Genomic DNA, 288,358 nt, shown 5'->3' on the forward strand with positions numbered 1-288,358 from the left:
CAGCTCCTAAGCCAGGTCTAGCTGCCATTCCACTAGAAGCTTTCCAAAAAGGATCTCGAGCAGAGCCTTTCGAACAGGAGGGTGGAGTCCCAGGACCAAGACTCCTCTGGACGCAGCAGGCATTCCTGCGTGAAGCTGTAATGCTGAGACTGGCCACTAGAGGGAGGATGCGTTCTAGGCCCCAGGGGAGCCTCGCGGTTGCTCCAAGAACTTTATAAAGCCTGGCGGCCAGTGCAGCTGCAGTTCACGGCTCAGTCAGTACCTAGCGGAGCCGCTGGTGCCTCCACAGAACATCTCGAGCGCTGCCCGAGGCTGAACGAGGCCAGACACCAAGACAGGGACTCCCACTTGGGCACAAGGTTGAGTCTTGCGTCCTGATCTGATCCTCCTGGAGAAGTGACCCCCGAGACCCTGGGCACCGTGCAGTCTCTGCTTATGACTCCGTCTGGATTCGGCTGGCTGTGGGGACAAGCTCTGAGGGGCTGCCTGGGTCTCGGGGTGGGGGCAGTGGCCAGCTCTCCAGCCACCATGGCAAATGCCAGGAACTGAGGGGACAGGTTCTGCAGCTTCACTGGGGGCACTCAGGTGAGTCTGGGCACTGACTGTCCGAGCACCTGGGCATGGCTTCCTAAAGGCAGCTGGAGGACACAGGGCACGGGTTTGGGCATCGCCTGGAGGCACAGGTCCTGGGAGGGGAGGTCCTAACTGTCAGCCTGGGGGATCTGCCAGATTTTCATCCATCTGTCTGGGCTGGTGAGTGTGGGTATTTGGGAGCCAGAGGAAGTGATCGCCTTAGTGGCAACTCTGCCTGGCTTGTGTCAGAGTTCCAGAGCCTCTTCAGGTAGCAGGTGGTACAGATGACAGTCTCCCCACGTGTGTGGCGAGTGTGTGTGCATGCGTGTGCCTGTAGGTGTGCCCAGCGGTGGAACGTAGGAAGGCAGAATTTATTTATAAACCGTCTGCACCTCTCTAGATCTGAGCGATGCTTCAGATGAACTGAGTACAGTTGGAGGAGGAAAGGGCTCAAAACCTCCTTAGCAATTCTCTCTCCAGAGAGGACCTTGTTCACAGTGATCCATATCTGATTTTGAGGCGTTACGAGCCCTGTAGCGTTAAATGCTGGAACCCAGCAAGGCTGGGGCCACCCCTCTGCAGGAAGAATTGATTGAGTCCTGCTGCTGCCTGGAGGAGGACTTTGAGAATCAAGATGCGGCTCTCAGGTCTGGTCTGCATTCATGATTGCTTTCGCAAAGGAGTCCAAATGGCATTGTTTCTGGGACTAGCTAGGTGGGAGGGAGGCTGCGGGAACCCAGAGACCCCTGTACCAGGCTGCTCAGCAGGATCAGAAGACGCTGAGGGGCTGTGGGTGGTCCCCAGGCTCCACCACCATCTCCCTACCTGCCCCATCCATACAGCCCTCCCACGTGCCCTGTTCCACATGGGACTCACAGAGACCGCGTGGCTGGGAGGTGTATCCTCCCCATCACAAAGGCTGAGGCTGGACGTGTCAGCTGACAGACCAAGCTCCCCGGGGATAAGATGTGGCACCAGCTTGGGACCCCATGTCCTCTGAGCCCCCACTCCCCACAGGCCACTTTGGTGTCTACACCCTGCCCGGGTTTCCATGGCACTGGCCCCCTCCCTTCCAGCTCTCTTAGCTCCAGGGTCCCCATCTGGCCCTCTTCCCTGCATCACTGTGGGACCGAAAGGGACTGACACATGCATCCTGGCTAGAGCAGCCTCATGCGGAGCCAGTGCCCTGGGTGGGGTTAAATGCTGGAACTCCTCCTCTCTGACATTCTTCGGTTCCTGCTCCTCTGGGCTTCACTTGGCTTATCTTTAGAATGGGAACAACGGATCAATGACACCTGCCCCCTCGCAGTGCCCCGGGGAGTGGGGAGCTCTGTATGGTGTGGGACGAACATACACACATGCTCCAGGGGTGGGGGGGGGAGGGTGGAAGCATTGCTCTATCATGACCACACTTGGCAGTCAGTTGCTCAGACTTGGCCCAAAGGCTATACAACCAATGATTGGAAGGTCTAAATTCCTGCCCCCCATTCCTCAAGAAAGAAAAACAGCCCCAAATAAAACCTGGGGCAGACAGAAAGCTCTTAGGTTTCATTCCCCAGTAACAAACATTAGCAGAGTCGGCTGAGCACTTCCCACCTCAGGAGCTCACATCTGGCCCCTCTCCCTCTCCTTCTCCCCCCCCACCCCCAGGCTCCAGCTCCACCAGCTGGGAGTGGGGGGGACATGCTGGGAGGGGCCCCCCCGACAGACACATTCCAGATAAGGAGCCCCGCCTTCCAGCTCTGGTCCAGAAGCTGATGGGCAGAGAGAGAAGGTGGAAAGGCAGATGGGGAAACTGGAGCAACCCCATCTCTGCACCTCCTCCCCTGGCACTCGGTGCCCCCACAGGCTCTGGGCGGCAGCTGCTGTTGCCTTTGGCAGAGAGAGGGTTCCCCCTCTCGGAGGAGACACTGGCCTCCTGCTTTGCCGCTCCCCAGGACTGAGGCCAGAGGGTGGGGTGCCTCACAGAGTGCTCGTGAAATGAGGGTGTGTCCTCTATAGCTTAGCAGCAGTGGAGCCGCCTGGGGCCCCACCTCGAGGCCCTCCCTGGGTGGAGGACTTGGACAGATGGCCAGCATCGGAGACTTGAAAACTGGACATAACTGCAGCCCAGGAGAAGCTGGGTTCAGGGCTCCAGGAACCCCAGGGGGCAGGGAGGAGAGATGGAGGAAAAGCCCACAGGGTCTAGGAATACCCTGAGTGGGCATGTGCATACATGTGTATGTGTGTACACGTGTGCACGACATGTGGCTTCTCATCACTGGAGGTCAAAAGCAGACACCCCATCCATCCCTCCAGGGCCGGTGGAAAGACAGGTGGATGGCTACTGTAGACTCTGGCCTCCTCTTAGCCCTGAGGTCATAGGTCCCTGGAAAGAAAGGTCAGGTCACAGAAATAGGGGATTTGTGTTTGCTGCGTCTGCTGGCTCAGAGGTTAAAGCGTCTGCCTCCAATGCGGGAGACCTGGGTTCGATCCCTGGGTCGGGAAGGTCCCCTGGAGAAGGAAACGGTAACCCACTCCAGTATTCTTGCCTGGAGAATCCCATGGACGGAGAAGCCTGGTAGGCTACAGTCCACGGGGTCGCAAAGAGTCGGACACGACTGAGTGACGGAACGGAACGGAACGGAACGCGTCTGGCAGAGGGATCCAGCCAGCTCCTCCTTCACTGTCCCCATTTCCTGGAATCGGGTGTTGCCCCTTCCCTTCAATCAGTGGCTGGTGCCCCTTCCGACCACCTGCCAGGCTCTACACCCTCTCCCAGCCGGCTCTCCAGTCCTCAGGGTCGAGTTGGCTCCATGCTAGGCCTAGGACCCACCCATCCTCCCAGGGCATTTATCTTCCAAAGAATTCACTCTTTAAAAGTGGATTTTTTGGTTCAATATCCACACAGCTACGGGCTTTCCTGGTGGCTCAGTGGTAAAGAATCTACCTGCAATGCAGGAGACCTGGGTTTGATCCCTGGGTTGGGAAGATCCCCTGGTAGAGGGAATGCTCCCTGCTCTGGTATTCTTGCCTGGAGAATTCCATGGACAGGTGAACCTCGTGGGCCACAGTCCATGGGGTTGCAAACAGCTGGACACAACTTAGTGACTAAACAACAACCATCTACATAAAGAGTATCAGAACCGAAAGTCAAGATAAACTATGACTGGAAATGAGCTGAAAGCAGAGTCATTTGTGAAATCACTGAGCGTCTATGCAGGAAAAGGATATCCAGTATTTTATGTAAATAAACAGTTTGTGATCCAGCCCCACAAATGAATTCTTCTGATTATAAAAAGAACGCAAACATATCTTAGAAAACCCCCAAAATACAGAAAATAAAACTAAGCGCAAATCCCCACAAGCCCCACCAGATTCCTGTAACACGTCTCACCCGGAGAAACCCAGAACATCTCCGCATATAATCTCCCGTCGTGTACTCTGGAATGTGTAGATATTGCAAAATGGGATCGTGTAGTGCGCGCTTGTGTAAACGGGGTTGGGTCATTTCAAATAGCGTGGCACTTCCCCGTGTTGAGGGGGCATTCCTGGAATTCCACGGGGTCTACCCAAAGCCCCAGCCACCCAGGAGACCATCCGGACACCAGAGCCCGCTCCTGGTCTAGGGCTGTCCAGGCCTTGTTGTCTAGGGGACCCCACCAAGGCCCCCTGCTCCCCAGGCTCCCATGGGGTCAATCCTGGCTGTGGCCCCCTGAACCCAGCTCCTCTGACCATGCCAGCCCAGCCAAGTTTCGGAACAGTTCTGGTTTTAGCTGTGTTGGTTGGTGGTCTCTGCACTGTTTCATGTCTAGTTTTCCCCCATTTCCAAAACAGAGCAGAAACCCCAGTCTCCCTGCCGTGCCCAGGACTTCAGAAGCTTGGAGAGTATTCTGTCTGGGTCAGGAGGTTTGGATCCTCCCAGCCCCACCTGGCATGGCCCTCAGTGCCCTCCCCCACCAGCTCAGGGCTCCAGTGACCTCTCCAAGCCAAGGAAGTTGAGGAGGGGATTCGGATCCTGGTGGCTGATGCCTGCTGATGAGGAAGGGTCCCTGTGTTCAGGCTCTGGGTCATCACGGTGATTCCTTGCTCTACAGATTCATTTCCATCTCCAACTACAGCTTATTCTCTCTCCCCTATATCTGCCCTCTCCTCTCCTGCTGCAGGACGCGATGGAGAACAAAGCCATGTACCTGCACGCCACTGTTAGCGACCGCGACTCCAGCTCCATCTTTGAGGAGCCCTTTGATGGCAGGAGCTTGTCCAAGCTGAACCTGTGTGAGGATGGTGAGTGCTGAGGGCTCAGTCTTGGCTGTGAGGTCAGCCCTGCCTGCACCCACCCTCCCACCCCACCCCCCTACCACCGCCTAATACTGCATAGGTTGAACTTAGTGCTCAGAAAGGTCTTTTCTCATTCATGCATCTCAACACACCTATGTGACCACAAAATGAGACCCATTTCACAGATGAGCTAGTGGACTCTGAGAAAAGCATCAGGCATCACACAGCTCGGGCCTCCCTGGTGGCCCAGTGTTCAAGAACCCTCCTACCAATGTAGGAGACTCGAGTTTGATCCCTGGGTCAGGAAGATCCCTGTAGAAGGGACTGGCAACTCACTCCAGTATTCTTGCCTGGAGAGTCCCCATGGTCAGAGGAGCCTGGTGGCCTACAGTCCACAGGGTCACAAAGAGTCTGATGTGACTGAGCAACTAAACGACAACAATCATACAGCCCATCAGCCACAGAGCAGCCCCAGCACTGAGTCTCCTCACTCCTAGCCCAGTCCTTTTGCCTCTCTGCCGTCCTCTCCTCTTCAGTGAGGCTGGGGTCACGCAAAAGGCAGCTGAACCAAGAAGCCCAAACCTTTTCAGGTGACAGATCTTCAATCCGCTTCCCAGGGCTTTTGCAAGGAGAGATGCACCTCTCCAGGGTGCTCATCCTCCCCTGAGACTAAGGCCCCAGGTCATGGCACAGATAGGGACCCCCTCTCAGTGCACTGCACTGATTCTCTGGGGGCTAAAACCCTGCAGCAAATGGATGCAGTTTCCTCCTGAGGAGCTCAGAGCATCTTGCCAACAGCTGACTCCTCTGCATCCAACACGGAGCTCCACACTGAGTAGGTGCTTAATAAATGCTTGTTGCCTGAATGAGCACACTCCTCTTTGCAGCTAGTATAGGAGAGGAGAGCTTCATCCTCACTTCAAAGATGAGCTGAAGGAAACTCACCTGAGAGTTTTGTGAAGCTTTGTGATCAATGAGATGGAGATTGGCTATCTTAGTTAGAATTCTCCAGGGAAACGGAACCAGTATGAAGTCTACACTTATGAAGAGACCGATTATGAGGAATTGACTTACCTGGCTATGGAGGCTGGGAAGTCCCATGATCTTCCCTCTGTATGCTGGAGACCCAGGAAAGCCAGTGGTGTAGATCAGTATGAGTCAGAAGGCCTGAGAACCAGAGAAACCAATGGTGTCAGTCACAGTCTGAGGGCCAGAGAGGATGAGATGCTGTGTCCCAGCTCCAGTGAGAAGACGGGAAGTAAAAAGCAAATGCCGCCATCTTTTGTTGTATTCAGACCCTCCCACCCACATTGGGGAGAACAGTCTGCTCTGATTCCACCAATTCAAAAGCTAATCTCATCCAGAAACACCCTCAAAGACACCCAGAATGTTTAATCTGGGTACCCCACGGCCAACCAAGTTGACATAAAATCAACCATTCCAGATGCCTTTATTCAAACTTTCTCTCAACCACTATGTTTCATTGTGCTCCTCTCTGCCATCTGCCTTTGTCTTGAAATTCCTCAAAATTAGAAATGACTCCTCATTCAGCCCGTCTTTGCTCCCACCAGGTGCTGAAAGCAGGGAGGGAAGATGGGTGGCTCAGGCAGGGATTGGGGATTGTCTCAGCAGGGAGAGGAAAGAGGAGATCTGGGCTCCTTTCCAGGTGATGCTAGTGGTAAAGAATCCATCTGCCAATTCAGGAGACATAAGATGCTCCAGTTTGATCCCTTGGTCGGGAAGATCCCCTGGAGGAGGGCATGGCAACCCACCCCTGTATTCTTGCCTGGAGAATCCCAGGGACAGAGGAGCCTGGTGGGCTACAGTCCATGGGGTCTCAAAGAGTCGGACACAACTGAAGTGACTGAGCACACACACACCTGCCCTGGTAAACTTCCCACCGTCAGAACTGTTTCTCTGGATTCCAGTTAACAGCCACATTTTGAGGACCCACAATGTGTCAAGCTATGGGTTAGATGCCAGAGATGCTCCAGAGAGAAATTAAACCATTCTTGCCTTCCAAGGGCTTCTGATCCCAGTGGAAGGGACTGGCATGGAGACAGTTATCCACCATGGAAAGGAGGTAAAAATATGTGATTATTAAAGCCAAGAAGGATGAACACTTTCTGGTAAAGGCCTTAAAGACCGAATACCATTTTGTAAGAGAAGAGGCAGATGGGAAAAATATCACCAGCTGAGCTGCACTGAGACGGGCCAGTGTTTCTGTCAGGTTAATACACCTGGGAAGAGATGAAGGCCCCCGGGTGCTGACTCACGAGTCAGTGCGCGGCTGTTCCCCATCATCACATCCATAAAGGTCAAGGAGGCTTTTACATCCTTCAGCTACCCTCTCTCCCCACCAGCCCATCGATAAACAGGCCTGGTTTGGCGAGAAAGAACTGGGGTACAGCTCAGAGGCATAATTGCAGGACCGTGAGGGCCAGTATTGGGTACCAGTGAGGAAAGTCCTGGCAGGGAGACCCTGGGGTGGGGGAGGCCTGGGGGGGCTGTTGTTGGGTCATCATTTCTCCTTCTCTTGATCTCATCGTACCCCTCCTTTTCTGAACCTGGGATTTAAAAGCCCATTTGGGGCTTCCTTGATGCCTCAGATGGCAAAGAATCTGCCTGCAGTGCGGAAGACCCGGGTTCAATTGCTGGATTGGGAAGATCCCCTGGAGTAGGAAATGGCAACCGGCTCCAGTTGCCTGGAGAATTCCATGGACAGAGGAGCCCGGTGGGCTACAGTCCAGGGGGTTGCAAAGAGTGGGACACGACTGAGTGACTGAGCACATTGATGAACAAAGACAGGGATCCTTGAAATCTAAAGGAGGCAGAACAAATCAATTCTCAACCTGATTTCCACATTGTCTGGGTCTCCTCCACACTCATTCCTGGATGCCAGACATGGGTCGGGGCGTGAGGACGCTGGGAAGACCAGAGTATTGAGATGAAGCAGCCACCTAAAGGCTCCTGGGTTTCTTGGATTTCCCCCTTCCCTGTCATTTCTAAGAGGAAAACGGTGAGCTCTGACTTGGGGAAATTCAAGCCATATTTGGTCTGTTTCCCCAGCACTTGGCTTCTTTGATCCTCCTCTCTGGAGAGGGGGGAAGGGGTGGGGCTGGCAGGGGCAGAGAGAGGCGGACAGAGCAGAGGTGGACAGAGGAGGGGACCAGCCCGCCCCCCAGGCTTTGAGTAAACGAAAGCAGAGTCGCTGGGGCTCCAAGAACCTCCCAGTATTTTCCCCTTGAAAGCAGGGAGGTGGGAAGAGAGGCGGTGACTCCCCTTGGCCCCAGGGATCTTGGGATCAGTGGAAGCAAAGCTGAAAAAACGCAGCCTAGATGTTGAGGTGTGTGTGTGTGTTCAGTAGTTTCCAACTCTTTGCGACCCCAGGGACTGCAGCCCGCCAGGCTCCCCTGTCCATGGGATTCTCCAGGCAAGAATACTGGAGTGGGTTGCCATGCCTTCCTCCAGGGAATCTTCCCGACCCAGGGATCGAACCCCCGTCTTCTGTGTAGGACTCAGGCTTTAACGCAGGAGGGACTGTAAAGTGTTAGGGTGTACATGCCTTATTTTCAGGCACTGGCAACCCCTCCCCTTCTCCCCCTTTACTTCCCTCTCCGTCTGTCTTTTCTTCCTACCCCGCCTCCATCCCTTCCCTTCTGTTCACGGACCAGGTGAGAAGGAAGCTGAGGGGCTATTCAGGCTGCAGCTCCCCATCCCCGCCACGACCCTCTCCGGCGTGGCGCCTCCCACATCCTTCCAGGCTCTCTCCCTTGCACCCTCAGCTCCATGGTGACACCTTCATCCTCTGCACCCCTTGGTCGGGCCCCCTCTAGGACCCCACCGGCCTCCTCCCTGTGTCTGAGCCCCACTGTGGACAGGAGGGCGCCCAGGGCAGGGGCCTCCCCACCTCTGGGTCTCCAGTGGGGAACCCCATGGGTTTCACCTGTGTGGCTGGAAATCATGGGCAGGCTCATGGCAGAACGTGACCTCCAAGGTCTTGTAGCCAAACCCTCTCTGACCTTGGTGCCCATTGACGCCTCCCACGGAGGAGAAACCCAAAGAGAGGCCGTCTGGGCCTCGACCCCTGCTCCCCAGCTCCTCTGTGCCTGCCCGCTCCGCGCTCACCTCCCGGGTCCAGCCTTTCTCTTCTCGCCTGAACAGCTGAAGCCGCTCCTGTCTGGCGCCAGTAGGCGGAGGGCTGGGCGTGGGTGATGTCTGGCAGGGCCTGGCTCCTCCACGGTCCTCTCCAAGGGCCAGCGAGAGGTGTTAGTGTCAGAAAAATATTGCAGTCATGCTCACCCCGCGGCCTCGGGCCCGCCACCGCGCTCCGAGCATCATCCACCGGCTGCAAACCGGCCGCGGAGATAACGAGTTACACACGCGGCGCCTGCAGCCCGGCCGCTCGCTGAGTGTAGGGTCCCAGCTCCCCGTTCCCGCGTCCCTGCCCCGTAAAATTAAATGATTCTCCTCGGGGAACCCCCACTTCTACCTTCTCAGCCATCAGACCTCCTCGGCTCATCCGGCGTAGCTGAGGGCTGGTGGGCAGCCGCCCAAGGGTGGGAGTGGATTTCCAGGGAGGCCGCAGCTGTCTTGGTGCCGCCCGCCCCCCCCCACAGGTTGCAGAGCCAGGCACCCAGGCCGGAGCAGAGGTGTTAAGTCGTGCGGGGACTTGGTGCGCTCAGCTCCGTGCGCGCTGACTCCGGCTGTGCTCACTGGGGTCGGTGGGCAGGTGCGATCCTGGGTGTCTCTGGCCCCGTTCTTTCCACAAGAGGGAGGAACGGCCAGGGAAGGTGCCAAGAGCCTGGAGAGTGAACTTTGCCCAGCCTAGGATCTGTGCAGGGTGTCTTCCGTTGCCCCTGCACGTCCACCCCCTGCCCCTCAGCTATCTGCCTTGTGGGGAGCCACCGCAGCATGGAAGACGGGAGATTGGTGTGTTTATTTCCCAGATCCTGCCGTATGGGGTCATCTTAGACTGCTGTGTCCTTCCGCCTGAGTTCACAGCTCCTTGTCACCAGGCTCTCCACGTGGCTTTCTGCTTCCAGGCTCCAGTAAGTGCTGCCCTGGTGGGCTCTGAGGGCCCAGGACATAAGCCTGAGGACACCACTCTGGCCCTTGTGGGCGTCTCACACCCTTGGCTACACCTTTGCACATATTCCCTTTTTTAAATCCTGTGACATTCTCTGATTTGAGTGGGCTGTCTGCATCACTGGGGTTCTGACACCCTCATCCTCAGTGTTCCCATCTGCAAAATGGGAATAATGTTACTCAGCTCTTGGGACCTTGGAGGAATCAGGTGATATAACCTGAATAAAGCATTTCAGACCTAGTACACTCTCAGTACACAGATACTTCACGTCCCTGCCCTTTGCAGAGTCCCCTGAAGACCTTGGGGAAATGGAGAAGGACGGGGGAGACAGGTCAGGAGCAGCGGCTGTCACCCAGGGTCTCCCAGGAAGCACCCATGCCACTTCTCAGAGACCCCTGGCCCCAAACAGTGTTTTAGCTTTGGTTCCTCCCTTTTCTTAAAGACAGCAGCGTTTGGGTTAGTGGACTTCCTTGTGAAGCCTAGATACTCAAGGAAACTGAGCAATTTCTTTTAGTCCTGTTCTCCAAATAGTAGAATCTGTAAGGAATATTCTGGGTCCCCAGGGCACCTGGTTCTGTGGCAAGTCCGTCTCTGTCCACTCCCCACCTCCGTCAAAGTCACTAGGTCCCTGAGGTTGCCTACCGGAAGAGTTAGGGCTGTATTTCATTGTCACTAGGTGGAAACTGGCTTTGCTTCAGATCACACGGCCTTACTCGCCCTGGGCACCTGGGGGCACATGTAACATCTTTAACATCCATAGTAGTCTGCCTCATCCATTACAGGGATGGCCATGCAGGGCGTCAAGAAGCACTGGCCCTGGAGTCCCATGGACTGGGCTCCATGTCAAGCTCTGACACTTGCAGCCTGTGTAATCCTGATCGGGGGCTTCCCATGTATTTCAGGAGTAAAGAATTTGCTTGCCAAGGCGGGAGATGCAGGAGATGTGGGTTCGATCCCTAGGACAGGAAGATCCCCTGGAGGAAGGCGTGGCAACTCACTGCACTATTCTTGCCTGGAGAATTCCATAGACAGAGGAGCCTGGTGGGCTGTAGTCCATGGGGTCACAAAGAGTTGGACACGACTGAGCCTGCAGCATGCAACCCTGTTTGAGTTCTTAGCTCCCTGTCCTCTGTAAAATGGAATAATAATGGCTCAAGACTCAGGGTTCTTGCCAAGCGACATGAGTTATTCCACGTTTAGTCCTTGCAGTGCCTGGTGTTTGCTGAGTGCTCCTAACCATTAGCTCTTAGGTTGAATGTTGTCACAGCCTTTCTGTCTGCCTGGGTCCACCCTGGGGCCCACCCACGGCGCAGAAGTACCAGGATAAAGGAGGGCTGAGAGAGTTGAGTTTACGACATAAGGAACTGGGACTTAAGTCATCCAAAGAGGACAGGGTTTTGTAGTGCTGCTGATGCAAACAGAAGTGAAAGATCTTGGGTCCTGCCTTCAAAGGGTTCGAAGTCCCCAGAAGAATTCGCCCGCCAAGATGGGAGATGCACTGACATGCTGACAGACCCTGCCTTACAGTGTGATTCATTCTCTAATGGAAGTGCAGTTAGAGGGGAGAATTTCACAGTCAACCTGGGGGAGAAAGGAAGTTCTCCTGTAACACAGGAGTGTGGAGGCATGGACATGAGCAGTTTTGGAAAGGCAGTGGGGTTCACGGTTCATAGGGCCTGGTGAGATCAGGGAGGCCTGAGGGGATGGAGAGCACCGGGAAGACGGGGCAGCTCTTACCTGGGATGTGTGAAGTCAGGATTAAGAAAGGGCCTCGCTTATTGGTAGAGCCAATCAGAGTGTAGTGTAAGCCACAAGAGCAATTCTAAATTTTCTAGTAGCCACACAAAAAGATAAAGAGATACATCTGAAAAAAATTTAAATACAGGAACATATTTAATTTAATCTAATATATTCAAAATAGTTGGTTGGGCTTCCCAGGTGGTGTTAGTGGTAAAGAGCCCGCCTGCCAATGCAGGACATGTAAGAGACATGGGTTCAATCCCTGGGTTGGGAAGATTCCCCCGGAGGAGGACGTGGCAACCCACTCCAGTATTCTTGCCTGGAGAATCCCATGGACAGAGGAGCCTGGTGGGTTAGGTCTGTAGGACTGCAAGAGTCAGACATGACTGAAGCAACTTAGCACACAGCACACTTTCAAAATATTATCAATTTGATTTGTAATCACTGAAAAAGTGATGGAGATATTTATATATTCTTACTCAGGCTGAGCCTTCAAAATCCAGTGTGCATTTTTGCATTCTGAGCCTGTCTTATCTTTGGCCACATTTCAAGTGGGTCAGAAAAGATGTGACATCAGAAGAGAAAGAGTCAGAAGTGGGGATTGAGAGATAGCAACAGTGATTGCAGAGAGGGGTAGGGGAGCAGGTATCCTTTAGCAATGAGGAAAAGTGCACAGCCGTGTGATGTGGGAGCTGGGGCTTTTAGGAAGAAGAGCAAGAAGGTTCTGGAAGTTACAATGAGGAGCAAAGAAAAACACCCCCTGCACCTTTAGGTTGGTTGCATGAGCATAGGAAAAAGTAATCTACACTTAAGGGAAGCAGGTTTCAGTTAAAACAAGGGAAAAAAAAAAAAAAGAAATCTTCCAAGCAGAGGTTTGGGAGAATCAGGAATTTTTCAGATGACTGGCTGGGAGGTCCGGGACCACAGTGGGAAGTTTTCAGCAGACGGGGAGGGAGATGTTAAGGAGGATAAACAGGGCTGCCTGGGGATTACTGTGGGTGATGGGGAGCCCTGGGCTTCATGGAGCTGATAGAAGCCAGGACAGAGGCTGGGATGCTGGTCTCGGGGCAGAGCTGCTGGCAAAGCTGAATGTTGGTGATGGGGGTCTTGGCAGGAGTGCACAGAGTCCTAGAACTCCAACACCCCCTCCCTGGTGTGTGGGCCAGGGGAGGGAGGGGTATTGTCCTGGAGCACTAGGAGCCCTGGAGATCATTTTGGCTTTTGTGGAGGCAGGGAGATCGGGGAAGGCCAGGGCAGGTGATGGGAGGATGGCAGGGGTCCAGTAGAAGTGATGATACAGCGTGATATATACAGACTATCTCAGTGCAATGGCTCCCCTTGATGGAGCTCCTGGCACAGGCAGGCACTGTGCCTGGGGCTTCAATACATTGTCTCCATTAAACCTCAGGATGTATTATTAGTCCCAGTTTGTCAATGAAAAGATGAAGTCTTAGATGAATTTAATTGCCCAAAGTCAGCCAGCTAGTCAGAGGCAGAGTCTGGATTCCAGTCCACAGCTGCTTGATCCTTAAAATCCTGCCCCTCAGCACAGCTCACCTGGTTCACTGCGGTTCTGGGACTCAGAATCCCTGAGCATTCAAGAACCAGGCTGCTTGTGGTGAAGGGCTCTGAGCGGATTCTTGGGAGTTTCTGAGGTGGAACTGTCCTGGGTTATGACATAGCTAGGGCAGGGCTGTGGGAATAAATGGCTGTGATGCAGGAGACAGATGGAATAAATTATTCTAAAAGGTGCCGCTGGCAGGAAATAGATATAAACCCAAATAAGTTTGGACAAGAGCATAAGGACGGGATCTTAATTGGCTTTGGCTGGAAGCCTGGGGCAGTAACCCCTATGGACATGAGGTCAGAAAAATGCTCCTCCTTCACTCCACCATCTCCTGGGGCTTCTGGAGTCCAACCTGCCCATGCAGAGTTTAGCAGGAGGATTGGGAAGACATAAATACAGCCATGAAGAGGGGGCCCAAAGAGGTAGGGTTGGCAGGGACCCTGCCCGCAGACACATATGCTGCCTAACCTAAGATCCGGCCGCAGGGCTGGTGGGGACCTGTGATGGTCCCAGGCTTCTGCATGGCGTCCTGAAGCACACCTGCTCCCTGATGCCTTCCCACTTCCAGTTATCTGGCTTGAAGTTGAGTTCAAGTCAGGATAACCAAGATGATCACAGCGGGCAGAAGAAGTCCTGTTTTTAGGAAATCTTGTTAAAAGAGTCTGCACACAGAGGGAAATAAGTCAGAAAGACAAATATCATATATTAACCCATATATATGAAATCTGGAAAAATGGTAAAGTTGAATTTATTTGCAGGGCAGGAACAGAGACACAGACATAGAGAATGGACTTGTGGCCACAAGAGGGGAAGGAGAGAGTGGGAGAAATTGAGAAAGAATCATTGACTTTAATATATACACTTGGGATTCTCCAGGCAAGAGTACTGGAGTGGGTTGCCATGCCCTTCTTCAGGGGATCCTCCTGACCCAGGGATCAAACCTAGGTCTCCCATACTGCAGGCAAAGCTTTTACTGTCTGAGCCACCAGGGAAGCCCCTAATACATATGCTGCTGCTGCTGCTAAGTCACTTCAGTTGTGTCCGACTGTGTGACCCCATAGATGGCCTCCTACCAGGCTCCCCCGTCTCTGGGATTCTCCAGGCAAGAACACTCGAGTGGATTGCCATTTCCTTCTCCAATGCATGAAAGTGAAAAGTGAAAGAAAGTCGCTCAGTCATGTGCGACTCTTAGCGACCTCATGGACTGCAGCCTACCAGGCTCCTCCATCCATGGGATTTTCCAGGCAAGAGTACTGGAGTGGGGTGCCATTGCCTTCTCCGAATACATATGCTACCATGTGTAAAACAGAGAGCTAGTGGGAACCTGCTGTATAGCACAGGGGGCTCAGCTCGGTGCTCTGTGATGTCCCGGAGCAATGGGGTGGGGGTGGGTGGGAGGGAGGCTCAAGAGGGAGGGGAAATGTGTATATGTACATGTAACCAATCCACTTCGTTGTACAGCAGCAACAAACCCAACGTTGTTAAGCAATTGTATTCCAATTAAAAATAAAAGAGAGAGAGAGAGAGGCAGCTGCAGGGAAGGGGCTGGCTCTAATCTCGGAGACGCAACAGTGAGTGGTGGCATGAAGCAAGATCTTAATTTCTCTGCCTGGGAATTGAACCTGGGTAGCCTGGATGAAAACCAGGGATTCTAGCCGTCAGATTAGCAAGGACTGGAGGCTAGAAGCTGCTTTTCCCTGGAACTTTGCCACCAGTGAAAAAAGCATTTATTGTGGAGGCAGAAACTGTAACCTGCCTGCCTGCTAAGTCGCTCAGTCATGTCAGACTCTTTGGTTCCCCATGGACTGTGGCCCACCAGGCTCCTTGGTCCATGGGATTCTCCAGGCAAGAATACTGGAGTGGGTTGCCAGCCTCCTCCGGGGGATCTTCCCGACCCAGGGATCGAACCCACCTCTCTTACATCGCCTGCATTGGCAGGCGGGTTCTTTACCACTGGCGCCACCTGAGAAGCTCTAGAAAGTGTAAATGCAGGTACGAAGTTTATTATTAGAGACAAAGCATGACAGCAAGTGGGAGAGAACACACGGAAATGGCTTGCTTAGTTCAGAGGCAGAAGCAAGGCAGAGATGCACACGCAGAGAGAAAGGCTGTGGGCGCCCCCCTGGCGAGAAGGAGCCCAGTAAAGAGGCAGCTAAGTCATTTATACAGGGCAGTTCTTCCGGGGCTTTGTCTTCTTTCAGGCTGATTATCTGGCTTCTTTTTCCACACCTGACCTACCCTGGGACACGCCCTGGGTGCACACATACCCCTCAGGCAAGATGCATCTCGAAGTGAAGGCTTCTGAGAGGAGCAAGACTCATTATGGCCTGGTGTTATCCCTTGACTTTTGACCCACAAGGAGCCTTTCTGCACATGTATAATGTCTCCCTTCTCCCAAAAGAGGAGGGAGCAAAACTCCTTTAATCCTTTGCTCAATCAGGGTTTTGCCCCTCTTTGTCCCTGCCGTGACTATTACCTTGACTTTTGCCATGACTGTCACCTTAAGGTGTTCACAAGACACAAAGCCTGGCTATTTACCCTGTTTCTGTTGTTACTTCCATTTCGGAGGGCAAACAGGAGGCTGATTGTAAATGCCTTAACTGGAGCCCACCTATCTCAAGAAATGCTGGCAGCTGTAAGTATCCAGCCTGAAGATCACTTCTTCCTTCCCCATGAAATGCAAACAGGAAGCCTGTTGTAAATGTCTAACCTGGAGCCCATCTGTTTCCTACATCAGCTCTGGTCTCCTCTCCCGGTACTCAGTGCAGGTTAGTTTCTATCGTCCATGGTCACCTTGGGGAGCACAGGGAATCCAACTAGTCCAGTAGGGAGTTGGAAGATAGTGCCAGGGTCAGGGGGCAGAGGGCAGCAGTCAGGTCGTGAGGTGCAGACTGAAGAGGATACTGAGCGTAAGGGGAGACCGGGCAAGCTCCCCGTCTGCAGCTTGCAGGAACCCTTTGGTTTCCGCTTGCCCTGCTCTCCCTGTGTGTTGATTCATCCAGCACTATTCACTTTTTTTATTTTTCAAACTTTTTATTTTGCATTGGGGTATAGCAGGTGGCTCAGTGATGAAGCATCTGCCTGACAATGCAGAAGACGCAGGTTCGATTTCTGGATCTGGAAGATCCCTTGGAGGAGGGCATGGCAACCCACTCCAGTATTCTTGCCTGGAAAATTCCATGGACAGAGGAACCTGGTGGGCTACAGACCACGGGATTGCGAAGAGTCGGACACAACTGAATGATTGAGCATTAAATAGTCAGTTTTTAACAAACAATGCTGTGACAGTTTCAAGTGAACAAGGAAGAACATATCCATTCTGCCCTAAACTCCCCTCCCATCCAGGCTGCAACATCAGATTGAGCGGAGTTCCCTGGAGCACTATTCACTGTTAACAGTGTCTCTGAAAATGATCTTATAGTTTGTCTACAAGTAACAGTGAACTTGATCTTGTCCCTTTGCCAGGCAAGTTCTCTCTTGGCATCTTAGTTCTCTGGCCCTTTTCTGACCTCAGTGTACTCTGCCAGATGTACGAATTCATTCCTTCCTTCTGGAGCTGGAAGGATGTCCAAACCTGGATGAAAGATGATGTCCCAACCCTACAGGCGGCTATTAAAACGTAAATGTGACATCTTCAGTATTCTAAGCATTTCCAGGACATCCAAGGGGAGCTGCCTTTTGTGTGTAGGTTTATGGGGCTGGGGTTGGGGGTCTCTGAAGGATGCTGACAGACTAAAGGTGAAAAGGACAGTGCCATGCTTGGGGGTGGAAGAAAAACCAGCCTTCCAGGAGCCTCAGCTTATGGGGTATGTCTTTCCCTGCCCTCTGTGAATGGCGCTCCTGCTAAAGGCATTTTATTTTGTGATCAGGAATATAAAAATGGTTGTTCTGGTTAAGTTTTCAAAGCTCAAAGTTATTTCTGGATAGTTTAGACCCTAGGGGGCTTCCTTGGGTGTTTCAGATGGTAAAGAATCTGCCTGCAATGCAGGAGACCTAGGTTCAATCCCTGGTTTGGGACGATGCCCTGGAGAAGGGAATGGCTACCCGTTCCAGTATTCTTACCTGGAGAATTCCATGGACAGAGGAGCCTGGCAGGCCATGGGGTCGCAGAACAGTTGGACACAACTGAGTGACTGAACAACAATTAAAAATACAGTGAAAAATAGTCAAATACAGGGTGGGTGCTGGGGTTGAGGCTTTCAATTAACACCACAGGTGCCACACCTGTGGGTGTTTAGATGGAGCAGCTTTCTAGTCACAGAAGAGCCAAAGAGGAGGGTAACACTGTGCCTCTTTGTCGAGCCAAACCCTCCCCCAGCTTTATTAATCTTCAAGCAAGTTCCCCACCAGTCACTTTCCTAAAAATCCTGCCAACAAAGTTGCTGTCAGGTATTGACCACAAGCCTAAGGAATGCCTAGGACTCCTAGAATGTATGTATGCCAATCTCCAGCTTCATACCCAGCTTGCCCAACAACAGATGGCTATTTTGGAAAATTTACAAGCATCCATGACACAACTGGCTCCTGGGAAAGAAAGCAAGAACTCTTCTCTCCCAACCTTATCTTGCAATCTATTGTTAAATCACCTGCCCCAATTCAGTAAATGAATTGTGGAACAAAAAAAATAACAATACAGTGAAAAATAAAAGAAACAGCACAATACCTGTATACAAAGATGAATTGAATTGTATGCGGAGAGGAAGCTGTTTCTTATCCCAAGGCCCCAAGATGTCAAAGTATCAAATACAGAAACTAGAATACACATTTTTTTATTTGTTTTTAATTTGTCTGTGTTGGGTCTTAGTTGTGGCACTCAGGATTACTTGCCCCTTGGCATGTGAACTGTTAGTTCCCTAACCAGGGATCTAACCCACATCCCTGAATTGGAAGGTGAAGTCTTAAGCGCCTGACCACCAGGGAAGTCCCTGAATACATGGTTGTTGCAAAAGCCTAAACAATGGCTTGGAGGGCCCAGTGTACTTGTGTTTAGTTTACTAGACTGTCTTACACAGCCAACAGATGTTGATTGAGTATCTGCTACATGCCAGGACCTGGGGGATCCAGAGATGAATCATAGATCTCATAGACCCTGCCCTCTGGGAGCTGACTCAGGACAAATCTGTATTTTCATTCACAGATTGATGAGTGCGATTCTGTTCCCATTATTAGCTATCTGATCATTGGCCATCTGCCAGTGAAGCTCTATACATGACTGTTGGTTCCAGCCCTTTCTGCTGCTACTGCTAAGTCACTTCGGTCGTGTCCGACTCTGTGCGACCCCATAGACGGAAGCCCACCAGGCTCCCCTGTCCCTGGGATTCTCTAGGCAAGAACACTGGAGTGGGTTGCCATTTCCTTTTCCAATGTGTGAAAGTGAAGTTGCTCAGTCATGTCTGACTCGTAGCGACCCCATGGACTGCAGCCTACCAGGCTCCTCCATCCATGGGATTTTCTAGGCAAGAGTACTGGAGTGGCTCACCATTGCCTTTTCCGGGTTCCAGCCCTTACCAGGGACAAAGGTTCAGTGTGTCTGAGGACCGTCATCTTTGCTTAGACCCACTGAACTTCCTTCAGTGGCCCAGCCTCTACTGCTTCCTGTGCAGATATCAGAGCAGGGGTGCTTCTGAGCCTGGAGGCCTCAGAGATGGTTCCAGTTCAATTCCATACAGGTGATATGACCTGTGTCCTTAGGCTTCCTGTCTTCAAAACCAGATCCCCAAGCACCCTAGATGTCTATCGACAGAGGGATGCATAAAGAAGCTGTGGAACATGTACATAATGAAATATTCAGTTCAGTTCAGTTCAGTCGCTCAGTCATGTCCGACTCTTTGCGACCCCGTGAATCACAGCACGCCAGGCCTCCCTGTCCATCACCGACTCCCAGAGTTCACTCAAACTCATGTCCATCAAGTCGGTGATGCCATCTAGCCATCTCATCCTCTGTCGTCCCCTTCTCCTCCTGCCCCCAATCCTTCCCAGCATCAGAGTCTTTTCCAGTGAGTCAACTCGTCGCATGAGGTGGCCAAAGTATTGGAGCATTACTCAGCCATAAAAAGTAACATGTCTGAGTCAATTCTAGTGAGAGGGATGAACCTGGAGCTTGTCATACAGAGTGAAGTCAGAAAGAGAAAAACAAGCATCGTATATTAATGCATATGTGTGGAATTCAGAAAAAAACGGTACTGATGAACCTATTTGCAGGGGAGGAATGGAAGCTCAGAGGTAGAGAACAGACTTGTGGACACAGTGGGGAAGGAGAGGGTGGGGTGAACGGAGAGAGTGGTATTAAGATAAATGCATTACCACATGTAAAGCAGATGGCTAGTGAAAGTGAATTGTGTCCGACTCTGCAGCCTACCAGGCTGCTCTGTCCATGGGATTTTCCCGGCAAGGGTACTGGAGTGGGGTGCCATTTCCTTCTCCAAGATAGCTAGTGGGAAGTTGCTGTATAACACAGGGAGCTCAGCTCAGTGCTCTGTGATGACCTGGGTTGGGGGGGGTGGGAGGGAGTTTCAAGAGGGAGGGGACACATGTAACCGGAGAGCTGAAACTAATACAACATTGTAAAGAAGTTGTCCTCCAATTAAAATGAAAACAGAACAACCCCCTCCCCACCCCCACCAGATATTTAAATGGCCCTTCCAACTCAATTGGTGGTAGGAGTTGGGGGAGTGAGACGGGTAAGGGTAGGATATTAAAGGTATCCATTCCTGCCCCGAGGACTCACCGATTCTTTAAACCAAGGCAGACCAGGGCATGGGCTGGATGTGCTCTAGCAGCCAGGAAAGAATAATGGTTTAAATGTGGAAATAGCTGAGCCCTGGCCTCCACGTTGCAAATACATCGTCAGATGATTTATTTCCTCTGATGAGGTTCCAGGAGAAGAACTGGGAATCTTTTTCAGAGGGATTCCAGGGTCACTCCATTGGAGGAGCGTCCCTGGCCCCAATTTAGACCAAACCCTGAGCCCACTGTTGTTATATATATATATATATATATATAATTTTATTTGTTTATTTTTGGCTGTGCTGAGCCTTCTTTGCTTCGAGGACATGTCTCTGGTTGCTGAGAGTGGGGGCTTCTCATTGCAGTGGCTTCTCTCATTGCAGAGCATGGATTCCAGGTGCTTGGGCTTCATTTGTTGCAGCTCCCAGGCTCTACAGCACAGGCTCAGCAGCTGTGGTGCACAGGCTTAGTTGCTCTGTGGCTTGTGGGATGTTCCCGGATTGTGGATTGAACCCATGTCTCCTGCATTGGCTGGTGGATTCTTTACCACTGAGCCACCAGGGAACCCCAACCCTCAGCTTCACTTCCTTTGTTGTGAGTCTCTCTGCATTGACACAGTCTTCCTTCCAATCCACGTACTGCCCACGTTGGATAAGAGTACAGGCATCTCCCCTGAGCCCCAGGACCTCATTCTTTTCCCAGCCCCTCCTCTCCTTGTGGGTTGCGGTGACCAGCCAGCTCACCTTGACTGCCCTCTGTCCCCTCCCACCTGGCTTTCTCTCTCCGTCCCTCAGCTCCAGTTGCAAAATTATATGCATATCAGCCAGAGTCCCTTCCCACTGCTGAAAAATAAGCACACAATCCCCTGATTGTTCTCAAAAATTTTCATGCAGAGTAACTTGAGACACAGATAGGGCCGGAGAAAAATAATAAATATTGCAAGGAAGTTACAAAATATCTCTAGGAGTACTTGGAGAAACTGTCCCGGGTCATCATAACATCTAAATTGAACTAGCTCCACCATCCCTCCCTCTCCCTTTCTTAGAAATGGGATCCCATCTGATCACATGGAATACTGTAGTTTCCTGTGTCTCTCCCTCGCAGGGCTGTCTGCCTTGAAGACTCAGGTGTGTGGTCCAGTGGTGCTGGGTGCTCACCGGGACCCCACTGGTGGTGTGGGACCCTCCCAGACTCAGGTCAGATGAAACTGCTCTGCCATGTCCTTGCCTCACACCCTCCTCTTCCCTTTATTGAGGGAAAGTAAACAGAGGTCCTCGTGAAAGCCAGAAAGCCGCGGCAGCTTCAGAGACAGAGGTCATTTGGGGCCCTCTATTACAGTGAGCAATGCGGGTGATGAGTAACCAAGTGAGCATGATGAAATCAGCCTTGGGTGGGTTTAACAAGATCCTTGGGTGAAATGAGTGCCAAGGCCCCTCCCAGCCATAAAAAATGTATCTCCACCTGCTGCATAGGCGCTGTGGGACCACAGAGAACACAAAAGAAAAAGGCTTTTTGTTGTTGTGTGTGCTTGTGCTCAGTCACTTCAGTCGGGTCCGACTCTGCGATCTGTGGACTGTAGCCGCCAGGCTTCTCTGTCCATGGGATTCTCCAGGCAAGAATACTGGAGTGGGTTGCTGTGCCCTCCTCCAGGGGATCTTCCTGACGCAGGGATCGAACCTGTATCTCCTGTGTTGCAGGCAGATTCTTTATCCACTGAGCCACCTGTTTGTTGTTGCTGAAACTCAAGTAGGTGTCAATTGAATCATTTCACTCTGTGTTTTTTTTAATGTTATTTAGACTCAGGTTCTTTGGAAAGAAGTTAATACCCACTTTTTTCCTATTTTTTAATTTAAATATATATATTTAAAAAATTTACAATGTTAATGTTGGTTTCTGCCATACAATAATGCAAATAATACCCACTTTTGGTCAAATGCAATTTGTGAGTATTTTTTCAAATGGGAGGCAAATAAATTCAAAATAACTCCCCAAATGCTTTACAATTATAGTTAAGAAAGTGAAAAATCAGGAACTTCCCTAGAGGTCCAGTGGTTAAGACTTTGCCTTCCAATGCAAGGTGTTCAATCCCTGATTGGGGGAACTAAGATCCCACATGCCCCATGGCCAAAAAACCAAAACATAAAACAGAAACAATATTGTTAACAAATTCAATCAAGACTTAAAAAAATGGTCCACATCAAATAAAATCTTATAAGAAAAAAAAAAAGAAACTGAAAAATCAGTTTTGCAAAGAAAAGCTAAATTTAGGCAAGGGCTGCCTCAGAATGCTTTCTCAGGCTCTCCCAGCCAGTATGAAACAGAGGCAGGCTTTGAATTAGCCTGCTCAGAGACCCACACCCATGCTTGTACCCCTGAGAGTGTTAGGAACCCTCACCTGCCTAATACAATACATCCTCCAGGAAACAAAGGCCCTGTGGTTCTGGGGCTCCTACTGACATCGAGGGACCATCTCCAGACTCTTCCTCAGCTCAACTGTTTGGGGCTGAAAAATACATTTTTCTTTTCTGTTCTTTAACCTTTGCTCCTAAGCACCTCCCCACACTCAGCAGACAGTATTTTAGCAAAAGCTCTTTAGGGTGTCCTCTTATTCCCATGATTAAAAGGAATGCTTCACAATTTTAACCTCAGGGAATAATAAATAGTTTTAGGCAACCCCTTTTTGTGTGTGTCCTGTTAAAGAGAAATCAAAGTTTTTAAATGAAGCTCTGATAATAGTGAGACTTCATTGATTTTCCAAAAATATGTCTTCATGTTGTTTTGATAATGACAGATGCCTTACTCCAGAACTGGGTACCTGTTGCCATAGATAATGTGATTTCATCATTGAATTGGAATCAGGACATCCAGGAGTACAGCTCAGGCTTCTGGATGTCTGAGAAGAGCCATGCCTGATGATGCTACTCAGCCAGGATTAAGTGTCAATTCAGTTCCAATGAATTTCTCCCACAATTCACCTCTATAAGCACTAAGTAGCAATTCCAAATCATGGGTGAATAAGGAAAGCCAATATTTTATTTTTTGGGACCAAAATTTTGCTCAAAAAAATATGTTTTGCAGCCAACAAAAATGTGTCAACTATTTGCATACGTAACTTTAAGAACCAGTCTTTGCACCAAAAATAAATGGATTACACATGTGTTTGTTCTTGCAAAGAAACTCATTGCAATGGTTCTGCTGTGTGCTGGTTGATGGGTAGGGAGATGAGTGAGTCTCAGGAGATCTTTGGAAGACAGAGATGGAAATCAACAATTGTGAATAATGAGATTAGTACCAAAGATAAGGGCAAGGTTCTGACATGGTTATTTCAGTGGCACTTAATCTTCAACATTCTACCTTCTGGATTATTATCTTGAACATCCAAGAAAGTTTTGTTTTGCTTCTCAATAAGAGAAATCTTCTGTGAAGGACATCATCATTTTTTCCCCCACAACTTTCACTGAACTGTGATTTAATTACTTTTACTAACATCAGTGATTCTCAGAATGTGACTATATGCAAAACAGCAGTATTCAAAGTGATCTATGGGTGTGAATTTGCTGTTTTAATGATTAGATATTTATTTTAATGGAATAAATACCATTTACTTTTTCCATTAGTAATAGTGTAACAGGAAGACACTAATTTTTCCACTTAAGAAGATGATAGAAAATTCCCTTCTTACATAAATTTCAGTTTAAAGAAAGTGGAGTGAGGGCTTCCCTGGTGGTCCAATGGTTAAGAATCCATCTTGCGATGCAAAGGTCACTGGTTCAACCCCTGATCAGAAAGATCCCACATGCCCCAGAGCAGCTAAGCCCGCGAGTCACAACTACTGAAGTCAGTGCATTTAGAGCCTGTGTTCCAAAAAAAGAAAAGCCACTGCAGTGAGAATCCCGCACACCACAACAGAGTAGCCCCCATCTGCTGCAACTAGAGAAAGCCCTCATGCAGCAACAGAGACTCACAACAGCCAATAAATAAATTTTTAAAAATGGGGCTTCCCTGGTGGCTCAGATGGTAAAGAATCTGCCTGTACTGCGGGAGACCCAAGTTTGATCCCTGGGTTGGGAAGATCCCCTGAAGAAGGGAATGGCAACCCACTCCAGTATTTTTGCCTGGGAAACCCCATGGACAGAGGAGCCTGGCAGGCTACAGTGCATGGGGTCTCAAAGAGTCAGACACGACTGAGTGACTAACACACACAGACAATAGAGAAAGAAAATAATAGCCCAGGAATACTCAGCTCTAGCAAAGTTGTGCAGGCTTCATGTGGATGCGGTGTGTAGAGGCTGAGAAAGCATCCACTGACTACTTCCAGCCATTCAGGAAGAATGACTCCCCACTGAGATAAACAACATCTCCCAGCCTGGCATGCAGAACCCATTCTGCAAGTCACTTGGTACTTATGTTTGAGTTGCGCTTTGCTCTTTTGAAGCCACGGTCTTCTCTAAGGCTCTTGAGCCTCCTTCTCTTGGCTTCTTGATCTCCTGAGATGACACCCTCCTTTCTGGAGACCATCGAGAGGTGAAAAACCTTCCCCTTGATTCTCCTAGGCCTTGAAAGAGCTTTTGTTTTGTTTTGGTGGTGTCCTCGTCTCTCTTGATCTGGTTTTGTGTGTGACCAAACAACTATGTTTAATAACTAACAGCTTTGTCTGGTACGTTCCTCAGAACTGTTCTCATGTGGAGGAAGAAAGTTTTCTTCTTAAAGTCGTATGCTCAGTCACTCAGTCATGTCTGACTCTTTGTGACCCCATGGATCACAGCCTACAAGGCTCCACTGTCCATGGGATTCTCCAGGCAGTGGGTTGCCGTTTCCTGCTCCAGGGGATCTTCTAACCCAGGGATTGAACCCTCTTCTCCTGTGTCACCTGCCTTGGTGGGTAGATTCTTTGCCACTGAGCCGCCTGGGAAGCCCCCATTCCTGTCTGCTATAAACCTACATCTTAAAGTCATAGTTTTCAAATTTATAATAGCTACAAATAAGACAATCAGGCTAGAGAGAAAGAGTAAATTTCAGCCCGTCTACAAAGGCCTGGGCTTCAAGCCTTGCTGAGTTACTGCCTCCTCCAGGCAGACCCTGGGATGAGCTGCTGCCACAGAAAGAATCATTGCCTCTGCAGCACCACACTTGGCTTGTGCCTTATCACCCCACTATACTGCCTTATTCCACCTCTGTAATAGTTATCTGTTCATACATCTTCTTCCCCTCAGATGTGAGCATCTGAAAGGCAGTGATTGTATGTTTATCTCTCATTCAGCACATGTTTTCTGAATGCCTACTATACGCCAGCACTGGTTTAGGAGCTGAAAAGTTGGACATAAATGATGCTGACAAAATCTTTCCCTCAAGCAGCTTCCTGTCTTTGTGTTTCCCACTGCCTATCAAAGTGTGTTAGTTATCTGCTGCTGTGGAACAAATTACCCCAAACCTTAGCAGCCTAAAGCAACAAAAATTTCTTGTCTCACCCTGTTTCTGAGAAAGCCATGGGGGTGAAAGGACATCTAAGATATTTTTTTTCAGATCCAAAATGTTGCTCAGAAGTATGTGTATATACATATTTATAATCCCATATATTTAATTTATATATGTATGATCCTATCTGGCAGAAATCTGAGAGCAACTTAGCTGGGTTCTCCTGGCTCTGGGTCTCTCATGAGACTGCTGTCGAGATCTCAGCCAGAGTGTAGTCATCTGATGTCTTGATTTGGCTGGAGAACCTACTTCCAGACTCACTCACGTGGCTGTTGGCTGAAGGCCTCAGTTCCTTAACATGTAGCCTTTCCATAGTGTATTCATGACGTAGAGGCTGGCTTCCCCCCAAATGAATATTCCAAGAGAGATAAAGAGCAAGCAAGGAGGGAACAGCAGTGTCTTTTGTCTCATCTCAGAAGTGACACGCTATCACCTGTGCCATATTCTATTGGTCACACAAACCAATCCCTGTGGAGTGCAGAAAGAGACTATGCAAAGGGGTGGGATCCTCTGGAGCCATCCTGAAAGATGGCTGCCACAGTAGGACAGTGGATTCTTAATAAAAGTCTGTTAGAGTTTTTACTGTTAATGGGCTTTCTGGAGGCAAGAATACTGGAGTGGTTTGCCATTCCCTCCTCCTATGAACCACGTTTTGTCAGATGCAAAGAGCTGACTCATTGGAAAAAACCCTGATGCTGGGAAAGATTGAGGGCAGGAAGAAAAGGGAGCAATGGAGGATGACATGGTTGGATGGCATTACTGACTCAGTGGACATGAATTTGAGCAAACTAGCTCAGTTGGTAAAGAATCCACCTGCAATGCAGGAGACACTGGTTTGATTCCTGGGTCAGGAAGATCTGCTGGAGAAGGGATAGGCTACCCATTCCAGTATTCTTGGGCTTCCCTTGTGGCTCAGCTGGTGAAGAATCTGCCTGCAATGTGGGAGACCTGGGTTCCATCCCTGGGTTGGGAAGATCCCCTGGAGAAAGGAAAGGCTACACACTCCAGTATTCTGGCCTGGAGAATTCCATGGACTGTATACTCCATGGGGTCGCAAAAAGTCAAACACAACTGAGCAATGTTCACTTTTCTTTTTCTGGGAGATAGTGAAGGACAGGGAAGCCTGACATGCTGCAGTCCATGGCATCGCAGAGTTGGACACAACTTAGTGACCGAACAACAACAGAGCTTTTATCTCAACAATCCATAAGTTAAAACCCTTACATTTTTTAGTAGACTAACTTTTAGAGCAGTTTTAGGTTTGCAGTAAAATTAAGTGGAAACTACAGAGAGTTCCCGCATGCCCCCTGCCCCACACATGCACAGCCCCCATTACAGTCAACATCCCCCACTAGGGAGGTACACCTGTCAGAACTGATGAACCTACATTGACATTATCATCCAAAGTCCATGGTTTACAGTAGGGCTCCCTCTTGCCGCTCTGCATTCTGTGGGTTTAGACAAATGTGCAATGATATGCATCCATCATTATAGTATTGTACAGAGTGGTTTTACCGCCCTGGAAGTCCTCTGTGCTCTACCTATTCATCCCTCCCCACTCCCAACCTTTGGAGCGGCAAACCGCTCTAGTATTCTTGCCTGGAGAATTGCATGGACAGAGGAGCCAGGCAGGCTACAGTCCATGGGGTCGCAGAGAGTCGGACACGACTGAAATGACTTTGCACACATGCACACATTTACTAATTGGCACTTAAGTTTCCTCCATATCTTTTCATGGCTTGATGGCTCATTTCTTTTACTTTTTTAAAAAGTCAAATAAAGGAACATATTACTGATTGCATGGTTTCGGAGCGTTTTCAGTCTTCCATTAAATTTAAATAATTTGAATGGCTTACTCAGTTAACATCCGGCTGCCATACTACATTAAAAAGTGAATAAATGTGTTTTGCGGCAGACTTAGTAACTCGTCTTTACCCTATATTGCCTTCTTTCTTTCCCTTACAGTCATATTCACTAGCCATCTTGCCAGAATCATTCAGTGGAGTTCTGCTTGTCTAACCATTGGTGGAAAATCTGTTTGAAACCCTCGTTCTGTTCAGAACAGATTTTGTGTAATGTACAAAGTAATAGTTTGTTAAAAGGACTGAGCTTACTCAGAGGAAGTTCTGTGTCGAGTGTGTTTGTGACCAAAGGGACCTGTCACCAGTGGCGCTTATTAGACTGAAGCCTCAGGTAGAGGAGAAGGGAGCTACTCTTTTTGTTTTTTTAATTTAAAAAAGATTTTTTTGACCTGCATCATGCGGGATCTTAATTCCCTAACCAGACATCAAACCTGTGCCCTCTGCAGTGGAAGCGTGGAGTCTTAACCACTGGACCACCAGGGAATTCTCTCCATTCTTTTTTTGATGGGAAAAAATTGGAACTGTGTCATTGCAGTTTGACCCACTCTTCCAATGAGCTAGAAACAAACATGCAACAGCAAAACAAGATGCAAGTTAGGAGTCTTCTTGGCTGTGTGGTTTTCCTCCCCTTATTCTGCCAACATTGAAAGTCAGCACAGACTTGACAATTAAGGGATGATGTTCTAATTAGTGGGAGTAAAAGAAAAGGAGCTTTGCCCTCGTAACTCACTGGTTTAGGAAAATGTTTTCATCCCTCGAGGAAGGAAGAGGTCCCGATTATTTTGTTTCCCTCCTCAAGCTGAAAAATTTCAAATTGAATGGCAATTAGCACTGCTGCTGCTGCTGCTAAGTCACTTCAGTCGTGTCCGACTCTGTGTGACCCCATAGACGGAAGCCCACCAGTCTCCCCTGTCCCTGGGATTCTCCAGGCAAGAACACTGGAGTGGGTTGCCATTTCCTTCTCCAATGTGTGAAAGTGAAAAGTGAAAGTGAAATCGCTCAGTTGTGTCTGACCCCTAGCGACCCCACGGACTGCAGCCTACCAGGCTCCTCCATCCATGGGATTTTCTAGGCAAGAGTACTGGAGTGGCTTGCCATTGCCTTCTCCGGCAATTAGCACTAACCCATCGCTTTATAAATCATAAAGTAGCCTCACTAGTCAATCCATGACTCTGTATTGTTTGCACTTAATCCTTTACTTCATTAATGCTCAACTTACTCAATGGACTTCCTCAAGCTCAGGCAAGGAATAATGTAGTGTTGTGAGAATGAGATGGCTGGATGGCATCACCGACTCTGTGGACATGAGTTTGAGTGTACTCCGGGAGTTGGTGATGGACAGGGAGGCCTGGCGTGCTGTGATTCATGGGGTCACGGAGAGTCGGACACGACTGAGCGATTGAACTGAACTGAACTGAACTGTGCCTTAGTAAAAAAGTTATGTGCAAAAAAAAAATTATATCAGCATCTTTTTGAGAGAATAGATTCTTTTTATAATGAACATATAATTGTCCAATGAAACTGGAACAGTTAACAGAATATGGTTAAACTTAATTAAACCTTCAAGAGAAATAGGAAGGGGTCAAACAAAGCCAACGAATGAAGAAGCCCAAGGTGAATCTGGGATAAACATAAGGATAATGGCGTTTCAGCCTGGGTATCTTCTGGTCCCTCTCGATAGCTAGGCTACCATCCTTCTCATCATCATCTCAAGAGGAAGCAGGGCTTAGAGCAGGAGAGCTGATACTAATACTTAGGGACTTCCCTGGCAGTTCAGTGGTTAAGACTGTGCCTTCCGATGCACAGGCTGTGGGTTCGATCCCTGGTCTGGGAGCTAAGATCCCACACTCCTTGGGACCAAGAAACCAAAACATAAACAACAGAAGCAATATTGCAACAAGTTTAATAAAGGCTTTAAATTAAAAAAAAAAACAAACAGTTGTGTAATACACGATGCTATGCCTACCACGCAGGCTCCTGAGGGAAATAAACTTTTCTCTACTGAGTTGCAACTGGCCAGCCAGCTGTTCTCATGAGAAACAAACAAAAACGACAAAATGCTACAAGAAGCTTGCATATTTAGGAGCAAAACAGGTTATAGATCATACTGTGTGGGAAGAGATAGAACATTCTGGAAAAGAAGATTTAGGGTACATTAGAAAGATGTACTTTGTGCAAGACTTAGTGGAAAATCAGGTTAACTCTTAAAAATTTGCTAACATTTGAGGGTTGATGAAAATTGTAATTGAATTTGTATTTCTCGACAACTTGTTCCAAGTCGTACCCGATGTTTTATGGAAATATTATGTAAGAGTTCTACTTAGCTGTTTTAGCAACAGTATGTTCAATAAAATGGAATAAATGAGTGGGAAAATGTTCCTCGCTGAACAATACCTCTGGTGAGCTATGGCAATGCTGCTGCTGCTGCTGCTGCTAAGTCGCTTTAGTCGTGTCCGACTCTGTGTGACCCCATAGATGGCAGCCCACCAGGCTCCCCCATCCCTGGGATTCTCCAGGCAAGAACACTGGAGTGGGCTGCCATTTCCTTCTCCAATGCAGAAAAGTGAAAAGGGAAAGTGAAGTCGCTCAGTTGTGTCCGACTCTTAGCGACCCCATGGATTGCAGCCTACCAGGCTCCTCCATCCATGGGATGGCAATGTTACCTGATAGGTAATAAGGAGCCCCTGAACCCTGGTGAACCCCAAGGTGCCAAGGATCACAAACATCTCAGCATCTTTTTTTTTAATTAAAAAAATTGGATATCTTTTGGCTGTGCCTCATGACATGTGGAGAAGGAAATGGCAACCCACTCCAGTGTTCTTGCCTGGAGAATCCCAGGGATGGGGGAGCCTGGTGGGCTTCCGTCTATGGGATCACACAGAGTCGGACACGACTGAAGTGACTTAGCAGCAGCAGCAGCAGCAGCATGACATGTGGGATCCTAGTTCCCTGACCAGGGATTGAACCTGTGTCCCCTGCCTTTGTAGCATGGAGTCTTTACCACTGGACTGCTAGGGAGTCCTATCACAGCATCTCTACAAATGTTTTCTGAATACCAGTTATTTCAGCGTCTGTTGTCAACCTTTTCTGGCTCCCACATCAGCCTCCCTGTGCAATGAACAGTTCTCCAGTTGGCAATACTCTCCCTTGCAGGGGGAGGAGATTGAACATAATATGGGTACGTTATGAAAAAAAAAGCCCTCCATCATTTCTCATCTGCCATGCTGGGAGTCAGGGCAGATGGCATCTCCTCCTTTCCATTGTCAGTCAACCGAGTAGGTGGAGATGGGTGAACTTGCTGGCCTCTGTAGCAGTCATCTGAAGGAGGCTTGAAGAATTCTAGTGGAAAGATGGCCTGGAGTCAGGACCTGGCGTCCTCACCCCAGAGTCTGTCCCTTACATTTGACAACCTTTATCTATCAACTGAAGGGGTTGAACTAGACAATCCATGGGGTCCATTGTGCTCAGACACTCAGTCGTGTCCGACTCCATGGACTGTAGCCGGCCAGACTCCTCTGTCCACGGGATATTTCAGGCAAGAATACCAGAGTGGGGTGCCATTTCTTCCTCCAGGGGATCTTCCCGACCCAGGGATCAAACCCGCGTCTTTTGCATCCCTGAGTTGGCGGGCGTCTTTAGTAGTGCCTCCTGGGAAGCCCAAAGGTCCATTAGAACTCTGGTATTTTGCTGTTCCATTTTGACCAGAACCTGGTGAGCCTTGAATAGTTTCACAGGACGAAGTTCTGTACTATGTTTTCCTGTAAATCTAAACCCAAGGTTGTAAACTGGTGGTCAGCTCTGCTGTATAAATGTGTTTTATTTAGTTTACACTCCCTGGTGGTTTTCTTTTTCCTTTGTCTTTTTTTACCCCCCTAATTAGTTGTCAACACATAAAAAAGGGAGATTTCTCTAAATCATTTCTGGCTTGTCTTGAAATTTTTGGACCCGTCAACACCTGGCCCTCGTTCCGACATAGCAACCGCTTCCAGATGGGGCATGCAGTGTTGGGTTCCCCAGGCCCACCTGGACCACCTCCCTTCCCAGCCACTATTAGAAGCTGGAGTTTGCAACCTCTTTTTAAAATGCTCTCCATCTTCTCCTGATCATGTGGGACAATAGCATTTTGTAAAGGGCAGCCTATCCTAGCTTTCTCTGCTACTTGCACTGGCTCCAGGAGGGTGGGTTTGTGTGGCCATGTGAACTGTTGGGATGCCTTCTGGCTTGTTGATGAGCAGAGGTTGGGAGGAGAGAGAGAAGCTGAAAAGCTTATCACAGTTCTGAGACGCTCCCTGCCACTCCACCCTCATTACAGATGTGCAGAAAGTGTGCGTGGGGAGCGCTACCGCGTGAACATCCACACGCATCAGGGAGAGATGAGACCAAAGGAGCAAAGTGGCTTTGGGAATTTTCAAATGTCTTTTCCCCTCTTTTTCCTACCCTTATTGTTAGGTCCATGCCACAAAGGACGAGCAGGTGGCTGCTGTACCCAGCTGGGCTCCCTGTCGGCCCTGAAGCATGCAGTCCTCGGGCTTTATCTGCTGGTCTTCCTGATTCTCGTGGGCATCTTCATCTTAGCAGGTAAGAGCATCCTTTGCCACCCTGGCCTTTAAGGAAGTGAGCAGGAGGTGACAGCAGATGGAAATGGGGAGTGGGAACCTCTGCTCTTCATTCCCACGGTCAGGAGTCCAAACACCACCCTATTACTATGGAAACCACAAAGGAGGAAGCTGGCTGGTCTTTCTGACCAGGCATGATCCTGAGCAACATTGCTCATGTCATCTTGGATGAGTTGGCAGGGGCTATGTGAGGGTGGGAAATCTCCAAGTCCTGAAGCAGAGACCTAGCCACTTTTAAGAGGCTTCTGCCTTGTCCTGACTCATTGTGTTGACACTGTGCATTACACTGGGCCTCCCTGGAGCTCTGTGCTGTGGTTTGTATGGAGCAGGCTGGTTCCCCTGTCCTGGGATATGATGGAAATAGTTACAAGACACTTCAATGCTGAGGTTAATCAGGGTTGTGCTCAACCTGCTTCCTCTCTGTGATCCTGGGGGTGGGATGAATTTGTCTCAGGCCAGCCGGGCTCTTCTCCCCACTCCCCAGTTTCTGCTTATAGAACAGCCTGGTGATGGGCTGGATTTTGGACCATGTTCTCTAACCAGGAAGAAGCAGAGCTCATGGACTCAGGAAGGGATCAGGTGGAGGATCCCATGCTTTGAGCAGCCCAGCTCACACACAGGTCATCCCACTGTGATGGAGATGGTGGAACACAGGCACGGAGGCCATGGTGGTCTCTCCTGACTGCCACTCAGAGGGAGCGATGCTCAGTTACCACCTATCTCTGTGGAGATATGGAAGGCTTGACAAAGTGAGGCCACGGCATCAGCTCATTTCGGCATCGTTCATCTTACGTGAGTGCCTACTTTGTGTCAAATTCCATGCTAGGATCGGAGACACTGATAAATAAGACCCAGGGGCTCCCCTCCAGGAGGTCCCAGTCTAGGGGACAAGGCAGGAACACAGAGGCAGAGTCCTGTCTCATGGCAGAATGCAGCAGGGACTGTGATGGTGCCAGTGAAGTTGACACGCAGTGCTGTGGTGATCCAGCGGAGATGCAGACAGAGGAAGTGAGGGTGATGCCTGGAGATCCTGGTGGGGAGTGTGTGTGGGGTTAATCAAAGAAAGTCTTCTGACAACACAGAGCTGACTTGGAGTGCCGAGTGGAGCCCTTGACTTAACTCTTAATTCCTGCCCTTAACTCTGGGGCAGGAAAAGGGAGGCTGAACCCTTGCAGATGACCCTTCAGGAGGATCCCTGGTTTTGTGTCACCTTCTGACCCTTCAGGAGGATCCCTGGTCTTGTGTCACCTTCTGTCAATGAGTCTAATCACTTGGACCCTGTGCTGGGATAGTCAGTGCTGCCTTTGCCCTCAGATTTCCATGCTCGGAGCAGAGGGTATCACTAGGGGTGGTATCTGTCTCATCAACCATCAACTTTGACCTGGGGGGAGCAGCCAAGAGCAACAATGAAAGAAACTTATGATTCATCCCAGGGACCAAGAGATGATGTCCAGCCAAAGGGTGTTTTTTTTTTTTTTTTTGCACATGTTCTTGGGCTGCTCAGTGAGAGATTGGGATCTGGGTTTTGTGGGCTTGGCAGCCATGACCATAACAAATTTCCAGAATTTTTGGAAAGTGTTTCAGCGAAACACTTTCAGCGAAACAGGAAAGCTGAGCTATGGTGTTACAACTACTTGGCTGAATGAGAATTTTTAGGTAATGGCAGAGGGTCTGGAGGTGAGAGCCAGGCTGGTGGGGACTCTGGGGCAAGGTCCCTAGAAGGCCTGGGAGGCCTGGAAGTGCATCATGTCTTGGGCAGAGAAGGGTTGCTGGGGAATGAAGTTTCCCTTCTGGTGTCTGACAGGACACCAGTGCCAGGTGGGAAAGGGTGGGCATAGTTCTGTGTGGTCTCAGAGGGTAGAACTAAGTGAATGGGTGGATTTTGTAATGAGAGAAATTCCCATTCAAAACAGAGGAGGGTGTCTAACCAGATGGGCTACCCGGCTTGACACAGAGGGTTTTTTTCTTTGTTTGTTTTGTTTTTCTCCTGGCTTGGAAGTTGAATGGAATTTACGATGACCATTCTGGAAGTTTCAGAAAGGAAGGGGGCACATGGTTTCCTAATCTCATGGAAAGGTTGCCTTGTTTCCTTAGTTATTCCATGTGGAAACCTGGGGAGGATTTTGATCATCATAATTACCTTTGAACCCAAAGTTCATGAGTACCAGATTGCCTGTGGGGGAATGAAGATTTAGGGGTGGATTGGAACCAATCTGATAAAGCAGAGTGTTGGACTTTATCTCTTGGCTCTGTAGCCTGGCCACTGTCACCTTTCTAGGTTCTTGTCTGGAAAATCATGTGGGCCTCTGGATGGGTTTCCCAGGTGACTCAGTGGTAAAGAATTTGCCTGCCAAGCAGGAGATTCACATTTAATGCCTGGGTGGGGAAGATCCTCTGGAGAAGGAAATGGCAACCTCTTGCCTGGGAAATTCCATGGACAGTCCATGGGGTTGCAAAAGAGTTGGACACAACAACTAAACAACAACAGCCAATAAAGGACTACCATCCCCAGCTGCCTCTCCCTTGGAGAGGGGACTTAGGAATGTGATGGATAAGCCTGCGGTTCTTCAAAGGGGCTCTGCCTGAGCTTAGGTAGGAAGTTTCTTCCAATTGCCCTGATTGGAGACCTCCAGGGATGCTCCTTTTAAATCTCAAGGTGATGGGGAGATTTATGGTTCAGAGTAAACCAGAGCTAGCCTGGCCTTCTGGTAGATGTGCTGCTGGGGCTGCTCCCTCTTTTGGGACAGAATGTGCTCTCCAGTGCCCTGCAGAGGTCACCTGGCACAGGATGGGCCATGGACTGAATCATGTCCCTTCCAAAATGTATGTATGAAGCTCTAACCCCCAGTGTGATGGCATTTGGACGGTGGGGCTCTAGGGAGCTAATTAGGTCATGAGGATGGGGCTCTCATGATGGGATTGGTGACCATACAGGAAAAGAGGAGACAGACACAGAAGGAGAAAGACAGAGATCTCTGCTAAGTGGGGACAGGGAGGCAGGGCCCTCTGAAGCCAGTAACAGAGCCCTCACCAACAACCAAATCTGCCTGTGCTTGTTTTTTGGGTGCCCTGGGTCTTTGTTGCTGCATGAGGTCTTTCTCTAGTTGCGGCGTATGGGCTTCTCCTTGCATTGCAGAGCATGGACTTGAAGGACATGCAGGCTCAGCAGTTGCAGTTTGTGGGCTCTAGAGCATGGGCCCAGTAGTTGTGGCGTACGAGCTTACCTGCTCTGTAGCGTGGAATCTTCCCAGACCGGGTGAAACTGGCGTCCCCTGCATTGGTAGTCAAATTCTTAACCACTGGGCCACCAAGGAAGTCCTGCCTACACTTTGATCTTAGACTTCCCAGGCTCTACAACTGTGACAAATGAATGTCTGTTGTTTAAACCTCTGGCCTATGTAATTTTGTTATGGCAGCCCTAGCTAATTAAGACAAGAGGAGTTCTGTTTGAACTACTCTTAGGCTTCAAAACATCCTCACTGACACAAAGCTTATACATATGACAACCGGATGCTAAAATCATCCACTGCAGTAAGTGCCATGTCTGAATACCTGATGGATAATATCTGATTGTAGAACAAATGCTTGTTCTTACTTCAATATTACAAAATTAAAACCTCGTTTCATAAATTATTACACTTTTTTTTAAAGGTTTTTCCAATGTGGACCATTTTCAAAGTCTTCACTGAATTTGTTACAATATTATTCTGTTTCATGTTTTGATTTTTTGGCCATGAGGCATGTGGGATCTTAGCTGCCCTACCAGGAATCGAACCTGCACTCCCTGCATTGGAAGGCAAAGTCTTAATCACTGGACTGCCAGGGAAGCCCTATAAAATAGTACTGTTATAAAACTTCTCAGGGGCTTCTCTCAGTTTCTTGGTTTATCCAAGTATTCAAAATGAAAATCAAATACTGTACCTGTGTTTATGCAACAGCCCAGCATCCCCTCTCAGAAGGTTAATCCAGCCATTCCCCAAATTTTGTTCTCAATTGAGCTTTCTACCCAATCTACCTAACTATCCATCCCCCACTAGCATCCTCTTGGGGGCTTTCCTCTGATTCTCCCACACCATCACTGGTTTTATGCCCATGGGATTCCATCATTTCCCAAGGAACCAGCATCAGTCCATTTTCCCAAATTCCTCTAAGTCTTTCTATGTCTTCAACTCATTTTATTACCTGGATTGGTGGTTCCCCTATTATGTTTCCATTCTGTTCTGGGTTCATGTTTTAGATAGTACAGACTATCAGGCTTTAAGTTCATGAACAAGAGAATTGAGATTAGATGGTCATGTGGTCAGAAACTCCTCCATTTAGCACTTAGGGAAGATGTCCCCTGTGATGGAGCTCAAGAGTTAGAGGAGGTCCACCCTCATCCATGACTTGTGAGAGAGCGCTATGATGGTAAAGTGTGGTCATCAGGACCTGCGTCTTCTTCCTCTTGTCTGTCATGGCTCCACTGAGAAATCCGAATTCCCATCGTGGCAACGATACAGCAGAAAGGGGGACATCTGGGGATCTAGTCTGGTGGAAAGAGGGAGCGTTTCAGCAATGCAGACTGCTAAAGAGCTCCTGGTGAAATATGGGCTCCTCTCACGCCTTAATTTAATCCTTTCTTAACAGCAGCGGTCAGTTATTGCCATCAACAGCCTCAGGAAGTGCTTAACTTGCACACGAGTGCTTAGTGAGTGCAGGAAAACAGAGTAAGCCCTGGTGTCTTGTCTGTTCAGGCTGCCATGACCAACTACCACAGACCAGATGGTTTAAAAAACAAGCATTATGGCGGGCTGGGGATATAGGCAGGGAAGGAGAAGGTGAGAAGAATTGAGAGGGGAACACTGAAACATATGCATTACGATGTGTAAAATTATTAGATTGGTGCAAAAGTAATTTCGGTTTTGCATTGTTGAACTTTGCCACTTGATATTGGAACACATTCTTTTGTTTTGTTTTTTGTTTTTGCTATTATTATTATTTTTTAAAAATTTATTTTATTGGAGGCAAATTACCTTACATTAATATATTGGTTGGTTTTCCATACATTGACACGAATCCGCCCCGGGTGTACATGTGTTCCCTTTCTTGAACCCCCCTCCCACCTCCCTCTTCCCCATATCCTCCCTCCAGGTCATCCTCGTGCACCAGCCCCAAGCATCCTGTATCATGCATCAAACCTGGACTGGTGATTCATTTCACATATGATAATATACATGCTACAATGCCGTTCTCCCCAATCATCCCACCTTCACCCTCTCCCACAGAGTCCCAAAGACTGTTCTATATGCCTATGTCTCTTTTGCAGTCTCGTATACAGGGTTAAGGTTACCATCTTTCTAAATTCCATATATATGCGTTAGTATACTGTATTGATGCTTTCTAAGGCCCACTTGACTTCACATTCCAAGATGTCTGGCTCTAGGTCAGTGATCACATTATCGTGACTATCTTGGTCGTGAAGATCTTTTTTGTACAGTTCTTCTGTGTATTCCTGCCACCTCTTCTTAATATCTTCTGCTTCTGTTAGGTCCATACCATTTCTGTCCTTTATCGAGCCCATCTTTGCATGAAATGTTCCCTTGGAATCTCTAATTTTCTTGAAGAGGTCTCTTGTTTTTCCTATTCTGTTGTTTTCCTCTATTTCTTTGCATTGATCACTGAGGAAGGCTTTCTTATCTCTCCTTGCTATTCTTTGGAACTCTGCATTCAGATGCTTATATCTTTCCTTTTCTCCTTTGCTTTTCGCCTCTCTTCTTTTTACAGCTATTTGTAAGGCCTCCTCAGACAGCCATTTCGCTCTTGTGCATTTCTTTTCCGTGGGGATGGTCTTGGTCCCTGTCTCCTGTACAATGTCACGAACCTCCGTCCAGAGTTCATCAGGCACTCTATCAATCAGATCTAGTCCCTTAAATCTATTTCTCACTTCCACTGCATAATCATAAGGGATTTGATTGAGGTCATATCTGAATGGTCTAGTGGTTTTCCCGACTTTCTTCAATTTAAGTCTGAACTTCGCAATAAGGAGTTCATGATCTGAGCCACAGTCAGCTCCTGGTCTTGTTTTCGCTAACTGTATACAGCTCCTCCATCTTTGGTTGCAAAGAATATAATCAATCTGATTTCGGTGTTGACCATCTGGTGATGTCCATGTGTAGAGTCTTCTCTTGTGTTGTTGGAAGAGGGTGTTTGCTATGACCAGTGCATTCTCTTGACAAAACTCTATTAGCCTTTGCCCTGCTTCATTCCGTGCTCCAAGGCCAAATTTGCCAGTTACTCCAGGTGTTTCTTGACTTCCTACTTTTGCATTCCAGTCCCCTAGAATGAAAAGGACATCTTTTTTGGGTGTTCGTTCTAAAAGGTCTTGTAGGTCTTCATAGAACCGATTAACTTCGGCTTCTTCAGCATTACTGGTTGGGGCATAGGCCTGGATTACTGTAATATTGAATGGTTTGCCTTGGAAACGAACAGAAATCATCCTGTCATTTTTAAGATTGCATCCAAGTACTGCATTTCGGACTCTTTTGTTGACCATGATGGCTACTCCATTTCTTCTAAGGGATTCCTGCCCACAGTAGTAGATATAATGGTCATCCGAGTTAAATTCACCCATTCCAGTCCATTTTAATTCACTGATTCCTAGAATGTCGACGTTCACTCTTGCCATCTCCTGTTTGACCACTTCCAATTTGCCTTGATTCATGGACCTAACATTCCAGGTTCCTATGCAATATTGCTCTTTACAGCACCGGACCTTGTTTCTATCATTGGTCACATCCACAACTGGGTATTGGTTTTGCTTTTGCTCCATCCCTTTATTCCTTCTATAGTTATTTCTCCACTGAGCTCCAGTAGCATACTGGGCACCTACCGACCTGGGGAATTCCTCATTCAGTATCCTATCATTTTGCCCTTTGTTACTGTTCATGGGGTTCTCAAGGCAAGTATACTGAAGTGGTTTGCCATTCCCTTCTCCAGGGGACCACATTTGGCTGTGGTCCATGTGATTAGATCAGCTAGTTTCCTGTGATTATGACTTCAGTTTGTCTGCCCTCTGGTGCCCCCTAGCAATACCTACCGTCTTATTTGGGTTTCTCTTACCTTGGTCGTGGAAAACTGATGCTAAAGCTGAAACTCCAATACTTTGGCCACCTCATGCGACGAGTTGACTCATTGGAAAAGACTCTGATGCTGGGAAAGGTTGGGGGCGGGAGGAGAAGGGGACGACGGAGAATGAGATGGCTGGATGGCATCACCGACTCTGTGGACATGAGTTTGAGTGTACTCCGGGAGTTGGTGATGGACAGGGAGGCCTGGCGTGCTGTGATTCATGGGGTCGCGGAGAGTCGGACACGACTGAGGGACTGAACTGAACTGAACTGATACTGTATTGATGTTTTTCTTTCTGGCTTACTTCACTTTGTATAATAGGCTCCAATTTCATCCACCTTATTAGAACTGATTCAATGCATTCTTTTTAATGGCTGAGTAATACTCCATTGTGTATATGTACCAAAGCTTTCTTATCCATTCATCTGCAGATGGACATCTAGGTTGCTTCCATGTCCTGGCTATTATAAACAGTGCAGCGATGAACATTGGAGTACATGTGTCTCTTTCAATTCTGGTTTCCTCAGTGTGTATGCCCAGGAGTGCGATTGCTGGATCATATGGCAGTTCTATTTCCAGTTTTTTGAGGAATCTCCACACTGTTCTCCATAGTGGCTGTACTAGTTTGCATTCCCACCAACAGTGTAAAAGGGTTCCCTTTTCTCCACACCCTTTCCAGCATTTATTGCATGTAGACTTTTGGATAGCAGCCATTTTGACTGGTGTGAAATGGTATCTCATTGTGGTTTTGATTTGCATTTCTCTGATTATGAGTGATGTTGAGCATTTTTTCATGTGTTTGTTAGCCATCGTGTTTCTATTATTCAAAAAAGAAGAAGAAAAGAACAAATTAAACCCAAAGTAAGGAGCAAAATTTAAAAAAAAAACGTTAATTTCTCACAGTCCTGGAGGCTAGGTAGTTTGAGTTCAAGGTGCTGGCACATTCTGTCTGATGAGAGCTCACTTCTGATTAATAGATGGCTGTCTTCTTGCTGTGTCCTCATGTGGAGGAAAGAGCAAGGAATTTCTCTGGGGTCTCTTTTATAAAGGCACTAATCCCATCCAGAGGACCCCACCCTCATGACTTAATTATCTCCCCAAAGCCCCACATCCTTGATGGTAATACCTTCACTTTGGGGGTTAGGATTACAACATATGAATTTGGGAGGAACAGAAACATTTGTCTATAGCTGGCGAATAAAAGATGTAATTTTTGCTCTGGGAGGATTTAAAAACATAACACACACATGCATTAGAAGAGTATGACGTAGTAGCTCATGCTCCATGCCAAATTCTGCAAAGGAGAACCTGGTTCTGGAGAGCTGGAGGATTGGGGCAGCGTCAGCTTGAGAGAGCTGAATACCAGCTGACCCAAATGTTGTTTAAACTGAGCACTCCTTTTCTTTTTAACTTTTTATATTGGACTATAGCCAATTAACAGGGCTTCCTTGGTGGCCCAGTGTAAAGAATCTGCCTGTCAATGCAGGAGATGTGGGTTTGATCCCTGGGTTGGGAAGATCCCCTGCAGAAGGCAATGGCAACCCACTCAAGTACTCTTGCCTGGGAAATCCTGTGGACAGAGGAACCTAGCAGGCTACAGTCCCTAGTGACTAAACAACAATAATAGCCAGCTAACAATGTTGTGATAGTTTCAGGTGGACAGCAAAGGGACTCAGCCATACATACACATGTATCCTTTCTCCCTTGAACTCCCCTCCCATCCATGCTGCCACATAACATTGAGCAGAGTTCCCTTTGCTATATAGTATAGGACCTTGCTGGCTATCCATTTTAAACACAGCAATGTGTACATGTACATCCCAAACTCCCTAAATATCCCTTCCTTACATCCTTCCCACCCAACCCACTGCAACCATAAGTTCCTTCTCAAAGTCTGTGTTTCGGTTTTGTAAATAAGTTCATTTGTATCATTTCCTTTTAGATTGTGCATATAAAGGATATCATATTTCTCCTTCTTTATCTGACTTACTTCAATCGGTATGACAGTCTCTAGGTTCACCATGTTGCTGTAAATGGCAGTATTTCATTCATTTTGAAAAATGTTTTATTTATTTATTTGACTGTGCTGGGTCTTCATTGCTGCATAGACTTTTTCTCTAGTATGGAGAGTAGTGACTACTCTCTAATTGTGGTGCCCAGGCTTCTCAATGCAGTGGCTTCTCTTGTTGCAGAGCAGGAGGGGCTCTAGGGCATGAGGGCTTCAGTAGTTGTGGCTCATGGGGTCTAGAGCACAGGAATAATAGTTGTGATGCACGGGCTTAGTTGCTTTGTGGCATGTGGGATCTTCCTGGACCGGGGATCTAACCCATATCCCCTGCATTGCCAGGTGGATTCTTCACCACTGAGCCACATGGGAAGCCCTATTTCATTCTTTTTTATGGCTGAGTGATATTCCATTGTATATATGTGCCACGTCTTCTTTATAGATTCCTCTGACAATGGAAATTTAGGCAGCTTCCATGACTTGGCTATTGTAAACAGTGCTGCCATGAACATTGGGTTGCACTGCTTTTTATATCACTTTGTTTCAAGCAAATCTGTCCCTGACTTTACAATCAGTGAACAGTATGCTCAGAGTCTGTAATACCACAGATGGCTGATACCTTCATGCCTCTTGGAATTTAAAGCGCAATGCCCTCAACCTTCCCTGGGACACTGGCAGAAACAGCATGTGCAGTGCCATCCTGTGTTTACTGGGAGGCTGCCCTTGAGGACTGTGTTTGTTCTGTCATGTACTGTCCATGAAGAGGACCTGTAGAGAGAGTGTTTTCTGTCTTAGTCTCAGAAGGAGAAGGATCCTGAGGAATGAGTTTGTTTTCATCCGAAGGAGGCTGTGGATCTTAAAGTAATTAAAGTCACTTTCAGGGAGGCAGTTAATGCAAACTGAGAGCTGCTATCATCCCCTTGTAGGATGTGTGAATTTGCAGGCAATTAAAATGGGAACCTGGAGACCTTTATGGTCCACCCACAACAAGTGTATTGACTTCCTGAAAAGTGTTTTTTCTGCTAGTCTCATTTTTGCTTTCATTTAGCATCTCTAACTTGTTCTTCTTTTATATTGTTCTCATCGCCTGTTATTTAAGAGTATTTTATGTTTCCTCATAAACTGCCTTAATCCTTTTTTGGAACAAGGTAGGGTGTTATGCCCAGTTTGGTCTTTTAAAGATAATTCTGGGGACTTCCCTGGTGGTCCAGTGGTTAATACTCTGTATTTCCAATGCAGAGGGTGCAGGTCTGATCCCTGCTTGGGGAACTAAGATCCCACATGTGGCAAGGTGCTGCCAAAAGGAAAAAGTCATGATCTTACCTACTATATTCAGTGCTGCAAGTGCGTGTTGTCTTCAATATGCGAACGAGTGAATGAGTGACAGAGACAAGGTAACTTGGAGGGGATCTTATTTGTGCAAAAGCAGGTGGTTTTTCCGTTTTAGCCAAGTACCTAAAGGACATGGTAAATATGAAGTTACTGTCCAAGACCATGGCTCGTGGAAGAAGTAGGTATACAGGTATGTTATATTCAGATACACACTTCATGGTATCTACTCTATTGGCATTACAGCCTTCAGGGAGAATATTAGGATAGACAGGGTCATACAGTATTTTATTCTGGTTAATGCCATGGACTCTGAAGCCAGTGTGTCTGGGTTTGAATCTCCCATTCTCTGTTACCGGCTATGTTGTCCAAGGGACCTGAACTTTCTCTACCTGAGTTTCTTCATTTGAAAATGAGACAAATAACTATACCTGCCTCATTGTGTTGTTCAGTCCAGTCACTCAGTCATGTCCGACTCTTTGTGACCCCATGGAGTACAGCACGCCAGGCTTCCCTGTCTATCACCAACTCCCAGAGCTTGCTCAAACTTGTGTCCATCGAGTCAATGATGCCATCCAACCATCTCATCCTCTGTTGTCCCCTTCTCCTTCTGCCCTCAATCTCTCCCAGCATCAGGGTCTTTTGCAATGACCCAGAGTTCTTCACATCAGGTGGCCAAAGTTTTGGAGTTTCAGCCTCAGCATCAGTCCTTCCAGTGAATATTCAGGATTGATTTCCTTTAGGATGGACTGGTTGGATCTCCTTTCAGTCCAAGGGACTCTCGAGTCTTCTCCAACACCACAGTTCAAAAGCATCAGTTCTTCGGCGCTCAGCTTTCTTTATAGTCCAGCTCTCACATCCATACATGATTACTGAAAAAACCATAGGTAGATGGCTTTGACTAGATGGACCTTTGTTGGCAAAGGTCTCTGCTTTTTAATATGCTGTTTAGGTTGTTCATAGCTTTTCTTCCAAGGAGCAAGTGTCTTTGAATTCATGGCTGTAATCACCAACTGCAGTGATTTTGGAGCCCAAAAAATAAAGTCTGTCACTGTTTCCATTGTTTCTGCCTCTGTTTCCCATGAAGTGATGGTACGAGTTGCCATGATCTTAGTTTTCTAAATGTTGATTTTTAAGCCAACTTTTTCATTCTCCTCTTTCACTGTCATCAAGAGGCTCTGTAGTTCTTCCCTGCTTTCTGCAGAGTGGTGTCATCTGCGCATCTGAGGTTATTGATATTTTCCCGGCAATCTTGATTCCAGCTTGGGCTTCTTCAGCCTGGCATTTCGCATGATGTACTCTGCAATAAGTTAAATAAGCAGGGTGACAATATACACCCTTGATGTACTCCTTTCCAATTTGGAACCAGTATGTTGTTCCATGTTCCGTTCTGTTGCTTCTTGACCTGCATACAGTTTTCCCAGGAGGCAAGTAAGGTGGTCTGGTATTCCCATCTCTTGAAGAATTTTCCACAGTTTGTTGTGATCACACAGTCAAAGGCTTTGGTGTAGTCAGTAAAGCAGAAATAGATGTTTTTCTGAAACTCTCTTGCTTTTTCTATGATTCAACAGATGTAGCAATTTAATCTCTGGTTCCTCTGCCTTTTCTAAATCCAACTTGAACATCTGGAAGTTCATAGTTCATGTACTGTTGAAGCCTGGCTTGGAGAATTTTGAACATTACTTTGCTAGCATGTGAGATGAATGCAATTTTGTCGTAGTTTGAACATTTTTTGGCTTGCCTTTCTTTGGGATTGGAATGGGTTGTTATGAGAGTTAAATAAGCTAATATATATCTAAAGCATGCAGAAAACTGCCTGGCACACATTGAACATGATAAAAGTAGGGGGAAGGGTGTGGGATGAATTCGGAGATTGGGACTCATACATATACACTATTGATACTATGCGTAAAATCAATAACTAGTGAGAACCTCGGAGAAGGCAATGGCAAGCCACTCCAGTACTCTTGCCAGAAAATCCCATGGACAGAGGAGCCTGGTAGGCTGCAGTCCATGGGGTTGCTACTAGTCGGACACGACTGAGTGACTTCACTTTCACTTTTCACTTTCACGCGTTGGAGAAGGAAATGGCAACCCACTCCAGTGTTCTTGCCTGGAGAATCCCAGGGATGGCGGAGCCTCATGGGCTGCCGTCTATGGGGTCGCACAGAGTCGGACATGACTGAAGCAACTTAGCAACAGCAGCAGCAGTGAGAACCTACTGTATAACTCAGGGAACTCTACTCAGTGCTTTGTGGTGAACTAAATGGGAAGGAAATCCAAAAAGAGGGGATATATGTATAAGTATAGCTGATCCACTTTGCTGTGCAGTAGAAACTAACACAACATTGCAAAGCAACTATACTCCAGTAAAAAGAAAAACGGAATAAAAGTAGTAGCTATTATTATTGTTATTGTAGTAATCCTACCCTTGGTGGCTCAGATGGTAAAGAACCTGCCTGCAATGCAGGAGACACAGGAGATGCAGATTTGATCCCTGGGTCAGGAAGATCCCCTGGAGAAGGGAATGGTAACCCACTCCAGTATTCTTACCGGGAGAATCCCATGGACAGAGGGGCCTGGTGGGTTAGTCTATGGGGTTGCAAAGAGTCAGGAACGATTGAGCGGCTGACACACAAACAAAACACAGCATTACCGCTGCTGTCAGGACTACTGCTCCCGCCTTGTCTTGGTTTTCTTTGCAGTCAGTGAAGCTTCAGAATATAAACTGAGAGTCAGAAAAACTTGGGTTTATCTCCATTTCCTCCACTAACACCCTGTAATCATGGGAAATAATCACTTTGCCATCTGAACCTTTGTATGCTCACTTATAAAATGAGCAGGTTGGACTGGATCCATGTTTCTCAAACTTTGACCGTTATCTGCATTCACAAATACATTTCACATGAAAAGTAGTTCACGCATATATTCATAACTGAAATAATCTTAAATGTGTGATGAATACTGATGACTTTCTATTCTGTTCATTTAGCAAAAAATGGTCAAAACACGTATTTTTTTTTATGATCCCGCAAATGGGGTACAAACCTAAGTCTGAAAAACAACGGGCTGAATGGGAGTTCTGTTGGCCTATGTGTCTTTCAAACATTCTATGACAAGAGTTATATTCTCTTCAGTATAAGGGCTTCCCTGATGCCTCAAAGTAAAGAATCCACCTGCAAGGCAAGAGATGCAGGAGACGTGGGTTCAATCCCTAGGTCAGTGAGATACCCTGGAAGAGGATAGGCAGCCCACTCCAGTATTCTTGCCTGGGAAATCCCATGGACAGAGGAACCTGGCAGGTTACAACCCATGGGGTCGCAAAGTGAGCACTTCAGTAAATGGATTTTGAGAGAAAATTTCTGAGTTCAAGTCCAGGCTGTGCCTCTGAATGTATCTATAATCTCAAGTCAAATCATTTAACCTCTCAAATCCTCAGTTTCCTCTTCTGTCAAATAGGATAACAATGGTACCTCCCTGCTAGGACTGTTGTGAAGATGAAATTACTTCTTGCATGAAAACTCTTAGTGCCCGACACATGGAAAGTTATCAATAAATATTAGATATGATTTTGGATTTACTATCATCATCATCATCATTATTGGAACAAGCAGAGGGATATTGCTGTCAGAATAGCAAAGGATTAGAAACCTCTTGATTTTGCCTGTGCACCCAGTGGCTTTGTGTATAAACAGAGGGAACTGGGCGTGCCCAGTGCCGTGGGAGGCGATGTGCTCAGAGCCCACACGGTTTCAATAAACTCACTGGGGTAGGAAGCCTGGAGACCCTGAGGGACCCTGAACTTGCAAAGGCAACGATGGGGTCAGGATGCCAAGAAACAGAACAGTGTCTCCAGCAGTGCGGGTGAGCCAGCTCTGCAGTGCCACTTGGGAGCTGTGCCTTGGAAGGGGTCTCAGGGGGATGCCTTGAAACCCTCCCTCCCAGGGCAGGAACTTCCCTCCTGACTTCCAGACAGAGGAGGCAGTGTGCTCTTAAGAATAGCCATGGACAGAGCCACCACAGCTCCTGCTCTTACAGACAGGAGTCACAGTCCTAGTCACCCTCGATTGTCCCATACTCGCTGTTTCTCATTTCTCTGGCAGGAACAATTCACAATGAGGCTCTTCCCTCATCCTCATGATTATTCTTCAGTGAGTTGAAAATACCAGGCTCAGCAAGCCTCATTCCTTCAACAGTCATTCGTGAGACCTGGTTTGCAGACCTCTGTGAGATTCCCCTGTCTTGCACATTATAAGTTACAGTCGATGTGCCTGCTGCTCCCCTTCTAGGATTTCCCAGGTAGTGCTAGTGGTAAAGAACCCACCTGCCAATGCAGGAGACAAGAGACACGGATTTGATCCTTGGATAGGGAAGATCCCCTGGAGAAGGGAATGGCAACTCACTCCAGTATTTTTGCCTGGAGAATCCCATGGACAGAGGAGCCTGGTGGGCTACAGTCCATGGGGTCGCAAAGAGTCGGACATGACTGAAGTGACTTAGCATCATCTTGAGCGTCCCCTTCTAGTCCTTTCACGATAAGGCACTGTGTCTTGATTGTCTTTGCATTCCCAGTGCCTAGTGTAATACCCCACACACATAGTAGGTGTGCATTTAATGTGTGGCCTAAACTAAACACCTCAATATAATGGCCATCCTCCCAACATGTGTGCATGCTCAGTTGTTCAGTTGGGTCTGACTCTTTGAGACCCCATGGACTGTAGCCTGCCAGGCTCCTCTGTCCATGGGATTTTCCAGGCAAGAATACCAGTGTGGGTTGTTATTTCCTTCTCCCGGGATTGAACTCATGTCTCTTGTGTCTCCTGCACTGGCAGGTATATTCTTTACCAGTAATGCCACCTGGGAATTCCACAGGTTTTAGTGGTAATTAGAATTAGATAAGGGACTGCTGGTGTGGTCTGGCCAGGACAGGGTGTGCTGGGCTGTGACCAACATTGTTTTTGTTTTGGCTGTACCACATGGCATGTGGGATCTTGGTTCCTTGACCAGGGATTGAACCTGTGCCCTTTGTGGTAGAAGCTCGGAATCCTAACCCCTGGACTGCCAGGGAATTCCCAGATCACCTTTGATCTGGACCCTCCATGTATGCTGCTGCTGCTGCTAAGTCACTTCAGTCGTGTCCGACTCTGTGCAACCCCACAGACGGCAGCCCACCAGGCTCCGCCATCCCTGGGATTCTCCAGGCAAGAACACTGGAGTGGGTTGCCATTTCCTTCTCCAATGTGTGAAAGTGAAAAGTGAAAGTGAAGTCAGTTAGTCTTGTCCGACTAGTAGCGACCCCATGGACTGTAGCCCACCAGGCTCCTCTGTCCATGGGATTTTCTAGGCAAGAGTACTGGAGTGGCTTGCCATTGCCTTCTCCGTCCATGTATGCTGATGTAGCCTAAATTTGCTTGAACCTTCCTGGCAGTGACTCACTGTAACACATGACACCACGTCCAAGTGATGGAGCGCTGGGCAGTCATGAATAATCAGGTCCTCTGCCCACCCACCCCAAGCCCAGCTTTCTCTAAAAAGAAACACTGCCTCCTGAGGGCTTCTCCATCCCACATCAGTACAACTGGCTTTTGGTGGCTTTGTTGTTGCCTTTACTTAAACGCTGATCTTGTTAGTGATCCCAGTTCAATGTCATCACGCTGCTTTCTGCCAAGTGTCGGAGCCTGTTGGATGAGTTTGAATCCAGAGTCAGACATCTGTCACTGAGCTTTGCCTTTCAGCAGTGTGTCATCAGTCATTCCTGGGCCAGCATCCCAAGCCGCTCCCCTCCCTACAGCCTGCAGCCACGTGGATGGCTCCCAGGAAGACAGGACCCAAGGCACGCCAGCCCAGGCGCATGAGCTGCTATCCCGTGAGGTGAGGCAGGGAACACCTCACAGACCCCCACCAACCTTCAGCCTTAAATCTAAACCTTCCCCTCCTGAGAAACCACCTTTCTCCTGCATCCCACCTTGGGCTTCCCAACTTCTCATGCCATCAGGGCTCCCCCGGAAGTACTCCAGCCTCACCTTAGCTCCAGGGCAGAAGGATAAAAAGCAGGAAGAGATTTGACATCCTACAGCTCCACACAAGATTCCACTGGATGGGGGAACTTTATGTCTCTCTGACTCTGATGGAGGCTAACCATCCCTGAGATGAGAAAAGTGGGGTCCCAGAAAGGTCACCTACAAATTTGACAATACGCTTTCTCAGTCTTTAGTCAAATTGTTACAATAATTGGATGGGACAGGGCAGAGGACCTGTCTTCCTCTAGATGAAGTGCCAAATCCAGCCACTGCCTGTTGTTGTCCATAAAGTTTTATTGGCACACAGTTACACCCATCAATGTATGTCTTGTCTACAGATGCTTTTGTGCTACCAGGGCAGAGTTGAATGGTTATTTCAGAGACCAGGAGTTTCCCCGATGACTCAGCAGGAGACACAGGTTCAGTACGTGGGTTGGAAAGATCCCCTGGAGAAGGAAATGACAACCCACTCCTGTCTTCTTGTCTGGGAAATCCCATGGACAGAGGAGCCTGGTGGGCTACAGTCTGTGGGGTTGCAAGAGTCAGACACGACTGAGCAACAACGGAGACTAGATTGCCTGCAGAGCTAAAGATAATTACTCCCTGGCCTCTTACAAAAGTTTGCCGACCCCTCCCCGGGCTTGTCCTGACCACTAGCAAACCTTTCATCATGTGCTTCTGGGTTGTGCTTCATGGTTTTCAAAGAATTTTCACATATGCCACATCACCTAATCCTTCGAATGATTGAAGGACTCCAGAAAACAGTTTGCAGTATCTGGACGAGGAACCAAGCTCCGGGCAGTTGCCTGTGCCGGCCTGTGGACTCCCAGCAGGCAGCAGGAACCTGGACCAGGACAGCAGACACAGGTGAATTGGGGACTGCTCTCACCCCAGACGCCAGCCTGTGGCACCACATACTGCTCAGTGTCCAAGTGCACAGGTGGACTGCCAGGGTACCGATCTTGGCTTTGCCATGTACTGTGTGACCTTGGGCAGGTTATTCAAGCTTCCCGAGTCTTAGTGTCCTCGTCTATAGAGTGGCAGTGGTAACACACTCACTTCACAGTGCTGTGGTGAGGCTTATGTTAATCCATCCATATAAACTGCTTACACTATCCTATGGCATGTAGTTATGAGTAAATATCATCAGTTCTGTTAAATGATTGTAATCAAGAATAACGCCCATCAGCTGGGCAATTCCCTGGTGATGCAGTGTTTAAGACTTGAGCTGTCATTGCCCAGGGCCCAGGTTCAATCCCTGGCCTGGGAACTAAGATCCCACAAGCCACAGGGTGTGACCAAAAACCAACCAACCAACCAAAACAAACAAACAAAAAAACCTCCCATCATCTGTACCACAATCCAGCCCTCATTTCACATGGTTCTGGAGAAGACTCCTGAGAGTCCCTTGGGCAGCAAGGAGATCAAACCAGTCAATCCTAAAGGAAATCATCCCTGAATATTCACTGGAAGGACTGAAACTCCAGTATTTTGGTCATCTGATGAGAACAGCTGACTCAATGGAAGAGTCCTTGATGCTGGAAAAGTTTGAAGGCAGAAGGAGAAGAGGGTGTCAGAGGATGAGATGACTGGATGACATCACTGGTGCAATGGACATGAACTTGGGCAAACTTCAGGAGATGGTGAAGGACAGAGAGGCCTGGCGTGCTGCAGTCCATGGGGTCCCAAAGAGTCAGACACGACTGGGCGGCTGAACAACAACAATACAGAAAGTATTGAGAGAGACTTGTGAATTGTTTTGATTTCTCTCCCAGAAGCCAGGATTGGAGGAAACTTTAGAGGCACTGTAACACAGCAGCCAGGTCTTTCTATGAAAAGAGTTTTCTTATTTAAGCAAATAAGCCTGCTTCAGTAAGGCTACTGCTTCCTCCTGCAGCTTTTAACCTCCTCTTCATGGCTCAGCATTTGCACCTGCGAAACCTACCTTTCTGTCTGCTTTCTGGTTCTATCTTCGCCACGCGTGCCCTGAGTTATCACGTAGATCTCATCACTAATTGATGACTAGGAGAGTGGTCTGGGATTGAAGTTGAGCCACTAGCTCTTGTTCTTTGCACTTTTGGAGAAAAGTTATAAACTCTGGGAATTTTTGCAATGATTCTAGGCATTATGCTTCATCTGCCCCTGCCCAGGGGCTTGGAGCCCTCTGGCATCCAATCCAAAACAACAAACGCTTGCTCAGTGCCAACAGCATGCCTGAGCAACATGTTAGACACAGCAAGATGTCAAGAGGAATGAGGAGAGGCCCTGGCTATAAAGATCGTACCAATTGGAAGAGCAGATGTGCACAGATAAACCGTAAAACACAGCGTAGAGCAAAAGTTTTGGAATCAGGCAAACCTGAGTTCAAATATCAGTTGATCAATTATGAGTTGTGATCTGGGAAAATTATTTAAACCTCATTTAAAAAAACATTAAATGGGGATAATAATGATCACTTGACTGCAGGCGTGGAATTAAAAGACACTTGCTTCTTGGAAGAAAAGCTATGACCAATCTAAGCAGCCTATTAAAAAGTAGAGACATTACTTTGCCAACAAAAGTCCATATAGTCAAAGCCATGATTTTTCCAGTAGTCATGTATGGATGTATATGGATGTAAAAGTTGGACCTTAAAGAAGGCTGAATGGAGAAGAATTGATGCTTTTGAACTGTGGTGTTGGAGAAGACTCTTGAGAGTCCCTTGGACTGCAAGGAGATCAAACCAGTCAATCCTAAAGGAAATCAGTCCTGAATATTCATTGGAAGGACTGATGCTGAAGCTGAAACTCCAATACTTTGGCCACCTGATGCGAAGAACTGACTCATTGGAAAAGACTCTGATGCTGGAAAAGATTGAAGGCAGGAGGAAAAGCGGATGACAGAGGATGAGATGGCTGGAGGGCATCACTGACTCAATGAGTTTGAGCAAGCTCCATGAGATGGTGAAGGACAAGGAAGCCTGGCTCACTGCAGTCCATGGGGTTGCAAAGAGTCAGACAAGACTGAGTGACTAAACAACAACCAGTGTTATGAGGATTCAGTGAAATAACACATAAAGTGTCTTGCACGGTTGATCCTGGTTTAGGGGCTCCCTGCTATCGTCTCTAAGAAATCTCTCAGAGCTGGGAAACTTGAGTTTTTTGGCCCAAGCTGTCCTTCCAGCTGAGCAGCCCAGCATGGTCTGATGGCTGGTAGGCATCTCTGTGCTCCTTTGTGAGCTCTTTTTGCGAGCAAACCAAAGGATGCAGGGAATTGGGGCAGTGTGTGTGCTCAGTCACTCAGTCGTGTGTGACTCTCTGAGACTCCATGGACTGTAACCCGCCAGGCTCCTCTGTCCATGAGATTTCCTAGGCAAGAATACTGGAGTGGGTTGCCGTTTCCTCCTCCAAGTGATCTTCCCAGCCCAGGGATCAAACCCCCATCTCCTGCACTGGCGGGCAGGTTCTTGCCCACTGAACCACCTGGGAAGCCCGTAATTAGGGCAGAGGCTGGGGTATGGCCCCTTTGTGTGTTCTCAGCTCACCCTGCTGGGGTGGTCTAATTCCGCAGCCTCCCCTCCTTGGGAAATCCCTAAAGAGAGGCAGGTTGGGCTCTGCTCCAGCTTAGGGCACATGGGTGGCTTCTCCCAGTGGCCCCTCACCACACTCCTCTGATGAGAGCATCACTCAGGGCTCAGCTGTCATCCTGGGATTACCTGGAGGCAGCTCTCCTTTTCTCAAGATCCCCTCTCTATGTGGGGTCTTTGGAATCTCCACCCCGACTTAGCACCTGCATGAACGTGGAGGAGGGCAGCGAAAGTGTCCGAAGTGACTTCTAGGAGGCGATGGTGCCAGTTCCAAGGGCGGAGAAGTCGGGAATCCTTCAGAGTCCTGGCCATGCTGAGTCACCCTGGGAGGGATTCCTTCTACAAAGTGCTTTGTTTCTCTTTCTTGCTGTTGTCAATGACGACAGGGTCTGGCCAGTTGTCCTCGGACTAACAGACTAACGTTTCAGCATATTATCTGCCAGGGTTTTGGAAAAAACACGTCTTTCTGGGAGGAGTGGGGGAAAGGCATCTCTGGTTTTACCAATTAATACCTGTCTCCTGGCCATTAGCAGCCCTGGAGCCTGAATAAACAAGCAGATTGCCTCGGGGAAATCAATGCCCTTTCAGGATCTATAAAAGCAGTGAGTCCCCTTTGGCTCCTAAATCCTACTGCTTGACTCAGCACAATGATTTCAAAGGAAAACGGCAGGTGTCCAGAAGTCCTAGTATGTTATTCAGCATCACTCAAAACTAGAGAAACCTTGAACGTCCAAGCTTAAGGGATTGTTTTGCTAAACGACTGTAAATCAACACAAAGGAATAGTACACAGCCATTCCGAATGATAACTAGAAGCAACACGGAGAAATGTTTATGAAATTGTGTCAAGGGAGAAAAGACTGCCCAGTTTCGTGTAGGCTCCAGTGCAATTGGGCAAGTAGATGTGTGTATGAAAGGAGAAAGGGTGGAAGGGAACTTGGAAGAACGAAAACAACTGTGGTAGAGCGAGGCTTATTGGTACACATTCTTCTTTCTCAATTTCCTCCAGTGTTGTTGGTGATTTAATAAAACCACCCTTTAAAAAAGCCACGGGAATCCTGTAACCCGGGGAACACAACACCCAGCTCCCAACATAGTTCTGACAGCCCTGAATTCAGCAACACCTCCTTTTATTGTTGTTTAGTTGCTAAGTCGTATCCAACCCTTTTGTGACCCCATGGACTGTGGCCCACCAGTCTCCTCTGTCCATGAGATTTCCCAGGCAAGAATACTGGAGCGGGTTGCCATTTCCTTCTCCAGGGAGTCTTCCTGACCCAGGGATCGAACCTGCGTCTCGTGCATTGGCAGGCAGGTTCTTTACTGCTGAGCCACCTGGGATGATTAGGACAGAGGAAAATTGTCTGCACAGGCCAGAGAGAGGAGCTGTGGCTCTGGGTGGGGTAGTTTGCATCGGGCTGGGCTCTTACTATCAATTCTAAGGACTGGCTAGCCCAGGGAGGGGCAGTCTCTTCCCAGCCAGGAAGAGATGTCAGAACATTGAAATATACAGAAAATTAAACACATAGACAATACACAGCCTCCCATGGGGAAGAGGAAGGACCTGGCTTCCTTGGTCTCAGCTCACGTACCCCAGTGCAGTGTCCCCAGGGATGGGGGGCACTCACGTTCTAGGTTGGGCTCTGTCCTCGGTCTCTCCTGGGCAAGTCAGCAGCCCCCCTTGGAGGACAGGTCTCCACACCATGGTCCAGCCCTTGGCTCTTGGTCTCAACACCACCACTAGCTGTATGGCCAGGGGTGAGAGGCCTTGCCCCGAGGAGCCTGGAAACCTGATCCTTTGGTTCATCAGTGATTGTCAGCTGTTGGCTACCTAGAAAACCCATTTCTACTCTTGAGGCTCTTTAGAGGTTATATCGGGGTCTCCAGGTTGATCATTTCTGGACTAGACCTTCGACATCTTACCAGCTCGGAAAAGTTCCCCCGATCCCATGACTGCACCCGTTTTGCATCCATTTAGCCCATCTTTCCCCTCACTCTTGTATTAAGGCTGCTGGTTTCTGTCACTCACCACTAAACCATGACCTGTGAGGGCCACATGTCAATACCTTTGAATCAAGCACACTAGCTTTTGAAGTTACAGAGACTTGGACTCTAGTCCCAATCTGCTCTTTTTCACTCTGTGACTTCTGGCAAATTACTTAGCCTCTTTGAGCTGCAGTTTGCTTGTTAGTGAGTGGTGATCCTAATGCCATCCTCCGAGTAATGTGGTGACCCTTGGATTGAGGCAGTGTATTGAAGCGCCCACCATTTCTCTTGGGAAAGAGTCCCAGTGCATCTTACATTATGGTAATTCTTGGCATGGCCCACATCATAAGCTGTTTAGGCCATACTAACCTATTTTTTTCTCTTAGAGCTGAGCGCTCAAATAGGTATTTTGTAAGAGATCTAAGTGGGGTTGATTGAGTGGGTGTATCCAGGGTATCTCTTATATTCCAGGGAAAGAGTCAGCATCAGTGCTTTGGGCGTTGCTGAGATGGATGAAGTTATCACCACTTTGAGACCCAGGCTCCTGGCCTGGAGCCCCTGCCCTGCCCCCATACTTTAGAGAGCCCCCTCCATCCCTCTGCTGACCACATCCCTTCCCACAAGGTGAGGAATCCTGGGGACCAAGAGAACGTGACCGCCCGGAGCCCTTGACTTGTCCCCCCTGGTTTCTGCACCAGGGACCTGGCACTGAGAAATTTCCTGCCCTGAAGGCCCAGATATCTTCTGGGGCTTTTGGACCATTTGCTGAGGGCAAATCACATTGCTGGCTGGAGGGTGGCAAAGCCAGAGCTGTTTGCAGGTGTTGAGGGGATGGGAGGGTGGAATCTGGATGTCGGGGTGTCCCTAGGCATGGGCGTGAGACACACTGTGGAACAGGACCGAGGGTCTCCTCACTAGGCAGGGGCCTGGGCCAGGTTCTGGGAAGGCCTACATGTTCTTGGCACCTCCGAACTCTGGCTCTTGTCAAAGCCCAGGCGTGGGTGGGTTAATGGCTACGAATGTGCTGGTGTCGCTGCCTCCACTTGGCAGCGGCCATGTGCTAAGCCCAGCCACTTCTTGGGGGCTCTGGACCTCCGCTGGCCACAGGGACTCTGCTCAGAGACAGTGGGAGGGGATGACGGGGCGGGGGCGGTGATGCCCTCAGCCCAGGCCTCGCAGGGAGGAAGGGTACTCAGAGAGCCACACGTACTCCCTGTGCCCTCCAGGTCTCTGCTGGGGGCCCCGTTCCCGCAGACCTGCCCAGGCCCAGCCTGCTGGCCCAGCTCTTATTCTTTCAATGGCAGCTCTGCTCCCCTCAGCTGGGGCAGTGTCCACCCCGCCACCGCCCCCGGCCCTCTGCAGGAGCCATGCCTGTGCCCACCAGGCGTCTTCACCAGGCCGCCTGCTGTGGAGAGTGCAGACCCAAAGCTCTGCCAGGCTTCAGGCAGGCTAGCTCCCCTCTGGCTCCAGTCCCTGCGAGCGTAATAACTCATTTCTCCCATGACAAGCTCTTTAACGGGCTGTGGTCAAAGCGGAAGTGGGTCAGCCGGGAGTGGATGATTGATCGCTGCTACGCTGCCCTCTTCTCACCTTCTTTCCTCCCCTGAGCTTTCACGTGGCAACTACGGCCTGACGCCCAGCTACCCAATTTGTGGCGCCCGAAGCCCCCGCCGCCCCACATGGCAGCTGCCACCCTCACCACCACAGCCACCACTACGTCACCAGCATGCTCTCCTTTACATCCGCCATTTCACTTGGTGACGTGAACATCGTCCCCGTTTACAGATGAGAAAACCGAGGCTCATGAGATTGCTGGTTCCCACAGGTGACTAAGTTTCTATTAAGCTTATTATTTATGTATGCATTTATGTTTTACTGCGACGCGCGGCGTGTGGGACCTTAGTTCCCCGACCAGGGATCGAACCCACGTTCCCTGAATTGGAAGGCGGAGTCTTAACCACTGGACCACCGGGGAAGTACCTTCATTAAGTTTAATTGGCACCTGTGGTAGGAGTCAGAGCTGGGCTCAGCCTGGGGTTTTCCAACCAAGAGCTCGTTCTACATGCCGGAGCGACCTGGTCCCCAGTGAGGGGAGGAAGCTCAGTTTGGAAGCAGAGTTCTGTCCACGTGAGGTCAAAACAGGCCCACAGCTCAGGTCTCCCTGAATTCACCATTCCGTCCCCACGGCTCACAGCCTCTGGATAAGCAGATAGAGAAACTGAGGCATCTGGTTGTGAAGGGCGAGGTGGACGGTTTTTCACGAAGAAGGCTATTTCCAAGTCAATCCACAGTTCCATCCATTTGAGACTGTTCCCATAGCCTGGCCATGCAGAGTTGTTGTTGTTGTTTTTTATAACGTCTGCTTTTCTAGCACACATTATACAAACAGATCCACAGAACAGGTTGCAACGTATCATAAATGACAATAAAAAGCATGAAATCTCGAGGATGAATTTTAAAATTTTCTTGATAACACAGGGAGTGATGGAGACATTCCCGTTCCTTTCCGCAGCCCACTGCTTTTGATTTAACTAGGCGTTTGGACTGGAATAGTTGTTTTTATCCCCCCTCCCAATCTTGGAAAATGTCTCACAGCTGTAGCCGCCTGCTCTCAGCTGTTTGTTTTTCTTCCTTGGAGAGGGACTTGGGAAGGTTACCCACCAAACCCCAGGGGAAAAGGCAGTTTGCAGGCACACAAACCCCCAATACGTGGTGCCTAGGCTGCACTCTGTCTCCCAGTGAGCAGAAAAGCTGCCCAGGGGTCCTGACCGCCCCCAGAGTGGGGCTGGCTGCCGGCCCCTCCTCCTTTACATTTGACCGCAGAGAAGGTGGGGGAAGGGGAGAAGGTTCCAGCCCACGGGCCCCAGGCCAGGCCCTGAAACTTCAGTTGTAAAAGCTGAGCTGGGGCTGCATCAGTGGCTCCCAGTCGGCCCATTTATCATCTGGCCTTGGGTGGGACTGACCAGAGCCTGAGTAATGTTTGCCTGGGGCGCGTGTGTGGACCCAGCGGGACACGCCCCTCAGCCCCACCCTCACCCCAGGGGGCGGTTCCCCAGACCCAGAGGAGGCTTCTTCCATCTTCCTGCCCCTACCCCTTCCCAGCTCCTCTCTTTAGTTTCCCTTAAGAATTTTTTAAAAATTGTGGTAAAATAGACCTGAAGTAAAACTTAACATCTCAACCATTTTAAAGTGTGCGGTTCAGTGGCATTAAGTACATCCGCATTGTTGCACAACCATGTCTACCACCCATCTCCAGATTTTTTTTCAAACTGAAACTCTGTACCCTTGAAACATCAACTGTCCATTTCCCCTGCCCCTGGCTCCCACCCTTCTGCTTTCTGTCTTGACAAATTTGACTATTCTCAGTTCAGTTCAGTTCAGTCGCTCAGTTGTGTCCGACTCTCCGCAACCCCATGAATCACAGCACGCCAGGCCTCCCTGTCCATCACCAACTCCCGGAGTTCACTCAAACTCATGTCCACAGAGTCGGTGATGCCATCCAGCCATCTCATTCTCCGTCGTCCCCTTCTCCTCCCGCCCCCAACCTTTCCCAGCATCAGAGTCTTTTCCAGTGAGTCAACTCGTCGCATGAGGTCTATTCTAGGGACCTCATATCTCCAGTACTCTTGCCTGGAAAATCCCATGAATAGAGGAGCCTGTTGGGCTGCAGTCCATGGGGTTGCTAAGAGTTGGACACGACTGAGCGACTTCACTTTCATGCATTGGAGAAGGAAATGGCAACCCACTCCAGTGTTCTTGCCTGGAGAATCCCAGGGACGGGGGAGCCTCGTGGGTTGCCGTCTTTGGGGTTGCACAGAGTCGGACATGACTGAAGCGACTGAGCAGTAGCAGCAACAGCAGGGACCTCATATATGTGAGATCTACAGTATTTGTCCTGTTGTGACTGGCTGATTTCACTTAGTATAGTTAATATCCTCAAGTTTCATCCATTTTACAGCATGTGATAGGACTGCCTTCCTTTTTTAAGGCTGAGTAATATTCCTTTGTGTGTGTCTATATATTTTGATGCTGGAAAAGATTGAAGGCAATAGAGGGGAGCAACAGAGGATGAGATGGTTGGATGGCATCACTGATTCAATGGATGTGAGTTTGAGCAAACTCCAGGAGATGGGGAGGGCAGGAAAGCCTGGTGTATTGCAGTCCATAGGTTTGCATAGAGTCAGACACAACTTAGCAACTGAACAACAAATATTCCTTTGTGTGTGTCTGTATATACCTTGCTTTCTGTTTATCCATTCACCTATCAGTGGATACTTGCTGCTGCTGCTGCTAATTCGCTTCAGTTGTGTCCGACTCTGTGCGACCCCATAGACGGCAGCCCACCATGCTCCCCGTCCCTGGGATTCTCCAGGCAAGAACACTGGAGTGGGTTGTTATTTCCTTCTCCAATGTGTGAAAGTGAAAAGTGAAAGTGAAGTCGCTCAGTCGTGTCCAACTCTTAGCGACCCCATGGACTGCAGCCTACCAGGCTCCTTCATCCATGGGATTTTCCAGGCAAAAGTACTGGAGTGGGGTGGATACTTGAGTTGCTTCCAACTTTTGGCTGCTGTAAGTAAAGAGTATGGGTATGCAAATAACCATTCAAGTCTCTGTTTTCAGTTCTGTTGGGGGTATTCCCCAAAGTAGAAATGGCTTACCCTTTGGATTTTTGTACTTGAAATTTCCACAAGATAGTCTGACCACCTGAGACCTCTGGTTGCTGGGAGAGACAGCAGAGGTTGAAGGAAATTTGAGAAGAAAACCAAAAGCCACGGAGATAATAAACTTTCATCCTCCTGCATCTATTAGCATAATGATGTCACTGAAATAGAAATAGGACAGGGTTGTCATTAGAAATTCAGACTGCCAGGGCTCAGTGTATGTAAGTCGCTCAGTCATGTCTGACTCTTTGTGACCCCACGGACTGTAGCCCACCAGGCTCCTCTGTCCAGGGGATTTTCCAGGCAAGAATACTGGATGGGTTGCCATGCCCTCCTCCAAGGGATCTTGAACCCAGGTCTCCTGCGATGCAGGTGGATTCTTTACAATCTGAGCCACCAGGGAAGCCAGGGTTCATCCCATCCCTAAAACGGAATTTCTCCAGGCTATCGTCTCAGAGTGACTTGTGTGCTTCTGACTTGCAGCGAGTCTTAGAGCCACTGTCTGTGGACATTCCACTGACCGGGCTGCAGATGGTTAAAAGGACCTCGTGAGATCCTCTGTGATCCTGGGCACACTTGGAGTGTGGATAACCTCCAGTCTGCCACACCCGGTGTTCTGATTGTCAGATCCTTGGCCGTAGCAGCCTGAACCCTCCCTGGCTAGGTTGTTTGCAACAGTCATTTCAGGCTGCCATAACCAAATACCACAGATCGGGTGGGTTAAATGACAAAAATTTATCGTCTCATGGCTCTGGAGACTGGAAGTCCAGGGTTAAGGTGATGGCAGGGCGCTCCCCTCTTGCTGCCTTTTGAACATTTTTAATTAGAATTTTTAAATTAGTTAATTAATTTTGACTGCCTTCACTTCTGTGTGGACTTTTCTCTAGTGGCTGTGAGTGGGGTGTGGGCGGGGTGCTTTACTCTTTAGTTGCAGTTGGAGCGCTTCTCCTCGTGGTGGCTTCTCTTGTTGCAGAGCACAGGCTCTAAGGTGTGTGGACTTCAGTAGTTGCGGCTCCCAGGGTCTGGAGCTCAATAGTTGTTGAGCTTAATTATTGAGCTTAATTGTTCCTTGCTATGTGTGATCTTCACGGACCAGGAGTCAAACCTGCATCTCCTGCATTGGCAGGTAGATTTTTTTTACCACTGAGCCACCAGGGAAACCCCTCTTGCTGCCTTTTGACCAGGTCCTATGCCCTGGTCTCTTTCTTTTTATGAGGACACAAGTCAAATTGGATCCAGGTTCCACCCTCATGGCCTCATTTGAGCTTCAGTTCAGTTCAGTCGCTCAGTCGTGTCCGACTTTTTGCGACCCCATGAATCACAGCACGCCGGCCTCCCTGTCCATCACCAACTCCCGGAGTTCACTCAAACTCACGTCCATCAAGTCGGTGATGCCATCCAGCCATCTCATTCTCTGTCGTCCCCTTCTCCTCCCGCCCCCAATCCCTTCCAGCATCAGAGTCTTTTCCAGTGAGTCAACTCTTCACATGAGGTGGCCAAAGTATTGTGGAGTTTCAGCTTTAGCATCAGTCCTTCCAATGAACACCCAGGACTGATCTCCTTTAGAATGGACTGATTGGATCTCCTTGCAGTCCAAGCGACTCTCAAGAGTCTTCTCCAACACCACAGTTCAAAAGCATCAATTCTTCGACGATCAGCTTTCTTCACAGTCCAACTCTCACATCCATACATGACCACTGGAAAAACCATTTGAGCTCACCTCTTTACAAATCTTACCTCCAAATACAGTTAACATTCTAAGGTACTGGGAGTTAGGACTTTAGCACATGAATTTGGGGGGCAGGGACACGATTTAGTCTAGAGCACAATCCTTCCCTCCTTTATTCAATAGATGATTATTTTATCTCATTTTTTTTTTTAGGGAAACACATGAAATACTTTTTAGGAGGGAAAAACAGTACAATACGTGTAGTCAGACATATGAGCAGACTCAGAGAGAGAGAGTGGTGTCCTTGTGGTAGTTTGAATCACTTTTATGGGGCATTTCTTCTGGGTTTCCTCTGGCTGATCGTTTTAAGCTGTCTGGTTCAGAGTCCGTATTTGGTGTACCTCAGTGTCCTCCCATGTGTGTGTGCTCATCAATAGATGATTATTTAAAAATTTTTATTTTGCTCAAACGTAACAATACCATCCGGAGAAGGCAATGGCAAGCCACTCCAGTACTCTTGCCTAGAAAATCCCATGGATGGAGGAGCCTGGTAGGCTACAGTCCGTGGGGTCGCTAAGGGTCAGACACGACTGAGCGACTTTACTTTCACTTTTCACTTTCACACATTGGAGAAGGAAATGGCAACCCACTCCAGTGTTCTTGCCTGGAGAATCCCAGGGAAGGGGGAGCCTGGTCGGCTTCCATCTATGGGGTCACACAGAGTCGGACACGACTGAAGTGACTTAGCAGCAGTAGCAGCAACAATACCATCAGAAAATAGGATAAAAATTACTCATAATTCTACCACAAAAAAATCAATTATTTTTAAGCATCCCAGTTTTGATCCTTAGATATGTGTGTGTAGATGCTTAATTTTAAAGCAGGTGCATTTCCCACGTTGTTGCATGATAGACCTCAGAACTGTCACTAGGTAATTATTCCTAAAGGGATCAGTCACAGCTTTCCCCAGTTTTTCACTGCTGCAAATAAGAATACGATGAATTTCTTTGTGCTACTCCATTTCCCTTCTTTTGGACTTTTCCTCGGGGTAAATTCCCAAGTGTGAGATTATTGGACAAAGGATGTGAACACTTTTGTGGCTCTTGGTACATTTTGCCAAATTGTTTTCCAAAAGTATTTGACACTGTCATCAGCAGCGTATAAACACACAAGATTTCACCTGATTCTTGCCAGCATGATGTAGCACTGCCCCATTATTTTTAGAGTTTTCATTTTATTTTGCATTTCTTTGATAATGAATCATCTCATAAAATTTTTTTATTTGATTATTAACTGTATCATCTCTTAAGAAACTGCCTCTTTAAGACTTTTTTCAGGTTACCTATGTGAGCCTAAATAAGTGTCTACTACCTGCTCACAGGGGACTAAGGAAGTTTAAGGCTTAGTTCTTACCTTCCAGAAGCCTGAAATCAGCAATCACACTTATTTAGTCATTGCTGATTTCTTTGTACTCAGTCCACTGCTTTGCACATTTTGTGTGTTCAATAAAAAGTTTGTTGCATGTAGTTTAATCCCAGATAACATGTTTATTTTTTGCAGTTCAGAGACTGTATTCCATTCAAAGAAATGCAGGCTCTGAATCCAAAAGGAGTCTGAATCCCAGAGAGATAGCCTGGACCTGATAATCTTACATGCATAAGCGTGGGGTCCTGTGCTCCAGCATAGGGAAGGCATACTTGACAGTAATTTTAAAGCAAGGTTCAGGGTTTGAGGTTGGCAGAATGACTAACTATGTGATACAGCTGCTCATCAAAAGCTATTGCAATTACAGCCATATTAATAGAGGTGCAACGTGTAGAATAAGGGAGGTGACAGTCCCATCTAGACAACTCCTCAGTGTTTGTCATTTTTTTCTCTTTTCAGTTTTTTATTTTGAAAATCATTTAAAACCTACGTTGTATTATGAGTGTCTATGTACCCTTTGGAGAAGGCAATGGCACCCCACTCCAGTGTTCTTGTCTGGAGAATACCAGGGACGGAGGAGTCTGGTGGGCTGCTGTCTGTGGGGTCGCACAGAGTCGGACACAACTGAAGCGACTTAGCAGCAGCAGCAGCAGCGTGTACCCTTCATTTTGGTCCATCAATTGTTAACATTTTGCTGCTTTTCATCCTCTCTCCCAGCCTCTCTCATTGTTATTACTATTTTTTTATTGTGGAACCATTTGAAAGTAAGTTGTAAACTTCACCCCTAACTACTTCAGTATGGATTTCCAAGAACAAGGATGTTTTCTTATATCATCACTTAGAGTTTTTACATTTAGAAATTTAGTATAGGAACAGTACAATCATAAATATAGAGTCCATATTAACTTTCTTCCATTGCTCCAGTAGCTGAAACTCCAATACTTTGGTCGCTTGACGCGAAGAGCCGACTCATTGGAAAAGACCCTGATGCTGGGAAAGGTTGAGAGCAGGAGGAGAAGGGGGTAACAGAGGATGACATGGTTGGATGGCATCACTGAATTAGTGGGCATGAGTTTGAGCAAACTCTGGGAGATAGCGAAGGACAGGGAGGCCTGGCGTGCTGCAGTCCATGGGGTCTCAGAGAGTCGGACGCCACTTAGCGGCCGAACAACAACATCCTTCGTACTGATACTCCAAACCTACTACAGGATCCAAGCTTTTGCTGAAACTCAGCGTCTTTTCACCAGGTGCTGAATAGAAACTCAGAGACAACATTTTGGGTGAAGTAGAAAAGAGTAGCTGTTCTTGCTTTGCCAGGCAAAGGGTGCCACAGTGTGCTAATGCCCTGAAGACAGTGTGACCCACCCGGGAGCGGGCAGTGAGGAGTTTTATAGTACTCAAAGAGCAGAGCATGATCAGCTCGTGGACAGTTCTTGGATTGGTTGGCATCAAGGTGAAGTTTCAGGCATCATCCACCCTCTGGTTTCAACCAGTCTTAGGGTCCATGCTCCTGTGGTCAGCAATTTTCATCTGGAGGGGGCGGTCTGCTTTCTGTAAAAACAGCTCAGGAATGTGTGTCAGACCTTTATATCTTTCAGGGAGTTGGGTGTTTGGTGACTCTGCTATGTGGCAAATTTATAGTCTAGATTATTACTAGTTCCTTGCCCCGACAGCTATTCTTTGTTTAAACATCTTCCCTTTTTCCAATCATTAACTCTTGAATCAGTGTTTTACTTCAGAAGACAAGGACGCAGGGGCTTGTACACAGTTTCAAAGCCAGAACTGCTTATTCAGTTACCATGTTCCTTTAGTCTTTCTTTTATTTAAATAACTCCTAGCCATTGATTGTTTTTCATGACAAGGATATTTTTGAAGAACACTGATCTGTTGCTTGGCATAATATCTCTGAGTTTGTTTCTTTCTCTGTGATTCTGTTCAGTTCAGTCGCTCAGTCGTGTCCGACTCTCCGCGACCCCATGAACTACAGCACGCCAGGCCTCCCTGTCCATCACCAACTCCCGGAGTTCACTCAAACTCATGTCCACAGAGTTGGTGATGCCATCCAGCCATCTCATTCTCCGTCGTCCCCTTCTCCTCCCACCCCCAACCTTTCCCAGCATCAGAGTCTTTTCCAGTGAGTCAACTCGTCGCATGAGGTGGCCAAAGTATTGCAGTTTCAGCTTCAGCATCAGTCCCTCCAATGAACACCCAGGATTGATCTCCTTTAGATATCAGTTAAACATTCATGGCAGGACCATTTCATAAACCTTGCTCAGTGAATCCCACTGGGGGAGTATTATGTCATTTTGTTCCTTTATTGATGATGTTAACTTTGATCACTTGGTTGAGGGCTTCATTTACTGTAAAGGTACCTTTTATTTTCTTTTCTAATTCAAAGTGATGAAGACTCTTTGATACTGTCTAGATATACTGTGGATATACAACAGTCTCTCAGTCATTTCATCATCCACTGATAATTCTTGCCTGAATCAGTTATCAGGAATCTGGTCATAAAATGGTGTTTTTTCCTAGCCCACCTCAGTGACACTAGAGTGGACACAGACCCTGAAGTGCTGAGGCTGGCTTCAGTTATGTGCATCTTTCCTCAGTTATGAATTGTGATGTCAATAGCTCGATGTTTGCCATAGCAAGAGTATTTGTTAATACACCTCAGAAATTGGCAAGCACTACTAAGTGGAATTTTTGCTTTTCCCTTGGAGAACTGGTTGTTAAACATTTACTGCAGGATGCAGATAAGCTGAGACACATTCAAAGGAGAATGGTTTTGGTGGTGAGGGGAATTGAAACCTTAAGGAAAGGGAATCTATAAAACTATTATATTAATTTAAAAAAATAATAAAAGGAGGGATTCCCCTGGTGGTCCAATGGTTAAGACTGCACCTTCCAATGCAGGGGGTATGGGTTCCATCCCTGGTCAGGGAACTAAGATCCCACATCCCGTGTGGCAAAAAAACCAACAGAAGCTATATTGTAACAAATTCAATAAAGACTAAAAATTGTCCACATCAAAAAAAAAAAAAATCTTAAAAACAAAAGGAAAGGGAATCTGTCTTCAAACATTAAAATGATGACCTTGTGGGGAATCCATTAACACCCCAGGCACTATGCATTCCCACCACTCGCTCACCTTCCAGCAGAGCTGAGGGGCGTGGCACCAGAGGGCAGAGGTGGGTGTGGGAGGGGAAGCTTCTGACTCAGATCTTGGAGAAAAGAGTGTGGATGCAGGTCTTCGAGGTGCAGAGGATGCAGAGCTCATGGCTCTCCTATCCTTGGTAAAGTGGGTACAGAGTTACTGCTAAGGATGAGGGATAAAGCAGGCTTGGGTGTCAAAGAACATGAAGACAGTTTTGAATAGCAGCTAAAGGGATTTCTTCCAGCCTACCAACCCACGCAAGCAGATCGATGCCAGGTATATTCCAACAGCACAAGAGTGGGCCAAGTCAGCACAGTTCTTCTTCTCTGAGGTCCAAGAGGTTAAAGCAAGGGAAGGAGGGTGAAGCAGCTGCCCGGGGATTTGTCACTGATGAGTACGAAGTAGAACTCCCTAGAGGCCCCAGACATTTGAAAGTAGTTCCGACTCCTGGTGCAGCCGTGAATCAGGCATAGCCAGAGGTCGAGTTACCAGGATCAATCTGCCTATTGACGGTGGCAGTCCCCTCTTGATGGGAAGCTGACAAGCTTGGTGGTGCTGGTAGTAGGAGAGAGGCAAGTCAGTGTTGGATTTCTTTGGAAAGCATCCAGTGATTACCAGGTCCCGGGGGAAGCAGTAGGGAAGGGTCATCACCCTCTTCATCCCGCAGGGCCCCAGTGGGTGAAGAACTGTGGGTTCAGAGTGCCAGTGAGTGACAGACAGGAGGGAGATGAGGGATAAAAGGTGCGTGGGACTGGGTGTCACTGGCTGACGGAGGAGAAAACGTTTCTTTTCACTGCCCTCAGTTCTTCATTTAATGTAAATGAGGATTCCATGCTGGTGAAAAGGATAAAATTAGGTAAGGTACATAACAATGTTTTGTAAATGTCAGGCTCTATACAACTCTTCAGAGTACCATTATGACTATTAATGTCAACTAATTTGATCATCAGTGAAGGAAGAGAAGGAACCCAGAGTAGAGGGTTACCTGAACACCAATAGTGTGAATTTGAATAGGACTTCTCCTTAGATGTGGGGTTTTCTTTCCACATGTTTGATTTCCTCAAGTGAGATAACATCTACATAAAACGTAGCAGAGTGTCTGGCCAGTCCTCAGTGCTCAATCAGAGTTCACCCTTGTCTTCAATCTCACAACCACCTCCTGAGATAGATGTTGTTCATTCTCCTTTTGGAGGAAATGGGGGAAACTCGGAACAATGACTTCTCTTGTCTAAGAGCGGCAAGTGAAATCATGGGCAGGATTCAAACCCAGGCCTTTGCACTCTTAAGTTTGATATTCCTTCCTTGCTAATCTAAGTGTGAGGACCCATCCAATTTTCAGAGTCTATGAAATCCTCAAATCTACTTCCTTTATATAATCTGCACTTCATACTAAGATGTCAATTTTTGAAGAACTGTACACATGAGGTGCATGCAGTGTTCTTTTTAAAATTACAGTGTGTTAAAAGTCATCATTAAAATTGTTCCCTTTTGTAGAAAAGACTCTGAACCCACATAATCCAACATCGTAGTTGGTGATTGTCATTGGCACAATTTTCATATGACTCTTTCACAATACTAAATATTTTTGCAATACTAAAGATATCCAATCTAATCATGCAGGATACTCTGGGGACCAATTAATATTTCAAAATAATTCATACTCATGGAGTAAATGTTTTTAATTGGAAATAATCTGCCTTTTCGGTTGTAATGCTTTTCCATTATTATCAGTGGTTATTCACATGGTTGGCTGGCTGGATGGGTGGGTGGGTGGGTGGGTGGGTGTTTTGACCAAAAAAAGATGCACAATGTGAGAGCTGTGGTTTGTTTTCTTTGGGGGCGAAATGAGGACTGCAGCCTGGGAAACAGCACCTCAGTTAGCTCTGAGAGACTGCTCCAAAGAAACAGTGGGGGAAGGTCAGTAGATTAGATTTTGATGAAGGGAGAGTTTAAAATAATCAAATCCTTACTTTCGAAAGGGTTTTCTGCTAGTCACGAGGAGCTGATATCACCATGAGGGATTTAGTGCTTTTCTAGGTATGAGGTGATGTAAGGATTGGGATCATGAAACCAATTCTAAAAATATCTATCTAAAGACCTGTGCCACCAGCTTCCCTGGAGCACAGAGTGCTTCGCTCTCCACCCTGAATTCCCTTCGGGGCGTGTTGAAGGTTGGCAGCTGCAGCGGCACAGGGTTCAGTCTCTGCAGGGGCAGATGGCAAATGCCCTTGGCCACCGCCAGTTTATAGTTGACAGGTGGATGGATGGATGGGTGGGTTGATAACATATTCTGGTTTCCTGGACAGCAGTGTGATACTGTATCAGTAGAAAGAGATAGGAACTGGGTCTTACAATATATGAACCAAAGCCCTGATTCTGCCACCAACTATTAGATGACCTAGGACATTTTCATATCCCTTTTATCAGCCTTCGTTTCCTCTTCTGAAATCGAAAAGTACATGATTCTTAAGGTCACTTTTAGCTCAAAGCATCCATGGTCTAACTGTACCAGGAGTCTGAATTCTAAAGAACAAAGATACGAGAGATCTGATACGTTGGCTGCAAACATCATGTTCTGAAAAAGGAAACCCAATAAGTGCTGAGATTCCTGGCAAGTCTGGCCCAGATTCCTCACGTGCTTCTTTGTGAGAATAATTTCCAACCTCCTTAAAATACTCTGACAGGCTCAAGAAGCAAAGAAAGATGGATCCGAGGAAACCTGCCAATGGGAAGAGTTCACATCACTCCAATCAAAAGCCGTGTGGAAACCCTAGGGGACTGATACTGAGCTGTTTGAAAACAAGCACTGATGGAACAGATTGTCCAGAAAGATAGAAACACAGAAACATCCTCGCTGCCTTCACTGATTTCAGACGATGGCCTCACGTGACTGTTGCTGGGGAGACAGGCTAGAGAGATGGAGGGGAGCATCAGGAGGGCCCCACTGGAGCTGGGGTGTGATCCATGCATGGGATACAGCAGAAAGTCACATTGTCTTTTGCATTATTATCAGTGATAATTCACATGGATGGGTGGGTGGATGGATGGATAGATGGATGCATGGATTAAATCTGGATTTGCCATTCACTAGTAGTGTTTTTTTGAACAAGCCACTCAATCTCTCTAAGCTTCATCTGCAGAACTGGGTGTATGAACATGTCATGTATTCTTTTCTGAAATGGCCGGGTAGATGTGGCTCTGAGAGGAGACAGGTTCAGGCTGAGTTTCTTGTACCCATAGATACCAGAGATGGGAGGCACGCAGGCCACACAGAACCTTGTGGGGAAGGGGGTCAGAAGGCAGAAGACAGGAGTGAGAGGAACAGTCAGGCCCCAGCCTTTATTGGGATTTCTGTGAGAAAGACAAGGCAGTTCTAGCTAGTTTGAATAATTCTGGTGGACTGTGGGCTAGAGAGGTATTCTCTAGTTGCCTTGGTACCCAGCCTTGGGAAGATTGAGGCAGAGAAATATTGTTTCTTGGGGGCAGAGAAAAGAGGTGTGGCTCCAGATTGGATAGAAAAGGGATGCTCCCAGCAGGGCCCTTTGCATCTCTGAGAATTGGCCAGCTTCTGGAGGAGCAGTCTCTCCCCAGCCAGAAAAGTTTCTTAAGATGTCAGAATATCATAATATACAGAAAATAATTATATATACAAGCATACCTCAGAGATCATGTGGGTCTCAGTCCAGACCACCACAATAAAGTGAATATTGCAATAAAGTGCATCACATGAATTATTTGGTTTCCCGTGTGTATAAAAGTTATGTTTACACTGTCCTGTAGTGTATTAAATGTGCAATGGCATTGTGTCTAAAAAAAAACAATGTACATACCTTAATTTAAAAATACTTCATTGCTAAAAAATGCTAGGACTTCCCTGGTGGTCCTGTGGTTAGGATTCTGTGCACTTCCACTGCTAGAGGCATGAGTTCAATCCCTGGTCGGGGAACTTAGATCCCACAATATGCATGGTGTGGCCATAATAATAGAATAAATTAAAAAATGCTAACCATCATCTGAGCCTGCAGACAGTCATAATCTTTTTGCTGGCAGGGCAAGGGGAGGAGGGGGGAGAATCAAAATATGGCAAGAATCAACAAAAAGCGATGCAGAGACACGAAATGAGCAAATGTTGGGAAAATGACACTTGCTTGATGAAGGGTTACCCCAAACCTTGAATTTGTACAAAGCGGAGTATCTGTGAAGTGCAGTAAAGCAAAGTGTGATAAAACAAGGCACGCCTGTATATAGACACACACACAACATAGGACACAGCTCATCCGAGAAATTATATATTTGAACGCGATCTCAAAGGATCTCAAAAGTTAAAATACATGACAACACCCAAATTAAAAAATTGAAAACATTAATTTATTTTTGGCTGTCCTGGGTCTTCGTTGCAGTGCAGGCTTTCTCTAGTTGCAGGGAGCAGGGGCTACTCTCTACTTGCAGTCCATGGCTTTCTCATTGCGGTGGCTTCTCTTGTTGCAGACCACAGGCTCTAGGCACGGGGGCTTCAGTAGTTGCAGCACGTGGGCTCAGTAGTTGCGGCTTCCGGGTTCTAGAGCTCAGGCTTGGAAGTCGTGCCCCACAGGCTTAGTTACTCCTCAGTATATGGGATCTTCCTGGACAAGGGATCGAACCTGTGTTCTCTGCATGGGCAGGTGGATTCTTATCCACTGGACCACTTGGGAAGCCCAGGTTTTTATTTCTTTATAGCTGTGTTCCATTAATAAGTCTTTGAGGGCCACTTTCTAGAAATAACTGAAGTAAAGGGTGTGACAGAGGCTTGGAAATCAACACCCGCTTTTACTGTCTGCCCCAACTTCTTCCCAGTTTATCTCTAGAAAAGGGCTTCACTTATATGGGTTAAATTGCATCCCCTCAACATTCAGGTGTTAAAGTCCTAACCCCCAGTACCCCAGACTATGACTGTATTTGGAGACAGGCCTTTTAAAGAGGTGATTAGAGTCAGATGAGGTCACCAGGTTAGGCCCTAAATCAATATGATTAGTGTCTTTATAAGAAAAGGAGATTAGGACACAGGCATGCCCAGAGGGAAGGCCATGAAAGACACAGGATGAATGAAGCCAGCTACAAGCCAAGGAGAGAGGCCTCCAGGAGAAATCAGACCTGCTGACAGCTTGATCTTGGACTTCCAGCCTCCAGAACTACAAGACAGCTGGTTTTTAATTTCTGCTGTTTAAGCCATGCAGTCTGTGCTATTTTGTTATGGTAGCCCCAGCAAAGAAATATACCACTTATTTGTTTTTTAAAAAATACATGTTAAAAGAAGGAAAAAATAAGGACAGATAAAGGAATAGTTAGGGAATTTGGAATGGACTGGTACACACTGCTATATTTTAAATAGAACCAACAAGGACCTATTGTACAGCACAGAGAGCTCTGCTCAATGATATGTAGCAGCCTGGATTGGAGGGAAGTTTGGGGGAAAATGGATACGTGTATATGTATGGCTGAGTCCCTTTGCTGGATACCTAAAACTGTCACAACATTGTTAATTGGCTATACTCGAATATAAAATAAGAAGTTTTTAAAAAGACCCATAAAAGGAAGAAAGAAAACAATAATAACAAAAAGTAGACCCATGTGTAGAATGGTTTTTAGATCTGCTTCTCTCAGGATGGGACTTCCCGGGTGGCGCTAGCAGTAAAAAACCCACGTGCCAGTGCAGGAGACGTGGGAGATGTGGGTTCGATCTCTGGGTGGGGAAGATCCCCCTGAAGAAGGGAATGACTACCCACTCCAGTATTCCTGCCTGGAGAATTCCATGGACACAGGAGCCTGGTGGGCTACAGTCCATGCGGTTGCATAGAGTCGGACATGACTGAGTGACTAAGGACACATGCATGCACCCCATCAAAATGCTGGATTTCCTGACATTGCTCATAATGATTTCAGATACTCTGGCCTCTGAAGTGAGGGTCCTGGGAACAGCCTCCTCAAGAAGAGCCTTTTTCATCATAATTTGTCTTGGATCCCATTTTCACGGTCATCAAGACTGAATTATCAAGAGATTCTGTTGGCTTGGACCACCAAAGGGAACGCTTGTGCCCGAAGCACAGAGCACCCAGGACACCTCCGGGGAAAGTAACCAATATATTGGTGGGGTTTTTCTTCCTCTGAGGTTGTGCCAGGCCATCCTAATGTGGATATCCATGGCTGTCCGCTGGCCGGCAGTCAGCCTCCGCTCTGTGCATCCCCCAGTTCAGAGTCTGTGCTCCTCCATGGGCCAGAGACAGGTCTATGTATAAAGGCTGGGCATCTGGGTTGCACCGTTTCAGAGATACCATCTGCATCCTCATGCTTGTTTCTTGGATCCTGCCTGAAGGACCTAAAATTGGCCACTGGGCTTACTTACTTAGGGAGCCCTCTAGTCCTAGAACTGACAAAGGCCACTTCACACAGGCATTCAGGACACACCCATGTGGGTAAAGCATGTGGCCCTGGGAGCCACTGGTTGTTGAGTCTTCAGGTGAACAGAGCATCAGAAATCTCAGGCCACCTGGGCAAAGATGGAGCTTCTGCTGGCTTCCTTCTCAAAGGGCCTCCTGCTGCTCTGAGCTGTGGCTGCAAGCTCCTGGCTCTCTTCTGTGTGAGTGCAGGGGATGGTGGCAGCAGACAAAGAAGCCAGTCTCCAGCATGTAGATGTTGATCCAGGACATCCTGCTGAGTGAGCTCAGAGAGGGACACGTGATATTGGGTAGGCCAGAAAGTTTTTCAGGTTTTTCCAAAACACCTTACTGAAAAATCGGAATCAAATTTTCAGCCAATCCAGTACTTTAAAAAAAAGTGAATAAGCTCACCCCAAATTTACCAGGCTGGCTCAGATGGTAAAGAATCTGCCTGCAATGCAGGAGACAGGTTCGATCCTTGGGTCGGGAAGGTCCCCTGGAGAAGGGGTTTCTGGGCTACCCAGTCCCATATTCTTCCCTGGAGAATCCCATGGACAGAGGAGCCTGGCGGGCTGCAGTCTGTGGGGTCACAAAGAGTCAGACATGACTGAGCGACTAACACCAACACTTTCAAACTTACCAATCTGCTGCTTTCCTCTTTGGGTCCTTATGCATGTCCTCTAATACCTCACCTCCCCCATCTGCTTCATTTCCCCTGCCTCTGCCCTTCATTTACAAAACACACATTCAAAAATAAAATAATCCAAAATTTCCAGAGAGCGAGAGCAGGGCAGTAAGCCCCAAGCATGGGGCCCTTTTGCATGTGGGGCCTTGTCACACACCACAAGGCTGGCCCTGGTTTCCTCCTACCTCTTGGAAACTGGGGAGCCCTAGTGAAAATGTGCATCACTTTAAGTGCTAAAGATCTACTGATAACCTATTATGCAATTTTGAATGAGCATTATGGTCCACTTTTAAGTGAATTTTCTATTAAAGTCACATGTATCCAGATCTCAGGAAATCCAGCCCAGTGTTACAGACCTCCTGAGAGAAAGCCCCCTTTCTTGTCTCTTTCTTGGTGCTTAAATTGAGGTGCCTGACTTGCAGTTTCATTTCAGCCCCATCCTTTCCTAACTCTGCCCTCAATGTGTGTCTGCATGCATGCTCAGTGGTGTCTGACTCTTTGCGACCCCAGGGACTGTAGCCCACCAGGGTCCTCTGTCCATGGGTTTCTCTTGGCAAGAATACTGGAGTGGGTTGCCATTTCCTTCTCCAGGAGATTTTCCCGACCCAGGGATCGAACCCTTATCTCCTTCGTCTCCTGCATTGGCAGGCGGATTCTGTTACCATTGAGACACCTGGGATGCCCCTTAATGTGATGCTCTGTGAATTCTGATACCCGCCTTCCTCCCGTCAGCATCAAGGCGGGATGGCTGCATGGGGCAGTGAAACAGCCAGGCAAGTTCACCGCCTACTCACAGATGGTCTTGAGTTACTCACTCCATCGCTTGAGTTTCGATTTTTCATCTGTGAAATGGTGATACCATCTGCCTGCAGGCTTGGGAGGACCACCCAGTTACATGGCTCCTGCCCACATTCTAGGCTCTGCTCCCCTCCTCCCCCGGCTTCTCCATCAGACTAGGATGCCAGTTCTTCACGCCCCCCACCCCTGACACCCAAATCACAAACAACTCCCTCTCACTTCTAAGGCTGATGCAGGACTCCTGCTCAGGTGGCCTGGAAAAAAGAGGGAGAGATACCTTCTGCTGTTTGTTTTCTGTAAGGGTGGGGCCAGCAGGGCCTCCATAAACCAAGCATCTTGAACTTCCTTTCACTCTTTCCTACCTTCTCAAGCGCCTTCATCTGAACACGGGCAGAATTCCTACTTCACAAGTGTGCTGGGAAGATGAAACGAAGTCACTTCTAACAAGAGATTAAAGCTGAGTTTGGCATATTTTTGTTCAATCGCTAAGTTGTATCCGACTCTTTGTGACCCCACAGTCTGCAGCACTGCCCTTCACTATCTTCTGGAGTTTGCTCAAACTCATGTCCGTTGAGTCAGTGATGCCATCCAACCATCTCTTCCTCTGCTGCCCCCTTCTCCTCTTGCCCTCAGTCTTTCCCAGCATCAGGGTCTTTTCCATGGAGTCAGCTCTTTGCATCAGGTGGCCAAAGTATTGGAGCTTCAGCATGTGGTTGGTGCTTAATAAATGTCATCTCCTACCCTGCTCACCCAAGTGGACTTTGGAGTTCAGTGTGGGGCTGACCACCCCTGCAGCAGGTATGGAGGACAGAAGACTGGATAACGGGACAGATGACCCCAATCCATCCTTATTTATGCTTCTGGCATCTCTTGTCTTCTCTGAGCCTCTTTCTTTTTTACCCTTTGAGGATATTAGGAATACCTGCAGCACTGCCTTCCTCCCAAGATGAATTATATTTAAAATTAAGGGAGATAATGAGTATGAAACTTTATACAAAGATAAAGGATTATTAACACAAGTGCTCAAGGCTTAGGTCGCCAAACCTCAAACAGAACACTTTGCTTTTCTTCCTCCGGCTCACAGGTACCTCCCCTGCTCTCCTGGCATGGTGGGTGTGTCTGATGTGTTTGGGGAACGCAGTCTCCCTGGTCAGTCTGGAGCACCTTGATTTCACCAGCATATGATCATTTTTTAATGAGCATAAAAGATGATTATGAAACAGGGAGCCAGTTCAGGGCTGGGGTCTGGGTGGGAAGGCTGCAGGAGATGTGTTTGTGTGACTCACCTAGCCCAGTGACTCATCTGGTCTAAGACAGACATTCATCCATCAATCAAACATTATTACAAAGTGTACATGAACACATTCATTAGGATTCAGCAATTAGTAGTGAATCAGAATCAGAATCTGAATTAGAATCCATGATTCCTGCCAAGCAGCCTGACTCCCACCTGGTTTTATGATGGGGAACTCACAACCTTCAATGCTTATTCTCTATTTGTGCGCCTCTGTTAAAAAGTGTATTCTAGGGACTTCCCCAGTGGTGAAGACTCCATGTTTACACTGCAGGAGGAGTAAGTTAGATCCATAGCTGGGAAAAAATAAGATCCTGCATGCCAAGTGATGTGGCCAAAAATAAATAAATTATAAAATAAATAAAAAATTTATTCTGTGCCTTCCACCCTTTCAGTTCAGTCGCTCAGTCGCATCTGACTCTTTGCGACCCCATGGACTGCAGCACACCAGGCCTCCCTGTCCATCACCAACTCCTGGAGTTTACCCAAACTCATGTCCATTGAGGCGGTGATGCCATCCAACCATCTCAGCCTCTGTTGTCCCCTTCTCCTCTTTCCTTCAGTCTTTTCCAGCATCAGGGTCTTTTCCAATGAATCAGTTCTTCATATCAGGTGGCCAAAGTATTGGAGTTTCAGCTTCAGCATCAGTCCTTCCAATGAATATTCAGGGCTGATGGTGTCACAAAGGGAGCTCTGGACTCAAATGACCTGAATCTAAAGTCAGTCTCCTCTGTCTACCAACTGTGTAAACTTGTGAGTTACTCGACCTCTGTGTGCCTCAGTTTCCTCGTTTGGAATACGAAGATCATAACAACACTTGTAGGCTTATTATGGAATTAAATGCATTAATATGGGAAGTACTTAGAACATGTCTGGCACAGAGTAAAGACTCGGGAGATGCCAGTAATTATTGTTACTCTACGATGTATCTTCCCCTTTGTGAAAGTATGAAAGCTAAAGAATAGAGTAATTAAAAGTAAATACAGCAGACAGAGAGATAAATGAACTGTTTGCATAAACATGAATTAAGAGAGTCACACTCAAGGAAGAATTGTTCCCTGTTGAGGACAGCAGACATCTGGAAGGGATTAAATGGGGGTAAAAGGGGGTGGGGTAGTGTGAGCTGAGAACACACTGTGACTGTTGGAAGGAGATAATTCATTTCTGGGGTGGGTAAGTGATCCCAAAAGAGGGAGGCTGCTCTGGACTTCTACAGCATGACTGGATGCCCAAAGAGTATTTACTCCTTCAAATAATTTTGTTCTGATTAGACTGAGTACCTAAAATACCCATATCATTCCTTTGAGCTAATGCATTAAATTAAAAAAAACCCAGAATCAAATTGTAAAGATAGGTAATGCATTGCTTTGAGAAAGTCACTTCTAAAATGCAAATATACTCACATAAAATAACAGGCTACCATTTTGTATCTGTGACATTTAACCATATGAAAATTGTAATACTCATTGCATTGAGGTTTTATTGAAACTGGCACATTTAAAAATCTATAATGTACATGTTTGCATGTGTGCTAAGTCGCTTCAGTTATGTCCGACTCTTTGTGACCCCATGGACTGTAGCCTGCCAGGCTCCTCTGTTCATAGGATTTTCCAGGCAAGAATATTGGAGTGGATTGCCATTTCCTCCTCCAGGCGATCTTCCCAACCCAGGGATCGAACCTGAGTCTCTTATGTCTCCTGTATTGGCAGCTGGGTTCTTTACCACTGGCGCCACCTGGAAAGACTATAATGTACTTACAAATAGGTATAACTTCTGGGAAGTGATTTGGCTAGAATTTTTTTTTCTTTTTGTGATTTGGTTGGAATTTTTAAGACTTATAAAAATGTCTAAAACTTTGGCTCTACTAATCCAGCTTCTAGGAATTTATTGGTAGGAAAAAATTCAAGAGAAGGAGGGACCTTTCTGCACTTGTTTTCCATGATTGAGAATGTGTAAATTACCAGGCATCTCCCTGATGGGCTTTTAGGCGGCCATCAAAAGGATAATTATAAAGGACAGATGGGGAAAGTGTGAAATAATCATTCACAAATTTAAAAGCACAGAAATTGAATTGTAAAGACTGGGTATGCATTTGGATGGAACTAGAAAAAAATGGAAAGGAAACCCGTGTTCTTTGTTGGAGGTTGTGAGATGGTGGAAGAATTTTTTTCTTTCTTTTATTTCAATTTATGTTAAAATTGGTTGTGCAATGAAAAATAGTCAAAGACTCAGATGGACTCTCTCGGAAGGGGTAGCTGATTGTCAGCCTTCACCATATGGGCAAGTTTCAGTCCAGTTTTCTGAGAAAGAAGGGGTCTCAGATCTGAAATCTGGGGGCTGGATGGGCAAGGTTGGGGACCTCCCAGGGCACAGGGACCACCTGCAGAGGGAGGGAGGGGCTGGTGGGAGCAGGCAGAGTGGCTTTAAGGAAAACTGCCTCTTTCATGGTGTTGCCTCTGACAGGCTTGAGTTAATGAGCATTAAAATCAATTAGTTGCACTGTTCCTCTTAGTCACTCGCAATCCCAATGTTAAAACCAGAATTAACAAAGCTAGTGTTTTACTGCTTCTGATGAGTTGTGGTGTTTCTTTGGCTCTCAGAGCATCAAGAGCACAGACTGACACTGAAATATCAGGCTTTCTGGTTTCCAGCTGCCCTGTCTCAAATGCTTGTCAATCAATCTGGTTGAGTATTTGACAATCAGGTCCTGGCCTGCGATGACTTCTTAGGCAGACAGTTCCTGTGGTTACTTGGGTTGTGATTGCATCATGATTGCATGTGATTGCATTTCCCTAGAACCTTTACTTCTATTGACAACTCTTTTCTAAAAATATTTCTTTATTTGGCTGCATAAGGTGTTATTTGCAGCAGGCGGAATCTTTCGTTGTGGCACATGGGCTTTCTAGTTGTGGCTCGGGCTTAGTTGCTCTTTGGCATGTGGGATCTCAGTTCCCTGACCAGGGGTCAGACTCGTGTCCCCTGAATTGCAAGGTGGATTCTTAACCACTGGACCTTTCCAGGGAAATCCCTTGACTCTTTCACTAACTTTCCAGAGTAGTGGGGCATTGAAGGGAACCGCTGGACCAGGATTCAGGAAGCATACTGTTAGGCAGGTCATGAATATGCTCATGGCTTCAGTCTCTTTATCTGTAAAATGGGGAAACTTTTTACCAAAGACTGCCAAGACTCAAAGTCAATGATACAAGTCTGAAAAACTCAGTTTGGGCCATAGCAGAGAGTCTTCTGGGAGAAGGCAATGGCACCCCACTCCAGTACTCTTGCCTTGAAAATCCCATGGACAGAGGAGCCTGGTGGGCTGCAGTCCATGGGGTCGCTGAGGGTCAGACATGACTGAGCGACTTCACTTTCACTTTTCACTTTCATGCATTGGAGAAGGAAATGGCAACCCACTCCATTCTTGCCTGGAGAATCCCAGACACGGGGGAGCCTGGTGAGGTGCCGTCTATGGGGTCGCACAAAGTCGGACACGACTGAAGTGACTTAGCAGCAGCAGAGAGTCTTCTGCCCAGAATGAAGTTGAACACCCCTCTTCTAAACTTTGCCCAGTCTTTATACACCATGGAAAAAACAAATTTAGATCAAGCCCCACTCTGTAAGGGGATGTTGACACCCTGTTATGTGAAGAAGAGGTTAGCCAGGAGGTATGGAGGCTCAGAAGCTAGTCAAGAGACAGCAGATGAAGGAACTGCTGACTTTAACCAGAAACTGTTACATAGCCAGGATGTGATCACTGTCTTTGAGATTCTGAAGAGCTGTCTTGTGGGAAAAGTAAAATTCACTAACTTTCTGTGACCTCAGAGGGCAAAATCAGTGGTTAGAGACTACAGGGAGGCAAATTTCAAGTCTGAACAGAATACAGAACCTTCCAGCACTTAGAACTCACTGAAAGTGGAGAGAATGGGTATGAGCAGAGGTTGGGCATATGATTTTCTTGGAGATTACAGTGCCGAGTGAACACTTCAATGTTGTTGCCTATTTTCATTTTTTTGTTTCTGGGTGTGCCATGTGCGATGTAGGATCTTAGTTCCCCGACAAGGGGTCGAACCCTGCCCCCTGCAGTGGTAGCACTGGACTGCCAGGGAAGTCTCAAGGGAGAATTTGTAGTGGGGCTCAAATGCCCCTCTAATGCTGTGAGCCTCTGAATGTAATCTGAGATGACTTACATCCTCCAGGGTGGCCACCATAAATGCTGTGCACTGGCAGAAGCATCAGCTCCAGCACTCACAAAACCACCTTCCTCCGTCCCAGCTTGAGGTTCAGGAAAGAGCTAGTGTACATGGATCCTCTCATCACTTGAACAAGCTGTGTACCAGATTCCCCGGCTCTGTCCATCCCAAGATTTCCAAGCAGAATTCCCTCTGTGCCTCCTTCGCCTCCACCTCCTACTCTGCCCCACCCCCACTGCTAGTTTCCATTTTTCTGGTGTTGGAGAAGGAAATGGTAACCCACTCCAGTATTCTTGCCTGGAGAATCCCATGGACGGAGAAGCCTGGTAGGCTACAGTCCACGGGGTCGCAAAGAGTCGGACACGACTGAGCGACTGAACGGAACGGAACGGAACGGTGTGTAGATCAGAGAGGGAGACAAAGCTGTGCACAGTGCACAGCAAACAGACCAGCATTCCTAGACAGCCCAGGATGTACCATGGTTTGCTGTGTCCCTAAGTGCTCCCTGTGCATGCAGGAGACACCGGATGCTAGATGATAATGACTCAGAGGCACGCCCCTCCCCTTCATATTGTGAACTAGCTGCTTATAATCAAGACATGAAAACCTCTCCAAGGGAAAAGGGTGGGAGACCACTGAGATGTTTGTTTGCCTGAGGAGGGAAATGCACACGTGCTAATTCATTCAGTTGTATCTGACTCTTCGCAACCCCATGGACTGTAGCCTGCTGGGCTCCTCTGACCATGGGATTCTCCAGGCAAGAATACTGAGTGGGTTGCCATGCCCTCCTCCAGGGGATATTCTCCACCCAGGATAAACCTGAGTCTCTTATGTCTCCTGCACTGGCAGATGGGTTCTTTACCATTAACACCATCTGGGAAGCCCCAGATAAGGGAAGGAATGAATGTCAAAAGCATCTCCCCCGGCCTAGAGAGAATGGGACCCCGAATTGAGGAGTGGGAATTACCAGCACTGCCCGGAGCCTGGCTGAGTCTGCTGCTGGCATGGTCCTTTTAGGCAGTTCCAGAGCAGACTTGGAGGGCAGCATCTGGGTTCCAGAGCAAGCAAGCCCTCTGGGTTGGAATCCTGTCTCCATGTCTTGCTGTGCTGCCTGGGGCAAAGGTAACAGCTTTAGCCCTAAAGGGGGGTAAATAAGGGTCCTTTGCTGCTCTTTAGTTGCTCAGTCGTGTCTGACTCTTTGCAACTCCATGGACTGTATAGCCCGCCAGGCTCCTCTGTCCATGGAATTCTCCAGGCTAGAATACTGGAGTGGTTTGCCAGGCCCTTCTCCAGGGGATCTTCCCAACTCAGGGATGGAACCTGCATCTTTTATGTCTCCTGCATTGGCAGGCAGGTTCTTTACCACTAGTGCCACCTGGGAAGCCCATAGATGAGTCCAGGGGTTCCTAAACTCAACCGCATCTTATAATTGCCCTGGGCTCTTTTTAAAGTTCCAAAGCCCGGGTCACCTCCCAGACCCATCCAATCACAATTTCTACAGGTGGGATCCCTGGCCAGGTGATTCTCACGGGCAGACGCGTTTGGGGACCACTGGCTGAACACCGTTTAGGGGATGTGTTAAGGCGCTCAGCCTTGGCCACCGCTGCTTTCCCTTCCTCCCATTGAGCGTCTCCTGCCTTCCAAGCCCGGGGCGGGGGTTGGCGGAGGATCTCCGCACCGTCTCATCTCTCCCCCTCCTCCTTCTCCTCCATTCCCGCAGTGTCCAGGCCCCGGAGCTCCCCGGACGACCTGAAGGCGCTGACTCGGAACGTGAACCGGCTGAACGAGAGCTTCCGGGACTTGCAGCTGCGGCTGCTGCAGGCCCCGCTGCAGGGGGAGCTGAGCGAGCAGGTGTGGAAGGCGCACGACGCGCTGCAGAACCAGTCGGACTCGCTGCTGGCGCTGGCGGGTGCGGTGCAGCGCCTGGAGGGGGCGCTGTGGGGGCTGCAGGCCCAGGCGGCGCAGAGCGAGCAGGCGGTGGTCCTGCTGCGGGAGCGCGCGGCCCAGCAGAGCGACGCGGCGCAGCTGGAGCTCTACCAGCTGCAGGTGGACAGCAACCGCAGCCAGCTGCTGCTGCGGCGCCACGCCGGCCTGCTGGACGGGCTGGCGCGCCGCGTGGGCGCCCTGAGCGACGAGCTGGAGGACGTGGGCGGCGCGCTGCGCGGCCTCAACCTCAGCCTGTCCTACGACGTGGCCCTGCAGGGCACGCGGCTGCGGGACCTGCGCGTGCTGGTGAGCAACGCCAGCGAGGACGCGCGCCGCCTGCGCCTGGCGCACCGGGGCTTGGAGCTGCAGCTCAAGCAGGAGCTGGCCGTGCTCAACGGCGTCACCGAGGACCTACGCCTCAAGGACTGGGAGCACTCCATCGCGCTGCGCAACATCTCCCTGGCCAAAGGTACTCCCCTTTCCGCCACCCACCGGGCCCTCGGGGACCGCGAGGGCCCCTCCCGCTCAGCGCTTCTTCCCGCAGGATGCACAGGCCTCCCTCAGGCCTGGGGGTCCCGCTCCCTCCCCGAGCCCACACCTCCTTTATTAAGTCTCGCCCTCAAAGACCCTGAAAAAATTCATCCAAATGGATTATGCGCATTTCCACGCCTGCACAGGATAAAGGTCCTCCTTGCCACCCAGCTCCTACCCCGAGACAGCACACACTTAGTGTTCACACCCCGAGCCATGAGAATGGCCAAGGGGGGCTCCCAGGGCCCTGGGTGGTCAGAGCCTTGGATGTGCCAGCCGGAGCCTCCAAGAGTTTGGGGTTGGGGAGGAAAGCAGGGCTCAAACTGGGGATAGGGAGGTGCTCCTCCAGTGCCCTGGTGCTTCCATTGTGTTGGGTTGCATCTCAGACATCTACAAGGCCTGCACTTGCCCAACTTTGTGGCCAAAGAGAGAGCCTGGAATCAGTAACAGGAACATGGATGGTTTAATGGAAAGGGGAGCTGACAAGTCTGAAGCAAGGTTCTTGAGTGACTCCCCACTGTGTGTGGCAGACAGCTGGCATGTTCTGGCGGTGGTCTTTGCTCCTGGGGGGAGGAGAGATTTCCAGTTATGGGGGGATTGGTTACCAGGGGAACCAGCATAGGGGCATGCCCCTCACCTCCCCTTTGATAAGCTGTCACTAGCTAGGGCCCAAGGCCAGTATGTAGGAAGGTCAGTGATGTGAGTAGGTGTGAGTGAAGCAGGCACTGGTCAGGTGGGGGATGGACAGAGAGCAAGAGAACAGCCATCTTGTGTGGCCTGACCATACACAGGTGGAGCTACAAAAAAGTGGGAGAATTCCAAATTTGAACCTGCCCTTCCACGCTGTTATAGAGCCATAGTTCATCCAGGTAGAAGAACACATTTTATTTTCTTTAACAGTATGTTAGCTTCATCTTTCACTCTTACATATAATGGCAAAAATATGCAGGCCTCCATCCAGCCTCTTGCTCCAGGTCCACAAACATCAGCATCTTTATAGCCAACCTCCCTCTCTTGCAGACCTGACTGACTGCACCCCTACCTCTCCCCCATGCCTTCCCACTACTGTCCACCCTGCACATCATTGTCAGAGGCACAGTTCGTGAAATGTACTTTTCCTGCACAACCCACTTCTTAGAACCTGCCATGACTCCCCCGAGTCTGCCACGTTCACCAAAAGTCCTTAGGCTGACAGCAGACAGTGATAATGCCACTTTGAACACCAGCTCTGTTGGGTACCGGGCTGAGTGTAACTCATAGAATGTTTTTTAAAAACAATCATGAGATTCAGGAAGCTGCTCACAGTGGCAGTGATGGGCCAGGATTTGAACCCCAGCTTTTCTGATTGCAGAGATGATGTGCTTTCCGCTGCATCCCTGTCCCTAGCCCATCTTTCCTGCCTTCTCCCCCTCCTGATCCCCTGTACCAGGGTTCAGTCTGCAGGGGCCAGTCGAGTAATATCAATGCATAAAGGGACTTCGGTGTCAGGGGAATAGTAAGGGCTATGACAGGTCTGGCCCATTTTGGCCTTGGCATAGACAAAGTCCTCCCATTTTTTCCAGAGAAACCAGAAACGTGGAATGTTCTAGAAATTTTTTAATTGTTTAACTCTGTGGGCCAAATACAACATATCTGTGGTTCCTGTATGGTCCGCAGACAGCCAGCTTGCACCCTCTGCCCTGTGTGAAGCATCCAGTCCAGTGGGACATGTCTTGTCCCTGCCCTGGAGACACACCCCCTCCTTGCCCACTCCCTTGGCTTTCCTCCAGCCATTCCTCCCACTGCAAAGCCCCCTTCTTCCTCCTCCTCATCCAGACCCCACTGCTTCTTCCCATCTCACTCAGACCCACCTCCTCCAGGAGCCCCCTGGCCTTTCTAGTCCACTGAAGTCTCCCTCCTCTGGGATTTTGTATTTATCAGAGCAGAAAGTAGTCATGATGGAGACTTCTACCTGCATAATACTTTCCAAATCTGGTTTATAATAATAAAACATCATTTGGTTTCAAAGTGGGTCCCCATCACCAACTGTGAGCTTGGTTGAAGGCAGGGTTCACTGGAGAGCCAATAGGATTTTTGCAGAGAAGCAGCTGAGGTTCCAGGAGGAAATACCTGGCTTACTTGAGGTCACACAATTAGAAATGATCCAACCCAGGGCTTTTGTTTTCAACAGCTTTAGTAAGGTGTAATTTACATGGCTTTCCTAGTGGCTTGCTCAGATGGTAGAGAATCTGCCTGCAATGCAGGAGACCTGGGTTTGATCCCTAGATTGGGAAGATCCCCTGGAGAAGGAAATGGCAACCCACTTCAGTATTCTTGTCTGGAGAATCCCATGGAAAGCCCATGTCATCAGAGGACTGGTTTTCTTCCCTTGAATGACTTTGGGTTTCACGTTTCAGAAATCAAAGAACAGGAGGCAGCATGTCTTCTTCCAAATCCACACACCTGGGGTCTCAGCTTTTCGTTTCCTTGGCCTCCCCAGTCTGCATGCTAAGTTGTTTCAGTTGTGTCCAACTCTTTGCGACCCCTTGGACTGTATGTAGCCCTCCAGGCTCCTCTGTCCATGGCATTCTCCAGGCAAGAATACTGGAGTGGGTTACCATGTCCTCCTCCAGGGATATCTTCCCGACCTAGGGATTGAACCCACGTTGGGTTATGCCTCCTGCATTGGCAGGTTCTTTACCATTAGCACCCCCTGGGAAGCACCACCCCAATTTGGTCAGCACTTAGTAACAGCAGCGACACTGAATCGTAACCTACAGTGAACGTACAGTTGAAAAGACATTTTGTCAACATTAATTCCCTATGTGGACATTAATGATCGCTAATCCTTACATCCTGCAAAAAGGGTGTTATTGAATCCATTTTATCTTTTTTCTTTTGGCCATGCCACATGGCATGTGAGATCTTAGTTCCCCAAACAGGGATTGAGCCTGAGCGCCCTGCAGTGGAAGCACAGAGTCCTAACCACTAGACTGCCAGGGAAGCCCCTGAACCCATTTTATAGTTGAGAAACTAATGAATTTCCCAATGTTTATTACAATTGGCAAGTGACAAAGTGACGAAGCCAAGATTCAAAGTGGGTCTTTCTGGCTCAAAAAAGCCTGTTCTTGTCACTAACTGTGGTACTTTCCAGGGTGGAGAGAGACGGGCTAGGAGCCACGAAGACAGAAGAGAAGGTGGTCCCTCAGGTCTATCCCTATATTTGGGAGTTAGTCACTCCTGTTTGGGCTTTCCGGTGGCTCAGATGGTAAAGATTCTGCCTGCAATGCAGGAGACCCAGGGATAGAACCTGAAGAAAGGAAGATCCCCTGAAGAAAGGAATGGCAATCCACTCTAGTATTCTTGCCTGGAGAATCCCATGGACAGAGGAGCCTGGCAGGCTACAGTCCATGGGGTCCCAAAGAGTCAGACACGACTGAGTGACTCACCCTTTCAGGGGAACACTTTTCCACCAGGCACGCCCCGTTCCTTCCTCTTCCGGTCCACAGATGATGTCCCCATGCTTCTTGCTGGTACAGCCTCCTTGGCCTTACCGAGTGTTTCATATCCTTGGTTTCTGAGTCCACTCTCCTTTTGGCTCAAGCTAAAACAGCTCCAGATCACCCATTTGCCACGGTTCTTCTGGTGGAATCCTCCAAGCAGTCTTTCTTTGGTTCTGAAACTAAGTTCCACACTTGCTTCCCTTGTACCGAAGTTTCCTCTCAGTTCTGCTCAGGACTGCCTTCCAGTCTTCAAGCTTTGCATTTTTTTAAAAATTAGTATTTATTTACTTTTGGCTGTGCTGGGTCTTCATTGCTGCACCTGGGCTTTGTCTAGTTGCAGTGCATGGACTTCTCATTGCTGTGACTTCTCTTGTTGCAGAGCATGGGCTCTAGAGCACAGGCTCAGTAGTTGCAGCTTGAGGGCTTAGTTGCCCCGTGGCGTGTGGAATCTCCCTGGACCAGGGATCAAACCCCCTGAACTGGTAGGAGGATTCTTTACCACTGAGCCACCAGGGATGTACCTAGCTTTGCATTCTTGATGAGCTGCTGGCTCTTCAGGGACGAGCACCATTTGGCCCCTGCCCCTCCCAGGACCTCCACTGTGCTGTGTCTCCCTGTCCCTCCTCCCTCTCTCATGGTTGCTGGGGACCCAAATAGTGTGATTTAAGAGAATTCTCTTTGGCATTCAGTTAAGTTCAGTTCAGTCGCTCAGTCGTGTCCGATTCTTAGTGGGATATAATTACCATGTAACTTCACCAACACAGAACTCTACCCTGGCTTTTGGATAAGGGGTTTTTAGCAGATAAGCTTTGCTGAATTTGTATATTGTGGTCTGAGTGGCTTTTCTTGACTAGATTTGTTCAGCTCCACTCAGTCTTTAAACACATACACCCCGCACACCCTCCCATTCTGCCTTTTCTTGGCTCAGAATCCACAAATGCTCCACTGTGTATATTTTTATGTATATGAACTTGTTTATGTTATTCTTGAGTGTGACCCCAAACGGTTGCATTCTCTCACTTTGTTATACAGTTTTCTATGGGTTTTGCCTCTGGCTCGACTTTTTGTATACATTCACAGCGGTGCTTTCTGTTTCCTGCTTTGCGTTCTCAGCGCTGATCATGTCTGTTGAAATCTCTCTGTGGCGCTGAAAGAAGCAGAGAACCTAGATGATCAGGCAGGCGAGGCATTCCAGGAGGAGGAAAGCTAACCAGAGAGGGGAGGCACCCAGGAAGGGTGGTGTGTGAGCAGAGGCCTGACGGCAAGACTCTGCAGCCACGTGTTCAGCTGCAGCAGGCTCTGTTCGCTACGTGGATGTTCATAGACTCCCAGAAGGTCAGAGTGACAAATAGGCTCTGAAATCAACTAGCCCATCCCTCGTTTTGTAGTTAAGGCCCTGGAAGCTCAGAGCAGAGAAATGACCTGCCGACATCAAATCCCCAGCCAGTGGCCCTGCTGGGCTAGAAGATTCATCTCTCAATTCATGAAAGCAAATTGGCAAAGCATACTTATCCGTGGGCTGCTTTTTCGAGGAAAAAAATAGACCATCGAGTAGAGAGTCCCATTCAACAAATGTTCATATGAGGGGACTGTGTCTCCCCGCTTCCCCCACAGTGGGTGGCAGGGGACTCTGTTGTTTCACCTTCCACATCCAACTCTGCTGGGAGGGGAATGGAGCAGATAATATTTAAATGAGCTTTCTTTTTTTTTTTTAAGTATTTATTTATTTTTGGCTACCCTGGGCCTTCTGCAGGCTCTTCGTTGCTGTGTGCAGTCTTTCTCTAGTCCCAGTGGGTGGGTTTCTCACATGGCTTCCCTTGTTTGGAGCACAGGTTCTAGGGTGCGGGGGCTTCAGTAGGTGTGACACATGGGCTTAGCTGCCCTGTGGCATGTGAGATCTTTGTTTCCAGACCAGGGATTGAATCCATGTCCCCTGCGTTGGCAGGTGGATTCTTAACCACTGGACCACCAGGCAAGTCCCTTGAGTGAGCTTTAAGCTTCTCTGCATTTGCAGTGTCACTGTCTCATCTTTTCTGTTTCATTGAAACAGTTCAGAGCAGAAGTGAGGTGAGGCTCTGCTGGGACAGGAGGGGAGTGCATGCTGTGGAAGTCATTAGTTGCACCCTGCCTTACCCATCGACCCTTTGCCTGAGGCTCTGGGGAAAGCTGGTTTTGCAGGCTGGCCACAGCCCAGTGCACACACTCGGGGCCCCAGAGAGGGTACACGAAGTGAGGCTCGAGAGCTCACGACAGTGTAAATGTCAGTGTAAACGTCAGTGATGAGAATCGGAGCCCCAGTAACATCAGGGAAGTGGAAGCAGAGCCATTAGTTGCAGGACCCCACCTCGGCAGCCAGCCTGGGGTTAGCATACTCTGCTGCAGTGTTTACATTACAGTCTCGGGTCACTGTTTCGCTGGCTTCAGGCCTGCCGCATCAGCTATCAATGAACATTTGTTCTTGGCAGGTCATTGTCTAGATTCCAGCACCCACGGGTCCCCCACCCCATCTCTCATTCCAGGATCCGGGAAAGGAGAATGAATTGCCTTTCCCTTCCCGTTGGCTGATCCCCAGAAGAATCCCGGTGTTTCTGTCCAATATGCATGTGTGCTCAGTCGCTCAGTTGTGTCTTGACTCTTCGCGACCCCGTGGACTGTAGCCTGCCAGTCTTCTCTGTCCATGGGGATTTCCCAGGCAAAAACACTGGAGTGGTAGACATGCCTGCCTCCAAGGGATGTTCCCAACCCAGGTCTCCCACATTGCATGCGGATTCTTTACCATCTGTGCTACCAGGGGAGGCCTTCTCCCCAGTCCCCAAATCGTTTGTTCTGAGCTGGAGATGCTTCCAGCCGGAGTGGCTCAGAGCAGTTGGGTGAATGCAGAATTGCGCTGGGGGGGTGGGCTAGACTGGTGGGCAGGCAGGGACCCTAGGCATGGGACTGCTCTGCTCCCATTTCCTCCTGTGGCAGGAGCTGGGAGAAGAATGTTGACACCAGGCCAGAAGCACAGTGAGGGACTCTGGTCTGTTCCTATGATTGAGGAGAAGTGGACTCTGCCCTCCTGTCCCAGCTTACCTCTTTTCCGACCTGCTCCAGTGATAGAAATGATGAGACGGCAATGGTGTAGATGGTGAGAATCTTAAAACTCATCCGAGCATTACTCAAAGAGAATGAAATAACGCATTTGCAGAAACATGAATGGGCCTAGAGATGATCATACTAAGTGAAATAAATCAGAAAGAGAAAGAAGAATATCATATGATGTCACTTACACGTGGAATCTGAAGTATGATACGGATCAACCTGTCTGTGAAACAGAAACAGACTCAGAGATACAGCGGACAGACTTGTGGTTGCCTTGGGGGAGGGGGAGGCAGGAAGGGATGGACTGGGAGTTTGGGATTAGCAGATGCAAAGTATTGTATATAGAGTAGATAAGCAACATGGTCCTACTATGTGGCACAGAGAACCGTATTCAGTATCCTGTGGTAAACCGTAATGGAAAATATGAAATATATCAATTCAGTTCAGTTGCTAAGTTGTGTCCAACTCTTTGTGACCCCATGAACTGCAGCACACCAGATTTCCTTGTCCTTCACTATCTTCCAGAACTTGCTCAAACTCATGTCCATCAAGTCGGTGATGCCATCCAACCATCTCATCCTCTGTCATCCCCTTCTCCTCCTGCTTTCAGTCTTTCCCAGCATCAGGGTCTTTTCCAATGAGTCAGTTCTTCGCATCAGGTGGCCAAAGTGTTGGAGTTTCAACTTCAGCATCTGTCCTTCCAGTGAATATTCAGGACTGATTTCCTTTAGGATGGACTGCTTTGATTTCCTTGCAGTCCAAAGGACTCTCAAGAGTCTTCTCCAACACCACAGTTCAAAAGCATCAATTCTTCGGTGCTCAGTCTTCTTTACAGTCCAATTCTCACATCTGTACATGACTACTGAAAACCTAACTCAGGATCTGACTACTTGGGACCTGACTTGATGTCATTTTCTCAGGAAGCCAGGCTGACAATCAGGGGCTTGCTTGGACTCCTCCCTTTCCTCTGCCTGCCCCCTTCACGACTCTCATCCAGGTGATTCCCGAGGCTTGTCTCTTCCTCCTCCCTCACTGCCTCCCTCATTGGGGCCCTCCCAGCCTCCCTTCCTGGCTCCAGCTTCTCTTTCTGGCCCACCGTTACTGTCTGACTGATCCCATCAAAGCTCAGCTTTCTTTACAGTCCAACTCTCACATCCATACATGACTACTGGAAAAACCATAGCTTTGACTAGACAGACTTTGTCAGCATATTGTAAATATAAAAATATTATATATATATAACTGAGTCACTTTGCTACATAGAAGAAACTAGCACAGCATTGTAAATCAACTATACTACAATAAAATTAAAAACAATGCTCATGCAGGGACCACTGGGATGGCTGACACCATATAACAGCTTCCACGACTCCCCAGAAGTCATTCCTTGAATCTCACCCATGTGCTGGATGCTGTGTGAGCCCAGGGCCGTGGAGAGTGGGGCTCTAGTCTCTGGGGACCACAGTCTGAGAGGAGTGACAGTGATGGGCGCATGGGTATAGGGTGGTCTGTCCAGACTCGGATGCTTCCTGGGGAATCTGTGCACAGTGATACTCGAGGCTCCTCCCAGCTCTGAGATGTGGGGGTTCCGCCATGGTGCCCTCTGAGAGCAGAGGGGTGAGTGTGAAGGTGAGCTTCAGAGCTGAGAGCGATGGGTCTCTTAGAAGGGAAAGGACTTGGCTAGAATTTGGGGACACCATGAGGAGAGAGCTTTGCCTGAGGTGGAGGAGAATTTGTATCAAGAAGCATCAGACTGTGAGTTTGCAGAAGAAGGGGTCAGGTTGGCAATGATTTGCAGGAGTCTCCAACAGAGAGGGCAGCTCGTCGTAGTGTGAGGGGCTTCCAAGGGCTCCGAGATCACCTGATTCTGATGGGATCAATCAGACAGTAACGGTGGGCCAGAAAGAGAAGCTGGAGCCAGGAAGGGAGGCTGGGAGGACCCCAATGAGGGAGGCAGTGAGGGAGGAGGGAGAGACAAGCCTCGGGAATCACCTGGATGAGAGCTGTGAAGGGGGCAGGGCAGAGGAAAGGGAGGAGTCCAAGCAAGCTCCTGATTTTCAGCCTGGCTTCCTGAGAAAATGACATCAAGTCAGGTCCCGAGTAGTCAGATCCCGAGTTAGGTTTTCAGTAGTCATGTACGGCTGTGAGACTTGGACTGTAAAGAAGGCTGAGCACTGAAGAATTGATGCTTTTGAACTGTGGTGTTGGAGAAGACTCTTAAGAGTCCCTTGGACTGCAAGGAGATGAAAGCAGTCCATCCTAAAGGAAATCAGTCCTGAATATTCACTGGAAGGACTGATGCTGAAACTGAAGCTCCACTACTTTGGCCACCTGATGCAAAGAGCTGACTCATTAGAAAAGACCCTGATGCTGGGAAAGATTGAGGGCAGGAGGAGAAGGAGGTGACAGGATGAGACGGTTGGATGGCATCACCAACTCAATAGACATGAACTTGGGCAAACTCTGGGAGCTGGTGAGGGACAGGGAGGCCTGACATGCTGCCGTCCAAGGGGTCGCAAGGAGTCAAACATAGTGACTGAAGTAGAACAAATAGATCCCAAGAATGCATCACCAGCAGTCAGCACTGATTTGAAGAAGTGCTTGGTCCTCAGAGCTCCAGACAGCCTGGCCCCTTGAGGCCCAGACTGGCCACATTCCAGGCTCCTCTGAGTCAGCCTGGCTAGTACCACCCGAGGCCACGACTGAGCCCTGGAAATCAGCACCTGCCTTCACTAGCGACCCTGGCTTCTTCCCAGTTAATCTCTAAAAAAGGTCTTCACTAACCACTTGCTGTTGTTGTTTAGTCTCTCAGTCATGTCTGGCTCTTCACGACTTCATGGAGTATAGCCATGAGATTCCCCAAGCAAGAATACTGGAGTGGATTGCCGTTTCCTTCTTCAGGGGATCTTCCCAACCCAGACATTGGCAGGTGGATTCTCTACCACTGAGCCTCCAGGGAAGCCCACACTAAGCACTTAGTTGTGTCTTAAAAACTCTATCCATGTGTAGGATATTTTTAGAATCTGGCTCTTATTGAACTGGCAGGGGGGTTTCAGATGCGGCTATTCTGATAGCCATCCTCTGTAACCTCAGCATAGTTCTGATGAAGCGTTTTGAAGAGTGGGGTACAGATGGTCAGGGGCGGTCTTGCCACTCATAGGTTCTCAAGCCCGTTTATATCCACCATGTCACTGAGTTCCCTTACTCCTCTCTGCAAACACCTGAGGAAGGAATTTCTACTTCGGTTTTACAGACCCAGAATTTGAACCCAAGATCTCCATCCTCAAACCCCATCTTCCAAGTGATCTCTGCCCCCCTGATGCCTCTCCATCAGAGTTAGTCCACTGGGGAGCATCCTGTTTTTGCCAGAACTGCTGCTGGGAAGGTCCATGTGTTGGGTCACACCCACCTTGGAGTGCATAGAAGAAATGGAGGAAATGGTCCATAGCATCATTGACCTGCGTGAGCCCAGGGTGCCGAGTTTCCCATGGGGAGGGCAGGAAGGAGCAGGGAAGAGTGAAAAGGGGTGGAGTGGTCTGGGGGCAGGGAGGGTGACAGTCCTGTGACAACTGGTGATGGGCAGAGATTCAGGAACTGCTGTCAGCAGTCTTTGCAGCAGCCTTGACTTGGCCAGGGGGTTGCTGGCATGGGCATTTTAAAGCTCACGTGCTTCTTTCCCCTGGCTTTCTCTGCGGTGTAATCTTAGGCGTGTTCCCAACAGGTGTGGTGTCTCGGTTCTGTTGTCTGAAAGCTGAGGTCCACACGGCCAGTCTTACTTTGTTTTTCTTCCTAGAAAAGAGGAGTGAAAGTTGCTCAGTCGTGTCCAACTCTTTGCGACCCCATGGGCTGTACGGTCCATAGGTTTCTCCAGGCCAGAATACTGGAGTAGGTAGTAGTAGTAGCCGTTCCCTTCTCCAGAATCCGCCTGCAATGCGGGAGACCTGGGATCTTCCCAACCCAGGGATCGAACCCAGGTCTCCCGCATTGCAGGCGGATTCTTTACTGGCTGAGCCACCAGAGAAGCCCTGGTGAAGATAGGAAGATGATTACAAACTGCGGTCCTCCTCACATGATCAATGCCTTGTTTAATGATTTGTGCACTTTTCAATTGTTGATTCCTTTTTTCCCCTGTTCTCATGCCATTGAATTCTTAAACCGCTGTCAACTTTGGTTAGGGTCTGAGGACAGTGCCAACTTTGGGAATGTATCAGTACATCTTGATCTTGGCCGCCTGGCTGTTTTGTGTGTCTTAACACCCTCTGATCTCATATACTCATTCATTCGGCAAATATTTATTGTGCAAGTATGACTGCTAGGGGTCGAGTATACATGTTTTGGTTTCCTAGGGCTGCATGACAGCACCACAACCTGGGTGGCTTATTGTTGTTTAGTCACTCAGTTGTGTCCAACTCTTTGCAACCCCATGGACTGTAGCCCACCAGGCTCCTCTGTCCATGGGATTTCCCAGGCAAGAATACTGGAGTGGGTTGCCATTTCCTCCTCCAGCGGATCTTCTTGATCCAGGGATCGAACCCAAGTCTCCTGCATTGGCAGGTGGATTCTTTACCACTGAGCCACCAGGGAAGCCCCTGGGTGACTTGAAACAACAGAAATCGATTCTCTCACTGTTCTGCAGGCTGGAAGTCTGAGATCCAGGTGTGTACAGGACCATCCTCCCTCTCAAAGCTCTGGGGGAGAATCTTTCTTGGCCTCTTTCTGACTTCTGATGTTGCTGGCTATCTGTGGTGTTCCTTGGTGTGTAGTTGCATCGTTCCAACCTCAGCCTCCATGGTCACCTGGCCTTCTGCCCATGTGTCTGTCTGTCAGGACACCAGAAATTGGGTTAGGACCCACCCTACTCCATTCTGACCTCATCTTAACTAATTACAGCAGCCAAGTCTCTGTTTTCAAAGAAGGTCGTATTCTGAGGTCCCAGGTGGACACGAAATTGGCAGGGACAGTTTGACCCAGCGCAGTATAGTTGGGGCATTTTCCTTGGTCCTCTTTTTTGTCTCTCTGAGAAGCCAGAATGGAGAGCTTAGAATCTGGGTCTTCACAGCCAGTACAGAGATGCCAAGGGTGTGGTCCTGTCTCAGGGAGCTGGCCATTTTGTTAGGAAAGAGAGAACATGTACACTCGTGGCTACAGGACACGGCAGTGTGGGAGAAGTTTCAAATAGCACCAAGGACATGTGTTCAAACAGGCTGTGCCCACATGTGGCAGGAATGATGGATCAGAGAAGGCTTGGCCACGAGAGTGGCAATGAGCAGTGTTGGTGGGCAGGTAGTGATAGGAGATTGATGGGGAGGTCCCCCTGCCTCGCCAGCCTGGGAATAGCAGGCTGCAGGGCATGAAGGGTCAGGTCTCTTCTGGGAATGGTGTGACATCTAGCATGATGAGCGAGGCAGGGTGGATGGGGCCAGACAGCCCCGAGCTGATCCACGGCTCCCTCACTCACTAGCTGGCTGCGTGGTGATCTGAACCCAGCATGTGTGGACTGACTCGGATCACACAGGGGGCCCTGCCGTGCTGGAGCCTCGCCGTAGAGGGAGGCCCCACTGAGGAGCATTTAGAAACCCCTCTTCCATCCAGGGGCTCAAACTAGAAATCTGAACCTGATCCTGGCTGCCTCCTCTGCTTTCACCTACCTTGGCTAAGGTCTATCTCTTCTACCTCTTAACAGCCACTGACATCCCTCCTCATGGCTACTTCCCTAATTCAGGGCTCCCCCGCCTCTCAGCTGGGTGCCACCTCCTCCTTGGCCTCCCTGCCTCTGTTTCCCCCTGTTCCCATCCCTTTTCCAATACTGCAGCCTGAGCGCTCTTCCTTGTGTGCAGATCTGGCCACACTTGTGTTGCAGGTCCCTCCTGTGGCTTCTGGTGCCCTCAGGGTCAAGTTCAACACTTGCACCAGGCCTCAGAGACCCTCCAGTTTCTCACCCTTCTTACCCCATCATGTGTCCCCCTGGCTTCCAATCCTACCAACTCTCACAGATCTTATGGGGATTGTTCTCTCTGCCTGGAACTTTCCCCTTTCACTGTGTCTTAGGTTAAGGCTGTTATAACAATACCACAGGCTTCCCTGGTGGTTCAGTGATAAAGAATCCACCTGCCAGTGCAGGAGACTTGGGTTTGGTCCCTGGGTTGGGAATATCTGCTGGAGAAGGAAACAGCAACTGACTCCAGTATTCTTGCCTGGGAAATCCCATGGACAGAGAATCCTGGCGGGCTGTAGTCCATGGGATCACAAAGAGTCAGAACTTAGCGACTAAACAACAATACCACAGACTGGCTGGGCAGCTTAAAAGGCAGAGATTTCTTTCTCACAGTTCTGGAGGCTGGAAATCTGAAACCAGGATTGGGTTCAGGTACAAGCCTTCATCCTGGCAATGGCTGCCTTCTCGCCAGATCCTCCTATAGCAGATAAAACATGCTTGCCAGTACCAGTGTGAGGAAGGGAGGGAGAGAGACTGCTCTCAGAGGTCTCTTCTTATAAGGGCACTAATCCCATTATGGGGGCCCCACCCTCATGACCTCAACTAACCTTAATCATCTCCCAAAAGGCCCCAAATCCAGATACCATCACATAGGAGGGTAGGACTTCAACACATACATTTGATATTGGGATGAGGGAGCCACAGTCATTCAGTCCGTAACACACTCCCACTCCTCCCTTTACTTAGCCACTTCTGTTCTTCCTTGCAATTTCACTGTAGATGTTACTTCTTCCAGGAAGGTTTCCCTGATTTCTGCCTCCCTCCACCCCACAACACACACACACAAAGGTGGACTAAGTAGGGCCCCATGTGCCTCCAAAGCATATTTTTGACTCTTCCTTTCTGTGGGAGTGAGGGTTTTTTTTTTATTTCTAATATTTATTTATTTGGCTGCATCAGGTCTTATTTGCAGCACACAGAATCTTTCACTGTGGCCTGTGGGCTCAGTAGTTGTGGCCTGAGGGCTTAGCTGCTCTGCATCATGTGGAACCTTAGTTCCCTGACCAGGAATCAAACCCGTGTGGCTGCATTGCAAGACAGATTCTTAACAGCTGACCCACCAGGGAAGTCCCTCAGAGGGGGTTTTTGATTCCTCTGCAGGCGACCTGCTCCAGAAAGCCATCCTCTAACCTTAGTGCTGTTTGTCACCCTTTCAGGACCACCAGGCCCCAAAGGTGATCCAGGGGATGCAGGGAAAGAAGGCGAGCCTGGAATCCCTGGACTACCTGGACTTCGAGGTAATGGGTGCCCCGGGAGGGACCTGGACATACCAGGAAGGGAAGGGACTCCCCATCCATCCCTGACTTTCTGTTTTATCGTTGCTGTCGGTGATAGGGCTCTCAGGGCAGTCCCTAATCGACTCAGCTTTGGACGCCCTGTTCTGTTAAAAGACTAAGAGGTTGTTGGTGTAACACTGTGTGTTTCAGTCTCTTAGTCGTGTCCGACTCTTTGTGACCCTCTGGACTGTAGTTGTCAAGCTCCTCTGTCCATGGGATTTTCCAGGTGAGAATACTAAAGTGGGTTGCCATGCCCTCCTCCAGGAGCTCTTCCCTACCCAGGGATTGAACCCAGGTCTTCCACGTAGCAAGCAGATTCTTTACCATCTGAGCCACCAGAGAAGCCCTGTTGTTAATATAAGTCAGTTAAAAACATATATAAGTTCTTTCTGATTTGGAAAGCTTAAAACATTGTTTAAGTGGTGTACCATTAGGATGGAGCAAATCCTTTTCCATAGAAAGTACCAGGATCTGAAGGAAAAGAGTGCACGGGAGTATCACAGCTCCCTGAAGCCTCTCCCCACCCTGGGAGTCAGGGCCCCCGAGACCAGGCTTATCGGAAGGAATCGAGGGTGTCTTCTGATCCAGAGCAACCCTTCAAGGCCCCTGAGACCAGGATCATCGGAAGGAATCGAGCGTGTCCTCTGATCCAGAGCAACCCTTCAAGTATGCCGCACCCCCTCGGCATTTCCTGAGTCCCCAGCACTTGACTGCTTGCTTCTGCAGAAACCACCCCAGTCAGTAGATACCTGTCCTCTCCTGCCCTGTGCTGCATGCCCTAGTGACAGCCTGGAAGGTCCAGTAGCTGACAGGGAGGGTACTTTGGGACCTTCCAGAAAGACTGTGTTCTCCTTAGATGCCTTGTCTCAGGAGTTCCTGTTCCATTGCCTTATCAAACTTTGCATCCCAGCCTGTCAATTCCGGAGCCTCTGCTGTGAGCAGCATTTTTCTAGGAGAGTGTAGAGTCTTCTTGGGGCTTCCAGGTGGCTCAGTGGGTAAAGAGTCTGCCTAGGATGCAGGAGATGAAGGAGACATGGGTTCGATTCCTGGATTGGGAAGATCCCCAGGGGGAGAGCACAGCAACCCACTCCAGTATTCTTGCCTGGAGAATCCCATGAACAAGAGGAGCCTGGAAGGCTATAGTCCATAGGTTGAAAAGAGTCGAACATAACTGAAATGACTGAGCATGCCTGCATGCTCAGGCATTAGATCCCGGAGGTTGGGGACCCATGTTCTAAGTGATGTAAGAAAAGGGGAGGCTTATCAGAGGAAAGGTATCTGCTTATTTATGTCAGGAATTACACCTCCAAACCCTCTCCTTCCTAAATCTCTAAGGAGGCTGCAAATGGGAGAAGGAGGCAGAGGCTGGTGGAGGCGGAGCTCACAGCCTGGCCTTCACTCCTAGCCTCTGCTTCTCAGCGCAGCTCCCTAAACTCAGAAGTTAAGGATGCCCAAGGGCTTCCAGAGCGGTGGAACCTCTTTTTCTCCTTCAGTCAGTGATGGGATGGGGGACCCCTGGGCATATCCTGCATGAGATTCAGAATTCCATGACAGCAGGGCTGTTGGCCTACAGGAATGTTATGTTAGGGGAAAAAAAGAAAAGAAATCAAGCCCTTTTCTGATGTCCTTCCACCCTCTTGGGACCCTGGTCATTTGGTGTTTGCTGTAGAGGAATCATAAGTGAAAGACAGATTTCTTCATGTCTTGGAAAAAGGCCAAAGAAAACGAACTAAGATTCAAAGCAGGAAGAACAATTAATTAGTTAATCAGAGTGCCCTGCTTTGCGGAGATAACTTCGGGCTTAGGTCAGGCCTCCAGGGGCGGAGGCCTCACTGGGTGAAAGCAATTGTTGATTTCCGGTCTCCATGGTGACCTGCGCTTGTGTCACAGGCCTTGTGGCTAGGAGCCCTGGGGTCTGATGGATCAGCAGCCTGTCTCGCCCCAATTACTGAGCTTTCGGACTTCCTCCCTCCTTGTCAGCCTGCCGTCCCCTTCTCTACACTTGCCTGTGTTTGCTGCAGGGAAGGGACCTATTTTTTTTTTCCATAGAATGAGGAGTGATTTCATTTTCTTCTTACCCTAAATACCAATAAGCCCTTTTCATCCAGCATGAGATGAAGCCAGCCCATCAGGGCTAAGATCCTGTCTCCAACAGTGTCTGCTGTGTGACCTTGGGCAGGTTGCCTCACCTCTCTGGGCCTCAGTTTTCTCATTCCTAATACAGGTGGAATAACACCTCAGATTATGGGGAGGATTAAATAAGATACTTAATGAGAAGCATTCAGGAAAATGCCTGACACATTCAAAAGGCTCACAATTTTTTTGCAAATCTAAATCTCCAGCATAGGTAGAGCTAAGGAAAGCTCACCCAAATGAGTTTGGCACCTCCAACATTGCTCACAATAGACTTGGACGTTTCTTGGGGAGGGATCCAGACTCACTGGGTTAAAGGTGCTGATGGGGAGAGTTTGTGTTGGCCTTTTGGGCTCTGTTTTTGCAGCATCTTTAACTGAAAAAAATCAAGAAGCAGAGGCAACAGGAAGATGCATGGTTGAGCCAGACAGTGGTTACTGAGGGCCCTTCCAGTTCTGAGTCTGAGGCCCGAAAACTTTCTTGTCTCCCTAGGTCTGCCAGGGGAGAGAGGGACCCCAGGACTGCCTGGCCCTAAGGGCGACGAAGGGAAGCTGGGAGCCACTGGACCAATGGGCATGCGTGGCTTCAAAGGTAACACTGCACCTCAGAGCATGCTTGCTCACCACCCACCCCTGCGCACCAACATGGGCACAGGAGTGTAGACTGGGTTCAAATTCTGGTTCTGCCACTGACCCGCTGAGTGACCTCGAGCAAGTCACTGAATCTCCTTAAGCATCTGCTGCTTTTCTTCCTTTTTTTTTTTCTTTCTGGCCATGCCATGTGACATGAGAGATCTTACTTCCTGGATGAGGGATCGAACCCATGCCCCCTGCAGTGGAAGCGTGGCATCCTAACCACTGAGCCACCAGGGCATTCCCATTAAGCATCAGTTTCTGCATCCCCAAACTAGAAGTCCTTATGATGCCTTAGTTCATAGGGCTCTCCTGAGGATTACATGGAATGTATATGAGTGAAAACATGGTAACTCGAAAGCACTGTAGAAATGCAAGGGAGTGTTCCGCAGTTGTAGTTCAGTGACGTAACCAGAGGAAACCGGGCCAGGAGACTACAAACCCAGGGTAGCCCCTCCGTCCAGTACTGCCAGGTTCCTTACAGTTTGTCATATTCTTCTGATCCCCCAAATAGTTAAAGCTTTAACCAGTTCTCAGATTTCCACTGTCCATAGTGTTTCTTCTGACTTGTTTTCCTTCATGTTAATAGTCACCTTGTTCATTTTCAGGGGAGCCCACTTTATAGTCATTCCCATCTTTTCATGTTCATTTCAAGTGTCCAAACCTCCTAGCACCATTGCAGAAGAAGAAATCTGACCCTCTTTCCCTGGTCTTTGCCTCCTCACTTATTCTCACCCCACATCAAGGATGACCTGTTAATCTTGGATCACTGGGAATTTTTATTCTACTTTCTGACTGGTGATTAAACAGACTGAGGTTTTCCTTCCTCTTATATCCACATTTTGAAAAGACTGATTTTAAAACACATTACAAGAGCAGCACATGCTTACTGAAAACAATTTAACAGCACAGAAACGTATAAAGCCTAAAGCAAACAGTGAGTGCCCTCCTTCGTGATCTCTTATGTGCTTGCCTCTGAGAGTAACTACTGTAAACACTTTGGAGCACATCCTGCCAGCCTTTTTTCCAGAAGCACATTCATATTTACATATATGGTTGCCTTTCTCAAAGCTTGGATCACACAAGGCATCTTCCCCTGGAACTTGCTGGCTTCCTTTTCTTCATGAGAGAATTGGCCATAAGCTTTTGAATTGCAGTTGTCTTTCTGGAGGCACTTGGATGGAATCCCCTGGTCTTTTTAATGTCCCCTTGAGTGGTGTCAGGACCTTTCAACTTCTTTGTAGAGTGAGATGTTAGCTGAGAAAAGAGCTCTGTTCTTTTAACCATATCCTGGGAAGGAAATGCCACAATTCCCTGGAAACTCTCCCTCATGTTGTATAGCCTCCCCCACCAAAAAATCTTCCTGATGTAGAACCTATGTTTTTCTTTGTAACTGAGGACCCTCCCTGCTTCCTTTTCTCCCTGCATGCTTATTAGAGCAACCTTGGATTTGAGCTTCTAACATTTTGGCTATTCAATAGGAGTATCTTTTCTTTGTCTTCTCCCTATGGGATACCATGCACTCCTTTAAGTCTGTGCTGCGATGCTCCTCTGTGTTTTAATTAAGAGGGAAGGAAACTTCTCGGCTTGGTGCCCACCCACCCTGCTTCCAAGGAGGACTGGACAGGCAGCATAATTGACTCAAGCTCTTACCCTTCCTGCCATACATACCCTTCAGGTCTGTGGGCTGCTGCCTCAACATTTCTCTGGTTTGGGGTTAATGTCTCCTGCAGATAAGACTTTGTTCACCATGCGGATTTATTTCCATTTCTAATGTGGGTTTTCCTCTCTGTTCTAGGTGATCGAGGCCCAAAAGGGGAGAAAGGAGAGAAAGGAGACAGAACAGTGGATGCCAGTAAGGAAATTCTTCTGGGGTCACTGGATTCTGAGTTGGCATGGGTGTGGCTGTTGCCCCAAGCAACCCCACAAGTTTTGGGGTCTGGAAGATGGAGCCATTGGCCCCGACTCCAGTGTCAAAGAAGCTACCTACCTGCTCTAGGGCTCAGTTTGTCCAGCAAGAGAGAATTATACCCCAGGGGCACAGGCTATGTTTCCAGTGGTTGTGTGGAAGGGTCTGGAGGCAGACTGCCCAGGCTTCTTTCTGGTTGCCTCACTATGTAATGTGTGCCTCAGTTTTCTCATCTATAGAATGGGAATAAAAAGTGTTCTTACATCATAGAGTCATTGTGAGAATTAAATGAGTCAATCCATGTAACTGGTGGTTAGGACACATAGTTAGGACTCAGTATTAATTGTTAGTATCCTATGTAATACACCAATTCAGACAGACTTTCTCAAATCATCAGGGATGCTTGCTAAAATTCAGTTACTGACTTCATTAAAGAGCTTGACCTACCTGGGTGGTTATATGGGAAAAGGTGTTGAGGCTAAGCAGAAACCTGTTTGGTTTTTTCCTCTACTACTAACTGAGCAGTGATACTAGAGATCTCATTTGGCAGACCACTGAGTCCAGAAATGGATGTCTCTCCAACCAGGGTCCTTCCTACAGTGTTTACGAGGGAAGTCAGCTTATCTAGTTATAACACTCTTTTCCAGGGCTTATTTCCACTATGAAGGGCTCCATGTAGAACCTTGGAGAGATTACCAGAGAAGAGTGAGCCTCCAAGCCAAGTTTCAATGAATAGAATTTTCTAGACAAGTTTAAAAAACGGTACCAGTCCATAGTATTCTGGGGGCTCTGAAATCTACCATCTGGGTAAAGGCTCAAACTGTTTACCCTGTGATTCATGGGGTCGCGAGAGTCGGACACGACTGAGCGACTGAACTGAACTGAACTGAACTGAAGGCATATGGGCTCTGGTGTGGGCTCTCCAGGAATCCAGGGCCTGGGGAAATGGACAGACACCACTATGCACACTTTGGACCCAGCGTGAGGGTTTCCTGAAGGCTGATCCTTGGTTTCAGTGGGTCCTTAAAGTGACACTTCCATCCAAGCTATGCAGGACCAAGAGACCTTGCTCTTGAATAGTACCTTCTCCAAAGTCCCTGAATCTTTATCTTGCCTCCTGCTTCCTCTGCCCTTTCCAGGACAGTGATTAAGGATCCAATAGGCGAAATGTACATGATAGCTTTTTGTCTCTCTAAAGCGATGGGTGTACCTGAGAACAGGTATGCCTGTATCGACAGGGACTCCATACGCTCATCTTCCCTTGCTGTGCAGTGCCAAGTTACTTCAGTTGTGTCTGAATCTTTGCAACCCCATGGACCATAGCCCGCCAGGCTCCTCTGTCCATTGGATTCTCCAGGCAGGAATACTGGAGTGGGCTGCTGTGTCCTTCTCCACACCTTACTTTGGATGCTGTAATCCATAAGCAATCTATATGCTTTCTAGCATTATCTAGAGTCCCTTTCAAGGACAGCCAAGGGCTTGACTGGGAATGTCTCAGCTAGAAGAGGTGTGTTGGACCATGCAGGAGCCAAAAAAAAATTGAAGGCAAAGGAAGGGAGTCTAGATCTAATCTAGGATGTCAGTGATCTATCTGAGTCACATTTCTTTGAGAGCTGGGCAAACTACTTTGTCTCTCAAACACTGCCTTCTACAGATCTTTGTTGACTGTTGACTTCTGGTAGAACAGTGCCGAGGCAGCTGAGAAGGACCCTGACATTTCCCTGTGAAATAGAGAAGTCCTGATGGGGTGGTGGGAAAGGAGGGATGGTGGAAAGATGACCTCTCAGAGGGATAGCGGAGACACCGCCCACCCAGTGTGTACCCAGGGGTGCTTGTCAGACTCTTTGGCAGATTCTCCAGCTGACCCAAGAGCAGGGGGGTGGGCTGCGCTGGGCGAATCTGGAAGAGCTGTGGGCTTTCAGTCACCATACAGCTCACGGGGATGTTTTCATTTCTGTACCTTGCCTCGGTGGGCCTGGCTGGGTGGGCTTTGTAGTGGGAATGGGCCCCGAAGCTGGGGGCACAGTGTATGGGGGGATGGGTGTGGGAGAGAGCTGAGTCGCAGAGGTGGGGTGCTCCCCCAGGCATGGGCAGGGAGCCTGGGGGAAGGGCAGGCCCTGGAGCCTCTGTTCTGCACTCAGAGGCTGACCGGCCCCTTCTCAGGCACTGCTGGTGTTCTTTTTTGCCCTGAAGGGGCTGTACCCTCCCTGGAGTCCAGAGCTCAGATAACTGCCCCCGACAAGACCCCAAAATGTCTCCATCAGTGATGGAGCAGGAAAATGGTGTGGCTTTGCAGGTTCAACCCCATCGACAGAAGACCATGTGCACAGCATGCAAGGCATGAAAGACATACATAAGCATTGCAGACCCACCAGGCTGAACGGCCTTGTCCGTGTCCCGTTCTCAGAGGCCTGGAGTGGGGAGTGGAGACTCTCAGGGCAAGGAGCAGAGGCTGGACGGCACACCCAGGCCTCGGCCTTCTCTGATTCTGGAATGAGAGGAAGGCCTCTGGTCTTTTATTTTGGGGCTCTACTGGGTCTTAGTTGCTGCACATGGGCTTTCTCTAGTTGCTGCAAGTGGGGGCTCCTCTCTAGTTGTGGTGCCCAGGCTTCTCATTGTCTTGGCTTCTCGTGCTGGGGAGCGCGGGCTCTAGGGCGCGTGGGCTTCTGTTTGTGGCCTCTGGGCTGCAGAGCACAGGCTCACTATGGTCCACAAGCTTGGTTGCTCCTTAGCACGTGGGATATCCTGGATCAGGGATGGAACCCAAATCTTCTGCACTGGCTTGCGGATGCTTTACCCCTGAGCCACAGGGAATCGTCCCCTCCCCAGCACCTTTTTTTGCTGCACCTCAAAGCTTGTGGGATCTTAGGTCTCTGACAAAAGGATGGAGCTCACGCCCTTGGCAGTGAAAGTATGGGGTCCTAACCACTGGACCGCCAGGGAATTCCCAGGCCCCTGGTCTTGAAGAGGAGGAGTGGGCTCCTTAAACAACTTCGAGGAACCCCCCCAACTGGAGATAGGGGCGGCAGGGCCTAAGGCTGAAGGAGGGCGATTGAAGCTCTTCGGGGCTGAGACCTGGGCCTTCCCACGGCCTCCACCCACCAGCCTGCCTCTCTTCAAGCCAAACTCGCACTAGTCAGACTCCTGGTTATGTTTCCACAGAACTCTGGTCCCAGAGGCATTCACTGGATCCCTGGGACTGAGGTTCTGAGGAGGGGCCAGGAGATCATCTTACAGAAAAGTGAGGAAATTCTGACCCACGCTGAGTGCCTGCTTCTGGGGGGATTCTTAGTCATTCCTCCAGCCCAGGGCAGCCCCACCATGAGTTTCCAGGGGTGAAAGAAAAAGTTCTCAGCCCAGGGCTCCACCTTCCTTAAAAAAGGATGTAGTAGAGGAGGAACCCTCCTCTAGGAACCCAGCTTGCCCCTGAGGCCTGGAATCTTTACCAAACACCTCCTACCCTGGTGGCACAGCAGTAAAGAATCTGCTTGCAATGCAGGATCCCCAGGTTCAATCCCTGGGAAGAGAAGATCCCTTGGAGTAGGAAATGGCTCCAGTATTCTTGCCTGGGAAATCCCATGGACAGAGGAACCTGGCAGGCCTCAGTCTATGGGGTTGCAAGAATCCAAGATGACTTAGTGACGAAACCGCCACCACCACCTCCCACCTTTAACAGCAAAAAGCTAAAACTCCAGCAGGTGGAGGTGTTACTACACTAAAAGGATTGATGAGAAAAACATAGACCCCTCCTCAGGTCAGAGTCGGAAGTTGGAGGTTTTCCTTTGAAGAAGGCATTGTAGGCAAAGAATTCTCAGGACCCATGTTTTAAGTCAATATTAAACTATTTTTCAGAACAAAATCTTGTAATTATTGATCCTTGTTTTGGCCTGGAGTCATAGGGTTTTAGAGTCTTAGGATTTTAGAGTCGTAGGGGTTGGATGGTGTTTCAAACCATCTCCTCTTCCACTCCAGACAGCTGGACAGAATTCCCATAGTCTCCCAGCTAGGTCATGGCCAAACTGAGGCTAAATAGAATACAGAGCTTCTGATTTCTGCTTGATGAGAGGTAAAGGTCTTTTGTTATTGTTTTGTTTGTTTGAGGCAAGGCTGGTACCATGTTTGGCTTTTGAGAGTTTGGCCAAGAAAAAAAAAAGTTAGGTTTACACATCTCAAGACAGAAAGACATTTGTTTTACCCTCATCTATGGTCCATTTGCAAGAAAAATAAATAGTATTTTTGCAGCAAGGGAGTAAGTAAAGGATCTGTGTTGTTTAAGCCCCACAGCATGAATTTCAAGCAGGATGTAAATTCAGATTGTTTAAAAATGTTTCCTCAATTAGGATTCACTTGGGAAAAAGTATGCAGGAGGGGCCAGGGGTAAATTCCAAACCAGAGCTTAGTGATAGCTATCAGTAGCATCTCAGAAAAACTGAAAAATGTTTAACACCTTGTGTGTGTTTTCAGTATGTAGGGAAGTCGGTTTCTGTGTGTTTGGCAGGGTTGGGAACCAGTGGACACCCTAGCATGCAGTATATAAGCTCAAAATAAGTTATCAGGATGGTGGTTTCTAGACAGTTCTTTTCCATTGCTGGTGAGATGTCTCTGTCTCTGCTTTAACCGATTCTCAATGCTCTGTTTTGTTTTGTTTTCTGGCTATGCCTCACGGTGTGTGGAATCTTAGTTTCCTGGCTAGGGTTTGAACCCATGCCTCCTGCCATGGAAACTCAAAGTCTTAACCACTGGACCACCAGAGAATTCCTTCTAACTCTCTTTTAGAACGTGTGTGTGTGTGTGTGCTCAGTCGCTTCAGCTGGATCTGACTCTTCAAGACGCTATGGACTATAGCCCGCCAGGCTCCTCCATCCGTGGGATGCTCCAGGCAAGAATACTGGAGTGTGTTGCCATGCCTTCCTCCAGAGGATCTTTCTGACCCAGGTCTCTTGTTTCCCACCTTGTAGGTGGGTTCTTTACCGCTATTACCACCTGGAAAGCCCCTCTTTCAGAATATAGGATGCAAAGACCATCCACTGGAGTCTATGAATTGCCTTCCATCCATCCCTGTCTCTGGAGATGCCAGAGAACCTGTCTGGGATAGTGTAGCGCCAGAAGCTAGCATTCTTTCAGACCTGAGGGACAGAGCTACCAGACTTTTTATGTACACTTGTATCTGTTAGGCTTCCCTGGTGGTTCAGATGGTAAAGCATCTGTCTACAATGTGGGAGACCTGGGTTCGATCCCCGGGTCGGGAAGATACCCTGGAGAAGGAAACGGCAACCCACTCCAGTACTCTTACCTTGAAAATCCCATGGACGAAGGAGCCTGGTGTCCATGGGGTCGCAAAGAGTGGAACACTACTGCGCGACTAAACTTTCACTTTGTATCTATTAGTCCAACTGCGTGCACATTTTATGCCTGGTACAACTTTACTACCTCAGCAACAGCATGATTTGAAAGAAACCACACTTCCAAGTTAAAGTAGGCACTCACTCAGGACTGCTAACCGCCTAGCATCTGGTTCTTGGAGAAGTAAAATGTCTGTGCCCCACATTGCACTTAATCCTCCAGTCCTATCCAGGAGGCATAAGTCATGTGCCTGTTAGATAAGAAAGCTGAGGAAGAGGATGAGGAGCCCGCCCCAGTGGCATTCGCCAGGGGCAGAGCCACGACCCGAGATGGGTCTGGAGTCTGCTAGCTGTCCTTGTGCTGCCATCCTGGATTCTCTTTTACTCTCTGATTTATTCTCTCTGGCCTTTGACGTGGGTGTTAGCATGGGGTTCTCGTGGGCCACTCTCCTTAGTGGGTTTAATATGAAATTGCTAACTTCTTCCTTACCAATGCTCATTGTTTAAAATTTATTTTTATAATTCAAGTCTAGTTGATATAAAGTGTCATATGTTCTAGATGTCCAGTATAGTGATTCATAATATTTAAACATTATACTCCATTTACAGTTATCGCAAAATATTGGCTCTGTTCCCAAGCTGTACAGAACATCCCTGCTGCTGCTGCTGCTAAGTCACTTCAGTCGTGTCCGACTCTGTGTGACCCCATAGACGGAAGCCCACCAGGTGCCCCCGTCCCTGGGATTCTCCAGGCAAGAACACTGGAGTGGATTGCCATTTCCTTCTCCAATGTGTGAAAGTGAAGTCGCTCAGTCATGTCCGACCCTTAGCGACCCCACAGACTGCAGCCCACCAGGCTCCTCCATCCATGGGATTTTCCAGGCAAGAGTACTGGAGTGGCTTGCCATTGCCTTCTCCACAGAACATCCCTATGTTATAGCTAATAGTCTGTACCTCTTTGTCCCCTGCCCTTGTCTTGCCCCTGCCCTCTTCCCTCTCCCCACTGGCCATGCGTTTATTCTCTGTGTCGTTGAGACTGCTTCTCTTTTGTTATACTCAATAGTTGTATTTTTCACTTATTTTTTTAGTTTTTTAAAAAGTTCTTGATGTGGATCATTTTTAAAGTCTTTACTGAATTTGTTGCAATATTGCTTCTGTTCTATGTTTTGGTTTTTTGACCCCAAGGCATGTGGGTCTTAACTTCCAGTTCAGTTCAGTTTAGTTCAGTCGCTCAGTCGTGTCCGACTCTTTGCAACCCCATGAATCACAGCACGCCAGGCCTCCCTGTCCATCACCAACTCCCGGAGTACACTCAAACTCATGTCCATCGAGTCGGTGATGCCATCCAGTCATCTCATTCTCTGCCGTCCCCGTCTCCTCCTGCCCCCAATCCCTCCCAGCATCAGACTCTTCTCCAGTGAGTCAACTCGTCGCACGAGGTGGCCAAAGTATTGGAGTTTCAGCTTTAGCATCAGTCCTTCCAATGAATACCCAGGATTAATCTCCTTTAGAATGGACTGGTTGGATCTCTTTGCAGTCCAAGGGACTCTCAAGAGTCTTCTCCAGCACCACAGTTCAAAAGCATCAATTCTTCGACGATCAGCTTTCTTCACAGTCCAACTCTCACATCCATACATGACCACTGGAAAAACCATAGCCTTGACTAGGTGGACCTTGGTTGGCAAAGTAACCAGGGATCAAACCTGCACCCGCTGCACTGTAAAGTGAAGTCTTAACCATGGACCACTAGGGAAATCCCTTACGTTCCGTTCCGTCGCTCAGTCGTGTCCGACTCTTTGCAACCCCATGGACTGTAGCCTACCAGGCTTCTCCGTCCATGGGATTCTCCCGGCAAGAATACTGGAGTGGGTTACCGTTTCCTTCTCCAGGGGATCTTCCCGACCCAGGGATCGAACCCGGGTCTCCCGCATTGGAGGCAGTTGCTTTAACCTCTGAGCCACCAGGGAAGTCCCACAGTTTTACTTTTTTAGAGTCTCAGTTATTTTTAAGAGACTTTTCCCCATCTCAGAGTTTGTTCTTTATTTCACCAAGCCTTGACTGTCTCCACCTGCTTGGGGGCTTCTGGGATTGGCCAGGCTAAAGTTTTCATGCCTGGGATGGCGGCTCTACCTCTGACAGCAACACTTCCCCCCTCACAGGCTTTTCCTGTTCTTCCTGACTGATTGTGTTCAGTTTCTGCCTTTGTTCATCCCTTCTCTTTATCCTTACATGGTGTCCCTGACAGATGCAAACACCACAGGATGGTAGAGATGGACAAGTGTTTTTTAAATGTTTCTTCCCTTCCCTTTATTTTTGGTGACTGAAAATACACGGAGATACAAAACTCACTCAGAAAATTTGTCTTGTGGCAAAGCAGTGGTTTTTCCAGTAGTCATGTTCAGATGTGAGAGCTGGATCATAAAGAAAGCTGAGTGCCGAAGAACTGATGCTTTCAAACTGTGGTGCTGGAAGAGACTCTTGAACAGTCCCTTGAACAGCATGTCTTGAGAGTCCCTTGAACAGCAAGGAAATCAAACCAGTCAATCCTAAAAGAAATCAACCCTGAATATTCATTGGAAGGACTGATGCTGAAGCTGAATACTTTGGCCGCCTGATGCAAAGAGCCGACTCACTAGAAAAGATCCTGAAGCTGGGAAAGATTGGGGTTAGGAGGAGAAGGGGACGACAGAGGATGAGATGGTTGGACATGAGTTTGAGCAAATTCTGGGAGATAGTGAAGGACAGGAAAGAGTAGGGTGCTGCAGTCCATGGGGTCACAAAGAGTTGGACACGACTGAGCAACTGAACAAGAAATACCGTTTCAGGTGCTGGCTGGAGCAGAGCAGGAGACACTTGAGAGAGAAATGAGCACAAGGACGTGGAAGATGAGGAGTGCTGGGAACTGATAAGAACTGAGCAGGGACAGCAAGGCCTGAAACCTGTGGGTCAGTAACCCAGCCAGCACAGAGCCAGCTTGGAAGGGAGTCAAGAGGGTGAGCGGTTCGTCTCACAGAGAAAAGGTAGACGTGTGGAAGGAAAGAAACACTTAGAGAAGAGAATGTCGGTTATTCACTTACTTAGCGAACATTCACTGGGCCTTCGCTGGAGACCAGGCCCTGGCTGAGCTCCCCATGAGGAAGACCTGTCCTCACCTTGAGGTGCTCACAGGCCGGCAGTTAAGAAGGACATGCAACATTCCTCAGAGAGCATGGTGGGGGCTGTAGGAGACGAATGTACAAAGGGGGTCATCTGATGACGTGTCTTTGATCCAGGTCTTTAAGACCAAGTTGGTGTCTGTCTGGTGTCTGGAGAAGGAATTCCAGGTAGAGAACTTCATGTAAAACAGCAGAACACTGTCTGATAAACCCAAAACGTTTGGTGCAGCAGCCAAGGTTTGGGAGCAGGGATCAAAAACTGAGGCCAGGAGGGCATCTGGGGATCAGTGGACAGGTCAGGCTTGGTCTCTGGGCAGCCAGGATGAACTGTAAGCAGCATGTGATGTGGCAGCAGTGGGAGGGGAACAGCCAGGTGGAGGCCCAGGCTAGAGCCAGGACCCAGGCCAGGACACTGGAGCCCTAGCTGTTCATGGTGGCCCTCGGCACCTCAGCCGGAGCTGGCACCTGGCAGGTTGTCTGTTGCCCGATGGAGAGGTCCACTTTGGGCCCAGGCTTCCCTGTGGCCACTGCTCTACTCTCGCTGAGCTACTTCCCTTAGAGAAAATCCTGTTTTTCAGAATCCCTGATTTCCTGAGAAGGAGAGGGGACAGGCGGGCTGCAGAGCAGCAATCCTGAGATCTGAGTGCCCTTCTGACCCAGCTATGAGGCCTTGAGGTCACCCCCTGAACCTCTCCAACCGCAATTTCCTCTTTTCTCCTCTCCTTTGTGCGCGATCTGGCCCTGTCGGCATTCCGCTCTGCCAAGAGCCTGTATTAAGCTTTCCGAAAACAAATCCAGTGACTTTTCCTGAAAGCTTCCAGCGACCCCTTCCAGGAGAGCTTCAGATTGCTCGATGCAGAAAGCCGCTCAGTTCCGATGAATCCGAGCCACTCTTGGTTTGATGGCTTTGAATAGATCCAAGAAACCTAGGAAAAACATGAAGCTGGGCTTCTTTAAGAAGCCAGGGGGTGAAGTGGGGGAGTGTGGTGGGAATAAGGGGGCTGCCTGAGAGCCTCTGACGTTCCCAGCCAAGAAAACAGAGGGAAGAGCTGAAGCTTGGGCCCTGGGGCAACGCAGCCTCCTTGGAGAATCCGAGATCTCAGAGAATCAGGGGATACTGGGAGGTCACTATCAGGCCCACTAGGATTTGTGTTCTGGGCTTCCCAGGTGGCGCAGTGGTAAAGAATCCATTTGCCAGTGGAGGAGATGTAGGAGACATGGGTTTGATACCTGGGTCAGGAAGATCCCCTGGAGAAGGAAATGACAACCCACTCCAGTGTTCTTGCCTGGAGAATCCCATGGACAGGGGAGCCTGTCGGCTACAGTCCATGGGGTCGCACAACAGTTGGAGACGACGTAGCCGCTGAGCACACACCAACTGTGTTTCTTGCATGAACCATATTCAACTGACACCCATCCTCCTGGGGGGCCTGGAGGACCACAGCATCCCCCTCTCCTTGGCAAACAGCTGGTGGTTTCTGGGATCTTCCCTGAAGAAAACTTTTAGTAATACAAACCTCAGACCGAAGGTGAGTGAGGCATTTTCTACAAAAACCGCGCCTTGGAACCACTGAAGAATTGAAGTTTTAGTCTTTGATGTGGGTTTTGTTTGAAGAAAGCTTTAAGTTGAGACATACATTAAAACCAGGAATGGTTAACGTGTTTATTGAGAAAGCAACTCAACCAACTCAGGAATTGTTCGTAATCCCCGTGACCCTGTACTCAGTCATCTTAGACTGGGTGGTAAAGATGCTGGAGGCACTAGCTTAAGCCAGGGAGGTCCTACCTCCGTGTCTTTTTGATGTAACTGGATCAGAGTTAGCTGCCACTGCGTTCATTTCACGGCTGCACTTCCCCTCGTGTCCTTTGACCATGGAAAACTGCCTCAGGGATGTACTTGGAACCAATTGTTCAGATGGGCTTATTTCCCCTGGTGCTGAATTTCAGCCGCTCTTCCAAAGAGTGCTGTTGTGGAATTCTGAGGGAACAAAGAGGTAGGCAGAGCCTGTGGACACATCCCTGGAGGTCCTGTGGGTGCTGTGGTCGGGAAAGGATGGCTGGTTGTTTCATTGACTTAGAGCTGGGTGAGTCCCTTGCCCCAGTGCCTCTGTTCCCACCAGGATCCTGGGGGCTTCTATGGAGCTCGGTACTATTTACTGAGAACTCATTACCACCACCACCTCCCACCCTGAGCTCCTCATATGTTAGAAGAACTCTTTAAGGTGTATGTCATTGTCCCATTTAACAGATAGGGAAACTGTTATGAGAGGTTAAATTACTTGCCCAAGGTAGAGCTAGAAAGCGGTGGACCCAGTGTACAGGCAGGATTCAAGGGTTTAGAGGGACTTCCCTGGTGGTCTAGTGGTTAGGACTCCACGCTCCCAATGCAGGGGGTATGAGTTTGATCCCTGGCCAGAGAACTAAGATTCTGCATGGTGCAGCAAAAAACAAACAAAAAGAAAAAAGAGAGCAAGAGAGAAATGCAGATATTTTGGAACTTCCTAGGTGGCTTAGTGGTTAAGACCCTGCACTTCCAATGCTGGGGGAACATGGGTTTGATCCCTGATTGGGGAACTGAGATCCCACTTGCTGCACACCCCAAAATAAAACTAAAAACAAACAGCAAGGATTTAGAATACACAGATGGGGAAGCATTCCAGCCAAGCATGTCAGACCTTGAACTTGAAAGAGCAGAATGGAGAGAGGAAACAGGGAAGGGTGGGGACAGGATGAACGAAGCCAGAGGATGTGAAAGAGCCTTTTTAGGAAAGGCCAACAGTCTTTTTTTTTTTTAATTAAACTATTTATTTTGTATTTGGGTATAGCCAATTAACAGACAATGTTGTGATGGTTTCTGATGAACAGCAAAAAGATTCAACCATCCATATACATATCTATCTATTTTCTGCCCAAGGGCTTCCCTGGTGGCTCAGAGGTAAAGAATCTGCCTGCAGTGCAGGAGCCGCAGGAGACCTGGGTTCAATCCCTGAGTCAGGAAGATCCCCTGGAAAAGGGAATGGCAATCCACTCCAGTATTCTTGCCTGGAGAATCCCATGGATGGAGGAGCCTGGTGAGCTACAGTCCATGGGGTCACAAAGAGTCGGACTTGACTGAAACGACTTAGCATGCACGCATTCTCCCTCAGACTCCTCTCACATCCAGACTGGAAAGGCCAATGGCATTGGTCATGAACCCTGAAAGGCAATGGTCCGTGAAGGCCTTAGAGGAATGCCATGTGAACATCAGCACCTCCTCACAGTTACATGTGTAACAGAGTGGGGTTTGGGGATCATGGCCTTTCTCCTGGCTCTACAGTTTTTCTTGCTAGTTCTAAAGGCCTGTTGACCCTCTCTGACCCCTCACTGCCCTTTGTGAAGCCCAGGAACAAATGCAAAGCAAAGGACTCAGCTCTCTACCCGAGCCGTCCAGTAAATTCCTACAAATCCAGCTCCCAGCAGAACTTCTGTTAGCAACATCCTCCTGCAGTGATGGGAATGAAACCCTACTTCAGGACTGGGCAGGGAAAGCGCTTCATTTATTATTTGATCAGACACATTTTTATTGAACACCTGCTAGGAGCCAGGCATCCATGCCTAGAGCATTGCTGTTGTTATTGTTCAGGTGCGCAGCCGAATCTGAGTCTTTGCGACCCCATGGACTGTAGCCCGCCAGGCTCCCCTGTCCATGGGATTTCCCAGACAAGAATACTGGAGTGGGTTGCTATTTCCTTCTTCAGGGGATCTTCTCGACCCAGGGATTGAACCTGCATCTCCTGCATTATAGGTGGATTCTTTCACTGCTGAGCCACTGCTGAAGCCCCATAGGACATTAGAGAAACAAAATCAGCCAAGACAAACTCCTGGTTTCTAAAGAATATACAGTAGAGTTTAGGGGGCCAATGGGTGAGTCAATAGTTAAGAAAAAATAATCCAGCATAAAAAGGACAGTGATAATTGGGAGATACTTCTGCTATTCTTTCTGCCTAGTAAGTAAGACCAGCCCCTACCCCGCCGCCCAATCAAAGACACAGTACAGTGACCTGTGGGACTGCTGGATTGGAGACCACGTATGGCCACTTTATCACATGACCTTGAGGAAGTCACTTTCCTTCTGAGTCTCAGTTTCCTCATCTGTATAATGGGTATCATACTCACCACCCCAGAGGAGGGCTGCAAAGATCAAATGAGACCTAACAAAAATGCTTTGAGGAGGCATAAAGCACCATATTTACAGTCAGTTAGGGTTCAATTCCTGGGTCAGGAAGATCCCCTGACCTTCCTGGGCATGGCATGGGCCTGGCAACTCACTCCAGTATTCTTGCCTGGAGAATCCCCGTGGACAGAGGAAACTGGCCAGCTCCAGTTTATAGGGTCGCAGAGTTGGACACGACTGAAGCAACTTAGCACGCACGCCCACACCATTAGGAAATAGCATTTTATAAAGTGCACCCACAGGCCAGACCACAGTTTAAAAGCAATGCCCTCCAGCAGAGCCTGGCTGGAAATTCCTTAGGCTTGTGGAATGGCTCCTGTCCTTCGCATACGGACCACATTTGCCGTGAGTGCAGTGCCCTGTCTGGGCGGCACAGAGCCCTCGTGCTGCAGGCCGGCTGGGGGGCACGGGGAGTTCTTTCTTCACCGGAGAAGAAAAGTTCAGCCTCCTTAAAGGGCAGCCGGTCTAGATTATCCCTGGGGCTCCGCTCTGCAGCTGCAGAGCATCAGAGCCTATTTTCCCAGCCCCGTGTGTTTATTTCTGTTCCCCGCACCCTCCTGTCTTTCGACTTGTTTCGCTTTGGCAGGGTCTGGAAGGCAAGATAAACAGACCTAAAGGAGCTGTGAGATTTCAGGACTATGCCGGGTTGCCCCTCCTCTTGTCTCTTGAGAAGCAGAGTTCCCTGGACTTTTGGGCCCTTCTGACGCAAACCCCAGCAGGGTCTGGGGTACTTAGGGGCTGGTTCTGTTCCAGAGCCCCTCGTCCGTTCGTTCACTCACTCACTCAGCGCCGTTTGTTGATGGCAGCATGCCAGGTTTCTGCCTGCAAGTGGGGCTACGAGTGGGAGCCACAGGGGTGATGAATGCCTGTATTCTCCAGAGCTGGCCATGGAGGGGGAATGGGGGCTGGCTGAGGGAATGGTGCTAGGCTATTTCTCATGTATGGGGCCATGGGTCAGCGAGGCCCTCCTGGAGGAGGTGATATTGATGTGCCTTACAGCGGGGGTCCCCAGCCTCCAGGATCTAATACCTGATGACCTGAGGTGGAGCTGATGTAATAATAATGGAAATGAAGCACACAATGAATGTAATGAGCTTGAATCACCCTGAAACCATCCCCTCCCTCCTCCCAGTCTGTGGGAAAATTGTCATCCACGAAACGGGTCCCTGGTGCAAGGCATGCAGCTCTCTCCAGTACTCTTGCCTGGAGAATCCCCATGGACAGAGGAGCCTGCTGGGCTATAATCCATGGGGTCTCAAAGAGTCAGACACGACTGAAGCGACTTAGCATGCACGCCTGCACCATTAGGAAATAGCATTTTATAAGGCGCCCCCACAGGCCAGACTACAGTTTAGAAGTGATGCCCTGCAGCAGAGCCTGGCCGGAAAAAGGTTAGGGACCACTGCACAAGACCCAGCTACTGTGAAATTGCGTAGCCCAGGCTTGATCCTAGATCTGTCCCCTACAGCAGTGCTTTTAGCCCTGGCTGGACATTTACAACACCTGCCATCTGTTGAGAAATTTCCCTTCCCCACTTTCCCACTGGTTGATCTTTTTAAAAAAAACTTTTTATTTTATATGGGAGTGTAGCTGATTAACATGGCAAGCCACTCCAGTACTATTGCCTAGAAAATCCCATGGATGGAGGAGCCTGGTAGGCTGCAGTCCGTGGGGTCGCTAAGGGTCGGACATGACTGAGCGACTTCACTTTCACTTTTCACTTTCACACATTGGAGAAGGAAATGGCAACCCACTCCAGTGTTCTTGCCTGGAGAATCCCAGGGATGGGGAAGCCTGGTGGGCTTCCGTCTATGGGGTCACACAGAGTCGGACACGACTGAAGTGACTTAGCAGCAGCAGCTGATTAACAAACAATGTTGTGAGAGTTTCAGGTGGACAGTGAAGGGACTCAGCCAACCATATACGTGTATCCATTCTCCCCTAAACTCCCCTTCCATCCAGGCTGCCATATAACATTGAGCAGAGTTCCCTGTGCTAGACAGCAGGTCCTTGTTGGTTCTCCATTTTAAATATTGCAAATATAGCGCCTCCTGGTTGGTTTCAAAGCACTCAGGTGATTCTTAGAGACAGCCCATGGCCAGGAACTGAAGTCCCAGGCTCTTTCTCTTACTCCTAAAGACACGCTTTCCTGCAGCTCCAGAGGCCTGCTGGGAGACAGATGAAAGGCACTTTTCGTGTGGAGAGGGAAATACTTGTTTTCAATGTTCGGCCGGCTCTGTGGTTTGAAAATGAAGGGCCTCTGCTCTCCTCCCCAGCTCCACTTCGGAGCATGTGTGACCCTAGGCATGTTATTTGACTCTTCTGGGACCGTTTCACGTCTGTTCAGTGAAGGTCATAATGACTAACTCATGGAGCCGTTGAGAAGAGTAACTGAGCAAAGCCGTGGGTGAGGCGCTCTGCCCCGGGCCTGACATGCCGCATGCGGGCACTCGGTGTCCATGAGTTCCCTTCATCATCCATCCTTGACTCGAAATCTCTCCCCGGCAGAATCCGCCTTTGTCATCGTTGAGTTCGGGGTAGTTCTAAGCTAGGTGCAGACAAGCCCCATAGGCAGTGGGTAGTTCTAAAGGGTACCCTAGCTCTCAAAACCAGTTCCAAGATGGTAGCTACTGGTTGTTAAATTGTCCTCCCAGGCCCACTGAGAGGCCGAATAATGCAGCTACTCCCTCGGCTATGCTCCCACCAGACGCTAGAGAAAGATATTTGGCATCTTGCCCCCTCAATTATAACCCTGAAACCCAAAGTAAATAGAGTAAAGTAAGGTAGGGAATAATTGGATGTAAAAAACCCTGAAGCCATCCAGAGATGCCAGCGCCCTGTGAGTGAAACCAGATGCAGGTTTTAAAATCCTGCAATGGATTCCCCAGAGACACTGTCAAGTTCCCTTCCATTCCCAGAGGCAGAATGAGCAGCTGTCAGGCTGATACAGAGTGGAGAGGAATGCTGTATATGCAGTGGGGGAGGGGGGCGGGATCAAGGCCAACACTGACATTCAATGCCAAGGCCAGGGCACCTGGGGTAGACCCAGCCTGCTTTGTCTAGGACCTTGCTTTTCCTACCTATATGTCTACAAGCAAAGAGAGCAAGGATTTGTTTTAAAAACAGAATCCCTACATACTAGATTTGTGCTGGGAGCCCCCGAGTGGCCTCAGCCCTGGCTCCACATTCCTAGACCGTTCCGGAGCAGTCTTGCCTAACGAATCACTTCCAGCTTGCATTAGTGAGCAGAAACTTGCTGACAGCAGGAGCCAGTCTTCTGCCGACGCCCCTGTCCCCCTCCCCTCACAGGCTAAGAAGCCAGGAACTGAGCCCTGGGGAGAGCTGAGGAACTTAGGAGGAGATTAATCCAATTGGAGGGCTGAGCCTGCCCCCCGCCCATTTCCCCCACTCCCCAAGCAGCAGGCTTGCTTTGCAGCAAGACTCTGAAGGGTATATCTTGGGGACTTCCCTGGCAGTACAGTGGTTAAGACTTCATGCTCTCAATGCAGGGGGTACAGGTTCGATTTCTGGTTAGGGACTAAGATTTTCCATGCTTCACTGCATGGCCTTTTTTTTTTTGTAAAAAAAAAAGGGATACCTCCCTGTTGGGGCTACTGGTACCCAAGCCATCTTCACAAGTCATGAACATGCCTCAGAGCTGACCACAGGTTGCTGGGCAAAGTGCAGGCTGGTGGGGGGTGGGGCTCACAGTGATGGGTATCCATGATGAGCCAAGTCCTTGACTTGTGCTATTGTTCCCAACCATCACCATTTTCCCCATTGTAAGAAGAGGTAAGTATCCCCGGTCCCATTGGGTCTTTAGTGGAGCCAGAATTTAAACCCTGTTTCTAAGTCCAGAATCAGCCTCCTGCCACTCTCCCCTGCTGCCTTCCCACAGGGATCACCGTGTTTCCCTCCATCTGAGTTCCCCACCCCACTCAACACCCAAGAGGCAAGTAGCTAACCAGCCCTTCGTTGGGTACATGGGATCACAGGTGCTGTATTTGGGCATTTTTGGTAACAAGGACCAGAGACTCACTGGGTCATTTCAAGTAATGCGGTTATATGGTGAGGACACCCAGGAAGACCTCAGAAGACTAGGGTTTGTAATACTCAGGCTTGCAGAGCTTGGAGCAGGAAGGTCTTTAGAATCCAAGACTGTTCTGGTGGCTTCGGGACTAGGGTTCATGTCTTCACTCTAGTGTCTCATGTCCAGCATGGCTTATTCATTCCACATTCCTTGCTTCTTTGTGCTTCTGCTCAGCTCTCTGCTACCCCTTCTAGGTTTCTGCATTATTTGTGGTGGTTTGTTGTTGGTGGTCAGTTGCTAAATCGTGTCTGACTCTTTTCGACCCCATGGACTGCAGCGTGCCAGGCTCCCCTGTCCTTCGCTGTCTCCTGGAGTTTGCTCAAATTCATGTCATTGAGTCAATGATGCCATCCAACCATCTCATCCTCTGCCACCCACGTCCCCTCCTGCCCTCAGTCTTTCCCAGCATCAGGTTCTTTTCCAATGTGGCCAAAGTATTGGAGCTTCAGCTTTAGCACCAGTCCTTCCAGTGAATATTTAGAGTTGATGTCCTTTAGGATCGACTGATTTGATCTCCTTGCAGTGGTTAGAAAAGCCCAAAGACACTATGGTGATTACCTAGAAGTAGCTGCATGTGTCAAACAGTGGTGACATCTGTAACCCACAACTGAGCATGAAGAAGTTGTTGCTAGAGACATCGCCAGAAAATGCAAAGGCTTCTTCATCCATATATCATGTTCTGTGCCTGAGGGGCCACCCTGTTTAACTGAGGGGCTAAGAGCGTACCTGAAGTCTTGCTGCAGGAGGGTGGATGAGGGCCTCATTGTCGATCCCAGGAGTGGCCTGGGTAGTGGGCAGGGTCAGCAGAGCAGGTCAGAGAATGAGGAGGTGGGTTCTATCATCTGGCCCTGCAGCTAGGCAGAAAACTCCCTGCAGGGCTTAGAACTATTGAAGTGCTGGAAAACTTGCTGGCGAAATGATTGAACCCTTTGCTCTGGGAGAGAGCAAGGAGCCTACCCAGCCAGAAAGGGCCAGTCTTCGCTCTGGGTTTCCTATGTCAGCTTCCTCTCCAGTGGTTACCCAGCCAGACAAAAAGTGATGCTGCTGTTTGAGGTTGTGATGGAAGGGACTCTTCTCTGTCTGCTGCCTTGTATAAAAAGGGAGATCCAGGACTTTTCTGGTGATGTAGTGGATAGGAATCTACCTGCCAATGCAGGGGACACAGGTTCGATCCCTGGTCTGGGAAGATTCCACATACTGAGGAGCAACTAAGCCCATGCACCACAGCTCTTGAAGCCTGTGCACCTAGAGCCCATGCTCTGCAACAAGAAACCTGGACACCATGATGAAGAGTAGCCCCCACTCACCACGGTTAGAGAAAGCCTATGCAAAGCAACAAAGACTCAGAAAAAAGAAGCAGAGGAGAACCTGTGACCCCAAATCTGGAGCTGTAGGGGAAACAGAGCAATGAGTGTCCCTGCTATGAGTGGTAACCAGGAAAAACTCTGCCCACGACTTAGTGGCCAAGGGCTTGGGACAGGCTGTCAAGTCAGCAACTCCCCATTCATCCTCCAGGTGTTCAGTGAGGAGCAGCGCTTGGTATTTCTCTTGAGCTTGGGTCTCCCGGAGCAGAGGTGGAGTGTGGGCGGAACTCTTCCTGCAGATAGCAGGGTGGGGAACTGAGCGGTGGTCCCTACTCTCCTCTCCACCTGCAAACCGTGGGCACATGTCCAGGGAGATTCCAGTCTGCAGGGTAAACTGAACAAGAGAACAAGTGTCATATCCTGTTCACTCAGGGGGTTCCCTTTGTGAATCAAACTCAGATATCTACATGGGAACTGCTTGGGCATGGTGGGTTCTTCAGGGTTGCATGTCAACATTTTGCTCAGGAAGGACTTCCTGGGGCTTCACTGAGGTGGAAGGTGAAGAAGGAAGTGGAGACCTCTTGGTCAAGGGCAGCTGTTAAGGGAGGTAACATGAAGTTGTGAAAGCATGAGGACCTTTGCCCCGACCTGAGCCATCCCCTCTGTCTAGTGGCTTAAGAGTGTCTGGGTTTTATGTTTTTAAAATTTTCTTTTTATGTGCACCATTTTTAATGTCTTTAGTGAACTTGTTACAATACTGCTTCTGTTTTATGTTTTGGTTTTTGGGCCCCGAGCCATGTGGGATCTTCACTTCCTGACCTGGGATCAAACCCGAACCCCCTACCTTGAAAGGCCAAGTCTTAACCACTGGACCACCAGGGAAGTCCCAGTGCCTGGGTTTTGAACAATCCGAACCACTGCCCTCCACCTCCCTCTACTGTCCTGTGCAGAGAGAGGCATCTCCTTGACCCCAAATAGCCAGGCACACTCCATGGGGACCACTCTGGGTGGATGTCTAAGGAATTAGCTCCCTGGACTTACAGGAAATATAGTGGGGCATGCGGGGTGGGGGACATTGGGCACAAACCAGGCTGACACAGCCTCGTAGACACCGCCTCTCATTCTGTGGGCCTGACACAGCTGTGGGGTGAGCGCATTTCCCAGTGGTGGTGGTTTGCTTGGTGGGAAAGCATTGCTCTAGGGCAGAAACTGCTGGGAAAAGGCAGAGTTTACACCCTCTGCCCACAGAAACCCAAACCTCTTAGCAAGTCGTGACGTTCATCTCAGGCAGGGGAGGAAGTCGGTGTTGGCGTCATTGGGTGGTTCCCCAAGCGGGTTCCAGAAGGTGGCATGACGGCTCGGCTTGGGAACGGCCTGCCTCCAGCTGCCCCTATACCTCTTAGGGCAAAGCAGGCCAGGCTTATTGTTCGTGGGACTGCCCCTTCAGACTGTCTGAATCCCTCATTGGGGCAGTTAGCATCATAATCAGATCAAATCTCAGCTTATGGTTTTCCTCAGGGAGGTAGCCACAGGGATGTGATCTTGTTAGGGGGAAGAAAGGATTAAAAAATTTTAGCTTAGAGACCTCTAAGTACTGGCGGTCCAGTACTTAAGACTTCACCTTCCCATGCAGGGGGTGCTGGTTTGATTCCTGGTTGGGGAGCTAAGCTCCCACATACCTCGAGTCCAAAAAACCAGAACAGAAAACAGAAGCAATATTGTAACAAATTCAATAAAGACTTTAAAAATGGTCCACATCAAAAAAAAGAAAATCATAGCTTAGTGCTATGTTCCATAAGACGGGGCTAGATCAAAATTTGCCTCATTGATTCTTTTGGGACCTGCAGTGTCTGCTGACCCCGTGGGCAAGGGACTGTGTTCAGCCTCCATTGTAGGGAGAAGTCCTGGATCTGGGGAACCTGGGAACAAGGGACAGGCATCATGCTTGATGATTCAGCTCTGGTGTCTGGGTGTGCGTGGGTTGGGGGATACACGTATCCCCGGGACTGATGGGGGCTGTGACCTTGCTTGGCATGTGGGCAGCGTGGAGCAGAAACAGCCTTGAACTTAACACTCTGAGTCCCGTAATTATGGTTACCGTATGCTTCCAATGTTTTGAAGTTGTCCTGTTTCCAAAATATTCTTTTGCCACTTCCATATACATTAAAGCCTCCTGGGAATTCTAACATTTCAGCATCCAAGTGACACTTTCCAGATTTCCTTCAGCACTCACTATAATCACATGTCAGACCACAACCTTACTTTCTCATGTAGAATGTATGGTCATCGAACCAACGGCTTGCGTTCAGGGTCCAGAACCCCGGGTCGTCCTGCCGAAAGAAGATGTCAGTGAGGGGAGTGAGTAGGAGAGGCTGAGATGTAATAAGGAGGGTGTTGGAAACACTGGTAGCCTTGATACTGACTCTCCATTCAGGCTCCCACCAAAGTCACTGGCCGTGTCCACTAGACAGGACCTGCCCCAGGGTATATGCTGTCTGAGTGCATTCATTTGTGCATGCTTTCATCGGGCCCAGCCTGGGTATGCTGAAGTACCGGGCACTGTATCAGGCTGTATGACCTGTCCTCAGAATCCCCCCAGTGTCCTCAAAGAGTGAACAGGCAACTGTTACATGAAGTGATAAGATATGTCCACAGAAGGGGTCTGGATGGGAATGGGTGACCACAGGAGGCTTTTTTATTTTGCGAGATATGACATCCGAGCTTGAGATTTAAAGGACGTGAAAATGTTAGGCCAGAGTACAGAGCGGGTTTTCTCAAAGACAGAGGGGTCCGTGTTCTCCCTCAGCTCCTTCAGGTCTCCACTCAAGGTCTTCCTTGTCTCCCCATCTGAAATGGCGCCCCCTCAAGCTCCCTTCCCTTCCTTGACTTCTTGTCTATGATGGCACCCTCTACCCACGCCCTTCTCTGTCTCCCCGTCTAAGACGGGGCCCCCATGCTCCGTTCTCTTCCTTGCCTCCCTATCCAGGATGGTGCCACCTGATCCTCCATTCCCTTCCCTGTCTCCCCGTCTAAGACGCTGCCCCCACCCTCCGTTCCTTTCCTTGTGTCCCCATCCACAATGGCACCCTGCGTGCTCCATTCCCTTCCTTGTCTCCCCGTCTGAGGTGGCGCCTCCCCCGCACTCCATTCCCCTCCCGTGTTTCTCTTCTGGTCTCTGCACCATCCCTACATGGCCATAGTTATATTTGAATTTGTTTCCCAGCTCTATGACTAGCCTCCTCCACTACAGTATAGTCCATGAGGGCAGAGACTTTGTTCACGGATCTATCCATCGCTCCTACAACAGGACCAGGCTGCTAACAGATGGTCAGTCACTTAGTTGGCAAGATGAAGAAGTGAATAGAGTGAGCGAGCCTGGCCAGAGCGGAGGATAAGGGGGCATCTCTGAACGTCAGCTGGGCTACCTGTACTGCACCCGACTCCTGTTATTTGGACCTTGAACTCAGCCTCGCCTCCTCTGGGACGCACAGCCTCCTCCTGCCACTCTCCCTCTACTGATGACCCCACACGGAGACTGCCGTTGGCAGCCTCCTGGCCTGGTGTGGCCCACGGCCACTGTGACAGGGTGTTGACAGAGGCGAGGCAGGTCTGGGAGAAATCAAGACGGACGTTTCAGCCTCAGCCAACACACCAGGGCCAGGCGCCCAACTCGGGCCAGGCTGTGTTTGCGGCTGCCGGCTCCAGGTTGGCTTGTCACGACGGCTCCTGGGTGGCGTCTCTGTCTCAGACCTGGCCTCTGAGTCCTGCTGCGCTCATTGTTTTTCATCTGGAGGAGTCTCTGCTCTCTTGCTCATCCTCAGCCTCTTCTGAGAACCTGGCTGGAGCTTATAAACTCATGTGTGAAGAGTAGTCAGGGATGACAGATGCATGAGGTGCTCAGTTGCTCAGTTGTGTCCGACTCTTGGTGACCTGTATGAGCTATCGCCCACCAGGCTTCTCTGTCCATGGGACTCTCCAGGCAAGAATACTGGAGTGGGTTGCCATTCCCTTCTCCAGAGGATCTTCCTGACCCAGGGGTTGAACCCGCCTCTCTTTCATCTCTTGCACTGGCAGGAGATTCTTTACCAACTGAGCCACCAGGGAACACCCCAGCAATCCTCCTGATTGGTATTTACCCAAATGAATTGAAAACTTATGCCTATACAGAAACCTAAACACGAATATTTGTAGCAGCCTTACTCATGATTCCTTCCAATATGCCCTTCATTGGGTGAATGGATAGTTAAACCGTAGTGCATCCAGACAATGGAACATTGTTCGGTGCTAGAAAGAAATGAGCTATCCAGCCCTGGAAAGAGGAGCCTTAAATGCATATTACTACATGAAAGAAGCCAATCTGAAAAGGCTATACATACTGTATGATCCCAACTATATGGCATTATGAGAAAGGCAAAGCTGTGGAGACAGGAAAAAGATCAGTGTTTGCCAGGGGCTAAGGGGCGGCGGTTGGGATGAAGGGATGGAGACAGAGGATTTTTGGGGTAGTGAAACCATTCTGTAGGATACTGTGTTGGTGAATACGTATCATTGTACATTTGTCCAGACCATAGAACAGACAATACCAAGAGTGAACCCTGGTGTAAACTCTTGACCCTGGGTGCTACGACACGTCTCTCTGTGTTCGTAGATTATAACGAATGTACCCTTCTGGAGGCAGGTGTTGATAGTTGGGGAGGAAGCTATTCATGTTGGGGGTGGGGGGTCTATACCTTCTTTTTTTTTTTTAAGTTTTTCCTTTTTTCATTTCATAGGATATCTAGCGTCACCAACTGTAAAGGGAAAATCCAGTTCTCACATTTTTATTTAGTGCTATAATTACTAAATGTGGATTTCACCTTGATCTTCAATAAAGTGATTAAATAATGATCAGTAGTTATCAAGAATTTATGCAATCCATGCTGAAATTTGTATTAGATTTCTACTGTAGCTGTAAAAAAACAAAATATGGAATGCTTCATGAATTCACATGTCATCCTTGTTAGTCTTCCCTGTATCGTTCCAGTTTTAGTGCATGCACTGCCAAAGCCAGCACTGTTCCTGCTTTTCAATTTTGCTATGAACCTAAAACCATTCTGAAAAAAAAAAAAAAGTATTAAAAAAGGTGGAGAGAAGGGAAGGGGTGACACCATGGTTTCTGCTGGCTGCCTGCTTGGCCTTCACTGGAGCCCCAGCCCCCTCCCCATGCCGGGTGACGGCTCGAGCCGGGGAGGGCTCCTGGGGGGCACTGCTGTGTCCAGGCTCGGGGGAGTGACCGTGACCCTGTGTTGCTCCTGGCAGGTGGCGTGGAGGCGGTGATGGTGCGGCTGGTGAACGGCTCGGGCCCGCACCAGGGCCGCGTGGAGGTGTACCACGAGCGGCGCTGGGGCACTGTGTGTGACGACGGCTGGGACAAGAAGGACGGGGACGTGCTGTGCCGCATGCTGGGTTTCCCCAGTGCGGAGGAGGTGCACCGAACCGCTCAGTTCGGACAAGGTAGGGTGCCCACCAGAGGAGAATGTGGGGTGAGGGACCCGAGTCCTAGGCCTGCCCTCCCATCCAGGGTCCCCTCGACGGCAGTCCTACCTAGTGTCACCCAGCCTCCACCTGGATCCTTCCCACCCTGGGGGCTCACAGCCTCCAGCCATCCATCTTCAGACAGTTCTGACCATTAGAACATTCCATCCTTCCCTCAAATTGGACTTCCTTTCTCTTTTTGTCTCCTGCTGGCCTCCACTGTTGTGGACTGAATGTTTATGTCCCCCCAGCCCATCCCTCTCCAGCTAAATCCGTATGGGTTTCCCTGGTGGCTCAGTGGTAGAGAATCTGCCAGCAATGCAGGAGACACAGGTTCCATCCCTGGGTCAGGAAGATCCCCTGGAGAAGGAAATGGCAACCCACTCCAGTATTCTTGCCTGGAGAATCCCATGGACAGAGGAGCCTGGTGGGCTACAGTCATGGGGCTGCAAAGAGTCAGACACGACTGAGTGACTGAACAACAACATATTCATATGTCAAAATCCTGACCCCCAGTGTGATGGTATTAGGAGGTGGGGCCTTTGAGGGGGTGTCCAGGTCAGAAGTGGAGCTCTCATAATGGGACCTTAGTAAAGGAACCTAAGGGTGCTCTGCCAGCTTCCATGAGGACACACAGGAGCCTCCTAGTTGGAAGGGGGCTCTCCCTAGAACCCCAGCATCTGAGCACACAGGCACTCTGATCTTGGACTCGCATCCCCCGAATCCGTGAGAAATAAGTGTCTCTTGTTTACAAGTCGCCCAGTCTGAGCCCATGAAGACAATCGCTCTCACTGAAGTGCTCTTGTGAAATCTGTTGTGACAGCTGGTGGAGAGCAGCCGATTGACCCCAGCGTCCTGGCCTCTGGACTGAAAGGCCCAGTGCGCAGGGGGTTCAAAGGGTCCAGCTCCACAGAGGACAGCCCACCGGAGGCGAGTGCTTCCCACCTGAAGCTGTGCACTGGGTCTCAGCCTGTTTTCTGCAAGGAAAGCTGCCATCTTTGTTTGCAGGAGAAAAAGATGTAGGGAATCAGTCCTTCCTTTTCCATTTTCCGCTCTGATGAGGACTTCTCCCTAATATGTGGAAGCAAAACGTTTTAAGGGGAAAAGTCATACATTCTTTTAGAAAAGCCACACTAGGTCATTTGACTGTCATAGGCAGGGTTAGCCTAAGACTCTTCCATCCTCCCTTGATTTAAAAAAATGTTTGTTTTAAATTATGAAAGGCTGATAACACTTTTACAGGAGACTTGGAAAATACAGAACCAGGTTTATATAGTTCTACTTTATTTTTTAAAGTAGATAAATTAAGATTTTTAGTTGGAGTTTCAATATCAAACTCTCAAAAATGAATAGAACAAATATACAGAGAAGTAGAAGGATATAATAGCTCTGAAAAGCACTGTGAAACCAATTCAGCATAATTAACATTTATACAATTTTCACACAAAAGTCGGATACAAATTCGAGTTCCCATAGAATATAAATTAGGAGACACTGGAACATATCGGGTTTCCCTGATTGCTCAGACGGTAAGGAATCTGTCTGCAATCAGGAGATCCTTCCTTGATGTTTGTATCGTATGGCGTAAGAGGAAGCCCTACAATTGCCACTCAAGCCTTTTATAAAATTAATTTTTACCAGAGTGTAGTGGCTTTACAATGTTGTGTCAATTTCTGCTGCTGCTGCTGCTGAGTCACTTCAATTGTGTCCGACCCTATGCGACCCCATAGACAGCAGCTCACCAGGCTCCTCTGTCCCTGGGATTCTCCAGGCAAGAACACTGGAGTGGGTTGCCATTTCCTTCTCCAATGCATGAAAATGAAAAGTGAAAGTGAAGTCACTCAGTCGTGTCCAACTCTTTGTGACCCCACGGACTGTAGCCTACCAGGCCCCTCTGTCCATGGGATTCTCCAGGCAAGAATACTGGAGTGGGGTGCCATTGCCTTCTCCAATACATATACATACATCCTCTCTTTTATGGGTTTCTTTCCCATTTAGGTCACCACAGAGCATTGAGTAGAGTTCCCTGTGCTGTACAGTGGGTTCTCATTAATCATCTATTTTATGTATAGTAGCCGTAGTCTATATATGTCACTCATGCTAAATCACTTCAATCTTTTCCAACTTTTTGAGACCTATGGACTGTAGCCCGCCAGTCCAGGACAATCCTCTGTTCATTGGATTCTCCAGGCAAGAACACTAGAGCAGATTGTCATGCCCTCCTCCAGGGGATCTTCCTGATCCAGGGATCGAACCTGCATTGGCAGGCAGGTTCTTTACCACTGGTGCCACATGGGAAGCCCTTATATATGTCAATCATAATCTCCCAATTCCTCCCACCCACTCCTCTCTCCTCCTTGGTATTCATACGTTTGCTCATTACATCTGTATCTTTATTTCTGCTTTCAATAGGATCATCTATACAATTTTTCTAGAGTCCACATATATAAAAATATTGTATATTACTGCCACTGGAGTCTTTAAATCAGGTGGTGGGGAGCCAGACTCGATTCTACATTTGCATCAGATTTGCGCTATTAAATATGAATATGAAGTGGCTCAGTTGTGTCTGACTCTTTGCAATCCCATGGATTGTAGCCTGCCAGGTTCCTCTGTCCATGGGATTTTCCAGGCAAGAATACTGGAGTGGGTTGCCATTTCCTTCTCCAGGGGATCTTCCCAACCCAGGGTTCAAACCTGGATCTGCCATGCTGCAGGCAGACTCTTTACTGTCTGAGCTACCAGGGAAGCCCTAAGAGTGAACTGTGCCCGACCTCCCATCATTGTCCAGTAGCTTAGGTCACGTGATCTTTGAGACCTGGGCAGGTGGGCAGGCCAGGTGTTGCTCACAGGTCCGCCGGGGGAAATGGGGGCCTCCTGTCCCACTGCACTTCCTTCTTCCCAGAGCAGCTTCTGGCTCCTTCCATGGGCAGGCACTAGGCTCAGCGCTGGGGTGTGGAGTTGGGTCAACCCAGTCTCTGACCTCAGCATGTTCAGTTTAGGGGGAGGCAGACATGTTCACAGAGTCTAAACAGCATGGGAAGGGCTCGCCTGCCCTGCCAACTGTGGGGCGGGGCGGGGGATGCCCACCTCTCCTGGCAGAGGGTGGGTTGCACCTCAGGTCCAGATGCCCCTCTGACCACAGATTCCCTTCAGGCAGGTGTCCAGACTCCCGACGCCAGTCAGCTCACCCTCAGCCTCACGGAGTCTCCCAGGCCCCCAGCCCCACCATCCATCATCTCTGTTTCTCTTACGGATGTGCTCCCAGGCAGGACTGCAGACCTGTCCCTCCCCTTCCCCTCACCCACTCCCCTGTCCCTTCTCTGCTGAGCCCCTGGGTCCTACAGATTCTCCCAGTGTCGACCTCTTGGGCCCTTGACTCCCCTCTGTTCTTGCCTTAGGAGCTCAGGCTGGGTAGAGCAGTGGCTCGGGGCTCAGGCTGTAGGTCAGATCCTAGCTAGCAGCCCGTATCTGCCACTTACCGGTTGGTGACCTGGAGCAGACTTCCTAACCTCCCCGGGCTTCAGCCCTGCCACTTTTGCAGGACGATGGCAAAGATTGTGTGTGGCAAGCCACAGCGCAGCCCAGTGGTGCACAGTCATTCGCTGCTGGCTGGGGAGCGGGGCCTTCTCCAGGGGTGGTGGGGCTCCTTCCCACGCACCCTGCTCCCCACTTCCTCCTCCGCGCCTTCCTCTTCGGGGCCACCTCTTTCTAAAGTGATCTCCTGCTTGTCACTCCCCTGCCGAGTGCTCAGTGGGTCTTACAGCTCTCAGGATCAAGTCTGGTTTCCTTAGATTAGTGCAGCAAGGTCTGTCCTAAAGTGCCTCGCTCCTCAGTGGAGCATCCTTCAGCCACACGCACCCATATGTGGGCTCTGAGCTCATACAGCTGTTTTCGAGCCCTATCGCCTGCTCTTCCCCAGGTTTGGACTGCCTTTCCCTCCTTTTCACCTAGCTCATTCCTCTTCAGTTCGTTTGCTGTTGTTCAGTCGCTAAGTCGTGTCTGACCCTTTGCAACCCCAAGGACAGCATGCCAGGCTTCCCTGTCCTTCCCTATCTCCTGGAGTTTGCTCAAACACACGTCCGGTGAGCCGATGATGCCATCCAACCGTCTCGTCCTCTGTCATCCCCTTCTCCTCCTGCCTTCAATCTTGCCAGTTAGAGTCTTTTCCAATGAGTTGGCTCATTGGGACGTGATAGGTACTGCATCAAGTGGCTCCAATACTTTGACCACCTGATGTGAAGAACTGACTCATTAGAAAGACCCTGATGCTGGCAAAGATTGAAGGCAGGAGGAGAAGGGGACAAGAGAGGATGAGATGGTTGGATGGCATCACTGATTTGATGGACATGAGTTTGAGCAAACTCCGGGAGTTGGTGTTGGACAGGGAGACCTGGCGTGCTGCAGTCCATGGGGTCGCAAAGAGTCAGACACGACTGAGGGACTGAACTGGACTGAAAGTGGGAGGGAGGAAGGAGGAACGGGAGGAGGGTGTGAGGAGAGAAGGAAGGAAGAAACTTGTGTGCCTGCAGAATCTGCATCCTCCCCGAGCCACGCAAGAGACTGCTGAGCCTGGCATGCTCCTGGTGGTTTGGCACCGTCAAAGTTTTCCTGGCCAGGGCTCAATAATTAAATGATCGAGTCCCTGGGAAAAAGACAAGGAAAGATGCAAGTGAGAAAGACTTGGAGATGATTTTTTTTTTTTTAATTTTAAATTGGTCCAAGAGCTGTTGGAGAGGGAGGGAGTGCAGTTGGAGAAGACGGAGGTGATGGCTGGAACAGGGTCCAGAAAGAGATGGAGGGGGTGAGACCAGGGTAGTGCCAAGGGAACTGGTCCTGGACCCCCTGAGAAAATCTGTGAAACATGCAGACAGACAAAGGAGGTGAGGGTGGGCACAAATGCAGATGGATTTGTAGGTGGGGGTGGGTGGATGGATTGAGCGTGTCCATTCTAATTATATTATTATTAGCATCTTTGCTCTTTTTTTTTTGTTAAGATCAAATTTAAATACCGGGAGGTGGCTTAGTGCAAGGGTCAGCAAATGTTAAAGAGCCAGCCAGAAGTAAATATTTTAGGTTTTGGGGGCTAGATGGTCTGTCTCATAACTATTCAACTCTGCGGTTGTAGCACAAAAGGAACTACAGACGAAAGTAACTGCAGTCTACAAGGTAGTTAGATGGGGGGATGCTGTGTTCCAGTAAAACTTTATTTACAAAAGCAAGAAGTGGGCCGAATTTGGTTTGCCACCTCTTAACTTAGTGGTTCATAAAGTGCACTGTATATGTGCTTCTGTAAGGAACAGGGACTAGACTGGCTGGACATAGAGGTCACTGTCTCCTCCTCCCATAATGACTGTGGGACAGGTTTGCTGACCTTTCTGGGGCCTCAGTTTTCCTTTCTCTTGCGTATCTGTTTGACAGCTGTCCTGCCTGCCTCTGTGTGGAGCTCTGATGGCAGCCCTTAGGATTCAGTTGTAACTCATGCCTTCTGTTAATATTTCTCTAAATAAACACGCAGCAGTTCAAATGTTAGTTCCATGAAGCAGAGACTTTTGGTTTTTCTTGTTTTGTTTTTGTACCGTTTTTAAAGGTTACTTTCCCTTTACAGCTATGACAAAATATTGGCTCTAGTCCCCACGTTGTACAATACATCTTTGTAGCCTGTCTTGCATCTAGTTGTTTGTACCTCCTAGTTCCCCATCTGTGTGTTGCCCCTTCCCCTTCACTGGTGCCCACTAATCTGTTTTCTGTACACATGCTTTCTTTGGTATAGTCATTCGTTTGCTGTGTTATCTTAGATTCCTCCTGCAAATGGTATCATAAAGTATTTGACTTTTCTGACTTATTTTGCTTAGAGTGATACCCTCCAAGTTCATTCGTGTTGCTGCAAATCGCAAAGTTTTGTTCTTTCCTGTGGCTGAGTAGTATCCCATTGTCTATATAATATATACCACATCTTCTTTGTCCACTCCTCTGTTGAGGACACTTTGGTTGCTTTCCTGTCTTGGCAACTGTATAATTATAATGCTGCTATGAACATTGGGGTGCATGTGTCTTCTCAAATTAGTTTTTGTTTCATGTGGATATCTACCTGGAAGTGGGATTGCTGAATCATATGGTAATTCTATTTTTCGTTTTTTGAGAAACTTCCATACTATTCTCCACCAATTTATATTCTTACCAGCAGTGGGGGTTTTTTTCCAATCATTTTCTGTTCACTAATGTAGCCCAAACACCCAGAATAGCTCTGAGCATGGAGTAGATGCTTAAATATTTATTGAATGAATGAATGATGAGAATAAAATAAAATCTCTGCTTACTCATCCCAACCATCCCCTCACATTCCAACAGCCCCTAAGGCTCCAAGTGTCAGAAGACCTGGACTCTGGTCCCAGTTTTGCCTCCGTAAGATAAAACCTCACCGTGTAGCTTCAGTTTTCTGACTCTAAAGTGGGGAACAGAGAACCCCTTTCCTGTTTCCTAATGGTGCTTGTTATGGATCTCACAGAGAGAACCAACATGGAGGAGCAGACCTAATCTAGAGCAGGGCTCTCAGACTTGCAGGCATGTTGACTGGTGGAGATCCTGTTAAGATACAGTGTGTTAGTCGCTTCAGTTGTGTCCGACTCTTTGCGACCCTATGGACTGTAGCCTACCATGCCCTTCTGTCCATGAGATTCTCCAGGCAAGAATACTGGAGTGAGTTGCCGTGCCCTCCTCCAGGGGATCTTCCCAACGCAGGAATCAAACCCAGGTTCAGGTTCCTGTGGGCCCAAGACTCTGCATTGCTGATGAGCTCCCGGGTGATACTGACCTCCTGGTGCTCAGGCCCCACGATGACTGTCAGGTGTCAGCCCTCGTAGATGTCAGCTGACACGGTGATTGGTGTCTGGATTCGTGAGAGTTCTAGCCTCTCTGACACGCAGGGAGCAGGGATGATCTGCGAGTTCATTGGCCCCTTTAGTGATGTCCCAATAACTGCAGATGTGAGTACTGCTGATTTAACAACCCTGTCCTCCTTTTATTAGCTCTTCCATGACTGAACATTAGCCTGAACTCCCTAGCCTAACCCCAGCTTGAGTTTGGAGTTTCGTGACCCTGTGTGCGCATTAGGACTGGTAACCCTGGTCCTGTTTTGTATTTGTCAGTCTCCTTCATTTGTGCTTTATTTGTTTTGGGTGTGACTAATCCCACGGAGCTCTTGGGTCTGCAAACTTTTCCTGGGTAATCTGTAAACTGATGTGTTTTCCAGGAGACATTTAATCTGAGAATTTTTGCTCAGCCTCAAAGGGCTTATTGTGTAAGAGGCACACTGTATCCGGCCAGGGAAGAGGCTGTGATGAACAAATAACATTAAAAAAGACAGCAGAAAGAGATCTCTCCTCCCAGCTCTGTCCCCTAGTTGACTGCTTGGCAATCCCTCGAGCCGATGCTGAATATCTCAGCATAACGAAGATATGTCCAAACCACTAAGTCCTTGCAATCAATTTGTTGTTGTTCAGTCGCTCAGTCATGCCTGACTCTTTGTCACCCCGTGGACTGCAGCACGCCAGGCTTCCTTGTCCTTCACTATCTCCTGGAGCTTGCTCAAACTCATGTTCATGAGTCAGTGATGCTATCTAACCATCTCAGCCGCCCCCTTCTCCTCCTGTCCTCAATCTTTCCCTGCATCAGAGTCTTTTCCAATGAGTTGGTTCTTTGTATCAGTGGCCAAAATATTGGAGTTTCTTACTGGGCAGCAAAATGGTTTAGTTGTTCCCTGGATGCTCTTTGTAAAGGGACTTCCCATGCAGTCCAAGGGTGAGTGACAGGTTTAAGGATTTTAATACTCAAAGGGTCGGACATGATTTAACAACTAAACAACAATAATACTCGACAATTCTCTAAAAGGAGAGGTGGTCTGGGTGCTGAGAGATGGGACAAGGAGGCATGGTGCTAGGATCAGATGCTAGGATCCCTGAACTGCTTTTCATGTAGAGTTTTGGTGCATTTCAAAGCCCTTTAAAATACAGGAACTATTGCTTCATTTGGGCTTCCTTCACTGTGGTTCAGCAGTGAAGAATCTGCCTGCCAAGGCAGGAGACTTGGGTTCAATCCCACAGTCACGAAGATCCCCTGGAGAAGGAAATGGCAACCTATTTCAGTATTCTTGCCTGGGCAATCCCATGAACAGAGGAACCTGGTGGGCTACAGTCTATGAGATTGCAAAGAGTTGGATACTACATAGCGACTAAACAACAACAATTACCTCGTTTAACTTGCCCGGATTGACATGGTAATATTGGAACGCAGTTTCTGACCTTCAACCCCATGATTTCTGGTACCAGCTCTTGAACGCAACAAGTAAGTTTACCCAGTAGGCCCTCAGTTTACTTAGCTTCAGCACCAAAAGTCTGACGTCCTGGGAAGCCCTTCCCACTTTTACAACTGAAATGGTCCTCCTGGAAGGGCTGAGACTGGAGATTTGCCCTACTTGTTGTAAAGCCCTATTTCTTCTGCATCAGTGCTTCTCAGACTTCAGTGCAGGACCACCTGGTTCAAATGTTGATTCTGGTTCAGTAGGTCCTGGGCAGGGCATGAAGCTGTGTATTTTTAACAAACTCTGATGCTGCTGATCTAGGGCCACACTTTGAGTAGCAAAGCTCTAAGCTACTGACTCCATGGAAGATAGGAGCCCTGAAGCTCAGGCAGCATTCCAGAGGGCTCCCAAGTGAGCTCCCACCATTAAAGACGTGGCTTGGCCATCAGCCCAGAGAACCCACCGAAACATGGTTGATGGCCCTGCCAGTTCAACAATGGGGGCTCCAGGTGACTTCTCCCCTCTCCGCTGACCCCTCTGACCCCAGACAAGCCCTCTCCGTTCCCTTGAAGCCTCACCCAGCTGCCCTGTTCCCTTGATGTTCATTGAAGACCTCAACGCCAAGTCTGTGTCTCTTGAGACTCGGGTACAATCCTGGGAAAACCAACTAAAGGCTCCCTGTATGGCACCTTCAGACCATCAGGTTGGTCCTCCTAAGAGCTGAATGAACAGGGCGGGGTGAACAGGTGGGCAAAACTCAGCTGGATTGTCTTCAGTTCAGTTCAGTTTAGTCGCTCAGTCGTGTCTGACTCTTCGTGACCCCATGAATCACAGCACGCCAGGCCTCCCTCTCCATCACCAACTCCCGGAGTTCACTCAGACTCATGTCCATTGAGTCGGTGATGCCATCCAGCCATCTCATTCTCTGTCGTCCCCTTCTCCTCCCACCCCCAATCCCTCCCAGCATCAGAGTCTTTTCCAGTGAGTCAACTCTTAGCATGAGGTGGCAAAAGTATTGGAGTTTCAGCTTTAGCATCAGACCTTCCAATGAACACCCAGGATCGATCTCCTTCAGAATGGACTGGAAACAGATGGGTTGTCTTAGGGACCTTGTATTTTGGGAACTGACCTAGTTGATTATGGTTACGGACGCTTCCACCCGTCATAACATATGTGTCTGGTGATAATGTTAATTTCTGAGATCTGCTGTCATTTTAAGGACCACTGTTTGGAGCTCATTGTGTGAGACCATCAGCTTTAAATTTCAAAATACTGGAGGTGATATTGACACTGAGATATTTGGTTATGGGGTGCTGGATCTGTCCAAGTTAGATCTCTCTGACATTGTCCCTCTGATTATGTCTTGTCTGAATATTCAGCAGCAAAGGCTGCAAGATACATCTCAACAGAGGGGACTTCCCTGGTGGTCCAGTGGCTAAGACTGTGCTTCCACTGCAGGGGGCACAGGTTTGATCCCTGGTCAGGGAACTAACAGCCCACAGGTTATGTGGCATAGCCAAAATCTCAAAAGCTACTAAGCATCTTGTATAAAGTGTGGGTCTGAGAGGCAGCAAGACTTGGGCTTGAGTTCAGACTCTGCCACTTACAAGCTGAGCAACCTTGCACCAATTGCTTTCTGAACCTCAGTTTTCCCATCTAGAAAAAGGGTTATTCATGCCCATCTCACAGCACCATGGTGAGAATGGACGAAGATCATATGTGCAAGAGGCCCGACACATAGGAGCTGCTCAGTAAATACCATCATGGTTATTGTTTAGTCGCTAATTCGTGTCTGACTTTTTGTGACCCCATGGATTGTAGCCCACCAGACCCCTCTATCCATGGGATTCTTTAGGCAAGACTACTGGGGTGGGTTGCTATTTCCTCCTCCAGGGAATCTTCCTGACCCAGGGATTGAACCCACGACTGTTACATCGCCTACATTGGCAGGTGGGTTCTTTACCACTGAGCCACCAGGGAAACCCATCCTCACTGTCAGTTATTTTTATTCTGCTTTCAAACTGAGCCTGGAGAAGACGTATTGGTCTTGATGGAGTGGAGAAGGCAGGGGGAACCACTCGATTGGAGAATTGACAGCAGAGCTTGGGACAGACAGCAGTGCTCCCGTCTGTCCTGCGCTCCTGCGTCTCTGCTAAGACATCATGTCCACTTGTCTCCACAGGCACAGGGAGAATTTGGATGGACGATGTCGCCTGCAAGGGCACCGAGGAAAGCATCTTCCGCTGCAGCTTCTCCAAGTGGGGGGTGACAAACTGCGGGCACGCTGAGGATGCTGGTGTGACGTGCAAGAGACACTAACAGTGGGCATAGCCCGAGGTCCGGGCCCAGCTGCCGAGCCTCCTTCCTGCATTACTGGGGTTGGGGCTGTGCTCGGGGCTCCCCTGGCCAAGCCTCTGCCCTCCGCACCTAGCCCAGCACCCCCAGGCCCCTATAATTCCCATCCCAGGACCACGGTGACCTGTTGCCCTCCTCCTCTTGGACATCTATTCCAAAGCACAACTCTGGGATCCACTGCCTGCCTCTCCCTTCCACCATGGTTCCTGCATGGAGCCCTGGTCGACTGGATCACCTTTGTCCAGAGTCTTCTAAACACCGTGCGCTCAGGGCTACCTGTCAGCGTTCTCTGTGGTCTGTGAGTTACAGATGGATCCTGGCGACCGATGCAGCAGTGAAGATGGGCAGGAGGCATCCCAGGTCGATGACTCTGCAGATCATTCCCAAACCTCAGGCCAAGAGTTTTGACCAGCAAGAGACGATACTGAGTGATTCACCTTCCCCTCTTTACTCTGCCTCTGCACAGTGTTTGTTAGTTCAGGAAAGTGACAGAGGAGGGGCGGCTCTCGGAGTGAGGGAGAAGCCAGCCTCCTACAGGAACCAGTCTGGATTCCGAGAAAGCAAGTGAAAGGAGCATTTACTGAGTGACCGCCATGTATGCTCTGTAGTATCCTGGGCGCTCAGTTCACGATCACTTTGCAGCACTCCTACAGGTCACGCTGGCTTGGGCACCACCTGACCTGCAGGTAGCACTCAACTGACCCATTCACCCAGCCCATCAGTCAGGTGGAGAATGAGACCATGGTTTCGACCTGAACTCTCATGTGTCTTTGCTTAGACTCAAGCAAGAAGCTGGGGTGCAGCATGAGTGTGACTAGATTCCATCCTCCAGATCCCATAGGGTGTAAGTTCAAGGTTGGATGTGACTGGCTGCCAAGGCAGCCATCCACATAGGAGGATGGATTTGGAAGGTGACATGGGAGCTATCTGGGTTAAACCAAGGCCAACCCTCAGTCATCTGGCAACCAGGGTTGAAGCCACATTGCCTGTGTCTCAGAGCTGTCTGGAGGTGATGATACAGAACCTTCCAGGCCTCTTTGGGTGTCATCCTGTGGTCAAGAGAACACATGTCCTGATGGAGCCTGTGAGACTGGAAGGAAATGCAGATTCCCTACTATGTCTAGGGGAAGAAGAGGTTGTGGGCCTCTGGGAGCCCTCAGTCTGCACCCCTATCCTAGTGATGGGGAGATCAGAGTCTGCTTTTGACACGAGGAGGAGGTCATGCTGGGCATTTCTGTGTTCTAGGCCTGGGGAGCTTCATGGTAGTGAGTGAGCATAGGCCCACTGACCCTGGGGGAGTCACAGACTCAGACACACCTCAGATACACAATCACCTGTCCTGCCTGGTGAGCATCGCCTGCCTGGGGAAAGCGATGGCTGGGACCCTCTGGGGATAAGACCAGCAAAGCTCCTGGCTGACAACTAAACCAATACATGCTATTGGTTGTTCTTTGCTTATAATATGCTTATTATCTGCTATGTTTACATAACATGCATGTGCTCATGCATCTTTTCCCAGAGCCAATATATGTATGCATATATGAGCATGGCACTCTTTACTACATAGCTCAGTACATCGCAAAGTTTGCATTAAAAAAAAAAAGAAAATACTCAAGGTGGAAGAATGTCACATTAAGTGAAATAAATCCCCAAGTCTGTTCTGACAAAGAATCCAGTTATCCCACCAATGAAGACCCATGTAACTTTCTTACTTGGTCTTTTCATTCGGGAAAACCTAAGTCTTGCTTTACATAAATGAAAAACCATGGTGGTATGTGTTTGAACCTTAAAAGCAAAGTCTACTAGTTTACATTCCTACTTAAAAGGACATGGAAATAGCCATGATCCTGTATTTCAGGGACTAAAGGAAATTAGGCCAGGCCTAAAATACATCAGACCTTTTGTAAGAATTTCAATAAAGCTGAAAACATGATGCTAACAAGTTTCCCTCACATTCTTTCTTATGAAAACCCAGTGAGCATGGGGAGGCAGTGGGCAAAAATTGGATAGGTCTGATCATTTTTCAACAGGAATTGGTAGAATGGGCAGCTTATGAGAAGCTGCCTTAATGCTTCCAGAGGACAATAAACATAGTCTAGACCAAGAACTCGATGGCATATGAAGTCTTAAGGCCTATTAGGTAACCCAAGGAAAGGGTCTCAAGCAAAAGAATGATAATCAAGACCCAGCATATAAAAGAATTGCTTTTGTATTCACTAAAGGAAAGGCCACCTGTCAATTTACTCACTTCTCCAGAGCTGTTGGCACAGAAGGTAAAGAACCTCCCTGCAATGCAGGAGATCCAAGTTCAATCCCTGGGACAGGAAGATCCTTTGGAGTAGGAAATGGCAACCCACTCCAGTATTCCTGCCTGGAGAATTCCATGCACAGAGGAGCCGGGTGGGCTACAGTCCATGGGGTCACAGAGAGTCAAACACGACTGCATTCTTCCTTGGGGATGTGCTTTCATCCAGAGTTCCATTCACACAGAAGAAGACCACCCAAGGTCTGGGAACCCACTGGGCCTCATCACCCAGTGAGAGGCAGGAGCCCCAGGCCCAGGACGCGGGCAGCGTGTGGGGATGACCCAGGTCACTGGGTAGTCCTGGTCACATGCTCATAGCTGCACCTCCGGGAAAACCTCATGGCCCCAGGCTGGCTGTGGGCCCTCATAATTTGCCAAAGGAGGTAAAAAAGTAGGCTTTCTGGAAACACTCCAGAGGCATTATGGTTTCCTCCTCTAAAAAGTCAGGTGATGCCCACCCCCAAAGCACTGTGTCTCCCACTCTATTCAGGCCGTGTGGAGAAGAGACTTCTCCCCTCTAATGTCTACAAGGCCCCATGTTTCCCTGGTCTCAAATACCCAACACCTGCGTGTGTTGCAGTCAAGCCGACAGCTGTGGTGGGTTTGAGTCACCAAAAGAAGTTACAGCATTCTCCACCATAGTCACCTGGCAATTTATTCAGCCTCATTGTTTCCTGACAGTTGTTCTGACATTTCTATGAGATGTCAACTGTGTGAAGCACCTGTCTTTCTCTTCTTGGAACAGCTCTCCCTTCAACCCTCCACGGAACACCTTTCCCATCCCTCCTTTTCTCTTCTCCACCTTTCGATTCTGGGAGCTGAGGTGGGTTCTGATTGAGGGGATCTTTGTCACTGAATCCTCTTCACCAGCTCACCCCCTAGTTAGAACAAGCTAAGGAGCTTTCCAGGAGGACTCTTAGTCCCCGAGGGTAGTGGTCTCCAATCTTTTCAGCACCAGGGATCGGTTTTGTGGAAGACAATTTTTCCATGGACTGGGTGGTGGGGGAGGAGGTTTCAGGATGATTCAAGTGCATGACCTTTATTGTGCACTTAATTTGTATTATTATTACCTTGTGATATATAATGAAATATATGCAACTCACCATCATGCAGAATCAGTGGGAGCCCTGAGCTTGTTTCCCTGCAACTGGATGGTCCCATCTGGGGGTAAGGCAGTGGCAGCCGCTCCCCATTGCTAACGCTACCACCTCAGATTGTCAAGCTTAGATTCTCACAAGGAACATGCAACCCATATCCCTCCCTTGCACAGTTCACAGCACAGTTTGAGCGCCTATGAGAATCTGACGCCTCTGCTGATCTAATAGGAGGTGGAGCTCAGGCGGTAACGCGAGAAATGGGGAGCCGCTGTAAAAACGGAGGAAGCTTCAGCTTCACTCACTCACCCGCTGCTTACCTCCAGCTGTGCGGCCCGGTTCCTGACAGCCACCCACCAGTATCGGTCCATGGCCCCGGGGACTGGAGACCCCTGCCCTACATGGGGACCTCCCACCCTAGCTGGAGGGAAATGAGCAATTCCCAGCTCACTGTGAGCTCTGCTATCAGTGCTTTCCTCAGAAGTTGTTCTACCCAGCCTCCCAGGGTTCACACAGATTCAGCAGACAACACGAGGGAACCCTGTGCACTTTCCTGGAACATTTTTTACGTAGCTCCCTGGTCTCAGATGCTGTGCCCAGCAAATTCCAGCCACCTTGGCCTTCCCAACCTCCAATCTCTGTTTCATCTCAGCAAGTTTCAGCAGAGAGCCTAGGCCAGTGGAGGCTGACCTCATGGTCTGTCTTTTTCTCAAGGAGCACAGACTTGTGCTGCTGAGGTCTAAAGTCTAAAGATATTTTGTCAAGAATTTTGACTCCCTAAGTCGTGTCTGGCTCTTTGCGACCTCATGAACTGTAGCCAGTCAGGCTCCTCTGTCCATATGATTTATCAGGCTAGAATACTGGAGTGAGTTTCCATTTCCTTCTCCAGGGGATCTTCCCAACCCAGGAATCGAACCCAGGTCTCCTGCAGTGCAGGCAGTCTCCCACATTACCGGCAGATTCTTTACCACTAGTGCCACCTGGATCCAAGTCTTATTTTCACAAATTACTAGATGAACTTCCAGCTTCAGGACCATCACCTATAACTCAGAGTATCCTACACACCTTAGGTTACAAATATTTTTCAAGAATATGCTAAATTAAAAGTGTTAAAAAAAATCTAAAGGGTTATACAAATTGTTTGTTTAGTCGCTAAGTTGTGTCTGACTCTGCAGCCCCATGGACTGTAGTACTGCAGGCTTCCCTGTCCTCCACTATCTCCCAGAGTTTGCTCAAATTCATGTTCATTGAGATGTTATCCAACCATCTCATCCTCTGTCGCCTCCTTCTCCTTTTGCCTTCAGTCTTCCCCAGCATCAGGGTCTTTTCCAATGAGTTGGCTCTTCGAATTAGGTGGCCAAGGTTTTGGAGCTTCATCTTAAGCCTCAGTCATTCCAATGAATATTCAGGGTTCATTTCCTTTAGGATTGACTGGTTTGATCTCCTTGCAGTCCAAGGAACTAATATTTATATAATAACATGGAAGACTTTGACCTTTGGTTTACTGGAAAGATGGTCATTATAATTTAAACTTTCAAGAATTGATCGAGACAAGACAAGTACCTTAATAATAAATTCTGGGACCAAAATAAAGTATAGTTCATTATAATACCATATTGTCAGAGTATCCGCCACAGATACGGAATTTGGGTTTTTAAAAAATCACCGTGGGAATCTGCTCATGAGACAGAAGGGCCTCTAGGTCCAATTCTTTTCTGGAAGGGCCTCTAGGTCCAGTTCTTTTCTGGAAGGGTAGACAGTGAAGTGTCTGTGATGTGAACAGCTTCAAAATACATTTTGCAGCCCATTTCTCCAGCTTTACTGGGTAACAGGCCAGAGTGTACAGGAACTTGAAGGGCAGAACAGGAGAAATGGGAATAAAAACTCTGTAGTTCCCGCCACTCCAGAAATACCACTGTTAGCTCTCTGGTGACATCTGCAGGCTGACAAGAAAATGACACATTTGAAAGCGGCTTCCAGGAAGAATACACCCTCTCAGTTCAGTTCAGTCGCTGTCGTGTCCGACTCTTTGCGACCCCATGAGTCACAGCATGCCAGGCCACCCTGTCCATCACCAACTCCCGGAGTTCACCCAAACTCATGCCTATTGAGTCAGTGATGCCATCCAGCCATCTCATTCTCTGTCGTCCCCTTCTCCTCCCACCCCCAATCCCTCCCAGCATCAGTCTTTTCCAGTGAGTCAAATCGTTGCATGAGGAGGCCAAAGTATTAGAGTTTCAGCTTTAGCATCAATCCTTCCAACGAACACCCAGGACTCATCTCCTTTAGAATGGACTGGTTGGATCTCCTTGCAGTCCAAGGGACTCTCAAGAGTCTTCTCCAGCACCACAGTTCAAAAGCATCAATTCTTCGACGATCAGCTTTTTTCACAGTCCAACTCTCACATCCTTAGGGTCAAATCAATCAGATTATTCTAAAGCCGACTCTAACGTGCATAGGAATCACCTGGGGATTTGGTTCAAACTCAGGTTCTCATTTAGTAGGTCTGGTTTGGACCCAAGATTCTGAAGGTCTATTTCCTGGGTGATGCCCAAGGCTGCCTGGCCACCTCACCTGTCAGGCAGCATTGAATGTCAGAGTTGGGAAGGGTATCAAGTCATCTGTTCAACCTCCTTATTTGACAGGTGAGGAGGCATGAGAGCAAGAGGAGAAGGCAGGAACACCCACAAGTATAAGTAATGTAGGACGTTTCATTTCTCTCAGTCTGCCTTCCATGTCTATAATAATAAACTACATGAGCTCAGAAAGGTTTTCTAGCTCTTATGCTTAGTGATGACATTACTTGCTCAAGGCCACAGGTCTAGTCTTTGCCTCTTTTGATGAGCTCAAGAGATCAGGTTGGATGGCAGAGGCCCCTGAAGATTAATCCAATTACCAAGTGCCTTGGGCGTAAAAATGACTGTTTTGTACAATTGAATGATTTTTCCCCCCTGTTTCTCCTTGACTTCCTTGTGCTCCTGGCTGGGAAAGTAACTAGTTCTAGATGAAGTAGAAGATGTTCCTGGTTTCCAAATGAAAGTGATATTTTCCAGATGGTAAGAGATCAGTCCAGATTGCAGAAGGGGAGTCCAGGGTCAGAAATCACAGAAATTCTTCCTACTGTCATCTCTAGCTGCAGTTACAAAGAAAGGGCACCTCCTAAAACAGTCGCTTCGGCACATCACCCACCAGGTTACAGCAGGGTTACCTCAAGCCTGAGCCTCCCGTTTCCCAGTGTGCCCACCTCTCCAGGTTCTGTGGAACCCCCCTCCCACCCCCACCCAATGTCACAGTTGCTCCCTGTAGCTGTGCTGTGGGAAAAACAAACAGGACTGTAGATTTTTAATTCAAGGACATTTAGAGACAAATCCAGTTAACTCTGAACAACATTAGGTGTCCTTGGTCAAAGTTTTGGAATAAATTACCTTGAAAAAACAAACAAACAGCTGACGCTGCATTTTACAATCCAAGGCCTTGGAGTGAATTACCCCCAAACCACGATTAATTGGCAGAATATGAAAATAAGTGCTGACTCATGGAATTCATTAATATTACCATTTAAAGTAATAGTTCAGCTATATGAAGTTAGAAATGCAAGAAGTGGACACTTGTATGTATGATCTGGCATGGAGTAGTGGAAAATTCCCTGAATTGGGAAACAGAAGATAGGGGATTTATTTCTGAATCTTCCACTTACTAGATGTATGTCCTTGGGCAAGCTATGTAGCCTCTGTGGGACCCAAATTCCTACATTAGTAAGATGAAAGGACTGGGTTAGATGATCTCTCAGTTCCCATCCAGCTCTGATTTTTTTTCTACCTCAAAACCTGTATGCTTGCTTGCTTGCTTGCTAAGTCGCTTCAGTCGTGTCCGACTCTTTGCAACCCTATGGCTTTGCAACCCTAGCCCGCCAGGTTCCTCTGTCCATGTGATTCTCCAGGCAAGAATACTTGAGTGAGTCGCCATGCCCTCCTCCAGGGCATCTTCCTGACCCAGGGATTGAACCCACATCTCTTACATCTCCTGCATTGCAGTTGGATTTTTACCACTGAGCCACAGAGGAAGACCCCAAGCCTGTAAAGGTTTTACAAATTCTACGAAGAAGAATGCTAGAAGTAAGAATCCTAGCACCTTAATGTCACACACAGAACTGTCTCTCCTGCTCAGGAACTGTATACAGTCCTCCCTTGGTATCCATAGGGATTAGTTCTAGGATCTCCCATGGAGACCAAAATCCAAGAATGCCCAAGTAGCTTATGTTAAATGGTGTAGTATTTGCATGTAACCTACACACATCCTCCCAGATATTATAAATCACCTCTAGGTTATCTATAACACCTAATCCAATGTAAATGCTATGGAAATACAGTTGACCCTTGAACATCTTGGGGGTTAGGAATGTCAACCCTCCTCGAACTAAAAATTTAGAAGTGAACTTGACAGTGGGCCCTCCATATTTGAAGTTCCACTTCTGCAAATGTAAACCTTGGGTCGTGTAGTACTGTCGTATATATTGAAAACAGTCAGTGTATAAATGAATCTGCATGGTTCACACCTGTGTTGTTCAAGGGTCAACAGTAGTCGCTGGTTTGGGCAAATTCAAGTTTTGCCTTTTGAAATGTTCTGGATTTGGGGGGAATATTTTTCATACATGGTTGGTTGAACTGCAGACTCCAGAAATTCAAAGACCCACAGATGCAGGTCAACTACACAGCTATTTGTTTGTCATCTAGGACCTTGATCATATTCAGTTGTGTTTCCTTATCGCATATTAGGACCTCATAAACGTTGAGTAAAACGTTTAATGAAAGGAGTCAAGTCTTAAGTTAGAACTTTAAAATTCTGGCAAGGCTTAAGAACATAATTTTCTTGGTCATACTTCCAGTTATTGTCCTATGTGTCTCCTCTTTAAAGCCAAATGTTACAGGATGACAACTGACTCCATTTCCTCTCTTCCTCCTGACACCTACCCCTTAAGGACACTGAAACAGTTCAGAGTTCACCAATGATTTCTGTGTTCGAGCGACATTGTGAAATGTGTTCACTTGGTCTTGGCACTGGTTCCTGGGACAGAGTTCCTAAAACCCTTCTAATTTCCCTGTGATGAGGATAAGAGGGGAGCTTAGAGACGAACTGAGAGACTAGCATTGACATACATACTCTATCAGGTGTAAAATGGGTAGCTAGTAGGATGCTCCTGTACAGCACGGGGAGCTCAGCTTGGTGCTCTGCAATGACCTGAAGGGATGGGGTGTGGGCGTGGGAGGAAGGTTCAAGAGGGAGAAACTGTTACAATATTGAAAAGCAATTATACTCCAATTTTAAAAAAGGATAATTTGCTTAAATAACCATGCTTCCTTAAGCCAGCCAGTTATTTGTGGCCAATCAGTGCTGACTCATCATGATGGATGAGCATCATCAATAAAAATAAACCCTTAGATTTGTATAATATAGGCTAACTGAAGGCAGCTTTACATGTTATCTGATTTGGCTTTTATCATTGTGCTGTGAGGTAGTTACGGCTGTTATTATTGTGAATATGCTTGAGAAACCTGTATGCAGGTCAGGAAGCAACAGTTAGAACTGGACATGGAACAACAGACTGGTTCCAAATAGGAAAAGGAGTACGTCAAGTCTGTATATTGTCACACTGCTTGTTTAACTTATATGCAGAGTACATCATGAGGAACGCTGGACTGGAAGAAGCACAGGCTGGAATCAAGATTGCTGGGAGAAATATCAATAACCTCAGATATGCAGATGACACCACCCTTACGGCAGAAAGTGAAGAGGAACTAAAAAAGCCTCTTGATGAAAGTGAAAGAGGAGAGTGAAAAGTTTGGCTTGAAGCTCAACATTCAGAAAACAAAGATCATGGCATCTGGTCCCATCACTTCATGGGAAATAGATGGGGAAACAGTGGAAACAGTGTCAGACTTTATTTTGGGGGGCTTCAAAATCACTGCAGATGCTGATTGCAGCCATGAAATTAAAAGACGCTTACTCCTTGGAAGGAAAGTTATGACCAACCTAGATAGCATATTAAAAAGCAGAGACATTACTTTGCCAACCAAGGTCCGTCTAGTCAAGGCTATGGTTTTTCCAGTGGTCATGTATGGATGTGAGAGTTGGACTATGAAGAAAGCTGAGCGCCAAAGAATTGATGCTTTTGAACTGTGGTGTTGGAGAAGACTCTTGAGAGTCCCTTGGACTGCCAGGAGATCCAACCAGTCCATTCTAAAGGAGATCAATCCTAGGTGTTCATTGGAAGGACTGATGCTAAAGCTGAAACTCCAATACTTTGGCCACCTCATGCGACGAGTTGACTCACTGGAAAAGAGTCTGATGCTGGAAGGGATTGGGGGTGGGAGGAGACGGGGACGACAGAGAATGAGATGGCTGGATGGCATCACCGACTCTGTGGACATGAGTTTGAGTGAACTCCGGGAGTTGGTGATGGACAGGGAGGCCTGGTGCGCTGTGATTCATGGGGTCGCAAAGAGTCGGACACGACTGAGCGACTGAACTGAACTGAACTGATGTAGGTGAAGCCATAGAGGCACAGCCAGTTTAGGTACATTGCCTGAAGTCACATCGCTGTTGCTAGCATCTGAATTTTTGTGCCTCCTTCCCAGATTTGTATGCTGAATCCATAATGCATAATTAACTTAGTGGTATGAAAAGGCAGTAGATGTGTCTGGCAAATAGAATCTAAGGTAAGAGGCAAATGTAGTGATCCAGGAGAGAGAACAGGGTTATGGAGAAAGGAAGTAGCTTTAGACATGGACAGTGAGGGCCCTCCCTGGTGTCCAGTGGCTAAGACTCTGCGTTCCCAATGCAGGGGGTCTGGGTTGAATCCCTGGTTAGGGAACTCGATCCCACATATTGCAATTAAAGATCCCACATGCTGCAGAAAGACCCAGAGCAACAAAATAAATATTTTTTTTCACAAATAGAAAAAGATGGTGAGGACCAAATTCTAGATATAGTAAGAAAGAAGAATTGATAGGAGTTGACTGGCTTGAGGTAGAAGGTGCAGAAGAGGTTTCTGAAAGCATCAACAGAAAAACATCAGAGAGGGAGCAGTTCTTTCAATGTGGAGGGAGTGGATGGAGGTGGGAGGAACACACAGATTCAGTTTGAGTCATGCCTAGATTCCTGATCCATGGAAAATATGAGCTAAAAATGGGGTATATAGGTTTTTCACAAACACTTTTATTCACATGTAATACAATTCGCCCACTTAAAGTGTACAGTTCAATGGTTCTTATTCTCTTTGCAACATTGTGAAGCCATCACCACAATCAATTTTGTAATATGTTCATTGGTCCCAAAAGAAAGCCCATACATTTTAGCAGTCACCCATCTTTCTTCTATTTCACCAGACCTAGGCTACCGCTAACCTACTTTCTCTATACATTTGTCTATTCTAGACATTTTGTAAAAATGGAATCTTGTAATGTGTGGTCTCTTGTGACTGGCTTCTTTCACTTAGCATAATATTTTCAAGGTTTATCCATGTTGTGGCATCTGTGTTTCATTTCTTTTAAATTGCTGAATAATATGCCATTGTGTGCATAGCCCACTTAGCTATGTATGCTCAGTCATGTCCGGATTCTTTGCAACACCATGTTCTATAGCCCGCCATGCTCCTCTGTCCCTGGGATTTCCCAGGCCAGAATACTGGAGTGGGTTGCCATTTCCTCCTCCAGGGGATCTTCCCCACCCAGGGATCAAACCTGAGTCTCTTGTGTCTCCTGCGTTGGCAGCTGGATTCTTTACCACTGAGCCACCTGGAAGACTACATGTGACACCTATTCATCAACTGATGAGTGTCTGTTGTTTCTACCTTTTGGTTCTTAGAAATAACGCTGCTACGAATATTTGCGCGAGAGCTTTTGGTTGGCCTAAGTTTTCATTTCTCTTGTGTTTATGTGCGGGAGTGGAATTGTTGGGCCATACGGTAACTCTATGATTAAACTTTTGAGGATGTGCCAAACTGTTTTCCAAGGCAGGATTTCTACCAGCCGTGTATGAGGTTTCCAGTTTCTCATTCTCCTTATCAATGTGTCGCTGGGGCTGATGAAAACTTCTGGTGGCCCACCTCTCCCAGGAAGATACCATATCCCTTAAGTAAGAGTTGGGAGAAGGAGCACTGTGTCCTTGACTTCACCTTCCTGGAATACAGTTTCTGTCACACTGATCTGGAAGTGGGGAGGAAATGGATGAGTCATGGTTCAAATGCTACAGACCCTCACTGTTCTTACCAAATTTTACTATGTTTTCTTAAATAAGTATTTCTTTATGTTCTGTATACCCTGAGGACAATTTCCAGAGACTTTAAATGTTAGGATTTAAAGAATAATTTTCACTAGTTATGCTTGTTTTGCTGGAGGCTGCAGAGCGTTTTTCACTGTCATCCTGGAAGAGGAAACCTAAATGTTTGTAATTTAGAGCTGCCTAAGACTCTTGCCTGGAAAATCCCATGGATGGAGGAGCCTGGTAGGCTGCAGTCTGTGGGGTCGCTAAGGGTCGGACACAACTTCACTTTTCACTTTCACACATAGGAGAAGGAAATGGCAACCCACTCCAGTGTTCTTGCCTGGAGAATCCCAGGGACGGGGGAGCCTGGTGGGCTTCCGTCTATGGGGTCACACAGAGTCGGACACGACTGAAGCGACTTAGCAGCAGCAGCAGCAAGACTGTGGTAATTTACATACAGCATGGAAAACTGTTACACAGGGAACTCGTGCTCCACGAAATTGACTTTGAGAAACACGGATGTAGGCTAATCAAGCACTGCAATAAATGGAAAATTAGATGAATTTGAAAGGGATAATATGTAATTATTAATGGAAAATATATTGACTGCACCCCGTTCAACAGTGGGAAATTTTTATTTTTAATAATTTAATTATTTGTTGTATTTGGTTGCACTGGGTCTTTGTTGCTGTGTAGGCTTCTCATCGCAGTGGTTTCTCTTGTTCTGGAGAGTGAGCTCTAGGGCGCATGGGCTTCAGTAGTTGCAGCACATGGGCTCAGTAGTTACGTTCCCTGCCTCCAGAGCACAGGCTCAATAGTTGTGGGGCACAGGAATAGTTGCTCCAAGGCATATGGGATCTTCCCAGACCGGGGATCAAACTCATGTCTCTAGAATTGGCAAGCAAATTCTTCATTACTAAGCCACCAGGGAAGCCCCAGAATATTTTTTACTCTCAAAAGGAAAATCATATTTATCTCCTTCCATAAATTATGTATAGCCAAAACACTTCAGTACCTAATGACCTTACAGGCAAAGACATTCTAGAAGTTTGAGTAAACTACCAGATCCTATGCCTCTGAGTTTCACGGATCAGTTAATTTCCAAAAAATATTGGGAGGCTGTTTTTAATATTTGCCACATAAGGACATCTTTGAAAAACCACTTACACAAACCATTAACATTTCAGATCTGAGAGGGCATTTGAGCATCAATAAAAAGAAGAATGTCGTAATCAAGATTATGAAGGAAAATCTTTTAAATAGAATGCATTTAGCCTTCTAAAATGTCATTTATCCCCCCTTTTTAGTCTTTTAAAGGTGGTCCTGTGGAGACATTGTTACAGACTGATTAGAAATTTGGCATTTTGGAACCATCAAAATTTGTAAGCTGAACAAAGAAAAATGGCAAATTTAATGGGCTCCCTTATTTTTGCAAGGCAGTGCTACCCCAGTCCTACATTTGGACCTAGACTTAATTCCTATCCATATGGAAAAATAAAAATAAACTGAGTGAATAGTCACTTTACCAAAACATTTAATAAACAGTCTTCTAAATACATAGCTATTAGACATTTACATCTTTCTATTCAAGTACTTGTCAAAGAAACTTGGAAAAGGAGAAGAATTAAAATAGATAGCCAGTGGGAATTTGCTGTAATACTCAGGGAGCTCAAACCAGGGCTCTGTAACAACCTGGGGTGGGGGATGGGGAGGGAGGTAGGGGGGAGGTTCAAGAGGGAGGGGGCATTGGTATACCTATGGCTGACTCATGTTGAGGTTTGGCAGAAAACAACACAATACTGTCGGAGAAGGCAATGGCATCCCACTCCAGTACTCTTGCCTGGAAAATCCCACAGACGGAGGAGCGTGGTAGGCGGCAGTCCATGGAGTCACTAAGAGTTGGATACGACTGAGCGACTTCACTTTCACTTTTCACTTTCATGCACTGGAGAAGGAAATGGCAGCCTACTCCAGTGTTCTTGCCTGGAGAATCCCAGGGACGGGGGAGCCTGGTGGCTGCCGTCTATGGGGTCGCACAGAGTCGAACACAATTGAAGCAACTTAGCAGCAGCAGCAACACAATGCTGTAAAGCAATTATCCTTCAATTAGAAATAAATACATAAAAAAGATAACAGTATGTACATTGACATCAGCCATAATTGGAGATTAAGTGTTCTAGATATTGTAATTATTGAATGGGGATGTAAGAGGCGGGTATGAGATGTCAGATTTACACAATTTTCAGAAATAGAGCTATTTTGTAAAACAGGGAACACTTAGGTTCGTTATTGTAAGGGTTAAATCCCAGAGTGCTTTTCTGTTAGCATAATATATCTCTGGGACATTCTCCTGCCCTTGAAGTGCAGTACAGCTGCTCTGGGCTCCATCCAACTTAGGCTAATATCTCTGTAATTATTTATATGGCTAATAAAGTCTTTGGAACCTTCTTACTGTGATTAAACACTAACTAAGGCCTTGCCAAAGACACTTAGCAAAGAACTGGCATTGTAGGTTTCCAGTAACAGAATGACCACGGGCAGTCATAGCAATGATCAGAATCAAATCCTCTGGAAATTATGTCACATTTGAAAATAAGCTGTTGGCATTCATTTCTGGCACTGTGGATTTTGTGGTCAATGCATCCCCGGCGCAGTGTGCTGGAGGTGAACAGAATATGTCACTGGTGCCTCCTTTTCCATTTTGAATTCCATATTGCTTCCCCAGAGAATCACGAGAATTATTTCTCTCTCTTTTTTTCCTTTTCACAAGAGATATCAGGTAATCCACTCATCCCACAAATTATTTGGAAGATGAGGAAAAGCTCGGGCAAAGCAAAATAACTTCCAAACCAAATAATGTGTCTTTTTGTCTATTCTTCAGAATATGAAATGTTTTGAAATAAATAACAATTCTGGGAAAAAGTCTCCTCTCTAGACGTTAGGGTTGGGGAACAGAGCTCAGCTTCCTTCAGACTCAAGGAACTCCTGGCTTGATGACATCCCATGCTTTATAGATCAGAATGGTCCTTTCCTAAAGCTTTCTTTCTGTCTGAGCTGACCTACCTGCCTTAAAAGTCAGCACATTCAGGGCTTGCTCAGCTAAAGTGTTTCTGTTGCAGATTACTGTTGACCAGTTGTTTCATCCAGGAGTCTGAGTTCTAGATTAAGCTTTGATGACTAGTCCATAGCAAGGTTCATAAGCAAGAAGGGATTCTAATGTGAGAGAATCAAAAAATCCAGATCACAGATGTGTGTTGAAATGTAGGTTCCGGATCTAAAACTGAGATGATGAGGCGATTGTTTTAGAAAGTCGGGGAAAGAAGAGAAATGAAAAGTGTCTAGGAAAAATTCATCCAACCTGTCCTGGACTGACCCATCTTGTCACAAAGCAATCCCAAGAGAGGACACTATTCTTCCACAAATGTTTCCCAAGGAGTAATAGTGGTTAGACGTGAACCAGGGATACAAAGATCAAGGAGAGACTTTCAGAACTAAAAATGAGCAAGCGGGCACATGTACTTTCTTTCACTTCCTCCTAATGCCCCCATGAATCAAGAATAAAGCGATTTTGTCTACTGTGGGCATAAACCCACAAGAATGGGTTAATAGGAGGGGAGACAAATGCAATAACAAACTGGGAAGCTGATGGACCAGAAATGAATGAACAGACATGAAAAGACTGAAAGTTAACCATGACTGGAGAAGGCTATAGTGAAAGTCGCTCAGTTGTGTCCGACTCTTTGTGGCCCCATGGGCTATATAGTCCATGGAATTCTCCAGGTCAGAATTCTAGAGTGGGTAGCTGTTTCATTCTCCAGGGGATCTTCCCAACCCAGGGATTGAACTCAAGTCTCCCACATTGCAGGCAGATTCTTTACCAGCGGAGCCACTAGGGAAGCCCAAGAATACTGGAGTGGGTATCCTATCCCTTTTACAGTGGATCTTCCTGACCCAGGAATCGAACTGGGGTCTCCTGCATTGCAGGTGGATTCTTTACCAGCTGGGCTACCAGGAAAGCTAGGGGGAGAAGGCTATGGAATTTCCCGAAAGTTTAGGACCTAGTGGCAATTATAACTTTTGAGAGGGAGGGGAGTGTGAAGGTGTGGCTAACTTTGGAAAATTGGTTGCAAGTCTGTTTAAGGAACAGTTAGACCTAGAAACAGTGACTGAACAAAAAGCAACATTCATCCCTAGCACCCAGATTGTGGTATTGAAATATCCTACTTAAAAAGAAAACGTAGGGTCTTTTTGAAGAAATGGCTGATACGAAGTTGGTGGCAAGAAATGTATAAGTTGAATCTAAAACATTTTTTCTTATTAATTGAAAATGAAACTGGGAAAAACTATTAAGGTCATGTAAACAGGAATCAGGAGTTGACTTGAAAAGACTGTTGTTTGTTGTTTAGATGCTAAGTTGTATCTGACTGTTGTGCAAGCCCATGGATTGTTGCCCACCAGGCTCCTCTGTTTATGGGATTTCCCAGGCAAGAATACTGGAGTGGGTTGCCATTTCCTTTCCCAGGGGATCTTCCCAACCCAGGGATCAAACTCAAGTTTCCTGCATTGACAGGCGGATTCTTTCCCACTGAGCCACCAGGAATATATTTAACAAAAGACATACAAAACCATAAGGCATTGCTGGGAAGACCTAAAATAATAATACTTTGTTTATGAATATGAAGACTCAATATTACTAAGAAGTCAAATTGCTCTGTGGATTCAACACAATAGAATTAAATACCAACACTTTTTCTGTTTATACTGATAAGATAATTCTGAAATTTATGTGAAAAATCAAAGCACCTAGTATAGTCAAAACAATATTGAAAACAAAAAATACAGCTGGAAGACTTCTACTACTTGATTCAGAGACTTGCTATAGTATGCTAATCAAGCCAATATGATCTTTTCATAAGGACAAGCAAACAGATCAAAAGAATGTATTAGAATGTTCAAAAATATAACCAAATATATACTGTCAATTGATATTCAACAAAATCACGAACAGAAAAAATCTTTTCAATGAAAAGTGCAGGAAGAACTGGAGACGTATATGGTGGGGGTTCAGGTGGGATGGGGGATGAAATTTGACCCCATCTCCTGCAATACCCAAAAGTTGAGATGACTATAAATCCAAATTAAAAGCTAAAATTGCACTGTGGTTACCTAGAGGGCTGCAATTGGTGGGGAGCAGGGTGGGGGCTAGGGTGAGAGGCAAGTTCAAGAGAGGGGGGACATATGTATATTTACAGCTGATTCATGTTGCTGTGCAGCAGAAACCAACACGACGCTGTAAAGCAATTATCTTCCAACTAAAAATAAATTTTAAAAAAACTTTGAGAGAATTTGTAATGATATTTCTATTTTTAATGCACTAAAACTAAAGATTTTTATTTCACAAATTAACATTCTAGGACTAGCCTTCTAAGAACTCTATACCTGTATATTATAACAACCTATACACTGTAAGCGGAGAAGGCAATGGCAAGCCACTCCAGTACTCTTGCCTAGAAAATCCCATGGATGGAGGAACCTGGTGGGCTGCAGTCCGTGGGGTCGCTAGGGGTCGGACACGACTGACCGACTTCACTTTCACTTTTCACTTTCACACATTGGAGAAGGAAATGGCAACCCACTCCAGTGTTCTTGCCTGGAGAATCCCAGGGATGGGGGAGCCTGGTGGGCTTCCATCTATGGGGTCACACAGAGTCAGACACGACTGAAGTGACTTAGCAGCAGCAGCAGCATACACTGTAAGAGTTTTTAACCATCCAAAATTGAGATATCACTGTTATGGAATTTTACTACTAGAGAATGTACACTATCATTCGATCATAGATGACTTGTGTTAGATAACATATCTAAGTATTTGGTATTGGGAAAATATTAGGAGATAAATTTTAAGTTATAGGTTTAGAGTGGCCTTGATAATTAATTTAGTACCCTGATCTGGAGTAAATTTTAAGATATCTAGTATGGGCCAAGAAAAATATTCAAAAGAACTGACAATGGGAAAATAAAACTGTAGAAATGAAAAAAAAAAAAAAACCAACAACTAAAACTATAAAGCTTCTAGAAGGAAACTTAGGACTTCCCTGGTGGTCCAGTGGCGGAGAATCCACCTGGCAATACAGAAGGCACGGGTCTGCTCCCTGCTCTTGGAAGACCCCACGTGCCTCAGGGCCACTAAGCCCACGGGCCACAACTACTGAGTCTGAGCTCTAGAACCCACATGCCACAACTACTGAAGCCTGTGCTCTGTAAACAGAGAAAGCCTGCATGCAGCAACAAAGACCCCGTGCAGTCAAAATTAATACAATCATTTTTTAAAAAAGAAAGGACATAAGAAGCACTAACCATGAAAAATTGGTTACTTTGACTTCATAAAAGATTTAAAAATCTGTTCATCGAAAGATGCCAAGAATATCAAAAGATAAGTCAAAGACTGGTAGAAAATATTTACATTACATACAACAAATGAAATATTTGTGTGCCGAGTATATAAATAACTTGTACAACTCAATGATAAAAAGACAACCAACCCAACTGAAAAATGGACTAACCATTTCAACAGACACTTTGAAAAAGAAGTAATATGATCACCAGGCATATGAAAGGATGCTCAACATTATTAGTCCTCAGAGAAATAGAAATTAAAAGCACAGTAAAATACCACTTTGCACTAGAAATGAAAGCATACGTTGTGAGTGGGAGTGTAAAATGATGCAATTTTGGAAAAATGGTTTGGCAGGTTCTTATAGAGTTAAATATACACATGCCCCATGACCTAGAAATTCCAGTTTAAATATTTATCCAAGACTAGTGAAAACATATAGCCACAAAAAGACTTGTGCAAGAATATTTATAGCAGTTGTATTCACAATAGCTTCAAATTAGAAACAGCTCTAATATCCATCAGCAGAAGAAAACAGGAACAAATTTTGACATATTAATTCAGTAAAAAAAAAAGTACATATTGTATGGCTTCTTTTATATGAACTTCAAGGATGAATAAAACTAATTAGACAATGGAAATCAGAACAATTGTTACCTATGAGTGGTGGAGATTATCAGGAAGGGGAAAAATGAGAACTTTTGGGGTGACAGAAATAGTGTATTATTTTGACTGCAGTGTTTATTCCATAGACACACTCATTTGTGTCTTGTGTGTGAAATAAGTGAAATTGATCAACTGTGTATATGAAACCTATGCATTTCACTGTAGGTGAACTTTTTTTTCTTTTTTTTTTGGCCACACTCCATAGCATGCAGAATCTGAACTCCCTGATCAAACCCATGCCCCCTGTAACTGAAGCATAGAATCCTAACCACTAGACCACCAGGGAAGTTCCATGTATGTGACTTTTGATTCAACATACATTAAAATAAATATATTTTCCAAAGTAGTCTTTTTTGATAAAGGAACTTGCAGAAGATGCAAACAAATAAAAACAAAACTAAAAACATGTCTTCAGTCTTGATCTGGCCTGAAATTTATAACTCTATTCTATTGGATTTTTAGGTCTAAACCACAAGGTGAACTCAAGGTGCTAGCTTAGTGGATGCCTCTCCTAGCTTCCTTGCCTCCCAGCTCCCTGCCTGTCCCCCACCTCAGAGAAGTAATATTCCGGCAAGTCCTTTTGGCTTTTTTCTCATTTGACCAGGTTCCGATAGTCTTCTTGAGGGACTAACTTCCTTTTGTTTTGGTGATAGGCCTCTAAAGGCTTCCCAATTTCTATAGATTGAAGTGTTAGTTGCTCAATCATGTCCAACTCTTTGGGACCCCAGGGACTATAGCCCGCCAAGCTTCTCTGTCCATGGGATTTCCCAGGCAAGAATACTGGAGTGGGTTGCCATTTCCTTCTCCAGGGGATTGTCCCTACCAGGGATCAAACTCAGGTCTCCTGCTTTGCAGACAGATTCTTTACAACTGAGCCACCTAGAAAGCCCACATATGAATATATATGTGAATTTTTTTCAATTTTTTTTAACCTGGCCCAGGATCACTTTTTCAATGAATAACTGAATGAATTGATCCACTTCTGGAATTTTCATGAGCAGTTCTTAAAGTGAAACCACCCTTACCACTCTCAGGGGAAAGCCTCATCAAAGACCACTTAAGTTCAGGCTTACAATCTAAATAAACAAGTGAATAAATAAAAGCGCCTTCCCTCTCTCCCTCCATCCAGCAGTTATTTTAATAAGCTACATACCTAGCTTAGGACTGTTCTTTGGTTCAGGATTTGTGCTGAAAATATTAATAGGTACATGAAGGCCTATAGGTATTGAGGTCTTGGAGGCCTTTTTCTTCTGATATCCATCTAGCTCTTCACCCAACGAGCAGCCATAAAACAAAACAAAACAAACCAATGTATCGTGTTGCTGGAAAAGTGATTTCTGGTTAAGGGCAGCCTGGTGGTAACAAGCTCTGGGCTTGTTTTTATGGCTCTGTTTCATGGGATTTAATATATGGTACGTGTGTACAGCCCAACCAGCTTCTCCATTTAACTAGATCCCCAGAGGAAAGGGCCTGAACCTATGATTTTCTTATGTTTGAGAACATCTGTTTTATTCTCTTCACTCAAGTCTATTTAGGATATGCTGTTGCCTTAGTGGCAGGATAATTTCCAACAGCATGCCGTAAGCAGAAGGATTTGCATTTCATCTAAACTCTCTATGCATTCCACATAGGTGCTGGGTAGTTGAAGTGTAAACCACCAAAACCTCTTTCCTGTTTCTCACTGTATTGATTCACCCTAAGAGGCTGAGAACCAAAATGTTTTCTGGCTGAATTCGAAAGCAAAGAACATCGGAGAGCAAAAACAACGGCAGGGTGCCGAAATTGGGGCCAGATGTCAGAACCAACTCAGAAGTCTTACACAATCACTGAGGATGGAATACACATCTTTGTTAGGCATTAAGTAGGCGTCTTCCCTGAGGGAGGGTTCGAATTCCCTATTCCATCTTCCCAGTGTGCTGGACCACAATGGAGGAAGGAACTCATCAATTACAGACCACTCAGATCCCAGCACATTTTTCCAAAGCACTTCTTGTTTTTCAAACCCCATATTCCCAGAACAAGCAAAATTTCATTTCTTGTTGGGTGGCAGGAAAAGTCAGAGCTGCAAGTGGAAATCTTTAGCCATTGAGGATGAGTAAAGGCTGGTGGAGTTCAGTCTTCCTAACAGGCAGTTGTGTGGAGGGCTTACCAGCTCCTACTCTGCTCCAAGCTTGCAGCTGCACCCCCGACCCCAGACCCCCAGTGTTAGGAAGCTGCTCTAGACAAAAATATTACCTCCTTGAGTTCACCCACATTCCTGTTCCTATTTTCTCTCTCTCTTTTTTTAAAAAAAATTATTTATTTATTTTTGGCTGCAAAAATAAGTATTTTATTCTTAGTTGCAACATGTGCTTCTTGCTGGTCATGACCTGTGGGCTCTGTAGTTGCTATGTGCAGGCTTAGTTGCCCCACAGTTTGTGGGATATTAGTTCCCAGACAAGGGATCAAATCCACGTTCCCTGCATTGGAAGGCAGATTCTTAACCACTGATCCAACAGGGAAGTCCCTGTTTTCTCTTTTCTATCCTTAAATGTTTCCAGCTCATGACCACCATCCATCTGAACTGACACACCCTTTTACTGTCCTTTGAGGGAGCGGGGAGAGACCAGAATATGAAGCCAAAAGTAATTAAACTGTAATAAGATGTCATGTTTGCCCAGTAGTTTGGCTTTTTCCTACTTCCACAGGTGCATCCATGAGGCAGATGATAAAAAATTAGACCAAAGGTGGTTTCTCCGTGACATTAAGTGGGAAGGGTCATAGAAACATCTTCGAAGAGGCAGCAGGCTTCAGCAGGTGTTCGGATCGTTGTGGAATGAAAAGTATGAGTGAGGTGACTAGGGGATAACCCGTCCTTTGCCTCTTCCAGCTTCTGGTGATTGTCAGTGTTCCTTGGTTTGTGGCCACATGGCCACCTCTTTAAGGTCAGTATCCTCAAATCTCTCTCTGTTCTCTCTTCACACTGCCTTCTCCCCTGTGTGTCTGTGTCAGTCTCCTCTGCTTGTTCTTCTAAAGATCCATGTGGCTGCATTTAGATCCCGCTGGATAATCCAGGATGATATCCTCATTTCAACATCCTTTAACTTAATCCAATCTGCAAAGACTCTATTTCCGAAAGAGCTAACATTTACAGATTCCAGAGATTAGAACTCCATGTTTTTGGGGGCCAGTCCCTTGGACATCCAGATCAAACCAGTCTATCCTAAAGGAAACCAATCCTGAGTATTCACTGGAAGGACTGATGCTGATGCTGAAACTGCAATACTTTGGCCACCCGATACAAAGAGCTGACACATTGGAAAAGACCCTGATGCTGGGAAAGATTGAAGGCAGGAGGAGAAGGGGACGACAGAGGATGAGATGGTTGGATGGCATCACCAACTCAATGGACATGAGTTTGAGCAAACTCTGGGAGTTGGTGAAGGACAGGAAATCTGGCATGCTGCAGTCCATGGGGTCGCAAAGATTCAGATATGATTTAGCAACTGAACAACAACATTCAGCCTATTACAATGTCTTTTGCCCATTTTCAGTCTGGATTGATTTCTCAACTGCTGAGTTTTTTTTTTTAAGGAAGAAAATTTTATTGTTAATCAAGGGCTTAATTGCCTCTGGGACACTTTAAATAAATGCCACGCTGTACTTAAGCAGCACTGTTCTGTAAGTGAGATGCAAAAATTCTTTAATTAAACCATCGTGGGTATTCCCTGATTGAAATATCTGCCTTTATTTTCATAGTCAATCCTTCATGATTCATGTAACAACTCAATCAGGGATTGAGTAAATTAAGGACTCCTTGAAAGAACAAATCAATTGTATCAACTGCTGAGTTTTAGGAGTTCTTTATGTTATAGTCTAGAATTAAATCCTTTGTGGCCGTGTGATTCACAAACATTTTCTTCAGTTCTGTAGCTTGTTGCTACATCTTCACAGCATCTTTTGCAGAACTAAAGTTTTGTAATGAGGCTCAATTTATTGAGTTTTCTTTTTTAAAAAGTTACTTAATTACTTATTTGACTGTGCTGTTTCTTAGCTGCAGCACATGGGATCTTTAGTTACAGCATGCAAGCTCTTTGTGTGGCACAAGAGAATCTAATTCTCTGACCAGGGACTGAACCCTGGCCCCCTGCATTGGGAGCACAGAGTCTTAGCTACTGCAGCACCGGAGAAGTCCCAAGTGTTTTTTTTACAGAGCATGCCTTTAATGTCAAGTCTATAAACTGTTTACCCTCCAGTGTTCTTGCCTGGAGAATCCCAGGGACAGAGGAGCCTGTTGGGCTGCCGTCTATGGGATCACACAGAGTCGGACACGACTGATGTGACTTAGCAGCAGCAGCAGCAGCCCTTTGTTCTGAAATTTTTCTTCAAGTATCACCAGTGTATTTCTAAATTTTTTGTAATTTTGTTTTATACTTTTTTTCCTAAAAGTTTTATTTTTGTGGTTGTTTAGTCTCTGTGTCTGACTCTTTGCAACCCCAAGGACTGTAGCCCTCCAGGTTCCTCTGTCCATGGGATTTCTCAGGCAAGAATACTGGAGTGAGTTGCCGTTTCCTCCTCCAGGGGATCTTCCCAATCCAGGAATCAAACCCTCATTTCCCACATTGCAGGGGGATTCTTTACGACTGAGCTACCAGAGAATTATATGCTTTACATTTTTGTTTTTTTCTGTAAATTTTATGTTTAGTATTTTACATTTAAGTCCATATTTTCCTGGCTGTTTTCCAGGATGGGTTTTATTACACAGTTGTGAAGATTTCTTGGATACTGTGGTGGACTGTGTTACTGTTCGTGTTATTCATCTTCCCTTTATGAGCTTTCTGTATCTGTTTCCATTGCGAGGCAGGAAACTAGGAATGTCATGTTCAAGAATATCCACCGTAACTCTGATCCAGGGGTCAAGAGACCACCACTGCCACTGCAGACATCTTTCAATGGCCACAGAGTGAGTGACCAGGTCCCAGAACACAGCTACTGAAGCCTATAACTCCACAACTCTGCTTGCCATGTGATGTGGGAGAAAGGATGTGAAAGGGAGTCCATCTCACTTCTGCGTTCCAAATCGCACCCAGTACCTCTCATTGACAATTTCCCATTTACCACCAGAACCCCCTCACTGTGTCCACTGTACAGGCTCTAACATATGGGAGTTTTAGGGGGACGCAAACATTCAGTCCATAACAGCCAGCAAACGTTGATTCAGGGGCCATGGCTAAGACATTTAAGTTGCCAGCTCAGACCGGGTTCCCAGACAAACTGGCGTTCCGTGTCACTGAAGGAAAGATGGACTCTCTGTGTAACGTGTCTATCTGTCTTGTCATTCACTCGGGTATTCACCGGACATTTCTGAACACTCCTCTGCGCAGGTAGGAGAGGGCTATGGAGCTGACATTCTAGTGGAGGAGGACAGAAGTAGAGAGAAAATTCCCATGGACTGCGGTACGTGTTGGGATAGAACTGGAAGGCATTCTGGGAGCGCAGAGGAGAAATCACATAGCCTGGGGTCATCAGAGAGTGTGTCCTGAGGCAGGCAGCACTTAAGCTGAGAGCTGAAGGATGAGTAGATGCCCAGCCAGTCGGAAAGGCGGGGAGGGCTCTCCCGGCAGAGAGGAATTCATGTGTGCGTGGTGGAGACATGGGAAGACACGTGTGTTCCAGGAACTACCTTCCCTCAGTGCGAGAGGAGACCAGACTCAGAGCTGGAGGAGCCCAAGCTAGAGACACTCAATCAGATGCTAAGGGGAGGTGCTTTCCACCCTGAACTCAATGAGGGACCCTGAAGGATTGCAACAGGGGTGTGCCATGACCAGATTTACATTTCAGGAAGATTAGTGAGGCAGCAAAGTGGAAATCAGGGATTCCTAGGTGGCACAGTAACAGACGCTGGAGACACAGGTTTGATCGCTGGGTTCAGGGACGATCCCCTGGAGGAGAAAATGGCAACTCACTCCTGTATTCTTGCCTGGAGAATCCCATGGTGGGCTACAGTCCATGGGGTCGAAAACAGTTGGTCATGACTAGATAGACTTAGCATGCAAGTGTGAAAATCAACTGGAAGAAAGGAGTGACAGGAAGAAGGGGGCAAATTAGGAGTTGTCAACAGAGAGAAGTGAGAGTTTATAGTCCAAGGTGGAATGGGGAGAGGGACAGAGATTTAAGAGATCCACAAGGAAGAGGTGTCAGAACTTGGATGGAGAAAGGAGAAGAGAAGCTCCTGGCTCAGGCCATGGGGACAGATGGAGGAGCCACTCACTAAAACTGGGAGGCAGAAGAGCAGCGCCAAGATGGGGCGTGGGGTGGGGGACTCAAGAGGCCTTAGCTGTGGACCCCATGGCTTTAGGATGCCAGTACTGCACCCCAGGCACATGTTGACTGGGTGAATACACAGATAGAAGAAGAACAAATTTTGAAATTTTCTTTTTTTTTTTCTTCCTGTTCCCTAAACGTTCTCATCATCCTTCTAGCCAATCAGCAGTATCCACATTGCCTCAAAGAAAACTGAAATGCAATAGCAGTAGAAGAGAGGGGAAAAAATAATATCCTCCCCCCCCTTTAAACTAGGCTTAAAAAAAAGTGGAGGTGATGAAAGGAGCAGAAGTTGAACTTTATGCCATAGAAAGATGAGGATGCAAATGTTTCTTTGGGCATAACCAACCAAGAATCAAATACAGAGTTGGGTCTCTTTTGCCTAAGCCAGGGAATCCAGGCCACTTATACTCTGGGAGAAATTACCGGTTCAGGTTGGAAACTGTTTCCTATGACAACTGACTGGGGTGCAAGATTTTGAGATTAATGATTACATTTTACAGGCAATTACATTAAGCTTGTGAAGTTCAGATGTTTCTTCTAATAATCTCTGGAGGTGCTTTTATAGTTACAAGATGGGGAACAGGATGGTTATAAGTCTTTACCCAGGGACCTTCATTCCTGTGACTATTTTCTGCTTCATCTTACACCTATGTCAATATCCTCATCTCCCTAGGGTTTCTTTGCACAGGCAGTGCTTAATTAAGACGCTGTCAGGCTCTGGCTTTATAAGCCATAAGAATAGAAGACAGAGAGCTTGTAAAATTGTAGAACTTAATAAAAAGCATAGCAAATTATAGGTATTTTTTTTAAAAAGATGATGAGGTGTGTATTATGCCTCTGCAAAAAATATCAGAATGAGAATAGAGGGACGGTACTTCCCAGGTGTCTTAAATGATAAAGAATCCACTTGCAAATGCAGGTGATGCAGTTCGATCCCTGGGTTGGGAAGATCCCCTGAAGGAGGAAATGGCAACGCACTGCAGTATTCTTGTCTGGAACATCCCATGGACAGAGGAGCCTGGTGGGGTACAGTCCATGGGATTGCAAAGAGTGGGACACAGTTGAGCAACTGAAAACACACACAGAAAGAGACTACCTCTGCTTAGGAGAGGGTGGCCAAAAATGGGAGGGCCCTGAAGGTGGAGACGTGTCTGTGTTTGTGTAAGATGGAAGAGGTTTTGAAAACGTTTGTTAAAAAGGAACTTTAAATTAAGCATGAGTCCAAATCCTGACTCTTACCGTTTACTCAAATCCTGGCTCTGTGACTTTAGGTAAATTACTTAACCTCTCTGTGCCATTTGAGTTTCCTCATTTGCAAGAAAGGGGCTTTCCAGCTATAGTCACCTACATTATAGTCTCCTTCCTATTGTGCTGTGTGTGTGTTTCTTTCTTTGGACACTTCCCTACCCGTCCCGCATCCCCCTCTGCCTAAGCTCCTCCTGAGCAGGAGGGGGCTCTGTGACTTAATCTTCTTTGTGTCTCTTTCAGGGATTGCTATAGTATATCTTCTGCAGTGGGCATTCGATACACATCCGGCATAGTAGCTGCTCTCTGGGCTTTCCTGGTGGCTCAGACAGTAAAGAATCTGCCTGCAGTGCAGGAGACTTGAGTTCGATTCCTGGGAGGAGAAGATTTTCTGGAGAAGGGGAAGATGCTATCTAAATATTTGTTGAATAAATGAACACATCCCTTTGTGGCTCAGCTGGTAGAGAATCCGTCTGCAATGCGGAAGACCTGGGTTCGACCCCTCGGTTGGGAAGATCCCCTGGAGAAGGGAAAGGCTGCCCACTCCAGTATTCTGGCCTGGAGAATTCCATGGACTGTATAGGCCATGGGGTCGCAAAGAGTCGGACACGACTGAGAGACTTGCACTTTCACTTGAACTGAACGTAGTGATTACAAGAGGTAGCAACATTTCTGAGCATCTATGTTTCTTCTCAGTCAAAAACGATTGCTACTCAAGACAAGTGCATGTTTAGTTATAGTGTTTCAAGGCCAAATTTGTAATAAAAATGACAAAAGTACCATCACACAGCTGGGCACAGCGTTCGTAATTGGGAAAGGATTTCAGCCTAAATACAGGCATGTATTTTCTTTTTAACTGGAGTTGTCCCTCTGAAGGGCTGACATTAGCTGTAAAGGTCAGTTTGTCCTTTGCTGCGCTTCTCTACCTTTTATTTGGCTTCAAAGCATCCCTATTGGGTAGTAAGGGAGAAGGAAATGGCAACCCACTCCAGTGTTCTTGCCTGGAGAATCCCAGGGACAGAGAAGCCTGGCGGACTGCCGTCTATGGGGTCGCACAGAGTTGGACACGACTGAAGCGACTTAGCAGCAGCAGCAGCATTGGGTAGTAAGGTGGGATCGATAAACAGAGTGGAAGGACTGAAAAGAACAGGAACGGCGAATCCGGCTTGGTGTGTCCTTTAGGCCGCCCCGTAGTTCGCGATCGACGTTAGGGGCGGTGCGTGCGCGATTTTGAAAGCCCGGCGGGTTCCCGTCGGAACAACGGTTTCCGAGTCCGTGTGTTGGCAGGTCGGGCCCCACCCCCTCACCCCAGGCGCCCGCGGATGTTGGGGGCCGCTCGGGACCAGTTTTCAAGACAGCCTTTCCCTGGACATCTCGTCGTCCCACCTCGTGGCTCTGGTAAGGAGAGAGCTTCTAGAGGTCTTGCCGCGAATGGGCCTGGCCGGTTGTCCCGCGCCCCTCGAGCCGCGGCCTCTTTGCTTTTTTGACAACTTGGAGCCTGGAAGAAAGGTGGAAGACGTTGGGAATATGCATTAAACTGGGAATTATCTTAGGAAGCACCTTGGCGACCCGCGTGCGCATCAGACTTACGGGGTAGGGTGGGGAGTCGAAGAAAGAAATCGCTCTTTTTGCAAATCAGAGCTTGACAATCTGTACTTTTTATGCAAGCGCCGTAGGAACCCGCCAGGCTCCTCCGTCCGTGGGATTCTTCAGGCAAGAATACTGGAGTGGGTTGCCGTTTTCTCCTCCAGGGGATCTTCCCGACCCAGGGATCGAACCTCCTGCATTGGTAGGCAGATTCTTTACCACTAGTGCCACATGGGACGCCCAGGTGCTGTTTATTAAGGGATATTGACAGGGAGGCCTGGCGTGCTGTGATTCATGGGGTCGCAAAGAGTCGGGCGACGACTGAGCGGCTGAACTGAACTGAAGTGGCTCTATGCAGCATTTAAGCAAATGTTCTCTCTTCCTCCCAGTTTTTTATGGACAGTCCAAACGAGCTTACAGACAGGTAGTAACAGTTTGCTTTACAGTAAATCTAATACAAAACTAAAGCTTCTTTCAAAAGAATAGTTAATTTTTTTTAATAAAAAAGATTTTTTAAGAAATATGTTATAGAAGAAAAAAAATAGCCTGGATTAACTTGCTTGTGTATACAGTATATACATTGTATTCTCATAGATAATTTTAAACTAATAGTTTATTGAGATGTAATTAACGTATCATGATATTCACTCTTTTGAAAGTGTACAATTAAGTGGTTTTTGGAATAGAGCTGAATATATTAAACCACTACCTAATTTTAGAACATTTTCATCACCCCCAAAAAGATGGCATACACACACTGGCAGTCACTCCACATTCTCTCTTCTCTTCAGCCCACAGCAACTACTTATTTATTTTGTTCATGGATTTGCCTCTTCTGGATATTGTGTAGAAAAACAATCATATATATGGCCTCTTGTGTCTACTTTCTTTCACTTGGCATAAGGTTTTCAAGATTCTTCAATGTTGTAGTATACATGAGTACTTCATTCGTTTTTATGACTAATATTCCCTATGTAAAATATATACTCTGTTGAATAATATTTTATTGTGCATAGTGTATGCCGTATTGTCTTTATCCATTCATCATCTGATAGCTATTTCTGTTTCCTTTTTTTAGCTATTATGAATAATACTGCTTACAAAGGCAAGCTCTTAAAAGTGTATAAAAGATCTGTTAATAACTACTCCTGGGAAATGTGGGAGGGTACTAGGTGATTTTTTTTTTAAACCAAGTGCATATATTATTTTTTAAATAAAACAAAAATCCACAATCATTAATAGCGTGACCTTGGGTATGTAATTTTACTTATCTTTAATTTTACTTTATCTTTCTCCCTCTCTAGGTTTCAGTTTTCTCATTGTAAATACAATTGGACTAAATATTTGTCATGGACTTTTTCAGTTCTCAGATTTTTTGTAAATGAGTGATAGTATTATAGGAATTTTTTCTTCATGAATGAAAGATGTATTCTTTATAACTGTAGTGTACCTTTCTATTTATTTTTATCATAGGACCTTAAGCGATTATTACAATGGAAGAAACCAATAATTTCAAGACACCAAGCAGATTATCTGAAAAAAGGAAATCTGGTAAGATATAAAACCTTTCTTCATTGTTACTGATATCAGAAATGTCTTCATAGTGTTATAGTTAATTCCTTTCATTGTTATCTATCACACAGGAGCAATTTGAGTATAAGTCATCGGAGAAGGCAATGGCAAGCCACTCCAGTACTCTTGCCTAGAAAATCCCATGGATGGAGGAGCCTGGTAGGCTGCAGTCCGTGGGGTCGCTAAGGGTCAGACACAACTGAGCGACTTCACTTTCACTTTTCACTTTCACACACTGGAGAAGGAAATGGCAACCCACTCCAGTGTTCTTGCCTGGAGAATCCCAGGGATGGGGAAGCCTGGTGGGCTTCCGTCTATGGGGTCACACAGAGTCAGACACGACTGAAGTGACTTAGCAGTAGCAGCATCTTTATAACGTTGATCTTAAGAAATAAGACTTCTTTTATAGGTCAGAGTTTGGTCATCTGTGATGTAATTTTATTGACATTCTAGCAGATTTGTAGGTTCTCCCTGGTGAAGAAGCAACTTAACTTGAACCTCAAAGGAAGTACTTTATCTTTCCCCCTCTATATATGGGAAGGGTATTTTCCAAGGCAATTCAGTAGACAGAGGGTGATCTGTCACTTCAATTTGACAAGACCTTTGGGCTTCGTTTCTTTGTGCTGCAGCCTGGAAAGTATCTCTAAGCAGTAAGTTAGGGCAGTGATAGGACTCATCTCATTAGTTTCTCTCCTCTCAGAGTTTATAGTCCTGCCCTGCCTATTGTCAGGTATGTGAAAACCATTATATTTTGTCAAATTTTCTAGTTGTTCATGGCAAAAGGGCAATCTAAGAGCAGTTAATTGTTCATGAGCAAAAGTAGGACTACTCTATCTCATCTCTTTTAATAACCTTATACTACTCTGTAATATAGATATGCTATAATTATGACTCTAATGATGATTCCTTAGGCTTTTCTCTGTTTTTTTTTTTTTTTTGTAGCCACAAAAGCAGATCCTACTATTCACATGGTGCATGCTGTAGTGCAGGCATTAGTGAACTTTTTGTAAATGGCAGATAGTAAATGGTTTAGGCTTTGTGGGTCATATAGGAACCCTTTGGGCATAGTCTTCTTCCTTTCTTCTTTCTTCCTTGCCTGCCTCCCTCCCTCCCTTCCTTCTTTCCTTGATTTTTGCCTAAATTAGTCATTACTGTGATTGCCGAAAAATGATATTAATAAATTTATTTTCTTTGTGGTGCTTTGTGTCTCTGTTCCCTGAAGTCCTGTTTACTATCTCCAGAAGGCTCAGCTCCTGGAGAAGCTGAAGGTGTATTTAGAAGGGTATGTTCCAGGAAGAGTTAGAGGTTTGGAGTCCAGACTAATGTTATCAAGTGCACTGACTCTGTCTCTGTTTCCCCTGTTCTGGCTTCAGAGAAATAAGACAGTCACTGGTGAGACTGCTGCCATTCTGTGTAGTTTCTATACCTTGAATTCTCTCATCTCCAGGATCTCGTCCCTAATTGTCTTTGTTCTAAGGCCTGCTCGGGTTCTTTTGTTTTCTGGACATGGAATCTACTTCTTCTGTTTTGAAACCAGATTTGAATTCTTGACTCTTTAACCCTGGCTTCTTTAGCAAGTTGCTCTCTGGAGTCAATTCCGTGATAAGAGTTGTGCATAAATGCCTTGATGAGGGTGTGTAATTGAGTGGACTGTAGTTGGGATGACACTGTCTGTCTTTTCTACTTTGAATCTGTGCTTAAGGGTGATCTTGGTGTTGGCTTGATTCGAAGTCATCCTCGGGTTCTGATCTTTTCTGGAATCAGTTCTAGCTCTTTGATTCTGAAGCCAATCTGTATTCTAGGCTCTTCAGTGTTATGAAAGGCAAGTCTTCATTTGGTAGCATAATCTGGGTAAGGTTTTTGGTTAAAAGTGTTGATGAGGGTTTTCAATTGATCTGTGAATTTGGTATGGCTTCTGTCTAGACTTTGTTGCCATGGTGTTGTCTGGAGAGTTGTCTTGGGCCATGTTGGAAGAGAGTCATGAAGTCTAAGGATTCAACCAAGAGACCTTCTTTATCTATTTTTAAACAACCCTTTTAAAATGTAAAAATCAATTCTTAGCTTATGGGTCATATAAAAACAGGCTGTTTTGCTGACCCCTGTTTGAGTGTTACTGTAGAATAGAGCTCCAAAAGTAGATTGGTTAAAGGGTATCCATTGAAAGTTAGGACACATAGTGTCAAATTGCTCTGCAAGACTCTGCCAGTTAATTCTCTTAACACTGATTTATTGAGAACTTTAGGATGCATCTGTGGAGGTCTTTTCAAATACTAATTTTATCTTTTATTTCTCTTTCTGACATTTAGAATTACGTTTAACTCCATGTATAAATATTCCTGCCTCTCCATTTATGCAGAAGCTTGGCTTTGGTACTGGGGTAAATGTCTACCTTATGCAAAGGTGAGTATAAGAGTTAACATTTTTACATGGAACCATAATTCCACTGTACTTGGAGACAAAAAGGAATGTGAAAATGCAAATATTTAGATCTGGGGTATGTACGTATTTTTGCCAGAGCTCTATCTGGTACATCTTTCTCCTAGCTTCCTCTTAATGGGTTATTTTTTTTTTTATTTCTAAAAAAGAATTTTATTAAAAAAGCACAAATGCAAAGAAATGAACAGAGGAAAATTTATGCGTCGAACCTGGACTGGTCACTTATGATAATATACTTGCTACAATTCCATTCTCCCCAATCATTCCACCTTCACCCTCTCCCACAGAGTCCCAAAGACTGTTCTAAATGCCTATGTCTCTTTTGCAGTCTCTTATACAGGGTTCAGGTTACCATTTTTCTAAATTCCATATATATGCGTTAATATACAGTATTGATGTTCTTCTTTCTGGCTTACTTCACTCTGTATAATTGGCTCCAATTTCATCCACCTCATTAAAACTGATTCAAATGCATTCTTTTTGATGGCTGAGAAATACTCCATTGTGTATATGTACCAAAGCTTTCTTATCCATTCATCTGCAGATGGACATCTAGGTTGCTTCCATGTCCTGGCTATTATAAACAGTGCTGCAATGAACATTGGAGTACATGTGTCTCTTTCAATTCTGGTTTCCTCGGTGTGTATGCCCAGGAGTGCGATCGCTGGATCATATGGCAGTTCTATTTCCAGTTTTCTGAGGAATCTCCACACTGTTCTCCATAGTGGCTGTACTAGTTTGCATTCCCACCAACAGTGTAAGAGGGTTCCCTTCTCTCCACACCCTCTCCAGCACTTATTGCATGTAGACTTTTGGATAGCAGCCATTCTGACTGGTGTGAAATGGTATCTCATTGTGGTTTTGATTTGCATTTCTCTGATGATGAGGGATGTTGAGCATTTTTTCATGTGTTTATTAGCCATCTTTATGTCTTCTTTGGAGAAATGTCTGTTTAGTTCTTTGGCCCATTTTTTGATTGGGTCACTTAGTTTTCTGGAATTAAGCTGCAGGAGCTGCTTGTATAATTTGGAGATTAATCCTTTATCAGTTGCTTCATTTGCTATTATTTTCTCCCATTCTGAAGGCTGTCTTCTCACCTTGCTTAGAGTTTCCTTTGCTGTGCAGAAGCTTTTGATTTTAATTAGGTCCCATTTGTTTATTTTTGCTTTTATTTCCAATATTCTGGGAGGTGGGTCTTGGAGGATCCTGCTGTGATTTATGTCGGAGAGTGTTTTGCCTACGTTCTCCTCTAGGAGTTTTATAGTTTCTGGTCTTACATTTAGATCTTTAATCCATTTTGAGTTTATTTTGGTGTATGGTGTTAGGAAGTGTTCTAGTTTCATTCTTTTACAAGTGGCTGACCAGTTTTCCCAGCACCACTTGTTAAAGAGACTGTCTTTTCTCCATTTTATATTCTTGCCTCCTTTGTCGAAGATAAGGTGTCCATAGGAGCGTGGGTTTATCTCTGGGCTTTCTATTTTGTTCCATTGATCTATATTTCTGTCTTTATGCCAGTACCATACTGTCTTGATGACTGTGGCTTTGTAATAGAGCCTGAAGTCCGGCAGGTTAATTCCCCCAGTTCCATTCTTCTTCCTCAAGATTGCTTTGGCTATTCGAGGTTTTTTGTATTTCCATACAAATTGTGAGATTATTTGTTCTAGTTCTGTGAAAAATATTGTTGGTAGCTTGATAGGGATTGCATTGAATGTATAAATTACTTTGAGTAGTATACTCATTTTTACAATATTTATTCTTCCAATCCACGAACACGGTATATTTCTCCATCTATTCGTGTCCTCTTTGATTACTTTCACTAGTGTTTTATAGTTTTCTATGTACAAGTCTTTTGTTTCCTTAGGTAGATATATTCCTAAGTATTTAATTGTTTTCATTGCAACAGTGAATGGAATAGTTTCCTTAATTTCTCTTTCTATTTTCTCATTATTTAATGGGTTATTAAAGGAGAGATAATTTGTAATTTTTCCTTGACTTGTGTAGGAGGGGAAAAGGACAGAGGAAAGGGATTCCTGTGTGATAATAACACAGGATTCTTAATAAGAAAACTTCAAAGAGGATACCAGTGTTGGGAGATATCAGTGACTTTTAATCCCCTCTATCTGGAGAGTTGCCTTCTCAGGATATTCTCTTCTAAAGAAGTAAATATTTTTATTTTATTTATGTCATTAAGTGGGAAGGGCGAATACCTAATTCTAAAGTAGGAAAATTGTATTAAAAGAAAAATGGAATACTAGAATAGATGCTTATAGTTAATATTACATATGGCAACAAACACATTATTACAAAGTTGTTTCTTTTATTCATTACTCTGTACCTAGTTTCATTTTTATTAAGTGGCAAACAGTTATGTACTGTTTAACTCTCCCTAAGAATGACAGAGAATGAGATGGCTGGATGGCATCACTGACTCTATGGACATGAATTTGGGTGAACTCCGGGAGTTGGTGATGGACAGGGAGGCCTGGCGTGCTGTGATTCATGGGGTCGCAAAGCGGTGGACATGACTGAGCGACTGAACTGAACTGAAGAATTAGCCTGATTAGTCCAGGGCAGCATATCATTAGCTCTCTAGGTTTATGTTGTTTCCAAATAGAAATACTTCCTTGAATAAAAAGTTGGTAAATCGAGACTAGTATAGTGGTTATATAAAAGTGGGTCTTCTTGAAGTGTCTTTGCAGCTTAAACACCCCCTTTTGTTTGTTTGTCTGCTATTAGTTTTGTGAACTTCCATTTTTTAATGTCTAAAACTCTTGTTTTAAGTTATTTTTAAAGAAAAAAACTTAATCACAATTTTGTGGCTAGTCTCATTTTTCTTCCTTAAAGTTTTTTTAGAATGTGAAGTGTGTTGTTAACAAAGTTATACTGTATGTGACTTAATTAGAAAACTTCATTGGAAATAGCAGTTCCTGCCTGACCCTCCCAGTCCTCGATGTGGCTCTGTTAGCTTGGGATTTTCCTTTACAATGGCCTAGAGATTTCCTTTGCCTCTCTGGTGAATTGGATCCTTTATTTTTCTTGTTTCATGTCTTAGTATTTCTTGTTTTACATCTCATTCTGGTTGAAGACATTTGTTAGTGCCCCAAGAAAAGATGCACAGAAGATACATTTTTGAGAATTTACTTTTCTAAAAATGCTGTCATTTTATGCTTGTACTTGAGTGGCCTATTTTGTTTTTCTAGCTTAGAGTTCTCATTCAGAAGTGTGTTTTCCCCAGAATTTTGAGAACATTGTTCAACTGCTGCTGTTGAGAATTCTGAAGCCTCTCTGACTGCTGAGTCTTTATGTTTCTGTTCTATGTTATCTCCTCCTTCTGCTCTCTTGTAACTGTATATGGTCTTTTGTTTGTCACCACTGTTCTGAATTTCACAGTGACATGCATGGGTATGGGTCTCTTGAAACCTGAAAATTCCTATTACATTTCTGAGAGGTTATTTTTTAAAATTACTTTGTTGATCATTTTCACCCTTTTTTTCTGTTCTCTGTCTTGGAATTCCTATTATTTGGATGTGGGATTTACTGGCCAGATCTTTGGTCTACCTTTATTTTATTTTATGTTATTTTTGGTCTGTTTTTCTATTTTCTCTTTTCTTCTATTAATATTTTCTGGGAAATTTTCCCAACTTCATTTTCTGATACTTCTATTTAGTTTTTCATTTTTGTCTATCTTGTTTTTAAAAATTATCTGAAAGTTTTCCTTTTTTCAAAAAATATAAATTTATTTGTTTTAATTGGAGGCTAACTACTTTACAATATTGTAGTGGTTTTGCCATACACTGACATGAATCTGCCCCGGGTGTACATGTGTTCCCCATCCTGAACCCCCGTCTCACCTCCCTCCCCATCCCATCCCTCTGGGTCATCCCAGTGCACCAGCCCCGAGCATCCTGTATCATGCATCGAACCTGGACTGGCGATCCGTTTCACTACATGTTTCAATGCTATTCTCCCAAATCAGCCCACCCTTGCCCTCTCCCACAGAGTCCAAAAGACTGTTCTATACATCTGTGTCTCTTTTGCAGTCTTGCATATAGGGTTATCATTACAATCTTTCTAAATTCCATATATATGTGTTAGTATAGTGTATTGATATTTTTCTTTCTGGCTTACTTCACTTTTTATAATAGGCTCCAGTTTCATCCACCTCATTAGAACTGATTCGAATGTATTGTTTTTAATGGCTGAGTAATATTCCATTGTGTAAATGTACCACAGCTTTCTTATCCATTTGTCTGCTAATGGACATCTAGGTTGATTCCCTGTCCTGGCTATAATAAACAGTGCTGCAATGAACATTGGAGTACATGTGTCTCTTTCAGTTCTGGTTTCCTCGGTGTGTATGCCTAGCAGTGGAATTGCTGGGTCATATGGCAGTTCTCCTTTACCTGTTTGGAACCAGTCTATTGTTCCATGTACAGTTCTGACTGTTGCTTCCTGACCTGCATACAGGTGTCTCAAGAGGCAGGTCAGGTGGTCTGGTATTCCCATCTCTTTCAGAATTTTCCACAGTTTATTGTGATCCACACAGTCAAAGGCTTTGGCATAGTCAATGAAGCAGAAATAAAGGTCCGTCTAGTCAAGGCTATGGTTTTTCCCGTGGTCATGTATGGATGTGAGAGTTGGACTGTGAAGAAAGCTGATCGCCGAAGAATTGATGCTTTTGAACTGTGGTGCTGGAGAAGACTCTTGAGAGTCCCTTGGACTGCAAGGAGATCCAACCAGTCCATTCTAAAGGAGATCAGTCCTGGGTGTTCATTGGAAGGACTGATGCTGAAGCTGAAACTCCAATACTTTGGCCACCTCATGTGACGAATTGACTCACTGGAAAAGACTCTGATGCTGGGAAAGGTTGGGGGCGGGAGGAGAAGGGGATGACAGAGAATGAGATGGCTGGATGGCATCACCGACTCTGTGGACATGAATTTAAGTGAACTCCGGGAGTTGGTGATAGACAAGGACGCCTGGCGTGCTGTGATTCATGGGGTCGCAGAGAGTCGGACATGACTGAGCGACTGAACTGAACTGAACTGATGGCAGTTCTAGTTTGTTTTTTAAGGAATCTCCACACTGTTCTCCATAGTGGCTGTACTAGTTTGCATTCCCACCAACAGTGTAAGAGGGTTCCCTTTTCTCTACACCCTCCCCAGCATTTATTGCTTATGGACTTTTGGATAGCGGCCATTCTGACTGGCGTGAAATGGTACCTCATTGTGGTTTTGATTTGGATTTCTCTGGTAGTGAGTGATGTTGAGCATCTTTTCATGTGTTTGTTAGCCATCTGTATGTCTTCTTTGGAGAAATGTCTGTTTAGTTCTTTGGCCCATTTTTTGATTGGGTCGTTTATTTTTCTGGAATTGAGCTGCAGGAGTTGCTTGTATATTTTTGAGATTGATTCTTTTTCAGTTGCTTCGTTTGCTATTATTTTCTCCCATTATGAAGGCTGTCTTTTCACCTTGCTTATATTTTCCTTTATGTGCAAAAGCGTTTAAGTTTAATTAGGTCCCATTTGTTTATCTTTGCTTTTATTTCCAATATTCTGGAAGGTGGGTCATAGAGGATCCTGCTGTGATGTATGTCAGAGTGTTTTGCCTATGTTTTCCTCTAGAAGTTTTATAGTTTCTGGTCTTACACTTAGATCTTTAATCCATTTTGATTTATTTTTGTGCATGGTGTTAGAAAGTGTTCTAGTTTCATTCTTTTACAAGTGGTTGACCAGTTTTCCCAGCAGCACTTGTTAAAGAGATTGTCTTTCCTCCATTGTATATTCTTGCCTCCTTTGTCAAAGATAAGGTGTCCATAGGTGCGTGGATTTATCTCTGGGCTTTCTATTTGGTTCCATTGATCTATATTTTTGTCTTTGTGCCAGTATCATATGGTCTTGATGACTGTGGCTTTGTAGTAGAGCCTGAAGTCCGGCAGGTTGATTCCTCCAGTTCCATTCTTCTTTCTCAAGATTGCTTTGGCTATTTGAGGTTTTTTCTATTTCCATACCAATTGTGAAATTATTTGTTCTAGTTCTGTGAAAAATACCATTGGTAGCTTGATAGGGATTGCAATGAATCTATAGATTGCTTTGGATAGTATACTCATTTTCACTATATTGATTCTTCCAATCCATTTACATGGTATATTTCTCCATCTATTTGTGTCCTCTTTGATTTCTTTCATCAGTGTTTTATAGTTTTCTATGTATAGGTCTTTTGTTTCTTTAGGTAGGTATATTCCTAAGTATTTTATTCTTTTCGTTGCAATGGTGAATGGAATTGTTTCCTTAATTTCTCTTTCTCTTTTCTCATTGTTAGTGTATAGGAATGCAAGGGATTTATGTGTGTTAATTTTATATCTTGCAACTTTACTGTATTCATTGATTAGCTCTAGTAATTTTCTGGTGTAGTCTTTAGGGTTTTCTATGTAGAGGATCATGTCATCAGCAAACAGTGAGAGTTTTACTTCTTTTCCAATCTGGATTCCTTTATTTCTTTTTCTGCTCTGATTGCTGTGGCCAAAACTTCCAAAACTATATTAAATACTAGTGGTGAGAGTGGGCACCCTTGTCTTGTTCCTGACCTTAGGGGAAATGCTTTCAATTTTTCACCATTGAGGATAATGTTTGCTGTGGGTTTGTCATATATAGCTTTTATTATTTTGAGGTATGTTCCTTCTATTCCTGCTTTCTGGAGGGTTTTTTTTTTTTATCATAAATGGATGTTGAATTTTGTCAAAGGCTTTCTCTGCATCTATTGAGATAATCATATGGTTTTTATCTTTCAATTTGTTAATGTGGCGTATTACGTTGACTGATTTGCAGATATTGAAGAATCTGCATCCCTGGAATAAAGCCCACTTGGTCATAATGTATGATCTTTTTAATGTGTTGTTGGATTCTGATTGCTAGAATTTTGTTATGGATTTTTGCATCTATGTTCATCAGTGATATTGGCCTGTAGTTCTCTTTTTTTGTGGTATCTTTGTCAGGTTTTGGTATTAGGGTGATGGTGGCCTCATAGAATGAGTTAGGAAGTTTACCTTCCTCTGCAATTTTCTGGAAGAGTTTGAGTAGGCTAGGTGTTAGCTCTTCTCTAAATTTTTGGTAGAATTCAGCTGTGAAGCTGTCTGGTCCTGGGCTTTTGTTTGCTGGAAGATTTCTGATTACAGTTTCAATTTCCATGCTTGTGATGTGTCTGTTAAGATTTTCTGTTTCTTCCTGGTTCAGTTTTGGAAAGTTGTACTTTTCTAAGAATTTGTCCATTTCTTCCAAGTTGTTAATTTTATTGGCATATAGTTGCTGATAGCTGTCTCTTATGATCCTTTGTATTTCTGTGTTTTCTGTTGTGATCTCTCCCTTTTCATTTCTAATTTTATTGATTAGATTTTTCTCCCTTTGTTTATTGATGATTCTGGCTAATGGTTTGTCTATTTTATTTATCCTCTCAAAGAACCAGCTTTTGGCATTGTTGATTTTTGCTATGGTCTCTTTTGTTTCTTTTGCATTTTTTCTGCCCTAATTTTTACGATTTTTTTCCTTCTACTAACCCTGGGGTTCTTCATTTCTTCCTTTTCTAGTTGCGTTAGGTGTAGAGTTAGGTTATTTAGTTGGCTTTTTTCTTGTTTCTTGAGGTATGCCTGTATTGCTATGAACTTTCCCCTCAACAGTGCTTTTACAGTGTCCCACAGGTTTTGGGTTGTTGTGTTTTCATTTTCATTCGTTTATGTGCATATTTTGATTTCTTTTTTGATTTCTTCTGTGATTTGTTGGTTGTTCAGCAGCGTGTTGTTCAGCCTCCATATGTTGGAATTTTTAATAGTTTTTCTCCTGTAATTGAGATTGAATCTTACTGCATTGTGGTCAGAAAAGATGCTTGGAATGATTTCAGTTTTTTTGAATTTACCAAGGCTAGATTTATGGCCCAGGATGTGATCTATCCTGGAGAAGGTTCCATGTGTGCTTGAGAAAAAGGTGAAATTCATTGTTTTGGGGTGAAATGTCCTATACATATCAATTAGGTCTAACTGGTCTATTGTATCATTTAAAGTTTGTGTTTCCTTGTTAATTTTCTGTTTAGTTGATCTATCCATAGGTGTGAGTGGGGTATTAAAGTCTCCCACTATTATTGTGTTATTGTTAATTTCCCCTTTCGTACTTGTTAGCATTTGTGTTACATATTGCGGTATTCCTATGTTGGGTGCATATATATTTATAATTATTATGTCTTCTTCTTGGTTTGATCCTTTGATCATTATGTAGTGTCCTTCTTTATCTCTTTTCACAGCCTTTATTTTAAAGGCTTTTTTATCTGATATGAGTATTGCTACTCCTGCTTTCTTTTGGTCTCTATTTGCATGAAATATCTTTGTCCAGCCCTTCACTTTCAGTCTGTTTGTGTCCCTTGTTTTGAGGTGGGTTTCTTGTAGACAACAAAATAGGGGTCTTGTTTTTGTATCCATTCAGCCAGTCTTTGTCTTTTGGTTTGGGCATTCAACCCATTTACATTTAAGGTAATTATTGATAAGTGTGATCCCACTGCCATTTACTTTGTTGTTTTGGGTTCGAATTTATAAACCTTTTCTGTGTTTCCTGTCTAGAGAAGGTCCTTTAGCATTTGTTGGAGAGCTGGTTTGGTGATGCTGAATTCTCTCAGCTTTTGCTTGTCTGTAAAGCTTTTGATTTCTCCTTCATATTTGAATGAGATCCTTGCCGGGTACAGTAATCTGGGCTGTAGGTTATTTTCTTTCATCACTTTGTATGTCTTGCCATTCCCTCCTGGCCTGAAGAGTTTCTGTTGAAAGATCAGCTGTTTACCGTATGGGAATCCCCTTGTGTGTTATTTGTTGTTCTTCCCTTGCTGCTTTTAATGTTTGTTCTTTGTGTTTGATCTTTGTTAATTTGATTAATATGTGTCTTGGGATGTTTTGCCTTGGGTTTATCCTCTTCGGGACTCTCTGGGTTTCTTGGATTTGGGTGACTATTTCCCTCCCCATTTTAGGGAAGTTTTCAACTATTCTCTCCTCAAGTATTTTCTCATGGTCTTTCTTTTTGTCTTCTTCTTCTGGGACTCCTATGATTCAAATGTTGGTGTGTTTAACATTGTCCCAGAAGTCTCTGAGGTTGTCCTCATTTCTTATAATTCTTTTTTCCTCTCAGATTCATTTATTTCTACCATTCTATCTTCTTCCTCACTTATCCTGTCTTCTGCCTCCCTTATTCTACTCTTGGTTCCCTCCAGAGTGTTTATTATCTCATTTATTGCATTATTCATTATATATTGACTCTTTATTTCTTCTAGGTCCTTGTTAAACCTTTCTTGCATCTTCTCAATCCTTGTCTCCAGGCTATTTATCTGTAACTCCATTTTGTTTTCAAGATTTTTGGATCATTTTCACTATCATTATTTGGAATTCTTTATCAGTTAGATTCTGTATCTCTTCTTCTTTGGTTTGGTGGGCATTTATCTTGTTCCTTTACCTGCTGAGTGTTTCTCTGTCTTTTCATCTTGTTTATATTGCTGTGTTTGGGTGGCCTTTCTGTATGCTGGCAGTTTGTGGTTTCTCTTTATTGTTGAGGTTCATTGCTGTGGATTGGGTTGGATGGGTGGCTTGTCAAGGTTTCCTGGTTAGGGAAGCTTGTGTTGGTGTTCTGGTGGGTGGAGCTGGATTTCTTCTCTCTGGAGTGCAATGAAGTGTCCAATAATGAATTATGAGATGTCTGTGGGTTTGGAGTGACTTTTGACAACCTGTATATTGAAGCTCAGGGCTATGTTCCTGTGTTGCTGGAGAATTTGCGTGGTATGTCTTGCTCTGGAGTTTGTTGGCCCTTGGGTGGTGCTTGGTTTCAGTGTAGGTATGGAGGATTTTGATGAGCTCTTATCGATTAATGTTCCCTGGAGTCTGGAATTCTCTGGTGTTCTCAGGTTTTGAACTTAAGCCTCCTTTCTCTGGTTTTCTGTCTTATTCTTACAGTAGCCTCAAGACTTCTCCATCTGTCACTTCCAGAGTGGTTCCCTCTTTTTATTTTAGCTTCTTCTGTTTGCTGGTCTCTTCAGTGTCTAATTTCCGAAGCGGGCGACGGTGGTCACTTTTTTAGGCTCACTTGTTCAGTTGTACTGTGGGGAGGGAGGAACACTGCAAACCAATATCACTAGCGTGTGTGGAGGGTGCTCGCAGTGTTTCAGCTGCACTGTGTTTGCCCCCGCTCACGGCGTGTGTGCTTTCATGGTCTACACTGCTCAGGCTCTAGGTTGCTCTGCTGGGAACTCTCTGATGCGGATCCTGGGTTGCATGTACCTCCCAGGTCTAAGCCATTCAGGTTCAGGTTCTCGGGTACTCTACAAAGGCGCAGACTCGTTTGGGCCTGTGTTTTGTGCCCTTCCCAGGTCCGAGCATCTCAGGTGACCAGGTGCTTGGTGAGCGCAGTCACCCCCAGGTGGGGGGTATGTCTTATCCCCTCCCCCATCCCAGCCACTCGGTTTTCTGGGTGTACAACGGGCGCGCCTCCTTAGGTGTGCCATGTGTCTCTTCTGGGGAGCTGATCTCTGGCTGTGACTTTCTCAGCGGATGTCAACCGTCCAGAAACCAAGAAGTCTTGGTTAGCAACGAAGCCTGCTTGCGGTTTGGTAGAGGATGCCTCTCTGGGGCTGCGATTGCCCCCTTCCGGCTCTGGCTGTCCTCGCCTGCCTGTCTCCAGCAGGGGATGGACCTGTCCGCAGCCAGCTAGCTCTGCTCAGTCCTTTGTTCTGTGAGTGGGCCTGGCAGTGTCTTAGGTTAGGGCTTTTCACGGGCTTTTAGCATAGGTCCTTGGTGGCTCAGACGGTAATGTGTCGGCCTGCAATGTGGGAGACCCGGGTTTGATCCCTAGGTCGGGAAGATTTCTCTGGAGATGGAAGTGGCAACCCACACCAGTACTCTTGCCTGGAAAATGCCATGGATGGAGAATCCTGGTAGGCTACAGTCTAGGGGGTCACAAAGAGTCGGACACGACTGAGTGACTTCACTTTTGTGGGATAGTTCTCTCTCATTTTATTTTTCTCTCTGTGGCCACAGTCTGCTTTGCTATCTCATGTTAGTTCTCTCAGATTGCCCTCAGGGCTTTCAGGCCCAGTCCTTACCCTAAGCAATGCAGCCTGCGCCTCCCTGTCCAGTCCCAGCTTGCCTGTGATGGATGTGAGCACCTGGGCTGCTTCTCTGCTGGGAGTTGCCGTTAGGCACGTAATCTGTGGGTTTTAATTATTTATTTATTTTTCCTCCCGGTTATGTGGCCCTCTGAGTTTCCAAGGCTCACCACAGACCCGCTGGTGAGAGTGTTTCCTGGTGTTTGGAAACTTCTCTTTTTTAAGACTCCCTTCCCGGGACAGATCTCTGTCCCTACCTCTTTGTCTCTCTTTTTATCTTTTATATTTTGTCCTACCTCCTTTCGAAGACAATGGGCTGCCTTGATGTCCTCTGCCAGCATTCAGAAGTTGTTCTGTGGGATTTACTCAGCGTTCAAACGTTCTTTTGATGAATTTGTAGGGAAGAAAATGGTCTTCCTGTCCTATTCCTCCGCCATCTTAGGACCACCTCTCAAGTTTTCCTTTTTAAGATGGCATCCCATATCTTGTGGGGATGCTAGACATGTATATCTTGAGCCTGGATGTTGATAACACAGGTATGTTTGTGTGTGAAAGCTCACTGAGCACGTCAGGCACATTTGCTCATGAATTACTCTGTTCCTACATAGACTGCAGGTTCTCCGCTCTGCCAGTCCACCTCAGGCTAGATACCTTCTTTTTTTTTTTTTTTTTTTAGCCAACTCTCCCAACTTTATTCATTTTAAGGATCAGAGAGTCAGCTATTTACTGCACATATAAACCTTCATTCATGAATAATAGTTATCTAATCACCCCAAATTATGCTGTTATAAAATAAATTGGCACTACACAAATTTTTGAGTAATATGTTTTGATAATAACCTCTCCATTCAATAGTTATAAAAATGGCTAATTATGAAGAAATATAGTTAAACATTTTTTGGCTTAGGCATAGAATCATTTATAAAATGTTACTTTTTACATGTTCAACTTTTAATTCTTGATGCCAAATTTTCAACTTGATTCTGTTACAATTTGCTAAAGTATGCTATTTCTATGTCCTAAATAGGGAAACTGTAACACACTTCAAGAGTCTCAAAAGTTCTAGATTTTACAAGTTTATATAAAATTCATTAAATTTGGTCACAACACTTGGCCAAATGGCAACTTTTGAAAAGGCTAGATACCTTCTGCTTTTTCCCTTTCAAAGTCAGTCTTCAGTCTTCAAACTGAAGTTTTTATTTCAGTGGTACCTGAGAGGGATCAAATTTATATGTGTATGTTCATTTTAATTCAGAATATATATTATTTGCTGTTAAATTTGTATTGCTATGTTGGATTAAACCCAACATAGTTGTGATGTATTATTATTTTTTCATAAACAGAATCATTTTGCTATTGTTTAGAATTTTTGCATCTGTTAGTGAAATTGGCTTGTGATTTTTCTTTTTCTGTTGTCCTGTTTGATTTTTGTTTTTCTAATTAAAGTTATATTAGACTCATAGTCCCTTTTCATTCTATTCCCTGGAATGGTTTGTATGAAATGGAATGATATGTTTCTGTACAGTTTAGTAAGCTCAACTCTAAAATTATCTGTGTTTTGTATTTCTTGTGGGAAGATTTTTAAACTCTTGATTATGTTTCTTCTTTCATTAGTTTTCTTAACTTTTTTAAAGAATTTGTCCATTTTACCTTTTTATTGGCTTAAAAGTTTTAGTATTCACTTGGATATTTTTTAAATCTCTGTTGTATATGTCCCCATTTTTGTTGGCAGTATTGTTTGTGTCTCCTTTGTTTTTTCCCTTGCGCAGTCTCAACAGAATTTTGCATGTTGTATTAGCATTTTCTGTGAACCATCTTTTGCCTTGGCAACATTTTATTCAGATTTCATAATAATATCCTTCTCATTCTGTAACCTATAGGTTAGGGTAGGATATAGGTAGGTTAGGATATATGAAAAAGGTGAAGATGGACTTGCTCACTGAAGTATAAATAATCAAGCGCTATGGGGTACCCCTTGAAACTTGAAAAATAAATTTTTATATTCAAAGAACATGGAAGACGTTATTCCCAAATGCTATCGTTATCTAAAACTGGAGGTGTAAGAATAGTTTAAGTAAACTTACTCATGATAGATGTATATGAACTGAGAAATCTAGTGATTCTTTGAATACATGTTTTGTGATGTTAAAAAAAAGGTCCTGCAGTCACAGAACTGTGCTCATGAGGTAGTACAGAGCTAAATGGATTCTTGGTTCCATCTCGTTTTATGTTCTTATGGCTGAACTTTTCAATCTTTATCTTTTGAGGCTCTTTGGCTCTTGTGCCCAAATGCTGCCTACACTTTGTTCTTTGTAATGGGCCATCCTCATAAATGCCTACCTTATGGGGTGAACAAACCTTTTCCTGACTTCATTTTACCTGTTTGTTTATTTAGGCCTCGAAACAGTTATACCTTAAATGTTCTTCAACAGCTGCATCTTCCTAGAAAATAGACAATTTACATTTTTTTTCCTGTTAGTATGTTTATTATTTTCTCCCTAAACACATGTATATGGTGAGAAGTATATAAGATGAATTGGTTTGTCCATTAGAGGCATAATATTTGTTAGTAAAAAACAGTCTGTTATTTGCATGATTACACATGAGCCAAATGTATTTTGTACATCTGTTCTTTAAATTGTTTCTTAGACATTAATGTTTATTACTTTAACATTCTATAATTTATATCTGGTTCAGTTCAGTTCAGTCGCTCTGGTACATAGAGTTAAATGCTTTTTAAGTAGTTAGTGGTTTGACATGATTGAATGAAAAAATTAGAAAATAGAAATTTTGAAGTTTAAAATCGATAACATTTCATCTTTTTCCTTTTAGTTTTCTCTTTTTAACCCTTCCCTTCCAAAGATATCAGACTTCTCTTGTAATCAGTAGATTATCAGCTGTATGTACACAGTTAAAAAGGATGTATAACAGAAATGTTGATAGTCTAAGATATTTAAAAATTACAAAAAAACTAAAATACTCTCAAGTCTTTTTCAAAATGTGGAAGTTCTCGTTAGTCATTTGAACTGTATTATGGTTATTAATCTTTCTGTACATTTTTGGTTACTTATTTTTTAAGATCTCCAAGAGGTTTGTCTCATTCTCCTTGGGCTGTGAAAAAGATTAATCCTAGATGTAATGATGATTATCAGAGTATGTATCAAAAGAGACTAACTGATGAAGCTAAGATTTTGAAAGGCCTCAATCATCCAAACATTATAGGTAAGTTCACATATTACTTAATAACAGTATCTGGTATAGTATCTTGTTTATCCAGAAATGGTTTACATAATATCTTAACTGCTTTTACTAATAAAAAATGAAGAAAGGCATAATGGAGTTTGGCAAGAATCAAATTAATGTGAACATTTTGAAATGAAAATTAGTGGGACTTCCCTGGCGATCCAGTGATTAGGACTCTGCTTCAACTGCTGGGGGCGTGGGTTTGATTCCTGGTGAGGGACCTAAGATCCTATAAGCCACATGTCTTGGCCAGAAAAAAAAAAATAGTGTAATTTTTAGATGCAGCAAATTTGGAAAACTCAGCATTGGCCACAAGACTGGAAATGTCAGTTTTCATTCCAATCCCAAAGAAACACAATGCCAAAGAATGCTCAAACTACTGCACAGTTGCACTCATCTCACATGCTAGCAGAGTGATGCTTAAAATTCTCCAAGCCAGGCTTCAACAGTATGTGAACCATGAACTTACAGATGTTCCAACTGGATTTAGAAAAGGCTGAGGAACCAGAGATCAAATTGCCGACATCTATTGGATCGTCAAAAAAGGAAGAGAATTCCAGAAAAACATCTATTTCTGCTTTATTGACTACGCCAAAGCCTTTGACTGTGTTCAGTTCAGTTCAATTTAGTCGCTCAGTTGTGTCCGACTCTTTGCGACCCCATGAATCACAGCACGCCAGGCCTCCCTGTCCATCACCAACTCCTGGAGTTCACTCAAACTCATGTCCATTGAGTCGGTGATGCCATTCAGCCATCTCATTCTCTGTCGTCCCCTTCTCCTCCTGCCCCCAATCCCTTCCAGCATCAGAGTCTTTTCCAGTGGGTCAGCTCTTCGCATGAGGTGGCCAAAGTATTGGAGTTTCAGCTTTAGCATCAGTCCTTCCAATGAACACCCAGGACTGATCTCCTTTAGAATGGACTGGTTGGATCTCCTTGCAGTCCAAGGGACTTTCAAGAGTCTTCTCCAACACCACAGTTCAAAAGCATCAATTCTTTGGTGATCAGCTTTCTTCACAGTCCAACTCTCACATCCATACATGACCACTGGAAAACCCATAGCCTTGACTAGACGGACCTTTGTTGGCAAAGTAATGTCTCTGCTTTTTAATGTGCTATCTAGGTTGGTCATAACGTAGATCACAACAAATTGTGGAAAATTCTTGAAGAGATGGGAATACCAGATCACCTGACCTACCTCCTGAGAAATCTGTATGCAGGTCAGGAAGTAACAGTTAGAACTGGACATGGAACAACAGACTGGTTCCAAATCAGGAAAGGAGTATGTCAAAGCTGTATATTGTCACCCTGCTTATTTAATTTATATGAAGAGTACATCATGTGAAATGTTGGGCTGGATGAAGCACAAGCTGGAATCAAGATTGCTGGGAGAAATATCAATAACCTCAGATATGCAGATGACACCACCCTTATGGCAGAAAGCAAAGAAGAACTAAAGAGCCTCTTGATGAAAGTGAAAGAGGAGAGTGAAAAAGTTGGCTTAAAACTCAACATTCAGAAAACTAAGATCATGGCATCCGGTCCCATCACTTCATGGCAAATAGATGGGGAAACAGTGACAGACTTTATTTTTTTTTTGGGCTCCAAAATCACTGCAGATGGTGACTGCAGCCATGAAATTAAAAGTTGCCTGCTCCTTGGAAGAAAAGTTATGACCAACCTAGACAGCATATTAAAAAGCAGAGATATATTACTTTGCCAACAAAGGTCCATCTAGTCAAAGTTATGGTTTTTCCAGTAGTCATGTATGTGAGAGCTGGACCATAAAGAAAGCTGAGTGCCGAAGAATTAATGCTTTTGAACTGTGGTGTTTTGGAGAAGACTCTTGAGAGTCCCTTGGACTGCAAGGAGATCCAACCAGCCCATCCTAAAGGAAATCAGTACTGAATATTCATTGGAAGGGCTGATGTTGAAGCTGAAACTCCAATACTTTGGCTACCTGATGTGAAGAACTGACTCATTTGAAAAGACCTGATGCTGGGAAAGATTGAAGGTGGGCGGAGAAGGGGATAACAGAGGATGAAATGGTTGGATGGCATCACCAACTCAATGGACATGAGTTTGAGTAAACTCTGGGAATTGGTGATGGACAGGGAGGCCTGGCTTGCTACAGTCCATGGGGTCGCAAATAATTGGACGTGACTGAGCAACTGAACCAAACTGAAATATATATTTAAAACTTCATGGGAATAGATACAGTCATTATGGTATTGGTACCATGGAGAATTCAGGAATATAAAATCTTCATTTATGTAATTTCCTTTTTTCATTTTTAATATAAGTAAGTCTGGTGAAACCATTATATTTAGGAAGGCATAGAGTATTAAAAACATTTCAATTTATGATACTGTTGGCCAACACTGAAGGCATTTAAAATTAGATCTACTAAATAAGTTTTGTAAGCACTAGCTGTTTCATTTTGTATTTGACAGTGTTGATCCAGATCTGTTTTCAATCACATTATTGCAAAAGAATTAAATACTTTTGTTCTTCCCTACTGCAGTAAGAAAATGACGTGTTTTCTTTAAGGTTACCGTGCTTTCACTGAAGCTAGTGATGGCAGTCTGTGTCTTGCTATGGAGTATGGAGGTGAAAAGTCTCTAAATGACTTAATAGAAGAACGAAATAAAGATCGCCGAGATCCTTTTCCAGCAGCCATAATTTTAAAAGTTGCTTTGAACATGGCAAGAGGGTTAAAGGTAACTATGCTATTACATTTTGAATGGGTTTTGTGGAACCTAAAAAACGAAATACTTTATTTACAATGTTGTGTTTAATTTCTGCTGTACAGCAAGGTGACTCAGTTATACATATATCTCCTTTTTCATATTCTTTTCCATTGTGGTTTATCACAGGATGGTAAATATAATTCCCTGTTCTTTACAGTATTACGTTGTTGTCTATCCATCCTATATATGGTGGTTTGCATTTGCTAACCCCAATCTCCCATTCTTTCCCTCTCTCACCCAACCTCCCCCTTGACAACCACAAGTCTGTTCTCTATATTTGTGAGTCTGTTTCTGCTTTCTAAATAAGTTCATTTGTGTATTTTATATTCCACATATAAGTGATATCATATGGTATTTGTCTTTCTGACTTAGTGTGACTAAGTACATCCATGTTGTTGGAAATGACATGGTTTCATTCTTTTTAATGGCTGAGTAATACTCCATTGTGTGTGTGTGTGTATCCCACATTTCCTTTATTCATCTATTGATGAACAGATACTAATATACCTAGTTATAAGGTGAAAATTTTTTTCCCCAAGAGAGGGAGTTGCCTTTAATCTTTACAGAATCTTTCATATTGAAGAGTGTACTGTTTTGATCAACAAAGTATTGTTAGAGGCCTTCACATCTTCACAGGGCCTGAAATAATCCAAGTCAGGAGTTTTGCTTATAGAGATTGCATGTTAGATTTAGTTAATTGGACTGTTGTTTAGTCATTATTCCTGGGGGTATATTCTAACCCTCTGTTACTGTAAACAAGCCTTTCAAAAATTTCTTTGTGGGATGTTATTAGACATTCTGAATATACATCTATAGGTCAAATGAAGAAAACCCTCTCAGGGTTATACAAATAAATTATAATTATTGTATCTTTGAATTAGACATACTATTAGAAATAAAAATTCCGTATCCTGAATAACTTAAGTAATCATGGCTCCAGAAAATTGTTGGATGACTCAGAAAAGCAGATTATGTAATGTAGTGATGTCAAGAATTGCATGTTGAGTTCCAATAAAGTTGATTCATGAAATGTAAAACTGGAAAAAGGCACTATTTCTAAATATATATATGTATTTTTAAATATATATTTTAATATGTTATAGAAACACCTATTTTAAATCGGTCTGATAAGCTAATAATTTGAATCATTTAATACTTATTTTAATTGTGTATGTATATAATAAATTACATCATAAATATATTTGAGCATATTCAATTTATGGTTAACAACAGTTAAATAAGCACAGTAAATGTTCCAAGTTCAATACCAAGAATTGTTTCTGTATCTTTTGCAGGCCCAGGTCATAGAGTGTAGATGCCTAAATGCTGATGAATGAAAAAATAACTGTTTTGTAGGACGTTTTTGATTTTGGATGAATATTATCACTTGTCATTTCTAAGAAAGGGTTTAAATATAGCCTTAGATTACATTACTGCTTCCTCCTTCCCTTGTGAAGTATGTGTAGCATTATCTCAACAGTTTGTTTGAGGAAACTGTGTCATTGTGAAGGTTACAAAACTATTTCTAAAATAATTGTCTGTTTTATAAAATTGTAGTATATTTTGAAATCTGCAGTATCATCTTTGATGTATAAGTATGTGAGGTTGGTTGGAAAATTAAAAGTTTGCTGATTTATCTATAAATAGACATCAATTTCCAAAGAATCTTTCCGATTTCTGGTCAGTATGGTAGACTAAGAGGTAGCATGGGATGGTTCCTTCTCTAGCATCAAATAGTTTGAAATGATAGATACACGTCTGTATGTTACGCAGGGAGTTCAGGTTGTTGTCTTTGTTTCAAAGTTATACTTTTTTTTATTAGTTTGTATTTTTGCTCAGATATTTAAAATTTTTCATTATTTTAGTATCTGCACCAAGATAAGAAACTGCTCCATGGAGATATAAAGTCTTCAAATGTTGTTATTAAAGGTGATTTTGAAACAGTTAAAATCTGTGATGTAGGAGTCTCTCTTCCATTGGATGAAAATATGACTGGTAAGCAGAGTTCTAATTTTTAAAATGGTTTCTGTACAGTTTTTAAGTTTCTATTAATTACATATTTAAAAATAACAAGTTCACATTCTTCAAAAATCAAAAACTATTAATAAAGAGTGTGTAATAAAAAATATCCCTTCTTTTCTATCTCAGTTCTCCTCAGCCTCCATCCCCTTCCCTTGCCACATACACAATATAAATTATTGGTTTCTCATTAGTATTTATTTTAATTGAAGAAACATGGAAAAGTGTTTCTAAACTGGATTGGGATTTTTAAGTGGTGAAAGATCTGGGAATAGAAAATAAAATTTTTATAAGGTTTTATAAAGAAATTAATTTAGTATCAGCATAATGACAAGATTTGGGAAACTGCTAGAAGAAAGTGGAATGGGAGTAGAAAAGAGGATTACTAACTAAGGCCAGTCTTCTGCGTTTTGCCTCTTGGCCGACCCTACCTCATTCTTCTCTTTATTGTGAATACTAAACATTGTCTTCTCAGGGAATTTAAGATATGTTCTTTCTTTCTTTTTTTTTTTTTTACTACATTCTTTTTTAAAATATTCTTTTCTATTATGGTTTATCTTAGGATATTGAATACAGTTCTCTGCTATACAATAGGACCTTGTTGTTTATCCATTCTATATATAAAATTTTACATTTGCTAACCCCAGTGTCCCACTCCATCCCTTCCCCAACCCCCTCCCCCTTGGCAACCACTAGTGTGTCTTCTGTACCAATGATTCTGTTTCATAGGGAGGTACATTTGTCTCATATTTTAGATTCCACATATAAGTGGTACCATATGGCATTTGTCTTTTTCTCTTGCTTCACTTAGCATGATAATCTCTAGTTGCGTCCATGTTGCTACAGATGGCATTCTTTCTGTTTTATGACTGAACAGTATTCCATTGCATATATGCACCATGTCTTCTTATCCATTCATCTGTCAGTGGTCGTTTAGGTTATTTCTATATCAAGGCTATTGTGAACAGTGCTGCTGTGACATAGTGGTGCATGTGAATCTTTGAATTTTATTTTGGTCTGGATATATGCCCAGGAGTGGGATTACCTGATCATATTTTTAGTTTTCCTGAGAAACCCCCATACTGTTTTCTACAGTGACTGTACCAACCTACATTCCTACCAACAGTGTAGGAGGGTTCCCTTTTTTCCACGTCCTCTCTAGCATTTGTTATTTGTAGGCTTTTTAATAATGGCCACCCTGACCCGTGTGAAGGTGGTACCTCGTTGTAGCTTTGATTTTCATTTCTCTAATAGTGATGTCGATCATCTTTCCACATACCTGTTGGCCATTTGTATTTTTTATGTGGAGAAATGTCAGTCTGTTTAGGTCTTCTGCCCATTTTTCTATTGGGTTTGTTTTTTCTGTTGTTGAGTTGTATGAGCTGTGTTTGTGTTTTGGAAATTAACCCCTTGTGAGTTGCATTGTTTGCAAATATTTTCTTCCATTCTGTGGGTTGTCTTTTCATTTTGCTTATGATTTTTGCTGTGCAAAAGCTTGTAAGTTTGATTAGGTCCCATTTGTTTATTTTTGTTTTTATTTTTATCACCTTGGGAGACTGACCTAAGAAAACATTGGTGATTTATGTCAGAGAGCGTTTTGTCTATGATCTCTTCTAAGAGTTTTATGGTGTCTTATGTTAAGTCTTTAAGGCATTTTGAGTTTTGTGGATGGTGAGGGGGTGTGTTCTATCATTTATTTACATAGGGCTGTACAACTTTCCTAGCACCACTTGCTGGAGAAACTGTAGGGAATTTAAGATATGTTCTTGATGAGGAACAGAGCCAAAGTCCAGAAGCCTCAAAGAAAACCACTGCTTTCAACATATTATTTAATAAATGACATTTAAATTTTCCTCTGTATATAAATATAAGGGGGGTATAAATATAAGGGTGTGTGTGTGTGTGTGTCGCTCAGTCATGTCCAACTCTTTGTGACCCCATGGACCATATAAATATAAGGGTGTGTGTATGTGTGTGTGTGTCGCTCAGTCATGTCCGACTCTTTGTGACCCCATGGACCATATAAATATAAGGGGGTGTGTGTGTGTGTGTGTGTGTCGCTCAGTCATGTCCGACTCTTTGTGACCCCATGGACCGTATAAATATAAGGGGGTGTGTGTGTGTGTCGCTCAGTCATGTCCGACTCTTTGTGACCCCATGGACATATAAATATAAGGGGGTGTATGTGTGTGTCGCTCAGTCATGTCCGACTCTTTGTGACCCCATGGACATATAAATATAAGGGGGGGTGTGTGTGTGTCGCTCAGTCATGTCCGACTCTTTGTGACCCCATGGACCATAGCCCAACAGTCTCCTCTGTTCATGGGCTTCTCCAGGCAAGAATACTGGAGTGGATTGCCGTTCCCGTCTCCAAAATATAAGGTGTAGGGGAGGCTAATACTGTTTAGAACTTATGTACACCTTAATTTCCAGTTAAAGTGTACAAGTTGAATTGAAGGAAAACACCAAGATAAACAGATTGACTTCATAATAATGTCTGTAATCAATAAAGGTAGAACTGGATGAACCCTTAGGCCAAATAACTGGTATGAGGTTGTAACTTTAGCAAATAAAAGGAGAAATTGTCAAAAAGAATAAAAATAAGATTTTAGCATAATTGTCTCAATCATTAATAGATCTAATAGACAAACTAAGATGTAGAAGATCTGAGTAAATAGTAAGTTCATTTTCTATGCATTAGAATATTTATTAAAATTGACTATATACTAGTTAGGTTACAAAAGAAAACCTCAAGTTACAAAAGTAGGAATAGGCTAAAGGTTAACATTCATTATCTTCAGAGCTATAAATATAGAAATTCATTTGGAAATAAAAACTCATTTTTTTCAGGAATTTAAAATATTTGTAAATTTAGCTGAGAAGTAGTGAAATTCCAGTTACACACTATTTAGAGAATAATGAGAATGTAAGAGCAAATCGAAACCTATTTGATATGGTCCAAAAGTACTCAAAGGAAAACACTGTCATTATTTAACCTTTATGAAATTGAGTTTTCAGCTGAAATTAGAAAAAAAAAGATGAAACCATAAAAGAAAAAAGCAGAAATGAATTACAGATCTAAAAATTTTGCAATATCCCAATATGCTCTATGTTATTTTAGAACATGTCAAAGAGAATATACAGATTATCCTTGAGGATACATATTCAAACACAGCCAGGAAAATTCTGTGAAAAAGTGTTGAGTAGGAATTTTCTTGACGAGATGTTAAGTATTATGAAACTGTAGTAATTAAAGCAGTGACACTAATGCCAAACTAGACAGAAAATTTCAACGTAAGAGTCAAAAGATAGTTTCCAAATATATGAAATTTTATCCGGTCCCATCACTTCAAGGGAAATAGATGGGGAAACAGTGGAAACAGTGTCAGACTTTATTTTTTTGGGCTCCAAAATCACTGCAGATGCTGATTGCAGCCAGGAAATTAAAAGACGCTTACTCCTTGGAAGGAAAGTTATGACCAACCTAGACAGCATATTAAAAAGCAGAGACATTACTTTGCCAACAAAGGTCTGTCTAGTCAAGGCTATGGTTTTTCCAGTGGTCATGTATGGATGTGAGAGTTGGACTGTGAAGAAAGCTGATCGCCGAAGAATTGATGCTTTTGAACTGTGGTGTTGGAGAAGACTCTTGAGAGTCCCTTGGACTGCAAGGAGATCCAACCAGTCCATTCTAAAGGAGATCAGTCCTGGGTGTTCATTGGAAGGACTGATGCTAAAGCTGAAACTCCAATACTTTGGCCACCTCATGCGAAGAGTTGACTCACTGGAAAAGACTCTGATGCTGGGAGGGATTGGGGGCAGGAGGAGAAGGGGATGACAGAGAATGAGATGGCTGGATGGCATCACCGACTCAATGGACATGAGTTTGAGTGAACTCCGGGAGTTGATGATGGACAGGGAGGCCTGGCGTGCTGTGATTCATGGGGTCACAAAGAGTCGGACACGACTGAGCAACTGAACTGCACTCTACTGAACTGAAAAGGTGACATTTTCGTATTAGTGGGAAAAGCGGTAGTTGAATTAGTAAATGATGGTATCTGAGAAAGTTGTTTTCTGTTCTCACACTCCAATTATAGATTGAAGATTTTTTTAAAAGTAACAGAAAATTGTTGGTAAAGATTTCCTTAATGTTGGGCTTAAGAAGGACACGAGAGGTAGAAACCACTTTTTAAAAGAAGTCATGACTACTAAAAAAGTCATTTTTCCCCATTCTAGTATGAGCAAGAGTATAGGCTAACACACTTTCACGCACTACATAGAAGTCATAATTGATCATTCAGGTTAAGATCAGTTTCGCTATGGTAACATAAACCCTCAAAAATCTCAGTACCTTGCAACAGGCAAGGCTTGTTTTTCAAGCTGCATGTGCACTAGGCCTGTGTTCTACTCCATGTCATTCTCACATTAGGACCTAACATGCTGGGATGTCTGCTATATGGAATACTGCCTTCATTGTGTCCATCATTGTGTGAAAGGTAAAAAAGCTCTAGAGCTGCACTGTCCACTACAGTGTTTTTGGTTGTTGTTTAGTCGCTCAGTCATGTCCAACTCTTTGTGACCCTATGGACTGTAGCCTGCCAGGCTCCTCTATCCATGGGATTTCCCAGGTGAGAATACTGGAGTGGGTTACCATTTCCTTCTCCAGGGGATCTTCCTGAACCAGGAATTGAACCCACATCTCCTGTATTGCAGGCAGATTCTTTACTATTGAGGTACCAGGAAGCCTGTCTACTACAGTAGCCACTAGCTATGTATGACTAATTAATTAATATATTAAAACTTCTTTAAATTCATTTTCTCAGCCACCTTAGCCACATTTCAAGTGCTCAGTAGCTATGTGTGGTTAGTGACTACCATACTGGACAATACAGATAAAGAACATTTTTATCATCACCAAAGTTCTGTTGTACAGTGCCACCCTAGAAAGTCTTGCCCAGACAATTAAATGCTCCAGTTCAGAAATGACACATCACATCTTTCACAAGTCACTGCCCTGAACAGTCAAATGGCTTCACCCAAAAACATGACAGGCCAGAAAGTGTGGTCCTTCTATGTGTCTAGAAGGTAGTCCTGTGTACATAGATGGTGAGGAATAGCAATAAATTACCACAGTGCATAGCCTTTTCAGAGGGCAGTTTAGATATGTGTATTTTCTCTGAAAAACAACCCTTAAAAATGTTTATGCCCTTCATTCCTGTAATTCCATTCCCAAGAACACATTCCAAAAAAACAATTGGGTATTATTTACATTAATATGTATGGGTATTTTTTACATTAATCGTTACATTAATTTCTGCAAAAGTCAAAAGCTAGGACTAGGCTTACAGAAGAGTTGTAACAGAAGAATCAAAACCCATGCAACCTTGAAAACAAAGCATACTAAAAACAGCAACAATCCTAGTAAAAATGCTAACACCTTAGATTTTCACTGCCAGGCAGCATCAGTCTCGTACAGTCATGAACCCTGTGTTTATGTTTCCTTGAAGGTAAATATGATGGCATTTACTGTCAATAGATAAAAAATTAAAAATTTTATTTGGCTTTCTTAATAAAGTATATCATCACTTATATGTGGAATCTTCCCCAGTGACTCAGTTGTAAAGAATCCGCCTGCCAATACAGGAGACACAGGAGACACAAGTTCAGTCCCTGGGTTGGGAAGATCCCCTGAAGAAGGAAATGGCAACCCATTCCAGTATTCTTGCCTGTAGATTGGTGGGCTACAGTCCATGGGGTTACAGAGTCGACAGGACTGAGCAACTGAGCACACACTTGTGAAATCTAAAAAACGAACAAGTGAATATCACAGAAAATAGATATGGAGAACAAACTGGTGATTTACTAGTGGGGAGAGGGAAGTAACAAGAAAAGGATAGGGAATTAAGATATATACATTACTATGTATGAAATGAGTAAGCTACAAGGATATATTGCTATTGTTGTTCAGTTGATAAGTCATGTCTGACTCTGCTACCCCATGGACCGCACACCAGGCTCCTCTGTCCTTCACTATCTCCTGGAGTTTGCGCAAATTCATGTCCATTGAGTCGGTGGTGCTATCTATCCATCTCATCCCCTGCTGCCTCCTTGTCCTTTTGCCTTCAATCTTTTCCTAATGAAAAGTCCATATGTTAATGATGGTAATTTCTGGGTTGATTATTTGCCAAATATTTTTAATACTATGTATAGTCAGGCACTGTGCTAGGAACTATATAGAGGAAAAAAGGACACAGTCCTTACCCTTTAAAGATTCCTAATCTAGATGGAAGGTCTCTCAGCAGCCACCTTGGTTATCAGATGACTGTTGCTGGTATGGCAGTGCTTAAGTTCAGGTAACCCTTATTTTACTTAATAATGTTGCCAAAGTGTATAGTGATGCTGGTAATTCAGATGTGCCAAAGAAAAGCCATAAAGTGCTTCCTTTAAGTGAAAAGGTGAAAGCTCTAGACTTAATAAGGAAAGAAAAAAAATTGGATGCTGAGTTTGCTGAGATCTACTGCAACTTCTGTGAAATTCTGAAGTAGGAAAAATATTCATACTAGTTTTGCTATTACACCTCAAGCCTTAAAAGTTATGGCCACAGTGTGTGGCAAGTGCATGATTAAGAAGGCACACATTTGCACAGTAAGAGAGTTTTGAGAGTGAATACATTCTCATAACTTTTGTGACAGTATATTGGAATTGTTCTGTCTTATTATTTTTGTTGTCACTCTTAATAGTGCCTAATTTATAAACTTTATTAAAGATGTGCATGTACAGGAAAAAAATAGTATATATATATGGTTTGGTACTGTCCTTAGTTTCAGGCATCCACTGGGGATCCAGGAATGTATCCCCCAGGGATATATGAGAGGAGGGGGGTGCTACACCAAAAAGCATAAAATAATTGAAGAATAAGTCGAACCAAAAGTCTGACCTTTTTACTGAATACCATAAAACTTCACTGGGAGCATTAAAACGTTAAGTGAGAGATCATGATTATGGATTGACAATACTGTTAAGATGTGAATTCTTCCCAGATTGATCTAATGATTCAATCTAATCCCAGTTTCAGCTAGAAAGCTGGCCTTCTCATGAGAATTGAGGTGTTGCCTCTAACATTTAAATGGAAACACGAGTGGACCTGTGTCATTCCTGGGCAGAGAAGCTTTAAGAGCCCCTGTGTAATTCCACCCGTTCCCTCTTCCGTGATCTAGCAATCCCAGATGCAGGGAAGTGGTCATCTCTCAGCTGAAAGACAGTGTAGTTTGAAAAAGCAAGAAAGGGAGGCACAGAGATTAGGTGATCTGCTCAGGGTCACAGAGTTTGCACAGGTCTTTGAACCCGGGTAAGGCAGTCTGGCTCAAGTCTGTACTCCGGACATCCACAATCTATGTTTATACCCCTTTCTAAGAGAATTGTTTCTCTACACCCTTGCCTACTGACTAGCTTTTTGAATATTTAACAATCCTATAGAGAAAACCTCTTTTTTCATGTTTACTGGCTATATTTATTAACCTTTAAACTACCTGTTAAATAACTTGCTCATTTTTCTTTGGGTTGTTTGCCTTTCTTAGTGGTTTCTGGTGCTTGCCCTTTTGATCAGTTTGCATGTATCTTGTTTCAGTGACTGACCCTGAAGCCTGTTACATTGGCACTGAGCCTTGGAAACCTAAGGAAGCTCTGGAGGAGGATGGTATTATTACTGACAAGGCAGACATATTTGCCTTTGGTCTTACTCTGTGGGAAATGATGACTTTATCTATTCCACACATTAATCTTCCAGATGATGATGATGATGATGAAGGTATAACTACGTATTTTTAACATAAACCCACTCTCTCAGTTTGAACTAAGGAATTATTAATTGGGGCTTCCCTGGTAGCTCAGATGGTAAAGAATCTGCCTGCAAGGTGGGAGACCTGGGTTCTTCCCCGTCCAGGGAAGATCCTCTGGGATCTTCTTAAACTTTAAGAAGGGAATGGCTACCCACTCCAGTATTCTTACCTGGAGAATTCCATGAACAGAGGAGCCTGATGGGCTATAGTTCTTGGGGTTGCAGGGTCAGACACTGGTTTAATCTCATACAAATGAGATGTAGATTGAGAAGGGAGATAAGTTGAGAAAATCCAGAGGAGCAAGAAGTACATTAAAAACTCCTCTTGCCTGAGAAAATGATTGGAAAGCTACCCTAGTAAGGGGATTGGGGTTGCTAACCTTTAAATCCCTGACAATAATTAATCTACACCATGGCAGGACAGTTGAAAGAGACTGACTGTGTAAAATGAAAAGCATATTGGATGATGAATTATTTCAGGACAGTGAGTTTGAGCAGTTGGTAAACTTTTCCATGATTTAAAGTGATTTTAATTGTTTCTAACTCCTTCATGAGCAGATAAAACTTTTGATGAAAGTGACTTTGATGATGACGCATACTATGCAGCTTTGGGAACTAGGCCACCTATTAATATGGAGGAACTGGATGAAACATACCAGAAAGTAATAGAGCTCTTCTCCGTATGCACTAATGAAGATCCTAAAGACCGTCCTTCTGCTGCGCGCATTGTTGAGGCTTTAGAAGTGGATGTCCTGTGATCACCTCATACCCATGACTGCTGGAGCCTCAAGTACAGCTCATGTATATAGCTGTTCTGTTTATCCTGATACATTTATGTAGTTATTATGATGATCCATAATTATTAGATGGAAGTGGCCTGTTTTAGGACCACAGATAGCACCTTATTAACATTTGAACAACTGTTTCTATTATAAAGGTAGTTCATGTATGCTTATGTTAATAAGCATTTGAAATTGTAGAGGGTTTTTTATAAAGTTTAAGAAACTACTAAAAAGTTTGAACTTGTTTATATAGATTTAAAATAGTGCTGTAAAACTTATGTCTAACATTAATTTGGGCTGAGTAACTTACTGATGATCTTTCTCAGATGTTCTCTATTTTAATGGATCTACTGAAATTAGCACTTTGTGTATTACAAAATAAGTCTACATTTGCTTACCTCTTAAAACCTTTTGCTGGCCTTTCTTGGTTGGTGTGCTTGGATATGGCTCACAAGAGGAGTTCCCTGGGTATATCCAGACATTTTTGGTTAAGGCTTGTCTTGTTCCAGAGTTTTGGTTTTTGCTTTAATTTGTTGAATGCATTTTCTGTACTGGTCTTTAATATTTTTATTTACTGATCTACATCTTAAGCATATCACAGTATTGGTGTAAATAAAACTCCAATAGGACAACATCGAATAAAGGACATGTCAGTCACCTGAAGGTGTGTTATCCTATTGTGTACTTCATTGTATTGAGTGTTGTCATTAAACTTACTGAGTGAAAGTTAGCAGGTTGTTTCCTCCTTCTTGGCCTTATTTTGTTAATCTATATAAATGAGAGTGATTTGAATCCTTATTTTCTATCTGTGAGCCACACCTCCCTGGGATTTTTCAGGTATTGAATTGTGCTTGTGAATCTACTGATACATCTGGGGTAAAAACTACTGTGATGTGGGGGATCTTAGATTAAGAACCACTGCACTCTGGGCTTTAAACAGTTCTGGACTTCAACAGGTTCCTGTTAGTATGAGATTGTACAAAGCAATACTATACAGATCATTAATGGCTTATCTTCTGTTAAAACATCATTAAAGTGTCAAGAAAGTCAATGGAAAACTATATAAAAGGCATGATGCTGATGTTGTGCTTATGTTATAGTCTCAAATGCTACATGAGAAAAGGCTGAAAAATTGGTGAGCTAAGAATCTAGGAAAAACTAAGATTCCTTTCCAACAGCAAATGAGCAGAAATTTTAAAACAAAACCTATCATAGAAAATAGAAAACAAACATAATAGTGTCAACAGTGCCAAAAGTTGGGTCTTTGAAAATCTGAAAGATTGATAAGCCCCTGTCAGGTCTCATCTAGAGAGCCAAAAAGACATGTCAAAATGGAAACATCACTACAGATCCTACACATACCCAATCTCATTCATAAACATGTGAAAAATCCCAAACAAACCCAAACTGATAATATAAAAAGGAAAAACTTCATCAAGACCAAGTTGGATCTATTTCAGGAAGGCTAGGTTGGTTTAACATTTAAACAACCATATTAATATAAGAAAAATCAAAGGATGGAATACAAATTTTGATAAAATTCAGTATCTCTTCAAGATGTTTAAAGGAGTCTTAGAAACCTGGGGATAGAAAGGAACTTCTTTAATATAAGAAAAGGTGTCCATATCTAACAAAATCTATAGTAAACATCATTTTACACTAGCTATGGATTGGAAGTGAACATTCCACTGAAAGTCATTTATTGACACCTAATCGCCAATGTGTTTGTATCTGGAAGTGGGGCCTTTGGCAGGTGACTGCAAGAGGGTGAAGCCCTCACAAATGGGATTAGTGCCCCTATAAAAGAGATGTGAAATAAAATTTGTATTTTATGGCAAGACAAAAGTAAACAAAAACAGAATGCTCTCTGTTCTTCGGCTTCCTCTCCGTTCCCCTATGCACTATGTACCTGTATTATGCGTTGACCAAACCTCCCCATCAGCAGAAATACCTGCCGAGACATAAGGATGGCTAACAGGCACATGAAAAGGTGCTCAACATCCCTAATTAGAGAAACTAAAAACTACAATAAGGTATCATCTGTAAGGTATCATACAGTTGAGAATGACTATCATCAAAAATCTACAAATAATGCTCAATAATTACATAAATGCATAAATAATGCATAAGTAATAAATGCATCAATAATCTACAAATAAATGGAGAGGGTATGGACAAAAGGGGGCCCTCCTACAACAGGTGGGAATGTAAATTGGTGCAGCCACTATGGAGAACAGTATGAAGTTCTTTAAAAAAAAATAAAAGATTTACCACCTGACCCAGCAATCTCACGCCTAGGCATACATCCAGAGAGGACAGAAACTACTTAAAGACAAGCACCCTAGTGGTCACTGCAGCACTATTTACAATAGTGAAGACACGGAAGCAACATAAATGTCCATCCAAATGAATGGATAAAGTATATATCATTTTATGGTATATATTCATATGTATGAATATTAGCCATAAAAAATTGAAATAATGCCATTGGCAGCAACATGGATGGACCTAGAGATTATCATACTATGTCAAAGAAGGAAAAATACATCACTTATATGTGGAATCCTAAAAATAAGTGAACTTCTTTAAAAAAACAGAAACAGACTTACACAAAATACAGATTTATAGTTACCAATGGGGAAAGGAAGGGGGATAAATAAATATGGAGTAACAGATACATACTCCTATATATAAAACAGATAATCAACAAGGACTACTATAAAACACAAGGAACTATACTCAATGTCTTATAGTCTATAATGTAAAAGAATCTGAAAAAGAAATATACAACTGAATCACTTTGCTATATACCTGAAACACTGTAAATAAAGTATGTGAAATTTGCTCAGTCGTGTCTGACTCTTTGTGACCCCATTAACTATTCAGTCCATGGAATTCTGCAGGCCAGAACACTGGAATGGGTAGCCTTTCCCTTCTCTAGGGATCTTCCCAACCCAGGAATTGAACCCAGGTCTCCCGCATTGCAGGCGGATTCTTTACCAGCTGAGCCACAAGGGAAAACCAAAATCAAGTATACTTCGGTAAAAGAAATAAAATGGGAAGAAAGATTTAATAAAAAGTAATGACATCAATGTGTAGATTATTTTAGAATTTTTTTCATATACTTTTGTGTGACAAAAATAAAAACTTATTTTGGAAACAAATTTCTAATAAAAATAAAATTACTATTAAAGAAATAAAGTTGTGAGATTAGAAGGGGGAGCTTTCATGCATGCCCTATGAAGACAGCAGAGCCCAACAAGAAGCGGACTTTCTCACCTAGCAACAGCTAAGCCAATGAGAGACGACGGTCACAACTCACTAAGTGCAGGACTGTTTACTATTGCCCTCCCAACTTCCTCTTTCTCTATTTTAAGAGTTCTCTCCATGTTTTTGCATGGTCAACATTGCTGCAGACCCTGAACTGTAATTCTCTGCTGATCCTGAATAAACTCAATTTCGCTAGAAAGATAAGTGGCAGTCTATTTGTTTTAGGTCAACAGCTGCTATAAGCATCTGTGCAGGTGGTTGTGTAGTTTTCAATGATTGTTTTTTTATAAAGAGCATGTACTATTTTTACAACCACAAACTAAAATGAAAATCAGTACATTCAACTAAATAAGAGAATAGAAAAATAATACAGAAAAGAATTTTAATTGATTCATCATAAAAGCATTGAGCAAAATAATGTTAATAAAAGTTTTAAAATATTTCAGACAATTTTTAAACAGCAGTACAGAAACTAGCAAAATGTTTGGAAAATTTACACACATTTTAACACTTTCAGTCTTTTTAGAACCCAAACTTTTAAATTTTAGAACTATTAACTTAAAGGCAAATAAAAGAATGTACAGGAACAGATTCTACAGAGTTACGACCTGGACACTACTTCCCTAGAGTCTTACTGCCAGAGTGAAGCTACATGACTTTTATAATAATAAAAAAAGCTGAATAATTCTTTGTTTTTCAAAGTAAGTATCCATGAATTATATTAGAAAAATGTATCCATATTTAGGTATTTTTACATAAAGTCATCATGTTCTGTGGCCCATCAGCCTAGACATATTTATTAACCTTGGTTCTGTTAGTTTACATTTAAAATCTAACCATATGAATCATCTAATCCAACTGGGTATCCATTTTGTTAGACACCAATCACCAGTAATAAGTTCACTAAAGAAAAGTAGCACAAACACCAAAAATTAGTGAAATGACAATAGTGCAATTACAAAGTTTAATTCTGAATAATGATTTTTAAAATGAAAAAATATTTAGATATAAATTCTGTTCTATACAAACGGACATGGAAATCTTATTCCTTACATCTTTCCCTGGTACAAATTGGGAATTCAGAATACTTTTAACTATACTGAGTTGCTACAGCCAAGTACCTATAAAATGAGAATTTTGTGTGTGAAACCAGGAGTTACTTTTTAAAAATGGGGATGGAAATTTGCCTATCTTTAAATTTTCTGATCAGGCATGAAGTAATTCTGGCCTCAAAGTGTACTTTATAAATAACTGGTCAACTTTCTGTGAAAAACCAATGTTCTGACACAGAAGAGAAATAATTTTCCAGCTATAGCTACAAAGTTTCATAATTAAGGATTCAGAATGCTAGTCAGTATACATTAAAGATTTTTCCTTTCTTTGTATCCCTAGATAATTTCTATTTGTTAAATAGTTTGTATTTTATGATAATAGGCTGTCAGAACTCATTCACACAGTAACTGTTCTAAAGTTGAAATTGGTTTCAACTATTAAAATTGTATACAAGGAAATTAGGTGTGTTGCAGTACTTGGTTGCAAATAACTTGCCATCTGGTGTTGGGTCAGAAAATGCTATTTCATTAGTGCTGAGAAAACAGCCAAACATGAAGCAATTCCTAAAAAAAGAAGAAAAGACAATTTAACAATGGAACCAACTTTAAATTTTGATTAAATATGAGCACAATATTTTAAAGCAATCTAGTTAAAAAAAACTTCAGTCTCTTTGTTTTTCAGTCACTAAGTTGTGTCCAACTTCTTTGCGACCCCATGGACTGTAGCCCTCCATGCTCCTCTGTCCATGGGATTTCCCAGGCAATCCTGGAGTGGGTTCACATTTCCTACTCTAGAGGATCTTCCTGACCCAGGTATCGAACTCCTGTCTCCTGCACTGGCAGGAATGAATTTTTTTTTTAAACCACTGAGTTACCTGGGAAGCCCCTCAATCTTTTCAAATATTCTCAGTTAAAATCATTTTATTAAGTGGTAAAATGACTCAATGTCTTATATTTTAGGGGGTGGAAGTTTAATGGTATCATTTCACAGGTGAGAAAACTAAGGCCCATAAAAAAGTTCTGCTGAGAGGCAGAGAACCATACAAACCATCTAGTTGACTCTAGGTGATCCATGGTAATAATAAGCTACTGAAATGAAATAATACTGCTAACTAAAAGCCACAGATAATTACAAAAAAAATAACACCAACAATTTTAACCAATAACTATCTCTTTTTAACTACATTACACACTCAGAGCTTTAAGAAGGCAAAACCTGATTTTGCCTTTTGACTCCATTTGACTGCATTTTACTACAACTCTCCTTGATCCAGCTCAACTGGGATTAAAAGCAATAAAGTGAAATAGCTGAAAGAATTCAACAAAACTGAGGGATATTCTATGAAATAACTGGCCTTAGTCTTCAAATTCGTCAAAGTCCTAAAGACAAAGAAAAGCTAAGTAACAGGTTAAGGAAGATGAAGACTAAAGAGATATGACTAAGAACAATATGTAATCCTGAAGAAGAAAAAAAATGCTATGAAGGGCATTTGAGACAAATAACAAAATTGAAATATGGACTATACATTAGATATTAAATATCCCAAATTTGGTAACTGAGCTGTTCTTATGTAAGAAAATATACTTGAACATACTGAAGTACCAAGGGGGTAAAGAGGCATATTATATAACTTACTTTAAAATAATTCAGGAGGAGGAAAATAAAAATGAATCTGGACAAAGATATTGAGGGTGTTCTTTTTACTATTCTTCCATATGTGAAATTACTTCAAAATAAAAAAGAACTGGAGTCAATGAGAAGTTAAGATATCAGCTTCAAGTATACTTACTATATAATTGAATAAAACGCGTATTGCTATATTATTAGATCTGTGGCTTTGAGTCCTACCTCTCCTTTTACTAGCTCCATCCGTGTAATCTGTACTAATAATCCTGTCTGAGCCTCAGCTGCTTCTGATGCAAAACAATTAGGAATACTGTTCACTTGTGAGGATTTAAAACATACATTGCCTGAGAGAGGATTAGGCTCCTCATATACAGGAGAGCTGCCAATTATGTTACCTGTATCTCCAACCCAAATGCGTGAGAAGATATGTTCTCAAATGATTGTTTTATATTTCTCCTTTGCAACTTTATTTTTATCACTGCATATAATCTATTGCGTTAGTATTCAAAGTATTACCTACATACCAGCAACATTCAGCATCAGCCAATTGCTTGTCAGAAATGCAGCATCTCAGGCCCACCCCCAATCTACCGAATCACACCTGCACTTGAGCAAGATCCCCAAGCTGTTCACAGGCACTTTCACATTTGAGAAGCACCGGACTACTGCCTGGTAGAACCAGGTTAAAACTGGTATTCTCCATGGCCTTCCCTGGTGGCTCAGATGGTAAAGAGTGTTGCTGCAATATAGGATACCTGGGTTTGATCCCTTCTCCAGGGGTCAGGAAGATCCCCTGGAGAAGGGAATGGCTAACCAACTCCAGTATTCTTGCCTGGAGAATCCCATGGACAGTGGAGTCTGGCGGGCTATAGTCCATGGGGTCGCTGAGAGTCGGACAAAACTGAGTGGGTAACACACACACACACACACACAGTCCATGGGGTCGCTAAGAGTCGGACAAAACTGAGTGGCTCACACACACACACACACACACACACACACACACACACACACACTTAAGAGTCGGACAAAACTGAGTGGCTAACACACACACACACACACACTCTCTCTCTCTCTCCATGGGGTCGCTAAGAGTCGGACAAAACTGAGTGGCACACACACACACACACAGTCCATGGGGTCGCTAAGAGTCGGACAAAACTGAGTGGCTCACACACACACACACACACACACAGTCCATGGGGTCGCTAAGAGTCGGACAAAACTGAGTGGCTAACACACACACACACACACACACAGAGTCCATGGGGTCGCTAAGAGTCGGACAAAACTGAGTGGCTAACACATACACTTACACACACTCCATACCAAATTTATGTATCTCAATAAAAAATAAAGAAAATGGAGGTTATTTCACAATTAACTACAAATAAAAATCTTCATAGACACCAACTTTTCTCAGTGCTCCCCTTTGTAAGGTATGTGTGGGTGAGAGTTCCCTTATATATGTTAGATATCCTAGACTTTTACTAATTAGATAAATGGTTTGTAAATGACTATTCTCTGGGCTGTCTTGCTAATTCACTTTTATGTTTAGTTACATTTGTGTTACAGTAAGTCTCTATTAATCATCTAGTCACAGTTCAATAAACATACAATTTCTACAATTCTTTTTTAAAACCTCTATTTTGTTTTTATAGGTTATATTAAATTAATTTTACATCTGTTGAATCTAATAAAAAGTTGGACTTGTATTTTCCATTTGTTTGCCTTCTTTTTCATTTCCGAGCAATTTATCTTTATCTTATTAATGTGTTGGTCTATAACAAAATCCAGTCTTTGGCTACAGGTAGTTTGAAAAGCACTGGTCGAGAATATTTCACACTTGGAATACTGTGTGCAAAACTGAGTACACTTAGTATTTTTTTTTCTTTTCAGTGTCAGCACTGCCTCAGCCTGACTTTGGTAGTATTTACACAGACCAACATCATTCCCTCTGGCTCATGAGCCAGGAAAGCTTCTGGGAGAGAGCCTGGGTCTAACCAATTTCACTCCTTACCTGAGCGTGTCTACCAGTCGTCGTGCAACGCGCTTTCTTCTTTTCAGTCTGAAGACCCAGATTCTACTTATCCCACACACTGCAGGTTCCGGTATATCTGAACATTGCCAAGCCCTCTGACATTCTTGAGAGCTTGGGGTTTCTGGGCCAGATGGTTCAGACAGGACACGGAAGGCCTGCAATGATGTACAGAGGCATTAGAGCTAATGGTACAGCTGAGTTCACATTTCTTTTTAAATAAAAAGTTCTTTGCTATTTCTTGAATTCTTGTCCAATTATATTCACTTAATGCAAAAAAATGATAGTGGTATTGACATATTCCCACATACTAGTGTATTATACCAAGGTGAAAATTTTATTGATTCAAAAAAATGATAAAATTCAGACTTAATAAAGCACATAAGCTTCTCCCATTCTTTCCATCCTAAAGTGTATATATGATATCCTAAAAAAAATAATAACACTAAAGGTTTTGGCATATAAACTATGAAATTGATATTTTAAGTTTTTTTTAATTCTTATTTTGAAATAATTGTACATTCAGAGGAAGTTGATAAATGGCACAGAGAGGACGTGTATCCTGCACCCTATTTCCCCCAATGGTTGCATCTTCCATAATTGTAGTACAATACCAAAACTGAGAAACTAACATGGCAACAATGTGGGTGGGACAGTTCTGTGACAATTCATCATATCTGAATATTGATTTAACCATCACTACAATCAAAATACAAAGCTACTGCATTATCATGAAGCTCTTCTTCTTGCTACCTCTCTATAATCACACCCATCTTTTCTCCTCCACCATTGCTAAGCTGTGCAACCACAACCTGTTCTGATATTTTGAGGATATCATATAAATGGACTCATACAGCATGTGATCTTTTGAGAATGGCTCTTTTCACTCAGCAATACACTCTTAATAACCTGTCCAAGTTGGTGCATATATCAACAGTTTGTTCCTTTTATTGCCAAATAATATTTCACTGTATGGATACACCACTGTGTTTAATTACTCACTCACTGAAGGACACTTTCGTTGTTTCCAGCTATTGGCTATCACAAATAAAGCTGCTACAAACATTCAGCTACGGGTTTTTGTGTAGACATAAGTTTTCATTTCTGAAATAAATGCCCAGGACTATGATTGCTGAGTCACATGGTAAATGTATAATTAATTTTTTAAGAAACTGCTAAGCTGTTCCCAGAGTGGCTGTAATATTGTACATTCCCTCCAACAATGAATGAAAAAACCTCCTTTCCCTGCACCCACACCAGCATTTGCTATTGTCACTATTTTACACTGTGGCTGTTCTTACGTGTATGTGAAACTTTAACTTCCATCAAGAACACTTTGCTTCTGAAACGAGAACGAATGGAAGAGTACATGTACGAGTCAGTTGTCTATACAGATCTTCCTCAACTTACAGTTACATCCTGATAAACATAGGTTATAAGCTAAAAACACTGTACGTTGAAAAGAAGTGCATTTAATACACCTAACCTGTGAAACCTCATAGTTTAGCCTCGCTTACCTTAAATATATAGCTAAGAATGCTTACATTAGACTACAGTTTGGCAAAATCATCTAACACAAAGCCTAATTTATAATAAAGTGCTGGAACTTCCCTGGTGGTCCACTGTCTGAGACTCTGACCTCCCAAAGTAGGGGGCCAGGGTTGGATCCCTGGTCAGGGAACTAGATCCCACATGCTGCAACTGAGAGTTCACATCCTGCACTAAAGACCCCTCATGCTGCAACTAAGAGCTGGCACAGCCAAATAAATAAATATCAAATTGATAATAAAAGGGAAAAAAAAGCACTGAATATCTCATGTAATTTACTGGATACTGTACTAAAAATGAAAAACAAGATGGCTGTATGTAGAGAATGGTTGTTAGGTATACTGTTTGTTTACCCTTGTGATCGCCTAATAGACTAGAGCTGCCATTCTCTGCTGCCGCCCAGCATCACAAAAGTGCATACGGCTAGCCCAGGAAAATATTAAAACTTGAAGTAGTTTCTGCTGAATGTCTATGGTTTTCACACCACTGCAGAGTTGAAAAGTTGTAAATCAGAGACAATCTGTATTGCCTATTATTACTACATAAACAGTGCACTTAAGATCAAAGAAAGAAAAGGCCAAATTGATTACTTTTAGACCGTAATACAAACTAACTGCTTTTCTTTCTCCACTCATATATATGTATGAGATGAAAGCAGAAAAAAACAAAAAAGGAAAATAAGAAAGAAAGATGGTAGAAATGAAGGCAGAACAGGGAAAAGGGAGGCATCTATAAAAATGAGTAAGACCAATTTATGCTAGCATCATTTCAAGATGTCTTAAAACAGGTAAGTATTTTTAAAAGTACATTTTTAAAAGTACATTTTAAAATGTACACCCGGGGCAGATTCGTGTCAGTGTATGACAAAACCAACCAATATATTAATGTAAGGTAATTTGCCTCCAATAAAATTAAAAAAAAAAAAAAAGTAAAGGGACATAAGTGGGATATTATAAAGTCAGGTTAAAAGAACACATCTGAGCTATAATTCTCCCTAGCTTAAGACCACCCTGTAAGCTCCTTGAAGGGCAAAAACTATTATCTCTATTGGGTTGGCAAACTTTTTCTGTTTGGGGCCAGATTGGCTCTTTCGGCCATGTGGTCTCTGTTGCACCTACTCAACCCTGCCACTGGTGCACAAAGGCAACCACAGATAATTTGAAGAGGAGTGAGCATGGCTCTGGGGCAACAAAACTTTAGTTAGAAAAAGAGGAAGGCCACACTTAGCCCATGGGTTCAGTTCAGTTCAGTTCAGTCGCTCAGTCATGTCCGACTCTCCACGACCCCATGAATCACAGCACGCCAGGCCTCCCTGTCCATCACCAACTCCCGGAGTTCACTCAAACTCATGTCCACAGAGTCGGTGATGCCATCCAGCCATCTCATTCTCCGTCGTCCCCTTCTCCTCCCGCCCCCAACCTTTCCCAGCATCAGAGTCTTTTCCAGTGAGTCAACTCGTCGCATGAGGTGGCCAAAGTATTGCAGTTTCAGCTTTAGCATCAGTCCTTCCAATGAACACCCAGGATCGATCTCCCTTAGAATGGACTGGTTGGATCTCCTTGCAGTATAAGGGACTCTCAAGAGTCTTCTCCAGCACCACAAAAAAAAAAAAAGCATCAATTCTTCGGCGATCAGCTTTCTTCACAGTCCAACTCTCACAGCCATACATGACCACAGGAAAAACAATTGCCTTGACTAGGTGGACCTTTGTTGGCAAAGTAATGTCTCTGCTTTTTAATATATTATCAAGGTTGGTCATAACTTTCCTTCCAAGGAGTAAGCGTCTTTTCATTTCATGGCTGCAATCAGCATCTGCAGTGATTTTGGAGCCCAAAAAATAAAGTCTGACACTGTTTCCACTGTTTTTCCATCTATTTCCCATGAAGTGATGGGACCAGATGCCATGATCTTTGTTTTCTGAATGTTGAGCTTCAAGCCAAACTTTTCACTCTCCTCTTTCACTTTCATCAAGAGGCTTTTGAGTTCCTCTTCACTTTCTGCCATAAGGGTAGTGTCATCTGCATATCTGAGATTATTGATATTTCTCCCAGCAATCTTGATTACAGCTTGTGCTTCTTCCAGCCCAGCGTTCCTCATGATGTACTCTGCATATAAGTTAAATAAGCAAGGTGACAATATACAGCCTTGACGTACTCCTTTTCCTATTTGGAACCAGTCAGTTGTTCCATGTACAGTTCTGACTGTTGCTTCCTGACCTGCATACAGGTTTCTCAAGAGGCAGGTCAGGTGGTCTGAGATGCCCATCTCTTTCAGAATGTTCCACAGTTTATTGTGATCCACACAGTCAAAGGGTTAGCCCATGGGTTACTATTTGCTAACTCCTCTGCCAGAACACTGCTAATTACATGACAAGTAACAACCACCTTCCAGTTTCCTGTTGATGGGTGGGGCTGTATTCCCTCCCTGTTGTTTGACCTGAGACCAAACTATGGTGGAGGTAATGAAGATAACGGCGACCTCCTTTCAAAAGGCCCTAGGCACGCACTGCTGCACTCAGTGCCTCCAAATCTGCAGGAGACTACCACCAACCCATGCCTCTGCCGGAGACTCCTGGACACTTACAGGCAAGTCTGGGTCAGTCTTTTAATGGGGTCACTGCTCCTTTCCCCTGGATCCTGGTGCGTACAAGGTATTGTGCAAACAAGTTTGTTTGCTCAGTCCTGTTTAAGTTCTGTAATCAAATCCCACTGGTCTCCAAAGTCAAAATCCATGGGGCTTCTCATTCCCTTTGCCAGATCCCCAGGTTGGGAAATCTGTTGTGGGTCCTAGAACTTTCTTAACAGTGTGAGAACTTCTTTGGTGTAATTGTTCTGCAGTTTGTGGGGTGTCTGCTCAGTGGCTCTATGGTGGGGTTAATGGCGACCTCCTCCAAGAAGGCTTATGCCACAGGCTATGTGACCCAGGTCTGCTGCATGCAGAGACCCTGCCAATGTGGCAAGCCAGTGCTGACCCGTACCTCCACAGGAGACACTCAAACACTCAAGGGCAGGTCTGGCTCAGTCTCTGTGGGGTCTCTGGATACTGATGCACACAAGGTTTTGTTTGAGCCTTCCAAGCGTCTCCGGTGAGTATGGGGTTTGCTTCAAAACATGATTTCACCCCTTCTACTGTCGTGCTGGGGCTTTTCCTTTGCCCTTGGACATGGGGTATCCTTTTTTGGTGGGATCCAACATTCTCCTGTCAACGGTTGTTCAACAGCGAGTTGGAATTTTGGAGTTCTCGCGGAGAAGATGAGCGCATGTCCTTCTACTTCGCCATCTTTATTAAGCATGGCCCCAACCATCAGAACAAGACCCAGTTTGCCCCACAGTCAGTTTCTCCCATCAGGAAGTTTCCAAAAGTCTCTTATCCTTACCCATCAGAGGGCCGACACACAGAATGAAAACCATAATCACAGAAAACTAATCAAACTGATCACATGGATCACAGCCTTGTCTAACTCAATGAAACTATGAGCTATGCTGTGTAGGGCCACCCAAGATGGACAGGTCATAATGGAGGGTCCTGACAAAACATGGTCCACTGGAGAAGGAAATGGCAAACCACTTCAGTATTCTTGCCTTGAGAACCCCATGAACAGTATTAAAAGGCAAAAAGATACTGAAAGATATGATACTGAACGCCCCAGGTTGGTAGGTGCCCAATATGCTACTGGAGATCAGTGGAGAAATAACTCCAGAAAGAAGGAAGGGATGGAGCCAAAGCAAAAACAACACCCAGTTGTGAATGGGACTGGTGATGGAAGCAGGGTTCGATGCTGTAAAGAGCAATATTACATAGGAACCTGGAATGTTAGGTCCATGAATCAAGGTAAATTGGAAGTGGTCAAACAGGAGATGGCAAGAGTGAACATCAACATTTTAGGAATCAGTGAACTAAAATGGACTGGAATGGGAGAATTTAATTCAGATAACCACTGTATCTACTACTATGGGCAAGAATCCCTTAGAAGAAATGGAGTAGCCCTCATAGTCAACAAAACAGTCTGAAATGCAGTATTTGGGTACAATCTCAAAAACAACAGAATGAACTCTATTGTTTCCGAGGCAAACCATTCAATATCACAGTAATCCAAGTCTATGCCCCAACCAGTAATGCTGAAGAAGCTGAAGTTGAACAGTTCTATGAAGACCTACAAGGCCTTCTAGAACCAAAACCCAAAAAAAATGTCCTTTTCATCATAGGGGACTGGAATGCAAAAGTAGAAAGTCAAGAGATACCTGGAGTAACAGGCAAATTAGGCCTTGGAGTACAAAATGAAGCAGGGCAAAGGCTAACAGAGTTTTGCCAAGAGAAGGCACTGGTCATAGCAAACAACCTCTTCCAACAACACAAGACAAGACTCTACACATGGACATCACCAGATGGCCAACATCGAAATCAGATTGATTATATTCTTTGCAGCCGAAGATGGAGAAGCTCTATACAGTCAGCAAAAAGAAGACCAGGAGCTGACTGTGGCTCAGATCATGTGCTCCTTATTGCCAAATTCAGACCTGAATTGAAAAAAGCAGGGAAAACCACTAGACCATTCAGGTATGACCTAAATCAAATCCCTTATGATTATACAGTGGAAGTGAGAAATAAGATTCAAGGGATTACGTCTGAAAGACAGAGTGCCTGAAGAACTATGGACGGAGGTTTGTGACATTCTATAGGAGGCAGGGATCAAGACCATCCCCAAGAAAAAGAACTGCAAAAAAGCAAAATGGTTGTCTGAGGAGGACTTACAAACAGCTGTGGAAAGAAGAGAAGCAAAAAGCAAAGGAGAAAAGGAAAAATATAAGCATCTGAATGCAGAATTCCAAAGAATAGCAAGGAAAGGTATGAAAGTCTTCCTCAGTGATCAATGTAAAGAAATAGAGGAAAACAACATAATGGGAAAGACTAGAGATCTCTTCAAGAAAATCAGAAATACCACGGGAACACTGCATGCAAAGATGGGCACAATAAAGGACAGAAATGGTATGGACCTAACAGAAGCAGAAGATATTAAGGAGAGGTGGCAAGAATACACAGAACTATTAAAAAACGATCTCATGACCCCAGATAACCACGATGGTGTGATCATTCACCTAGAGCCAGACATCCTGGAATGTGAAGTCAAGTGGGCCTTAGGAAGCTTCACTACGAACAAAGCTAGTGGAGATGGAATCCCAGGTGAGCTATTTCAAATCCTAAAAGATGATGCTGTTAAAGTGCTGCACTCAATATGCCAGCAAATTTGGAAAACTCCACAGTGGCCACAGGACTGGAAAAGGTCAGTTTTCATTCCAATCCCAAAGAAAGGCAATGCCAAAGAATGCTCAAACTATCGCACAATTGTACTCATCTCACAAGCTAGCAAAGTAATGCTCAAAATCCTCCAAGCCAGACTTCAATAGTACATGAACTAAGAACTTCCAGATGTTTAAGGAGATTTGGAAAAGGCAGAGGAGCCAGAGATCAAACTGCCAACATTCACTGGATCACAGAAAAAGCAATAGAGTTCCAGAAAAACATCTACTTCTGCTTTATTGACTATGCCAAAGCCTTTGACTGTGTGGATCACAACAAATTGTGGAAAATTCTTCAAGAGATGGGAATACCAGACCACCTAACCTGTTCCTGAGAAATCTGTATGCAGGTAGAGATGCAACAGTTAGAACCAGACATGGAACAACAGACTGGTTCCAAATTGGTAAAGGAGTATGTCAAGGCTGTATATTGTCACCATGCTTATTTAACTTCTATGTAGAGTACATCATGAGAAATGCCAGGCTGGATGAAGCACAAGCTGCCGGGAGAAATATCAGTAACTTCAGATACAGAGATGAAACCATTCTATGGCAGAAAGCAGGGAAGAATTAAAGAGCCTCTTAATGAAAGTGAAAGAGGAGAGTGAGAAACCAGGGTTAAAACTCAACATTCAGAAAACTAAGATCATGGCCACCAGTCCCATCACTTGATGGCAAAGATATGGGGAAACAATGGAAACAGTGGCAGACTTTTATTTTGGGGGCTCCAAAAATCACTGCAGATGGTGACTGCAGCCATGAAATTAAAAGACGCTTGCTCCTTGGAAGAAAAGTTATGGCCAACCTATTCAGCATATTAAAAAGCAGAGACATTACTTTGCCAATAAAGGTCCATCATAGTCCAAAGCTATGGTTTTTCCAGTAATCATGTATGGATGTGAGAGTTGCACTATATAGAAAGCTGAGTGCAGAAGATTTGATGCTTTTGAACTGTGGTGTTGGAGAAGACTTTTGAGAGTCCCTTAGACTGCAAGGAGATCAAACTATTTTATCCTAAAGAAAATCAGTCCTAAATATTCATTGGAAAGACTGATGTTGAAGCTGAACTCCAATACTTTGGCTACCTGATGGGAAGAACTGACTCATTGGAAAAGACCCTGATACTTGGAAAGATTGAAGGCAGGAGAAAGGGATTACAGAGGATGAGATGGTTGGATGGCATTACTGACTCAATGGACATGAGTTTGAGCAAGCTCTGGGAGTTGGTGATGGACAGGGAAGCCTGGCAGGGAAGCCAGTCCAAGGGGTCGCAAGAAGTTGAACATGACTGAGTGACTGAACCGAACAACCATTTTGCCAATATATTAACCTGCACTAAGCCACATGTTCAATAACTGAGCTTGTTTAAAATACTATACTTATAGTCCAAGTATATCAAAGACTATATGAGTTTAAGACTGACTAATCCTGCTTATATAAGGCAAAATATCAGACATAATAGAAATAAATGACTTCAATTATCTAAATGGTCAAGGATATTTTAGAAGGAAAAAGATCATTAATGGTAGCCTTCTTAAATGCTTGAGACTTCTCCCGACTACTTCATTTTGCTCAAAAGTTACTCCAGTAATTTGTAAGACAGCATACCATACCTGTTTGATGGGCTCTGCAATTAAACACCCAACTACTTTCTTTTCATCAGAGATAAAAAGCAAGGTTTTGGTTTTGTTTGGATATTTGGGAACAACTTGCTGGAAGCCCAATTCATTATCAACAAGTTCCTGGACATCTTCAACCTAATGATGTCAAAAATCGAAAGAGATGAATTTGTTTTTAAAAATATAACAGAATATATATATATATATATATATTTACACACAAAAGTATGCTTATCAGTTTAACCTCTTTTGTCTCTATTTCTTAAGTTTTCACAACCCCCAAATTATTCCACTACTGAGGCATGTTTCTGCCACCTGGGAAACAGGGTTTTAAGAAACTATTTTAAACATCACTTTCAGCACCCTTGAGTGGAACAGGAGTAGGAAGATTCTGTTTCAGCTTTATCCCTTGTTCACTGGGGCGAAATATCCAGCCCAAGAAACAAAGGCAATACCCACCTAAGAATATGACCCTGGAGCTGTTAATTTCTCAGCCTTATAAAGTTTAGTTTATTTTTCACAAATGGAAGATGTAGGCAAGCAATACACTATGGACTCTTAATCTGTTTTCTTTAATGTCTTTTCAACACACCTTTACTTGTTTTGTAATTGTAAGTTTAATTTTGTATGAACTACTTTGAAAGTCATCCTAACACCTATACCAATGTACAGTGATTATCTATAAGCAAAGTTGTTTTATATAATACTTCAATATAGGTCGATTTTTTGGTGGAGAATGGGGAGAGTAGAAGGAAAACAAAGACTGAAAAACTAATATTGTAAAGCAACTATACTTCAATTTAAAAAGAAAAACTAATGTTTCATACCTTTCTGATAGCATAACTCGGGTCACGTGGCAGGACCAACACAATTTTCCCATCCCAAAACTCTGCTACAACACGTTCTTTTTTCCAGCCCTGCGAAAGGGGGGTAAAAATCACATTTTGATCTAAAACGGAAAAAAAAATAATGTGGTCTGGAGAAGACAAAAGATGAACAAATGAATGATATAAAAAAGGTAAAATTCAACTACATGAATGTGGTAAGGGAAATAAAAGATGACTGAAACAAAGCTCCTGTCCTCAAGGGGCTGACATACTGTTGGGAGACACGTAAATAATCTATTATAAAAGAAAGTGAAAGTTGCTCAGTCATGTCTGACTCTAAGACCCCATAGTCCACGGAATTCTCTAGCCAGACTACTGGAGTGGGTAGCCTTTCCTTTCTCCCGGGGATCTTCCCAACTCAGGGATCAAACCCAGGTCTCCTGCATTGCAGGCAGATTCTTTACCAGCTGAGCCACAAGGGAAGCCCATTTTAAAACAAGGCGAAGTCAAATAAGAGCCCCTTGTAGGAATACAGAGGAAAAAACCACGGATTAGGAGTGTGAAAGTGGGGGAGGGGCAGGATAAGAATTTTAATAAATCAGGCTAAAAATATTATGAAGGCATGAACTACAGCAATAAAAACACGAAAAACGGGGATGCATTTGAGTAGCAGGTACAATCATAAAGATAAGGCCAACAACACTCTGTATTTGGAGTAGGAAGTTATTTCATGACGGTGCTTCATGAAGAGCAAAGAAATACCCTGGAGGAGTCAAAGACAGCTGTTTTTCTAAGGTTATCTAGAAAGAAGAAACTGGAGTGAGGAAAGGGGAGACTCCTCAAGTCTTTGAGTTTTCTACCGTGACTGCTCAGCTCTGCTCCAAAAGCTAGAGGTAAAGATGCAGGGTGTTCATTCAACCAAGAGCTTCTCTTATATTAGCACATGAAGTTTGAAATGGCACATCTATTAAAACTAAAATACCATCAGTCTCAAATATTAAACACAGAACAAAATTACAGATGATAAAATATTTCTGGGTATGTAAATCTTTCTATATTTAGGCAAAAGGAATGTCTCTTTTAAAACAGTTTCACTTTTGGAACAAATGGAAACAACCTTTTTTTTAATACTTACTGTATATTTGATTCCCTCCACAAATCGGTGGTGATGCTGAACATGCTGCAGTTCATCCTCAGGGTTGGAAGCAGTGTAGATCATGCCACAGGACTTACACACGGTGGCTCCAAAATGTTTCTGACCTGCATCCTACAATTGGAAGAGGAAAAATAGCCCATCTAAACATATCACAGATAGTTCTACATTTAGTTCATGTAAATTTGTCCCTTCATTCATATTTGTCCTTATTTTTCTTTTATGCTGGTACAGGTGAAACATAAATGAAAGTCTGGATACTTTTTCTCTCTACCCACCAACAAAATAGAACAAGAAGAGCCTAACATGCCATTGTGATAAAAGAAGTGAAACTGCCTCTTTGAATGGACAGCAGAAAAAAAACACACCAAGATTCTTTTGCTGGACCCATAGTCCTAAGAAGGAATAAGATGAAATCATAAATATTGTAGCTAAGATGAAAAATGGAACATCCTTATTAAGCTCTTATAGGAGAGGCCTGAAAAAGCCTTATTTCAAAGAAGCAGGGCAAAATTTCAGGACTTATACATTCATTAGATAGCATTTTTTCCTTAAATGGTTAGGAAAAATTAATTTTAATTAAATATTAAATAAATTAAATTAATATATTAATAAAATTAAAAATTAAATACTAAAATTCTTTTCCCCAAGAGTTGATAAAAATTAAGTATAATACATAGTAGAAGTTCAAGAAAAGCATAGATAAATTAATGAATATAGAGAATTCAGGGATAGTCAATGTCAAGGCTTATTAATTCCTATTCTGTCTCATAAGGCATTGCTTAAGGCTACTGAAAACACCAAATTTTGAACTGTCTATATAGGTGTTTGCAAATTTTTTGCCAAGGGCCAGACAGTAAACATTTTAGGCTTTGCAGGCCACATACATTCTTCTCCTTTTTTCCCCAAACTTTTAAGAATATAAACGCTATTAGCTCAAAGGCCATGGTCCAACTTTGGCCCACAGGTATCATATGCCAAACCCAGGTCTAATTCAGTGTAGCTCTTCTCATTAAGTCTTTTATAGATTGACAATAATCTTCCTGACTCGGAGACAACTCATTCATCAGTATTCTACTAAACTGCCACCACTCCCCAACACCATTTATTCAAAAATATCCTTGTCTAGCTTTAAATGCTGCCACAACAGCAAAGGTAGCATTTACAAACTCAGAACATCTATAACTCCTGGTAACTAGGCTAAGACCACACGTCAGACTTCAGGTTCTATACGTGAGACCCACGTACAGGAGCTTTGTTTTAAATTTACTCACAATGACGAGCTGGTCTTTTGTTTCTTTGTTTGAATCTCTGGTATTAGTACTCTTCTGTACGTTGATTTGTTTCAAGTTAGTAGATGTGGTGGATCCCACAGAAGACTGTTCTTCAACTAGAGATCTTGAAATAGAAAGGTGGTATTATTTAATAATTTTAACACGTTTGATAAATTATAATGAAAACATATGTATATAACATTTGCAGAGGACTTTGCAATTTTTAGTGCTTTCTATCGACAATAACTTGATGAAGTAACAGGGCTAGAAACAATGAGAAGCCTGAGGCCCACTCAGACAGGATCGGTAGTCAACTCAAGGTAAAGTAACTAGGGAAGAATGATGAAAAGACTCAAATTCCCGTCTTCTGACTCCAAGTTCAAAGGATTTCATCTACAGTATCAGATGCATATGGGTTTCCTAGGTGGCTCAGAGGTAAAGGATCCACCTGCTAAGCAGGAGATGCAGGTTTGATCCTTGGGTCAGGAAGATCCTCTGACGAAGGAAATGGCAACCCACTCCAGTATTACCCGGGAAATCCCATGGACAGAGGAGCCTGGAGGCTACAGTTCATGGGGTCACAAAGCATCAGACATGACTTAGTGACTAAACAACAACAACAAATCAGATGCATATACATAGGATTTCTTCATAAGTTGATGTCAGCTTTAAAAATTAATCTTTTCTTGCTTTTTAAATCTTAAGACAATATTTACCCATGCAGGCATAAAGAAATTCATGGAATGCCACAGCAAATAAGTAGATGCTATTACTGGATCTCACAGACCCACAGGAAATTAGTCACCAGCAACCAGCATATTATGATCCAACAACTTTTTACTGGGGCATGGGGGCAGTAAGTGAGCCAATACACACCTAAAGCAGCACCTGCTATTCTCAAATTCTTAGACAAAAAAAGAATTTTGGATAGATGTTGACGCAATATTTTCCCTTAGGAGACAATGCTGGGGGTGGCTTATAGAGGTTGCAAACTGGAACCCATAGGCCAAATCCAGCTAGCAGATATTTTGATTGGCTCACATAGAGTTTGGATTAGCTACAAATATTTTAAAATCTAGAGATTTCACTTAAAAATGTGTATTTCCAATATTGCAAGACACTGGAAGATCATTAGACCTGTTTCATCAAGGAATCTAAGAGCTGGAGCTACTGGCACAGGCTCTTTTAGCTGGGTGTGCTTCTCCAGTTGGCTGCAGTCTCTGTAGGCACTAAGTTTGTAACCCTTGCCTTACAATGAAATGACCTTCTCCCAAGGATCAAAAAAGTAGAAATCTCTACAGAGTAGAGGCAAGGGGGTGGGGGTGGGGGTGAAACAAGTACCCAAAGCAAGAAGTTCAAACAGAAACTCACATTGATAAATAAACTGGAAAAATACCCTATGTAATGCCTTATGTTTACCAAATCTGTCCTCTTATCATCTGACTAGAAAATGGCTTTTATAATGACTTGACAAACCTATGGTGAGAAATGTATTTCACATCATGACCAATACAGATACACAGACATAACTGGGAAAAAAATATTCACTAAATACACTTACTATGTGAGAGATGTATTATTCCATTAAGAAAAAATGCTAGATGTGATGCCCTTAAATTTTTATTGATGTGACAAACTATCAATACTAATAATGCCAATAATATAAAAAACATTTGTCTAGGTCACTGACTCCTCTATACCTTATACAACCTTTCCTAAGTAACTCAGCACTTCCCATCCTTGCAGACATTTTTACTTCTAGCATAGCAATGTTAACACTTTATTATACACATTTATTTAATTAGCAATAATCACGCCTCGGATAAACCTCATTGGCTACGATACTGCCACTGCGCAAAGCTTATACACATTTATTTAAATGTCAGTCCTCTTCTAACCATGACTTCCTTGACAGCAGAGCCATGTTGTACTTATCTTTACGTCTCTAAAATTCAGTGTAATTCAATACCACACAGTAGTCTATAAATGTTTGCCAAACGTAAGAGGACAAACCCAGACAACCTGTGATCTACCTAAAGTAAAAGTCAGATTAAACCACAGGAAACTGATGATATCTGACTTTTTGGGTCCTACCTAATGAGCAAATTTCAAATGATTCAACCAACAGTCTCCTAACATCTCCCTATGTGAGGTTAGTTTACACAGTTAGCTAATTGTGATAGGGTTTGAGCCTCAATAAATAGAAGACAGATGAGAAAAGGGAAAGGTGAAAGAAATTAGGAATATGGTCTTTGCAGGGGAAAAACTACCCACCTGACCAATCTCCAGGACAATTTAGGGTGAGATGCTCTAAGAGCAGGAAAACTTTACTAGGAAGTACCCTGCTCAATATCTTCAGATATTTATCATCAGACAGGGAAAAAAGAAACAAAGCTGCTTAGTGAGCAGCTCCCTAGAGAAGGAAATGGCAACCCACTCCAGGATTCTTATCTGGAGAATCCCATGGACAGAGGGGCCTGGTAGGCTATAGCTCTTATGGTCACAAAGAGTCAGACACGACTGAAGTGACTTAACACACTGCCTAGTGAGATGTTCAAACTGTAAGAAATTTCATTCTCAGAGCTTTTTTCCGTATATTCATAAGCACCCATGCCTCCCCCAGTTCCAGTTTTAGTTTTGAGCAGGATAGTATGTAGCTTCAGCTGGAAATTATAACAGCATTGAGTTGCTGCAAGATACTTACTCCTCTGGCCAGTCTCCTCATCTGTAAAATGCGGTAATAATGGTATCCACACCATGAGATGCCAAGTGCCCATTAAACACGAACTATTATCAGTATGTTATCACACAGAGGAGGCAATATAGCCTAATGGGCTTTGATTAAATATGGATTCTAGTCCTGGCTTTGTCATCTAAGAGCTGTGCAACTGTGGCTGAATTACAAAGTTTTCTCCACTGAAAATAGTAATAACAATATCAAGCTTCTGGGTTGTTGTGGGGATAAGTAAAATAGTGAATATAAATTATTATGGGTCAGGCATTACACAAAAATTGAAGAAATTACTGTTATTCCAGCCCATAAAGGTCTTTTCCTTCTCTTAATTCTTCAAGTTCTTATGAAGTTTCTATGAGAGGGTCTGATTTCATCTCCTATTCTAAATATGTCAATGGGGAAGAGAAAAATGCTCTCCAAAGTAAATAGTATAAGAAAAAAAGAGAGACCCAATGGACTCATAATTAAACCTTGAACATTAAAATAAGAGCAACCCTTACCTTTTTGTGTTGACTGAAGACATAGTGAAGATGGGATAGACAATGGATTCAGGAGAAACTGGTAAGGGAAAAAAGTGAAAAATAATTTGTATCACAGAATAAACTTAAAGCTTTAAAGCATAAGATTTTAAAGATTAATAAAACAAAAATACTCACAATACTTGATTTCAAGACTTAACAGCAATTAAGACAGTATGGTACTGACAAACAGATCAATGGCACAAAATAGAGCCCCAAAACACCCACCACCCATGCACATAGAGTCAACTGATTTTTAACCAAGAGGCAAAAGTTAATTCAATGGCAAAAAGATGGCCATCAAATTATGCTGGAACAAGTTGACATCCATACCCAAAAAAATGACAACACTCACATAAAAATTAACTCAAAATGGATCACAAATCTAAATGCAAAATGTAAAACTATAAAACTTCTAGAGGAAAATTCCACATGATCCTGGGTTTGATAATGTTTTTATGTACATAACCAAAACTACTCCAGTAGCAATAAGCACATCAAATCCAGAACCTGGTTTCCAAATAATATTCTCCAATAGAAGAGACCATGGTTCGTTGGAGAAATGGTTGAGTCTAGGACTAGGTTAGGGAAAATGCAAGATGAGCCTATAGCCTTTTGTAGTGCCAGAAAGTAATAAGGAAGTGCTCAAAAAGCAAAAGAAGGGGACATGTCAAAGAGAACTGACCCAATGGTCAAAGCTGGAACAATATGAACGACAGAATAAACCATGAAGTATTAGATTTTAACCCCAAATATAAAATATTCATGAGTGTATACTGGTGAATATTCAGGAGTCTATTTATTTATTTAAAAATTGAGTAAATAAATGGGAAAGAAGAGATAACTCTTCCTAACAGAAGGATTCCAAATAATATATGTGAAAATTTCCCTCTCCAGGAGATGAAGCTTAATCCCCATCTCTCCCTGAAAGGGTAGGCTAGACTTAATGACTTACTTCCAAAGAACAGAGTTTGGCAAAGGAAAAAGTACAACTTTTTACAGTGGAGAAATTGGGCAAACCTGACCAACCAAGTGATAGAGGTTAAGTTAACATCATCTATAATGTCATGTGGACATCGCACCCAAAGTGGTGAGAATGGCATTCACCTCATTCTTCCTCCAAACCTATAACCTTGGTCTAACAATGAGAAAAACATCAGACAAACCCAGGTGCAGGAACATCCTATAAGATATCTGGCCAGTACTCCTCAAGAATGTCAAGGTCATGAAAACAAAGAAAAGACTGAGAAAATGTCACAGACAAGAGGAGACTATGGAGACCCGGCAACTAAATACAATGTGATCCCTAGGCTGGGTCCTACAAGAAAAAGGGGATGTTAATGAAAAAATTAGTCAGTTCCAGATACAGCCTAGAGCTTATTTAATAATACACCAGTGATTAGTTTCTTAGTTTTGACAGAAGTATAATAGTAGTATAAGATGGTAACACCACCTTACCTGTCTCTGAGAAACCTGTATACAGGTCAGGAAGCAACAGTTAGAACAGGACATAGAACAAAGGACTCGTTCAAAATTGGGAAAGGAGTATGACAAGGCTGTGTATTGTCACACTACTTATTTAACTTCTATGTAGAGTACATCATGTAAAATGCTGGGCTGGATGAATCACAAGCTGGAATCAAGACTGCCAGGAGAAATATCAACAACCTCAGATATGCAGATGATACCACTCCAATGGAAGAAAGTGTAGAGGAACAAACGAGCCTCTTGATGAGGGTCAAAGAGGAGAGTGAAAACACTGGCTTAACACTCAACATTAAAAAACTAAGATCATGGCATCTGGTCCCATCACCTCATGGCAAATAAAAGAGGAAAAAGTGGAAGCAGTGACAGATGTTATTTTCTTGGTCTCCAAAATCACTACAGATGGTGACTGCATCCATGAAATTAAAAGACACTTGCTCCTTGGAAGGAAAGCTATGACAAAACTAGATAGTGAATTAAAAAGCAGAGACATCACTTGGCCAACAAAGGTTTGTATGGTTAAAAATATTGTTTTTCCAGTAGTCATGTATGAATGTGAGAGATGGACCATAAAGAAGGCTGAGCACTGAAGAACTGATGCTTTCAAAGACTCTTGAGAGTCCCTATGATTGCAAAGGGATCAAGCCAGTCAATCCTAAAGTAAATCAACCCTGAATATTCATTGGAAGGACTGATGCCAAAGCTCCAATACTTTGGCCACCTGATGCAAAGAACAGACTCATTGGAAAATAAGACCCTGGTGCTGGGAAAGATTTAGGACAGGAGAAGGGGAGACAGAGGATGAGATGGTTGGATGGCATCAGTGACTCAACGGACATGAGTTTGAGCAAACTCCAGGAGACAGTGAAAGAAAAGGAAGCCTGGAGTGCTGCAGTCTATGGGGTCCCAAAAGAGTTGGACATGACTTAGTGACTGAACAACAACAATAGGGTAAATGGGGTAAGACAGGTACTCTTTGTACGATCCTTACAACTTCTCTGTAAATCTAAAATTACTACAAAATGAAAAGCTTATTTAAAAAAGAAAAGAAGTGGGAGTTCCCTGGTGGTCCAGTGGTTACAATTCAGTGCTTTCATTGCCATGGCCTGGGTTCATTCCCTGGGTCGAACCTCTTACTTGAGAGATCTCTTCCCTAGATCAGAGTTAATCACTGGCAGACCCAGACAAAACCCAAGACTCCTGATGCCAAATCCAGTGCCCTTTAATGGCTTAGTGAATTCTGCTTACAACTGGGCTTTGATCACAGGTATATATATTTTTCACTCCCTCCTATCATTTGGGGTAAAAGCGTAGGCATGATGAGAATACCCGGCTCTAGATAGCTTAAGTAACTGGGCCATATCTCACAGACCAATTAATCAGAGTATTTTAAGTTTTCACATAAGTTCTCCTTGTCTCCTCCTCAAAATGCACTGCACTGCTTATCACAGAAAACAGTGTTACTGAGAGCAACACAAACATACAGTCACGGGTACTGAATATTTTAAAAAGCCAAAATAGTACTGTATATAATTTCATATTGACACATGTAATGAAGCATTATTACATGAAAAAAACTCATTTTGAGAAGAAAAGTTCTCTTACTTACCCGCCTTGTTCTCACTGAAAGACTCCTCTGAAGGACAACTCTTATTTTCATCAGTTTTACATTCCCTTAAAGAAATGACTCCATCTGATGCATCCTGAAAATAATGAGTAAATTTAAAGAAACCTATAATTCTTAATCATCGCACATTTAGCCAATGAATCCCAAGAGATCCGTTTCTAAAACAAAATATGTATTTTCATCATGAGTTACATTTCATAATGACTTTAAATCCTCAATTTTCGGTCTGTTTTAAGGAAAATTTCCTCTATATTTACTAAATGTAGTATTTTTAAAAGATAGAGTGTGCATATTTAAGTTTATAATTTGTCATCCTGTCAAAAATGTATTATTTCCTGATAAAGATGACAGAATGAAAATCATAGAACATCCCGTCTACAAAAATAAATTGAATAACAGAAAAATCAGTAAAAATGGCAAAAATTTCCCTAGGAGCCGCCAAACTGAAAAGAACCAACCCTCTGTCACAAGCTTTAAAAACAGGGAGCAAAGGAGAGAAAAACATCCTGGAGTAGTTGGAGAGGCTTCTAACTCCCACTTTTTGGATAGCAGCAGGGAGGTGGGAAAAACAAAGTAGAAAAACTTGTTACAAATTTCAGTAAACACTACTTATTTGATGAGACCGAAGAGAACATACAGCTTGGGGGAAAAGGAAAAAACTTCTGATTAAAGAAGATCATAACTATCTCAGAAGAAGGGGAGACAAGCCATCAGTTTGCCGTTTCTCAAGGCTCCCGAGTTGGGAAAAGGTTATGCACTCTCTAATGAAAACAGGATTTACCCTTAGCTGTGCTGTGCTTAGTTACTCAGTCCTGTCAGACTCTTTGCAACCCCATGGACTGTAGCCTGCCAGGTTCCTCTGTCCCTGGGATTCTCCAGGCAGGCATACTGGAGTGGGTTGCCATGCCATCCTCCAGTGGATCTTCTCAACCCAGGGATCAAATCCATGTCTCTTATGTCTCTTGCACTAGCAGCCAGGTTCTTTACTGCTAGTGCCACCTGCTGCTGCTGCTAAGTCACTTCAGTCGTGTCCGACTCTGTGTGACCCCATAGACGGAAGCCCACCAGGCTCCCCCGTCCCTGGGATTCTCCAGGCAAGAACACTGGAGTGGGTTGCCATTTCCTTCTCCAATGTGTGAAAGTAAAAAGTGAAAGTGAAGTTGCTCAGTTGTGTCCGACCCTTAGCGACCCCACTGGGAAGCCCCTAAAAACACTATCAAATAAAAGTTAAGTTTCTCTGGACCACAGTCATAAGGAACTTAAAGAGCTACCTCCATAATACCATAAAACCATATTACCAAAAAATGATGGTAGGCTTCATTAAGCCAAAAAAGGGAGGAAAATCCTATTTTTCTACTCTTCCTCAAAATTCTTTATGATAGTATCTGGCTTCATAAAAGCAGTCCTCCAGACTGTAAACAAATTTTGTTCCTGTAATGGTAGTCTCCGGGAACAAAGTATCAGGCTACCACTTGACAGGTCTTCATTTCCTTCCACTAAATCAATGTATGGAAACATATCTAGATCAGACCAGTTTTGCTGCTAATTTTACTTACTTTGTAAACATTTAAGTTTGCAGTTCCTACTGTCAATGTTTCTTCCTGTCTATCAAGTATTGCCAAGTATATTGCTAAATGGAGCATGTTCTTGCTTGCCTAAGCCATAAGAGCAATTCTACAAATTCTTTATATTGTTTCTGACAAAAAAATACAACTATATCTTGATAGGGGTTTTGGTTACATGGTGAGTTTATCAAAATTCATACTATATATCTGCACAATTCACTGTATATAGATACATGTCAATTTTAAAAAATAAGGGGCACTGCTCAAGCTAAAATTAATTCTCAACCCATCAAAATATGTGTGTGTATATTGGGGGGGGTCTTCTGCATTTCCACCTATTCATCTTCGTATTAGCCTTCTCCATGTCTATTTGATAATGAAGAGACAGTCTTGTTAAAATGACATGATGATTTCTCTGCGACATTTCTTTCTTTTCTGAGCTTCATTTTAAGGGACTAGCTACACACACACATATATACCTACTTACACACATACATACAGATACAGTTTTCCCTGGTAGCTCAGTCAGTAAAGAATCTGCCTGCAATGCAGGAGACAGGGGTTCGATCCCTGGGTTGGGGAGATTCCTTGGAGAAGGAAATGGCAACCCACTCTAGTATTCTTGCCTGGGAAAAACCATGGATGGAAGAACCCGACAGGCTAGAGTCCATGGGGTCACAAGAATCAGACACGACTTAGTGACTAAACCACCACCACCACCATATACAGAGAGAGCCAACTTAGTTTTAGAATCTATGTATTTCCATTTACCTTTATTAATTTCTCTTCACTTTTACTTCTTTCACTCAGAAGCTCAACATTCAGTTCTTTTTCTACTAACACACACTTTGGCGCTTGCCTTGTCTCAAAACTTTTTTCATTGACAGTCTCTCCATCAGACTCTTCAATAACTTCGGATTTATTTTTCTGGGTGAGTCCCAGTAACGGCTTATCTTCCAGGGATGATTTTCTCAATGAGGGCTTTTTCCTACTAACAAAAAAAGCTGCTCCACCCTGGAGGGTAACTAGTGGTTTGACCTTCTGGCTTAGAACTCGAGGAGCATTCAGATTATTTTCAGCTGAGTAACAGTTATTCTTCACAGTTGGCTTATAGGTCACTCCGTACTGCTTGGAATTTTTAGAATTCTTTGATACAGGCTTGATGCATTTATATCCTGCTTGACACTTAGCACTTAAACTCTTCTGTGGTTTTTTGTTCATCTTCTTGGAGCAGACTGGTTTTCCTTGCACTTTTTCTGTCATATAGGAATAAGATTTATCCTCATTATTAGTTTTTAGACCAATGGATCTACTCTCTTTTATCAGCTTTCTCTCCAATGGATTGAGGTACCACTTATCTCTGTTGTAAAAGGATACAGCAGACACAGCAGATTTAAATGGTGAACCTTGATTTGCAGATGGCAATCTATTTTTAGTCGTTTTGAGTGGACTTGAAATCAAATGGCCTTGAGAGCAATGAATCTTTCCTTCATTTTTATCACTGGTTTGGCAAATGTGCTTTTTATTAGGTGATGGAAATACATTTTCAGTGAAGTCCAAAATTAATTTCTTCGATGGAATATCTGATAATGGGCTATGAAAAGAAACACAGTCCATTGACAGTTATTTTGCTTCGGCTTTTATGTCAATTTACTACTAAGCAATAAACAACTTCAGCTGGAAGGCATATTAAAAATATATCTCCAAAAGCATCTATCTACATACACTATTAGATTAGCAGTAGGAATTCTCAAATTCTGTCTTTACAAAGTATTTTTCAAAACTAAGACCCCAATAATGTTTGTGAAAACACTTTACAAAGAAGCTTGGAGAAATGTGTGTGTGTATGTGTGTTTTAAAACCTAAGTTTTGGCCATATACTCGAAAACAAGTTCCCTAAAATGATTAACTATACACAATAAACTGACCATTTAGGGCCTGTAATTTATATCTCTGGTATAACATACACAGAGTACACAACTTTCTAGGATTGCTGTGTATAATAGTATGAGCACCTATTATATGCAAAACAGTATGTTAAATATTACATAAAAGAGCAGAAAGAAGCAAGGTAATAAAAGATCTGACACACATTTCCAAGCCATAGATAACAGCCCTTTTTCTGATTCCCTCCAAAGGCACTAAAGAATTAATTATAAAAGCTTATATTATTTCCCTGGTGGCTCAGATAGTAAAGCAGCTGCCTACAACGCGGGAGACCCGGGTTCAATTCCTGGGTCGGGAAGATCTCCTGAAGAAGGAAATGGCAACCCACTCCAGTGCTCTTGCCTGGAAAATCCCATGGACGGAGGAGCCTGGTAGGCTACAGTCCACCGGGTCGCAAAGAGTCAGACACGACAGAGCAACTTCACTCACTCAAATTATTTCCAGACTAGAATTAGAATATAAAGTATTACTGTAACTACAAGGAGTAGGAAATAAAAGAATGGAAATATTTAGATATAGAAGAGAGAAGATAAAAAAAATTTAAGACGGTAGATTTTTTTAAGAATTTCCACTCAGGATGAGACTCACGTGTCCCGGTTCAAAGAGCACTGCTTCCTTTTTGTTGGCGTTAAAGTTGACATCCTAACTCCTAAAAGCAACAGAACAATAACCAAATAAATCCAATGTGTATAAAAATCACCATATCAAAACTACGATTTATAATACTGAAACAGTTCTCAGACGGGTGATGGTCCATTAAGATTTTTAAAAAAAGTTTTTTGTTTTTTTTTTTTTCAAAAAGCAAATTACTTTGATAAAGGTTTAAAGCATGAAGGTTAGAAAAAAAAAATTAAAAACACTACCTCACAAAGAAAGTGAAGTCACTCAGTCGTGTCCAATTCTTTGGGACCCCATGGACTGTAGCCTACCAGGTTCCTCCATCCATGGGATTTTCCAGGCAAGAATACTGGAGTGGGTTGCCATATCCTTCTCCAGGAGATCTTCCCGACCCACGGATTGAATGCGGGTCTGCGGCATTGTAGGCAGACACTTTACCGTCTGAGCCACCAGGGAAGCCGCCCCACTAATTAAGCAGAGACAGAACAATTTAAATTAAGCAGGAACAGTACAAATTTCAAGCTGGAAAATGGTCCTACTAAAGAGGAAGGATTTTACCCCATTTCAGGACACACTTTCCCGACTTCAATAGCCTGATAAATTCATCTCAAGTTTAATCACTCTGTATCCTGGGCAGCTGTCCTTCCCATAGCCCTCACCACACGCCTCCCCGCAAATCCCAACAGCCCTCCTGCTGTTAGTTGCTCTTGCCCTAGGCTTCCAATCCACCCTGCACTTCCTTGGTATTCATTTTGCCTATTCTCTCGTCTTTGGCTTGACGGTCTTTCCCTGCAGCCTGCAGGTACAATGAAGGCAGAGACCATCTCTAACTTTTTCATCAGAAGCCAGCAAGAAAACGGGGAAGCATAATTCTCTCCCATTTATTAGCTGGGGAGCAGCTTGTTTTTTTATTTACAAAATACTCTGACCTCCCAAGGCTGCGAGTAATAAACACAATCACGCATGTTAACTCTCGAGCAGATGGTCTGTTGCTCAATAAATTTTCCCTTCCCCTTCCTTTCGGAGCAAATGTATTTTTAATACACAAGCATAACCTTCAAATTAAACAGAAAGACCTGAGTCTCTAGAAATTCGTGTCGAGCTGCAGCTTTAAAGATCTTTCTGAGGCTGAATGAGGAAAGACAGGAGAGAAAAGCGACCCTGTCCCCACACGCTGTCAGGGCAAAAAGGCGAGAAAACTCAGCGTCAGAAAGATGGAAACCGGAGACCTGGGAGCGCGGACACCAGCTCGCTAGCTCTGGTCTCCAGCCTAGAACGCGCCAAGCACCGAGCAAAAGCTCTCTTTCTTTAACATTCACCCCTACGTTCCACAGAACCTCCTGGGCCCCCGGTTCTTCCACATCACGACTTGGCCCCACGCAGCACTTACCTGGTAGCCCCTCAGACACACGACTTCTCCTCAGTCGAGCCCGTGGTCTCCCACTGTATTCAAATTCTCGCGCGCCAGTGCAGGCGGAAACCGCTGCGTTCGGATTCGCCGCTTCCCAGCGTGTCCAAGGGCAGGCTCGACGATTGGTTGTGCACCAGCGCTTGCCCCGCCTCGCAGGAGGCGATCTCCAAGAGTCTCCCGCCCTTGCAAGGCTGAAACCTCTCCCCTGGTGGAAACCACGTCTTCCAGAACCCCTTGCGGGAGCGCCGGTCTTCTTTCTGGACGCCTAACCTAGGTGCATTCTGGGAGTTGTAGTTTTCCGCAGAATGAAGGCGTTCTCTAGTACTCGACATATTCTGAGGTCACTTACTGTAAGATTTTTTTTTTTTATAGCAGCCTAAGCATCACCGACTCGATGGACAGGAGTTTGAGTGAACTCCGGAAGCTGGTGATGGACAGGGAGGCCTGGCGTGCTGTGATTCATGGGGTCGCAAAGAGTCGGACACGACTGAGCGACTGAACTGAACTGAAGATTCTCAAGTTATTTTTCATATTTGGAGCTATAATGTTGGTGATCAGTCGCTAAGTCGTATCCGACTCTTGCGACCCGACCAACTGTAGCCTTCCAGGCTCCTCTGTCTGGATTCTCCAGGCAAGAATACTGGAGTGGGTTGTCATTTCCTTCTCCAGGGGATCTTCCCGACCCAGGAATCCAACCCAGGTCTCATTCATTGCAGGCAGATTCTTTACCGACTGAGCTACGGTTACTTCTTTTTTTTTCTCTAGTGATGTTACTGCTGCTGCTGCTAAGTCACTTCAGTCGTGTCCGACTCTAGTGATGTTAGGTGAAGCAATTTAAAAAAATTTTCCAAGTTAAATAAAAAATTAAATCACGGCAGTAACATTTACGTGCCAGGCATTCACGCATGTTTTAGTGTTTTATTTCATTCACCAGTCTATGGGATATGTACCACCATTCCCATTTTATAGAGAATAAAACTGAGGGCCTGAAAACAATTACTATTCATAGGACAGTGTAGATTCTTCCTCTGGAAAGCCCAAAAGTTCCTAAAGGATTCGTTTGTTATTAGCTACCTTTATCTTTGTGTACCAGCTCCTAGTACACTCTCTGGCACATTTCTTAGTTCTAAAAAAATTTAGTTAAGTGATGCGCTTAACTTCACATAATAAGATAATTTATAAATAATCAGGTTAAAGCGAAGTGCTATTGGGAACTGAGTCACATCATTCCCACTTTACAGCCGGAAGATCTGAGGTTCCCTCAGACTCTCCTGGAGAATCCCAGGGACGGGGGAGCCTGGTGGGCTGCCGTCTATGGGGGTCGCACAGAGTCGGACACGACTGAAGTGACTTAGCAGCAGCAGCAGTAGCAGCAGACTCGTAGGTAACAGATGGCAGATCTTGGATTTAAAGGTAGAAGAGTACGAGTCCAGACGCAGAGAGGCATACTGCCTCCGGTGAAACTAACGTTAATTCTAGTGTTCACCACGTCCTAAACCTTTTACACCTATTAACTTACTTAACCTTGGCAAAATAACCTGTGAATTAACCGCTCCATTCATCCTCATTTTGCAGCTAAGTGCAGCAACCGAAAGTGCCAACAAGGGATGGAGCTAGAATGAGAATAGTGGAGGAATTTGGGTTCATTCAAATTTTAATGAGCTTCTACACTAAGTGCCAAGTGCCGTGATTAGTTCAGTGAAAGCGTAGCCGTGAAGAAGGCACAAGGTTTCTACTTTCGGGGAGCCCAGATGCGGGTGAAAAGCGGCAAATGAAACCAACCTGATCGCCCACAGGGTGGAGGTTCTAAAAATAAAGCCAGGCAATGGCATTTTTCTCTTAAGATAGTTCCCCCGCATCGTTTTCCACCCACCAATCCTCCTGCCTCCATCCTCCTTCCTTTGACCCCAAGTAAACAGAGTTTCGAGCGCGCCGACACCGCCTCCCCGGCAGAACTGAAGAGAGCGCCGGCGACAGGCTTTATGACGCGACCCGACGTCAGCCGGAAGTGTGTGGAGCAGTTCCGGGGAACGCGGCCTCCGCTCTTCCGGTATCCTGAGCTTCCTGGTTTGAGTTCTGCTGAGGGGTGCTGTAGTTGTCTCACCGCCGCTGGGATCATGGTGTTCTACTTCACCAGTAGTAGCGGTGAGTGGTCGCCGGGACCTTCCGGGTCCCTATCTCGACTGTGGGACTCCGAAGCCGAGACCTCGAGGCCACCGCTAGCCTGGTCCTTAAGTGCTTTCTCGTCAGTGGGTGCCTCTTCCCTCGTCCTGGTGGCCTCTCCACCGGGTCCGTCCCAGTCCGCCCAGTGTGCCTCCTCGTCAGTGCCTGGTTGTGGGGGAGGGAGCGTAGAGGCACCATCCCCTGTGCTCTCTTTGCTTCCGGTCGGTCTTCTTTTACCTCAATCAGAAAGACCTGTCACTACCTGGAATTAGGCAGTTTGTGGACTTACTCACACTACCATCGTGAAGTCTTCTCTTCCCCACCCAGCCCCGTAACATTTAATCTTGCTGCTCTCTGGTAAGAAAGGAGACACCTGCCAACAACTCTACCTTACACAAAGTGCGCCTTACCCTTCCAGGAAAGGGTTATTGGGTTTGGATGCTACCGAAAGACTCTGGAGTGGCGAGACAGCCACTCATTGGGCAGAGTTAATGTCCCAGATTTTGAAAAGTGACATGATAGTTTCTAATTTGTCTTTGGCAGGCAAGAAAGGGGTGTGTTTAGTTCCCAGGAACTGCTGTGTCTTCGTTTCTCTGCTTATATTTTTCTCTTTGCTTTAAATCAACCCCCCAGTTAGCCGCTTCTCCCCAGAGACAGTCCTCGCCTATCTTTTCCAAATGCCTTTCTTTCCTTGTTACCACCCCAGGATTGCTTAGGTATATCTCTTGGGGGAATCCCTTTAACACAATGCATACATTCAGCATTGCACTTATATGATGTTAAACTTTCGTCTGCTTGAGACAGAGTGTAAGCCTGTTGAGGGCAGGTACAGGATCCCCTTGTTCCAGTAGCATAGTGCCTGGCTCTTAATAGTAACTCAATAAATACTTACTGAATAAATGAATGCTCTTTTTTGATTTATAGCACACTCTATTCTATTGCTACTCTCTGCCTACTTGTTAAACGTGAGATTTAAGGGAAACTAAGCCACTCCAGTACTATTGCCTAGAAAATCCCATGGATGGAGGAGGCTGGTAGGCTGCAGTCCGTGGGGTCGCTAAGGGTCGGACACGACTGAGCGACTTCACTTTCACTTTTCACTTTCACACATTTGAGAAGGAAATGGCAACCCACTCCAGTGTTCTTGCCTGGAGAATCCCAGGGACAGGGGATCCTGGTGGGCTTCCGTCTGTGGGGTCACACAGAGTCGGACACGACTGAAGTGACTTAGCAGCAGTAGCAGCAGCAACAACATGGTGGTTATGTGGGTTTGAACAGGGTGGCACTTGCTCTTTAGAGATAAGAAAGTTGAAGCCCAGGAAAGTTGTAACTCACAGAGCCCCTCCTCTGCTACTCCATCACACTGTCACATCTCATTTTTCTCAATAGTTTAGGCTTCCACAGTGTGCTATAAACTATTTCTCTGTTTCTGTGGGCTTAGTTTTTTCTTATCCATATTATTAAAATTACTAGAAACAAAATTCAAGCTAGCCTGAAAAATCATTATAAGCTCCTAGTTGCATTTTTATCTGCTGTCTGTCCTGTTCTGCCCCTCTGTCATAATATAACCGAAGCATCTTTTTGTAGCTTCTCCACTCATGGGAGTCCTTGACAACATAGTTATCCATTCAAGTCCAACAATGGAATGACAAATATAGGCAGGGCATGTTGTTGTCTTTCTTTAGTTGCTAATTCGTGTCTGACTCTTTGAGACTCTATGGACTATAGCCCGCCAGGCTCCTCTTCCCAGGCTACTGGGGTGGGTTGCCATTTCCTTCTCCAGGGGATCGTCCCTGACCCAGGGATCAATGTCTCCTGTGTTGGCAAGCAGGTTCTTTACTGAGCCACCTGGGAAGCTCGAGACAGGGCATATAGGTACTAAATGTATTTTACACAGGCTACATTATTCTTCTTAAAGTGATTCTAAATTCTTTGCGTGCCAGTCATATACATGGAGATGCCCCTAATAGAGCAGAGGACTTCAGTTGATTTTGGGGTCGTTTTTTTCTCATTGGCTTCCATTGCAGCATCAGAACTGCTTCTTGTCAGAAAAATATGTGACCTCTTAAGTCTAATAAATCTACAATTGTGCAGCTTTTAAAATTGCAGAGTAATATGGTAGTAAATTTTTTTACATATTCCAGTACAGAAAACAATTTGAACATACAGAATCTTAAGGAAATGACTTTGTATAGATAGCCAAGCTTTTCAACCAACTGATGGTTTACTGCAAAAAAAAAACAAAAACAAACTTTAAGAAAAAAAAGGGCTGGAAATTGCAATAGAAAATTTTTGCCTTCTCTTTTAAAATTAGTATCTCTGACTAAAATCTGCTTATTCTTTCATGCTCCCATAATAGATTAAGGAAACATTAACCTTGCTGTATTTTCAGTGTCATATTCAAGACCCTCTGATTTATGGATTCCTGCACATGTTAGTGCATTAAGCACGTTAAGTTCACTTATGTTTTTAGTACCTTTTACCAGTGTCCATCTCAATATAGATGGTTCTGTAAATAATGAAATTGTCACAACGCCTCAAAAATTGGGTTGATTGCTACACCTGAGTCAGGAATCGTCACGACAACTAGTTCTCATACTAATCACATTATTTGGCTGAGAGTTACAAGAGTACTAGAATAATTCAGTTTACTCTTCCTTTATCCCTCTAACATGGAAAGGGAAAGTTGCTCAGTCATGTCTGACTCTTTGTGACCCCATGGACTACACAGTCCATGGAATTCTCTAGGCCAGAATACTGGAGTGGGTAGCCTTTCCCTTCTTCAGGGGATCTTCCCAACTCAGGGATCGAACCCAGGTCTCCCACATCGCAAGCGGATTCTTACCAGCTGAGCCACAAGGGAAACCAGGAATACTGGAGTGGGTAGCCTATCCCTTCTCCTGGCGGGATCTTCCTGAACCCAGGAATCGAACCGGGATCTCCTGCATTACAGGTGGATTCTTTACCAACTGAGCTATCAGGGAAGCCGTGGAGGAGAGCTTAATTCAGATTTCTTACTCAGAAGTCATGCTCCTTTTTATAAAAAAAAATTTATTTTCTATTTTGACATTTCAGTCTTTCAGAAAAGTTACAGGAATATTAAAAGATTTCCTTTATAGCCATCTCTCAGATTCCCGAAATTCTAACATTTTACCACATATGCCTTATCTCCTTTTCCCTTTTTTCTTTTTCTATTTTTTCCATCTCCCCTTACCCCACTCTCTCTCTCTCTCTGCACACACACAAACACACTCACAGGTTTTTGTTTTTATTTTTCCTGAACCATCTTTAAGTTGTGTCTTACCCCTAAATACCTGAGGGTATTTTTCTTAAAATCAAGGGTATTTTGTTATCAGACGGCATTGTTCGTTATCCAAATTAGGAAATTAACATTGCAGCAATACTATTACCTAATCAGCAGCTTTTATCCAGTTTTCATCAGTGTCCTAGAAATGAATTTGTCACAAAAGAAAGCTGCAAATCAATTGTTGCATTCTGTTGTCATTCATTGCTCTCTGGAGTCTTCTGATCTGGAGCAACTGCTCAGTATTTGTCTCTCATGACACTGTCTGTTGAAAAATTATTCTGTAGAATGCCCCTCAGTTTGAGGTTATAGCAGTTATGTTATTAACCACCTCATTTTATAGGTCCGCCACCCATCGTCTGTCATTCTCTTGGCAGGAGTTTAGCTAGCTTGCCCTGCAGAGACAGCTTTGTTTACTTCAATCATTTAAAAAAAAAACCACCTTTTTTCTGATTACAAAAACCATCTAAACATTTTGTAAGCAAGTAGGTAAGGTCACTGTTAACAGTTAAATATATGTATATCCTTCCATAGTATAAAGAAAAAGGGTGTGTGTATTAGAAACATATATGTAAACATGTTTATATGTACAGTTATTATTTTTTTTTACAGATTGAATCTTACTGTTTATAGATAACACCGAAATACTGTTCTGCTAGTTAGTCACCTACTTTCTTTTTAATGGATCCGTGGCATTTTGTTTGTGTGTTCTGTAGTCTTAATTGATGCCTGTTTAGTTGGTATGAAGAGCTTCATTGCTTGATGAAGTGTTAATTAGTAGGGTGCGTACTCTTAGTGGTGACACTATAGGATCAAAAGGGTGTATAAATACAATAGCGCCCCAAGTGAACATCTGAAACACTTGTTAGTTGTATTCCTGCAGTTGGTATTTGTCCAGTGCTATGCAAAGGGCTTATCAGGACAATACAATACTTAATTATAGACAGATCTCTCTGTCAGTTAGTCAATACAAACATTCTCTCCTTTCAAACTTCGCTCAACTGCTTCCAAGTAATTATAGATGGTAGTCATCATAACTACCTACTGAAGGAATTGGGAGTCTTCTGTTCCCAAGAAGGGCAACTATGCTTGATCATTTAAGAAGCTTTTCATTCAGAAAGTACAGGCAACCCCGAATTTGCGAATCTACAAATGAAAGAGTTCCGAGGTCCACTTAGTAGAGTAGTTCCAGCTCTGGAGCAACAGCCAGCAGACCACCTAGCCCAATCTTAACACCTGTCAGCCAGGCTTTGTAGACAGAGACCCAGTGGCTGTTAATTCAGGAGTCTAGATCCAAATGGGGTCTAACAGATTTTGGCAGACTAGCTCAGAAACTCCGGAGAAGGCAATGGCACCCCACTCCAGTACTCTTGCCTGGAAAATCGCATGGATGGAGGAGCCTGGTAGGCTGCAATCCATGGGGTCATGACGAGTCAGACAGGACTGAGTGACTTCACTTTCACTTTTCACTTTCATGCATTGGAGAAGGAAATGGCAACCCAGTCCAGTGTTCTTGCCTGGAGAATCCCAGGGATGGGGGAGCCTGGTGGGCTGCCATCTCTGGCGCCGCACAGAGTCGGACATGACTGAAGCAACTTAGCAGCAGCAGCTCAGAAACTCAGGACCCAGTTAGGATTTCAATTACAAAACCTAACTTATTTCAGATGGAGGAGCCCACAGCAAAACACACTAGCTCAGGAAAGCCAATGTCATTTCTAAGGTAAGCCATACCTGGAATATCCAGTTTGATTTAGGGTAGGAGTTCCTAACACTGACTTCACATTAGAAATCCCTATAAAAAGAGATCTTTAAAAAAAAAAAAACATTCCCCAGAGATTTGGATTTGGTTGGTCTTAAGTAGAGCTGGGGCAAAATTAGGTGATTCTGTAAATAGGGCTCAGGGTAACTGATGAGAAGAAACTTGAGAGCCATGTTTCCCCTGAATGTGGTAGGGATCCAGGTATGATTTACAGCACCCCTGGAATGCAACTGAATCTAATCATGAAAGATAAACCTTACCTAGGTATAGGAACCTATTTTTAAATGGTTGAGGTGATGAGTTTGGGTGGCTTTTGGGGGAAAAAAAAAAAATATATATATATATATATATATATATATATTGAAGAAGGCAAAAGTAGATGATGGAACTGGAATTGCATTGTGTTACCTCCCTGAGAAAGTAGGAAAGCAGCCATTTTTAAGAGGGTTGGTCAACATTTTACAGATGGTCAGTATTTTAGACTTTGAAAGCCACATATAGTCTCTCTAGCTTATTCTTCTTCATTTTGCTTCTTTCAACCCTTTAAAAATATAAGAATCATTCTGAGCTCAAGGGCTGTCCAAGAACAAGGCTGGATTTGGGCTACCAGCCATGTTTTGCCAACCCGTCATAAGCATTTGTCCCTTGTTTTTCCCACCAAATAGGTGTGTCTTTAATGATGTTATCTAACTATGTCTTATTTTTGTTTTGTCTTAGTTAACTCATCTGCTTACACTATTTACATGGGAAAGGATAAATATGAAAGTAAGTTTTCAAAAGCATTTGATTTTGAAATTTCCAGCAGGTAAGTGTTAATTGCCTTTTCTCTCCATGGTTTGTTTGATGGGTTTTCAGTTAACTACTATAACCCATTAGAAGGAATTCCAAATGATTAATTTTCTTATAATGTAGTTATATCAAGTGATAATTGAGAGAATTAGACCATTTGTTGCTGATTAGGAACTTACATAGTTTTATGGTATCATTTGATTTAGGGGTGATAGGAATCAGAAGTTAACCTTTGCTAGTTTTAATCAAATAAAAATAATCTGTGGCTTGGACTTTGGCAAAGATCCTTTTCTGTACATTTTTACCTCATTTGAGAAACATATCTTGGTTTTTTTGAGGCAGAAGATGGTTCTTTTTGAGTTGAAATGTGAACAGTGTTTTGAAGCTTTCTTGACCACTCTCACATATATATTTATATCTTTTTATATATACACATACATATCTATCACATAAAATGTATATAACATTATAAATATGATGTGAGTTATATAACAATATAATTATAAATCAGATCTGTACAACAGTTTTGAACCCTGCTATAATCATAAGCAGACTCGGTATAAACAAGACTATCACATCCTAGCCAAGAGAAAAAAAACATATAGCATAACTCATTATAATGAATTTATGCCATTGACTCTGGGTGTGACTTAATGGAGAAGCAGTGTATTAAAACTTGAGTTTTATATTTCTCCTTGTAATCCATGAATGTCCTGGGTAAATTTTCTCATAGCATCCTCTTGATGAATGTAACTGAGGATGCTGCTGATACCTCCCTGTATTACACTGAGCAATAAGGTACAGTTATATCTCCTGGAGTTTTCTGAAACTCATGTTCATCAAGTCGGTGATGCCATCCAACCAACTCATCCGCTGTTGCCCTCTTCTCCTCCTGCCCTCAAGTTTTCCCAGCATCAGGGTCTTTTCTAAAAAGTTGACTCTTCACATCAGGTGGCCAAAGTATTGGAGCTTCAACTTCAGCATCTGTCCTTCCAATGATTATTCAGGGTTGATTTCCTTTAGAATTGACTGGTTTGATCTCCTTTCTGTCCAAGGGACTCTGCAAGAATCTTCTCCAGCACCACAGTTCGAAAGCATCGATTCTTTGGCACTCAGCCTTTATGGTCCAACTCTCACATCCATATGTGACTACTGGAAAAACCCTAGCTTTGATTATACAGACCTTTGTTGGCAAAGTGATGTGTCTGCTTTTTAATATGCTAAGTTTGTCATAGCTTTTCTTCCAAGGAGCAAGCATCTTTTAATTTCATGACTGCAGTCACTGTCCACAGTGATTTTGGAGTCCAATAAAATAACACCTGTTACTGTCTCCACTTTTTTCCCATGTGTTTGCCATGAAGAGATGGGACCAGAATAGGAGTCAGGTTTTCTGCAAACCTAAAACTGCTCTGAAAAATAAAGTCTGTTAAAAAAAAGCAGTGCAAATTGAGATAATATTAACAGCAGACGTACAGAGAGTAAATTTGATCAGGGAGAGCTGAGAACGCTTCTTGGAGGAGTGGGTTAAAGTAGACTGGCTAGATTGTGGAATCCTTTAAACCTCAGTTGTAGGAATTTCTTTCTATAGATATAAATCTAGATACAGAGTTTACGCCTCCAGATGTAAATTTAGATTCTGCCTGGACCCCACTGGAGTGGTGTTTCACTGTTGTTAAAGTATATGTAGGAAAAAACATCTGTTGTGTAGAACATTTTTTCCCCAGGTGCTTTTAGAGTCATCCACTCTCCTAGTCTGCTGTTAAAATGTGTTACGTTTTTCAGGTGCTATGTTCTCTACTGTGCCTCAGTTCAGTTCAGTCGCTCAGTCGTGTCCGACTCTTTGCAACCCCATGAATCACAGCACGCCAGGCCTCCCTGTCCATCACCAACTCCTGGACTTCTATAGTCTTGATGACTTCTGACAAAGGACTGGATGGAACAAAAAGGAATTTTAAGTTGGACAATTTACTTTCACTAAAAAAGCTTTCTGATGTGTTCTTTATTAGCCAGCAGGTGTCACCAGGGAGCCAGACATTGCCCAAATAAAAAGAAGTTTTTATAATTTCCTTTTTCTCATCTTTCTGATTACTTGTTGGAGGCTTGCTCAACTTTTTACTTGCACTTATAGAAAACTCTTCAGAAAACAAGGTGTATGCATTTGCTTAAAGTGCCCTCATCAGAGAGGGTACTGTGTCATCTTTTTGCTTTTCTGGACAATAAATACCTCATTCAAGTTAGATAGATTATACTTGAGTACATTTTAAATCATCATATGTGAATCACTTTGTTTACCTTTTTTTTATCTTTTTATCTAATATCAATACCAAGTAATGCTTCTGTATTAAACACAGTTAGTTACTAATTATTGATATGATTCATTGGAGGTATATATTGAAATAAAATATACACACATGGGAATTCCCTGACAGTCCATTGGTTGGGTCTCTGCACTTTAAATGCCATGGCCCAGCGTTCAATCCCTGGTTGGGGAACTGAGATACCACAAGCCATGTGGTGTGGCTAAAATTAAAAAAAAAAAAAGCATACAATTTACACAAATAGTTCACCTTTGTTTACTTCACCTTTTGAACAGATGCTTCATGATTATAATTGTTCAATTGTAAAAACTGTTAAAAGTGTTTTTAAAAAAAGGTTAAGTGAAATATGCTAAAGTTTATTGTAAGTTGGGAAAGGAAAAACTACCAGTCTTTTCCAGAAAGCTTTTTCTCTCTCTTAATGAAGAAAAGAGTAATTCAAAAAGGCTTTGATGATGGAAAATTAAAAAAAATTTTTTTGAACAGTTTTTGTTTTATTTAAAAATTATTTATTTTTTGTCGATGTAGAGGTGATTTAAAATATTACTTTAGGGAATTCCCTGGCAGTCCAGGGTTAGGACTCAGCACTTTCATTGCCAGATCCTGGGATCAGTCGCTGGTTGGGGAACTAAGATCCTAAAAGCTGTATGGCATAGCCAAAAAAAAAAAACCAAAGAATAATTTTAAAATGGAATTAAAATTTTAAAAATAAATATTATATTAGTTTCATATGTACAACATAGTGATTAGGTATTTTTATAGATTGTACTCCATTTAAAGTTCTTGCTGCTGCTGCTGAGTCGCTTCAGTCGTGTCCGACTCTGTGCGACCCCATAGATGGAAGCCCACCAGGCTCCCCCGTCCTTGGGATTCTCCAGGCAAGAACACTGGAATGGGTTGCCATTACCTTCTCCAAAGTAATAAAATTTAAAGTTATTACAGCTGTATTTCTCTTTGGTGAACAGTATATCTTGTTGCTTATTTGTTTCCTTTTCTTTGTTTTCTTCTGTCTCTACAGATGAAGATCTGATAAAGTATGGCTGGCCTGAAGATATTTGGTAGGTAACAAATTTTGGTTCTGCTGTTTACAGATCATTATTTACTTTCTGAGACTTGGCCAACCACCTGACTCCTGTGATTAAAATTACAACTCATGGTTTGCCATTTGTTTATGACTGTTCAGTGGTAAAAAGCTGACCACCAGCCCCCTTCACTTATAAGTACCATGTTAACTGGGAAGGAGGTCTCAGAGATGGACCTCAGGCCTGACTGCAAAGGTCTTTGGAACATAGGCTTGCTTTTACCGCCTGTGTGTCTCCTCAGAGTAGGTGAGAGCACCATACTGAAGCCCCAGAGATCTCCAGATCTGTCATGTAAGAGATAAGAATGATTCTATCTGTTACATAGTTAGCTGCTGTAAGGTTTGGGGCAGACATACCTGCAGAGAAATGATTACATATTCACATGCACTATGAACAGCAATTCACAACAGCCTCTTACCTGACATTAAAAGAAAAAAAGTGGAAGAGAAATTTCCAACATTCAGCCTACATCTCATGTATTATGACTTGGGTTTTTCATTTCATTAAGGTTGACTCTCTCCTGGAATACACTTACTGAACTGGTGTCTACAGATGCCTGATACCCATTTCAACACTCTTAATATTAATAATCTTGATACTTAATGTCCTGTTGGAAGTGATCACGTAGTACTTCTAGAAGCTATTTGAGGTCTTATGTGAGCTGGCATAGCCCTAAATTTCAAGACCTGTTCCAGTTCATAAACCGTTAATCCTGGAAACATTCCGAGGCATGCAAAACACGAATGAGTTGATCTGCATTCCAGGGCAGATTTTCAACCTGGGTCACCTTGATGTAGACTCTGGAACTGAACCTCTGGGAATGTCAGCATCTGAGTTTATACTAGGAAACTTCCTACAGTGCTTGGAAGCAAAGAATATTTTTAGGATAAAATGAGAATGGAGCTAAACTCATTTTTTTTTAAGTATTTTTTCTTTTTTCTTTTCTGATGTGGACCATTTTTAAAGTCTTTAATGAATTTGTTGAAATATGGCTTCTGTTTTATGTTTTTGGTTTTTTTGGCTGTGAGGCATGTGGGATCTCAGCTCCCCAACCAGGAATCAAACCTACACCCCCTGTATTAGAATTGCAGAGTCTTACCATAGAAGTCCACCACGGAAGTCCCTAAATTCTTTTTAAACAAAGGAAAATAGAAAGAGTGTGCATTTACTGCCTCCAGACTCCCTAATGAGTAATATATCCAGAGACCCCACTTGAAGAAGTGAAATCACCCAACTTTGGGTGCTCTGCATCTCTACAGTCTCAGGTCAGGGATGCTCATATATTCAAGTTTCTAGTCTCTGTATTCAGTGAAGGGTAATAGTGATTAAGCAGGGAGAGGAAAGTAACTGGAAGAGAGAGCACTAGGGAACTAGAGGGCATAATTTAAACTTGGAGTGAGCATTTGGGACGTTTGTTAATGAAGCTTGCTCCAAATAGTTTACAGAGCTGACTTTTTTGTTTATTTTACACTTCAATCAAAGCCCCGAATATCCGTAAATTTCCCCTGCCTTTGTAGAGGTGTACCTATAAGCCTGAAGTTTGTGTAGATCAGCAGTGGTATTCCTGTGTGTGTTTTAGTACTTTGACTGCCTGTGTATGAACCCAGTATATATGTATGTTGAACTATATATGTATTTCTATTGACAAAATTCCGCATCAGGGACCTTTAAGGGAAGTGAGAATACAGTCAAGCTACTGTGGGTATGTAGAAAAGAGTTGTTGTAAATAGAGAACTTTAAATTGGAATGGGAGAAGTTTTCTCAATTGAGCTTGCTTACGGAGCGGGTATTTTTCTAACATCCTTAAGCAGGGTTCAGTTCAGTTCAGTCGCTCAGTCGTGTCCGACTCTCCGCGACCCCATGAATCACAGCACGCCAGGCCTCCCTATCCATCACCAACTCCTGGAGTTCACTCAAACTCATGTCCACAGAGTCGGTGATGCCATCCAGCCATCTCATTCTCAGTCATCCCCTCCTCCCCTCGCCCCTAACCTTTCCCAGCATCAGAGTCTTTTCCAGTGAGTCAACTCGTCGCATGAGGTGGCCAAAGTATTGCAGTTTCAGCTTTAGCATCAGTCCTTCCAATGAACACCCAGGATTGATTTCCTTTAGAATGGACTGGTTGGATCTCCTTGCAGTCCAAAGGACTCTCAAGAGTCTTCTCCAACACTACAGTTCAAAAGCATCAATTCTTCGGCGATCAGCTTTCTTCACAGTCCAACTCTCACATCCATACATGACCACGGGAAAAACCATAGCCTTGACTAGACGGACCTTTGTTGGCAAAGTAATGTCTCTGCTTTTTAATATACTATCAAGGTTGGTCATAACTTTCCTTCCAAGGAGTAAGCGTCTTTTAATTTCATGGCTGCAATCAGCATCCGCAGTGATAAGCAGGGTAGTGAGATATAATTTCTAGATTTTCAAGAAGCTTATTTTCTGGCTGGACAGTGTCGAGCAGAAGAAAATCAGTAGGAATCTCTTACATGAGAATGCAAATGAGTAAATTAACCTGAAGAAGAAAAATAAACTAAGATGTTATGTTCATTTCTGGCTGTCAGTATTTGTGAAGAGTAAAACCTAGAGTCATCATAGACTGCCAAAAACTGTGTAAAACTTTTTTGTATTCAAAGTCACTAGCAAGATGCTTAATCTTTTTAAAAAGGGCATTACAAAGAGGATAATCTTGACCTTTATACAGAATCACACTGTTTACATCTTGGACTGGGTATAAATGTGTAACCATTTTCAGTTCTAAAAATTCCTTTAATGCTAATAAAATATCTAGAGAAATACATAATGGGCTGTGATGTTGTCCTCTTAAAATTTTACTGAATGTTCTTCAGTCTTGAAAGGACTAAGGAAGAGAAGACTGAAGTTAATAGAATCAGGGGTGACAGCTGTGTGTTACCATTGTTTGCTAGCATTCTGAAGTCATCTTTGGGTGTTGGGAAGAGAGATCCACCTCATTTGGTGATTTCTAAAGGTGAATAACTTAAAATCCCCAAATGTTGGGTTAGGTGAAAAAGGACATTTTAATAAGATTTAATTAAATTAATGAATGATAGAGCCTTAATGGCAACCCACTCCAGTGTTCTTGCCTGGAGAATCCCAGGGACGGGGGAGCCTGGTGGGCTTCCGTCTATGGGGTCACACAGAGTCGGACACGACTGAAGTGACTTAGCAGCAGCAGCAGCAGCAGAGCCTTAATGAAAGGTAAATGCAGGACTTTGGGAGTAAGAGGGCTTTCTAATATTTTTAGGACAACATCATAAAGGGCAATCACCATGCTTTCCCAGGAACTGAGTATTAGTGTCATTGTTAGATATAAGGCTAAATGAGTTGAGTATTGGAGTTTTTTTGGTTTTGTTTTTTCTTTTTAAATTAATTTTTACTGGAGTATAGTTGCTGGATGAATTGCTAGTCTGACCTCTGATGGGAGCTGGTCCACTTACTGCTTCAGTCCTTACTTGACTCTTCTGTCTCTGACTGACATTCTCTGGATTGTTTTGCCATTGCTTGAAACTCAGGATGTCCCAAACCAGACTTATCATCTTTCCCAGCTGGCTCCCTCTCCAGCTGTAAGGTGTGTCTCTCAGTGGTCCTGCAGGTTTCCCAGGCTTGCAGCCCTGGAGTCTTGATGATTTCTTTCATTCCCTTCTCTTCCCTCCTAAAGTTCCTTTCCCATGTTTGCTATACATCCCATGCTTCAGCCTGGGACCCTCCAAGTCTCAGTTCACCAGTGAATCCTGGGGTCACTGATAGCTCTTTCTCACTTGAGAAATCACACTTCCCTGGGCATTTAACATTCATCACCTCCTGTGCTCATCTTGGCACTGAGTCTGGCACAACTGCAGAGCCCTCCATGTTTTTCTCGCCTCTCCCAGTTGAAAGGGAGCCCTTGGAGGTGGTTGGCTGTGTTTCCTGCTCACCGTGGTGCTCAGCATGCAGTAAGTAGGCTGCTGAATTCATGTTTTTGGATTGGAGTGCTTTGGCAATGGCAAGCCACTCCAGTACTCTTGCCTGGAAAATCCCATGGATGGAGGAGCCTGGTAGGCTGCAGTCCGTGGGGTCGCTAGGGGTCGGACACGACTGAGTGACTTCACTTTCACACATTGGAGAAGGAAATGGCAACCCACTCCAATGTTCTTGCCTGGAGAATCCCAGGGAAGGGGGAGCCTGGTGGGCTTCCGTCTGTGGGTTCACGCAGAGTCGGACATGACTGAAGCGACTTAGCAGCAGCAGCAGCAGCAGCAGCTTTCAACGCAGGTGGCGTGAGGAGATAGCTGTCTTGTCGCTCTTGCTAACAGTGGTTTCCATTCTTTGTAGGTTTCATGTGGACAAACTCTCTTCAGCTCATGTGTACCTTCGATTGCATAAGGTAACGGATTTAAACATGGATTCAAAGTGTGTTTCTTTAGTGATGAGCATCCTGTCTTGTCCTCTTTTTTTTTTTTTTGAAAATAAACTGCTTAGAGTAATAAATATGTACAAAAGTCTACAAATTAGCTGACGAAGAGATGTCTTCCCCTCAGCTAGGAAATCACTAAGGGCAAATCTGGTAACTTGAGGTTTGGAAGGGGAACACAGCACGTATTTTCCAGCTGGAAGCACTGTCTTGTCCTGCCAGCTGAGGTGTGCTGTGTGTCACCTCTGCTCTCTCTCCCTGTCATTTCAGTTGACACTACTGGACCTCCTGTCTTCTTCTGGGGAGATCACACTGTGGTTCCTTTTTCTCAGACTGGTGATTTTCCTGTCTCACCAAGGGCACATGTACCTCTTACCCGGGGCTTCTTCAGGAGGTTTAGCACAGCATCATCATAGTAAAGGGAAAAGATTCCATGTTCCCTAGTCACATAAAACTGTTTCTCTAATCTTTCTTTATATCCATATATTTTGTATAGTTGAATCATAGGATATAGATAATTGTTATGTGTATTGCTTTTTTATATATTTATTTTGGGATGATTTTAGATTTACAGAAAAGTCACAAGGGTAGTACAAATTCCTGTACATGCCATGTCCAGTTTTCCCCATTGCCCACATCTTACATTACCATGGTAGATTTATCAGAGCTAAGAAACCACGGGTGCAGCACTGTTCACTGGCCTCTGGGCTCTGTTTCGATGTCTACAGTTTTTCCATTAACGTGCTTTTTTTGGTCCAGTATCTGGTCCAGGATCCCACATTGCATTTTAGTTGTTGCGTCTGCCTAGTTTCTGGTCTGTGACAGTTTCTCACTTCTCTATTTGTCATGACCTTGACAGTTTGAGAAATATCGCTCAGGTAGTTTATGGAATGGCACTCTGTGGGTTTTTCTCATGACTAGACTGGAGTTACGGGTTTAGGGAAAGAATAACAGTGCTCTTATCGCATCATGTCGGGGGTACGTCTATTCACAGGACTTAGCACTAATGTTGTTAACCTTGCTCTCCTGGCTAGGGTAATGTTTTCCATACTTCATTATTTGGAAGCAAGTCGTAAGTCCATCCTGTCCCCAAGCAGGGATAGGACAGAATTAAGTCCCACATCCTAGAGTAGGGAGTATTTGCATGTATTGTTTGGAATCCTTCTGTAAAGATTCGTCTCTTCTCCCCCATGTGTTTAATTTAGTCATTTACTTTTATCAGTATGGACTGTGGCATTTTGTGGCTAAAATTGTCCCTGCTTTGACTCTTCCACCTTAGCTCCTGTGTGCCTCTGACATGCTTCTGTTGTTTTGGTTTTGGAGCACTTCCTTACTTTCTGATACTCCTGGATGCTCCAGGCTCATGTATTTTCCCTGCTCTAACCCTAGAATAATCAGCCATTTCTCCAAAGAACCTTGGTTCCTTTTATTGAGAAATGGTATTTAGAAACCAAGACCTGGACTCTGGGAGTGCTCATTGCTACTGGTGTGTCATTGCTTCTAGGCCCTCTCACATGACAGAGCTAGGAAATATGTATGTGTGTGTGTATATATATATATATATTAACCCATGTTAGTAATTTGTGTGAATAATTGTTTCTGTACCTACAGTAAGCAAAACATGAGCTCCTGCTGATGTCCTTGGTGAATCCATTACTGTGGGGGCCTTTCTCACCTTCCTTCCTTGCTCATCTATTATTACTTCCTTCTTAGACAATGGGAAAGGAGACTTGGCTCCCACCATCCACCATCATTTGCTTATTTGAATCCAGTCTATGTGGAAGTGGTTTCAGATTTGGTGACCTGTATACTCATAAGAAACAACTTTGTCAACTAAAGTACAGTGTTTATGTGCAATTATTTTTGGTTTCTGCCTTACAGTTTCCATTCAAAATGCTGTTTTTCAAAGTTACTTGTAAGCTGCTTTCTCCGCGATGCCTTTCACTGATATTTGTCATGCACTTAGATTCTTTCGTCTCAGTTTGCATTCCTCCTTGGCATCCCCTCGTTGACTGTATTACGTGACCATATTATTTTTGTATTTATTGTTTTGACTAGCTGTTTCGAGTTGACAGTATGCCACAATTAATTTGAAAGCTCCCTCTCAGAATATAAGTTGTTTACAGCATTCAGTATTATGAAACCCCAACAAGAAATTTTTTTTATGAACTATTTCCTTTTTTTCTTTTGATTTTTTTTTAAGCGTATAATTGGGTTAAAAGATATAAACATTTTAGTAACTCCTTTTATGCCAGATTGCCCTTTGAAAATAATTGTGCTGGTTTAAAATGCTACCTGATATGTATAGGTTTTCCAAAAACATTTTGGGGTTTTATAACTTAAGAGCAGCATTTTGACTATTTTTAATAGATAAAAAATGATATTCATTCTGCTGATAATATTTACTTCTCAGTGTACTAACAAGATAAAACATGCTACCCCACCTTTACTTATTCTGCTTGTGTTTTTGAGACAAAACACCTTTACTTATTCTGCTTATGTATTGTAGAAAAGAAAAAAGAATAAGAAGTTTGTGAACTCTGTGCTGGAACAAAATTCTGAATTTTCCTAGGCAACTTCTTGCCATTATGAAACTATTTTAAGTTTAGAGAAAATAAAGCTGGTGTTCCCAGCTTTCCTTTTGGTTCAGATTAAGTTTTTCCCTTTGGATTCTGCTGTGTTCGAAAATGGAAATAATGGTGATAGTCCCAAGTTCACCTAACCACCAGTTAGTTACCACCACCAGTCTGAACAGGAGTTCCATTTCATTTTCTTTTGGAAGCCCATAATTGTGCTCAATAAAATTCTGTGCTCCTAAAGGAACTTCTACCTGGTTGATGTCCTGCAGTAAAGGCCATCAGTTCAGTTCAGTCACTCAGTCATGTCCGACTCTTTGTGACCCCACAGACTGCAGCACACCAGGCCTCCCTGTCCATCACCAACTCCCGGAGTTTACTCAAACCCATGTCCATTGAGTTGGTGATGCCATCCAACCATCTCATCCTCTGTCGTCCCCTTCTCCTCCTGCCTTCAATCTTTCCCAGCATCAGGGTCTTTTCCAATGAGTCAGTTCTTCCCATCAGGTGGCCAAAGTATTGGAGTTTCTGCTTCAACATCAGTCCTTCCAATGAACATTCAGGACTGATTTCCTTTAGGATGGACTGGTTGGATCTCCTTGCAGTCCAAGGGACTCTCAAGAGTTTTCTCCAACACCACCGTTCAAAAGCATCAATTCTTCAGCACTCAGCTTTCTTTATAGTCCAACTCTCACATCCATACATGACCACTGGAAAAAGTAAAGGCCATAGCCCTTTGTATTAATTAGTAGGTACCAAGTAAGCATTGACTCACTGGAAAAGACTCTGATGCTTGGAAGGATTGGGGGCAGGAGGAGAAGGGGACAGCAGAGAATGAGATGGCTGGATGGCATCACCGACTCGATGGACATGAGTTTGAGTGACCTCCGGAAGTTGGTGATGGACAGGGAGGCCTGGCGTGCTGTGATTCATGGGGTCGCAAAGAGTCGGACACAACTGAGCGACTGAACTGAACTGAACTGAAGTAAGCGTTGGAGATGCAGTGAGACTAAGTAATTCAGAACCAAGACTCTGGAGCTGGACTGCTGGCTTCAAATCCTGGCTCTGCTCATACCAGCTGTGCACCTCTGAGCAAGTTATTCAGCTGTGCCAGTTTCCTCTGTTAAAAGGAGCTCACAGCCCCTGACTTACTGGATTAAATGAGCTAGCATGACTGAAGTTTTGTTTTTTTGTTTTTTTTGCTGCACCATGCAAGATCTTAGTTCCTTGATCAGGGATCGAACCCTTGCTCCCTGCATTCAGAGCTCAGGGTCTTAACCACTGGACCACCAGGGAGGTCCCAACTAAAGCATTTCTAATAGTGCTTGGCACTTGCTAAGTGCTCTGTGTGTTTATTTATTTATTTATTTTTGTCAAATTCAGGTGAATTCAACCCAGGCTTTAAAGCTTATGGATATTCATCAAGTGCTTGGGTTTTTTTCTATGCTTCTTCGATTTTTTGAAAACCTATAGAAAAATCTCACTTATCAAGAGGTTTCTTATCTCATTAACACAGATGGCACAAAACCTACAGTCAAAATTCTGGCCTTTACCTTAGACTCTCCATGTGTTTTGTTTACTCTGACTTAATGCATAATACTAAGCCAAATGATTTTATTTTATTTGGTCTGCTCATATTATTAGAAATAGCAAAACAAGAAGAGGGGATTGCTTCAGGATTAGCAATAGCTCTAGGCAGTAAGGAGAACTATTGGTGCATAACCTGATATTAAGGGCCAAGATAACATTTCCTCGGAAACTCCGTAAGCACTGTACTCTGGGGCCAGTTATTAGAGCATGACTTTAGTCCTGGGTTCATCTCTCAGCTCTGACATTTACGAGACATGGAGGATCTTGGCCCAGTTACTGAACCTCACTAAGCTTCATTTTCTTCATTGGTAAGGTGAGCATAATAATACTACCCATTTCATATGGCTATTTACTTAGTGTTCCTAGCATTCAAAAAGTGAGTATTCCTAAAGCGGTTCCTAATTTGTTCTTTATTATTCATTTGGTGTGTTTAGTATAGGGTCAGTCAGCTTCTGTGAATGTTAGAAGCCCCCAAAGGCATCACCATCACTATATTGTAGCCTAGTGTACTGGTTGATATTCATGATGATGACATTGTGTTAATCAAGTTGGTAAATACAGAATCCTGTATTTAAGTGAATAAGTCTATTCACAGGATGAGATAGGGTTTAAGTAGTGACACTTAAATCACTTATTTTTTGGTCAAAATTTAGGTATTTGAGAGATTCCCATTTTGAAACATTAAGGGGAAAAAAAATTCTAAATAAATATCTAAGTTTATTCTAAACTTAATTTTTCAAATATTTAGGTAGATAAAACATTTCACTCTTAGACAGAAGTGCTTCTGTAATCCCATGCCTAACAGCCAGCATTGGAAGGACTGATGCTAAAGCTGAAACTCCAATACTTTGGCCACCTCATGCGACAAGTTGACTCACTGGAAAAGACTCTGATGCTGGGAAAGGTTGGGGGCGGGAGGAGAAGGGGATGACAGAGAATGAGATGGCTGGATGGCATCGCCAACTCTATGAACATGAGTTTGAGTGAACTCCGGGAGTTGGTGATGGACAGGGAGGCCTGGCGTGCTGTGATTCATGGGGTCGCCGAGAGTTGGACACAACTGAGTGACTGAATTGAACTGAACGGAACAGCCAGTGCTGAGCTGATTTCCACTAGCCCTTGCCTCTGACATATTTTTGTTCCTTTGGAATGGCTTTGCTTTTGACTTTGATACGGTATCTGTAAAGTGAATGAATCGATATTTTTTTCTCCCTTATGGTGGAAGGTTATATGTAACACAACAGGAGCTTGGTTCCTGACTAAAGCTGCGGGTAGATGACCTACCAGAGGATTTGAGACCCAAAACTAAGATGCTTTGTGTGTGTGTTTTAGTTGCTCAGTCGTGTCTTACTCTTTGTGACTTCATGGACTGTAGCGCACCAGGTTCCTCTGTCCATGGGATTCTCCAGGCAAGAATACTGGAGTGGGTTGCTAGTCTCTTCTCCAGGGATCTTCCCAACCCAGGGCTTGAACCCAGGTCTTCTGGATTTCAGGCAGGTCTTCTGGATTTCTGTCTGAGCCATTGGGGAAGCCCTTGAGAGGGATGTCTCTTGAAAGGGAGGTTATAGGGACCTCAGCTAAGAAATCTTCCCATTGCCAAAAACAGACACCACTTTTCCACAAGGTTTCTAAAAGTATGAATGAGAAGAAGAAGGAAAAAATTACTCAGACATAAAAACGCTTAATATTTTGGTGGTTTTCTTTTCATACCCTGTTTTTTATTTACCTATTAAGTATCAGTATTTTTCATGTTACTGCCTTCTCTTAAAACATTTCCATAACTGACTTTATTTTTCAGTGTCTTGAAACACAGTTGAAGAGCCCCTTGCTTTTAGTAAAATTGTGCCTAGTAAGGTAGCAGAGCCCTGTAAAAGAGTTCCTGTATTGCTTAGAAACAAGGTGGTGGGCCATTCGGTTTATTTTTGTGTTTCAGGGAGAGAAAATAGAAGATATTCCAAAGGAGGTGCTGATGGACTGTGCCCATCTTGTGAAGGCCAATAGCATTCAAGGTCAGTTTTCCTAGAGGTGTTTTCAGAACTCACCCACTTTGTGTCTGAAATGGATTACATCTTAGAGAACATGTTACTGACTTAGGCTTGAGTCTAGAGAATAACATGTATATAATATGCCTTTCCCCTGTTTTGTTTTTTAAGATGGCAATCTCGCTACCTGTCAGAGAACTGAAGACTAATCTCCCCACCTCTCTAATGTTCATGGCCCATGTCAAGTCTTTTTTTTTTTTTTAACCTGTTTTCTTTCCCTTGAATAGAAACTTGTCTAGACTTGCCTACCCTTAAGGTTATTTGTGAAAAGACTTTTGGAAATTAGGTTATATTAAAAGCCAGGTGATAGATGTGTCTCAGGTCTTTATTTGTAATGTTGTTAGATATCTTTATTTTTGTTATTTGTTACTGTTTTGTTGGCCAAAAAGTTCTTTGGGGGTTTTCCATAAGATGTTATGGAAAAATCCAAACGAACTTTTGGCCAACCCAATACATTCTAGAATTCAGGTCTCCCATTTGCTCTTTCCTACTTTTTCTTTCTTCTCTCCTTACAGACTTTTTTCTCCCTATGAGTTTTACAGATATCACATCCACTGATCTTGTCATTTCCCAGAGAATCTTAAATAATTGGTCTGGGGTAATATGTTAGAATCAGTTTTTTTATAGTGCTCTCCAGATGTTTCCAATGTGCAAAGAGTGTTGGGACAGTCAGCTTCTGTGTTTTAAGTAGGACCTGTAATACTGGGCTTGGTGCCTGTTGAGTTCTACTGTACAGGATTTAATTTTTCAATGGTCAGTTGTAGGTCAAGAAGGACAGTTAATGGAGTGGATGTGGCAGTTATGAAGGAGTGTAGGGAGATGGTGTTCTGCTGAGAATGACTGAACTGATAGCCTGGATTTTAGTTGTAGGACATGGACCTAGATAGGGTTGAGATAAGTTTGGGTTCATTTGAAGTTGAGGGCCGATCCAGAGGGTTGAGGAAAAATATGGTTTACATAGAAGATAAGCATGGAGCAGACACAGAGCTGACAGCATGTCGCAGAGGTCGGTGATTACTGGAGAAGAGCTGGAAATGAGCCCCTCCGCCACCTTGTAGCCTGCGGATCTCACGCAGGCAGCTTTCCTGGGCCTGGGGCCTAGCCAAAGAGATGGAAATCTTGTCCTGAAGATCATTAAATTGTAATTCATTTTAGGACATTCCATTTTTATGAGTAGAACCAAGTTCCTAAGATTTCCAGTTAAGATCTCTGGTTACAGAAATAAAAATAATAAAAATTGAGACTGTCATCATCCTCTTTCCTTGTGTGTTCCAACCTCTTTCACGTATTCTTGTCCCCTTCCCATGCCTCTGGCTGGCAGAGGCAACTTTGTTAAAAGAGCCTTGGCCTTGTTATTCTTGGCCCAGCCTCTTTCTCTTTAATCCCTTTGTAGTTTACTAGTTCTAGAGAAAACAGAAAAGAGAAGTCATTGAATCACTGAATCGTCAGCCTCTCCTCTTCAGCCTTCCACAGGGATGGCTCACTTAGCAAGGGATGCTGAGGAGTGAAGAAGATTGTCTTTGCTGTGAGATTTGCTGAGTGCACTCCATCTGGGTCACTGTGTCCTTAAAATATTTTCCTCCCTGGCTGACCACCTCCCATGTTCTTGGTCCTCATGGAATCTGGTCAGCCTCTTCTTTATTCACTTTATAATCTCTTGCCAGATTAAACTGTCTGAAAGCCTGGACACTTTCCATGACACCCTATACCTTGTCTATACAGTTAAGTCCAGACTTCCTAAGCTGGCATTTAAGCATCTCAGATCTGACCACAGACTCTCTTTCCCTTCGTATATTTCACACGCCAGCCAAAGCAAATATCTGCTGTTTTCCTACCTTGTGCCTTTGCTTATATTGTTCCCTCTGCCCTCAGTGTTATACTCCTGCTCAGTCATCACATGTCTGGATCCAAGCTAAGGCTGAGGGTTGACACAGTAGTTATAATAATAACAGCTGCTAGCATTGAATGTTAATTACATGCCCGGCACTGTGCCAGAAACATTACACATTATTCATTTGTCAACTCTACTGAATTAAGAATGTTATTTTCATTTTATAGATGAGGAAGCCAAGATTAAATAATTAAGAATTAAGGAACTTCTCCTGTGGAATCTTTCCCTTTTTCCATCTTTGAGTGACCTCTGCCCTCTCTGAACTGCCTTAGTGCTTTACCTATATCTTTCCAATATCACTTGACAACGTCTCATTTTACTTGAACTTATTTATTTGACTCAACAGAAATGAGTTCCAGCAAACTCCAGGAGATAGTGAAGGACAGGGAAACCTGGAGTGCTTCGATTCATGGAGTTGCATAGAGTCAGACACAACTTTGTGACTTAACAAAAAACAAATGTATTTATCTGTCCTCTTTTAATCTTAGAGGACAGGATCCATTGTCTGAGCATGCCTTGCATGTGGAGATTTTTTTTAACTTAATTTTGAAAAAAATTTCAATCCTGCAGAAAAGTTGCAAGAAAAATACAGCTCTCATCTGCCTTTCATTTAGAGTCAAGAGTTTTTCCATATTTGTTTACTCTCTCCCTATGATATACTCAATGGTTTTTTGGTTTTTTTAGCTGAACCATTTGAGAGAAAATCATAGCCTTCATGACCATTCAGTGTGTCCTAAGAAGGACACTGCCTACAGTAACTGTGTTACAGTGATTAAATTCAGGAAGTGTAACATGGGGAGAATACAGAGACCATATGTAAGTTTTGTCAGTAGTCCTACTTCTGTCACTTTATAGCATCTCTTTTTCCTGATCCAGGATCCTGTATTCTATTCACTTGTCATGTCTCTCTGGTCACCTTTAATGTGGACACTTCTTTGTCTTTCAGGACTTTGACACTTTCAGAGTGGAGGCCACTTTGGCTTGGTCTGATGCTTCCTGTTCAGTAGGATCAAATTTTCTGGCAGGAATACTATGCAAGTGAAGCCTCGTGCGTTACAGTCAGGAGGCACCTGCTGCCAGTTTGCCTCGTTTTTGGTGATGTTAACATTGATCGTTTAAATAGGGTTGTGTTCCCCAGATTTCCCCAATGTATGTGGTCATTGAATATAAACACTGACATGTATCACCATCAAATTCAGAAGTGCCTTAGGGAGCACTGGACCAGTGATTGAACTGGGATTCTTAGAGCTGCCTGGGAGGCTGTTGGCGTGGCGGGGCACATGAAGTGGGGGCAGTGAGGGCATAGGAGGCGTGAACAGGGCTCCTGGCACCCCTTTTATCCAGAGCATCTTTGCTTTGACTACTTTGACATGTTTTCTTTGGTGAAAGATGTTCCACTGCTAAAAGAAACAAACAACAGGAGCACTACTAAACAAGTCCAGCTTCCTCATATTTGTCTCATCTCAGACAAGATTCCAGGAGCCATGGGGACTTGCCCAAAGTGAACCAGCTGGTTTGTGGTAATGCCGGGTAGGATCCTGTCTCCTGAATTCTTTTATCTTGCTGCTTAATCTTCATTAGGTCAAGGGCTCCTTTGAGAATCTGAGAAAACCTGCTTGGCCCTTTTCTTTTTAAAAACACATACGGTAAATGTTGTTCAACTTTAGAAAGCCTCAGAGTCCCTGAAGCTGATCTCTAGACCCCTGCTTTCCATTGGAATACTTTAGCTTGAATTGTTTGTGGGCTTTACCATTTGTCTTTGTAGGGGGCTTCTTTTTTAAAAAGACAAAATATTTTGTGGTTTGAAACACTCAGTGGCTTGTTCATTCTCAACCTTTTCCCCTGTTGGATTATGGTGACTTAATCATGGGTGTGGGCACGCTTTGCTCAGCGTCCTCCTGCCCACATGTTGAGGACAGTCTCTCTTGGCAGGCTGCAAGATTAACAATGTGAACGTGGTGTACACCCCGTGGTCTAACCTGAAGAAGACGGCCGACATGGACGTGGGCCAGATTGGCTTTCACAGGCAGAAGGATGTGAGTGTGACGTCACCAAAAGTAGTGGTGCCCTCGTGCTGAGGGGCATCTTGGTGCTGAGGGGTGTCTGTCTCTACTGTCGAGGGCTCAGCATGTCTGTTTCCTATCGGAGTCCACCTGGATGGCAGAGGAAAGCTTCTGCCCTATTCTGAGGGGGACAGGGGAACCATAAAGATTAAGTATCTTTTTTTCTACATCTCCCTCAAAGGTGAAAATTGTGACAGTAGAGAAGAAAGTGAATGAGATCCTGAACCGATTAGAAAAGACCAAAATGGAGCGGTTCCCAGACCTAGAGGCAGAGAAAGAATGCAGAGACCGTGAAGAGAGAAATGAGAAGAAAGCCCAGATTCAGGAAATGAAAAGGAGAGAAAAGGAAGAGATGAAAAAGAAGAGGGAGATGGACGAACTTAGGTATGCTGGAGCTAAGACACTCACATTGACCTTGGACAAGTCCTCACTGCTGACTTAATTGGGAATTAACCCTTAGGAATGGTAGATTTAACTTGTGATACATGTACCAAAAAAGTTGCTGATTCCTTTGGGAATGGTATAGGATCAACATGAGCTTTCTTGCCCTGACCTGACCTGGTTTCCTTGGTATACTCTGGATTATTAGCAAGATTGTTCAGCCAAAATGGAGGTATTATGATCAAGTGCTGGTATTTATTTGTTACCGACATGCACATGTCCATGTTGGGAGTTCTGCTAAAAATAGGTCGCATTGTCTCACTTTCAATACAGTATTCGAGAGGAGAAATCTGGTAGTATTACCCCAAGTTATAACCTGCCACCATGAGACAGACTATTGCAGAGATTTAAGCATTCAATTTGATGTAGAATTGTGAGTCTCTCTTGTGTTGTGAATGAAAGAAGAATTAGCAACACCATTGGTTTCAAAAATATGTGGAATTTTGAGTGATGAATGATTTAGACTATTCTTTTTGTTTTCAATGTGCAGAGGGAAAAAAATTGAAAACACCTTTTTGTGCCTTTTATAAATCTAACATAATTTTGTTTAGAAACATAATACTGTATGTTAGAAATATGAAAAAAGAGTGAAAGTGTTAGTACCTCAGTAGTTTCCGACTCTTTGCCACCCCATGGACTGTAGGGACCCCATGGAGAATCTAAGCAAGAATACTGGAGTGGGTTGCCATGCCCTTCTTTAGGGGATCTTCCCAACCCAGGGATCAAACCTGAGTCTCCTGCATTGCAGGCGGATTCTTTACCGTCTGAACGACCAGGGAAGTTCCCTTGATAATGTCACTTAATTTACTTATAATATATAATAAGAAAGGTTAGCTAACATTTTTGGATACTTGTCATCTTCCCAACAGTGTATTGTGCTTTACTCCATTATCTCATTTAATCCTAACACTAGCCATGTGAGGCAAATATATTTTATCATCTGCATTTTGTAGAAGAGGAAACTGAGAGACTGAGTAACTCACCCAGAGACATGCAGCTCATCTCAGTCTGCTTCTCAGTCTCACACACACTGTTTCCGCTCTCTTCTGCCCTCTCTTCAGTCTGTTTCCGAGTTTTAGTGAAACTCCCAACAAGCTCTAAGCTCAGATTTGTTTTATAACCTGTTGGTGCTAGTATCACTTTAATTTCTGTCTTTGACTCTTGGACCCAAGAGATCGAATGCTATGCCTACAAAATCTTCTCATTCTAAAGCCTTTCACTTGCCTTTCTGACATGGAAAATACCATTAAATTTCACCAACAGTCGATTCATTTATTTGGACCCTCTGCTAAGAAACGTCTAGTTTAATTGCTGTGATCGCTGAAGAAACTGATGTTTGAATCTTTGGGGAATTCTACAGATAAAGTGAGAAGACATTCTCACCCTGGACAGTATCCACAGTGCTTCCAAATGGTTTCAGGGAGGAAGTCCTTCACAGCCTCATATCTTGGTGAAGCACAACTTCTTCCCAGTTCTAATGCCATTGTTTAGACTCTAAACTCCCTTTTTCAACTTTCTGAATAAGAATGGCAATCAGCTTTTCATTTCTAATTTCTATCAGGAGAATAAAAATGATGGAATTGCCATTGTAAAGTCCAGGTTCTTTAAGCTCTAGTCAGGAGTCTATCCATCAGCCTCTAGCTCAGAACAGAGCAAAACCCACGACACAGAAGGCACCAGCTTCCTTCTCAGATGAAAAGAGCAGCAGTCCATCTTGTTCTTGCAAATAAGTGCTTTACCTACCCTGTCCTCAGTGTGCAGAAATTCCAGTGATCTGATACTCTGAATAGGTCTACATAAAGATCATTCTTTGAGGTAGTTTTCTTAAAGAAATATTTAGGTTGTTGGGAGAATGCCGAACTGTGAAGGTTAAGTGGTAGCAGTATATTTTGTTGTTGATCAGTCGGTAAGTCATCTCTCTGTGACCCCATGAACTGCAGCACACCAGGCCTCCCTGTCCATCATCAACTCCCGGAGTTTACTCAAACTCATGTCCATTGAGTCAGTGATGCCATCCAACCATCTCATCCTCTGTTGTCACCTTCTCCTGCCTTCAATCTTTCCCAGCATCAGGGTCTTTTCCAGTGAGTCGGGTCTTTGTATCAGGTGGCCAAAGTATTGGAGCTTCAGCATCATTCCTTCTATTAACCATTTTATTCGTTTACACAATAATGAAAAATTCCCCTTATTTAAACTCCACATATTAATTCTCATTTACCATCTTGTTCATTAGCTCTTTAGACAGCTTTTTGGCTCACATTTGCCCTAGAGCTTAGCATTTAACGGGATTTTTGTGTAGAGAATCTTTGTGTAGGGTTACCTGTAGAGAGGAAGCCTTGAGTGACATGTTCCTTCTTTACCTGCTGTGCTATAAGCCATACTTAGAGTAAGGATGCACCAGAAGAAAAACAGCATAGGTTCTGAAAGTAGTCGGAGTCCTAGAAGTGACCTTGCTTTGAAAGCGAGAGAAGCAGAACAGCTCCTGCTCAGTTTCATGTGGATTTTGGAGAGGGCCTTCAAACAGGTTCCTGTGAGTCTCCCAGGGGACACCATCGTTTATTGACACACACTGTAGAGGAGTGTCTGTAGTTCCCCTGCGGTGTGTCCAAGTCAGTTTCATCTCTGTAGTTGGATTCCTAGTCATAGCCTGCTCACCTGCTCTGTTAGAACCTTGCATAGCTCAACTTGGCTTTTGTGATATTGTAACAAACGTTTATTAACATTGAAATCTAGCTCACAGTGTAAACATTGAAACTGGAAGGAATAAGCAGCAATCAGAAAAGGAGTCAATAGAGGAGAAGTGTGTAACAGCTAAAGACCAAGGGTAGGACCTCAGTCTATCTAAGGTGGGGATGTTTCAGAGTTGGCAGCTTCAGAAATCAGAGTTGAAGCCCTAAGTTCAGGTGTTTGAAGTTAGAAAAGAACAAGACCTAGGTGAGATGATAAGTCACAGCTGCTGCTGCTGCTAAGTTACTTCAGTCATGTCCAACTCTGTGCGATGTGTTTTTTTTTTTCTTCTAGGAGCTATTCATCACTAATGAAAGTTGAGAATATGTCTTCAAATCAGGTACATTCAAGTTTATTCACTCTAATTTTGTGCCTTGAAATAACTCACTAAGTTTGTAATGATTGAGTTTCTGGCCAGTGTTGGTTGACATGTCACGGATGGCTTGACAGTGGTTTGGCAATGATTGAGCACTCAGGTGGATTCTGTTAGACACTGCCCACCTTCCCTGTGGACTTTGTCCCATGTTTGTTTTCAAGAACTTTTTCATTCCCTGTTTCCCTCTTTTCAGGCAGACATGCCAAAAATGCCTTTATTTATTAATGTTCTATAGTAATGTGACTGCAGATTCTGTGTTTTAATTGAGCAAGGACCTTATCACCTTCAGTTAAATTAAATGAAAGATCTTAACTGTAGTCTAAGCACCAACATTGATTGTCTTCATGTTCCTCAGGATCTAAGATAAAGAGAGATGGTGATCCACGTTATAGTGTAGAAGGGTCATCTTAGCATCAGCAAGCACATCATTATTTTATTAGAACTGAGGCAGGGACTTACTGTTCACAAGTGCTGTCTTGCCCAAAATTTATTTTGAAGTGGCTGGAAATAGCATAGTTAGGCCATTATTAAACAGTCTATGCAAAAAACCAAAATTAGACAGGTGTATTTGCTGTTATGTTGAGTGTTTATAGTATAGCATATGATGCTTTAGATGTGTTGTCCAGTGCACTGGGCACTCTTTGCATGTGGCTATTTAAATTACATTTAATTTGATTTAAACATTCAGTGTCTCAGTCGCACTAGCCACAGGTGTCTAGTGGCTATGCTATTGGATGGTGTAGAAGTAGGTCATTTCCATCACAGCAAAAAATAATATTAAGCAATACTGCTTTAGATGCTTAGAAATAACAGAACTTAAGTTTTCTTACAGGTCACCTCACCAAACCCCATATTCAGTGTGTGAATTGTAATTGTTAATAGGATTTTGTTCGTCTGTTAATTTTGTTAATAGGACATTGTTCATCTGTAAATGTCCTTCTAAAAATCGCTAAGAACAGTATTCTTATTCCTGTCCCTTTGTAGAACTAAAGTTATGGGGCTCCTTTATGAGTCAGAGATGTACCTTTATAATTTATTCGTGAAAAATTCCAGAGTAGTATTAGGTAATTAAATAGAGCCTTGACTTTGAAGTTCTGAGGCTTAAACTGCTGTTTACTAATTGGATAAGACTAATAAAGTTATTTAACCTCTCCTAGGGAGTATTCATCAGCAGTAAAGAGAGACGTATGATCTCATGGGGCTGTTCTAGAATTTAAACAAGGTCATGTGTGAAAGTTCCTTCTTGCCTTAGACACTCTGTGAATATAAACTGTCATTATCATTTCTTATCCATCTAGTCCTTGGTTGTTATTTATCCATGGAGCATCAGTATCAAGAGATGAGGTGTATTTAATCCCTTCTGGAAACTACTCTGAGAAAACAGTTTAACAGTTGAGCAGAAGTCGTTAACATAATCCAGGTCTGATGTCTTTGCTGTGGTTGTTGTTGCTATTGAAGTTTTCCATTATTTAGAGACAACTTCCCAGCAGAAATCTGGCATGTATATTGTGTTATGACCTTAGCCATTTTCATGATGGATTTTCAAAGTTTGGATGTTGTTTTGGAATTAAGCAACACACATATACACACACAAATACACATCTGTGTACAGACACTACCCGATTAGTGACATGTCAAAAGTTCCAGGATTACAAAGTCAGGTTTGTCGACCAAAGGATTGTTAACCTTCCTGCCTTTCCTCTCCCTCTGTCACTGCTGCTCCTGTCCTATGCCTGTGTTGGAACCAGGTTCAAATTTCCGAGGAAGTTTTGTGCTGGGTGTTTCTATTCTCTCACAGTGCAAGTCCTCACAGCTCTTCCTCCTTCTTCAAAAGAATGGACTTTCATTCTCCTTGTAACCGTCTTCTGTTAAGGGGACACAGACCTTTTTGAATCCACAGCTTAGTCAGTTGATTTTCAGCCAAAGACTGGTGTTTACCTAAGACACAACTTAATTTTTAACTTAGCTTACACAAGTTCATCAGGAAAAATATTAGTCTTCCACCTTGAGGTTGGTTTTAATTTTGAGTTTTTGCTCTCCTGTTTAGAATAAATTTCTTCCATCTATCATTTCTTTCTAATTTCTAAATTTGGTATCAGGAACCATGAACCATTTCTTGTGACATTTTATTTGCTTATCACTTTCTAAGTGGATGACGAGAAACCTGTTTTGCTACACTGAAAAGCATGTTGACTCTTGTTTAGTCACTAAATTGTGTCTGATTCTTTTGTGACCCCATGGACTGTAGCCCACCAGGCTCCTCTGCCTATGGGATTTCCCAGGTAAGAATGTTGGAGTAGGTAGCCATTCCCTTCTCCAGAATTGTCCCAAAAAATATTTTGACTCTTACAGGGAATCTAAAATACGGAAATTGTCCAAATCAAATCTTGGATTGCAGCTTTATATTTAAAAGTTACTGTAATCCCCCAAAAAGACAGATCCCCTGACACATGGGAACTCTGCAGATCTAACTCGTAGGTTTTATAGGGAGTAATTCACTTTGATTGGCACCAAGCCACATTATCTTGGTGAGTTTTGGGGACACAAACATCCTCAGTGTTTGGGATATGAAGCTGACCTTCATAGATATAGGATGACTCTTTCAACATCTCTGATACTATTATTTCAGTGTAGAACTCTTGGGCAGTCAGAGTTCGCATGCGTGGATAGACTACAAACAGTAGTTTGCATTTTGTACAGTTATCCAAGGCATTTTCACTGTGGCCTGAATTCATTGTGCTAATTAAAGCGGGCACGGAGAAGCCTGCTAAATGGAAATCAAGCCAGACTTCTCAGAAAGCACTGTTTTCTACCTTTTCCCCTGTCCATCTTTAATACGAGCTGCTGCTGCTAAGTCGCTTCAGTCGTGTCCGACTCTGTGTGACCCCATAGACAGAAGCCCACCAGGCTCCCCCGTCCCTGGAATTCTCCCGGCAAGAACACTGGAATGGGTTGCCATTTCCTTCTCCAATGTGTGAAAGTGAAAAGTGGAAGTGAACTCGCTCAGTCGTGTCCGACCCTTAGCGACCCCACGAACTGCAGCCTACCAGGCTCCTCCATCCATGGGATTTTCTAGGCAAGAGTACTGGAGTGGCTTGCCAGTGCCTTCTCCGTAATACGAGCTATTAAAGAGAAAAGCATATAGCATTCCTGGAAGCCTGAGTCCTCTCTCTCTCTATCAAGGCAGGTATAAAGAGTGGGAAAGAGAGAGAAGCCAAAGCAGTGTTGTATCCAGGTTATGGCATTTTCAAGCAAATGTACCAGAACTCACAGTATTAATGAATGTTCGTGTCCAGAGCAATTGTCTCAGGGTATGCAGTAGCTCAGAAAGGAACTTCACAGTGAAAGTCACTCAGCTATGTCCAACTCTTTTCGATGCTCTGGACTTTATGAAGCTGTCAGGCTCCTCTGTCTATGGAATTCCCCAGGCAAGAATACTGGTGTGGGTTGCCATTCCCTTCTTGAAGGGATCTTTCTGACTCAGGGATCAAACCCGGGCCTCCTGCATTATTGCAGGCAGATTCTTTCCTGTCTGAGCCACCAGGAAAGCCCAGAAAGGAGCTTCAGGGTTTGCTTTTGTGCTTGGTCTCCAGGGCTTGTCTATACATAATAAAGTCGGTCCTTACACAGATACCACTGCCATGTGAGGATTTTTTTTTAATCAAAAACTTGTCAAGCTAGCTAACTTGGTAACTAGCCTGTAGCGTCTGGATGACTTTTTCTATTGAAAAAAAAGAGAGAAGCCACCTTGTGAAATGACAAATACATGATACCCCGAGGCTCAAAATAATGGAATTTAAATAAAAAATATTTTTGCATGTTTATAGCTTTGATGGCATTAAAACATCGAGGCAGTATTTGTTCGTTTCATGTTGTGGTCTGTTTTTTGAAGGAGGAGTCATGTTTTCTGCACCCTCTAGTAAGTCGTTAGGCCTCACTTCACAGTTTGGGACTCATTGGTCTCTCATTGCCAGGCAATCCAGGCCATGTAGTGATGACACCTTAGAGAACACAGCTGCTCTTGTCGCCATTCTAAACAACTAACAATTTAAGATAGAGAAGAAATGACTGAATTTAATTATTTCACTTTTTAATTGAATTCTATAGTTCATCATAAGGCAGCTTGTTACTTACTACTCACTTTAAAGTTTTTAAATTGTGTTACTTGTTTTGAAGGCTTTTATGGTTTCACTGTTTTGTCTCCTACAGGATGGCAATGATTCAGACGAATTCATGTGAATGGAGAAAAGGACCTTTTAAAGATGTGAATTTGGGGCAGTGTGCAGAAGTTTTCGTTTCATCTATGTTCTGAGTCATAAACAACCAACCAGAATTCTGCCTTCATAATATTCTACAAATATTACCAACTTCGGAGTTTAAAAAAAAAGTATTCCCTTTTTTGCTGTCAGAAAAGGATCAGATGAAGATATATGTATATATAAATGTGTATACAGTATAGTTGGACTTTAAGGCAGCATATAGCTTTAGGAAAGTGAAAATATTTTTGCCAGAACATGCCTTGGAACCTCACGAAAGTTGGCCGCCCCTGTTCTTGGAATAGACTCTAGAATGAACCAACTCTGGAAAGTATTTCTATTACTGCGGTCTGTCCTGAAAACAGATGTCTTGAAAAGCTCCTCATATTCTTAAAATAGTCTCAGTTCTGTTAAGAAGAACGTGTTGATGAGCAATACAAGTAAATGTTCCTCTCACCCCTGGCTTCCTGATTAAGGAAAAAAAAAAAGATACGGGTTTTGAAAGTGAGTGATATTTTCAGAAGATAACTGGCTTCAGTGGTCATGTCCCATAGTACCATCCAAGTTTGTTAATGGATCTGCCCTCATCTCTCAGTTTTTTCAAGCTTCCACGTGCTACATCCTTCCTTTTCCCATTGAGAGCCTCCACCCAGGCACCATCAGACTTACGAAAAAGAATAGTCTGTGTTAATCAGGGTTGGGCCTTATGGCAGTTTTTACCTGAGCCCCAAGTTGTATATTACAGCTTCCAGCTCCAGAGTCATTTCTCAGCATTGAGGGAAGAAACAGGGAGGAGTGCTCTGTGAATTCCTTTGAAGATGTAGGTTACCTGATTTCTGTCTTGGGATGTAGCATAAAGCCCAAGTCTACTTGGCAATTATGGTTTAGAAAGACTTAAGCATTTTACTTGCCAGCCGAGTAGTTTGTTATTTACTTTGAAATAATATTTATTTCGAGTGGTAATCCCGGAGTTCAGATTCCTCAGTTGTAGGCTCAGTAACTTAATAGATAACAGTCCTGCTCATGTGAACCACCTGCCTTCCAGGGTGATTCTAAATAGAAGAGAGATCTCTATGACAACCTGTAAAGCAACTGCTATGGAAAGAGACAATGAAAAGGAAAGACGCAAAGTCTTTGTGTCAGAAGACAGAGAGGTTCACACTTTAACCACACCCAGAAATCTTCAGCTGTGTCCCAACCCAGCAAAAGTGCCTCCTCCAACAGATAATTCCACCTGTAATAGTACTTTGGAACAGTGGGTTAAACCACAAAACTTCAGTTTCTGTTTATCCCAAGTTGGTGTGTGGGGTTGAACTGGAAAATGTCCTGGGCCAAATTTTGAGAGAGGGTACAGAAGTTGTCTGCAGAGATTACTGATTATCTCTGTATATATGTCTCATGATAGCCCTGAATTCTGTGAGTTGGAAATGTAACAATAAAGACTCATGTTTTATTTGGGAGGACACTAATCTATAACTTCTTAGAATTTGCTCGTTAGTTCCCTCCCCAAGCTGGTTCTTAGGGTGATCAGGCTGTGAAACCCTTCTCTGTCACATGGGCTTAATCTGACAGGTTCTACAGGGGTGATCTTCCTCCCTCACTGACAGATTTGTCTGTCCCAGATGCCCGTGGGGGCCAGAGTGGACCACCTTTCTCATACACCTTCTTGATTGAGTGTAAGTCAACAACTGTGCTTTTTCAGTCAGATGGCCCTCCCACCTGGTTACTGTAAGGGAACCGCTGCAGCTGTCTAGAGTGGGGGACTGCCCCTGGCGTTGCCTGTGTAACCTCACCTCTGACCCACGTTACAGCATATACAGGGAGAACTTTGGAAGAATACATCTGTTTCTACTGTAGTGTGAGAGATTCTGGGGTCCACATGGGAAACTCTTAGCTGACACTGGTTTCAAATCCCTGGCCCTCGACCCTTTCCAGCTGCTTTGCTGATCACCCCCTTCCCCCTCTTTCTGTGTGATGGGAGGGGTTTTTGACCAGCTCCCATGGCCCCAGAGGAAGCATCCTCCTTTTCTTCTGAGAACATTGGCTCAGTGCCAACAGGTCAAACTCTTGGCATTGAAGTCATCTCATTTCTGGCTATTGGCATGTTTCCTCAACTCCTTATAGGAAAATTCCAGACTGTTGGCATTTCTGTGAGCTGTGCCCTTGATCAAATCACACACCATGAGGACTTTTTCCACTCCGCCTCCAGTTTCCCCACTCTGATCTGTGTGCAGGTGAGGGTCACATGATTGTTTACTTAACAAGCTTGTTGTATTCCTGTAGCTTGAGAATTTATTTCTTATCCACCTTTTTTGACCCAGAGTCACAGTTTTTTAGGCAAGGGAAGTTTGTCACAGTGAGTGGGGTAGAACAGACTTTAGGAAGTTTACCAAAATGGGGAAGGTTTTGACCTTTGCAAAGTAGGCGCTCAGCTGTATTGGAACCCCTTCACTATCTGTTTTTGTTGCTGTGCTGTGTTGAACGTTGTCTAAAGCCCAGATTTTGGTGAACCTTTGAACTGTTCAGTGCCAGTGGTTTCCCCCACTTGGGAAGGAAGGTGTGAGCCACACATGTAGCAAGATTTGAGAGGGAAGTAGGTTCTGGCCTCTTGTTTAAGACCAAAGCTGTTCCTCCCACATTTGTATCCATCAGAGACAGGAAGCTCTCATCTTCCAGGCCGTAACAGGTTATGGGAAAAATAGAGCAGGATGGAGAAATGGACCACGTTCCAATTTTTCCTGACCTGTGGTCTTGAAGCCTGCTTTTCTGTTTGATTTGAAGGACAGCGTTGTGAATAATAAATCCCACGCTCAGAATGATCGCAGTAGAGTGAGTGGGCACTGTCTTGATTCTCAAGTAGGCTGGGAAACAGTCCAGCTGTGCTCAGCAGTGTAAAAGTAGAAACTTCAGTTCCAAGCTAAATGTCCATCTCGACCCATCTAACTCCAGGGTGTGTGTAAGAGCTGGGAGATGAGGACAGCACATCCAGTGCCCCAGCAGGCCACCGTTCAAGGTGGGCTTCACGAGAGCCCTTTCCTGCCTGGTGCATGTGGGCCCAGCACAGGGGCAAGTGACTTGTGTGCATCACGTCATTTCATGTTGAGTATGGACAATGCCACCCATACACTCATCATGTTCTGGATGAATGACATGTAAAATAGAATAAAAGCTTATAGTTTGAAAAGAACCAAGTGTGCGTGTGGGCTTTCACTTCCCTTTCTTCCTTCATGACTCAGTCTCATTGGTGGGCTATGTGTACTTTAGGCAAGTAGGAAGGAGGTTCTTGGCTACATGGGATGATGCCCTCCAAACAGTCAGTTTTGCTCTTTAGCAGGAAGAAAAGAACAACTTAGAGCAAAGGGGAGATGACCAGGGATTTCAGGAAGAGAACTGAAGACCTCGTAGTCTCAGGGCCGTGATCTCCGTGTACCAGAATGTGCAGTCTACAACTCAATTCCCCACCCCTCTAGAGTTCCTAGGGGTCTGCCTGAGACCCTGACCCCTGGATGAGGTGTGAACATGCAGACTTGCTGGAATGGTATCCTTGATGAATGTGGTAGTTCAAGGCCAGTGCTCTGTTCACAGAGCCACCCTTTCTGGGATCCTGTGTTGTCACTGCTGACAACACATTACCTAGTGTGTTGGCGGGAGGTATCAGGGTAGGAGGAACCAGAGAAACAGACTTCTCTCCCAGCTGTGAAAAGCATATTTGACTTCTTAAATGTTTATTAGATCAGGGGCCCCCAATGAGGAAGTCTGAGCACAGACTGGAAAAGAATTTCCAGACACACAGCATTTCAGAAGACAGTTTATTAGAACAAAGAGCACAGGTAATGTGGGCTCTGTGAGTGCAGTAGGCTGACCTCCTGACAGACCAGGGAGAACCATCGCTTTTTGTGGGTTAGTAACCAATTTTTATAGCCTCAATACAAAATTCCTGCTGGAAGGTTGGTATGAGGTGATTGATTGGTTAAGGTGCTGTAGGGTGATTACCAGGGTGGACTTTTTTGCTTAATTTGGAGTCAGGAATCCTGTTAGTGATGATTACAGGGGCTTTTGGCAATGATTACAAAGGGGCTTAGTCAGCTTTGGAGGTGGCCTTGGTTCTGGGCTCCACTTCTCTGGCCTTGGTGCAAAGCCTTGCATCTGTGTCCTTGGGGCAGGACTCAACAGCCCCCAACCCCTGGGATCTAATGCCTGGTGATCTGAGGTAGAACTGATATAATAGAAATAACTGAGGGGCTTCCCTTGTGGCTCAGCTGGTGAAGAATCTGCCTGCAGTGTGGGAGACCTGGGTTTGATCCCTGGCTTGGGAAGATCCCCTGGAGAAAAGAAAGGCTACCCACTCTAGTATTCTGGCCTGGAGAATTCCATGAACTGTAAATAAACTGCACAGTAAATGTAATGTGCTTGAATCATCCCAAAACTATCCCCCTACCCCACTCCATCCCAGTCCAAGGAAAAATCGTCTTCCATGAAGCCAGTCCCTAGTGCCAAAAGAGGTCAAGGACCGCCACATTAGAGGATACTGGGTTCTGTTTCTCACTAGTCAAAGCAAACGTGCATTCTTTTGGTTTTAACTGCCTTAGCTACTACAATTCTAGGGTTTAAGTTTTTGAGTCAGTCAACCTATCTGGGGAATGTAGGTGGAAACCAGAATTTCACATAGAAAAATGTAGATTCATTTGTATTCTTACTGGACTCAAGAGTACACAGAATACTAATACCTGTCTAACGCTGTGTGTTATCCATGGCTTACCACTAGAATATACACACCCCTGTTTTTCTGTCTTACAACTGATTACTTCGTTTTGTCTTGCTGAATTCACGGTATCAGTTGTTGGAGGGATGCCAAGCTCTCCACCTTAGTGATGGTAACTACAGCTCTGCAGTCTGCCGGATGAAATAGGAAACAGGTCTCTGTGTTGGCAAGTGCCAGTGGGCCCTGACTGGACATTTTCTGCCTTTTTTGACAGCCAAGGAATGGAAGCTGGGAAATGAACGCTCACCCTGGAATCCATGTAGCATTTGCTAGTTCCCAGCCCTGGTGAGTGGGTGTCAGTATTTAAGGCTTAAAAAAACAGGGCAGGGGGAGGAATTCTCTAAACTCAGTACTTTTTTTCAATCCCACATCAACCCCATCCTTTGTAACCACTGCAGTAAAAATATAAGATTAATGGCCTGACATTTTACATCCTGCCTAGATGAAGCCTTAGATGTCTGCGTACTTGCTGGTATTTTGGTTTCTGCCTCAGCAGTTTGCCTTGTAAAAAGAAGGTCAACATTTACTTATGATTTCTGGGATATGCTTAGAACAGGATCTTCCAGGTATTCAGGGCTAGTCTGTTGATCTTGAACTGTTTTAGCTCTTAGTCAAAATGCAGGGTCAACAGGTTAAAATTACAGACAGAAATATAGAGGGAAAATATTATTTGAGGCAGCGGTCTTTTATCCAGCCCAGCCTGACCAGAATTGTCTTCAGTTATGAAGCCCATTGCTTCATTATATTATTCAATACATCCCTTCAGAACTCTGAAACTTTTGTTCTTTGGTTAACATACTCAGCACCCAATAAGGTTTACATAACTTATTTAAATAATAGAATGGGAAAGACTAGAGATACCAAGGGAACATTTCATGCACAAGTGGGCACAACAAAGGACAGAAATGGTATGGACCTAAGAGAAGAATAAGATATTAAGAAGAGGTGGCATGAATACAGAGAAGAACTATACAAAAAATATCTTCATGACCCAGATAATCACGATGGTATGATCATTCACCTGGAGCCAGAAATTCTGGAATGAGAAGTCAAGTGGGCCTTAGGAAGCTTCACTACGAACAAAGCTAGTGGAGGTGATGGAATTCCAGTTGAGCTATTTCAAATCCTAAAAGATGATTCTGTAAAAGTGCTGCACTCAATATGCCAGCAAATTTGGAAAACTTAGCAATGGCCACAGGACTGGAAAAGGTCAGTTTTCATTCCAATCCCAAAGAAAGGCAATTCCAAAGACTGCTCAAACTACTGCACAATTGCACTCATTTCACACGCTAGTAAAGTTATGCTCAAAATTCTCCAAGCCAGGCTCCAACAGTACTTGAACTGTGAACTTCCAGGTGTTCAAACTGGGTTTAGAAAGGGCAGAGGAACAAGAGATCATATTGCCAACATCTGTTGGATAATCAAAAAAGCAAGAGAGTTCCAGAAAAACATCTACTTCTGCTGTACTGACTATGCCAAAGCCTTTGACTGTGTGTATCACAACAAACTGGAAAATTCAAGAGATGGGAATACCAGACCACCTGACCTGCCTCTTGAGAAATCTGTATGCAGGTCAGGAAGCAACAGTTAGAACTGGACATGGAACAACAGACTGGTTCCAAATAGGGAAAGGAGTACGTGAAGGGTGTATATTGTAACCCTGCTTATTTAACTTATATGCAGAGTACATCATGAGAAATGCTGGGCTGGAGGAAGCACAAGCTGGAATCAAGATTGCCAGGAGAAATATTAATAACCTCAGTTATGCAGATGACACCACCCTTTATGGCAGAAAGCGAAGAAGAACTAAAGAGCCTCTTGATGAAAGTGAAAGAGGAGAGTGAAAAAGTTGGCTTAAAACTCAACATTCAGAAAACAAAGATCATGGCATCTAGTCCCATCACTTCATGGCAAATTGATGGGTAACGTGGAAACAGTGACAGACTTTATTTTTGGGGGCTCCAAAATCACTGCAGATGGTGATTGCAGCCATGAAATGAAAAGACGCTTACTCCTTGGAAGAAAAGTTATGACACCACTCTGCCAACGAAAGTCTGTATAGTCAAAACTATGGTTTTTCCAGTAGTAATGTACAAATGTGAGAGTTGGACATAAACAAGGCTGAGAACTGAAGGACAGATGCTTTCAAATTGTGGTGCTGGAGAAGACTCTTGAGAGACCCTTTCCCAGAACGGCAATCAAACAGTCATTCCTAAAGGAAATCAACCCTGAATATTCATTGGAAGGACTGATGCTGAAGCTCCAGTAGTTTGGCAACCTGGTACAAAGAAACAACTCATTGGAAAAGACCCTGACACTGGGCAAAATTGAGGGCAGGAGGAGAAGGGGGCGACAGAAGGTGAGATGGTTGGAGGGCATCACAAACTCAATGGACATGAGTTTGAGCAAACTCCAGGAGTTGGTGAAGGACAGGGAAGTCTGGCATGCCACAGTCCATGGGGTTGCAAAGAGTTAGACATGACTGAGCGACTGAACAACAAAGGGTAAAGGAAACATACAGATCCTCCCTTGCTTCAGCATGCCCTCTCCTTCCTCCAAGCAGCTGTGAATTCCATGGATCTCCCAGGCTTCTGAGTTGGGAAGAATATTTAAAATATTTTCTTTGATGAGTAGAAATTCAGAATTTGAAAGGAAAAGAAGGGCACAGGTGTTTTAGGGCTGTGAAACTCTTTGGATAGTACTCTCATTGTGGATACACTTCTTTATACATTTGTCCAAACTCAGAATGTCCAGCCCCTAGTGAACCCCAGAGTGAACCCAACTGTAAACTGTAGACTGTGGGTGATAATGACAAGTCCTGTAGGCCCATCAACTGTAGCAAATGTACCCTCTGGTGTGGGAGGGTGTTGATAGCAGGGGAGGCTTTGTGTATGTGTGGGGGCAAGAAATACATGGGAAATCTCTGTATCGTCTCAATTTTGCAGTGAACCTGAAACTGCTCTAAAAACTAAAGGCTATTTAAAAGAGAAAAAGGGTATAGAGTGATAAATATTCCCATTTCCCCTTCTTGGAGGCAACCAGTAGTACCAGTTTTTTGTTTTTTATTAAAGGCAAATGTCTAGACCTGGACTTAGCTCAATCTGCCTGCTTCTTGGACTGGATGCAGCAGGGGCTTAGGGAAAGGTGGTGTGTGTGTTTGGTGTGTACGTGTGTAGGGGTGTGTGTGGGCAGGGGTGCTTCTCTTTGCTTTTGCCTCCTGGGGCATTTAATCCAAAAGAAAATCCCCAACCTCTTCCCAGAGTCACCCCTGGCTGGGGCCGAGGGAATGGTCAGGAGCTCAGAAATGGAGAGGAAAAAGAGGGTGGGCAGTGACCTGGTGTCCTCCCCCATGAAACAACCTCTGCCAGGACAAGGAGGTACAGGATGGGTTCTCTCTCAGTGAACTCCTGTGTTCTAATTAAAACCTGACCTTAGTGGAGCACAAAGGAAATGAAGAAAGCTTCTTCATCTCGCTTTATGCTTGGGGGTGGGGAGGAGGTGGGAACAGGACTGACCTCAGGCGTCGTGTGATGTCAACGCCCCAGCCCCCCCTTTGGTTCTCTGTCCTGTCCTTAGCTTAATACCTTAGCCACCTGATTAAAAGATCTGAAAGAAAAAATTGTCACCCAAGGATTCCATGTCTATTAAATCTATGCTTCAGAAAAGAAGGTAAAATAAAAATATTCCCAGATAAAGACTGGGAGAATTTGCTGCTAGCAGTTCAACTTATAACATATACTGAAGGAAGATGTTGAATTGAAAAAACAAAAAGCAAAACCTTGATCCTTAGATTTGAAAACGCTGGGCTGATTTGTTTAAAGGATGAGACGGTGCTCAGGGCTTGTGCACTTGAATGACCCTGAGGGATGGGATGGGGAGGGAAATGGGAGGGGGGTTCAGGATGGGGAACACATGTACACCCATGACTGATTCATCTCAATGTATGGCAAAAACCACTATAATATTGTAATTAGCCTCCAATTAAAATAAATTAATTTTTTTTTGACCCAAGAAAAACATTTATTATTCTTATGTTTTGACTTCTTCTGTAGATTCTTTGGGATTGTTTTTCTTTTTTCCATTTCCCCGCCTCTGTTGTAGTGGTCAATTTTATTGGCACTATGAAATCTAATTAAGCTTTTGAGCTTTTTTTTTTTTCCCTCAGTCACATTTTTTATTGTTGTTATAAACCTCTGCCTCTGTGTTGGGCTTTTGAGGTTCTGTGGAGTTTTCCTCTTTTTTGTTTTTTCTTTCTTCTTCCTTTTTCTTTTCTCTTTTAATTTTAATTTTTTAAATTTATTTAATTGGAGGCTAATTACTTTACATTATTGTATTGATTTTGCCAGGCAAGTGTATGTTTCTTGGTTCTTGTCTCATCTCAACAATGATTTGGGGCGACGGACATTAAAGCCCTTGGTGCGTCACAGCTCTCGGGTCTTGAACAAACCGTGTCATAACTCTTAAACAAATCAGTGTTAACAGTGCTAATTTTATTTAGAAGATAGCAGGAGAATCCATCCTCGAAGAAGAGAGTGGAGGAGTGTGCCAGTGAGCACGGTGGGGGTCGGGGTAGAGAGAGAGAGAAAGAGCGCACGCAGGTGGGAGAGAGAGAGAAAGAGCGTACGCACGTGGGAGAGAGAGAGCGTGCAAGCGCTTGGCTCCTCCTCTTATATGTTTTCTCCCCCCTGGGCCTGCCCTATGCAAATTGGGCTTAGTCAGAAGTGCTGTTCTACCTGCAGTCTTCACTCCGGTCCTCAGACCTTCCTTTGTTCTATTTTCGCAGGCTTTTCCCTTCCTTGTCTTTTGGCCACCGCCATTTTGGACTCCTTTTCCCTATTCTACCTACCTAACATTCCCGCCTCAAGAGATGGGAGGCCCAATTCTTTGGGAACAGGGGCGTCGAGGTCTTTCTGGCTACCTCCTGCTGAACTGGGATGGCAAGGGGTATTGGGCCTCCCCCTCTTGCTAGTCTCAGGCCTCAGAGTCCTCATAGTGGTATGGTCGGCTGTAGTTTTACATCTTTGTTGAACTGGCATTGCATGTTGTAGTTTGTTGATCTGGGCAGAGACAAAACAGGTTAGACAATAGATACTGTATGGAACAATCATGAGCAGCATCAGTATGGTGTAACAAGGACTAGCAGGGGCATTAGCCAATTTCAAATTCCCATCACCAGGATGGCTCAAGTCCCTCCTTGTTTAGGGATCAGAAGATCTATCTCTTATCTGTTTTGGAGTACAGTCCCTGCCAAGCTGTGTTGGCTCTTTAGAGCTATCCAGAGAAATCTTATCCCCAGAAACCAGATTTTGGGGGTGTTCATTAGAATGGCACTCATTTGTAGTCCTGAATAGGTATCTGAGATCTCCCAGGGGCTCATAGGTGTATTGAGTGTCCTCTTCTGTTTTCTTCCACGGCTTGACTCGTCATGTCCTGGTACCTTGACTGCTGTGGGGGTAGAAAGTATTACAGGGTAGGGGCCCTTCCATGTGGGCTGGAGTTGAGCCTTTGGGGACCCATCTTTCCAGACTTTAATTAAGACTTGAGTCCCTGGAGCATATAGTGGTGACTCCTTAGAATCTTTTGGGTCCTGGTTCATACCGCACAAGGGTATATCCTGTTGAAATTGGCCAATGGCCATGGTATAAGACTGGAGGGTCTGAACCTCTGGATCTAGGAAGAGGTCATTGATATAAACAAAAGGTCTCCCATATAGCATCTCATAAGGACTAAGACCAACCTGTTCCTTAGGGGGAATTCAGGTGCTGAGGAGGGCTATTGATAAAGCCTCCTTCCATTCCAGGGAGGTCTCCTGGGTTATCTTTTTTATCGCTGATTTTAAGAATTGGTTGGCTCTTTCTACTTTTCCTGAAGACTGAGGCCTTCAGGCACAATGGAGATAATAAGTAATGCCCAATGCTTTAGAGACCCCTTGGGTGACCTTAGAAGTAAATGATGTCCCATTGTCACTTTGTAATGACCTGGGCAGACCAAATCTTGGAATGATTTCATGGAACAGTTTAAATTAATTAAAAAAATAAAAAAAGAATGTCTGGGTATGTATACAGAATGTTTCAAAAGTTTTTCTTCAGTTTATTGATTTCAGAAACAACGGTGTTGATTTAACATTTTTCAATAAATGTTAAATCCCAGTTTGTTAATGGCGGTCTACCAATGGAGGTAGTAAGACTCATTTCTTGGATAGTTCCTTGCTGTTATGTGATATTAATGTAAAATTTAATTGAATTCTTAAAGAACACCCTAAGTTTGTTTCTGAAGCTTATCTCAGTGATCTATCTTTGGATGAAGATCAGATGCCTCGTGACCTGCAACCAGGACTAAAAAAAAAAAAAAGGACATAATTTAAAGGACTGTCTCCAACCTGGATGGAAGGACTTTTTTCAGAAGAAACTACACTACACCAGGATGAGAAGACGATGACATCAGAGGTAGACAGCTTGCCCAAGATGCTGGACCTGATTCGTATGATCATTTATAATGTTTTCTTGACTTCTTAGACCTCTGCATATAAATCAAATGCTTTTCTACCATAGGCCTGATCCTATGCTAGTTTTAGAAATTAATCCAATTGTCGGGTTTGTAGACATGTAAAAGCTCATTCTCCTTATACAAAAACTCTGTTAGACTTGTGCCATCCTAATGTCCTCAAACCATGGCAACAGTCTGCTTCTAAATTGGAAAATTAAAAACAATACCTGGAAATTAGAGTCAGGGCTATGGGAAATCCAAGATGGCTGCTTGGCTTTTCCCAGCTCCCTGACAAACCTCATTTTTATTTGATGGGTTAAAGCCTCCCTGGCTACAGGGCCTCCATAATGAAAAATCACGGAATATTAAGTTTTGTAAATTGTTAAATTAAGTTTCTAGTTTTGTTAATGTCTAGTGTTTACTAAGACTCACTGCTGAGACAGTTCCTTATTACATGATACTGCTGAAAGATTTAATTAAGTTATTAAAAAGGACACTCTAGGTTAGTTTCTAAGGCTTATCTCAGTAACCAATCTTCAGATAAAGGTCGGATGCTCCATAATGTACAACCAGGAGATTAACACCAGACTATAATCATTTAACGAATGAAGTCAGGTGACTTGGGGTGTACCAGGCTTTATCTAATGAAAGTTCTTGACTTATAATTCTTATTTTACTAATAACTGCTAGCTATGGCTATATTATTTTCTATGTCACTTGTTTCACTGAGCCTGTGATATAATGCTGAACTGACAGTTCCATATGAGATCAATAATTGTAATAACGTGACTCTGGGTATGGGAAAAAGCAATAAGAGGAAATATTTTCCTGGACCAGGAGGCTAGTAAGACAGTGGTCCAGAGACTTTTGCTACTTGCAAGGCCTGGTCCAATTTTAGCACACTGAGTGGCCCATCACTTCCCTAGACCTGGGAATGAGCCTTCTCAGCACCGCGGGACACAATGGCCATGAAATGGTGTCACGTGGTCAGATATGTGGCTATGAAGGGACCCTGCTGACTGGAAGTTGGTACTTGCCAGCTGCCTCTACAAAGATTACATCATGACCATTGCAAGCTGCTGACCTTCAACACCCCCTGGAAGAAGTTCAGGGTGAAAATCAGGAATGAGGCACTCTGTGCTCTGAAAAAACTGGCAGAACAGGCCTTCAGATAGTTAGATCTTTTCAGAAAAAGGTTTTATGGGTTCCAATTCTTGCATCTTCTCATACCTAGAAAAACACTGACATCATTAATGGTGAAATCTGCTTTGGCTATTAAAAATTTTTTTTTTTTTTTTACAATTAAAAGTCAAAATAGAGTAGCTATGGTTCAGACATCCTGGGAAATAACTATTTCCCAGATATCCTGCTACTGCTGCTAAGTCACTTCAGTCGTGTCCGACTCTGTGTGACCCCATAGACGGAAGCCCGCCAGGCTCCCCCGTCCCTGGGATTCTCCAGGCAAGAACACTGGAGTGGGTTGCCATTTCCTTCTCCAATGTGTGAAAGTGGAAAGTGAAAGTGAAGTTGCTCAGTCGTGTCCGACCTTAGCGACCCCACGGACTTGTTCACTACGTGCCTCAATTAAGATCCGATGAAGCAAAAGAAATATTAAAAAAAAAAAAAAAAAAAAAAGAAATACACTTGACAACAAGAATGCACTTCTCACACCCTGTTATAAGCAGCAATTTTCAACCTGTGAAGGAGGAAGTGACAAAATATGCTGCTCACACACCATGTGGCTGGAGGGTGATTGATAAAACTTCCAGGAAAGTAATTTCCTTAACACCTACCAGTATTTATATATTAAATTCCCCTCTCCCAGGAATTCTAAGGAACATTATATATACTCAAATACATACAAGGATGATCACGCTAGCACTCATTCAAAAACAGCTTTATAGTAAGTCACCAAAAGTTAAAATTAAACATCAAAGTTAACAAAAGCAAAAGTCAACAAGTGGGACTACATCAGACTAAAAAGCTTTTGCACAATAAAGGTAACCATCAGCGAAATGAAAAAGCAACTGAATGGGAGAAAATATCTACAAATCAAGTAACTGACAAGAGGCAAATATCCAAAATATGAAAAGAACTCAAACAACTCTAAATGAAAGGAGAAAAAAATGATTAAAAAATGGGCAGAGTACCTGAACAAACATTTTGCCAAAGACGACATACAAAGGCCAACAGACACATGAAAAATTGCTCCAAATTATTCATCAGGGAAATACAAATCAAACCATGATGGGTGGTCACCTCACATCTGCTGGAGTGCTGTCACCAAATGATAAGGAACACAGGTGCTGGTGAGGATGTGGAGAAAAGACAGCACTGCGGGTGGGAACGCAAACTGCTGCAGCCATTATGAAACACAGGGTAGAGACATCTCAAAAATTGAAACAGAACTATAGTATGATCCACCAATTCCAATTCTGGATATTCACTTGATGGAAATTAAATCACTATTTTGAAGATACAACTCCGTGGTCACTGCAGCATTATTTACAATAGCTCAGACACAGGAAAATCTAAGTGTCCATTGATAGATGGACTGATAAAGATGACGTAGTTGTTTATATACAGTGGGATGTTCTTCAGTCACGAAAAAAGAAGGAATTCTGCCATTTGCAACAACACAGATGGACCCTGAGAGCAGTTCATTAAGTAAAATAAGTCAAACAGGAAAAGATAAATGTTCTATGAGTTCAGTTATTTGTGGAATAGAAAAGAACCAAACTTACAGAGAACAGACTGGTGGTTGCTAGAGGTAGGAAAACGAGGGTGGGCAAAGGCGGGAGAACAGAAAGACAGGTGATGACAACATCACAGAATGGCACTGTGCAGCCTCAAGAGCATACCAGCTGCGGGAGGGCCCAAGTACCTGTGCACAGAGCCCAGCCTGCGACGGCGGTCACCTGTGTGAAAAGACCCTCATGTCTGTGCTTAATATCTTTATACTGTTCCAGTCTCTTTATAATCAATAACTATTCCCAGATATCCTAAAAAATGATATTATGGGTGTGATTTCAAATTAGACGCTGTGACCTAATGTAGAACTTAATGCTCCTGTAATGCATTTTTGCTTCTGTAGTTTGCTTGCTGCTCGTAAAACCAAAGTTACTCCATTTTAAGATAAGGTTGTTTTTAAGTAAAGATCCCTAAAATTGTTTTTGAAAAAAGAAAAAAAAAAAACAAAAATAAATAAATAAACAGTGAGAAGTGACAAAGCTGAAATGTGAACTCAGATGTGTGACACCAATGACTGAAGACTTAAGTCCTAAGCTACATCAGTAAGTTTTGTCTTGATGTTTGGCTTTGTTACTATATTGTATTTTGAACAATATATTTGTTACTATATTGTATTTTGAACAATATATTTGTTACTATATTGTAAAAAAATAAATTAAAAAAAAAAGAAGTAAATGATGTCCCATTGTCACTTTGTAATGACCTGGGCAGACCAAATCTTGGAATGATTTCATGGAGCAGTTTAAATTAATTTCAAAAAATAAAAAAATAAAGGATGTCTGGGTATGTATACAGAATGTTTCGAAAGTTTTTCTTCAGTTTATTGATTTCAGAAACAACGGTGTTGGCAACTTATGAAACTTGACTCTGAAGGTTTAACTATTTCATTTGCTTTATATTTGATTGCCTTGTAAATTTCAAATAATTTTTATCTAATCTTGAATTGCCTGTGGTTGAATATAGTAAAGATTAACTGAAATTAAAAAAATATATATCCTAAGAGTAAAAATACATGGGAATAACCAAAGTTAGGCAGAACTCCAGATTTTCACCAATACAGTATACTAATGCATATATATGGAATTTAGAAAGATGATAACGATAACCCTGTATATGAGACAGCAAAAGAGACACAGATGTATAGAATAGTCTTTTGGGCTCTGTGGGAGAGGGCGAGGGTGGGATGGAAAAGAAGAGGACATCTATCCTCAAGAAAGAATAGATGAATATCCCTCTAGGGACAAACAGGCTGGGCAGAGAAAGAGTGAACACTAGGATTTCTATTTAAAGACCTCAACCCATGTATCCAGGTAGGTAGGTGGCTCCAAAGCAAGTCCCAAACACAGTGAACAGAGGCCAATGACTGAATTCTGAGTTGAATCTCAGCCAGAGGACAGACTCCTGAGCACTAGTTCAGCAGCCGTGAACGGTGTCTCAGACAGGACTGACCTGCTGGCAGTACTGAAGCCCCGAGAGCCTCAGAGCAGGAGCTGGGAAGTGGGGAAGCTGGTATCAAGAAGCAGAGACCTGCCTCATGGAGCTCGGATTCACCCATAGTCTGAGAACATGTGTGTTTCTTGAGCAGAGGAACAGTGAAGAAAGTCCAGAGTGAATCTCACATTGAAAACCCTTCTTTATGTTCTTCAAAGAAGGAAAACAAAACATTTCATCCCATTTAAAAATGAGTGAAAGGAAAGAAAAATCACAGAGCTGTCAGTGAAATGTAGAAAGTCATATCATGTATGGACGCTGGTGTCTGATGCTTGTTTAGAGAGAAGAGACTGAGATTTGGATCCTAAGTCCTCATTTTCTCTCTCAGCATCGAATAGAGGGGAAGAAGCAAGAGCGTCAAGAGAAATAGAGCTTTGAAAGATGAGTTCTGACATCCAGCCATGAGTGCCCCCAGGGTTAGACCCCACTTTTCTGGCCGTGAGGACCCAGCTCCACGGACTCTGAGAGAGGCCAGTGGCAGGACTTTTCCCTTGAGAAACAGAACTCGCAGGGAGGCTTCTGGGAAGGAGAACAGAACCCAGATACTAGAATGAAGCTGTGAGGGGCCCGGAAAAGGCTCTGTATCAAAGGGCATGTGGGGTGCATTGGACAAATGGCACCCACATTGGGAGGTGAGCCATCCAGGACATGTAGGACACATGGTTTTACTTTGCTCACATTCAGCTGCAGAGTGGTGCCTGTCCATTCTCCCCACAGGCAAGCTGTGAGGGCATCAGGGGGTAATGAATATGGAAACACTTTGTAAATGATAAACCCTTTCACAGGCGTCACCATCACTGTCAGGGATTATGTGGCCTTGGACACAGGTGCTTGGTCTCCAATCTCCCAATGGTGTCCCTTAGGGTGACAGTGCACTCAACTCCCTTTTAAGACCCCTAGGCTCCCATGTTCACCACCATGACCCAGTATGCTGATTTTCAGCTTGAAGAGATTGCCTGGAAGTATCGGAAGAGGTCCGGGACCTGACTTCACTTCTGGAAAGGTAGAGAATCTTCCCCTTCTTCTCTAGGTAGTTCTTCCTGCTAAAGCATAAGGTGTGACCCCAGGATACTGGCAGCCTGGGGCTGAGCTGAGAGGGGGTGTCCTGGGGACAGGGTATGGCCAATGTCCTGGGGTGAGGGACAGCAGGAGCATTGTGAAGTCAGCACTGGGGCCATGGCGGACTGTGGAATGCAGATGCCCACCGCTGCCTGGACTGCCCAGTCCTCGTGGCCCCAGGTCTCCTGGCTATACCTTGGTCCTCATGTCTCCTGCAGACACCTAGGGAGATTGCCTGAGAAGGGAGGCTTTGATCAGCTCTCAGGTAAAGATTCACCTGGTGAGGCTTGCCAACCAGTTCCTGCTGGAGCCCACCAACCATGCAGGGAAGAGGCAGCTACCACCACTTCCACAGCTCCTCTGACCAAGTGTCCCCTGCCTTGTGCTTCACCATTTCTCCAGGCTCAGTGACCAAGGTCACCTCAGTTTCCATTCCCTCACATTCATCCCTGAGAGCTTCTCCAACACCAGAGCCTTTATTTCCACTGGATAGCTTTACACCCTAGCCACTTGCTCTATTCCCCTTCCCTGACTTGCCCCCTTCATGTGACAGCCTGCCCTCCACCTCCAACACCCTCCTCTGCATCAGCACCATCAGGCTCCATGCTGAGTCTCACTCAGGGTGACTCCATGGCACTGACACTGGGCACCATCCCACAGAGGTCATCTCCACACTCCCCTTAAAGACCAGCCATCTCAGGTATTGTCCGTTCAAGCAATCCTATATCATCCCTGGCATGGTGACAGGAGGCAGCCAAAGCCTGGAGCTTCTCCACCTTGACACATTTAGAATCCAAGCAAGACCACCTTCCCAACCACCCACCAGAAGCCTCATTTTGGAAAGACCCCACAAATACGCAGGTAGAGGCTGGTGGCCTCTCTTGTCAATGTGGATCCAGAAGATCTGGAGATAGTAATCACCAAGAGGGTAGAAGGGAAGATTTGAAAGGATAAAATCAAGGAGGAGGTGGATTACCACCTAACTTCATTGGGGAAGAGGATCAAGTCACTCAGTAACAAGCGGGACACCTTGGGTCACCAAAACTTCTAGCGCATCAAAGGCAAACCAGAATAGCTGCTTGTTCCCAAGAAGCCTCAATATCCTGACACTTTGGGGGACCATCTACAGAAGACAGGCAGTTATGTCTTTTGGTATCTCCGCATTCTGCACAGTAAGAGTCTGGTGGCTACTGCCATAGTACCTGGGTCCCCTCTTGAGTTATGCCCTGTCTTAACAATGAGCATTCTAAGGCTGAACAATTCCAAATCCAAGTTTCATCTAACTTCACAACCAACATTGGCCTAGCACTTGACTCAACCTGTAGCCCAGGATGAACCTCAAAATAAGACTCCTACCATGCCCCAGGTGCACGTGTCACTCTAGGTCACATGGAGACACACGCCCACCCCCAACACTTAGCTCCAACCATGCCTCACTTTCAGCCACCACCTCAAGTTCACATGGAGACCCAGGCTCAACCACTAACCTTGACTCCAACCATGCAGCAGTTTCAAGCACCACCTCAGGCTCACATGGAGACACACGCCTGATCCCAAACCTGGACTCCAGCCATAGCCCACTTTCAACCAGCACCTTGGACTCAAATGGAGACCCAGTTCAATCCCTACCCTTGATTCCAAACATGCAGCAGTATTAACCACTACCTCAAGCTCAAATGGAGACCCAGGTCTGACCTGAAATCTGGACTCCAGCCATGCTCCAATTTCACCCAGCACCTTGGGCTCACATGGAGATGCAGGCCTGACCCCTACCTGGACTGCAAGTATGTTTCAATGTCAGTCACCACCTGAAGCATCCATGGCATCCCAGACCCAATCCCTCTCCTTGGCTACAACCACGCCCCAGTTTCAACCACCAGCTTGGGCTCACATGAATACCCAGGTACGACCTCTATACTTGACAACAACCATGGCCCAATGTGAATCACAACCACCTCAGCCTCTCGTCCAGACCCCAGCCCATCCCCTACCCCTGACTCTAACCATGACCCCACGTCAACCACCACCACCTCAGGCTCACATGGAGACCCAGATCCAACCCCAACGTTTGACTCCAATGCCACCTCTTCAGGCTCACATGGCCTGATCCAAACCCTTGACCCCAAACATGCCCCAGTGTTAAGCACGACCTCAGGCACAGTTAAAGACCACTGTCCATCAATCACCCTCTGAGTCTGAACATCTTCACAACACCAGATTCTGTCCTGTGAAACATCTTGCCCTACAGTCTCAAGTATGGCACAATTTTTCATTTCAAATGCCATTGAGGACCTGGGATGTCACTTTTGGTAAAAGCAGCTAGAAAAAGGAAGAACTTTATCCTCTTTGGTTAAGAAATCTCAGCAAGTCTTTAGCCAGGTCACTCCTAACCTTCCCCAGGAGAACAGGTCTTCCTGAGCCCACAGCTCTGTCTCTATCCGTCCTGAAGATGTGGCCAGCCCTGAGGTTTGGGTGAAACTGGAGCACAGTTTTCCAAAAGGTTCATGTAGCAACAGTTTGGCCTACCCTGCGGAATCCAAGCATCTCAGAAACTGATGCAGCCTTAGGATAAATTCCCAAGGCCTTGTCAGGCACAGGGCTGGGAGGGGCCCTCAAAGACCTCTGCAGATCGAGGCAAAACCAGCTGGGACACAGGGAAGATGAGGTCCAAGTGCCCAGCACGAATCCCACCAGGGACAGACATGCAATATGATGTAGGGCAGAGTGTGGGGAGGATCCTAAAAGATCTGTACCTGAGCTCAGCCAACCCTCCAGTGAATGATCCCAGTGAAACCTGAGTCAAAAAGAGAGCTGGGCCTCAGCAGGAAGCATCCAGAAGTCTCGGGAGTCCTTATAGGGAGGAAGGCACAGCAGATCCATGAGAGAGATCCCTGTGAAAGTCTATAGTTTGAGATTTGCTGACAATCTTGTTTTAGACATTCTTGGAGAGACGCATGCTCCCATGGAGACAGAAAATCCACACTCCTCTCAGCATGGGAGAGCCTCCATGGACACCTCCCTTGAGTCTTTTGTCCTCAGTTCTGATGTTCAGCAGGAGCTGGAAACACATATAGTAAAGTTGAGGCTGAGGCACAGGTGGGACCTACTCTTCAAGGTCCTCAGGTTCATACATAACTTGAAGTTGAAAAAGGCTCGAGGGTCTACCTTGAAGGCCACCTCTGGATCTGGGGACCCCTCAATAGGCCTATTAACCAAGGGCTTGGGAAAACCTCCTCAGCCCCAGGCAAGAGAGAAAGTAGTAGCAACAGGGGCAAATCCCTCGCTGGGGAGGCCCCACCCCACTCCCTCACAGGTGAGTGAGGAAGCCCAGGGGGCTCTGGGAGGACCCACACCTGGTGACATCCATAAGCCCTCAGAGGTCCCTCTGACTGGACAGAAAGCAAGCCACCTTCTCACGAAACCACATACAGTTTAGTGACCAGAAACTGGAATAGTGCATCTGTCATGGCAGCCAACAAAGGCAGCTTGGAGCCCAGATCTAGTTCAGCAATGGCCAGCAGTGAGTCACAGGAGGAAGCTGGGGGATGAGCCTCCCCAGAATCTTACTCTATCATGACTGTAGTAAGACTTATCTTCCAGGGAACAGGAACAAGAGCCTGTGGAAGGAGACCCTGCTGGAGAAGTTACTTTGGAACCTAGTGTGTGGGTCAATTCCTTACTCATTAATATGAATTTGAAGAGTCCACGATCTCCAAAGTCCGATTGAAGACCTTCATTGAATACAAAGTCTCTTGCCTCAAATCTGGAAGATCTAAATTTTGAGGCAGAGTTTCAAAAGCTTGAGTTCCAAGGGTTCACATACCAGCAGAATCAGAATTGAGGCTGGGCCACCTGGCTGCTCCTTCAAAACTGTGCCACGGATACACTTCTCAAAGACTCTCACTCAGATATGTTCCTTGCTGCAAACATCTTGGCTTCTCAGGAATTTCTGTCTTGTTCCCAAACCCTGTCCAGAGGAGATACATCCATGTCCAATTCCCAGACACTCTATGATGTTACATCAAGTGGAAGGAGCAGCCAGGGGCAGCAGGTGGCCCTGAGGTGGGAGCCCAAATTTAAGAGCCAGAGGAAGAAGTGTGTCCCCACTGAAGGGAGAGAAACATATAGGAGTCCCAAAGTAGGACAGCATGAAAAACGACTGGCAGAACGAATGGCTACCAGGCCCAAGGGATTAGTCACTCTGACCAGAAAAAGGAATGAGCTGAGTCCCTAAGAAGCAAGTTTTAACAGTTAATCCTGAAGAACAGATAGGTTCCTTCAGAAGGCTGCTTCAAAAAAAGGATTAATCGCCTCCTGCAGGGGATTTCCCCCAGTAAATGCAAAGAATCAGAAGGGCCCCTGCAAAAAGGCAAACCTGAAACAGCCACAGCCCAGAGCCAAGAGTTAGTCAAAACCAAATCGACCACGGACAGCAGGCCAGACTCTCAGCTGTAGGACAAGATCTTAAACGAGAAGATGGTGCTTCACCATAGACCTCATGCCTTGGAGTTAAATTAGTACAAAGTAGAATTCCGGGACGCATTAGGTCCACATTACTGCCACCAAAGTTTTTTCTCCGACCAAGAGCAAACAAGAGTCAGAAGTGATATAGCCCTTGATTCCCAAGTTACCACATGGGCTACAGTTCTCCAAAAGAGAGTAAGTGGACCAGTCCCAGGGACAGCAAGTGGGCCTTCTCACCCGGGGAGCCAGGTCCCCTTCCAGGCAGAGCCTGGCAACATGGCTCAAGAGTGCAAGTATCGCAGGCCATCCCCTCCACTGTCTGAGGCACTGTCTCCTTCAGATATATGCCCCTTTTGCAATCAGAACATGCTTTTCACAGCATTCCTGATAGGAAAACTCTATTCCAAGGAAGAAATGCTTATCTTGCAGGGACAATTTTTTTTTTTCACGTATTGGCACATCCTCTGCCTGCTGATAGCTTCGTGTTACCACAAATATTTTTGCTCCCTGAAATAAATGTTTTTCTTCTGAGATCTGGTGGCCTCTGTCTGTGCCCTGCTGGGAGAAAGGCAATGGATAATGGTCCACTCTTTCCACAGGTGCCTGCTTTGGCTTCAGGTGGGATGGGGCCATGGAGGGAGGTACACACCAGTGTGGATACTCGCCTTCACCCAGTTCCTTCACCGCACCTTCAGTTTCCATGATCTCAGCATTACAGAAACGCCAATAGCATCCAGAACACATCAAGGTGAACTAAACCTAAAGGCCTCCCCCTTTTCAGGATCTGGCTGTCTTCTCCTCTCTCTCTACCTGGAAATTGTGGGGCTGTAGGGGGAGGGGCTCTTCAGACTGAAATTCCCCTCAGGCTCAGAAAGTGTCAGAGACAATCTCACAGGTCAGAATAAGAAGGGGCGTTTGGGGGCAGTGCTGGTCCTGAGTGAGAGGTGGGAGAAAGATGTCCTCATGTCCTGGTAGGCTAGATGAATTTGCCCTGAAAGCCCCTCCTCTCCCGGAAGGAGCTGGAATGAGATGTGCCAGGCCAGTCACCCTACCTCTGTCTTTCTCATGCTCTGGAGCAGAGTTGAGGATGAGGACCACACACTCCCAGCTCTGAGGATGTGTGGTAGGGAGCATGGAGGCCCCCGAGGTATAGTCCACCCCTGCCCCAGAGGAGAGGACAGCCTGCTCAGAGCACCCACCTGCCCTGGGTGAACGAGCAAGGGGCATGGCTGTATGTGCAGTCACCTCATGTTCTGAGGGACACTGTGCCCCTAGGGTGGGATTCGGGGAAGGAGGCAGGGGTAAGAGTGCCCATTGATGGCACAGAGACCAAGGAGCCCCTGGCATCCCACCACCATCTACAGGCACAGAGAAAAGAGGTTAGGGGCCTGCTGGCTCCTGGTGGCTCCACCCCAGAGTCTCCCCTCTACTCCAGCTCCAAGAGCTCAGACAGAGGGAGAACATCTAAAACTTCTCCACAGATGGCCAGGCTGCCAGAGCCAATGGAGCCTCCGAGAAGGGAAGCTTCAGTTCTCCACAATGTAAATAATCTGATTTCATAGGCTGGGGAGCTCGTGACAGACTCGTGGTCTGTGATCTCTACATATACATGTGGCCCAAGGAGGCTCCCAGAGGACAGGTAGGACTCAACAGGCCCAGGGACTGTGCAGGGGTCATAGCAAGTCTCACCTGCTTTCAGCCTCACTCATCCCAGAGCCCGGAGAGGGAAGAGACCAGCAGACAGGATGTGTCACCGAGCTGGTGGGAAGTCACCTGTGGAGGAAAAGGGTGCCATCAGCTTTCCTCCCCGGGGCCCATCCACACAGGAAAGTAGGGAGACAAGAGCAATCCCCTAAAACAATTTGGGGCTCTATGTCACAGCCACTCCCGTGGTGGAGAGACCTGCTCCTGGAGGGGTCCGTGATATAGGAGCCAGCAGGAATGACCCTGCCTCCATGCCTGTCAGGGCCCCCACATGTGGGACCAGGCCCAGGATTGTGGGCGCAGAGGACACAGGCCTGCTTGTGCTGTGCTTTCTCCCGGAGACTAGTCCTGCCTGTGCACCGCATCCCCCATGGTGGGCATAGTGGTGGGGGCTCAGCCAGGGTCTGAGGGGAGGAGTGGCGGCCTAGGTCATCGAGTGACCTCCAGAGTTCAGGAGAGGCGAGCACAGAGCATGGATCCTGAGCCTGCCTGCTGCCAGGTCCTCTCAGAGGCACCAAGAAGTGAGTGCTGAGTTGGGGGAGCTGGAACTAAGGTGCCTGTCCGGAGAAATGACACAGAAGAGCCACGGACAGAACAGCAAGAAACCAGACGTGGAGAGTCCCTTGCCCTTCTACCGTGAAGTGCAGAAAGGACAGCAATGGAGGGTCCCCCTCAAAGAGTGGGTCAGACCCACACTGACCCCAGATAGGGATCTCTCATATACCCACACTGATCCAGCACAGGTCCCCCAATAACCCCACACAGAGATCTAGACAGATCCACACTGACCCCAGAGAGAGGGACCCCTGAGAGACCCACAGTGTCCCCAAACAGAAACCTCCCACACACCCACACTGACCTTGCACAGGGCCCTTCCAGAGACCCACACTCACCCCAACAGGGACCTCCCACTGACCCACACTAATTCTGCATGGGGATCTCCCACAGACTCACAGCGACCCTGCACAGGAACCCTCGCACAGACCCACACTGACCCCACACAGAGACCTCAGACAGACCCACACTAACCCCACACAGGGCCTCCACTAACCTTACTCAGGAATCTCGCACAAATCCACACTGACCGCACACAAAGCCCTCTGACAGAGACACATTTACCCACACTAATGACTCACAGGACCCCCTCACAAAGCCACACGGAGTAATCTCACCCAGAGTCCTTTCAGATCATCAAACAGAGACCCCCACATAGACCTCACAGGTGTTCTTTAGGATCAGAGTGTATATACCCTTTGATAGTTTCTTCATGGTGGATCTGATATCACTTAACAAACTGTGTGCACTACTGTTTGGAAGGTAAACTGGTACAACCAATATTTAAAATAGTATGGCGATTCTTCAAAAAAATAAAATTAGAATACCATGTGATCCAGGAATACTACTTCTGATCATATAGCAAAAATTTTAAAAGACTGAAATAATTTCAGGTTATCTTTTCTGACCACAATAGGATGAAACAAGAAATCCTATAAGAGTAAGAAAACAGGAAAATTGACAAATATGTGGAAAGTAAACAGTACATTCTCCCTCACCCCTGCTTCTGGTTTTATTGAGGCATATTTGACATTGACCACTGCATAATTTTAAGATATATAGCATGATTATTTGGCTTACATACATCATGAAATGATTACCAGAAGAAAGTTAGTGAACATCATCTCATACAGATAAAAATTTAAAAAAATAAAAAGAAAAGAAAAAAGTGTTTCTGTTTGATGAGAACTCTTAGGATTTATTTTCTTAACCCTCATATATGAAATACACAAATTTCAATTATATTTATAATACTGTATAACACTTTAAAAAAAAAACATTGAGTCAAATACAAAAGCAAAGGGAAAATGAAAAAGTATATTGAGACAAAGTAAAATGGAACACAACACACTAAGATTTATGGGATGAAGCAAAAGCAGGACTACAGGAGATGTTCATAGTGATAAATGCATACATTTAAAGGAAAGAAAAGCTTCAAACAAACAATTTAATTTTATGCTTCAAGGAACTATAGAAAATGAAAACACTGATCTCCCATATAGCAGAAGGAATTAGAGAATAGAAAAATAATAGAAATTTTTAAAAAGTGTTTTTTTTTAATCATAAATTTGACCGACTGTTAGTCAGATTAACTAAAATAAAAGAATGAAGACAAATCAATGAAATCAGAAATGAAAGAGGAGGCAATACAAATGATGCCTCAGAAAGAAAAGAATCTTTAGAGTCTATTATAAACAATTATGGCAACAAATTACATAACCTAGAAGAAACAGATAAACTCCTAGCAACATACAACCTATCAACACTGAACCGAGACAAAATAGAAAGTTTGAACAGACCAATAACAAATAAGGAGATTGAATCAATAATATAAAAATATAGAAAATCCAGGACCATATGGCTTCACTGGTGAATCTTACCGAGTATTTAAAGAATTAATACCAATCCTTTTCAAACTCATCCAAAAAAACTGGAGGGGAGGAAACACTCTCAAATTAAGTTCACAAGGCCAGCATTACCTTGATACCAAAGGCACACAAAGACGTTACAAGAAGATTATAGGTCAATATCTGGAATGAGCACAGATTCAAAAATCCTCAAAAAATATTAGCAAAGCTAATTCAAGAATAAATTAGAAGGGTCATACCCCATGATTAAGTGTAATTTATTCATGGGATGCAAGGATGGTTCAAAATACACAAATCAATCAAGATAATACACTACATTAACAAAATGAAGGGGAAAAACTCATATGATCATGTCAATAGATGCAGAAAAGGATCCAACAATATTCAACATTCTTTCATGATAAAAGCTCTCAGGTTAATTGGGTAGAGAAGGATTGTACCTCAACACAATAATGGCACATATGAAAAGATCACAGCAAACATACTATTCAACAGTGAAAAAATGAAAGTTTTGGCTCTAATATCAGGAAGAAGGCAAAAATACCCACACCCACCACTTTTATTCAACATAGCACTGAAAGTCCTAGCCAGAGGACTTAGGCAAGATGAAGAAATAAAATACATTAAAATCAGAAAGGAAGAAGTAAAATTACCTTCATTTGCAGATGGCATGATCATATATGTAGAAAATCCTTAAGTTTCAAAAACAACAGTGACAGCAGCAACAGAAACCATTAGAACTCATAAATGAATTGAGCAAAGTTGCAGGAAAATCAGCATATAGAAGTCATTATATAAAAGCAATGAACCACCCAAAAAAGATATTAACAAAGAAACACCGTTCTGAATATAAAGAATAAAATGCTATGCTATGCTGCGCTTAGTTGCTCAGTCGCATCAGACTCTTTGTGACCTCATGGACTATAGCCTGGCAGGCTGCTCTGTCCATAGGGATTCTCTAGGCAAGAATGCTGAAGATACACTATGCTATCTCTCCAGAACACAAACTTCTCACCTCTTTCCCAACATAAAAAGAGAAAGACACTATATATGTATATCTATCGTCATCATGAATATACAAATATATTACCTACTACAACACACATGTATAAACACCCTAGCAGTCTCCAAAGAAATACACTTGAATACTCGTAACACTCCATACATTATGAATACTTTCATAAGTCATGCATCTGATAATGGACACATACAAATCAGTATACAGAAGAAAGACACATAGAAATATCTCTAGGAAACCACTTATGAAATAACTTCTATATACCAAATGATCTCTGGCTAGTAGGAGCTGGCTCATATATCTGCATATACTAACAAATAACCATATAACATATTTCTAATACATTTAAATGAAAATTAGTAAATCCTCTGTATAAGCCTGGAACCTCACCTTCTCATCAGATACACACATACTTCTCAAACTATATAAGACTAGGAGGCCCCTACTGAAAAACAGAAATCCAAAGCACTAGCAAATATTTCTCCAAATGGCCATGCTTCTTGAATACACACATAAATTCATTATACACACAACTCTCCATGAAGCCCCAAATATAACCACAATTACCCACTACACCACAAATATGCAAACATATAATTATATATACTCCGTTTCAAACACACTACCCACACTACCTGCATTGCGTACCCCACATTCCCAAATTCTCACATAGAATTAATTCTTCCATCTTGCAGAATATAGAATCATATAAACACCACAATAAACAACATCTACTAGCCCTATAAAATAGCCACAGACTTCCCCCCTACATAGTAAAATATACATAGACAGCTCCTGAAAATCCACACACACACAAACCACAGAACCATACAACAAGCACTAGACACAAAAGATACCCTCAGTACACAAATGATCATCCGACATTCCTCAAATACACAAAATAGGCTGTACACCCAAAGTAATACACACCAGTACTTTTCCTAACATTGCCCTTACACATATGAAAAATCTACCCTTAAACACATACAAATCCCAAAATTCATGAGTGAAAAAAGCACATGTAAAAATAGTTCTCAAACACCAAATTACGAACACCTAATCAACAACTCCTTGATGCCTGTGCTACAATCTCAACACCCTCCCAATACAACACTCACCCTCACACACTCTCACAAGAATAGAGGCATGAACTCCCTTTAAACACAAATAGCCACAGACAAAACCAACGCACACACTGGACTATCTCTCATACCAACCAATGAAATATGTACAAATCCCATCAAAGCTTGCCAGTCAATCATGATTTGACATCAGACTACAAATCGATGTCTGTTACTACATTTGGCAAAGTCTCTCTCATCGGGGACAAGAGCACAGTTTGAACATATGTGTTGACTGGTGTTTTCACGTTAAAAAGGAAGTCACCTGTGAAACTATGAGAATGTACGTTAGATCTTCACTCACTTCCCACTGATTTTCCAATGACTTGTGCTCCCTCTTTTTCACGTTCCTTCTTTTCGTATTCAAAAGGAAGAAACTCGTGAAATTATGAGCATCTATGTTAGATCTTCACTCACTTTCAACTCATTTTCCAATGACATACGCTACTTCTTGCCAACCGGATGACGGCTTTCAAGTGGAAGAAACTCCCTCTAGCTCTTGTACTCCTCAGAAGTCACGGGCTAGAATGGCACCTGTTAAACTGCTCTCACGATTTATCCTCCACTGCAGGCCCTGCAGTCAGGGAACCATTCTTGCAGCCTGCTCCCCACTGGTGCCAATAACCCTGGTGTAAACATTGCAAGGGAGCTGAGCGCTATAGGGGAGTCTCCCTACACTGACAAGGGCACGAGAAACCCCAGGGTGAAAGGGAACACCTGAGCATTGAAGAATCTGTGTCTCCCTTACCTCAAATACCTCAAAGTTCCTGTAAGTGGTTCTAGAGGCTGCCATGAGGGCCCGCCCCCGCCCAAGCCAGGTTAGCTGTTGGGGCTCCGCCCTCCCTGTTGCAGGGAGAGCTCCTGTCTTCTTGAGGGGACTACCTGAACAGACGCTCGGAGCCGCTGTGGAATAACGGCCCTCAGCCTGCCCACGGTGGGTGTGCGCATGCGTGCAGGCACGCGGCACACGGACAACTGTCCCAGGAGGCTGCTGCCGGAGAGGAGCGAAGTGGTGGGTCCGGGCACACTGGGGAGAGTCTCTCCATGGATTCTCACCGGCAACCTTCGTAACACTTTTTTCTTAAAACTAGCTCTTGTGAGATGCACACTGGTGATTTTTACATTGCACACGTAAAATTCATGCATTTAGATACAAGAGTTTTGGAGAACTCCACCCTAAGCACAATATCCTTAAATTGGGAAAATGTTTTCATGTCCTTTCATGCCCTTGAACTGCAGTTCCTTGGTTCTTATTTATGTCTGTCAAAAAATCAGTAGGTCCTTTTCCCTAGGAGGCCAAAAGTTTTCACTAAAGAACAATCCTAACAAAGAATTTCAGACCTGGGAAACGCTTTGAGATAGTCTGCTGACTCCATTCCTAGACTATCCAAATGCATTCAGCTTAGTAGAATATTTTTTCTTACTGTATTCATTTACTACATGGAGGTACTTCAATAAATGTTGATTCTCAGATGTTTCCTTGCAGGTTTTTGTTATTAATAACTTTGATCAGGACTTGAAAATCTGGGTCAGTTTCAGTTGAGATAGCAGTAGCATGGATATAATTTTATGCTCCCTTTCATTTTTATTATATATTGGAGAATTTTAGCTGCCAAATCTAAAAAAAAAAAAAAAAAAGTAGCAGAATCAACTTATTGACTTGGGTTGGTAATACTTTTGAAAGAAGATTCGATCATCAGATTCTCTGAGTGATCAATTCCAAGATTAGTACCATTTTTACTTCACAGGATACCTCTTAAAACTCCTGGTATTTAACAATACTGAGAGCCTCCAAACACACAGATTGAAAACTCTACAAGACATAAGCAAGGGATCCCACTGTACTTCTAATGTTCCATGCTTCAGAAGAATATGATCGGTCATCTGAGGTCTGTGATCCATATCCAGAGATTTTTTTTCTTAGCAAACATTACCTGCCCCCACCTTTTGGCATGAATAGTCAGAGATCATGGTAAAAGGACTTCTAGTCACTCCCTTCTGTTGCCTGTCTCCCAAAATTACTTTTGGACTGATTTAATTATATCTGCCGCTATGGTCTAAGATTTTGATGGAGTACAAAATGATTGTAGACATGAGCTGGGTTAATTTTTTCCACAACTCAATTTGTATGTCAGTGGCCCTGGGAATGGCTCATTCAAACTCTACTCAGAGCCATGAATGAGACTCTTTTAACAACTGATTGACAGGACAAGGGGAAGAATAACAAGAAAGCCTGCCTTTCTGGAGTGCCAGGGTACAATATTTTGCCTCCCTGTTCCTCTAGTTTTAAGTTACTGGCTAAGAATAATATCATATTTTCCCATGAGAAAAGCTCAAACAGTGAGAAATGTCTCCAAGTTGTTAATTTCTTCAACCTTTAATTTTTTTTTTTTTTAAAAATTAAGTTTACTGTGATTTTCCTTAAATTGATCTCACCTCATCTTCTCAACTAAGGTCAAGGGAGAGTGCACAGAGTAGTTAACCCAGAGAATAAAAATAAAAGTTAGGTGCATGTAAGAAGATATTTCTGTACTGAAGAGTACCAAAGGCTTGGGAAATAGCTAGATGGACAAATCATTCCCTTCAAGTGACTGATAAAAACCTCTGAAAGTAGCCAATACATATATCAT

General features: G+C 44.5%; 4 protein-coding genes and 6 pseudogenes across 8 annotated transcripts; 6 read left to right on the forward strand and 4 right to left on the reverse strand.

Annotated features, from left to right (window-relative positions):
- Positions 1–232: 232 nt before the first annotated feature.
- SCARA5 (scavenger receptor class A member 5) lies at positions 233–136,704 on the forward strand. Of its 2 annotated transcripts, XM_055428089.2 has the most exons (9): positions 233–585; positions 4,719–4,839; positions 31,742–31,870; positions 79,922–80,596; positions 94,374–94,454; positions 97,119–97,217; positions 99,057–99,113; positions 122,570–122,764; positions 133,267–136,703. In XM_055428089.2, the coding sequence occupies exons 2-9, from the start codon at positions 4,725–4,727 to the stop codon at positions 133,401–133,403; spliced, it is 1,488 nt and encodes a 495-aa protein (XP_055284064.1). In that variant the 5' UTR covers positions 233–585; positions 4,719–4,724; the 3' UTR covers positions 133,404–136,703. The 2 variants fall into 2 exon arrangements, with proteins under 2 accessions (XP_055284064.1, XP_088693957.1); XM_088837831.1 differs by lacking the exon at positions 233–585 and having other exon boundaries at positions 133,267–136,704.
- Positions 17,424–17,836, forward strand: LOC148777258 (TSSK6-activating co-chaperone protein pseudogene; annotated as a pseudogene).
- LOC129557650 (U6 spliceosomal RNA) lies at positions 122,231–122,324 on the reverse strand (annotated as a pseudogene).
- A 24,225-nt stretch (positions 136,705–160,929) lies between the features above and the next one.
- PBK (PDZ binding kinase) lies at positions 160,930–193,787 on the forward strand. Of its 3 annotated transcripts, none has more exons than XM_055428091.2 (9): positions 160,930–161,109; positions 161,380–161,500; positions 162,772–162,849; positions 165,177–165,270; positions 179,509–179,651; positions 182,220–182,389; positions 184,285–184,414; positions 192,066–192,245; positions 192,834–193,787. In XM_055428091.2, the coding sequence occupies exons 3-9, from the start codon at positions 162,792–162,794 to the stop codon at positions 193,031–193,033; spliced, it is 975 nt and encodes a 324-aa protein (XP_055284066.2). In that variant the 5' UTR covers positions 160,930–161,109; positions 161,380–161,500; positions 162,772–162,791; the 3' UTR covers positions 193,034–193,787. The 3 variants fall into 3 exon arrangements, with proteins under 3 accessions (XP_055284066.2, XP_055284067.2, XP_055284065.2); XM_055428092.2 differs by having other exon boundaries at positions 161,388–161,500; XM_055428090.2 differs by lacking the exon at positions 161,380–161,500.
- On the reverse strand, positions 164,199–165,119 carry LOC148777259 (double homeobox protein A-like; annotated as a pseudogene).
- Positions 193,788–196,708: 2,921 nt separating the features above from the next.
- Positions 196,709–224,991, reverse strand: ESCO2 (establishment of sister chromatid cohesion N-acetyltransferase 2). The gene is made up of 11 exons (XM_055427832.2): positions 224,647–224,991; positions 223,227–223,287; positions 221,463–222,285; positions 219,109–219,202; positions 215,997–216,054; positions 212,763–212,886; positions 211,471–211,602; positions 210,336–210,425; positions 209,503–209,646; positions 201,027–201,202; positions 196,709–197,943 (listed from the first exon to the last, which is right to left on the reverse strand). The coding sequence occupies exons 2-11, from the start codon at positions 223,277–223,279 to the stop codon at positions 197,811–197,813; spliced, it is 1,827 nt and encodes a 608-aa protein (XP_055283807.1). The 5' UTR covers positions 223,280–223,287; positions 224,647–224,991; the 3' UTR covers positions 196,709–197,810.
- Positions 214,494–214,624, reverse strand: LOC129557674 (U4 spliceosomal RNA; annotated as a pseudogene).
- Positions 224,992–226,683: 1,692 nt separating the features above from the next.
- CCDC25 (coiled-coil domain containing 25) lies at positions 226,684–261,636 on the forward strand. Of its 2 annotated transcripts, XM_055428095.2 has the most exons (9): positions 226,684–226,812; positions 232,611–232,658; positions 236,016–236,055; positions 240,409–240,460; positions 246,587–246,662; positions 250,519–250,622; positions 250,831–251,033; positions 254,112–254,157; positions 258,403–261,636. In XM_055428095.2, the coding sequence occupies exons 1-9, from the start codon at positions 226,785–226,787 to the stop codon at positions 258,430–258,432; spliced, it is 627 nt and encodes a 208-aa protein (XP_055284070.1). In that variant the 5' UTR covers positions 226,684–226,784; the 3' UTR covers positions 258,433–261,636. The 2 variants fall into 2 exon arrangements, with proteins under 2 accessions (XP_055284070.1, XP_055284069.1); XM_055428094.2 differs by lacking the exon at positions 254,112–254,157.
- A 13,475-nt stretch (positions 261,637–275,111) lies between these two features.
- LOC148777260 (spermatogenesis-associated protein 31E1-like) lies at positions 275,112–276,549 on the forward strand (annotated as a pseudogene).
- Positions 276,550–276,817: 268 nt separating this feature from the next.
- Positions 276,818–280,166, forward strand: LOC148777261 (spermatogenesis-associated protein 31E1-like; annotated as a pseudogene).
- Positions 280,167–288,358: the final 8,192 nt, after the last annotated feature.

Source organism: Moschus berezovskii, chromosome 7 (assembly GCF_049115385.1).
Source record: "Moschus berezovskii isolate FMDL1 chromosome 7, NW_MosBer_1.0, whole genome shotgun sequence".
NCBI classification, from domain to species: domain Eukaryota; kingdom Metazoa; phylum Chordata; class Mammalia; order Artiodactyla; family Moschidae; genus Moschus; species Moschus berezovskii.

Excerpts from the sequence above, each read along its gene's own strand:
- SCARA5 (XM_055428089.2), top strand. The coding sequence starts at position 4,725 with ATGGAGAACAAAGCCATGTACCTGCACGCCACTGTTAGCGACCGCGAC. Across the intron at positions 94,455-97,118 it reads TGGACTACCTGGACTTCGAG|GTCTGCCAGGGGAGAGAGGG; the intron begins GTAATGGGTGCC and ends TTGTCTCCCTAG. Across the intron at positions 97,218-99,056 it reads GGGCATGCGTGGCTTCAAAG|GTGATCGAGGCCCAAAAGGG; the intron begins GTAACACTGCAC and ends TCTCTGTTCTAG.
- PBK (XM_055428091.2), top strand. The coding sequence starts at position 162,792 with ATGGAAGAAACCAATAATTTCAAGACACCAAGCAGATTATCTGAAAAA. Across the intron at positions 179,652-182,219 it reads CAATCATCCAAACATTATAG|GTTACCGTGCTTTCACTGAA; the intron begins GTAAGTTCACAT and ends GTTTTCTTTAAG. Across the intron at positions 184,415-192,065 it reads ATTGGATGAAAATATGACTG|TGACTGACCCTGAAGCCTGT; the intron begins GTAAGCAGAGTT and ends ATCTTGTTTCAG.
- ESCO2 (XM_055427832.2), bottom strand. The coding sequence starts at position 223,279 with ATGTCAACTTTAACGCCAACAAAAAGGAAGCAGTGCTCTTTGAACCGG. Across the intron at positions 211,603-212,762 it reads CAAAAGACCAGCTCGTCATT|GATGCAGGTCAGAAACATTT; the intron begins GTGAGTAAATTT and ends TTCCAATTGTAG. Across the intron at positions 197,944-201,026 it reads CGACTGGTAGACACGCTCAG|GAATTGCTTCATGTTTGGCT; the intron begins GTAAGGAGTGAA and ends TTCTTTTTTTAG.
- CCDC25 (XM_055428094.2), top strand. The coding sequence starts at position 226,785 with ATGGTGTTCTACTTCACCAGTAGTAGCG. Across the intron at positions 232,659-236,015 it reads GGGAAAGGATAAATATGAAA|ATGAAGATCTGATAAAGTAT; the intron begins GTAAGTTTTCAA and ends CTGTCTCTACAG. Across the intron at positions 246,663-250,518 it reads GAAGGCCAATAGCATTCAAG|GCTGCAAGATTAACAATGTG; the intron begins GTCAGTTTTCCT and ends CTCTCTTGGCAG.